This window comes from Cuculus canorus, chromosome 5 (genome assembly GCF_017976375.1).
Source record: "Cuculus canorus isolate bCucCan1 chromosome 5, bCucCan1.pri, whole genome shotgun sequence".
Lineage (NCBI taxonomy): Eukaryota > Metazoa > Chordata > Aves > Cuculiformes > Cuculidae > Cuculus > Cuculus canorus.
Genome location: NC_071405.1, coordinates 65583567 through 65871924, shown reverse-complemented (window position 1 = coordinate 65871924; position 288358 = coordinate 65583567). Strand labels below are relative to the sequence as shown.

At 38.9% G+C, this 288358-nt stretch overlaps 3 protein-coding genes and 1 long non-coding RNA gene across 11 annotated transcripts; 1 reads left to right on the top strand and 3 right to left on the bottom strand.

Annotated features, from left to right (window-relative positions):
* Positions 1–110585: 110585 nt before the first annotated feature.
* Positions 110586–128506, bottom strand: BRMS1L (BRMS1 like transcriptional repressor). The gene is made up of 10 exons (XM_054068548.1): positions 128292–128506; positions 125818–125908; positions 122824–122951; positions 122292–122371; positions 120078–120174; positions 119595–119678; positions 116658–116722; positions 115159–115198; positions 114178–114304; positions 110586–112110 (listed from the first exon to the last, which is right to left on the bottom strand). Exons 1-10 carry the CDS (start codon positions 128425–128427, stop codon positions 111987–111989), a joined length of 972 nt encoding a protein of 323 aa, XP_053924523.1. The 5' UTR covers positions 128428–128506; the 3' UTR covers positions 110586–111986.
* Positions 128507–133153: 4647 nt separating this feature from the next.
* On the bottom strand, positions 133154–135654 carry LOC128852347 (uncharacterized). The gene is made up of 3 exons (XR_008450144.1): positions 135390–135654; positions 133402–134247; positions 133154–133287 (listed from the first exon to the last, which is right to left on the bottom strand). It is a non-coding gene; the product is annotated as an uncharacterized LOC128852347 (long non-coding RNA).
* Positions 135655–135782: 128 nt separating this feature from the next.
* Positions 135783–261253, top strand: RALGAPA1 (Ral GTPase activating protein catalytic subunit alpha 1). 8 transcript variants are annotated; one of them, XM_054068508.1, is made up of 42 exons: positions 135783–136023; positions 146643–146753; positions 147277–147326; positions 149025–149082; positions 149700–149743; positions 150624–150801; positions 150981–151096; positions 153179–153317; positions 158941–159149; positions 159513–159752; positions 160999–161190; positions 161696–161833; positions 163087–163235; positions 163612–163741; positions 164508–164745; positions 167891–168052; positions 172163–172303; positions 178219–179787; positions 181677–181801; positions 184040–184256; positions 185387–185563; positions 188512–188664; positions 190122–190315; positions 190441–190539; positions 190646–190801; positions 192234–192362; positions 193245–193370; positions 195049–195107; positions 197921–198029; positions 203727–203837; positions 204821–204889; positions 206673–206807; positions 207529–207712; positions 213276–214140; positions 215645–215716; positions 216637–216760; positions 218459–218614; positions 227460–227618; positions 229532–229659; positions 250962–251086; positions 258224–258338; positions 259891–261253. In XM_054068508.1, the coding sequence occupies exons 1-42, from the start codon at positions 135918–135920 to the stop codon at positions 259985–259987; spliced, it is 7854 nt and encodes a 2617-aa protein (XP_053924483.1). In that variant the 5' UTR covers positions 135783–135917; the 3' UTR covers positions 259988–261253. The 8 variants fall into 8 exon arrangements, with proteins under 8 accessions (XP_053924483.1, XP_053924485.1, XP_053924481.1 ...); XM_054068510.1 differs by having other exon boundaries at positions 181659–181801; positions 258224–258288; XM_054068506.1 differs by having other exon boundaries at positions 181659–181801; positions 258224–258288; positions 259829–261253.
* A 1674-nt stretch (positions 261254–262927) lies between these two features.
* On the bottom strand, positions 262928–264651 carry INSM2 (INSM transcriptional repressor 2). The gene has a single exon (XM_054068515.1). It carries the CDS (start codon positions 264336–264338, stop codon positions 263073–263075), a length of 1266 nt encoding a protein of 421 aa, XP_053924490.1. The 5' UTR covers positions 264339–264651; the 3' UTR covers positions 262928–263072.
* Between the last annotated feature and the right edge of the window lie 23707 nt (positions 264652–288358).

Sequence of the window (288358 nt, the reverse complement as noted above, 5' to 3'; positions counted from 1 at the left end):
TGAAATTTCGAGTTATTTTCTTGAGTATTTTCCAAAGAAATGCAAAAAAAAATTCATTTGAATACCTGTTGAACAAATGTTTCAGGACTTCAAAACTAGTCATTCTCTCCTTTCTCAAACATTTTTTCTTAGTTTTATGGTAATATTCAATAACTAAAAATACTTCCATGAGATGTTACTGTTCCTGATTCCACTTATTGCCTGAGTCACTATAGTCCACCCGTACCTGCAGATATGAGGTGTGTTCCTTGGATGCAAGTTACACGAGATGTCTTACCGTATTTTAAGAAAGTAGGAAGTGGTTGAAGGAAGTAAAATGACTGGATTTGGATATCAGGTAAAAGATTACCTCGCCCTACTGAGTTACAAATAAATATTACATTCCCCCATATTACGTTCCTCCCATCCCCCAGTTACTCACGGAGGAAATGGGACTTCCAGTCACGAGGGATGTCCTGGCTTTTTTCAGGGTAGATGTTAGCTAGCCAATGTGAGGAACTCATGAGAGGGCATTTGACCAAATATCTCAAGTTCAAATACACTCTACAAACCCCTGGGATTGTCTGCAATGGCTCTATGCCATATAATCTTGAAAATGTAGTTGCACCACTGAATGGGTATCAGTACTTCTGCTGTCACATCATCATTAACTTCTGAGAGAATATGATATAAACATACAGAGCCATATAGCATTTGGAACAACAATGGTTTCCCAATTAGAGCTGGTCATTCTGAACATTTGGGTATAATACAGACAATGTCCACTCTCTTCCCTCCAGGCAACTGAGTTCTCTCATCTAGTGCTCCAGGACATACTCCTGTGGGCTCAGCTAAAGGGCTACCTGCTCAGCTGAGTCTTAGACAAAAAACCCAAATGTAGTAGGTTTCCCAGAGAAAATCATAAATCCAGCATCAATTATCATTCCACCATCAATTATCATTCCAGCACTGCCTGGAAAAGGAAAAAAAATGTATATATTCCATGGAAGAAATTGTTAAAAACTAGAAAAACTTGTTACAGTAGAAGCACTTTATTTGACTCCATGAAATAGTTGTGCATTGACAAAACTTTGTTAAAAACGTTGGCGAAACTGGAGTCAAAATTCCTCTGCCAATGAACACCTGTGCCAAGACACCTGAGGGATGCACAGAAGTTTCAGCATGAGCTATGCCGTGCTACTGAAATCTGCTCAACACGCAAGGCTTTTGGAAGACCACGTCTACTTACTCTGCTTCATAATCAGCAGTAACGTGAAATCAATGGCTGAAACAAGCAGATAAATTGTTCTAACCGCTAATGAATTTGTTTTGGAGGGTTAGGGCCATCTTCACCTAAACATGGGTTTTGGTGCTGGCAATCCAGAGTCTTTGCCTGTCGAACAGTTCATCTGACCATTCTCTAACCTCTGGCTGCCAAACCATCTGGTTTAAAAAGAATACTGCAATCTAATACCAAGGCAGCAGCTGAACAACAAAGCTGACAGGACTGGGGTACAGTGAAGAATTAGTTTGGGGCAACCTGCTGTTTCAGCTCAGCAGCAAATAAAGCAGGTTGCAGCATTATTTACATGCATAATTCATGAGGGTGCTTCTTAGATAAAAGTAAAACCAAACCCTTGTGGAGTTCCAAAATAATCTCTACCTTCTCTTTGATACACTGAATATGTTGACAGCTCATTTGTATTGCATTTTTTTGGTCTAAGACTATCTAAGAGGTATAACCGCACACCAGTTTCCCGAAGGATTAGGAGAATAAGGCATAATTTGATGTAGGTCATGTTGTTGTCAAATGATGGCTTTTCAACACGGTACATTTACATACTACTAATTCCAGTTTCCATTGTATGTAAAGGATGATTACTTATTTAATGAAGAGACTTCACTGGAACACAGTTTTGTCACAGCATAATGGTCTCATGCTGTTAACCAAATGGGAAAGCATTTACTGTAAAATATATACACTCTAATTTATGAGATTAGTTTGTACAAAGGGAAGGTCCAGCAATGAGGTGTGGGCAAATATAAGAAAACACATTATGAGAAAAGGAATATTTGCTTATACATAACAACAAAAATGGTAACACACACAAAAAAAGACTAATTTGATGTATTTTCATTCTCATAATATATATACATGCCAATAACTGGTTATATCACTACAAGTTACACACATTTCTGGGGAAAAAAAATCACTTAACAGTGATTGCTACAGAACTGCGGGATTCAACTCTTCTGCTATTGGAGACAGATAAATAAAACAATAAAACAATAGGCTATTTTCTGTGAGTTTCTATGCCTCTTGGCTTAGATACCCTCCACCCCTAAGTACACGCTACATTCCATGTTCACAATGTCTTCAGAGAGTGATCCTAACTTCTCTTTAAGTTCTGCTATTTCTACTACCAATAGAAATCAATTTGCATATAGGAGCTTCCTAATATTCCTGAACGTGGTGTTAATATACATCTGTACACCCGAAGTGTTAATCAGGACTAGTGAGACAAAAGATCTCCCTAAGGGGAAATTGTCAGTTACATAATCAGAATACATTAAAATCTCGTAGACTGCATGTTTTTAATAAAAAAGAACAAAATGAAGGACTGAATTTATATCCAGCAGACAAAGCTCCCTTAAAAATAAGCCTATTAATGCTTCCTGTGAGGTCAGATCAAGGGTGATGAAATGAGAATTGACCAAACACGAGAGCAATTCCCAGCTAAATAAAAAGCCAGATATTCTTTTCTTCACTGACAACAGAAAATGAACATAGAGACAAGAAGGGTTGATCACCGATGCCAAAAATGTACTTTCCATTCTCCAGGCTTTCTAAAGTCTCTTCTTTTATCCATTTTCTATTTTTCATCATATTGCCATTCTCCCTTTTTTGTCAATGACCTTTCTTCAGTCCAACTCAGCTTCTGTCTAATGACCTGAAGAGGCCTTCTTCACAGCCTGGAAAGCTTTAGATTTAAGATCCCCCTCCTTCATTAGAGTGAAAAGTGAACAGCCTCTATGTGCTGGGTGTTAATGAATGTGAAGAAAGATTTTTTTTGTATGTGTTTTACACATTATGTTCTTGACTCCTTGAGGTGCTACAATAAATTGCTGCGCTTCATTTACAAGGAGTGATAACAGAAGCAAAATGAGGATCTGGCAGCAAATTACTTCTCAGTTCACCCTGGGTCAGGCTGCTGGGGCTAATGAGAAGAGGTGCTCTAATTTTAAACTCCTCCTCGACCAAGCTATTCTTGCATTAATGTTCACTGCTATAAATTGTAAAGTCAAATGAAGGAGCACTGTTGAAAATTAACCAGTATTTTTATCCTTTGAGTACCCAATAGAACATATTTTGGCTTCTAAGCTGGGTGGTTATCAAAGGCAGCCGCTCCTGCCTCACCGCGGCAGGATGCTCCCTGCATGCACACACCACTGTTTCTGCCTTTTCTTTACATGAGAGGAGGAAATGGTATGGGTTTCCAACAAGATTATAATTTAACCCAAAGAAGAAGGTGTTTAAAGCCAGCCTTTTTGTGTCCCTTTAACAGGACACTGCACACAGACATTAAAAGTCGTGCAGAATTGCTCCATCCATTTAATGCTGCTGCATGTTTAATGAATTGTAATTGTGTGTACGGAAAGACCCTGTAAATCACCGATCTGTTTAGGTCTATGAGCACTTTGTTGCTATAAGCCTAAAGCAGGATTTGAGTAGTTAATGAGAAATTAATGCAACACCTGCTTCTTTCATGAAATATCTTCCTAAGCCTATATTTTTCTAATTTAACAACATCAAATACAATACAAATAATAAAAAAGAAACAAATAAAACTCCAAAACAAAAACATAGCCCGGAGTTCATACAAGGCAGTTTGGCTTCTTTGAAGAACACGGTTCCAGATTCTAGTTCTTAGGGCTTTTTATTGATAACTTGGACTGACTGCAACAATGTTAATATATTTAAAACATATATCGATGACATGGCATTCATTTGTTGTGTGACGTGTCTGTCCTAGTACATTCTTCTGTGAAACTGCTACATAACATACAAATTAACCACACTACCCTACTCTAATCATTGTAATCAGTTATGTTTTCATGTGTACATTACTAATATATAAGGTTGTTGTAGTTCTTGTGTGTGGTTTAATTGCTTGTTTTTGCATATCTTGTGTGATTGATGATGTTCTAGAAATCTTTTCCCCGAAAGGAGACTTTCTAAATTACTTTGTTTAGATGCTAATGATTGTATTTCATTAGTGGCCCTCTCATCTAGAATCATCTTTAAATGAATGAATATGCCATAATTAAAAATCTGAATTATGAATTACTTTGAAAGGAGACAACATTGTCCCGATTTCCCACTGCGACTCAGTGTTATTTCAATTATGTAAATATGTTTAATCATTCCCCTTTTGTTTTTCTAATTATTTAATATTAATGTTGCTTTACCCCTTTATTGCTACAAGAAGGGATATGGCATCTTAAATGAGAGTACTTAGACAAGTGATACACAGATGACTAGATTCAAGCAGACATTTACCAGAATGCATAACCCATTTCAAAAACAAACATGCTATTAACATTCATACTAATATAGCAACACTAGCAGTAATTGCACTTCATGCATGTTTTGTCTTTATAAACCTAATGTATTCACAATGTATAATCTCCAATCAATTTTCTTACCAAACTTAAAATCTATTTGTAGAACTTTACATTCTCTTGAAGTGCAAATTTTAAGTAATGAGATTTCTCTGCCCACAGGCTGCACTTTTTCAATAGGTTAAAAAATAGATATAAATTATAATGCATCTGGACCCAAGATCACATTTTCACTGCCATTACATCCAGTCCTACTCTACAGGACCAGCAAGCAAATTCTTTCCTGTGAGTCTGAGCAACATGAAAAAAATTAATGCTCCTGAAAATTCATGCAGAATGCAGCACTTTTACTGAAATTCACAAAATCAAAGCACTGTGAAATTAATATCTGTAAAACTATCAACAACATAAATCCATATAAGGATTTACACGTTACATAATTGATAATGGCAATTAATTATAAAACATTTATACACCATGCAATGTAATTACAGTCTGAAATGTAATAATTCAGCAATTGCATTGAAACACTCTGAAGTGGAATTTGTAGAACTACAGTATCTCACTCCTCAGTAATAGTAATAACTCAAGTTCAAAACCTTACTTAAAATATCTTTGTAAATAATCTGAAACACAACCACAGAAAGACAGAGTTTTATTCCCATACTCTTTAAAGACCACTGCACCCCTGTGAAAAAGTGGGAACCTGTTAGTGGAAGCAAATACATTGGTTTCAGTTCTCATTAGCAACAGCCATAAAATTAGTTTAATATTAAAAATGTATCCTTTTAATCACAGGTTTTACATTTTGCCAACCGGCAGGGTCAAAACAATAATGGAATTTGCATAAGTATTATCAGTAACAACATCCTACATCTTCCAGTTTGAGTTTATTACTCTCTATTTTGCAGTTTTTGCAAAGACAATACTTCCAATAAAGATTGCTGCTCTTTTCAGCCTCTGAATTGCACTTGGAGGATTCAATACAGATAAAAAAAAAAAGTGCTAACAGCATGCTCTTGTTTGGATTTTTTTTTTAACATAAAAATTTCATAAGCAAAAGGAGGGTGGTCATTTTCTTCCATGGACTTCTCTGTGCAGCCACCGTGGTGGATTTTATGCAGCATATTGCTCTTGCCATAGGAATGAAGGACCTACCTGTAAGCAGATCTGTGCATTTTGTCAAACACACTCACACTTCAGAAAGTTCTGTTACGCATGGTTTTTTTGTGTAATTTTTGTCAGTAAATTCTTTCACAGTCTTCTTTTGTTGAACTAACATTTTCCATCAAAAAAATGACGTGAGGTATCAGCTGCAATTCCCATTCTATTTCAGTTGGGGTGTGTATGTGTAACAATTTCTATTATTAATTTGGAAAAACTAATGGAAATAACTCCTTAGTATTTCTTCATAGCCATTCCAGTAAGCAACCATTTCTAAGGAGATTACATCTTTTGAGAGAAGGTATTTCCCAAAACAGCTTTAAACCAAAGTCAGAGGAAGAGAGGAGAGAAACGGATACCCAAAATTTTATGCTCCGGTATGTTAAAAATGAATAAAGCAAACAGCAAGACAGCTTAGCCTGGCAGCCTCCATTTTACATGTTAAACTTTTCACAAGACAGTTTAATTATAAAAATTAGGAATGGTAATTGCTACATATAAATGTAAAGTGTCTCTCTTGGCGCAGCACAGGGGATAAAAACCCCCAACCAAATCCCAAACTATAATGCCACTCTCTGTTCTCAGGATTCTTAAGTATGCAAATAGTTTTTCCACTTAAGATCTCACAGACGCAGATCTGGTCAAAGCAAATTACCCAAACAGTTTGCACTCATCAGAGAGGAATGGAGATGATAAGGCAGATAAAAACCAACGAATGTAGACATTTTGAACAAAAGCCTGCCATTTTCCAGAGGAGATTATCTTGTATTCTAATTCTCTAGTTATATAGGTAGCAGAAGCTTATTTTCATATTATAAGACAACGTGAGGTGAAATGCCAGATAAAACCGGGCTTCATTGAAGTGAATGACAAGATTTTCATTTAGATTAATGGAGTCATATTGTTCCAGCAGGTTTATTCCATATGTAATTTTTTCAATTTTTTTTTTTTTTTCAAAAACACTAGCCTATTTAACAGAGTTCTTCAACGTTCAGTGTTATTTGCACAGCCTATGTTCAGCCTGGTCACATGGAATTAATTATCTCAGTATCAGTTGTAATTCAATTTTCTTCTATTCATTTTGTGAATAAAATGTTCTCTTTTTTAACATTTTAATTAAGATGGGCATAATGCATGGAATTACCATGTGGAATGTTACTCTGAAATGTTAAATATAACTGATTCTCTACTAAAATTCAAAGGTACATCGAATCTTGCTTTTGAGATAAGTGATTGTAATCTCGTCACACAGACATCCCCCAAAACCCCATTTCTGATTCTATTCCAGCCTTTTCCTTACCGAACCTCTCATTCCCCAACATTTAGGATGAAGTTTATGACAGAACCCAGGCCCTAATGCAAAACTCAGATAAACGTCAGGTGCCAAAATCCAAAAATGCAATTAAAAAATATCCCTGCTCATCAGCTGATACTGAGCGCACGTCATTTTGGGGGCTCCCTGCGTAACTAGAAACTTTGCTGAATGTCACAGTTCCTCCGTACGCTACTGCTCTGCACCGTGGGGTGGCAAGCACCCACCTCTGCCCACCTGAGGCTAAGGAGCAGGGATGACAGTGCCGTGATGCTCTGGTTCAGATGGTACAAGCCACCACCTGCCATGCAGTGATAATGGCCATTTTCAGTAGCTCCATAAGCATCACCCTAAAATGAGAATGATGGTACAGTTGTCAGTTATCAGGGTAAGCCTAAGCAAACTTTCAAACAGGTTTTGGTTACAGATGAATATTCGTATTATGAGTAACAATACAAATAATTAATGAAATTACTAATAAAACTACTTATTACAAAAGTAAAGGAGATTAAACAGTAAAACCATGAAGTAACATGATTAACACAATATACAGAAGCTGAAAAAGCAGGCAAATCAATCACAGTTGGTGTTCCGGTCATGCTTCAGCCTTTTGGGTTTATGTAGAGACTATCAATGACCTACTTGAAGATGACCCATTAAACTCATTGTCCTCCCTGTATCAGATATACTGAATCACCATCATCCTCTTCATACCCATCTGTGATATACTGAAAGACCTGTGTCCTGTTCCCTTTTGTGATTTCTTTTTTTTTTAACATAAACTGATGAAGACACATCATACGTCTCAAACAATTTAGTAAATACGACTTAATCATTTCTATGGCCTCTCTATCCATTAATCTACTTTGTTCTGGAAGTACCATGTTCAAAACTGGACAGAGAACTCAGATATAACCACTTCTCATGTCCATGACCTGATGCTCCCATTAACACCTTTCTGAATGAAATCTGTCTCCTTTTCTGTGAGGATTCCTCAAAATCATTTCGAGCTCTACTGCTGTGTAGTGTCTCTCTCAAATGATCACCTCTGGGATCTCCTCAGGTGCAATGAATAAAGCTAGTCAGACTTGTAAATGGATGGTTCTCATCAAAAATTATAGGTTAACTATTAGGAAAAAAAATCTTTTGTAATCTCTAGCTCATTTTAGAACAAACGAATCACTCAGGACCATAAGGAATGACTGGCAGTGTCGTTAGTAAAAAGTACCACCATTAGCAAAGCCTGCTTTACAGTAAATAGCCTAAAAAATGAACTTCATAAGAAAGGTCTTTTCACCTCAATCTGAAATAGGAATTAACCTTAACAGGCATGCAAGACTTTTCAATAGAATCAGTTTTTAATTGCTTACAGCTTTTTCATCAGCTGCTGAGAGTATTAAAGCCATCAAAACAACAAAATCTTTAACCTGAATAACACAAAAGATCTAATTTAAGTCCACCTGCCTCCCCAGAGCAAGTGGTTACACTGCAACAGCAAGATCATTCTGGAGATGTCCTTGTAATATCTGGAAACACAGCACTTAAAGACTCAGCAACAGAAACAGCTTCAGCTTTATTTTAAAGAAAGGACCTGAAGGAAACACTTCATTAATTAAAGACATCAGTCAGGGAAAATTAAAGGGTCCCAGGCCATGGCAAAAGGCAGGTGCCACGTTAAGGAAGGGGCCCCCCCTGGTCCAGGGCTGTGGTGGTTCCTCTGTGCTCAGTGATGTAAGCACTGCAGAGTAGGGAAAAATGAGACCTCACCTATGCCAACTAATGTCCTGCCAGTCTAGTGAAGAAGACAGAGGCTGAGCACCATGTAGGTACAGCTTTGCTGAGTTTAGAAGGATGAATGCCAGAAAGAATAATTATTATACATCTATTACCCCTTCTAGTCTATTTTTAAAAAACACTTCCAGGTTCAGCATTTTGACTCTAAAAATTTTTTTCAAAATTAGACATCCAGTTGTTTACTTCGGAAAACACCAAAAGAATTTCAGCTTATTTTCTAACTTCCTTTTGTCCAAACTCATTATTAAATTCAGCCTATTTTTATAGATAGTTTCTATTCCTATGCCTAAAGTTCCACTTTCAGAAAACGTAATGTTCACTGAAAAAGTTCTGCCTGGCTGCAATTTCCAGAAAAGAAGAGATGTGTTTGAGACAGATTTCAGCAGATAGGATTTTGTGGGAATGGGGATTACTTAAAATTCTTCTGGATCTGAAGAAGAAATAGGTCTTACATATTCTTGACAAAGAGCAAATAAGTTATAAAATAACTTGTCCAATGACAAAATATGTATTATTTTCAGAAAAAGTAATTTTATTTTAATCACTTGGACCATTCAATGCCTGTCAATTAATTTCTAGAAATGTGCCAATTCCAAAATCCAAGAGCCATTTCAAAATGGTAAGTCACATTCTTTCTTGGAAAATATTGGAGTAGGTCAGCTTCTCCCCCTCATTTATTGGGGTGGGTCCAAAACCTTCACCAGATTTGATCTGATTTACTTACTTTTTTAACATTGCTTTTCTTCTTCCACCACAAAACGTCTTCTTCAACAATTTTAATGATCTAGGAAAGGTTACTTTAAAATGACAACTATGTTTAGGAGAGGAGAAGAGTGGCATTCTCAGAACTGTGATTTGCCATATGGCAACATCGCAGTGTTATTTTAGTTAAATAACCAGCAGCCCCTCTTAAACGGACAAACTCACTAGAAGTCAAAAAGTCCAGCACAGACAATTCTGCACAGTATTTTCAACAAACTGATACTGGGAAGAACTGGCCACTTCCCTGCTTCCCTCACTGTTTGCCAGTCAGGCTTCTGGTCTCTGCTTTCTAAGATCCCGCATGAATCTTGCATTCATTTCAGCACAGTGAACCAGCTTCCCACAAAAGGCAAAGGAAAACCCCATGTTTCCAAGTGGTTAGGTCGCTGTCTTAAAGATATAGGAACTGAACATTTTCATCCTCAATCTCAGGCTATGCTAATTGATACTCTGAACCATGAGTTGGCTTTAAGACAAGTCAGTTATCAACAGTGCCTCAGAGGACACTAAAGAAAAATTATGATTCTTTCCCTAAAGAGTTTCCAGACAAATCAACACATATTATACAAGATGCACTGGGAAGACCAGAGGCAAGGATCTCTATGACTTAAGCACTTTGATTCTATCTTGAAATGTCCATCCTGAAGGAAGAGACAGATCTTGTTCAAAATCATGACAACTCATGCTGAATAATTACTTTTTCTCCAGAACTCTAACTCTGAATATATATGATTTGAAATGGCAAAAATTTTGATTTTTTTAATTGAAGGAAGATATTTCCACTGTCTTGGATTCATTAAAAGCACTTCCTAATGCATTGGCTCAACCTAATTTTTTTTGAACACATTGTTCTCTGGGAAAGGGACTTTGCCTGGACTCTTTTCTCATGGGGCACAGGGAGGGAGCAGGAGTGTGCACCCAAAGTCATACAACTCACAGGGACACAGACTGAGCAGAGATTTAGTCCTCTAGCACCCTGATGCAACCGAGAGCTAGCAGGGACCTGAAAATTTACTCCTAAAGGCAATTCAATGCCATGCAAATTTAGTTTTACATTTTCTTGAACCAACACAAAACAGAACGTTCTTCCTATGGTCAAATCAACTCCAATTAAAACATTTAGTTAAATTACAAACATCAACAAAGAAGAGATTTCTGATGCAAATCATTCATGTTGAAGAAATCCTGTTTTCCAGCAGCAGACCATTCCAATGGAAAAGCCACATCTGCCTACATCTATATATTTTATTGTTTCACCTTCTAGTCATAACAAGCCAATGTCTGGGATTTGATGAATTGTTTCCATTAAGTGGCAAAGGTTGTGATTTGAGTGAGATATTCTTTGCTACAACTCTTTTTATATACAAAGAAGGTACATATCATTCTGCTTCCTGAGCATGATAGAAACAGACAAGAAATAGTTCATCTGGGTGAACTTAGAAATTTGCCTTTTCAAACACCGATCTGCTCAAAAGAAGCTTGGTCTTGGTTTCTTCTGTGGACAAATACTGTTTCAAGTGTTCCTGCCTCTGTAGAATTTGCCTTTCTGCTTCCAAAGCAAACATCCACACTTGTATTCTACCCACTGTCCTTGCTCTGCATCACCAAACAATGGTAATCCTCCCTCAAAAAAAATACAAAACCAAACCACCTTAGTCTCTCAAAGATACCTTTGCTGCAATGCTTCTCACTATTTTCTGCTTTGTGTGCAGACATCTCTTATTCCATTGTTTGTTTTCATAAAGAAGCTTGGCTGCATTTTCTGTTCAGTTAAAATTAAGAGAATCAGTGTGCCAAATAGCTTTGCTATGATTGCCAAAGTTAAGCTTGCAAGAAACCTTTTCATTGTCCAGGTGGAATACAGAACGGAGAATCCTTGAAGAACACATCTATGATTCATCTCTATTTAATTAACAGGACATAGTTCTTTCTTAGCCCAAATATCTTTTTACCGATGGCACTGTGCCTTGAATCATGTTTCGTCTTCTAACAATGCCTAGACCAAAGTGAATAAGCTTATAAAAAAAAAAGAGTATTTTTCAAGATACACAATTCAGAAAGTTTTACCTTTATTTGTGGGAAATATAATAAGAAAAGCCAACAGGGCAAGGGAAGACATACAAATTAAGCAGCATGTTAGCAGAAATGTGCTTTCAGGAAGCTTGAGGAAGGGAGTTATAGAATCATAAAATCATAGAATTGCGTAGGTTGAAAAAGACCTTTAAGATCACCAGGTTCAACCATAAACCTAACACTGCCAAGGAATTAAAAGGTCAGTCCACCATAGTAACTGGTGAGCTTGCCCAGCAGAAGGGTTTTGGAAGTCAGATATTCCAACGTAGGAAATGTGGGAAAATGCCCAGTCAGAGTGAAAATAGGAACAGGAAAGATGTAGCCCTAGGAACATCTAGCACCCCTTTGGTGTACGACAGGGAAGCTTATATACAGTCTCTCAAGCTGGCTGAGATGCTGAAGCAGTGCAGAAAAAGAGTTTGTTTAATAAACAATCTAAACTTGTGTTCTCTTGTCTTTTCTATTTGTACCCATGGTTCCACCCTGGATTGTAGCAGTATAGAGCTTCCTCTCAACAGGTTCTCACCTAAAAAAAAAGGAGGAGGAACAGGAAAGATATTTCCTTTCTTCACCATGAATGTCACTCCTACACAGTGGTTAAAACTACAGCCACTGTACAGAGGGTTCTGTTCTGGAAATTGGTGTGGTCTGCAGAGAAGGAAAAAGGGTATATGGTAGGTGTGGAGGCTGGGTCTGCTCAGGGAGGCACTGCCCTACTACCGTCCTGAGTAATAAGGACCAGGAAACCAAACCTAAAGAAAATTTCCAGCAAACTCCCAAACCACCACATGCAATAGGAAATGCAAACATCATATACCAGCTATCACAGAGCAAACAGTAGATGTGATCTCATTAATCCCTGATTTGATACTATGCAAATTAAGAGGTATAACTGTCCTTTCTACATTTCCATCTAGACTTTGCTAACAAACCCTGTGTCAGCTCCAAATGAGAGCCCCAAACAGGCCTCAGAATATTTTGGCAAGGACAATGTTTTCTGTTGGGCAGCAGTGCTTATAATAACACCTCTATCAGAAGAGAGCAGCTCGAAAGCCACAGCAATCCCTTTGTAACCAGTGTTTTTAAAAGGAGTCCTTGTTCAGCCATTCAGATAAGACAGCCTTGGCCACTCATCTTGTGCCAAGCTATTGGAAATGATCTACAGACCACGCACAGATTTGGGGCAGAAAGGGGATAAACAGCCCTTCAGCTCCCCATGCGTGTTTTCATGTCATGCTGCTCCAGCGGCTGGACATCTAGGCTGTTTTCTGGTTCAAACTCAAGTTGCAATAATTAAACCTGTTACTTTTCTACCTGAGACAATATTTCTTCTATGCTATGTTGGCAATAACAGAATCTGTCTTGTGAGCCTTTTTTTCTTTCGACTGCTCCAGCGGCACCTCATATATATGAATATTTTTCAAGTTTGACCACCAGCCTGAGATCTGGTACTTCTATGCACTCTTTTCACCAGTGTTAGCAACAGTATGGGACTAACTAAACTTTTGGGATAACGTCATACTCAACTTATTATAATAAAGCTCACGCAATACAGGCTCAGTTGGTTAAACTATACCAAAAGCAATTATATATATATATCTTCATATTCCAGCATCTGAAAGATATTTGGGAGAATCCATACCATTTAAGTTACTTAAAGAGTTTTCATAAGGACAGTGACTGTCGTGAGGGGTAGCCTAGTCACGGTACAATGTCCTTCAACCAAACACAGCCTTTTTAAATGGCTGGAAAAAAATGATTAGCTGCAAGATAAAATATTATATTCTAGTTAAGAGAGTGACAGATTCAAAACCATAAAAAAAAAATATTGTTTCTCTCTTATGAAGATGCACTGCACTGCTGTGATAAGAGTACATGGGAAAGCTCCCACAAAATATTTGGATAAAACATTTGCATGAAATGCCGGAAATGTTATGTAAATACCAATGATGATTAAATGCCTAATTAATTATTATTATTATTTGTATTACATACATATTTGAACTCTCTAATTAAGAAGACGGTTCTACTGAGTTCAGTGCTGCATAAACACGTCAGGGGAGAAGCTCCATTTCCCTGGTGAGTTTGCAATCCAAACAGCAAATGCAAAGCAAAAAGGGAAAGAAATTCAGAAAGTGACTGACTTACCCAAGGACACATAGTGAGTCACTGTCAGAACAGCATTAAAAAAACCCAAACCAAAACAATAAAATGCCTTCAGTCTTAGTGCTCTCAGATCACGCTGACCCTATTCAAATCATGAAACATGTAAGCCTGTATGGTTCTGTTTATCCACAACCACTTCTTCCTTATCCTTTTCCTTTTGCATGTCCCCGTCACTATTTAGTTAATAAGTCAACTGAACCATCTGAACATAATCAGACATCCGATTGGGATAGATATTCTTTCCATACATCACAACATAAACGGGAAGTTTAGCCCTTCCCGTACTACTTATGTTTAACTGGGATAATGCAGCATGTACACACACAAACCGAAATCTAACAAAACCCAAAAGGTCAAGTCACGGACCCAATAAGTCACAGAAAAATGTAAAGTGGTGTGATGGCCAAAGTGAGCCAGACTTGGGAGCCCAGCTCAGAAAGAAAAGCAGACAAACAGGCCACAGACCTCAGGTGGGAATTCCTGGATGCACAATTTTGATAGTAAATTAAGAGTTTGATACCAAAACTACAATTCAGTAGTTATTTTGTAGTTTAATTTAACTCCAGCCTCAACAACTTCAGTCACCAAAAAGGCATCACTCCAAATCCCTGATTTGGATTTCAACATGTTCAGTTTTTTCAAGAAATCACAACACTTTTAAGGAAGCATATATTATGAAAAGGTGGGGGAAATATTTTTGTCATTGACTATCTTATCAGAAACTAAAGAATGGTTTCAGGCAAAAAATTTCAACCAGCCTTCTGAAGAGTATTTATTTCCACTCACTCTGTTTTTCACACCGGTTTATATTTGGACCTGATTGCAGAACTCATGGACCGGCCTCTGCAATTGTATTTAGAGATACTTTAAATATAAAAAAGACGCCCCCCCCCCCCCCAAGAAACATCACCTTTTTCTTCCTTTCTGCTGAAACACACCTGGCTCACCTCTGAAATCTTTTCACAGAGAGATCATGTAATAACTTGCAATCAATCCCAACACCAGTTTTATTGCACAGTTACAGCCAAGCTCTACTCAGGACCAGATCAAGGGATAAGAAAAAGGTAATTTTCTGTCACCCTTGTTATCCATCCATATCTCTCACACAGTAAAAAGCAAAGAGCTAATTCTGTCGTCAGGATAATTTAAAGAAGTTTTCCTGAATTACTTATCTGCAACAAGGCTCAGAAGTCTGTCCCATCAATGGCAGACAACTGAAGCAAAGTAGTGATCTAAGCTCACCTCTCCCCACCGCAGCATGCCAAGTAGAGAAGGAAGCAGGAAGATGAAGACCTGCACAAGGTAACCACAGCTGGGACCAGAAATGTTATAAAACACAGCAGAAAAGGTCAAAGATGTGGCTGAAACCTCAGAGAAGATCAAACTCCTGTTTCTCTCTGTAATGGGCTATCTGTTATGACTTCTGAACCTCAGATCACTACAACAGTATCTTGAGGACAAACAGCAGGACTTAGCTATTTCTGCAGGGAAACAGGTATTTGCAGTTTCAGCTACTATTGAAATTTTCTGTGCAACGAGAGATGCTTCTGAGCCCCCTCACAATGCTTCCATGTGAGTTTCCATGATTCCTGGTCTGTAATTTTATCTCTGAGTTTCCTTCTTGCTGACTCTGGTAACAGCACATTCTCCTGTTTATTTGTGACCCCAGTTAACAATGGAAGTTTCTTATGACATCCCAGAAGGCATGAAGGGACAATACCAGAAGGGAGTCACTTGCACTTGCAAAAGAGCTCTGAGGAGCCCAGCAGCACTGCAGGTCACAGCGCACCACAGGCCGGTCAAAACTCATCAAACTGGAGACAGGGCTGATTGCCTCCATAGCCAGAAGGAGAGCTCAAAGCTGAAGCCATAATTCAAACATCCTGCAAACATTTTGGTGGACCCATAGACTTTATTGCCTATTAACAACACCAGAAGGGATGATCTCCACTGAATCCGTGGTGGTCTACTCAAGTCCTGAGATAAATACATTAGCTGTGGTCAATGTGACAATTTGAGTAGGAGCAGCAACCAAGTTCCAGATCCCCCCTCCCCGGGCAGCTTCAAGCAATACGTACACAACTCTGCAAAGACAGATACATTATCATCTTTTCTGGTAAAGGGCGAGTACTGACTCGGAAGGAGCAGCTGGCTGATGAGGAACTGAACTAACAGAGCTGACGAGCTCAGTTCTCCCATACCACCTGGATTATATTGACTGTGAAAAGGATGGGCACGTATGCTATTCATGACCATGTGCATTAGATCCACTTAGCCTTCCTGCCCAATTCTGTCCCCTCGAACACCACCAGGACCCTAGAGTTATTATACCTGTAACAGGTGGAATTGCTTCTAACATATGTATGATTTAAATCATTTAAATTCCAAGTAACTGTCATCTAGTTCATCATCTAAATTTCAATGCTGTATACTAACTAAACTTTAATTCATCAAAAATACTCCACAGAAGAGCCAAGTAGCAGAGACAGACACTTTAGAAATGGTCTTAGGCAATCAGCCTCCTTTATTACAACATGAGATTTTGCAAGTATTATTTCACCTTCATTGTGCCTGAAGCTTTCGTTCTCCATGATGGTTTGATCCTTTTTGCCAAGCCTCTTCAGCTGCAGAAAGCTTTGGTTTTCTTTCCAGTTCAGGTTCCCGTCTGCCACTTCTAATCCTCATCTTCATTCTTGCCAGTTAGTCATCTGATCTCTTTGATCCTTTGTAGCAAGCCTTGAACTCTGTTTTTATTCTGATTAGAATCCAGTGTCAAGAAGTAATGTTTTCTTTTCCCTGTGGTTTTGCATCCTTGAGCTTGCTTAACACTGTTTTTTTCTCAAGTTTTCAGTTGCCCCACCTGCATTTTCTGTGGTTTCAGGCCATGATTCTGATGAACACACAGCATTTGTAACTACAGTTATCAGCTTCTGCTGATACAACTGCAACTAGTGAACACCTTCCATTTCTTCTCTCTTTTGCAGTTTCTAGGTGTTCATTAGGCAGTACAGAGGCAGCTGGTGTAAAGCACTAAGAGAGGAGCAAGTTACTTAGCTGCAACAGCCACTCCGTGGACTCTCATAGCCTTCCAAGTGCATACGATAACAGGCTCTTTCGAGTATGTTCATTGGGGCAGGTAATGCACCCCGAGGGTCTCCATTGTCATGTGGGAAGTTCCTGAAAACTCTTTAAAAACTTATGGTGTGAGTGGGTGTCCAGGGTGGCTGCAGCACCTCAGAGCACCACCAGAGGATTAATGATTACTCCACGTGTGTGCCAGAATAGATGCCACTGCAGAATGACCGACAAAGACAATTTGTCTCACTCATGCAAAGGAGGACCGTGCTTGGCTTTAGCGCAGATCATCTGGCTGAAGATGCTGGTAATATTACTTACTCGGTGCACAAGAATAGTTATGAATCTGTGAGAGCCACAATAGCCATCCACAGTATCACTCCAGTGCGATCCAATAGAATCTTCCTCAATGTTCCTTTCCACAAAAAGAGAGGAAGATTTTTCAATGCAAACCAATCAAAACAATTAGTTGAGTGGGGTTGATGAGCTGTGGGCTTCTGAAGTGACACAACTGCCACAAACATCTGTGTTAACTGCTAATTCCCTGTAAAGGATACTGTTGGACAAAGTGTTACATCCTCTCTTTGGATACACTGCTGTTCCTTAACTGCTTATCAGTCCGGATAGTGATGTTGGCATTAGTACTAAAGTTCCCTTTGCATCCATCACCTGGCAGTGTATTCTGCCACACAAGAGGCAAAGACGGATATTGTGCCTTTAGCTTAAGAGGGATATAATGTTCTTAGTCTTCAGCTTCCAAACAATACAGCATTCTTAGCCCTCTTTTTGAAGAATCCCGCAAAGATTTTTGTAACTATGCTTATTTTCCATCCGAGTCTCCCTCACGGGCACTTCAATGAGCTTGGATATTGGTCTGACATTACCAGCACAACAGTTGCTAGAATTACATTTAAAAAATACTGACATGACTAGTGTTAAGGATGCTAAGCCAAGAACACCTAATTTTTTTGATTCTCAGGTAGAAGATAAACACGCTGAACCTTTCTCCAGGGCCTGACTTTCTCCAAGTAGGACAGAACATGCCTATACATGATTCCCAAAGGTTCAGAATTTTGTATAGAAACCATCATGGATGCAAAACACTGAAGCCTATTGGACAATGCTGCCAGATACGGCCTTATAAAAAGTATCTATTTCAAATAAAGAAAGGAAAGGAAGCTCTTCATACCCTTGTGAAAAAGTTTTACACATTTTGAAGATCTCAAGAAGGGTGAGTTGGAAAGTCATTGAATTGCATCTGAAAAATATTGAGAAGAACCACGAATTCTGTGGTTTCTACAGCCTCACGTGGAGTCATGGAAGTCAGGGACTATACATATGTTCTCAAAAGACCCTGCTACTCACAAGTCTGCTTTCTCATATGTTAAGCATACATGTGCCTCTGGATCCACACTGATAAGTACTCAAAGAAGACAACACATTCCTTAAAACAGAAAATAGACTCCAAAACCAACTCAGACCAGACGACCTGAAATCTATGCTATGAAACTATGAATATTCTGATTTAAAATACTGTCGACAAATTTTAAGGACTGCTGAGCTACAAAGTTCTCTTAAGTTCAGGTAACAAAGAAGTTAAAGGTCAAGGGATCGTTGTAGGAGTTCTACAGAATGTACATTTTCTCCATGAGGATGAATCACCCAGTAACCTCCTCCAGACTCTTTTTGTCCCAGAGATGTAGGAAAGGCTGGAGCATCGGTACAGACTCCATAACATCTTTGCTCTGACAATCTGACTAGCAACGTATAATAAGTAAGCACAGATTCATCACAGCTTTCACATCGCAGCCAAGACACTGCAGATAGAAAAGGTAACTAGGAAAGAGATGATCTGTGAAGTTTTCTTACGAAAAAACGTAAGAGGAGGTGATCTTTTTTCTTTTGGTCTTACCTGTCAGGCATTAACTGCTTCCCTGGTTCTCCATGGCTGCAAAGTTTTCTTTTCTTAAGCCTCTTTCTCTTATAAATACATTTTACGCATTTCTTACCTCTATAGAGCTACTGAGCCATTTGTTGCCATGGTTTCCTTAAATTTTTTCCACGTCTGTCCTCTCCTATTTTTCACCATATACAATACAAAACTTTTGTCGGCCAGGGTTTTGCTGACATAAGTACACCGAAGTTAACCAGAGACCTCTACCTTTAGCACCACATAAACATGTATTTTGACTTAGTCATTTTCCAAACTGCTTAACAAAGAAAGTAAAGTGCTTTGCCCAGATGACAATTTGTACCTAAAAATGTATGAAAGAATGTAAAGGGAGTCAAAGATGAAGCTAAATAGCAAAGACCGGAAAAGTTCATGTTGCTTCCTTTCCATTTACTCACATGACATTCAAGTTTCAGCGGCGATGGCTACAGGACCAGCAGGAATAGCCACGTTTGTTTGAGTTTCTCTATCATTTGACTGCACAGATATGTGTGCGTACGCACTGGCCATTCTGCTCGTTCCTTCTTTCATTCCGATGACCTGTCATTCATTGTTTTAAAAAAAACCCAAAACCACAAACCCCCCCCAAAAAACAGCACACAGGCACATTTATTTGGCTGCTATTACAACCAGAAGTTATTTCCAATGAACTAAAAAGACGGAGAAAGAATATAAAACACCAGCAATTTAGCAGTAAGATTCTGGGCAGAAAAAAAATCACACTAAGAGATAATAAATTCTTCTTTAACAGTGACTACAAGATTTTATTTTTTTCATTAAACTTAATAAAGCAAAGACGTCTGCGTTACCAACGTGACAGTGGCTTCGTGCAGAGGTCCTGCCCCGCTGACCGCACCCCTCAGGCCGTGGTTTGCCTCTTCTTTTCCTCTCTACTTTCCTCATTTATGAATCATCAGCCTCTTGGCTTAATTTAGGCGCATGTCTTCATTTATAGCCTCATTCTCCCCACTGTCAAATCGCTCCTCCCCCGCACTACCGAGTGATTTCATGAAGGAATAACTGAGCGCGAAGCGGCGGAGGCCATAGGAAAGACGAGCCCTGCAAAACACGATGCGCGGAGCGCGGCGGGAACGCAACGAAAGGCAGAAGAGCGGATCCGGGGCGATGCGAAAGGCAGACGGAGGGTCTTTCCGCCGCCACCGCCTCCGAGAGGCGCCGCCGGGCAGCCCCGCTCCTCAGCCCCCCTCTCTCTGAGAGGCGCCCCTGGGCAGCCCCGCTCTGCGCCCCCTGCTCTGAGAGAAGGGCAGCCCCGCTCCTCAGCCCCCCTCTCTGAGAGAGGCGCCGCCGGGCAGCCCCGCTCCGTGCCCCCCCGCTCTGAGAGAGGCGCCGCCGGGCAGCCCCGCTCCTCGCCCCCCGCTCTGAGAGAGGCGCCCCCGGGCAGCCCCGCTCCTCGCCCCCCGCTCTGAGAGAGGCGCCCCCGGGGAGCCCCGCTCCTCGCCCCCCGCTCTGAGAGAGGCGCCCCCGGGCAGCCCCGCTCCTCGCCCCCCGCTCTGAGAGAGGCGCCCCCGGGGAGCCCCGCTCCTCGCCCCCCGCTCTGAGAGAGGCGCCCCCGGGCAGCCCCGCTCCGCACCCCCAGCTCTGAGAGAAGGGCAGCCCCGCTCCGCGCCCCCGTCTCGGCGGTGTCGCTGGTGCAAGGGCGCCACCTGCCGGGCGGAGGAGGGATTGGGGATGGCGTTGAAGGCGAGGAGTGAGTGGATCCGGCAGAGCCTCCTCGGGAGTGCGAGGGCAAAGGCAGGAGGGAAAAGGTGTTGTTTATTCGAGGGAAGATGTAATTCTGTGAGGGAGTTGGTGGTGAGGTACCAGTTTATGGTAAGAGAGCAGTTGTCCCATAGGCAGCGCTGACAGCTTGAGGTGGGAAGCGGAGCGCTGTGAAAGTGCCAAGGGAGCTCCTGGGACACCGCTTCTTCCCAGCAGCAAAATATTGGGGAGTGTCGAGAAGAGAAAACTGGGCAGGAGCCGCTATCTGTGCTGGGAGCAAGTGGGTTCCACTCCTCACAGCTTCCACTCCTCCAACAGCCACTGAAATTACCACTTCGGATGCCCATGGCATCACTCATGGTCATTAAAAACATTCAGGGAAAGGTTCTTATCTCTAAAGTGAAGGATTTGGGGGGCTGACCCCTCAATGACCTTCATCAGAGAGATGCTGAACTCCTGTTCCTCTAAGGAATACGTTTGGGAAGCTCCTCAATGCTTTTATGCCTGGACGTTTATGTTTTTCTGTAGTAAAGAGGTTATATTATCACGGAATCAGAATAGTTTGAGTTGGAAGGGACCTTAAAGATCATCTAGTTCCAACCCCCCTGTGACGGGCAGGGACACTTATATCCCCTCTATCCACAGACCACAGTTATGCTATTCTATATATACCCACTTTTCACCTCTTTCTTCTGCTCACTAATTCGCCGCTTAAAAAACCACTCTACCCAGAAAAAAAAAAAATCATAAAAAAAATTATCATATGTTTTTGGTAAGTCAGAATCTGTGGTAATTTGCGTCTCTCTCCTTTAGAACTGCCACCTCTGAATGTTAAAACTACTTATCTCGATATAAATTGGTAGCTGGTAGAAGAATAAATCTCAATAGCTTTACAAGAAGAATTTGTGTGCATTTAACCTCATGTTGAGGACTTTGCTTTGTATGGCAGAATTTTATATATCAGATTTTGCATTTCTGGTCTTTGTTGTTTAAACTGACGAGCAATAAACCACTTTTTCTTTTTAGCCTCCGTCGCTAAAAAGTTAACAATTTCCTACAATATCAATGGAGCACAATAAAAAGAGTAAAAATGCCAAGTGAAAAACACTTGAAAAAAAAAAAAAGTCTCGAAAAATCATACCTACTCTTGTTTGTAATATGTGAAATTATTACAAGTATGTTCACTATGAGGACTATTGATAGATGACTCACAATTTAGCTAAATTCAATAAACCACATACTGTGCCTGTCCCAGTAGGTGATTCATGCATTTTGTATTTCAAGTGTCAAATGTTTGCCAAAAACAGTATTTTTAAAAGTAAGAAAATTGTTCAAAAGGGCTTGTGAATAGGTTGGGACTACCCACGGGCACTTCTGTTCTGACCACTTACGTAGTATTTCATGGCACCGCTGTAGTATTCTGCTAGAAGGAGTGCTTAGCCATAGCAGCTCCACCTTACACACTTCATAGGCTTTTTTTCCTCACATATGTTGTACCTTCTTTAAATACACACACATTAGAATTTAATGCGGTACTTCAAAGCATTTGTGTTTTAAAGAGAAAAGCCTGCAGAGTAAACATTTTCCCTACAGAGTCACAGCTCCATAATTTCACACACATTTCCTAATTTTCCTAGCACCATACTTTACCCTTCTAAAATTAAGTGTAAAAAAAAAAAACAAACCACAAAACAGCAACCTCAAAAGAACTATTCAACTGGTCCCTGAATACTGTATAATAATATTATATATTGAATAACTCAATGTAAAAGTGGCAGAATTGGGCCCACAAAAAAGAATAAATTTGAGCCCTGCTGTTGATGCCTTTTCACCATTTCAAGAGCTTGCAGAGTGGCAAAGGAGGCTACTACATGCTAGCGACTCAGTAGATTAGCTTAGATTTTACACAGTTTTCCAAATGCATTCATACAGACCCCAGAATCCACTGGATCTTATTTTTAACTTTGAGGAAGGATTACCTCATCCCAGAATATTGTGCATTGCATACACACAGCGTCCACATATCATGAACTCTTTTGTGAAGGCAGAGAATCACACGCCTTAAGGGCACATGATGAGAAAGGACAATTTTTTCCGTCAAGGATTTTGAGTTGTACGTATTTATAGTGAGTGTGACTTGAGGCATCTGAGTGACTCAGAAAAAGTGAAAGATTTACTGAAGTATTTTTGCATATCTGCTATCAGCGTCATCTAAAAAAAAAAGAACTCAGAGTTCATGTTGACTAGGGTTATATTGAGTTGATGGAGTCACAACTTTCATATGTCCGGAAGTGATAAAATTAAGCATAATATTAAGCTCTGAACTTTATTTATGAAAAACCTGGCATGAAGCATGTTTTATTTATTGCTTTGTCAACCACTTCACAATTGCACCCTGTTTTTCTTGCAAAAACTATCAAAAGAACTCATGTGAAAAAGTATTTCAGGAAAACATTTTATCTATTTTACTTTCATTTAATAAAAATTATTATCCAGAGAACAAGCAGAAGTAACAGCATCATTATGCCCAGACAATTTTCCAAAGGCCTTTAGCAATTGCTTTGTAAGAGGACAATTATCTTCCTGCCTATTAAGTTACCAAAACTGATCTCTTTGTATTGGTGTGGGTGCAAGTTGCACTACTTTAAGGAAGGATTAAATTTTAAGCAGATGTAGTACACATACTTTGTGGCTGATACAAACTTGTCCAATTGTTCTCCATTGGAAGCGAACGCAAACACAATACGGAAAACCTTTAACAGCATGCAGAGGGTATTTTTTTAATGCTTCAGACTACAGCATTTATCACAAGAGAAATTATATTAGTTGTCAAATGGTGACAGCTGTAATATTAACATTATTAACAAGGGGGCAGAGTATTGTTTTACTGTCCATGCAACATGTTTTTTAAACATCAGAGACTCAATATTTATCAAGAGCATTTGATTTAATAATATCCAGTATAACAGTACTCCACAGTTTCCATTAGTTTGATTGAATGTTATATCTGTCTAAGCAATCCAAGCATTAGGGCGCTTCAGTGAAAGTCACTTGTAATAGAGAAAAATATAATGCATGAATATTTCATTAGTAGATGAATACCCATCAAAACTTTACTTGAAATGCTTGAAAGTACCTTCTGAATGTTTGCCAGTTATGTCATAAAACAGAGATGGTTGTAATGCTGCCATTGAAACAGGGGAAAAAAAACCTAGTAGATTATTTAATGTACTAAAACAATTATGGTATAATTATAATGAACATAATTATATATTCTTGATGTCTTTAATTGTGCAAGCCTCACTAATTAACATTAGAAATTCAATCAAAACAAACTGTGCTTTAAAGATGAACTTAAAGAGAAAGATCATATTGGCCGAGTCAAACAATTATATCTTTGCAGTCCACCTGATAGTAGGCAAATTCATCATATGTGTGTTTGCAGTCTCATTTTCTTTCCGTGTTCTAATTTTATTCAATGTATTTGGAGATATCGACAGATAGATATAGAGAGATTTGTGTGTGTGTGTATATATGTGTATATATATATATGTATATACACACTCTCCAATGACTTACCTCATTTAAAGTTATAATGTAAGTTTCGCCTGAGCCACAATCCAATAGAGATTCTTGTGGCCTTTGGATTAACTTTAAATTAAGAGCCTCAAAGTATGCCCACTGTATTTAGGTACTTTTTGCACAGCCCTGCACAGTATATAAACTTACTGTAATATCCGGGTCTCTGGCTCTATCCTTGGTTTGTATTTTGTTTCCCTCTGCTGCTTCTCATCTCCCAGGACCATGCATTATTTATAGAACAACTAAAAGCAGTCTGGGGGAGAATATTTCATTCTTTTGTAAAGTTTAGACATGTCACGTCAGGAAGACAATTGAAGAAGAGCTAGTCAGGCGCTTCCCAATACACGGTACTCTTTTTGAAAACATCTTTTTTTTTTTCAGAACTGAGATTCTCTGAGGTTGAAGCTGGTTCCATTCAAAATATTTTTGGTTTGGTTTTCTTTTTTTCGCAAACAAATATTTTGTTTCATATCAAATATGCACCTAAACATCTACTCAAGTTACTATGGTGGTTTGCAGGAAGTATGGGTCAGTTGCTCGTAGAACCTGCATCCCTATGTGGAGGGGACTCCCAGCCACTGGGTCATGTACCACAAGATACCCAGAGAAGCACAGCTCTGTGAGTAGCTGATGCAATAGAAGTCAAGAAGGCAGAAGTATTTGAAAACCTCTGAAAAATACAGAATAATATTTAATCCAAGAGAAACAAACATATCACTATTGGGATATTAGAGTGTTGGGGGTTTTTCATTAAAAAAAAAATATTTCAAACTATCAGAATTTCTTATAGAGTGGAAAATCCACAATTTTGGCTAGACCTAGTCAGATGAGGGGTTTTTTATTTGTTTGCTTTTTAATCTCGGTCTCAGCAAAATACTTACAGGAAATCATGGAGATGAACGTAAGAATCCTCACCAGAAAGAAGAAAGTTAGTTTGTCCTTAAAACATAACCATTCAAATGTTATTTATTATTTATTATTTATTATTTATTATTTATTATTATAGCTCAAGTTATTTTAAATGCATATTCAAAATAATCTTGGTATTAGGACTGTGAGCTTTCAAAAGTCTTCGCTGATCATTAAATAAAATGTTGCTTGAAATTCACATATATTGGTAGAAAGGTTGGACTTTATCAGAGCACATCAACCACAGCAGTGAACAGTGCCAGTAAAAACTGCTGTATATTTTTTGCAGAATAATTGCATTGGAGTATTTAAATTGTAAGAAGAAAATTCAGGCAACTCCTTGCATAATTTGATTAATCAACACCTCCTTAGTGGGTAAAGAGTCTCTTGTGCTATCAGAGGTTGAATGGATAGAAGAGATGTGCTGGGGAATGACAGAAAATTGACTGACTACCACAGAAACAAATTTATCAAGTTCCCATATATAAGATTGTTTACTCTTTCAGGGGCTGTTCCATTGTTTCATGGAATCAAAGATGATGATAGCAGCAGATACCAGCATAATCCTTTGGTGTTATATGATAAAATATGCCTGGTGTGCTATGGCTGCCTGGTCTGCTTTTACCCCTTCAGTACACGATGTTTTCTAGAGCAGTTGGAGTATGGGGAAACATTTGTTCCCATAGTTTTCCCCGATGATTTCCACACTGCACTACACTTCCCTCTGTTGGCTTTTTTTTTTTTTAATAATTTTATATTTTATTTCTATATGTTGCAGTAAAGTCAGTTTCTGTCATTTGTTTTAGGTCGTAAATGCACTAATGAAAAATGCACTAATGAAAAGAAGAAAGTTTGGATTTTTTTCTTCAGTGATGCTTATAACAATGTGTTTTCTAAAGCCTAGTGTCTTTTTCCATCCTTTAAAGAACTACCAAAATGCCTCTGTGGCCTGTTCATGCATTTTGCTGGTGTTTGGAACGGTGCCACGCAGAGACAAATAAATAAATAAATAAATAGTAATAAAAAAATAAAAAAATAATGCTACATCCATTTCACTTAGAAACAAATGATTACAGAGCAGCTGATTACAATTGGAGAGAAGATGTGGAAAGGCAAAATGCTAGTAGTAGCAATTGGAGTGAATTAACTGGGGTGCTCAGGCATGCACTCAAGAAATGGATTGACTCACAGAAGGAGTTTTAGTGGTGTGAAAACTTGCATTGAGTTTCTTCAGCACACAAAAAAGCAATCTACCTGATTTTTCCCAAAGGTAGCAAAGCAATCAGATATTTTAGCAGTCTGTAGCCTGCTAGCAGAGATGGGGAGCTATAGAAGCACAGAAACAGGAGGGAAGAACCCAGAAAATCTTTAACATGCACCAGTACGTTATCAGGAAATATGCTTATTTCTCAGAAATTCTGTCTTAGAAATTACTTTTCCTAAACATTTTTGGAAGAAAAATATTAGTTATCTTAATTGACAAAGAAAGGGGATAGTAGTAGAAAAGCCATTTTGGATGCTGCTGAGAACTCAGACAGAGTTTCTCTTACAGTGTTTTTCTCTAAACTTTATCCTACTATTTCAGCTGAATAATAAAGAGCAATTCAAACTTAAATTCAGGAGATTCCAACGCAGGCAGTAATCATTTCAATTCTTTTTTTCTTTTTTACTCACAACCTGCTACTGTATTATTTAGTCGCTTCAACACCTTCTCTTACTGTCTTCAGCCTGTAGGTCACCAAGTTAAGTATTGACCAGGACTACAGGTCCTTGGCTGCAAAACAATTAATGAATTCCTGTGGGGATGTGTGGGTGATTTTCAAACCCACTAGTGTGAAAATGCCCAACTATCATTTCCAGCCTTGAAGGTATTAAGTTAAATTCCGCTTTTTTCAGAGTTATTATTAAGCTGAATCTGACCAGAGGTATATGTGCACTGTACATTTCTTCATTGTTTTAAATACGTAATTAAGTAGGTTGAGCAAAAAGAATGAGTCTAGAAGGTGAATAACCTGGCATAAAGACCTAATATTCTGAGCATACATTCAGTTTTTCTTCACTCATGCAAATCGAGCTTTACCTTTGTCATTAGATGCAAGGATTTCAATGTCTTGTCAAAATATTGCACCACAGCAGAATTAATCTTCTTTAATATACTCGATCAGGGAGAAAAATATTCCCTCCAGAATAAGCTTATTACATTCACAAAATAGGTATTATTTGTTAAGTAGACTTTCATCAATGCTATCCATTCACAAAAATTAGCAGTGTGACGTATGTCAAGAACATAATTTTCTCTACTGAGACAGTGACGAAACAGAGTAATTACCCTGTAATTGTCATTCGGATCAGACAACAAAAGGGGAGACACACTAAACTAATAAAGAAAGCATGGCATTCTGATCTTACGACCAGTATTACTAACCTGGAAAATCAGTTCTTAAAAATTCACAGCAGATAATTCTCACAGCTTGAGTGAATGATAATACCATATTGAAATGAGGGCAAAGTCAACACAGGTTGTGCTTAAATAAATAGCATGGAGACCTCCCAGGATAGATATAATATTTTCGTATGTATTCATTTATGAACTGCAGCTAATGGTGCATTGTAGTACTCTGCAAAGAGGCGGAATAGTAATAGAAGGAGGAAACAGCAGCTGTCCCCAAAACTTGTTTTTCCAAGAGACAACCAGAAGAACAGAAGGAATAGTAAGAGAGGCTGCTTGGGAGGGATTTTACTCTCCGAGAGGTGTAAAGAGCGAGCTCTAGGTAATATAAGAAGAGATACAATATCTGTCATCCTTCAATGAGTGATCGAAGGGGTTGGGCTTTAGCACCAATAGAAAAGTGCCAGCGTCCATGGACACTCCCTGTCCTCAGCAGTTAAAGCTGGCAGCTGCACTTAATGCTGTACACCTACATCAGTTCAGGAAGTCTGGCATCATGCATCTGTCATCTTGCACCGCAACAGACTCTCTAGAGTCACTTTGCTGCCACAGGGTACAGTACCCTGGCCCTTAAGGGAGAGTAACAGCATAAAAATTGTGGACAATGCCTTTCTAATCATATATCAGTGTTTTCTCCAATTCTTCTTCTGAAAACCAAAGTTTCTGCCGCATTTGGATATTCATGGTTTCATTTAATGTTTTCTTAAACAGAAATAGGCTTCAGAACAAGAACTGCAACTAATTTCTGACTTGCCCACCTGAAGGACATCCCAGTTCCCATCAGTAATGCTAACCTTACCTATTTTATTGACCTAACAATTCTAAAACGCTAGCGCTCCATTTGCCTTGCTAACAAAAACGCCAGTGTTCCATTTGCCTCACTTATTTTGGCTCGTTTCTTGCACTCAGTGCTTCCATCTTCGCTACATCTTCTGCAGTTTCTCCTTTTGCCTTGTATGCAATCGGTCTAATACCCCGTGAACAGAGGGGACTGTTTCTTCAGGCCATTGTACAACCCATGTTCCTGTGAACAGGACTGTCTGTGGCCTGAAGAAACCCTTGTGCACCTCTTGACTCCACAGCCAGCCCAAAACCTCCAGATTCTTACTCAAAGGGATTGTTGAAGCTGATGGATGATTTTATTTGAACATGGTACAGAGCATTATGTCTTCCCTATGTCCTTCTACTGCTGTTCACCCCGCTGCTATGCAGAGGGTAATATTTTTCACTTCTCTATTTTGATGAACAGCAAGTTCATAAACACTTGGGAGAGGTTCGAAGGAAGTAATCAGATTAGTGGAATTCATCTGGGGCTGGATCCTAGGAAATGCTGACTTTATCAGTTCGCTTTGACTCCTGAAAGTTGACTGTAGAGCACATTACGCAAGTAAGCTATAAACTGTTATATTCCTCCGAGTCTTTTGATATAAATGTTGTATCTACTTATTTCAAGAATGTAAAACTGCTTCAGTGAGTGCTTTGTCCCCATATGCTTTCTACTTCAGAATGAAATTACATGTTAAGCACAACCCACGTTATATAAAGCTATAGCTATGGGAATAGAATATACTGCAAGATCCCTGAAGGATTTGCTACAAACTTTAAAAGACATTCATTTTGACATTATATATCCAATATTAACATTCTTGCAAACGTCTTAGTAAATTAATTCCTTCTAAGGTATAGCCACAGCAAAATAATAAAAGATAATGAGAAACTTGATTAAAAAAAAAATAATTGCAGTTATCCATCTGGGAATCCAGATAAGCCATCAGTACATTTTCCCAAAATAGTTCAAAGCTGTAATATCATACATCTTGCAGAAATTGCAGAACAAAAATTATTAGATGTCCTGCAAATGCTTTAGAAGAACAAGTGTATAGAAATATTACTGCATGTGACAAAAAGCAGAAGGGAAATAACGATGTTAAATAACTTGCAATGAATTCTGTAGCAAATTCAAAGTTCGTTTGGCATGACAGATGTTTGAAACGCTAGCTCAAGTTTTCATATTTTATACTATGGAACTTTATGCAACTTGAACCAGTATTAGTCTAGTGTCTGCTGGCTTTTTGGTGTGAAGTTTTAGGCATCTTTCTTGTTTCTCATAAGCAGAACTTTTTTGAGCCAGTCTCCGAAGAGTATCAGTCTCCTTTCATCAGTGCCAGGAAATTTAAAGTTCATGAACACCATTAAGTTCAGCTGGCGCAGGATCTAGAGTGTCCATCACCAGCTCCAATGGGGCTGACAAGTCTGATGAGTGGAGCTTCAAGTGATCATTCTTGTTTATTCTGTATCTTTACTGCAAGCAAAAAAGACCAAATGAAAAGAGAAATTCTACGTAAAAATGAGGAGATTGTACTCCAGAGGCCTTGTATCTGGCGTTAGTGTTATTTTTAGCCAAAAGGAGAATACATGACAGTTTGCTATTAGATAAAAATGTTTTCAGTTCCTAGACAAAAAGGTCTCACCTTTTGTAGAAAGCCAGATAATCATGTGAAATATAGCATATTCCAGTAGTTTTGATTTTTTTTCTCCTGTATATATTTCACATTTCAAATCTACTTTGCCTAAATGAAAATAGAAGCTTGACACTAGTCAAGGACACAGCCAGTGTCCATATCATTGTTCAAAACTGACCTTTTTCTAGAAAGCCATATCATGTCACAAAATAGTTTCCAAGAAACAGGATCTCAAAACTAGATTTTTTGTATGGTGGCTTTTAAACCTTTTCAAGTACTGCCTCACTAATGCCATTTGTCTGAATGCAGACAAATGGTGTATTTTTATTTATTCTGACTTTCCTCCTTGGTATTTAAAACTCCAAGCTCTGAAAAATCTCTCTTCTCATTAACTCACTTGTACAGATCAGCCTTGGCCCCAGGGAGGAACAAAATCCCAAGCAAATGCTTGAGTCTCTCCGCGCCAGGGACACTGTAGAAAGGTGAGCACTGGGTTTTGTTCTCTGTTGTTCTGCAGGCATAAATCTTTTCCCCTGTGATAAAATTCTGCTGACAGGTGTCAAGGTCTATCTTCTGACACAACAAAACATAAATATTTTCCTGACAGCGGGAGGTAAATATTGGCCTTTCAGTAACAGCTTACAGTAATATTCCTCTTTTGCTCTGTGTAACTATTTTGTGGGGCATTCAGGGCATAGTTAGTTGTTGGTGGTAGCATTAACCTGTTTCTATTAAAACCTCACTTCGCAGTTGCTAGTTAGTGTGCAAGATCTTAGCGCTAGAATGCTCTGAAATATCTGTGCATCAGTCTTTTGCAAAGACACGGGAGAAGGATTAACTTAAACTATCCTTGCTGAAGGTGGTTTAGGCTAATCCATTTTACTGTATATCGCAAACCCTATATATTCAATTACTGCTCTCCAACAAACAAGCAATAACCAGCAACGTAATTAAACATGCTAATGTAATTGTCCAAATATAGTCTGGAAATGCCAGTGCACTGGTTCAATCAGCTGATGGCAGCGCCCTTATAAAAATTACATTTACTTATCCATTATACCAAACTGCTAGTAAAGCAATTAAAATTCCATTGCAGAGCCCACATATGAGTAGATTTTAAAAAACCTTCATTATTAGAAGTTTGAGAATAAATGTTGATTCCAGAAGTCTTTCCCCCCCCCTAAGAAACCTTAAGGTATTGGAGGTCACATTTTAGATCTAAAATATGGAGATAATGAGACTCATCTCTTTTGTACAGTGCTTTAAAATCTCCTGATGAAAAGTGCTATATAAGACCTCGATATTATTATGATTAATGCTCATAATCACCATCTCGTCAGTGCTTTTTCCCCTTCTGACCTTGTAGTTTCCATGTAGTAAAAGGCACTTACCTCACTGCTTGATCAAGCTCTTAAGACAGCTCAGGCAGCAGGTTTATGCCTCCTTTCCAGGAGGTGGATTCAAGAATCTACCTAGGCAGCTTGAAAAAAAGGAATGGGATGCTGCGAGAAAAATAATTAAAAAAGCTAAAAATGTTGATTCTTATTTATGCCAGAAAGTTTTTAATCTCCCTAACCCTCAGGATTTTTTCTCCTTGGGTCACTATCCCATTAAGTAGGACATCCATGGAAATCATCCCAAGTGATTTATTTGAGAGAGGATGCATTAAGAATAGCGTTTTAGCAATGGGAAACCTCTCATTCGTCAGCACTCTTTCCAGTGCAGCAATTTCAGGCTTATGAACAAAGACCGTAGATATATCTTCATTAGATTTTGGCCCCTTGTCACAAGCAGGTGAGGTGCAGCCCCATCAGATGCAGGGTTTGGAAGGCCCTGTAGAACAGAAGTCAGCATTTAAGGAGTTGTGCACATGTTACTTAAATACTTTTCTGTTCACATTGGCTTTCATGTTTCTGTTCACAGAAAAAGAAAAAACAGCAGCCAGGCAGGGAGCAAGTGACTTTTACAGGAGCTGCATCCATATGTGATGTCTCAGCTCTGCTCCCATAGCCTAAAGCAAAATGCAAACTCACTGAATAAAACTCTGGTCTTGGTGGAGTTATTGACAAGACCTCCTCTAGAAGTGGATAAAAGCCTTCATCTACCCTTTGGCTATGCAAACAAGTATTTTGCAAAGCTTCATTGACATGTAGAACATTGTCCAGATTTTTTTTTTAAATGAACACATTTCAAAAGATCCACCGAAAAAAGATGAAATTCCAGAACCATGTAAGTGATTTTAATAAATGTCTGACAACATAATCACTGCACACGCTTCCCCTGGGAGGCAAAGTCCCATTAATCAGTTTAGGGCTCATTCAATGTAAATCCATTCATAATGACCTTCAGTCATATAATTTTCTGTAAAACTAAAATGCTTTTTTGTTTTTTTTTAACCTGAAGTTGTTTGACTGTGCGATGAGTGGATATAAAGCTTCTAGTTATTTATTCATATGCCTATAATGGAGTTGTTCCTAAATAAGCACATTAAAATATTCTGAGTGAAGTGTGACGAATTTCTTTCCTACTTAGTACTATTTCAGAATGGACACTGTGGTAGAATATTAAACTCACCCATTTTTAGCAACTTTTCAAGATTGTATTTTATAGTAAAATTCACTTAACATGGTGGTGATGGACAAGTTTCCCAGATTTGTACCTCATATAAATAGATATGTAGATATCGTAGTCTATTGACATGTAACAATAGCAATATAGTTCCACACAAGTGTAACATCCAAGCTTACAAGGAAACTAAGAAACTAATGTCCTGAAACTAAAAAGAAAAATTAGAGACTGCGCTACAATTGCAGATTAACCAAATATTATTTTATGAACTTGCTTAATTTCTGTTGCAATGTTTGTTTCTGTGTTTCTAGGTACCGTGTCTCCTTACAAAGCAGGGCAGATAAGAATGTATTAAGAGAACACTTAGCGACATTGTAAATAGAATAGTTGAGCAAGGCCAGTTTGATAAAAGCAAGCAAGGTTCATTTATTTTATCTTTCTGGTAGTTCATGCCTTCCTGCTACAAGTAGCATATATTTGCATTCCAGGTAATGTGACTGACTGATGAATGCCAGTTTCCTAAGTTCAGGTGGAAAGAAATTTATTACTTATGCAAAATGAGCAGAGGTCAGTATTTCCAGGCATGTGGCAGTGTTCTCACAGGCTCCCCACCTGCAGTACCAACGCAGAGCTGGTAGCATTGTGTCCAAAACTCTGAGGTAAAACGGTAAAAATAAACATTTAGAAAAATAGAAGCAAAGGAATGAAAAAGCAGATCATCATCAGAGGATTAAAAATATTTTCTCTGTGTTGTAATCAGAAATTTCCTTCTGAAAACTTAAAATTAGTTTCCTAAGTTAATGAAAGTGGTGCTTTTGGCATTAACAAACACATGACCTATGTTTTTCACAAAAATGTAGCCAACTACAAGGATTTAAAATAAATACAAATACTTCTAGAAAGCTTACAGAAATAAAACAGATTAAATTGTATTTCAAAGAGGAAGGTCCCTGATTTAACTGAGACCTAAACCAGGAAAGCTATTACCAGAATGTATGTACAAGAGTTTATGGTTCTTGTCACTAAAGTTCAAGGCAAACTGCAAGAAGCACATACATCAAAATGTTTAATGAAGTCTAAAATAATTCTGGTTACATGTACTTATAGCTGTTTCGACCAAAAGGTAATATACTTAAAAGTACTTAAATGCAGTAGCCGATGTGTATATTATTTGTGCCTCAAAATTTCTCTTTTCATGCAAATTTTCTGAAGTCGAGGTTCTTACAAAAAACAGAAACTGAAAGTATTCTGAAGGATTAGTAGGAAATCCACTTTGATCTTTTTCCTCTGAAATTGCCTTCATACAAGCTGGATTTGAACAGGTTGTATATTAAACGGCAGGAGAAAAAAAGCATTGGCTTTGTCTTCCTTTGCAGATAAAGGAAGCTCATGGTAAAGGTCTCAGTGGGGATGGTGCTACCTAATCTGTGTGTAGTCATCCCAAACGCTGGTAGCAGTTTCAGCAGAATTAATGTGGATGTCACTGAAAGAGATGTGGGGAAACGAGAGAAACTAGTTTGGTTGTACAAGTTTTGTTTCTGAAAGAGAAATATCCAAACTAGAAGAGGAATAAAAAGCTCTGTAACTAGCAGTAGTTACCTAACTTTTGCTCAGGAAAGAGGTAAGGTCTTTATGAAAAAAAAAACGTATAAATCAATAAGTATATTCACACTCTTCAAAATGCCTCCCTCAGTAAATATTTAAACATATGTATAGGACATTGTGGATGAACTGTCAATATTGTCATTAGAGCGTAGTCTTTGGAAAATTTCAACATTGGATAGATTTCATAAGCCCAAAATTCAAGTTGAAGTATTTCCCTTTTCTTGGCAGTCACAGGCAGGTGATCAACCCTTTTCCATGCCAGATCAGCCATTCTCCACACAAACTCAGATGTCTCTCCCAAATAACCTTGGCTTATATTATTTTTACATTTCTTTGTACGTTTTTCTCCTTGCTTTGCTGAATAGTTGTGTTTATTTTTACCTCACTTTGCCAGCTGCACAGATACCACTAGCTGTGAGACAAAACCTTCACAGCTGGAAACAACCTAAAATAGTCACTGGGATGATGCCACAGATACACAGCATCAATTAGCAGAGGGAGCAGCTGTTGCAGCAGGCAAAGACCTTCCTGTGTTTGGTTTGCTCCCTTGTCATTTAGCATCAAATGACACCACTCCTTATCAGGAGGCAGTCATTGCCCGTGTGCCGCATGACACTCATTCCAGCACATAAGGCCAAAATAAGTCTTGGAGCCACTTACATGTGGCATAAGCTCTGTTTTGAGGCTGGCGAGTAGTGCAAAGGGGCTTTTTACTGGCCCTAATGCACGCAAGCGTGTTTCCTTAGAGGCTTACAGGAAGCAAAGCGTAGTGAGCTCTTAGTCACCAAGTAGCGTCCCTATTTTTAGGTGGCTCAGATTCGTGGGAGGTCTCTTATCTCAGTGACAGCGTACCAAGGACAATGCATACCACCGAAGACTCAAAAGCCACTCATGATCCTACAGAACTGTAAGGAAGTGTTATCTGCACACGTGCATCTTTCAAAGTGTAGAGATGATCGTAACTCGGGCTTCTCCTAGTTGTCCGTGCTTTCAGGGGGAGACAAAGAGACAGAGAGAGCAGGGCTGAGGGAGAAGAGGGAGAAAGAAAACGAGGGAGCAAGTTAGAGGGAGAGAAAGGAGAGAGAAAAGAGAAATAAGAGAGAAAAGGACTCATTAAACTCAGGTTGTAAGTTATGGGCCAGATAATAAGACTTTTTCAATAAATTAGTGTTGTTAAACCAAACACAATTAGCCTTCCAGTACTGCATGTGTATGCAGGTTCATATCCGAAGGACATTGTTCATTCAGGAATCCAAGATACCGTCACGCATCAATCTGTAATAATCCAGCTGCGGATCACGAGCAAAATTACTTGAAATATCTTAACTTCCCCAGCAAGTCTTTCTAAATGAGAAAACATATAGAAGTACTATGTACGCGGCATTTGGAGGGAACCATGAAATGAAATACAAGGAAATAAGCTTCTCTAAGACAAGCTACATCTTGGAAACACAGATTTCAGTGCCATCTAGGAAGAAATCTTTATGGGTAGGATTTTGGTAAACAAGTGAATGAGGCACATTGCATTAATTCTGTCAAACTTCTGCTTTCTATTTCTAAACATATGCAAAATTAAGCATGGAAATTAATGCAAGATTCCAGTAGGTCTTTAAGAAGTAAAACCAGAGCATAGAATGAATAAGGAAATATTCAGCCATATTTTTATGTATACTTTGAAATAGCATCGTCACAAGATACGACACTTGTGAGATAAGTTCTTCATCTTCGAATTGTTGCATTTAATTTTAAACACAGTCACTTGTACTGAATTCGGCCTCAAATTAATTGAGGTTTAGTAGTTTTAGATGATTATTTAAGGGAAATTGGCAATGGAGTGACAAGTCCCTCAGAGCTGAATCACCAGGGAAATACAAAATGAGACATTAAATCTCAGATCGCTATGAGACAGTTTCCCAAGAGAACCAGTGATCTTGATATTAGTCTCTCAAATAACAAGATTTTTTTCTAATACTGTCTTCTTTCCCCTTACAAAGTGTTCCTTTGAGCTCCAGTAAATGCCCATGCCAGACCAGGAGAAGAGCATTTTACATTCCTGAGTGTTTTGTTCTTCCTTTGTTTTAAAGCCTCGGTGAAAACATTAATTACCTCACCAAAAGTGTTTCAGAGACCATAATTTGGCTAATTTAAAAAATGTACACAATCAACACAACAAACCCTAAAATGGCATAATTTCTCCTCTTAACTACCTAAGAGCAGTCCATGAAACTCAGCTGTAATTTGTATTGGTTCTCAGTTTTTAAACCTTCAGGACATCTGTAAAGAAGCGTCCTAGATACTTAAAGCGGTACGACTTCTTTTACCTAAAAGGTACCACGTCTTTGCTGAACCATCTACATGCTGATTTTCCTGCTTAAGACTGCCTGAGAAGCTTGAATCTCTTTCCTTGCAGAGACCGGAGCGCTGGATCTTCTCTGTCCCTCACTGCCTCCCTCACCGATGGTAGTGGCAATGCCTTTCTCCCCTAGTTCTTGGTCATTGTTTCCAGTACTGGGCTGCTCAATGAACAGCAGGCATCTTCGTCTCATTTTAGAGGAAAAGAGTGATGTAACCTCCTCAGATCAGGATGCAGGTTCGGTGAGACAGCCTGTCCAGCTAGTGCAAGGGGATATGTATGTCAAATACAAAGCTCCAGTGTATGTGCAGTCCAACCAATTTGATAAGACTCCTTGTCTCCAGTATCTCTGCTGGCTTGAGTTATAGTCTTTATATGCAGCTTCTGAGATGCTTACTGATTTTGGTACATTTTAATGCAAAATTACCCTTGCGCTTTGTGTTAGAACTAGCGTTGGTGACAAATATAAGGACATTTCCTCCACTGTTTTAATCATCACAATTCAACTGAGAAAAAAAGCTGGATTATTAAATGAAAGTGGTTTCACTCACTGCAAAATATAGAAACAAATCCAGATGGTTTTAGTACTACAATAAAAACACTATTCCATAAAAGGTGTTGTACACCTTGCGAAGAAGAAGGTAATGTGCAGGAGTCCACACCAGGAAGCCTCCAAGGTTGGAATCAGACTGCAGTCCTGTGACAGACTCAAATGAAAATCAAATGTCTAAAGAGCATCAGAGATCAAATCAATCTTTTATCCAGCATGGGTGATCATGTTTGGGCTGTGAAGAACAGGTGTGAGTACAGCAGGGCAGGAGTACATCTACCACCCGTCTGCTCCACGCGTGGTCTGTGAATGAGCTTAACGCCTCCGTTCCCTGGACTGTCAGTGGAGGAGCTTTCACAAACACTACATTCACATAAAAGTGCTGTAAAGTTTTATTAGGGGAAAAAACACCCTTTAAACAGTTGGCTCAGTTCTCTGCTGAAGGGAATCTTTCTGCTTCAGCAGTCAAAAAAGTACTCGGGCCAAGACAAAAATACATTGGGAGAGTTTAGCAGAAACTGGCACCGTGCTAAGCAGTGATTTCTACATGCCAAGTATCACCAGCTCCTTATTTTGGTTATAAATCAGGTGTACCCATGTATTTTCGAAGCTAAAACCAATGGTCAATGAGTAATGCCTGATTTCATGCTTCACTCTCACAGTCCAAACTAAGCCAAGACATTATGTAGCACCATATATTAAGTGAAACTGCTCTCAAGAGCTTAGTAAATTAAACTAAACAATGTTACATTGCTCCAAATGGTCTCAGCATGGTTCTTTTCTTTTTTTCCCAGAGAAATAACATGGGATTTTAACTATTATATCTGGAGACAAAATGAAAAAGCCAGCATTTACTCTTTCTTTTTCCACATGTTCTATTACCACAGAACAGATAATGCAGCAAGATGCTGTAAAAAACATTTCCAAAGACATATAAGTGCTTTTGGAGCCTTGGACCTTTGGGCTTTTATGGCTAATTTCAAAAATGTATTCAGAGCCTAAACATATACTAAGGCAGATAGATATAATAGTTAGATAAATAGACAGACAGACAGACAAACAGAGCTGTTAAAAAGCCCAAGAGCCTAATTCTAACTTATTCTACTGAAAATCCTTATGTGTCCCAGGCAAATAGTACCAAAATAAAGTGAATTGCCCACGCACCTTTGACAAATCAAAATAAAGCACTTGACATCTACTTTTACGCCCTACGCATCTTTTAAAAAGTTGCCTCTGTGAATTGGATTCAGGAGGAGAAGGCAAGCGTCTTAATACAACTTTAGGCATCCAAATAAAAAATTCAGAGCCCCAAAACTTCAAGTTTCCATAAGAGAAATCTCCTAGGAGACTAAGTTTCTGCATGGGGAGTGATCGGAAGTGCTCAAGTCCTGAAAGCACTCATTAATTTGGTGTCTATCCCACATCTAAACCCACTGACGTTCTTAGACAAGGTATTCTAGGAGCTGCCTTATCTTCAGGAGCTGACGTGTCAGATATATACCAAGGATGTTTAACCTCAGACAAATCACAGCCAGGAGGAGAAGCCATCCCTCCCATAACTCCAGCCCTCCCCATACCGGTCATTAGTAGAAGCATTAGTAGTATCCGATGTGTGTCCTTGGAATGCAAGATCAAATCCCCCTTAAACCTCTATCTTCTGTGTCGGTACCTTAACCATCAAAACACACATCAAGCTGTACTGTTGTCTAGAAGCACATCAGAGGCACACCTCACCCTCCGTGTGCAATCGCAGATTTACAGGGTTATGGAGAAGAGAGTCACACTCCTTCTCTCCAAGCAGACTTTGGGGAGGTGAAAGAGAGGTAAGTTGGTAAGTGACAAGGCAGGATACTCACCTGATGGTACAAGATACGTAGTGACATCCATAATACGCCTCAGTGTTTCTTCTCATGAATAATTTGGGTAGCTCTCCACTCTGCTCTCTGCTTTTTTCCATTCACTTAGAGAGTGGGATGGTGTATGGGAATTCACTGTGTGGCAAGACACCTGAAGTTGGATGCTGCCTTACAAAGCACCTTCTGTTAACCCAAGTCCAACTGTTCAAGGAGCTAACGCTCTAGTTGTGGAGCACTTAATAGCCATTTATTTAATTTTCAGTTAATTCAATTAATCTGGTTTATCGCTTTCAATAAGTAAGATTCACACGTCCACACACCTTTAGAGACTGAGATCTCAGCTGTTTGTGAACCTGTGGTTTAGGGTCCTATATCATTAAGAAATCTTCAGAAATTCTATTGAATATGACATTACCCTATATTTGCGAAAGAGTGAAATAGCTAAAGGTAAAATACCTATTCCTCATTAAAACATGGTAAGATCTCAATCTGCCTCTACACCAAGAACTGTAAAATAGATTATGTAATGTAAGAACAAACTGTAATTGGATGAAGTGAGACTAAAAAATTGCAGCTTTATGTTGCCCCTAATATTAATTCTCTGCCAAAGCACTTCATTAAATCTCAGTTACAGGTCAGAGTTGCACCATGAAATAGTAGGATATGTTAAATAATTATGTACTAAGTGTGGGTCTATATTGCCTCATTTCACTTTCTGAAAAAGGTAAATGTGATTTTTGTGAGGCAAAACTTCCATATCCACCAGTCATTTATAGATCAGGAGAAGGAAATACGTTTGGTTGCAGAGTCCCCTGGTGTTCTTCCTCCATAAAGTATTTTCTCAGGTTACCTATGAAATCAGTGAAGCAGTGGCACAGCTGTTACTGGAACATGCAGCTAAAATTTTTTAAATGAAGAAAGACCTACGCCTCGCTCCTTCACAGCCTGGATGAAAAAACATTTGATAATTCTTTTGTGTTTTCGGTAATTTGACTGGGAAAAATATCAGCTAGGCAGTGTGAAATAATAAGGAAGCAGGGAATATCTGCATCTGCAAGGCCAGGTGTGATGCTTAATTCTTCCCTAATGCATGGGAAGAGTTAGTGCCAAGGAAGTGCAGTCATACCAAGCAATAGACTCCTTCAATAGGTTGGTCTAAGATATCTATGCTCTTGATCAAACAAAGGAGCCCAAACCAACAGCATTTTTTGTTTCTACTCTGGCCGGTTGGAGTTGGCTTTGGGTTCCTCCTGCCTTTGCTAAAGCAAGGTGTGTTCTGCCACAGAAGCTAAAGCAAGAATTGATTTTTTTTTTGTAAGTGAAAGCGTGTTTTTATTAAACAGTTTTAAATTTCAAACCACATTATCTTCTAGAATATATAAAAATGTTTTGTCAGATTTAATTTAATATAACATAATAAGTTGCATTCTTTGGAGATGGTTTTATTTAGCATTTCGGCTACTGAATACTCACACTGGATAATTTGCTATGTTATATATGCATAGTTGTAAATGAAGCTTAAAACATGATCCTTTATACTAAGCATAATTTGAAGGAAAAAGCATCCTAGACAGATGTCTACTCCATGGTTCATAAGAGTATGTGATACCATCCGCACTTTTCACAGCTAAACCCTTGAAAACTGGGAGATTGACAAAGGGACCCAAACGTGAAGAGCATTCATTAAAAGATGTAAATAGCCAAGATCCGTGCTGTTTTGTTTCAATCTTCTTTATCCTGTTGAAAACAGGAAAGCCTCCTGTCATGCAGGCTCAGGGATTTTCAGGGCCCTATAAAGGTTAGTGACATTTTCAATTCATGTTTGTTTTCATTCTTCTAATCATGAACCCCGTGTCAGCCCGAGAAACCAGCTGAGCTTAATCCATAACCTTTTACAAGTGAAACATTAACTCACAGCATGTTCTGTTGTCTTTTTAAAGCAATACAAAAGCAAAGGGAGTAAAAAAAAAAAAAAAAGAGGCATAATATACATGATAAAACATAGCAGCAGCCAAATGTGAAGGTTACTTGAAAAGTTGTGGAAAACACTGTATTTTTTAGCTCATTACAATCATCATGTTCAGATGTCATAACTGCTGTTTGTTTCACAAGTGTATTCAGGACTGGCAGCGGCAGGAGGCTAAAGGCAAAAATGTAGAATAACCAAGTAAAGATTATCTAAGGTATTTTTTAGCCTACATTTTCATACGTTACACCGATATTATTACACATTTTCATGCCATCATTTTTGAGTGATAATAACTATGGAGAAAATCCCTGACTAGTATTTCTCCTTTCCTTTTACAGATTAGCTACTCCCACTGGTTTTCCCTCTCAAGTTGCATGTTATGTGGACAATGCTTTAGGATTTTATGGCGTACAGCGCAACACGTTGGATTTTATACAAGGCAGACAGCTAGCGGCATATGGCAACCCTCCAGCCCCACTGAGTGAGGGGAATGACACACACGGAGCAAACCTGGAGGGAGGAACAGCTCTCACTACAAAGTGCACAAAGCCAAGGAAGGATAATTATTTTGCCAGCCCGTAAAAACCATTATGGAGAAATCCTGACCTCCCATCTCTCTGTTGGATAACAAATACACTCACACGTGTATTAAGGAGGTTCTCAAGTTACAAACTTTTATTACCCATAATAAGAAACCATGTTCATTCTTCAAGAAAAATAAAGAAACATGCAAGTGAAACTATCTGAAAACAAAATAGTAAAACAGAAATTAAAGGGTATCTGATTTCATGAAAATAAACACAGAAAAGATGGCAAGGGAGCCCTTGAAACAGGAGAATATTAAGTCTGAATTAGCGTACATACCACAGATCATTCCTGAGAAAAGGAAAAGGAGGGGGAAAAAGTAAAATCTAAACACTGGCTTTGTGAGTATTGCTGATATATCTGAGATTATAAAGAGATGTAAAAGAAATGGAGAAGAAAGCAGTTGTTCAGCACACAGTGAAACTAAACTAATACAGCTAATGGATTTTTGTGTTGTGCCCAATCGCTCTTTTGACTGAGTTAACATACAATATGAGCTTACTCAGCATTAGAGAAGACAGGTGGACAAGATCTTACCAGTGGCCCAGCCAGGAGAAATGCTTCAATCAGCAGTTTTCCTTGATTAAATACCAGAGAACACATATGGGTGATAAAACTTTACCCAGCAGTGGATTCTCTCGTGTGTGATGGAGGCTGAGCACAGGCTGCATCGTTTTCCTCAGAGATGGCATTCACAGGATTTCTTTTCCTTACCTGACCACCTGTGTTCTTAGCACATTTGGATCCTCTATTCAAGTGTGATTTGATTTGGAAAATAGGCTAAAAAATTATAGAGGAGGAGGCAGAGAAAGGAATAAGGGAAATAAATAAAAGTAGGTGGGCAGACGTGTACACACACACAGTAAAAATACGGAAGGACTATTTCCTTAGAAAACCAGTCTAAAATATGCAGGGTTAATTAGAGGAAGCTGACATGGGGAGTCAAAAAGAAGAAGGATGAACTGTCCCAGGCATTACTCCACACACGATGTAGCGGGACACGATGCTGTTTTCCTACCCAAACTGCCCGACTGTGACATCTTGACAGTAAATATGTGCCTGCTGGCCAGAACAGCACGAGATCTTCTCATCTAGCTCAAGGCTATGAAAAATTAAAAAGGTGAAGCTGAGGCGAACAGAGACGGCAAAATAATACATTACCTGCTGTGTGTTGCTATCTTGTGCGACAAAAGGTTTGACATGGAGACCAGGACCCAGTGCCTGTGTGCAGGTCAGCAGGGACAGAAGTCACTGTGTCTGCAAAATGCTTTTCTCTGTTGCTTTCTAGACAGTGTTATTGGTTAGACTGGAAGTGGCACAGCTGTAACCCAGCCCTGTCTTCAGGAGAAGAGCTCAGGGAGAGACTGGAGCCCTAAAGTCCTATTTAATTCTCTGGCCTCCTTCTGCGGCAGCATAGGTACTTTCTCAGGATGCAGTGTAGCATTACAGCCAAGCCCAGAATGAGTAAAAAGGTGCTGAGGAGGATTAAAAAGGCTTCTATGGCTTGGGAGTAAATATGAAAGAGAAAGAAAGACCATTAACAGATGAGGAGGGCGGATTAATGGTGACTCAAAGATGAGTGAGATAATAGTCCTGGTAAATGAAAAGTAGAAGGAACAATGAAGGACTGGAAGGTCCACTAAAATAAACACTGGTAATCACATGGAAGACTCTATATTAAATATTTCATTTATTATTACGCAGTAAGAGAATTAGCTAATAAATATATTCATTCACTGATTGTTACAGCTTCAGTAAGTACCTCTGCATATTCCTGCATGACCTGTGATGATGTCATTGCAGAATTTCCAGGTGCTTCTCTAGTCAGACTGTTACCTTTATGGCCTCAACAGTTCATCCATCATCTATATGATCTTCATGTTGCCTAGCCTTCCCCAGTTACTCCATCCCCAGTGCTTCTGCAATTGCTTTCCACCCATACACAAATCTAAGATTGTCAGCTAGTTTTTTTGACAGACCCCCTTTTTCTCTAACCACATTTCTACCACTAAGAAGCATTTTATGTTCATTAGTTATGTAAATGTACTTGTTCTTTTCAGTATATTCAGGCCAGTTCATGGCCCTGGTTAGTTGCCTGGTTTTGCCTCCAGGATTCACCATATTTCATTAGTCACTGCAGTACTGGGCATCATGCTGTTGGCATACCAGAGATCAGGCAGGACAATCCCAACAGTGCAAACTTCTGCTCCTTCCACATGTCAAAATTCATTCACAACAGTTTCAAAATAAATTCAATTTTTCTGTACAGACGGCATTTTTTATGCCCACCTCATTGGAAGCCATTCATTTTCACCTGTTGTTCTTCACACTGCGTTTGACAGTAGAGGTCTGTGGTGAGTTTAGTCATACACTGTTGAATCTCTACATCTGTCAGTGGGAAGGTGCTAAATGCTTTCTAATTAACAAATAAAATATGTAGTTAATGGGTGAACATGTTTTTTCAGTGATGTGGCTTCAGCACTGCAGTTGAATTATGTCCCTTACCCTTCTCTGACACAAGCTTTCTGTATCATGCTGATATTTCAATCATTTGCTTCCTATGATCCTCTAATACAAGGAGATGAATTTTGAAGGGAATATCAGTCAGTTGTGACTCTTATATGTACACTTTCTTTGATATGGACAGAAAAATTCCCTTCATCAAGTTGTTTCACCACTTTTTAAACATTCATTCAAAGGTGTAGATTTTTTACAAGATCAACGTGGCAGTCATCAGTCAAATCTTGAAATGTTGCCAGGGCATTCTCTCTCTAAAGTGCTTTCCCAAACTGCCCTTTCAGATTAGCGTGCATCACAACCTCAGTAGAATGATGGCCTGCGTGGTCCTCACTTTTTTTCTGTTTCTCCTCTCCTACACTGTGAGTAGCTCTAGGGAGGTATGTGGGTTGGCAAAGTGCACACTGACTGCATCAATGCTTGCTTTCACCTTTTACCACTTTTCACCAGAAAAAAAGGCTTTTGACACAGATACCATTATTTCTCTTCTTGTAGCTTCATAAGCCACACGCATTTGCCCTCTTTTATTTTGTCAGCCTCTGAATTTATCAGCCCACTTGTGTCTATGGTCCCTGTCCTATATCTGCTCTCTGTGTGTGAGTTACTTTTCACCATTTCTCATCAGTTCTAACACTTGCATGACAGTGTGGTCCAATAACCTTGCAGCAGAAAGTGAGCTTTACAGATTATTTTTCACTGCATCACTAAGTTCATTTGGGCTTTTCACCTTTTCGCCCTTCACAGTGCTCACGCCCAGGACATCAAATTGCCTCACATGTTTCTGAGAAAGGCCAGATGCTGTGACTCTGCTTAGCAATTTGAAACTAATTTTATGTGAGTCAAACACTGATGGTCTGGTCTTTATCTTAAACTCAAAACCGACACTGGTGATTGGGCATTCAATTAATTAATTAATTTTGGGCATTTCAATTTTAACGGGTGGATGAAGTGCTGAGGGACATGGTTTAGGGAGTGTTAGGAATGGTTGGACTCAATGATCCAATGGGTTCTTTCCAACCTTGTGATTCTGTAATTTCTGGCCTTGGTTGTTTTCTCCTTTTATCAGGTTATGTTTCTAGGGTGTTAACTGAGGAGGGATTTGCAGTTATCAGGTGATTAGGGCTGTTAAAATCAATTAAATGATTTTCTGCCTCATTTTGTAAACCCAGATCACTGTTCTTGATTCCTTTTGAGAATTTGTAGTCTTAATAATCCCAAATTCTGTTACAATTGATAGGTACCCCTGGTCTTTTAATTGGCATCTCTATCATAGAGATCACAGAATTATAAAGACGGGCAGTGAGAAGGTGAAACAGAGCAATACACAGTACAAGCAGAAATTTCAAAGGCTGGAACCTCAGAAGTGAGTGAAGTTAGGCTTCTAGATCCATTTCGGCTCTTAACCAGGGCTGAAAGGCTGATGATCTCAATGCTTCCCTTGGCCTCTGTGGGACCTGCTATATGCTCAGCATCTTTGAAACCTCAGCCCTCCCCATTCAGTCACCATATGGATTTAGGTTGTGGGAGCTGCTTGTGAGCAACTTCGGAACAGCTTTGGAATTCTTGCCTGAAAACGACTGGAATGAATGGGACTAAGTAGGGAGAGGAAAAACAATGTTAAGCACCATGAGATCATTACTGACCACAAAATACAGCTGTTCAGTTGTAATAGTTCCCAAGGAATAAATCAAAAGCCTCAACATTTGGCATGCTGAGGCAACTATTTCTCACCTACCATATCTGCTGGCTTCACCAACAGCTGTCCTGGACCTAGAAGTACTCTTTAATGGTATATCTCTACTGTTTATTGTTCACTGCCTCACCCTCCCAGAGGGCTTTCCCTGTTTATCATGTGCAAATTATAAGAATTCAGAAAAAAAGAAAGAGTCGGCACCTGTGTGTGCACCTTAAATGTGTACAGAACCACATTTAAGGCTGCACATCAGATGAAACTTGGAGCAAACTGGGCCCAAAGTCGTGAGGCTCTCTCACTAGTTAGCAGGAGGTGGGGGTCGAAGCCGATGGGTCTCCTTGATCTTTAGAATACCATTTATGTCATTACATCTAATTTGGTTGATATTATCAACATCATTATACTGATAGTTGTTTCAACTCAGACTAATTTAATTGATAGAATTCTGTGTCCTTGCTATTATATGAGACAATTAGTTCTCATTAGTTCACATTTCACTCATTTTCCACTGACTGATTGCACTACATACTGATACTTGCTAATATCAATATGCAATGCAATCAGTCAGAGGAAATGTTGGTACAGTAACTCTAAAAACTATCACACTTATCATTCTGATTGTCTTCAAAGTACCAATATTTTCCTATAAGTTAATGGTTTCATAATGCAATGTTTTGTATTAATAACAATCTTTTTAAGGTCACACAGTTAATCACATACGGATTAAACAGCAGTTAAGTAATGAGGGTGGCAACTTATTAATAAATTGCAGATGATACATTTCCGTTATTCAGTGTAACCTTTAAGGAGCGGAGCTAAGACTGCGGGTTGACTTAAAGACTGTTTTCCTCTCTTTTCCTATTTCTTCCTCATTTTTTTTTTACCTCAATTCTAAGCTTTTTTTTGTATGCTATTGTCACAATCCTGCTATAACCATATGGAGAGCTTTACCAAAGGAAGAACATGCAGCTGATGCTTTGCTAGAAAAGGTGAAGAGGTTACTCAAATTGTACTACTGTTAATTTGTCCTTTAAGCACATACAGCAGGGAGTCTGTAATGGTAAGGACTGAAGCACTGAGATTTGTCTATCAAATTATTACATCAGAAATGCTAAAGATTCAAAGGAAAGAAAAGGGCAAATGGCTTTTTGTAACCAATTTAATGTAATCCATTGAGCTCTCACCAAGGCCCATCTCTAAATGCACTAGCAGTTTACTCAGAAAATCACACACCTAAATTTCTCTTCTTAAATATTTGTATACCACTACTCACTGGTGAATTTGTAGCTGTGTTTATAAACAATAAACTTGCAGTCCTTACATTTATATGAAGTATGAAATCCCTCAACATACCGATATAGTACAGATCATTCCATGAAAAATAATAGTTGAACACTCTCCAATATGCCATTTGTTAAATCTCAGCCATTCAATAGCAAACCCATTTAATCACCTCTACAGTTAGTCTGAAACGGGCTCATAATCTCTAAAAGAAAACAACTGATGTGAGAAACATAAAAAAGCATAAACCGAATGATTTGTAGTTTGGAACTTTAAAAATTCCCAACAATCGTATTTTATGGAGTAAATCCAAATTAGTGTTAAACAGTAAATCCAAATTAGTCTTGCTATGCTAAATTTAATGCTGAATAATGACAGAGGACATTTAAATACCATAGTTACTATAATAATCCCTGTTTGAAGTATGGCTTCCATGAACTGGGCTAAGCCTTTAGACAGAAACTAATTGCTACAAACACTAATTTTCAAATCCCTTTTGTTTCCTGTTGTAGGCACCTCTGGATGCAGAAGGTACCCAATTAGCAGAATTCATGGTTCTGATTGTGCATTGTGGGGTTAGTATAAACACTGCTGATTACTATTCCACTGTAATGGTTGATTTTTATTTATTTTTTTTTTTTCTGATTGCTTAATAAGGCCATCTATTCTGCATCAGGCACTGGCAAGTCTGCTGGTGAAATCAGTTAGGTCACTTTTTCTGGTCATAGTAGCAGGAGGAGCCTTGTGATGGTAACAGATGACTAAAGGCATAATTATAGGCTATTTAACCACATCTGTTTCTCCACTTAACATTGTTTGCTCAAGTTAGATGAAGTTAAATAAATCAAAAGGAAAATAATGATGAAGACACTAAAAAATTACTATTACATGAGTAAAACTCTAGGATTTGTTATAATTACAGAAAACAGAGTTTACAGCGATTTTTAAAAGGCATTAATTTATATTAGAGAGTTTCTATACAGATACATTCTGGCTGGTTTCTGCTGCTTTTATAGCCTACGTTATTTAAATATCTATTTGTATGGAAGAATAAGTTGAAACTAGGGAAAAAAAAAGATTACTGTTATTTATTGAATCTAGCTGTATGTTCTCATCCAGTATAATATTGTATGACAATTCTAGTAACTCCTTTTACAGTTCTGTGATTAAGAATAAATCTCCAAAATATCACCACCTCCTGTCAATGACGATGGGAGGACCAGAGATCTCCAAGTATCTCTGTATTTTACTCCAGTCATCCATGTGTACTGTTTTCCTCCTTTTATTCCTACAGGTAAATCCTGTGTGGTCATTCCCTAATGTGTTACTGCTTCATGATCAAATATAGCACATAAATACATAAGTGCTGTCAAAGCCTGTGTTGCACAAGGACATGTAGCCAAACCATTTAGAGCACCCAGTACAGATACACTTGGGTGTCTAGCTAACATCAGCACACATTCTATAAAATTTCCCTGCACTATTTTGTTCTGTGCAGGAATAACTTCATAATTTAATCAAAATAAGCACAAGGGAAGTACTGGGTTTTTTTGTTGGTTGGTTTTAAACTAAGGATTTGAAGAACCAGAGAAAATACTGAACTACTTTACATCAGCTGCTACCATCAGGGAGATTTTTTAGGGCTATCCCTAGGTAAGCTATTTATCTATATAAATATATAGATAAATCTATATAGATAAATCTATATATTTATCTCTTTCTTTTATTTGGGTTTATTTGTTAGGGTGCGTGTTGTTTGGTTGGGTTTTTTTGACAGATTGTTGCAAATAGCTTGGTGAATGGTAAGCAAAGTAGTTTGGTTTTTCAGGTTTCCAAATGCTCAGCTGCATTGGGAAATGGTTTTGCTGGATACAGTGAAGTGCAGTGAGGTAGTTCTGAATCCTCAATTAGTTACTAGCACCACACTTGTAACTACTAGAGAAAAGAATGTAGGAAACAAACTATTATAAAGGCAAAAATAGATTTGTCAGAAAGATGGACAAATGTGGTACAATCCTAATTTTTCCAGTGTGGTAGAAAAACAGTGTTCTTTCAAAACCAAATGCTGCAGCATTAAATACAAGAAAGCGTAAGAAGCAGTGCCACTGGGGTGCTTTGTCAGCAGGGACTGTCATCACACCAGAGTGGCAGTACAGACAGAACCTCCTGACTCAACTGAATCATAGAAACATAGAATTATGATTGGTTTGAGTCAGAAGGGACATTAAAGATCATCCAGTTCCAACCTCCCTGCAGGGACACTTTCCACTTGATTAAGTTGCTCAAAGTCTCATCCTTCTGCCCTGAACACCTCCAGAGATGGGTATTTGTGACTTCTCTGAGCAACCCATTCCAGTGCCTCACCACCCTCACAGTAAAAAATTTCTTCCTTGTATCTAATCTAAATCTATCCTCTTTCAGCTCAAAACTGTTACCCCTCATTCTGTCCCTGCACTCCCTGATAAAGAGCCCCTCCCCAGCTTTCCTGGAGGCCCCTCTCAGGTTCTGGAATGCTGCTCTATGGTCTCCTCAGAGCCTTCTCTTCTTCAGGCTGAACAATGCCAACTCTCTCAGCCTGTCCCTCATAGGGGAGATGCTCCAGCCCTCTGATCATCTTTGTGGCCCTGCTCAAGACTCGCTCTAACAGATCCATGTACTTCCTTTGCTGTGGACTCCAGAACTGAAAGTAGTACTGCAGGTGAAGTCTCAAGAGAGTAGAGTAGAGGGGCAGAACCCCCTTCCCTTGCTCTGCTGGTCACAATGCTTTGGGTGCAGCCCAGCATATGGTTCTCCTTCTGTGCTGCAAGCAAACATTGCTGCGTCCCATTGGGCATCTCATCTACCAGCACCTGCAAGTCCTTCTCTTTAAGGCTACTCTCCATCCATTTTCTGCCCAGCTTGTAATCATGCTTGGTATTGCCCCGCACCAGGTGCAGAACCTTGCAGTCAGCTTTGCTGAACTTCATGAGTTTAGCACAAGCCCACCTCTCAAGTCTGTCAAGTTCCCTCTGGATGGCATCCCTTCCCTCCAGCATGTCAGCCATGCCACACAACTTGGTGTCATCAGCAAACTTGCTGAGGGTGCACTCAGTCCCACTGTCCATGTCTCCAACAAAGATGTTAAACAACACCAGTCCCGATACTGACCCCTGAGGAGTACCACTCATCACCAGTCTCTGCTTGAACATTGAGCCATTGACCAGACCTCTTCGAGTGTGACCATCCAGCCAATTCCTTATCCGCCAAGTGGTCCATCCATCAAATCCATGTCTTTCCAATTTAGAGACATGTGTCTTTCCAATTTAGAGACATAGTGTGCTACTATGTGTGCACGTTTGTACACAGGTGTTTGCCTATGCATATACATCATTAAGGTCAGAAGTATGACTATGGTGGATTGGGAGATTCACCAATCTGTGCACTGTAAAATCATCTGTACTTCAATTACACTGCCTGTTCCTGGGATTAGACTCCTCGTATTCATCAGGCTCTCACCTAAGGCAATACATTCAACACTGACTTTATTCATACTTTGTCTATTTCCATACTCCGTGCAAAGAAAATGAGACCACTGTTCCTATTATCATTACAAACCCATTTCATTATTTTGTTTTCCTCCAAACTATTAACACAGCACCTTCCCTTCTAGTGTATCTTACTCTCAGCTCTCCCTCTACATGTTGCCCATTTGCAAACAGTTGACACCATTCCTCCTGCGATGTTCACTCCCTCCATCTGACCCTTCATTAAAATTCAAACTCTTACTCTTGACTTGAAGGCCATGGAACAGCTATTCTCCAACTTCTTCTGTGTTATTCAGTCACGACTCTTAATAAAGTTCTTGCAAAAGAGCTTATCAATCTGGGACCATTTTGAGTGAGCCGTGACTCAACAGACTTCCACACCACATTTACCCCAAGTAACTATGGACACTGAAGTTAACTTTACAGTGTCACAACTTCCTTCCCTTCTTAACCGAAATAAAGCATTTAGAGAAGACATGAATATGATACAAATAACTATCAACCGCCTATGCTGTGAACTGAATTTCTTAATTTCAGGATAGTCTTTGAAGTGCTTTGTGTGGTGCTTGTGTAGACACCCAACCTTCAGTCACTCCCTGCCATACATCAAGAGATGGGCAGTGCATTTGCTCTGGCTCTTTAGTTTTTCAAGCAGCTACCATCATCATTTACCTAAGGATGGCAAAAAAAGCAGTCGCTTGCTATTCTTCACCTCATTAGTGGTTTTTGAGGACAGTGCTGCTTCTCCATCTGGAATACAGCCACTCTACAACATCCTCCTAAACACAGGCACCACAGAATTGTGCAGCATTACACCCACACATGGATGATGGCTCAGCGAGGGAGCATGCATGTACCAGGAAGAGGGAAAAGGGGACTACACCCATAAGGAATGTATATATGCCCAAATTTCAAGGCAAAGTAGCCATCAGATAGTTTCATAGCTGATGTCTCCCATTACCACCAGATTCAGGATAATTCTTCTGCTGCTATAGCAGTAATAAGACATAATATAACGAGGCATAAATATAGTAGGCAATCTGTGGTTGTGAGTACTTTAAATACAACTTTGTACATGGTTTTCCCTGGCTAGTTAGGCTGAGAATGGTCAGGAGCGTCAAATACCTATCTGAGAGTACACAGCTATGTCAGCTGCTTGACTTCCTGCCCAGAACAGCGCAATTCATCAGCATAGACTTGTAGATGACAAGTGACAATAGATACAAGGTACATAATCACTTCCTTAGCTGCAATATTTTCTAATAAAGCTATTTCAGGGAAGTTAAAGCTAGTGCGTATCTTTTCCAAACTTACATAAACAAATGGTTAATTACTTTGCTCAAAACTCCAATTTTCTATTGCACTTATAGGAAACTTCCCTGTGAGTTGACCCCTGCTTTTGGCAGACACAACAGCTCAACAGCTTTGCATATGTTAATGTTCATTTGTCCATGTAAAATGTTCCAAACCCATTTTCGTAGACTTGCTGATCCTTCATGGGTCCTCACACAATTTTTCTTTCATTTAACTTCTTCTTGAAATATTTGTTACAAGTTATCACCTTAATGTTCTCCAATAAATTCTCACCTAGTTTGCTAAAATGGCACAGAGGCCAGGGAAATGTAACATCAGCTGTTTTGTAATAATAAACATGACAATCATATCCTCCAAAAAAAACCATTCAGAAATATTTCTGGCTAACACCATTTAAGTTTTACCTGAGATGAGACAGTGTAGGTCAGGTGAGTTTTGGGGAGTGAGAAAAGGCACTCTCATTTTTTTTTTTAACTGCATTGGTAAGAATTGAATTCATCTGTGGCCTTTAATGCCTTCAGTTGTTATAAAGCTTACTCAGCTGGCAAATAGTGTGTTTATAATTAAGTCAAAAATCTCTTAATTCTTTGGAGATGTGCTTCTAGTAACAGTTATTGTGTTTTGTAAATGGAGCATTTGACCCTGAATCACCCATTTGTTGGTGAGACACAAAAGTGCATCTCATCCACAAGATCTTTTTTTAGCATCTACATCTCTATTATATAGTAAAGTAACATGTTTTGGCTTACTCCCTAAGTGGCAACATACAGGAACACTGCAGTTATCAGTTTCATCTCCCACTTGAAAAATATAAGATTTTTTTTCCGGATTACAACCAGCCCCATAGCATCTGTATCTGTTGTGACTGCGGGCATTTATTTCTCTGACCCTCATCTCTCCTTTTCCTTATTACTTGCACTATCTTCTGGTACCCTGTACCTGCAGGCAGCAGATGCAGAGCAGCCCATAATGTTCTCCACTTGTTTTCTAGGACTCTGGATTCATTTCAACTTAGTATGTGTCCTGGAAGGAAGGAGGCTTTCATGGTATATTCAGAGTTTCAATGTACCGAAGTACCATTTATCTCACAAGTCAGATGGCCCTGTTGCCAGATTGAGGCTCAGCCCCCAGACCTGAGTACACCAAATGCAAACCAAAAGTGTTGATCTAAACACAGGAGAGGGCTTACTTAGCTCAAAAAGCAGTGGTGGTGGAGAACACAGGACATGTATATGTGTCACCACCTAGAGCAGCTGGGATTTGGAGCATGATTGTTCTCAACTGCAAGGGTGGCAAGCTCTGACAAAGCAGGAGGACAGAAAACATGGTAAACTGGTGCCAGAGCCATTTGTTGCAAAAGGACTTTATTTTTACTGGTGTGGAAGATGAGAATCTACCGATTGCCAGTGCTCCGTAGCCAGGCTGGATTTGTGCAAGACTCTGTTAATCAAACATGCTGGCAATATCACATCTCCAGTTAACCTGTCATTTTCAGTTGACATAGTTGTTCCATTAACTTTTCTTTAAAGCTATGAATAAACACTATAAAGTAGATATCTTTATTTTGCAGAAGTACTTAGTGGTTTTCTAGGTATAATGTGCCTGGGAGATATTGCTGTCTCTCAACTACCTCTTGGTAATTTTATATTCACATTTAAAAATACATAAATTATTTGGCTTTATGCATTGTCTATGTAAATTTTAGAAAACAGATATTTTAGAAGTTATTAGACAGCAGGCAAAAACTGGATATTTTTTTAAATCAAAGGATGCAGCATTATTAATCTAGGTCACAATTTCAAACATTAGATTTTAGTAGAGAAGAGTCTGGATGCAGTTTTTTTATTTCTTGTGTAATAAGTTATTTAAATCTATTGAAATGGATACCTCACTATGCCAAGTAGTGTTACCAAGCAATCAAAATCTGGAAACACGCAAGTGTCATTGAGGACAAAACATATAGATCACATATTCTGAAAAGCATGGTGCGCTTTTGTGTCTAAAATATTATCCAGCAACTTTGATCCAACTGGATGTCTACCAAAAAACCAAGACAAGTTGAAAATCAGTGGAGTTAAATCCTTTGGAGAGATGTAATACTGTGAGTATAAATGAAATGTTAATAATTATGCTCATGCTGATAATTACCAAGAATAGTTTGATATAGTAGTTACAGATCTCACCTTTCACCTCTAGGTCCTGGATTTGATTTCTACCTGAGTCTGTATGAAAAGAGTTCAATTATCTCCATTTCCCATTTAGTGCGTGGATTTTCCACCCCATTCACACTTCAGAAATAAACAAGAATAAAAATGGAGAGGGACAGAAAGAACATTTTATGGCCCCTAATTAGGTAATTAATGTGAAGTTGGGTTTTTCAAAATTAAATTTGACAGGAAATGTAATACAGTTTAGACCATTTGGGAAAGACACAAAATTATTGAAAAAATGCAAGCTGAGAGCAAAGCTCTACTGGAGACCTTCCACTACAACTTATTTTCATATTTCGAGTGTAGTGTACAAAAATTACAGTGGTCTCATAATGTAAAGATAATACACTTTGTTGCTGTGCAACAGCTTTGTAGCTATGTATCCAGCCTTATCAACATAACACAAGCACTTCAGCACAACATTTATTTCTATTAAGTCTAATGCATAATGAGAAAAGAAAATAAATTACAGCTTATGCACGGGATTAACAACAGTTCAAGTTCAAGCAAATGCATCAAAGCTACTTAATGTTTGGATACTGGGTTTTAACCAGTATCCAAACCGATTGCAACCATCTATATATAGCAGGGAAAAAAAAGAAATTATTAAAATATGTAGATATCTAAGCACATAGGTCTCTAACTTGAAGGTTTCAAAAATTTTATGAAGTTCTGCTCTCTTAGAAATACATCTCTTACACACCATGATACTAAGAGCAGGGCAACACCTGAAGGCGTGATGCAGAGCTATGAGGCAGTGTGCAATCAAGACTATAGGAAACAGTGATCCTTGTCTAATCCTAAAAGTGAAATCTCAGATAGTTCTGGAGCGCTATACAAAAATTAAGCAATAAAGATCAACATTTAACAACAGTAATTGTTTATGAGATACTGCAATTAGTCTCCATCTATTACTTACCATTGACTATGATAAATGCTGGTTTAATCTATGAGTTGTGCAAGTCTTAAAAAAAAAGCAAACACTGAAACCCACCACGTTCCCGTTGTGGACACAAGTTGTATTCCTTAACTATACTAAGAAGATTGGTCCAAATGCAATTTTATTCCAGTCCTATCTGGAAGCAATACCATCATAATACATCCTCTTCCTCGTTAAGCGTTCTAGATACCTAGAACAGGGAATGAAACAAGATCTAGGCATCATGAAGAAGAGTATATTTTAGAAGGTTTAGACTCTAGTAGTTAAATACAACAACAGAGGTAAATAAATATAGTCAATGGCTGGAAATTAACACAAATTTTCCTATGGATTTCAGCAGCATTCAAGAAGCATTTGAAATAAAGGAGGCTAGAACATGAGAGGATTCAGCTTAGCTTAGAATTAAAACATGCAGAAAGTACACCAGATACCGACCGTAACACCTCCTGTTGCTCTGTTCCATCACTTTTTCCCTGGTCTTTAGTTACAAGTGCTTTGACCTAAGTCGAATGCTATGTAATGTGTCAATATATGTTTTGTCCCTTTTTTTTCAGCAAAGTAGTGGAGTATGAAGGGAAAAGGAGGGAGCTGAGGGTATTGCGGTCCAAGCACAAGGCCCCAAATCTGTGAAATCAGACTTCGCAAGCTCAATAACTAATGGCAAATGGGAAGCAGATGGATGGGGAAAAAAAACTTTCCTGCTCTAACGTGTGTCCATGTAGCTTCCTGGGTTCTGATTTTCCCACCAGCTTATGCACAGTTTTACTTTTCTGGTATAAATCAAATATCTATCTTGCAGTTACAGCAACAACAGTTCTATTTCATTCCAAGCACCTTATATGTTTGATTCCTCATACATGGCTGAGCCAATTTAAATTTGCTTTCCCTAATAAAGTGCTTTGTGATTCTTTATTTCTCTCAATGCTAAGATGACATTGCTCTAAATTGACAAATTAGCCACAAGAGGGTATTTATTAAGCAATACTAAAGTTTGCTTTCACCATGCTAGCAGGGTACTCTGTGGATGAGCCATACTTCCATTTGGTAAACATATGAATTGCTCTACATTTGCCATGTCTACAGTTTTAAACGCTACAATTACAACACATGAAAACACTAAGTATTTTACTAAGGATGGGGAAATGTTGAATTATCCTACTTTTGCTTTGTAAATCAACAGGATTGCTCATTCATTCAGTGATGCATGAAGGGCTTTCCTGAGGAGAAAGCTGTCGAACGAGACTTGCATTTCCTGCTGTGAAGTAAACACAGTAGCCCCTACATGAAAAATGCAGTAATATTAGCAGTAAAAGAGCTGATCACATGTATATAATAACCGGTTTGGTAGGAAAAGCATTTAATAAAAAGGAAGGAAAAGATAATGCTCTGGCTGTGGGGGTGTGAGATGGGAGAGATGAAGGGATGAATCCCTTCAGAATCCCGTACCAAGTCTCACCACACACAAGCGGAGTCAGAGGAGGGTGTTTGAAAGGCCTTGCTGTGCATGTTTCTGTTATCTGTGAGAGGTGCCGTACCCACGGGCATAGAACTGCGCCATCACACATTTACCCGTGCCCCCTGGTTCATTCTCCAGCTGTGTATCTCCTGCGGTGTTGTGAGTTGCATTACAAAAAGATAACAAACCTCCATCAAGCAGAGGCTTACAGACAAAGTTACCTAGCAATTAAAATGTATTTTGAAATTCTTGGAGTGGTAAAATGCATAAACGTACAGGAAATGCAGGAGCCACTGGAAGGAACAGGGCAGGGAAGAAGAACCTCCTCAGCTAAACATAATAAAGGCTTTGATAGGAAATATACAGGTGCAGCCACACCCACGGAATTTCAAAACAGTGAATATAAGGTTTTCCCTCCCTGGGTTTTAAAACAGGAAAAATACTAAACCCCAAGTGAAACTCTGAAAATACAGAATCCATTAAAGATATTCTCACAGTAGGATACAATAAGCCTTCTATTTTAGTGGCTCACAGCTAAGGGGGTTGCAAACTGTACAGTTATCAAGGAACTTAAAATAGTGATTTCAAAACTGTTTTTCTTTGGCCTTGCTTTATTTTATTTCACAAAAGAAGTTTACCTACAAAATGTTTAGATAGATATCAAAGGATTCTGGCCTTGAAACTCCTCTCACACCTGCTTTACACTGGTCTCTCTTATATCCATGATTTCTTTTGATATAAAAATCCTTCCACTTCTTCAAGTACAAATTGACTTATTAGTGTCCCCAAATCCTCTGATTTCTAAAGAAGAGAGACCTGGTGCTATTGGGCATTCTACACGTACTCTGTATTGTGTTTTTTCCCCATTTTAAATGGCCTTCTTTTTGTCTTCATAGCATTTCAGTACATGTGAGGGCACAAGTAAACACAGCGCTTGAAGTGCAGGTGCATTAATGCCATGTGTCTTACAGACACTATTGCTTTTCATTTTTGCACTGACTTACAATACCAAATCCAGCCCATGCTTCCGTCTGCAATGTCACATTTATTTTTGTCATTATTAAAACTCCGCCCGTTTCTAAACTTGCCCACTTCTAACGAGCTAATCCCCAATTTGTATCCATCCTACTGATTTGCTTTCCTGTGCCATATATACAGCCTGACATTTGCTGGTATTTAACGTTACGTCAGATGCAATTTTTCACTGTCGTATACCATGTATTATATTGACTTATTTTTGTTTTCACAGTCAGTGTGTTAATCTGTTGCTCATACCTCTGTTTTATTTGCAGTTAGTTCACTGTTCTAGACCAGTGTATCTTCTCATGTGCACAGGAGGCTCCAATGTGAGCCTGTTGCACGCTCACACAGGGCTGCCGAAGGGCTCTCCTTGGTCACTTGCCCTGGGACCTGGAGTTACAAGAGATGGAGTCCTCGGTCATAGCTATCCTCAACACTTTGTCCAGCCTGTTTTGACCATTTCAAGGGTCTGCCGACTGATTTTCCTATGGGAAGACATTGTGAAGAGGCAGTGGGTGGGCAAATACTTCAACGGAAGAAAAGCAGCTCTGTAATCCTTCATATGGTTATCCTTTGTGGGTATCACGGGGCCAAAGAAGCACTTGCACGCAAGAGTGCATGCTACCAATACAATTTCTGCAAGTTACATCTCTGTCTTCTCTCTTCTTTGAAGTTCAAATTTTACAGTGTTTTCTATAGGCGTGAGTTTGTAATCAAATACCAGCTAAGGCAGTGTTTGTCACCACAGCTGTCAGTGCTCCCCTCTGCCAGCATCCTAGCGCCACAGCCCAGGCAGCTGCTTGGCTGCGATGTGGACCAGGCCAACTGACGGATGCGAACCTCTGGAATTTACCTTAACCTACCCTTTGTCTCTCTGTGCCAGTTCATCTGATGTTTTGGCTTTTCTCTGTCTGAGTTCTTTTGGAAAATCACCGACTGATTTTTAGACGTCTGGTTTATTTCGCTGCTTCTTTGTAAAGAAGTCTGCCTGCTCCACGCTAAAACGTGTTAGCTTGGTTAAAGAGCTTTTCCTTCATTTTTCCACAAGTACCATTCTGTTGAAAATGGAGTCCTAGGGCACTGGTTCTCTGTGTGTCTTTGTAAATTGACTCTGCTTTTTGTTGTTATGTTGTTGCATGCCCTCCCTCTTCCCTCTGTCTTCATCATATTTCTATGGCTAGAAGACAAAACTGAGCTGGTTATTGAGACAGTATCATTTATTTGTGTTCTTTAAGCAGGCTGCAGCAGAGCCAGAAGATAATGAGCACCTCATTTATTCAGGCTTTGAATGATCATATTTAATTCCCAGTGACAGCTGTCTTCACCGCATTAGCATTGCAAATCAGCTCTGTTTTGTAATGGCCTTCTATTGAACATGATTCAATTATGTGTAGTCCATAGCGAGGCAGGATACGGTCTTAGTATCTATAGCAATATTTCTGCAAGCTGCTGCTCTTTACACTGCTCACATTTAAGCTGTCTGTTTACCACAATGCTTTCCTTGAACTATGCTGAACTCTCTTCATTTTGCAGCTAAATAAAGAAGAATGAATATAATTTGTAAAAGCAGTTATCTGGTCAGACATATTACATACCCCATCTTCTTTACACATGCCTGGAACCAGGAAACACTTGTTAAAATAATTGTTATTATACTTAAAACATTTATATTACAAAAGTCATTAAAGTGGATTTAAATGCTTATACAGCATTAAATGGTGCTAAGTACTAAAGCACAATGCTGGTTCGAAGAAAAATGGTAATGACAAACAAGTACGTGCAAACAAGTAGATTTTCTTTTACTGTCATATTTTTCAAGGAAAAGGGCAGCGAGGCTTAATATTTATAAAGAAAAAATCACAAAATTTAAAAAATACAGTTTTCACAGGTTTCGGATTTCCTATTTAATTTACTGTGAAATGGCTAAATTCTGCTTAGTATATATTCTAGTGTTTCTGCCTTGGGGCCAGGCATGTGTGGATGGCATTTCAAGCTGCTGAAGGCCTGGATTATGGTACTGTACCTTCGTGCAGGTTTCTGTATTTGCTATAATACAAAAACCTTTCTAAAGTCTGATTCCAAGTATAAAACAAGTGCTCCAATTGTTTCAGGCAGCCTCAAAAAGAAAAAGATTCCTCTGCACAAATCCAGCAAGTACCTGCTAGTCTGTGCAAAGCAAAGCACAAACCTTACTCTTTTCTCCAGGATTTCCACCCCTGTGATCTCCACGGTATTTTGCTTTTGAAGAAATCTCCTTATACACAATACAACGGTGCCCAGATTCGAAGTTCTCTTAGCATCCTTCATCTTGGTGACCAAGTGCATAAATATGTTATTTATGCCACAAACTAGAGTGCTGGACCATCATTCTAAAGCTTTTTTATTGAACAACAAGAGTGAAGGAGTTTTAATCGTACACTAACCTTTCAATTGTTTAATTGTTTAAAGATGCTGTCTGGATGATGATGACAGAGCACTGACAGTGTCCTTTCTGTGGGATCCCCAGTTTGAGGCCGGTCCTGGGCTGATGCCCAAGGTCACTGCCAGCTGCCCCAGGTGGGCTGGAGGCTCACAAAGACCCATGCTAACAGCATCGCTCCCTCCAATGCTGTTGTATTGAATACTGGTGGGCATTTACCACGTTCATCCATTTTTTTAAGGATTACTACATTTTTTTTCTTTTTTAAGCCTTCATTCACACCTTTCTCTCTCCACTGTCTCCTATGACAAATCCTGCTTTCTTTTTTGGAAAGATTTGGGACATACTGATTCCTTGACTTAGTTTACAAGGCTTTACTACATTTTTGAAACCACAGAGCGTATTTGAAAATAATGACCACTTCATCACTCAAACAGAGGTTTCATGACATTTTTTAAAGTAAGCCCTGCTAATTTTTTAATGGCTGTTTATTTTAAATATATCATATATACAGGAGAAGTAAACAGGAGTTTACAGAAGCAATTTGATTTGTTCTTATCGTGCCCCTTGCATGAAAAAAAAAGCAGTGCAAGGAAATACCTGTAAATGCTACCTAAAAATGTAAATGTAAATTTTTGTACATGGTCCTTGGTTGTTTAAAACCATGTTAAAAGGGAATTGTCCAGTTCTTATTCATATACCGGTTTTCGATTTTTTTTGTATAATATCTTGAAAGGCTTAAACTAAAATTAATTTCCTTAAGAGAAAACAACATCAGAGATAAAATTATAAGAATGAAGAACAGAAGCAGGAAAAAAAGCAAAAGAAAAATATTCACCAGAATTGCTGCGAGGAAGAGCAGAGTGAAAGGCTTTAGAAAACAGGTTGAAGGAGAAAGATCTTATTTGTGCCTTTTAGCTTCTTTATTACATGGAAAAAAATCTGAAGCAAGAAAAATTTTTTGTAAAATGTGAATTTCCAGTGCGGTTATTAAGCAATTCCACCATGGCATGCATTAAGAGAACTTACACACATTATAATATGTTCTCTTTTCATCAGAGTCTTTCACCTCAGAAAAATGGCACTGTGACTAAAAAGGAAAAACACAGGTGATGTCTACACTGTCATAGGGGCTGGCGGAGCTCCCGAAGGAGCATAATGTCATGCTATGGCAGTCAGTCACGGGGTATGGTCTCACCCTACCAGATGGCTCTCAGGTTCACATTTTCAGAATCTGACCTTCGTACAAAATATTTTTATTTCTTTGCCCAGGGAAACTAGGTTTATGTTGCCACAGTATCTGCCTTTCATCAAATCTCCCCCTCCCGCAGTTGTTATCAATTCAAATATGAAAAGCACTAGAAGTCCCGCAGATGACTGCACGCCTATAGGTTTCCTAAAGACCAGCCTTTAGAGACAGAGAGGAAAAGACAGGAATTGTTGCCTGCTCTGGGAAAGGACAGACATCCTCTGCAGCTGCCCACGGAGCTGGTGCAGTTGTACTGGCATGCTGGCACGAACAGACTAGGCACCAACATTGCTGCTCGCTTTTGCTCGTCAAGGTTACCACAAGGGGCATGGAGGGAGGTGGAAAAAAGTGTTGCTGCAATAGTGGGCACAGGGACCCTGATCCATACGAATCCAGCCTTTATCGATGTTATCATTCAGAAACGACCTCTTTATTTTGAGATAAATAAGGTCTTTCACACAAAAACCACACAAACCAAACTAACGTCACCTCCTGAGCACGTATGTCTATGTGTGTCTGTTATGTATGTCTGTTACGTTTACAGTCAATTACCACAAAAAAAACCCATGGAATTTCTTTCTATATTGCTGTATGTAATGGATACTAATGACAACTTCCTCCACCTGTCCTGTAATTTGCTGTAATTAATGTAATTTGTTCTGGTAATTGTGAGAAGGTCAGGACCAGAGTTCGTGAAACATGAATCACTTCCACATCCCATTTCAATAATTATTATCTCGTCCTACTCATACACACTATTAATATACAAATAACTTCATTGAGAAACAATAAAGGTTTCTACAGATAAAAATAAACATTCCACAGCAGTAGGGAAATGAAAAGTAAATCCCATAACATCTTCTCATTCTTCAGCCAGAGGCACGAGTTCTGCAGCATTCACAGCCATAGGCCACCACTTCAAAGTTTCCTATAGGTGATGGCCTTCCAAAAGTACTACAGCTGTGTTGCTGTACTACTTTAAAGTTGTTTATGCTACCTGTCTTTGACCCAGATGATTTATGTTGCAAGTGCAGAGGAAATTAATGCAGACAGACGAATGTGGGAAATAAAGCAACCGGCTTTGCTCAGGTTGACCTCAGGAGACTGTGCTCGTGCTCTCTCAACTATTAGTGATGGTTAAGAAGAAACTTAAGCAGGGATTTGGAGGATAATTAAATAGGGGCTGCTTATAGGGACATTCCCCTTTCCCACCTTAGGAGGAGGTTTTGGAAAACTACAGGGCAAAACCAAATACCTTCTTGAACTTCAACAAGTAGAGAAGGCTGGGCTTGTGAGCTAACTGGAGGTTGGTATTCACCCTCAGTCTTGAAGATAAGGTGATAAGTCTAGTGCAAAAAGTTGTGAAAGGCCTTAAGAATGAATCGACAACTTAGGTTTAGTGAGGCAAGTGAAGGGAAGTGGATTTTGCAAAGCAAGGGAATTAAAGCAAAGATAAATATAGGAACGAATATCTTTGCAGCAATATGAAGAGTTGTCAGAGGAACAAGATTACAACAAAAGACAAGAAGTAAGTCATAGTAATTGAGTCACAAGACAATGCCAGCTTCTGCTACATGGAAAGAAAGTCAGAAAAGATTAGAAATATCATTTGAGAATTATCTACACAGCCTAAATCGGAGAAATTACCTACAGGGCAAACACATGCTATGTGACCCACTGACAAGCCTAGCAGTGCTCATGCTCAGGAAAATTAAGCTGTTGACTGGAATTAGAGTCAAAGAGTAGTAACTATCTCCGAAATTCACTTGAATTCACAGGTCCTTTGAGGTCATACAAGAAAGTTGGTCTAAGATTTTAATTAGGAGAAAATAAACCAAGACTGGAGTAGAGAAACAGGTTTGTGAGGCAAGATCCTAGAAAAGTTGTCAAATTCATGTTTTCACAGGCACATATAGAGAGATACAGTTAAGGAGAACGAACACAGTTCATACAGAACCACTATAAAAAATAGCAAGAAAGGTGAATCAGACAGCTTCTCTGAGGGAATCCTTCCCAGAGAAGTCAGAAGTAGGGAAGAGTCAGAAAAGGATAGGATCTGAGCAAATGAAAGGCTGAGAGGGAATAGGCATATCACAGTCACACTTGGCCAAGGCAAAAGGATGGAATTCTTCTTCACTGAGTTTATTTAAAGAGAAACTATAGTGACATAAAGAAATATTATTGAAATGTAGATCTTAAAACATGATGAAGGGAATAAAGGGTAGGACTGGAAGACAGAAATGGAAGCAGAGTTTGGTAAGAGAGCATCTATGAGATCAGAAATCCATGAGATGAAAAGGAGGAAAGAAGTAGGAGGAAAGAGCTCATCATTTTAGAACGGGACTCTAAATCATGCTTTTGTTGCGAGGAAAGAGTGTGAAGCTATGGACAGTGTTGGGGGAGGGTACAAAGTGTTTAGCAGGTAGAGCACAAAGCAGAATGGAACACCACTAACCTAGGAGAAGACCAGGAAAGGCAGAGAGGAGGAGAAAGAAAAAGTCATATCACAATTTGACATCTTAGTGCAGCAAGAAATAGCTGAAGTCCCATGGGAAGTGGATAGAGAATCCCAGTGTGGAAAGAACTGGGAGTAAGCCCACTGCTGAAACAGCTGTAGCTGTCAGTGTGCCATTCAGGCAAGCAGGCAGGGTGGGGAGATGCAGCAGATCTGCAAAGCCATGGTTGCATCACCCGTTGAGGCAGTATTTGTCTTCGTCTGCTCCTGGTATATATCAGCAACTTGCTGTTGTCTTGCACGCTCATTTTCCTTTGATGTGACTATGGCCTCTCATGTTCTTCTATTTCTATATTCTTTACACTTGAAACTTTTAATAGTATATTAGCTGGTAATTATCTTGCTGATAATATTGCCTGCATTGAGAGACCCCCCTGAAGTGGGTTACTGCTTAGTTATCATGCACAGTTTTGATGTTTCAGATCCACTTTTGAAAGGGGGAAAGGTTATGACCCTGAGATGCTTACTTGAAAAGCCTCTGATTTCATAGCGATACTTTGAAATTGGTTTAGTCTTATTAATACCAGTCTTCAGAAAAGGTTGAACAAAATTAGCACAGAATCAAGTAAAATCTGAGAATAACTTCGGAAAGCACAATGTAACCATTAGAAAAAGACTCTGCAGTTACTTCGTCTACAATCTTTCATGCAAGTCAATTCCTCTATCAGTTATTCTCTCCAAATGAGCTGATGTCTCTGTGTCACTGGTCCTGGAGCTTTTGAGATATCTAAAAGCAATGACTTCCTACCGTTTTGTTAATATACCCTAAAAAATGATATTGCAAGGAAGTATCAACACTTTAAAAGGCATAACTTACCAATGCTTGTTACTGAAACCAGTGACACCGATACGGGTGAGTTGGAAATAACGTATAGTTTTTAAATTGAAAAAGTCTGTTTCTTAGATATACAACTCATAGATGTTGTCTTTGCCAAGAGATACCACTGTTAAATCCTAAACTGTAGAGAAGTACATTTTATAAATTAGTTTCTAATAGCAGAATGCCAGAAAACGGTAACAGTCCATATGTTAAAAAAAAAAGCAATCAGTCCACAACTGCTGACGTAAGAAAAGGCAAGCTGCTTGTTTACTGTTTACCAAGTTTGTTTACTGTTTACCAAGTTCCCCTCTTATTACATAATTTAAATAGTAATACAGAGAATTGTTGGCCAATAAACTTGAAGCATGCTCCAATAATCCTGAAATAAATGTGTGATATTAAATTGTTACAGGCATTAATAAGCTCTCTAAAACTGATATACTCTGTAAATAGATACCTATTTAGTTTTAATTTAATTGATCTTTAAGTATTTAAATGAGCTTTAGGTATTCATTCCCTGGATAACAAGTAGGAGCAAAGCCATGTAGAACACAATAAAATTCTGTCTTAGGAGATGAAAACTAAACCAGTTTTTCCTGGTTTCCCATTTGTTCTATAGTACAATTTCTGTGGAATATAATTTTATTCCCTCTTACATTCCTTCTTCCATATAGTTTCTGTGTATTTGATACACGGTAATTCACAATCACCACTTTTAAAAGGCCTTCAAGGATATTATAGATAGAACAAAGAGAAGCAATTCTGAGAGCCATTTCCCCAACTTCTCTGTGGACAAAGAAGTCATATTAGGAAACTGCCATTAAAAAAGATGCTTTCCAGCATTGTCTCTGTTTGGTTCAAAATAACGGTTGCCAAATAATGCAAGAAGTTTGAAGCTGAGAAGTTAAATGTGATAAATCACGTGCCAAATTCCACCTTACCATAATCCAATACAGTTAAATAAACAGAGTATGGTATTATCAAAATACTGAATCAGTCCTCTCACTTTCTAATACCTGCTGGTTGCCATCTTCATGAACACTATGGCCACTCAGGCCTTGGCAGTAACGCTGGAGGTAAAACTCAGAAGTGGTCTGAAAGCAAAGCCTGTAGCTCCACTCGTAAAGAAAAACCTCTGTATTAACTTGGAGCTCAATAGAATGTATGACACAAATAGGGTCAATTATTTCATGCATTAAAAGACTTTCAGAAAATGAGCTTATTTTGATTTTGAAATGCCACCACCTAACTTTCACTGTTAAAAAACATCACTTCAAAGTTGCTGGCATTGATTCAATGGCTTTTTCTACAAACTCCCTTCTACCTCTATCTCCTTCTACCACTTTGTCCTATCAGATAGCCCAACTCCAACTGAACGCTCCAAAACAATGTTTCTTAATTTGATCTCAAAAACTGTTAGAAATACACTTGGTAACAGACAACTGCATTTGCAGTTGATGACTGCACAGTTATGTACGCCCATACATGCAAGCAAGCAAAACCCCCCTGTATTATTAAGAGTTTATTCTAATTTTTTTAAACATGTAAGCTATTTTGATAATGCCATGCACTAAACCACTTTGGAACAAATAAATTATCTTCAAGCTTTAAGGGCTGAAAATATAACAGGGTGAATTGCAATTAAGTCATTTTAAAATTATGGACAGTCTACAGATGTCCAGCTTGGTGCAGTTCTGCACATTCTAACATTGTGCACTACCACATGAAAACAACAGTGGAATGAGAAGTGCTCCTGTTTTTTTCTTCAGGGAAAAAAAATTCGTCCTATACAACAATGCCTTAATATTGGAGATGGACAGGGAGGGTGGCAAAATATTGGAAATATGTTGACATTGCAGTCTCCAAGACATTCATACTTTAAATACATCATGACATACAAGATGCAATTTATAAACTATATATATTATATGTGTTCAGCTGATGTGTCATAGTACCTTAGGGCTACTAGAATCATGTATATGTATATGCATATCTATATCTATATCTATATATCTATATCTATATCTATATCTATCTATATATCTATATCTACATCTACATCTACATCTATATCTATATCTAAATCTATATCTATATCTATATCTCCTCAAAACTTCTGTCCCTATACCTATCCTTTAATTTCTCTTCATTAGGAACAAACCAGTGTTATTCTGAGCTTAAAGAACAAATGAGATAAAAATCAGTGATGTCTTCATCATGAATATTTGTCCTTATCAGAATGGAGGCTCCTGGAACAATTACTATGTATCTAGGCAGCAGCACTACAAATGAATGCGAATTAGCATCACTACAGATTATTCCCGTAGTTCCTATTCATCACAAACAACAGCAACTTCAGGAAAACGTAGAGCTACCACATGCGACCAAACAGGGGATGTATAAGAAAGCACGTTTCAAATTAAGAAACAAATCTGAAGACTATTAAAAATGCTAATGTACAGGGAAAACCGCAAGGCCTGTGTTAAAATTTAGAATATTTAGCTGAACTTGTTAATAATTTCTGAGAAAGCTCTAATTTATATAACACAAAAGATTATAAGCAGACAATCCACTCAGAGAGTGACCTTGCTATCCAGTACTGGGGGATTAAAAAAAAAGCACCATTCCCCATCACCTTTTCCAGCACCCTTAATTCTCTACCTCCCCATAGAAATGTCATGCAATTAATAGAGGATAATGCATGTTAAAATGTGGTCCATACATTAAAAAGTTTGGGAAAATATAATCAGTATTAACATGAATAATATTTTGTACTTTATCTCCATTGTTTTTATTCTAGCAAATGAAAGTAAAGATATATGTCTGCTCTCCCATCCTCCCTCCAGTTATTAATGTGCATGCGATCGGTACAACAGCACTAGAACCTGTATTTATATTGGACTGCTGAACTAAGTTTTACAACTAAACACAAGAAACGAATGTGGTGTTTAAGGCACTAATTTTGGATGGATGCTTACAGAGAAAATTCTATCAGTTCTGTGAACTCAATGATCAATTCTGACAGCAGAAACTGTATTGCTGAGAGGAAGTGAGCAAATATTTTCAGGGATTACAAACTGCATATTGTTAAAAGAATTGACAACAATTATATTAGTATTATATATCTCAGGAGACAAACAATTATTCAGGTCTTACTTATCAAATTAATCTCAGTGGGCCAGCATTTTTGTGATGGTCTACAACCCAAATACTACCTTCATTTCTGGAGTCCAAAATAAACTTTCAGAGATAACAGTCACCAAGAAGGTAGGTTACTTTTTATACCATTCTCATTTTTTTGTGAGGAATTTTTTTAGCACATCATATTCATTTACTTTATTAAAATAATTTCCTAATTGTATTATCAACCTTTAATAAAAAATCATTTACAATATGGCCAAGGTTTACTACTTGCATTTTAAGAGCATAAAGAAACAAAGCCAGTGGATCTTTGATGTTTTATTCAAAATTACAGAACAACAGCAGGAACTGAATTCTGCTCTTTTCACCCAACACTTTCTCTGTACCAACATACAGAAATCAAACGTACACTGATGTTGGGTCATCCAGACCAAATGCTAGGAATTTTCCATTTTGAGTATTCATAATGCAGCACAAATACAGATTCCATTTCTATTCTGGTTTCATCAAACTGTCATTCCAGGAGTTCAAGAAGTGAGTTCAGAACATTTCTGCAAATAACTACTTGGTTCCGGCAGCTGTAAACATACATCAAATGTAATCAGAAAGCAATTGGCAGTGACCACAATGCATCAAGCGTGCCAGTGTGAGAACTTAAATGCAAAAGTTCAAGAGAGTAATTTGGAAATCTAATCCTCTTTGATATCTGCATTCAATTTGCATCTCAATTTTTGATAGAAATTCTTAAAGCACCTAAACGTGAACACTGAAGTGCATGCAACAGCACCTGAGCCCTGCTCAGGGACAAAGCAAAAGAGTTCATAGAGTCTGTCCAAGTCCCAAATGTCAGGATGTTGATGTAGCGCTCAAGATAGCGATTCTCTTACGCCATAGGCTTACAGCCCAACAGAACTGTTTAGAGTATTGTGCCACATATCCAACACCGCACATACCCACCTCCACATGGCATTTCCAGCTGCCCCAACCTGACACATCAGACACACTACTCTTACAGGTGGAGCCCCACCCCGATGCCTCTCAGAGCCAACTGCAGCGCATGTGTCACCACATGAAGCCAGTGCCAAGTTTCCATCACCAGATCTCTTGTGCTGGAAACAAGTGGCAGCACGAGTCCCAGCTCCATTAGGAAACCACCTGAGTAGTGAGGCACCCATTCCAACAGGCATTCTTTAGCCTTTAGAAGTGAATATAAATGTAATAAAATAGAATCTGTCTATAAATTTTAAATTAATAGAAGAACACCTGTTTCTTGACAGTTCTTCTCAACATCTCAGCTGCTGTTGGCAACATTATCAGGGAGCCTTTGCATTTGCTGTCATTACTCCCATCTCACAAGGTTTTATTCTGAGCTTTTTTTTACACAATACTCTCAACTAGCAGAGCAAATGTAAACTATAACTTGTACATCTTTGCAGCGAGAAGAATTGAATTTTCTTTCCTCAGAAAAAGGCAGAGACCTCACTAACAATTTGCAGACCTTCTATGCGCCAGTCCTAGGGTTGCGGTTTTGTTCACATGGGGCCTTGACAGAGAAAAGACCATTGTCACATTAGCTTTGCAGATCTGTGAAGACACCTATGTTCTCTGACCAAGCTGTTTCCTGTTCCCACAGAAACCATATATTTAGTAGGGGCAGCCCTCAAGATGAATGGAATTTTCCACTTTCATACAGTAATAAAGGATGACAACAACCTGGATTCCTGGTTTTCTGGTGCTGTTTTATAAACACAAAGATATTGAAAATACTGAACCATTCCTTCCTTCCCTATTTTTGTTTCACTAAAGCAAGACTGTGGAGAAACTGAATTACCATCCCTTGCTAGAGTGTGGAGGTACCTCTCTCTCATGTGTTCCTAACCCACGCTAGACTTATTGTTTTGAGTCTCAAGCTGTATGTTCTATTTTAGTCCTTAATTTTAGCAACATTGAAAATATTTGTATGCTATTAGGTATATTATAAAAGTCTAAAAAGAATCATTTGATGGAAAGTTTCGATTGGATTATTATTGAAAGATTAGCAATTCTGAAGTGCTCAGTTATATGACATTTAATCATGCAACGCCAATAAAATCTGGCTGGCTTTTATACTGAGAACAGCCCAGGAGAAAGGATAGAAGAATCAGAGCTTAAGTATTTAGTGCTGAATAAACCATATTTTCTACTCTGTTTTCCATAAAAACAGACATGCTAGATCAAACTGAAAGATTTTTCTCAGCCAGTGGCCAGCAGCTGATGTTTAGAAGAAAGGACACATGAAAGAAGAAAAGTAGAGCATAGTTATGAGCTGCTCCTGTTTAAAATCATCTGTCTCAGGTTTAATAGCTCTTCACAGTCTTTCCTTTATAAAATTCTTTAATCACCTTTTGAACATGTTGTAATTTTATCATCCCATGAAAATGAACCTCGAAATGTAATATTGTTATGCAGGAAGGGGCTTTCTTCTGTTTGTTTTAAACCTGCTGCCTAATAGTTTCCTTGGGTACCCTGCAGTGTGTAATCATTCCCTATTCAGTTTCTTCGTGTCATTCATAATTTTATATTCCTCCATCACACCTGCCTTTTGTTGTCTCTTCACCAAGCTGAAGAGTACTGGTACAGCTATATCTTTCACACAGAAGCTGTCCCATGCCTCTAACCTTTCCCTCTGCTCTTCTCCCTGCCCTTTCCAGATCTATATCCTCCCACACTTCCACAAACCTTACATTATGTGCCCATCTCATCAATATATGCATAGTCAAGCTTTCTATTTCTTCTTTTTTATTCTTTCCCCAATACTTCCTAATATTCTCTTTGTCTTCTGATGGCTGCTGATGTGTTTAAGGAATTAATCAGAAGAGCTTCAAGACCTTCTTTGCTAATTTAGAGTCCACTACTGTGAGCTTCATCATTTACATTTTTTTTTTCCTCAGGAGGATTACTTTGCATTAATTTGGTCCTTTGTCATCCAATCACTTAACACGGTAAAATCCTTCCACATCTCTTTACAGTAAGCTTTGGCTATCTTGAGTTAATTTCATATCAGCCAAAAAATACCTCTTCATTCACTCCCTTTTCCAGACCAGTTAAGAATATATAGAATAGCAGACAGCTCCATTCATTCACCTACTAAATCCTTAGGAAAAAGGATTGTCTATCCTATTATTTTTTTCCCTTCTCTTTTACCCATTGCTAATACAGGAAGGAACTTATTCTATATCCCATATCAGTTAATTTTTATTAGCCTTTTGTGAGACACCTACTAAATATCCAAGTTTTGCCCATTCTTCTCCATTTCAACACATTAAACCACTGTGGCATAACTAATTATTATTATTATAAAATTGCAGCAAATGTACTTGCTGTAGAGTCCAGACACATTGATGACCTTCAGCCTCACGCCCTAAGGTTTCACTGGTTTCATGACTATCCCTTTCTCTTCCTCAAGTATTAGTGCAGCTGTAAATCATAGTTATTCACCTCAGGAAGAGTTCAACACTTTAGGTTTGATTTCTGCTAGATTAACATGGTTTATTTCTGTTAGCTTGTTGCTATGCCTGTACAAATTTGTTCTAAACCTTTTTCATGATAGATAAGACAGAGGTTCTTAGGTTGTTCGCCGCACAGAAAGGCTCCAGTACAAGGAAAAAAAAAAACACATCTCTTTTAGTTCTTTCTCAGTAAACAACAATAGAAATAATTCACTTAGAGGTGTTTTTTTTTCTAAAATGTTCTCTTTCTTGAATATTTATTTTACATTTTTTTGGAACTACAGCCAGGCTTTCTGCTTTTGTGTTATAAATGTTGTTATTAGTTGTGTCAATGCTTTTAGCAAGTCAAGGTTCAACAACATTTTTGGCCTGTTTAATAACAGTTTTACATTATCTTGCCAGGGTTTTCTGCTTCTCATTTACATAGAAGCTTCACAATGGAAGATGTCTGTGGTAGCTTTAAACAATCTCCTCCGGGGATTTTACCCTTTGGACTGCCTCTTCAATCTCTTTTGAGAAAGATTCTTCGTTATTATGTACTTTCCTGTTGGAAATTATATTATAGTGGGGAGATGTTCATGAAGTTGTGTTTTTCTATCTTCAGTGATATTGAATTTGAGAAGGCTGTGGACAGGATTGCAGGGCAGTTCATCATTATGACTTCAAATTTCAAGTATAACATTGACTTTATTTTCATTATGAACTTCTAATAATCTGTTACTGGATTAAAATAACTGCCTTGAGAATTGTAACCACTGATGGATATGTGCACTGTGTGGCATGTAGTTTTCCTCAAAATCTGATTTAAATCATTGCCATTAAATAAGAAAGTGGAATAAAAGATGCTATTTGGGATATTTGTGAAATATTATTTTATTATGATAATCTTTATTATGTGGGGCATTTTGTGTACCTGAGTAAGCTTGCCTGTTTCATGAAATTCTAGAATCTTTCACCTAGAATCAGGATTAGGAATTGCATTTTATCATTCAACATGAATATACACAGTCTTGCAAGGAAAAGAGATCCTTGCTATCATTTTATCAATCTCTGGTTTGCAGATTATTAACGTGAAAAAAAGGGAAGTCTTCAGTGTTATTAGCACCACTAAAGATGAAAATGCAAAAAAGATAATTGCAGATTTCTAGTTAAGTAAATAGTTTAAAAGAAATTCTCACTAAAACAACAAAAATGTCTGCACGTTGCTACCAACATGAGTGACCCCACAGAAATGATTTCAACCTGTCAGCAATTTCTTTTCATTCTTTGTGAATAACATGGAAAGGTGAGTACTTCTTTTTGCCAGAAATACCTCTGCATTCTCATTTTTAAGCATATCAAAAGGCAAAATAAAAAAAAAAAAGAATTACTGAACTATTTTTTCATCTGTGTGACAGTAATTGCCACATTGTACTGGCCATAATGATATTCAATGGACATTTACTTTTGGTTGAACATACCAAACTTATTATTTATATGAAGTGCTAAACAATCTCGATCTCTTCTGCCCATGTTTTACCAATGACTGTGGCAAGCTCCAAGTTCTTTGAAGATGCCGCCCACACGTGAGCAAAATGAAAGTCACTTTTGGTAAACTTGGAGCAAAACAAAGACTGCTGATGAAAATGAACTTAAAATCAGTGTTTGAACAGTATGTGTTTCAATTCAGCGTGTTTTGAAAAAAGTGAAGGAGGGCCAAAGGTTTAAAAATCTTGATTTTATACGAATACTGATTCACATTTTTTGACATTTTAAATGACTGAGAGTTGATGCAACAAGAGTCAATGTCAGCAAATGACTCAGCTCAACACGGAGTCTTCACCTGGATCGCTATGACAGGGGTATTCAGATAGCGCTTTATAATTTCTTTTCTATACCTTTTGCCACCCACAACCTTTCTTCTCCCAGCTCAGTGAGCTCCCCTAAAACAAGAACAGAATGAAGAAAAGCCTTGATCATTTTAACCTGAGATAAATTCACTAAGGCCACCCTAGCAGAGTGAGAAATAGTTAGTGGGTAATAAAAAAGTTTTGTATTAGTAAATGTGTATTGAGTGGTCTAATAAGGCCGTGCCTTGAAGTAAATTTTGAACAGAATTCAAGGATGAATAAAGGTGACTAGTGCTATGTTAGGGGCTCTTTCTTAAGTGAGTATGAAACTAGCAACAATTTCCAGGACTGCTTGAAATTTAAATGATAGTGACTGGAAAATAGCAGTGCCACAGCCAAGAGGAATTTTCCATCCTATAATTACATGGATTGCAACCAAAGCCCTCTTCTATGCACTTCACACTGGAAAAAACAATATTTTTCTTCCAAATATACTTAAAATATAATAAAATGTTGCATTCAACCACCTCATGTAAGAACTCTAGAGAAATCAAATTTAGACAATCTAAGGTATAGGCAAGCATCTACAAATCGATGCACACACAACATAGAAAATAATTTAAACTACATGTAAATGTATTTTTGTGCAAAAAACTTTTAGTAAGAGAAAACAAAAATATTTTCTTTTTTTTTCTTTGCCCTTTTCAAACTAAAAAACTTTTTTCTCCTTCCTCTGCACCTTGCCTTGTTGATTTTTTCCTGCCATTGTTAGATAATTTGCCCTCTTCCTCCATGTCCCTGTGTATTCTTTTATTCATCTACCTGACTTCCTTCCTCTCTCTGCCCCCTCTTGATTTATTTTTTTCTGCATTCCAATAGCTGTGCTGCCTGGGACATAGCCTCTGTCTAAGCCAGCCTCAGCTACTTTACAAACATTGCTTTCATAAGAGGTTATTGAGGGCATAAATGCTTTTTTGTGCAGGTACCCCAGTGTCCACTATACCCAAGAACAGTCCGGTCACAGTGTGGTCGAAAAATAATAAGAACAGAAAACCTATTGGCTTAAGGATCTTTATGCCTGTTTGCAGTTCAATGCAAACAGCTGATATTTTACTGTGCAAGCTTTTTTCTTCTCTGGTTTTGCATTTGTTTTGTTCAATGGCATGTTTTTTATAGAAAAATAAAGCTGGCTGGCTGTTTTCTGCAACTTATGTTTCTTACCTCCTCCTCCTCCAATCTCTTCAACGCAGGACCCGTTATCTGTAACAGAGGTATTTGTCATGCACAGCAACCAGGGAAATGCAGGACCATGAAGGAAGAGTGGAAATCTTGTAAACCCTGTTTTACCATTTCGCCACTGAATTTTGTTCGTGGTTTCATGGCATCATGGGGAAATATATAAACAAACAAAAGTCCTGATGAATATTGAGCCACGTTAATGTCAGTGAAATGCTTAAAAACACAGCCCTCAGAATACTTGGCAAACACAGGTTCCAATTCAGACAGAAGCCAGATAATTTATCCAGGTATCAGATGATTGCTTGCATATCTTTTCTTGCCAACATCATGATGTTTTCAAGGACAACACTCTTCCCTAGTATCCTTGCATGTAATTAGCTCACGGCGTAATCAATGGGATGTGAGGCTGAGGAGCTCTGAAGAGAATTTGTTTGGCTATAAGACATGGGAATGAAAGTTTTTCTTATTGAATATACATCTACTCACAGAAGCTAACAGATATTAGCTAAAGTTACTGCAATTTAAACAAGCTTAATCTTCAATTATATTAAAACTTATCAATGAAGAGAGGAGGTTATTTTAACAGAGAGCTAACAAGACATTCCTGAAGCCTTCTCAATCATACTCTGCTGGTTCTTTTACTAAGAGGTTCTTGCAAATAAATTCTGCCTTAGCTTGTGACAAATCCTATATCCCAGAAGCACATGAGATTGAGAAATCCTAGATTCTTTATGTTTTTTCCTACATTTAGACAAAAACATTTATCCTAACAAAGAACAGGGAAAAAAATCCTGGATCAAGAAACATATTCAAATGTAATTTTTTGGCTGAAATTAATACAATAGTAGAGTTGTCAGTTTATTTAATTTTAAACATTTCCTTAAAAACAAATTAATCAAATTTCTGTAAGTAAAGCATTTAATGAAATTTGCGCCTGCAAGAGGTTTCCTCTTCAGAAATATTTTAATGAATAAGAAAAATAACAATTAATTCTGCTGGGAATCATTTCATTGTTAAGTTGCTATTTACTATTAAATCTAGACACCCAGTGCATTCCTAAAAGTAGAATAATTAGCCCAGTAATTTGTTAATATAATTGTAACCTTCATAAACATCAGTATCATAACTGAATCTTAAACAACAAATGTCATAACAAGATTGACTGCTAGACACTTGTGGGATATGCGTGGATACTTTTCTTGAACAGATTTCCTCCTATTTTTATGCCTTTTTCTTGGTTAAATAGTTAGATTGCTGATGATTCCTTTTCTGATGGCTCGTGGGCTTTTATGACCAGTCAAGTTCTCTCTTCATTCTTTGCAAATTTATCCAGCCTGTTTAGACTGTAGTCTTGCCATTAGGAGTTAAGGCAATGCTATGCACCACATGGCCTTTACTACTTATTATTTATACAGCAATAAATAAAGTGCTCTACTAATTGATTAAATAATCATAGTAAATTTCTTTTCAGACCTCTTTTATGTTGTCAAAATGGTTTATTTTTATTTTTATTTTTCTGTATGTTGATATAACGCTTTATTGTAAGGCTTTTGGTAAAGAACCATCCTCCTGACACAGCAGAAGACAACTCCATCACATTTACCTTTGCATTACTCATCCATACATATTCACCACATTTCATGTTATGCCTCATCATACTACCCAGCCTTAATGTCAGACGAGGTGTCTTTGCAAATTTGAGTTTCTGTGGTTGGGCTACTCCACTATTTGCTGTAGAATGTTTTCCGGGACTCTTTAAGTGAAGCCATGTGCAGTGACAAAGAAGCAGTAACCATCCTCAGTTCAGATGCAGACTGGCACAAAAAGAAGATAGGCATGTCATGCTTCCCATAGACTTTAATTCTGGATTTTATTTTGTGTTTCATGTTTAAAATGAAACTTATTAATCCTCAAAAGCAGACCCCACACATGGAATACGGCAACGCAATTTCCAGTACACTAATAAAATTATTATGAAATAAAATTTTATTTCTTTAGAGTATTACTACGTGTATGCAAGCAGATTTAGATGGCTATATGCTTATTGTATCCAACTGGACAAGAATGCAATGGTGTACCTTGAAGCCCTCCTGGAAGGAGGGAGAAAGCTGACCAGGTCATGAGTGACAGGGCACACACAGCCCTCCTGGGAGAAGGCAGCTGCTCCGCACACCTTGTGAAGAGGAGGCTCAGTACTGAATGAGTGAGCATGAAGAATAAGAAAAAGGTAAAATGTATAGCATCCTCTAAGGCCCTTCAACAGCAAGCTACTAAAACCCAGGGGAGCGATCCACAGGCGAAGAACCACTGCTGGAACACAGAGAACTGGTTCACTCAGTAGCACTGAGAAATGACTCAATGAACATTAACCATTTCTTCCACAAAGAGTCGCAAAAGCAATTTCTGCAGCAAATGTTAATACGAGAGAGGATCAGTTGGATCATCTCAATGCTTACAGATAGTTTGTTTCATCTTTTCGTAGTGTTCAGGTACACAGGCAAAGGGACCAGAGCAGTGACCATTCTCAGTACCAAAGAGACTCTGTTGACAGGCCAGAAAAAAAGGAGACAGCAAGTAAAAAGGGAGATATATCTCCTCTATAAGTCATGAAAAAGGCACAAGCAACTCTAGTTCTATTTATAAAGGAACAATACAAGATTGACACAAAAGCACTCTCATCATCCGTGAATTAAAATCAAATTAACAGATCATTTTTAATGTGTAATAGAGAGACATTTGCCTGAAACAAAATTAAATCTTGACAGCATAGTCAAAATGGGATAATTTTGACAATTGTAGCAAGGAAATAGCTGAGAGAGGAACTTGAAGGTGCAGTTCAAACACCAAGAAGCTTTAACATGGCACAGTGGGATTAAACATCTACAGGTTTGCTCAAAGTGGCAAAGAGGATGTGAAATGGTTGTCCTTTCTCTGAGCATACCTGTCACCTGGAGGACTGAAAAAAGGAATAATTATGAAATTGCATCAGAAAGGGTATTAAAATACCCTTATCACCGGCATGGGATTGTGCTACTACTTGTGGCAGTGGTACCATAAAATTTTGCTGATTGGAATAACATTATGCTAACAACTACCGATTTTAATTCCCACCCCTCAACCCTGTCAGCATTTGCCTTTCCCCTTTCTCTCATCTTGCAGGGTAATAAGGTCACGTAACAGTATTGCTGAAGAAGGCTTCACGGGAGGTACCTCTCTTCATTTAGGAAAACATCAATAGTTTAGGTGAAGGCCATCTGTGACAGATAATGGTGAGATATTTCTTCAGACAAAAACACAGCTTTTAGAAGTTTTAAGAAAATAGGAGGTGTCCTGAGACGTCCAAACTAGAACAAAATTATTGGGTGAGTATTTCCAAAATGATTAAATACAGATACATTCCCTTCCAGTTGGCCTTACAGCAGGTCTCTTGCACCAAACCAGGATTCTGCAGGGAGACAGAAATGGATTTTCCTTGTGTTACCTGTTTAACACAAACACTGATAAATAAACAAAAAACCCAGGCAGTGACCACAGCCAGTAGATGTTAAAACTGAGGAAAACAAAAGTTAAAGAGGCTTCAGATGAGGCACCTACTCTAGCAGATAGGGCTGTTTAGCAGTCATTGACTAACGTATGATCTAAGCAGCACCAGTTATTGCTCTGATGACTACATTGCTGTTGTGCAAACTGAAGTCAGGAGAATCCTGTCTCTCAAAACCTCACCTGAAAAACTTAACACCGTTGCTCATCATCAGTACTCAACACGAATAACTTCAGTGTTCCTTTATCCCAGGCTGTGAATGAGCCCTGAGTCTTCTCAAGGGAAGGCTTTCAGTGCCAAAGTGTGTGATACACTGCAGAACTACCAGGCAGAATAAAGAGAATTTTGATCAGTGGCAATGACCAGCAGCTCTGCAGCAGCACAGGGGGGGATTTATCTCCCTAAAGCAACAAGATTCTCCCAAAAGTGTTGATCTGGGTTTCTTTTTTTGGCAAGTCCAAGGACAATTCACACCACATTTCAAGACGAAAGGCTAAAAAATTGATCAAAGCATTTCTGAGGATTGTCTAGGATGAGGTCTCATCTACTTACTATACCTCAAAGTGCAGGAAAGCAACTGGCTTGGTATACAAAAGAAAAGAAAAAGAATAATAATTAATTGGGGTTTCTCATGGTGGGGAGAAGTATAGTTCTACAACATTTCTTCCTACTTGTACAGCTCAGTGGAGACCACAGTGTAATTATAAGTAAAGTGTATTCCCAAAGCAAGTGAGTTTCCCAGCTTTGAAACTAAGCCACAAGGACTGATAGACGAGGAGGATTTTTACACCACTACATTCACATCGCTTCCTACATCACATTTGCAGTTACCCATTGAAAATTTTCCAGCATAATTGACAGTCATCTATCAAGATGTTATCATTTCAAATAGAATAAATCCAGCAGCAGGTATACAAGCAAATTATACCAAAGAGTAAACGAAGTAAGATTATCACAGATACATGTTTCTCTACTTTTCAAATGCAGTGCTTTGTGAATAATACATTTTTTTTCTAAAGCAATAGTATTTTTTGAAAAAATCTTTTAGTAAAAAAGACTATAGCCATGTGATGGTCTTGTAGTCCTTCCTGGATTTAATCAGAATTCAAATGCAGTAACAAATAACAAGCATTTTTAAAAAGAACATTTCAAACCATACTGCTATTCTTATGCCTCACAGTTAATTAATTAATTAAGACATTTCCATGAAAAATACTATGGGCCAGAAAGTGGAGTAGAGGAAAATAAGATTGAGCTTTAATTTTAGTACAATCTCTGTACAACTGAAGGGAAGTATGGGTTTGTTGAGGCTGAGAATCTTTCCTTTTCCGAAAGACTATTTCCATCTCAATTTTTTTTAAATTCAAGTGCGGACCGTAAAAGGGGTGGTATTTTTCCAACACTATATTTTCATATTGTTAATTCAGATAGCAAGCATCCACTGTTTTCTCAGATCAGATAGATATTTAAGATGATTATTTATTTTATGTGTATATACACATTTTAAGAAATTGCTTGCTGTTGGCCTCTGCTATTGATTTCTATTCCTCTTTTCTAAGCTGATAAATGCAAAAAGTGTATCTGCTTGGCGGCACTCCCAATATATAAATGCATACTTTCAGCAAAAGCATGCCCTTTCCCAACATTTTTTTTGGTTTGCATTTAACAAAATAACTGCAAATGTCAGGTATTAGAAGGGTTGAAACAACCTTTTCTATTTTGTTGTCTTTAGAACCCCATCTTTTATTCATGACTTCTCTCTTGGTGCTGGAAGGGAGGCTGTGTTGCTATAGCAATGCCCTGCATATCCTTGTGGATAGCTTACAGTTTCACTTTTTTTAAACAACAAAGAGCCATTGATACTACGTGTTGCCAAAGGTTACAAAAGTTGAATTCTAAAATGTAAATATTTCCTCTATAAGACTGCATAGGATATATACCATGCAAATTCAAAGCTTCGAGTAAACATACAGCCCCTTTGTGAATACGGATGAACCTAGTACAATAGTGTTTGGCTACAGTATATTATTCAGAAGAGAAGTATTTAAAATATACTCATTATCTACTGTTTTCAAGATATCAGTGTTCAGATATGTACAACCTACTCTTACACCTTTCTGACCTGCAGTAGAAATAAAACCTTTCTACATTTTAACAGTTCTGGATAATAAAATGCAATCTCATATTCCAATTATGATTTAATGGTAAACACACTCCCAATGTCAGGGAACTGTCACCCTATAGAAGCTTCCCTGCCCACAATGGATATTAAATATAGTTGAGTGTCGTTCAAGACTTCTCAAGTATGGTTTTTGTTCCTACCCTAATTGATTTCTCTTCTGTCAGATTTGAGTCTCACAGATAGCTAGATGTTTCCATAGTACAAATCCAGTAACAGTTCAACAAGTTAAATCAAATAAAGAGTTAGGTGGAAAAATTTAAGGTTAGAGTCATAAAAAAGAAATTTATATTGGTGATTCAGCAGGCAGCACCAAATGACTCAGAACAGATCAAAGAGGGTAACATGGTCAAAACACCTCCCAACGCTACTACAGAGCAGTAAATCAGGGAGGAAATCCAGCCTTTTCCACTCACAAAGTACGACACAGGAGGAACAAATACCTCCCATGCTGGGTTTATGGCAGATATTCGCTGCCTCGCTCCCACTGTGCTCACAGTAGGACCCAAGCCATTTCAGGAGGTGTTTCAATAGTGTGATTCAGTTTCCAGTGTAATCCTGCTGACACTGCTGCCTGGCAGCCACAAGGGCCAGGTTCAATCCCTAAATCACTAAAACGCTTAAAACAAGCTTGCCACATTATCCCTGCTGCAAAACATGGCACACAAAGGCAGCAGAGCCATGTGCAACACCTCCTGCACCTTGCAGGCTCACCCCAGACCAATCCTCCCTCGTAGCTGCACCGATGCAAGTCTGCTGGGACCAGGCAAGGGTTGAGCTCAAGAAAATATCCTTCCACTCAAAATCAGTCTTCTGTAATTTCCAAATCTTACTGGATTTCAAACCTACAAACAGTTGCTAACAGGGGAAGAATGCAACTGAGGAACCAAGGGAAAATTCGTCAGCAGGGTCCATTGCTTCCGCTTGTCAGCAGGAGATGTAACAGCATGGCAGGGAAGGCAACAAAATCCCTGCTTAAATAAAATAAAAATAAAATAAAATTCTCAGTTTGATACAAAGCATGCAATACTAAATGCAACTAATGGACTGTCCGTAGGCAGGTGTCCCAAACTGTCCTAGGCAGCTTTTAATGACTTGCATCTCCCAAACCTGGACCAAGCTGTGACCATGAGCCGGAGCTGATCTGGATCCCAAACTCACTGGGTTAGCAAAGTCTCAGCTTGGAAAAAATCTTGCAACTATCATGCTTACATGTTTGAATGTTTTATGCCCGTTTTCTGGAGCTCAGCTGCCTGTCCCTCTTCCCAAAACTTCTCTAGCCCTACTTTCATGCTTCTCTCACACTGCTAGTCTAGCTTCTAGAATCATGGAATCACGGAATCGTTTTGGTGGGAAAAGACCTTTAGGATTATCAAACCTGACCATTAACGTAGCACTGCCAAGCCATCACTAAACCATGTCCCTAAGCACCACATCTACACATCTTTTAAATACACCCAAGCATGGTGACTCAACCACTTCACTGGGCAGTCTGTTCCAATGCTTGACAATCCTTTCAGTGAAGAATTTTTTCCTAATATCCAGTCTAAACCTCTTCTGGCACAACCTGAGGCCATCCCCTCTTGTCCTGTCACTTCCTACCTGGGAGAAGGGACCAACATCTGCCTCATTACAACCTCCCTTCAGGTAGTTGTAGAAAGCAACAATATCTCCTCTTTCTACAGACTAAATAGCCCCAGTTCCCTTAGCCGCTCCTCATAAGACTTGTGCTCCAGACCCTTCACCTTTGTTGCCCTCCTCTGGAGGTGCTCCAGCACCTCAATGTCTTTCTTGTAGTGAGGGTCCCAAAACTGAACACGGTATTTGAAGTGTGGCCTCACCAGTGCCAGGTACAGGGGGACAATCGTTTTCCTAGTCCTGCTGGAGATGTATGTATAGATGATGCAGGGTGAACCCATTACAGGCCTGAATTATAACTATTCTGAAAATCAGGCTTTATAAACCCTTGGAAAATCAGGGTATAAGTCCCACATGAAATAAATCCAAATATAAGAAGTTATCTAGGGTATCGTTATATGCTCGTTTGGGGTTTTTTTCATATTCAAGGGTCTTATGTACCGGCCTGGAATAACGTGAGCTGATAGTAATGACATTCTGATTAGGCATCTGTGGTTGTTGAGGCCAAGTTAAGAGACCTGAGGCAGCCCTTTGGAGCAGTATTGAAGCTTATGGTTTTAGAACGACCTTTAAAGAATTCATGGCTGGAAGTATAATAATAGATGCCAGAGCTGACCATGAGAAACTGAAAATTTCCAAGAAAGAAAAATGGTCCTTGGATGGGGGGAATTTTAGTGTTTGTAGTCCCAGATGAAATCCACTTTTAAAAGCACACTTCATTTCTTTACAGGTTTTTTTTCTCTTGTAACAGATGGGATATTCTTACAGTCATTCACAGCAAAAGAAAAGATGCAGAAACTGTACCTGAAATAATTTTCAAATTAATTTTCATATTGCAATGCAATATTTTTTAAATAAAAAATAGTTCTGTGTCCATTAGACTTTCTAAGAAATTCTCTGTAGCTTTCATATATTAAAAGGGGACTTTTCTTCTTGAACAAAATAGAACTACTTGTTCAATGTAGTACAGCATATTAAACGGTTATGCTGAAGACACATATTTTAGATAATTTCTTCTGTGTTACATACAAAAATGGTAGGACAAGCATAATTCTAGGCAGCAAATTCAACAGCTGACGTGTATGTGCAATTTCCAGCATCCAAGCAATAAACTTTGTAAAGAATTTAGAAGGCACAGTGATGCATTAAAATCGATGTGAAAGGTGACTTAGAAGAAGTTATGGACTAGAGGGACACAATGGTGTGTCCGGGAAGCAGAAAGATTTCACTATTGAAAATAACAAATGTGAAGATCTTGAGATACAAGAATGGGGATTTGGGTACTCTGGAAATATGCAGTAATAACTAGCAGAAGACATGATCCATTGTCTGTTTTCCCAAATTAACCATTGTAAAATAATGCCTTCAATGTTGTTTGACCTTGCAGAAGTGATGGACACAAAAATTAAGGCCTTATTTGATTGTATCACACTGTTTACCTAAATTAGATGCTGTTCTCTTGAACTCCAGAGGTTTAATAAAATACTGTGCAAAGAAGTACTTTCTTCTATTTGTGCAAGGTGAGCGCTCGAGCAAATGGAAGTGTCTCTTTCTCATCTTTTTCACTTTCTGACAACAGCAATTAATAAGCAATATGCCCCTTACAAACTTATGAAGGCCATCAACGCTTTCCAACATCCCAAAGAAGTTCACAGCATCCCTGTGGGTCTGGAAATGATGAATCAAGTTTCAGCAATTTCCCTTCCATTTTCTTTGGACTTTTTTTTTAGTAAAGGTTAGACCACACCACAGTTGCTTGTGGGACTAAGTAAACAGTTCATTCGGTATCCGTTTGAGAAACTGTCTGTTTTTATACCTATCACTTGGCACTTGCACGCGCTTTTAAATTTGTACACGTGCTTCGGATTAAAGCCAACATTTCAGAATGTTCCAGAAACCTGAAACAGGGACCGTGGTAGTGCTCCAGCCCCGAGGAGGACAGTCACACTCAGGATTCAGCCTCCCCTTACGCAATTCATTTACAGAGATAATGCTTACCCATTTCACAAAAGGAGTCCCTTAAAGAAGACCCCAAAGAACCTATTAGGTCTTCTGGCTGTTCCAGCTGGAGCCACATTGCTTCATACCAAAAAATAATATAGATATACAAATTCAATATCCAAGGACAAAGACTGAAACTTAGGTCTATTTAAAATACTTTATAACACACACAAAAATCAAGATTAAGCAGGACACAGATTTCTACTCTAAAACAGGCATTTTTGGCTTGCTTGTTAAAGTATTCTACTGGAATGTAGGACTCCTTGGTTGCAACCTCTTTCCTGAATCAAACAATAAGGAGGTCTGAATGTAGGTTTGCACGCTCTTGGTGGGACTCTTGGTTACTGATTACAAATAGATTTATCTTTGCTCTTCCTGTGAATGCTCCCTACCACCTCAAAATTTGTATTCAACTAAAACCAATCCATCAAATTCCACTGGATTTTACATTTTTTTCCTTTCTCTTGAAACCTTCTTCTGGAAAAAAATATCCTTTTGGGCCCATGAATTATCAATCAAATTAAAAAGAGCACTCTAATTTCACTTTAGAACCATAATAAATAAAGAAACATCTGCTAGTTAAAAGGAGAGTGTTATTTTCTACCCTTTAGCTATATTTTCTCACTGTAGAACCTATTGAAGGTTAAAGGAAAATTATCTTTTTTACTCTCCTGTTATTTTCAGCTACAGCACAGGTGTCTGAAGGCAGTTAATAATAAAAGAAAATTCTGGCTTAAATTAGACCCTGGAACCTTCCTCATTCATTGCACTGTTCTCAATTGCTGCTAACACCATAGGAGCAAATATAGCCTGGGAATCCCATAGATCCATTTGATTCTAATTTGATTTATGAGCACTTGTCTGAACTGTCAAGCCGATAATGTGACCCTCTGGGATTCCAGCAATGGATTTGCAAGAGATCCAATAACACCCAATACAGAAACCACTTAGCGAGAAGGAAAAAAAGAGCAGCCTTGCTAAAGGACTGCTTTTCCACGTCGGGAGCATTTACAGTGATGGAAACAATCTGTTAGGAAGTGGAGAAAAATTACTAGAACCATTTTTGATCAAGGTAATTTTATCAAATTTCTGCCAGAAGGTAACCACAGGAGACCACAGCATAACAGAAGAATTAAACTGATATTGCTGAGCACGCGTAAGACTCTTAATGTTTGCAAAGTCTCAAGATTTTAAGTAACATGGTCATATAGTCACTGTTTAAAAATAAATATTGCAGGAAGCCTGGTGAAATAAAACTCAAGTTTCCTGAAGACTTGGCAGTAGAAGCAATTATTCTTCTAGGGTGATATGAGAAGTTGAAGTTGCTGTGACATCCAGGCACAGGAGGTGGTAATGTGCTGCCCCCCAGAGACTGCATTGACAGCTTCTCTTAACACTGTTTCGTAATATTAGCAGAAAAATCTGACATCCTTGCTTTGCCATAGGTCCAAGCAACTCTGATCTTGTTAGTTTTGAACTGTTACAGGCTTTGGTAGTCATATGAGGGAAACTAAGCACTTTTTTAATGCTACAGCTGAAATTTTATTATAAAGGCAATAGGTAGGTACAGCGTCTTAGGCTTTTTCTTATTACATATCTGAAGTTTCCAATATAACTGCAGTCATAAAAAATAAATATGGATATTTCCTGTTTGCTCACACAGAATCACATCTCCCCACATACTGCTACTTTGTGTTTAAGAAAATAACATGCGAGAGTTGACTGTATCTTATGTTATCTGCTTAGCAGCCACCAAAGTGTACCAAGGCAGGAAGGCTTCCAACTCATGCTGCTAAAGCCTCTCTAGCTGCCCGAGTTCTTTGGTTTTGAAAAAGCAGTAAAATGTCACAGCTGCAATGGCACAGAAAGTTATACAAAGTCATGGATGACCATGTAACGCAGGACATAGTTGCATAGTTTAAAAAAAACCCAAACCAACAGGGTTAGGAAGTAAGAACTCTGGGCTGAAACACTCACAGCTGACTCACTGCCTGCTGTTTTACATTAATTTGTTTTTTCATTAGATCTCTCTGATCTTCTCTGACCAAATCAGGCCCAGCTATCTTTTCTCATCTGGTCCTCTGTCTCACCTGAAACCCCTTCAGTCTTTATTTTGGTCAGCTTTTCCCTTCAATTTTTAACCAACTTGAGCATTCCCAAAGGAATTCTTTCTGTGTCATGTCTTTAACTTGTAGAATTATCTCCTTATATTGTTGCTTAGAAGTCTACTACAATCCTGACACCATAGTCTGTATTTAAAATTAGTATAGTGTGTAGTTGAAACTCCCACTGTATTTTTCAACTAATTCTCACTGCCCCGGCATCCTCCCCCCAACCTCTACCTCCTGTATTCTCCCTGAGATCTCTGAGGCTATGTCCACTTTGCCTTAATTTTGGTAAAAACACAAAACTAAAGAAAAAATGAGAATATTTACTGTAAGTTATAATGTCAAGGAAAGGAAATTACTCATTTCTCATCTGTCTTTCAACTCCAATCAAAATGGAAATTTATTTACAATAAATTGAGAGTTTGTCTTGGCATCTTCTGCTGCAGAAAACTCCCATGCCATTTGAAATCCCATATAAACCCTGTCCCTATCAGCTGATCAAATGAACAAATTTGGCAATTGAGCTCACAACACCTACTTGGAGTTTAGGACCGTTTCCCAGCTCTTCTGTTAATCTTCATGGAAAACTCTTGGCCAAAGGACTTTAGGGAGACTACACAAAGATGCAAGGACAGGGGTAGTCAACCAATGGCTTTCAATCCACTAATCCAAATCAAACATTCTTAGTTGAAGCCTGGTAAAGATCTTAGAGCCCACAACTCCCCCCAGGCCTTTTTTCCTTAGTTGTGAAAAGTTCTCACTACCTGGTGTTCAACTGTCTTAGGGGAGTACTTTTAATGATTGCAAACAGGAACTTGATTCCATCAAGTTTGTCTTAGAAGCAAAACAAATAAAAAATTGAGACAAATATTTTGTAATCACTGGCAAAATGCGATGAAAATCCTTTTTCATAGAATCATAGAATCATAGAATCACCAGGTTGGAAAGGACCCACTGGATCATCGAGTCCGACCATTCCTAACACTCCCTTAAACCATGTCCCTAAGCACTTCATCAACAAGGTTTCAGCAGAAGGTGATTTTAATACTGAACATATTTGTTATTTAGGAGAGTGGCAGAACACATTATCTGCTATTTTCCATCTTGGACTGACCAATCTTTGGTCAAAGCTTGAAAAAGATTGTTACTTTTATCAAAAGGTGCAAATTGTCAGATGAGAAGTTTAATTCTGCACTTAATTCACTCAGCTGCTGCTGACATTTCTTGTACAGACTAATGTGTATGTGATACCAAAAATGTCAGCAAATAAAACTCTCTAAGGCTTGTTTTGGACTTTTACGGAGCAAGCATTCTTTGCCAGGCCTGGTCAACAAGCGGGAATGATCTCCATCAATCACGTGCAACGAGACAAAGGCTGGTCACAGAAGATATATACCAGAAGATATATATATATTTATATGTATAAATTTTCCCAGAAATCTTACGCATATTCTATTACTTTCCAAGGTCTAATTTTAATGTTATGGAAAAAAAAAAGTCAAAACTCTTGCTAATTTGGAGCTGGCTCCAGCTCTCTGCTTGACCTTGGCTTTTAAGACATGTAGAAACTCCGAACAGAGGTGATTACAGAAGAGATGTCTGTTTAGCACAAATCTTTCCTCACACAACACGTTATCACTTTTAAAGAAAGGACAGTGTCTGAAAAACACTATTTTAAGGAAAACATGCTATCAGGGAAAGAAAATACGCTATCAGAGAAAGAAAATATGCTATCGGAGAGACATTCTGTCTAACTTTCAAAACCCACAGCTGCTTAGACGAAACGTAACTGTACTTCAGCTGAAATCAAAGTATTCCAATTGGAAATATTGCACGTATTGTATCGTATTGGTGAATAATATAGGAGAGGGTTACACGCAGGCCGTTATTATAGCCGTTGCAACATAAAGGGGATGTAAATCCCGCCGGGAGCAGAGGAAGCGATCAGGGACGCCCTTCGGAGCGGCGATGCCGCTGCAGCCCAGACGCTCAGGTGATGGGCGGCCCCGGGGGCGGCAGAGCTCCCGCTGTGGTAGGCGTCCCCTTTCCAGTGGAGTAATCAAATAGGGTTGCTTGGTCACTGTCTGCCTTTGTCCGGCTCTGACCTACACGTTGCGCTGAGGGACATCTTTGTCTCACTTTTCTTTGGTCACTGAGTTCATGGAGCTCAATGGGCCGCGGTTGGCAGTCCATTAAGGCGGGTTCTCAGCCCAGCCCCGGGGCCACCCAGGAGCCCCGCTGCATGTTCTCACTGAATGGCTTCACTGGTGGCCCATTCAAATGCGTTAATGTCAGGAAAAAAAGAGTTGAATGGAGGAGCCAATGTACACCATTGCTCAGGCCAAGTGACTGCAGCCTCCAACAAAGCCTCCCCTGTGGCGATGTTAAGCAGAGTTATCAATAGCGCTGAGGCAGAGCAAGAACTAATGCTCCAATCATGTCATCAACAGGTGGCACAGATGCAGCCACTTCAATATAAAAATCACAGGGCAACATTTCCTGGTAATTCTATCCTCTTTCCAGCTCTAACCTACAGAAAATTGCGCGGATGTCATGTGGTTCTCTTGTAGTGTGTCAGACCCCCTTGAATCGAGTTCCAAAGGACTTTTTTGTTTCCCCGTTTCTTTTGCTGTTCACACCAACCGTAGGCAATGGTATAAAGTCTCATTTTGCACGAAGCAGAAAACTTAGTTTTTAAGGTACACATAAATCATTACCTTCACTTTTTTCCGAGATGTATGAATGGACCTTCCAAGCATGAAAATAAACTGTTTCGGTATTCACAATAGTGCAGGACAGGTTATTATACCATTTCATTAATGCTTAGAGGGCACATTAGGCTAGTTTGATTTATTTAAAAAGCTAAAATTAAATCCACTATGAACATGAATGTCTTTTCTTCTCACTTGACTACACCGTTCACCTCTAATGTTTTGCAGCAAAGGCAGGGCACAATGAAGACAGGGCTCCAAACTATTCTGACTGCAACATCTATACAAAATGAATTTGCAAAGCACATCTGAGGCAAAGAACAGCCATGGCTTCCGCTCTAATTAACAACTCATTACTTTTGCAATGGATTTCCACTGCTGTGTTCGTAGTAGGTAGTGAGAGTGGAAAAGCAACCCGGTCTCCACAAAACACATTGCTTCAGAACAAGGCACTTACTTTCCTCTGCAGGCCTGAAGACTTGCATTCATTTTCAAATCGTTCATGTGTGACGAGAAGGGGAGAAAACAAAAAACACTAAAGAAAATTCCCCTGCTGGAGAAAATTCCAGCTCTTAAGGAGGCTGAGATAAGACTTCTTCCAAAAGTGGTTCCCACAATTACATGCGATCCCTCAGGAGAGGCCACAGGTCATGGATGCAGATCGCTCACCAGAAAGCTTTCCTCAGCTCTGTAACTAACCCGAATCCAAAAGTCACAATTGTCCGGTCACACAAAGAAACAGAAGAAACCATATTCTAGGTCTTCATGCAACAGGGGATTGGATAAATATGATTTTATTTATCCAACAAAGAGAATTGAGCCCTGCAGTAGAAAGGTGAGAAGAAAAATTCCACAGCAATCCGACCTACGGGAAAAAAAAAGCAATTCTTATTTGGACTTTGGCTCTTACCAGCACGGGAAACCTCCCACTTTATAGAAACAGGAGAGAAATTGTGGGCCAGAGATATGAACTAGGCAGCAGTCAGTCCTGCACAAGCAGCAGATTTGATATTCCTTCACTTCAATGAAAAGAAGACCCATTATAATGAGAGAGTGATAAAGAGAGCTAAGATTAATGAGATACAGGGGCTTTTTTCCTGTTGGCATCATGTGGACTGGTACATAGATTTATTGTCAAAAGGTGTTCGGTTTTTTTCAAGCTGATGCAACTTTAAAAAATCCATTACTGCAAATACAGGATTCATTATGTCAATACAAACATTAAACTAAGATTTTAGTTTACTTGTTTGTTTAATGGTCTAGATATGGTTTGCATTATTTATCGATGGGTTCTTCACTCCTGCATAGTCAAACTATTCCAAATTCAGGCTGATAACACAAAAAATTGTGATACAGAGTTTTCAAATAATCATTAAATCAACCTGGCTGTGGTATATGTGATTACTTAATAAAAACAATAGGATAGCTCCACTATTTTGCTTTAAATTCTATAAAAATATAGAGAAATTACTATAAGACACGAATGAGCTCTTAACAGATATCCATCCATCCATCCATCCATCTACATCAGGTTTTCAATGACCATTTCCATGAAACTTTATGCATGTTTGTTTTCTTTCTGTGAGCTTTTGAAAGATGAAAGAAAAAGCAAGGGACATCCTGATAAAAGAAATGGCTTCCCTAGTACCTAAATGTTTACTGATTTTTACAACTTGTTTTCCACTTCCAATTGACATCCAGCATCTGAAAGTTCCAGAATATTTAACAGAAATTTTGTCTGAGAAGTCTATCCTGCAGACTTCAAGATCTCTTTAAGTTGTGTCCATCTTCATTATGTGTTTTGTAATCATTTTCATTATAGTTGAAACTTGTCAGACACTTGTTGTTCAGAAAAAAAAACAATATTTTTTTTTTCCATGTTTTCACTTTAAATGCTGCTATACAATTTCAAAAGGATATCCTAAAAGTTTCAACGGGAACAACACCTAAACAAACTTTTTCAAATTAATTTGCCCCAAGGAAAATTACTTTTATTTACCACAGAATCACCCGCTTTTCATTATTTCCTCCTTCTTTTCTTCTGGATGCCTTTAACCATAACGTCTCAGCAGAGCTCAGTGGAACTTGTACAAATGTGTACAAACCCACAAACTGAAACAATTTCACAGCTGGTCTTCTCCTTCCATGTCTCCAATTCTCCACTTCTAAAGGTTGCTCTTTCCCATTGCTTCCCTACACACCCAGCAGGCTGAGGAACCTGCTCCCTCTCCCAGTGGAACAGGCAGTAGGCTTCAGTATCCAGCTGGCACAACAGCTCTTTTTACACACCTTTTGGTCTTAAAGTGTATACCAGAGTGCTCTGTAGGATAACAATTATATTCAGATAGTTTTTGATCTTCCTAATACCCACAACTAATAGCTCCTGTTGCAATGCTTCTATTTCACCCAGGTCTTCTCACCGTGTTCTTTGGCAACAGAACATATGGTGAGGACTGGAAGGTCATATGCGTAAGGCATCGCCCCTGTGGCCGTGTTTAATGTATCTGCCTGTTTACACTAGGAGGAATCATGCATTTAACTGAAGCAGGTTTTGGCTAAAACAATTTTTCTTTCACTTTTTAATATATTTTTAATATACCTGAATATAGAACAGGATCATTTTCTGAAATACTGGTTGATACCACGAAGAGATGGGGAAAAAAGATCGAGATATATTTCCTTCTGTTCTAATGAAAAAGCAAAAAGCATCTGTGGTTAAAATATTACAGATGGCTTAAAAATTATTCCATTTCAAATGTGAAGTAGCAGCTTCACTTCTTCTTAGTGTGATATTTATCACTGCGTAATAAAAAATTCTGTGCCTTACAAATTCTACAATAGGTAGGTCAACTACTTAATATCATGTCATTCCTATAATCGTACACAGCACTTGAGCTTTACGTAGATCTCAGACATTGTCGCTTCAAAGCAGATCAGAACAAAAGCAGTAAGAGAAAAGATTCTCTTCCTTTAATGCAAGTGGGCTTCTTTTTAAAGAGGTGTTTTTATAAGCCTTCACATCACATTAAGAAAGTTGCATTTTGATTACCTGAAATAAATGTCTTTACAATTGTCTGATAATTTAAAAATTAAACTCAAATAAATTCTCATATTGAAAATGACAACTTCTGTCCCCACTAAAACAACCTATATTAGAACATTTCCAATTACAGAGATCGTTTCCATTTGGCTACTCTCCCCATCCTGCTTAGCAGGTCCATTGTTAATCCCTACTTTTTGCAGTATGATGCTCTTTTCTTTTTATTCCCCTTTATCTTAAGGCATTCTGCAACTTCTGCACTGTTCTCTTCCTCTCCAGCATGTAAAATTTCCTCCAACAGTACTTGGTGGGGTGGTGGTGGAGTGGTGGTATCGCTTCGCTCTAGCTCAGCAGGGATCTCCTTTTCTCTCCATCCGTGCCAGATGGGAACACAAACGAGCTCCCATCTTCTCTCTTCTTGTGGAGTACAACAGTAGCCTCTGCTTTTAAGAGCAAGGAACTTGAATCAAACCGCTCTTTACCCGAGGCACTTAACTGCATAGGGCAGAGAAAGGTCAGAGAATAGAACTTTGAGTCCTAGCCAAAACACTGAGATACAGTCAAGAAATCATAAAAACGCTGGGCTGAAATAGATTTCAAGACATCATCTGGCTCAGCAGGATGCATTAAGGAAGAAATCTCTCTGGTGACAGTACTAATGGGAGGATGTTAATATTGCCATTCCTGCCCTGTGACTTCTCGTCAGAGTATTTGGCTGTTGTTCACTCTTCCCCCCTCACCTCTTTAAGTCACACAACGATGTGTCTGTCACTCAGCAAAGAATCAGACTAACTCACACCTCAGGACATGACACTGGCTTCAGACACGCTTCCTCCCTGTGATGTGTTCTGATAGGTTTTGGAGGCACTATTGTTCAAGGGATTTCTTCTTCCCCTGAGTCCCTCAGAGAAGAGAAATGTTGGGTTAAAGAGTAGTTGTTCTTGCTAAGCACATTGAAATTGCATTTGTGACATCCAAATGGATTTTTTCAAGCAGTGCACTGGATTGACAGGAAAGCAGATGCTCTGCAGCAAACGAGAGTAAAATTAATAGGAGACCTAGGCAAAAGAAAGACGGCTGGATCTGCTAACCCTCATCAAATTGCTGGGATTTAGAAGAGCACTCTTTGATCTCTCCCAGACTAATTACTGCTCTGGGTTTGACTGTTTAGTACATTGCTTGCCCTTCATAGAAAAATGCAACTATTGTAATAATGGAAACGTAAATGAAAATACATCATCCAGTAAACAAAACATAGCAAAAGTCCTCTAGCAGGATACCTGTGTCACACAACTTTTTCAAGTGTTTTGTAACTAAGCAACAGCACGTGCACTGGCTGTTAAAATGAAACAGGTATAAAAGGGAAAAGCTTGTGTCTAAGGGTAAGAGAGATCAACACATGCAGACCTTTGTGATGTGTGTGTTTCTTTGAAATATTACCAAAGTTCTAGTATTAGTTGATTTAAATATGTTTCTTAAATCTTACCATATAACAGTAAGCATAGTATATTGCAAGAGCTCTATTATATAAGAATGGTACTGGTTTTAATTTCTTAAGCTCATAACATCTTAAGATGAAAGATGTGTTAACTGTAAACAAACGCATTAGGTCACGCAACAAAGATGATTTTTCTGTGAGTAAATAATTCTTCTTACGGCTTTAGAGTATACTGATATATATATATATATATATATATAAAACAAGGCAAATGAAGTATCTTTTTGTAAAGAGAAAGGAAATAGGACATGCTTCCGTGACCCAAATGCCAGAAAAAATAACCTTCTTTTATGAAGAAGCCTCATTTTCATCCCTGGTAGCTTTAAAAATTTCCTATGTTGGCTCCAAGAAGCAAATTTGGGTTCCACATTGTCTTGCTCCTCAGCAGTCAGTCCCTGGGCAGGGGCAAAGCTCAGAGTTAATTTCTTGCCTGCTGGAAAACAAGAAGAATTTCCAGATGCTGTCACCTTCAGGATTCACCTTCCTGCAAAGACAATAGATGTATTCAAAAAAAAGTATGATATAAGACATACATAAACATGTGCAACATTTGACTCCTTTTTTTCAGTAAGAATAATTCTTATCTAACAAAAAGGAAATACTGCTGCTAGCTCATGAAGTTTGTCATCATTCCATCTGTTTACAGATCTTATTTGGGAAAAGAATGCTCTTTTCTATACACGTATCTGTTAGCATACTAAAAAGTATCTGTTAATGTTATCACAGTGTTTACAAAACTAATGGGTTTTTAAAAATATGCATTGCATCTATTACAACATAAGGATGATGTAATATTTTCTTTCTTTGTATTTTCCAATATGAAATAACTACAGACTGCTGTTCTAAGCTATAAATGACCGATGCAAGTTTTAGGTATGTGGATTTGTCCTATGATAAGTCAGTCTCCTGCAGCTGGGAGTGGGATGCGCCATTCATAGATGTGCTGCAAATGGGTGGTGGGTAAATTTCAGATATGGCTACGTATAGGCTATATAGGGCTATGGGGGTCATGTCTCAGAAAAAGGCCTGGCTGACCAGCCCGGAGATTAATGCAGACTTGAGTCAGGTTTGAGAATGACACACGCTTAGGACTCAGGCAGATGCACGCCCACGGCACCGCGCAGCCAGCAAAGCAGCGCGAGGTACCCATCAGGAGACAGGTCAGCTTTCACTATGGGGTCACCCAGAAACATCCAAATTTGTGTTCCTACAGACAAGCGCATCCTGCATCAAGTAATTCTGTTTAAAAAGTAGATTCGATAATAATAGACTAAACTATCATGCAGTCGCTGGCAAAATGCTTTGTTTCTTGAAATAAGGTTATTTCTGAGCTGTGATAAATGTGAGCAGATAAGCAGTTCAGGGGCTCAGTTACACGCAGTGGGTGTAGTACAGTAGGTTTATAGAATCATAGAATAGTTAAGGTTGGAAGGGATCTTAAAAATCATCTAGTTCCAACCCCACTGGCTCAGGCTGCCCAAGGCCCATCCAACCTGGCCTGGAACACCTCCAGGGTTGGGGCAGCCACAGCTTCCCTGGGCAACCTGGGCCAGTGTCTCGCCACCCTCATGGTGAAGAAACTCTTCCTAATGTCCAGTCTAAATCTGCCCCTCTCCAGTTTATACCCGTTCCCCCATGTCCTATCCCCACAAGCCTTTGTGAACAGCCCCTCTCCAGCTTTCCTGTAGCCCCTTCAGGTACTGGAAGGTCGCTATAAGGTCTCCTCAGAGCCTTCTCTTCTCCAGGATGAACAACCTCAACTGTCTCAGCCTGTCCTTGTAGGGAAGGTGCTCCAGCCCTCTGATCATCTTTGTAGCCTCCTCTGGACCCATTCCAACAGCTCCATATCCTTCTTACATTGAGGATTATTGTCTCCTTTTGGAGAGACTGGTGTCTATTTGTATATATATGTACATTCACATTTGTGTAGGAACACACACCTGTGGGGGGTGTTGTAATCATAGTGTAAATTATTCGGGAATGTTAGGCTTGTTCTTCCACAATACAGTTTTGCCATAATATTATTTCTAGCCCCTCTTTTGCACGGAGATGTGAAACTGAGTTTATAAACTATTGTGAAGCAGAAATGCCTACTTGGCTAACAACACTGGAGGATTTTATATTTTTATCTGTTGGATATTTCAGTCTATATCCAACACCACCTATATTAGGCCCAGTTTTCCTAACGAATACAAAATATTCAATCTGTCTAGAGGAGAACAATACTGCAAGACTTTTTATTATGAGCAAAACTCAAACTTTCCACATTGCAGCCTGGGAAAAAAAAAAAAAGAAAAAAAAAGAAAGAAAAATGGATCTTTGGAAACAGAAACTAGATTTTCATTCAGTGATTGAACACGCTTCTAATAAAGCTGTCTTAACAACCATATAAAATATTTTAAAATACTTTTCTATGGTATACAATCAGTTACACAGACTAGAAGATTTTGGCACAACCTAAATGGTTTGTGCGTGTGCTTGAACTTTTTAATCTTTATTATATGAGTGAGACTTGTTTTACATTTCAAATCTAACCACAGAGAAGCCATTCATAAATAACAGGGAAGGACATAAATCAGAACAGGATAATAAAAATGCTCAATATATGTACACATTTTTTCTGTAAGGCTTCTGCAGTTCTTTCTTCCCAGAATAAAAGAAATCCTTGGATTTAATAGTTGACTTATATAATTAGCATATATTCATATTCTGTGCAAATTGTATGAGAAAACTAGAGGCCAACATGATCCTGAAAAGACAAAAATGTATTTGGTAAGGATGTCTTGGACTTAAGCAAGAGAAGATTTGTCATTTTATTTTACCTTTCAGCAGCTTTACTGTTAATTCCAGCCTACCAAAGACTTAAAAAACAACCAACAAAACAAATAAAACCCACTTTCTAGCAAGTTACCTTCTTCCATTTTCAGAACAGGCAGACAGAAAGAGAAGGAGAAACTGCTGTAGGGTGAAAATTTAGGTCTTTTAGGAAATCCCATAAAGATGTAGACAACATGTACATCTGCAGCTTTATCCCCCAAAGACTTGATTTTGAGAAGCATTTTGATGGATATAACATCACAAACCCATTGCATGACTTTTAAAGGCAGAAATAAAAACATCATTAGATGAGACAGTTTCAACTAGACTGCAGTTCTAGTTCAAAAGAGTCTGGAACACACATTTTTGGATGAGATAATTAGTTGCCCTTTCTAGTATTACCTACAGCTACTCTGAAGCATAAGGACTATGAAATATTGTCTCTCCAGATTTAACGTACATAATGCTTTGCTTTCTGGAACTGAAACAGGAGTAATGCCCTTGTGTGTGTTTGCATAAGCATCCATGCTTTCTCACTATTAATATTTTATAACTTTAAACTATAATTTTTAAAGTTAATTATTGCCAGGCTACCTGTGAATACCTTTTTTCTTTCACCGTTTTGTATTTTTCGTAATAATTGAAAAAAAAGGTCTGAACCAACTGATCAAGAGGAAAAATAAAGGAGAAATCGACAATAGCATAATGCAAACTGGGATATGACTACAAACATCCTTCGTACTTTAACAGCTTGGTTCTCATAAATACCCAGTCATTTCAGGACATAAGATTTTCAATAACACCTCAGTGCCTAGAGCTCATTTTTCCAAACCTAAGTCACTTGAGGCTAAATCTTAAGAAAAATCTATGTATTGAAAATTCAGCTAAAGGGAAGTGCCACAGTCCAATGCCATGAGAATGCCGGTAGGAAAAAAAAACCAAACAGGCAAAACAAGTCAACAAACAAAACCACACCTACATGGAGAAGTTAGAAAGTGCCACGTCAACTGGATTTAACTGGCAACATCAATGTCTCCTGTTGGGTCATACATAATTCAAGGAAGAGGAGTAGCAGAGGGAAATAAGGATATATATCAAACAACACTACAATTATTTATTTCTCTACTTTACCTTCATACACTGCATCAATACACACATTCTTCAAGGGTACTTGAGGTGGCACCTGCAACGACACTTGGTATCAGATCTCAAGCAGCCAGGCTGAAACGGGCAACTGGGAACCCTAGAAAGCCAAGAACAAAAGATGAAGAAGATTGAATATAATTCAAAAAAGGTGTGTGTTCGTGTGTTTGTTTGTTTTAAATTTAGTCTTCAAAAACAATTGTTGAGAATAGACAAGTACATTTGTCTGCTGTGAGGAAAACAAAAAGCCTGCTATACCATAAAACAATTTGCACGGACAAAAATCATCACACATCCAAAGTCACGGTAATGACTTTTTAGTGAAAATCTTTTACCAAAACCCAAAGTAACTTCTTTTGGTGCTTTTTTTTCAGCTTTGGTTCTGGAAATATAATGTGGTTTTTATACTTGAGACAAAAATATAAGGATTAATTCACGATTTCTTTTTATAAAAATCCAGGAAAACCTGACAACACCGTAGTGGAGCAAATCTTACACACCAATGCCACTATTAGCCTACCCTTTTCGCAGTGCACTACACTTGAGGCTGCCTTTAAAACAAGGCTGTTACTACCCTGAGCACCTGAGGATTTACTAACAAATGTTAGTAAACATTTAGCACATATATAGCAACAGGACAATAAAGTGATTGCACACACTTTTACTGGTCAAGTACTTTTTGGTATCTTCTGCAGCTGCAAGGAAATTGCACAATGAGAGTATCAGATTTTCTTGTACTAACCAGCTATCCAAGTATCCATTTACACTAAAAATACACAAAGTGCATATACACACTTATTCAAAAAATCACAAAATATATGTTTCTGGATTACAAGACATGAATGTTAACAAATTCATGGCGTATAAAAGCAGCTAAAAGTGAGCACTGCACAGAAATTAAGACTGAAAAATCTACCTTTTAGAAAGGACAATATACAAATGTTAATGTACCAACTGCATTTGTATTTTTCCTTTTAGCTCCATAATTTCTTTGTTCAAGAGAAGTTACTGTGAAACTGCCAACATTCCATGAAATCAAGAACCTCACAGAGGAATTTGTCTCAACTTACTACGCAGCTCTTAGAAGTGGCTCTCATGGCTTCCTCCAAAATCCTTACCCAAGGAAAGTTTGGATGCCTGAGACTATCTGAGGCACATTTAAGCAGCTGTTAAGCACTGAAGAGTTCAAGTCCCACTTTTCTCAGCTGTGCTGTACCAACCTCTACATTCACAAAACCCAGTGGCGAACTGCAAAGAGCATTTGATTTAGCTGAACAATAAATCAGAGAAGAAAATATGGTCCTTCAGCCACTGCACTGCCACAAGGACTCTGTGCTAATCTAGGATATCCAATCCTGAATTCACAGAAAAGTTAACCTTGCGCACACTTTACAGCTAGTTGCATCACTCCCTATTTTCTGTTTGCATGTGTAAAACTGGCATTTTTTTTTATTTTTAAATCGCAGACCACTAAGAAAAAGATCCCATAGGTTTCCTAAACTGATCCTATGCAAAACATTAAAAACCAAATCATATATTTTGCAAAGTCAACAGCAATTTCATCTGCTGCTATATCATACCTGTACCTACCGGTGTGGAAGGATATTATCAATGGTACAAACAAAGTCAGAGTAGCTTTAGCAATACAGCAGTACAGAAGTTTTAACTATAAGACCTGAAAATTGGCAGGTAATCCTCCTTCTTTTCTAAATACCAAATGCCTGATCCTCCAGCGCTTGCACATCCACACAAACAGATTTGATACCTCTGTAGTACTACTTCCACATCAGTAAGACCTTCCAGGAATGCAAATGTTCATCCACGGGTTTCTCAGGTACAGGACCATGACTCTAATTTTGAGAGTACCTAATGTGTACATTGCTAAACTAACACCAACTGACTTATCTACAGTATCTAAAATAAAAGGTAAACATCTGTAATTTAATAGCAGATATCCAGAGCAACTAGAGTAACATCCTTTTCTCCATATATTCACCCTCTGCAAGTCATACCGGCAATACAGACCAGTATCGATGGATTTACCTTTCTCCCTTAAAATTAGTGTGTCATTACTCCGCACCAAAATATCCTTTTTTGTCATAATTACAGTAAGAAAGGAATTCATATTCTCTGAAGTATCACTTAAAATGTCATTTAGTAGATCTAGTACTATGACAAAGCAGAGGATAGTGTGGATTATTTTACGTCCCTTCAGATGCTGGGAATTCTGAACTTCTTGATATCATGTAGGTCTCAAATCAGTGTACAGCATGCCATGCAATTCTCCACCCTATTTAGGGCTTTTGAGATTTTATGGGATTTTCTTAAAACAATTCTATTCATTCCTACTGTAAAACAAAAAGGAGAGCTTGTTGCCACTTTTTCAGATAAAGACAAGGACACGGTGGTGGTGTAATCATGGTACCAAACAGGAGTTACCTGCAGGATCCAACATTACGGTTCACCGGCAACATTTGTGCTGTGGCTAAGGGATATGTACAGCTCAGCACAGGCTGGAAAGCCAAGCTATAAGCACAATGTATAAGCTGCTAAATAAGCGTAGCATGGGGCCTGCAGCTTCTCAGGTTAACTGCGATATGGATCACCAGCTCCTTGGTAAGGAGTTGGCTCCTGGCTGGGATCACCAAAGCCATGGAGCACATCTGCTAGCGTTCCTGATGCCCCGCATTGCTTGGCCAAGCTGCAAATCCCTGAATCCTGCTTATTTTTCTGCTTTACTGAAGAATTCTTACCAGCTCTGGAAAAAAATCCCAAAGAAAATCAGTACCTATTACACATATTTAAACTTGTTGCACCAACCAAGAAAATTAAATTCCTAAACAAGCTGATGTGCATAGAAAATTCTAAAATATGTCCATAAAAATCTTTGTGTGATTATATTAGATTATTTTCTAGCAGTTTAGAAGAGAAATTACATATTCTGTGATTCTGTGCTTTCGGGCCACGTGATACCAAAAGCACAAATACAGGCAGCAGTAGAAGTATTTGGGATTAAATTTACAATTAACACATAAAGCGTTATAAAAGTTATGAACAAAGACGCAAACCAAACAAAATCTTGCCCATGGCTTTGGTTTGCCTGTTCACTAATTTTGTTAGTAAGTACATGTATTTAGCTTAGTTTTCTAAGGAGATGGGACTTACACAACAATATTGCCTGTTTGTCCATCAGTCCTTTCACTCTAACAAATTCTGATCTGCATCAGCTTTAATCTCATCTGAGAAGGCAGCAAGAGAACTTTGCTACATAATGCGTGAGAATTTGGGGGTAGGAGGTAATGGCTTACATTAATTACTGTAGTAATGACTGAGATACAGTTAGTCTTCTGTAATAAAAATCTTCCTTGTAATAACAAAGCAACTCACATCCTGAATCCTACATGGCCAGAAAAACATTTTTATTCTATATTATTCCAAACAATACTGAGCTAATCATACCCTGGGGGAGGGGAAAAAACCAAAACAAAACAAAAAGACAACAAAACAAATAAACAAAAACCCACAAAGAAAGATTACTTACAATGAGAAACAGCTTTCTCTGAGTTGCACATGAATTTTTTATGATAGAAGCCTAGTCAGATGAAGCCTGATTAAAAATGGTTCATTTGTAGTCAAGCTGGAATTGGCCGACTACTGCCTAATCATTAGGAATATTTATATGCAGCTCAAACTATTTAAAAAGGAAACATTGGAAAAAAGATTTTTTTTTTAAAAAAAAAGCATTTCAGTCCAAAAAGCTTTCCTTTGGTTTCTATTTAGATGTTTAATGAACACTCCAGGCATACAAGCACTAAGACCACACAATCAGAGAATGAAAGAACCTGGATAAATACAAGAATTTAGTAACTGTGATTTGCAATTAATAGTACATTCTATCACAGCATCTCACAAATTTTTCCACAGGTGCTGAGTTTCAGACTGCTCTGCACGAGTGAGTTCTTGAAACAGAAATGATACACTTACAAAACTGGTTTGTGATTTAATCCCTGATCTTAAAAAGATAAAAAAAAATTTAAATGGTCAGCTATCAGTTACATCCCATGCACAGACTTTGTCTCATGCAGTTTACTCATATATTTCAATCCAACAGCCATTTCAATGAATGAGTCCTTGTGTGGTTAAAAACTGAAACCACTTCAGAGTTGAAGTGAATAAATGCAAGGTAACTTGTCTGTTGTGTTGGGCTCAAAATACATTCTGGGTAATATAACTGACTATTTTTGTTACTTCTAGGGTTCCTACAACCAAATCATCTGACAAACCAGTGTCAAGCACATTCAACCTCACGGCTTCCCACTGAGCAAGTGCTTTTATACAAGTAGGGACGGGCACATGCAGAGATTAAGAGCCAAATTCCCTGTGGTATTTATAAGCCAAGCAGCAAAGCCTTGCAGGATTTTGAGGCAAGAGCAAGCACACAGGCAAAGCTGTCGGCTGGAGGTGGCTACAACATCCTTAATTCAAACACACATCCATATCTGGACAGGTACTGAAGAGGTGAAGCTGTTTATCCCAGACCTGCAGGGAATGTTGTCAGCACCAAATCTCAGGGATTGGCACTTTCACAGTGTGTTGAAGTTGTTGCATATGTTATCGCTAATACTTACGGAATGCATGTCAGTATATAGTTACCAAAGCCATGTAGGTCCTTTGCGTGCTGAACAATTGCTTTTTGCCATAAGACAACACCCTGTGCTTTCTGCAGCTGCCCCTAGCTTGCAGCAAGGCTAGCAATAGAGGTAAGAAACAAGCAGGACAGGGTTAGAATCATAGAATCATAGAATCATTAGGCTGGAACGGACCCACTGCGTCATCGAGTCCAACCATTCCCATCAATCCCTAAACCATACCCCTCAGCATCTCGTCCACCCATCCCTTAAACCCCTCCAGGGATGGTGACTCCCCCCCTTCCCTGGGCAGCCTCTGCCAGTGCCCAATGACCCTTTCCGTGAAAAATTTTTTCCTGATATCCAGCCTGACCCTCCCCTGGCACAGCTTGAGGCCATTCCCCCTTGTCCTGTCACTTGGGAGAAGAGCCCAGCTTCCTCCTCTCCACAACCTCCTTTCAGGTTTAGGAGACAGCAAGCGAACAAACAGACAACCCAAACAAATCCCATACCATTCCAGAGGTCAGACTTGCACTAAAATTCTGATTTTCTAGGGCACCATTAGCATTCAGGCCACTCAGCAAGGCAGATGTGCTGTAATCACCCAGTGTGCCTGAGAACAGATTCAGCTGCATCACTGCTGCTCTGGGTCCTGTCCACAAGAGACTCAAAATAAACTGTGACAGCACAGGACCTTCGAAGAGCTCTGGTTGCCCCCAGTTTTGGGCATGTGTCCTAAGTGCTTTTGCTGTCTCTCACATCTAGCCACAATCTCCCTTCAATTAATGCTTAGCGCTGCATCCCCAGCTACAAACCCTTCCTTGCCTGGTGATGGAGTCAGTGTGAGCAACTCAGCCTCAGCTCATTTCAGTTAAAGAAATGGGATATTCTAGAATATACTATAGTCTTCCTTGATAGTTAAGAATATATATTAAAAAAAACACTATATTGCTCCTTTTAGAAGATTAAACTTTTATACTCCTTGCTTCTGTAGGAGCTACACCATCTGCTTTGGAGCGATGTCTTGGACACCAAGCAAATGCTCTGAGTGAAATACTTTAGCTATTACCTCGCACTGAAACAATCAAGAGCTGAGTTGCAAACTGAAAGAGAACCATTTTACAGTCATTTTTACCAAGATAAGAAAGGTTAGAAATTATTCCGATGATTAAAAGGAAGTCAGGGATGAAGAGAAGAGTGGGTTGTCTCAGCCTTTAGGAAGTTGAAGATGGTTTAATAATCAAGTAATTTCTAATAACATTAATAAGTATAAGCACAACGGTGTAGTATTAGCCATGGAAAACTAGGAACACGGGATTTTACAGATCCTGAACACGCCCTATTAGAGCACAGCTAATCATTTAAGAGAGGTTAATTGTGACGACGTTGCATTACTATGAGATAATACAAAATCTTAACCGACAACACTTAAAAACATTGCTCATGGTGAAGTATTTCTCCCTCTCTGTCAGCAAGGTGTTGTATTAGCCCAGGGTGCTGCAGTTTTACAGCTACGCAAGAAAGCAGCAGCCACCAGACAGTTCACTACAGGTATCTGAAGTAATTCAGATGGAAGGGGTGGGATTCTGAGAGGAAGAATCAAGAAATTTGCAGAAATGTGTTACGAAGTGTTAAGGCAAGTCTGCCAAAGCAGCCAAGCAGGGAGGTGGAACAAGCAATGCATTACTAGAAAGTTCACAGCAGATCAGAGGAATCAGACCTCCAGAAAGACTTTTTTTTTTGAGTGCTTTAGCAAGCTTTCCAACTCCAGTTATCTGGCTTGTCTGTTCTCACTGGACCTAATATCTTTCGCTGGAGTATATTTCCAGTCATCTCTCCTCTTGGTGGATCACAGGGATCTTTTGCACCACTGGAGATGCAGTTTTCTCAGCTCCACAACCTAAGCAAGGACTTAATGGCACCTAACGGACAGTCTCGTTAATTCACTTCACCGTCTTCAAATGTCTATGAAGAAGCCTCCATAATATTACAAAACATAAACCTTTTCTTAATAGTCAACCAAAGTTTTTACTAAAACACATGTAAGGTATACTTGTCCAAGCAGTTTTGCAGGTCACCTCCACCCCCTTTTGGGTGTCTTGCCCTCACTTTTAAAAATACTTGCAAAATTCATGGGATTTATTACATTTTATGTTGCAGTGATATTGATTTTCCCAGTTCAGTGAAATGTTGAGACTTGATTGTAAAATGTATGTATGTTTAATGTATTCATTATCTAAAAAACTCCGAAAACATTTTTTAAAGCAAATAAGAAGTTTAGCAGTTACGGTTGGCTTAGTTTTTAGCTATGAAAAACTCCAAGCAACTTTGGTGAAAAAAGGCAAAAATTTGCCTTCAGAAGTCTTAGCAGTGTCAGGAATGCTAAAATATAGATGACTTAAATGGGTTTAACCCCCTCCCCATCCTCCTAAAAAGAAAAGCAAAGGGGAAAATCAGTACATTTTTTCTAGCAGGTTTTGTTTGTTTGTTTAAAGATACTTTGATATGATTGGTTACCTGGACTAAAGCTTTGGAAATCAGTATAAATACCAACACAACAGGATACACACAGCTGAAGATGAAGCAACTGGTTGTTGGGGGAATACAAGGCAGGTGGATATGAAATTAATTTCTAACCTAGATTTTTCTCCCTCCTTATGACCTCTATGTCCCGTTTTGTCTTGAGTGAGCAGGCAGGGACCAGACACACGCTTCCTCTCTAGCAGAGCTGGCTCTCCGTGTCTTCTTTCCACCCAGAAGTGCAGAGCCCTGGGAAGAGATGTGCTAAATCAAGGCAGGCAAGGAGCTCATCAGAATTTAAAAACAAATAAACCAGATTCGTTCAGCATAGAAGCCTGGCAAGCAGGTGCAAATGTAGCACAGAAAGCGCCCCCAGGGTAAATACTGCGTGCACAGGGTAGATTCTGATATTTTAGCCATGTTTGGCAGTAATCACCCAACCCTGAAACCATATATTGAACTGGATGCAGGATTTCTTTTATTCTTCCTCCCTTTCCTTCACTCTGACCGATAAAAATAATTATATACTATCAATTGCTCTCAATGTATAAATATATATAATTTTGTGGTGGTGTAAAATACAAAGACAACTGATTTCCACCCATCTACCATGGTCACACATTGAGATGTGCTTAACAAGTGATCCTTCCATGGAAATGTGCCTCTTTCATCCACAAACAGCAGAATGCAGTCACCTCCAGAGTTAAGCTAACAAAGGGAAGCAACAATCACTGCTACATTTCTAGACGTTAAACGGTGAAGTTTTAGAATACCAGAAAGAAAAAGAAAATTCTGAGAATTCGAGTTACACTTTTAAGAGTAAATAGAATTTCATGTGAAACCTCAAAGTGCCCTCTTCTGGCAGGTGGCACTCTCTGCTGGTTCATTTGAAATGCATCCTAAACCCGCAGCACTTGTTTTCCGACTAGAAGAAACTTCTTTTGACCGTATTTTTTTCTTATGAAATTGTTTTATATTACATAGACTTTTGAGGAATTAGAATCATTGAAGTGACCTGTTAAAAGTTATTTTGAAACAAGTGTAATTAAACCACACATACTCATAAAATGCTTGGAGTTTCCCCCTACAAAAAAACCCCATATACTTCAGATTTGTACTAATTTCATAGTATCATCAGTATCACATAATGTTATTAATTTGCAACAGTATTGATGCAAATCCTCACTGCATTATTTACTGCTTATAATTAGAATCATAGAATAGTTGGGTTGGAAGGGACCTCAAATCATCCAGTTCCAACCCCCCTGCCATGGGCAGGGACATCCCACTGGCTCAGGCTGCCCAAAGCCCATCCAACCTGGCCTGGAACCCCTCCAGGGATGGGGCAGACACAGCTTCCCTGGGCAACCTGGGAATGTCTCACCACTCTCATGGTGAAGAAACTCTTCCTAATGTCCAGTCTAAATCTGCCCCTCTCCAGTTTATACCTATTCCCCCATGTCCTGTCCCCACAAGCCTTTGTGAACGGCCCCTCCCCAGCGTTCCTGTAGCCCCTTCAGGTACTGGAAGGTCACTGTAAGATGTCCTTTGAGCCTTCTCTTCTCCAGGATGAACAAACCCAACTCTCTCAGCCTGTCCCTGTATGGGAGGTGCTCCAGCCCTCCGATCATCTTTGTAGCCCTCCTCTGGACCCTCTCCAGCAGCTCCATCTCCTTCTTACATCAAGGATTCCAGAACTGGACACAATACTCCAGATAAGGTCTCACAAGAGAGGAACAGAGGGACAGAATCCCCTCCCTCCCTGCTGGCCACTGCTTTTGATGCAGCCCAGGACACAGTTGGCCTTCTGGCTGTGAGTGCACATTGCCGGCTCATGTCGAGCTTCTCATCTACCAGCACCCCCAAGTCCTTCTCTGCAGGGCTGCTCTCAATCACATCATTCCCCATCGTGTACTGAAAACAGGGATTGCCCCGATCCAGGCACAGGACCTTACACTTGGCCTTGTGGAACCTCATGAGGTTCTCACAGCTCCACTTCTCCAGTCTGTCCAGGTCCCTCTGGATGACATCCCGTCCTTCTGGTGTGGCAACTGCCCCACTCAGCTTGGTGCCATCCACAAACTTGCTGAGGGTGCACTCAATCTCGCTGTCAATATCATTGATAAAGATATTGAACAGCACCAGTCCCAGTACGGACTCCTGAGGGCCACCACTCATCATGGATCTGCATCTGGACTTTGAGACATTAAGCACTATTCTTTGAATACGACCATCCAACTAGTTTCTTATCCACCGTAACGTCCATCCATCAAATCCATATCTCTCCAATTTAGAGAGAAGGATGTTGTCGGAGACTGTGTCAAAGGCTTTACAGAAGTCCAGATAGATCACATCCATTGGTTTTCCTGTGTCCGCTGCTGCGTTTACCCCATCATAGAAAGCCACTAAGTTGGTCATACAGGATTGGGCCCTGGTGAAGCCGTGCTGGCTGCCATTAATCACCTCCGTGTCCTCCACGTGCTTTAGCATGGCTTCTAGGAGGAGTTGTTCCGTGATCTTCCCAGGCACAGAGGTGAGGCTGACAGGTCAGTAGTTCTCAGGGTCATCTTTTCTACCCTTTTTAAAACTGGGCACAATGTTGCCCTTCTTCCAGTCACCAGGGGCTTCTCCTGACTGCCATGACTTTTCAAATCTCATGGAGAGTGGCCTGGCAACCACATCTGCCAATCCCCTCAGGACTCTGGGATGCATCTCATCAGGTCCCATACACTTATATATGTTCAGGTTCTTCAGGTGTTGACAAATCTGATCCTCCTCTACTGTGGGAGGGGGTTTACCCCCCTGGTCACCATCATGCTGTCTCATGACCCAGGAGGGGTCATTGTTACCATTCCTTTTTACCGATTCACCTTAGGAAACAAGACATTTTCGGTTTTAGTTAATCAAGCACAAACCCCACAGTAGGTGAAAACTGCATTAGAAAAATAAACCTGAACCCTCTGTTTATTTCTTGGTTTGGTGTTGCAATATAAAACACCCATTCATTACTCACCCTTTCTAAGTACTTTCATCAGTGTCCGGGTTGAAATATATTACATTTTGTTTAATCACATATTTTGTTTCTATAGCAACAAGTAGGCATCTAATCCATTTCTGTTGCTTCCTAAGCATTTACATAGCAATTATCTTTCACGATACAGTAGCAAAAGATAATCCTTCTTTAGAACTCCGGGTACTATCTGTTCTTTCCAAATATCTCTTAATTAGTATGCATTAGGATTAAAGCCAGTTGTAGTACTGCTACAACTGAAAGAAACCAAGGGAAAAAAAACCCTAACAGAACCTGGGCAGAAAATATCCCCAACTACTGTTAAGTAATATCAGCATAATTTTACTGCCACCTGCAGGCTTTCAGCCACACGGGGCTGTGGAACACAGGAGCAAGGGTATACCCACCACACATTCCATGCCCAGAGAGGGAAAGCAAATTTGATAGTCCTACTTGTGCCAAATGAAGATTGATTTTTGCCTATGGGCAAAGAAGCATCCACTGATGTCGCTCTGTTCAAAGAAACAATGCAGTTTATTTTCACTCGCGTTGCCCTGTTCCAGCTTGCTTCTATTTGTGGAGACAGCGGTGATGTCTTAAGACCTTCCTATTGAACTGTGGTGCTAAAATAAGTAAATAAATAAAAGGATGCAAGTTCCACTGCTGCTAACCCACCCCCTTAAACACTGGGTGCCTTCTGTATTTTCCTATTGTTCAAAGAAATTATTATCTTCAAACAAATAACCCAGACCTTTAAAAAAAAAATCTCAGCAAGTCACATCTAGTTAAAATCTCTGAAAACATTGTTTTAGGAGAATTTGGAGACACTGCCTTACTAAGTGACACGAGTCCTATATATTTATATTCTTTCAGACATACAAACTATACTGGAAGGGTAAAACTGACACTTTTAAGGCATGGAAATGCTAAATATCAAGTTTGCCTACAAAGCCCTTTTTTTTTTTAACCCACTGCTATGTAAAACAATCCTCACTTACAAAATCATACAGGATTTTTTCCTATCAGAAGTTAGTTCTGTCTGTGCCCAGGTTAATGAGCTAGGTTGAGTCATTACTTCATTTATCCCGTTTACCACTCCAATCTTCATTCTGGAGTAGAAGTTTCTCCCTCCCAGCTCTGCACTCAGCACCACCCCTAACCTCAGGTGTTCTGCCAGCTAGCAAATCTCTCAGCCCAGTTTCAGCATTTAATTTCTTCATAGAACACCCGGGGAAGTCAGATTTCTAGAAATGAGATCTACAGGAGCCGGAACACTGAACCAGGAGTTAGTAAATCACTTTTCAGCTTTCCAGTCTGTCCTAGAAAAAACCCCAGAAATTAGTCTTCAATGTTGGAAGTCACATCTGTTCCACCAGGACTAGATTTTCCATACAGAGAAATAAAAGCACACAATTCCATGCAAGATCAGTTAGGCTGACATTTCCAGGAAATATCAGGCTTACTGAATACACGCTGTGCTTTCCATGAAATCTGAGCCTGCAAATCCCATGCTGACTTACCGGAGATGTACCGTGCAGCCGACCTACACGTATGCCGCAGAAACACTGAAGTATTTCCAGACATCCGACATTTATTGACAGCGCTACCTGGAAGCACATATCACCCAGAGCGCCCCACTGTCAGACCCCTGAGCTACCGTAGGGACTTGAGCTAAAATATTGGCTACTCGGTCTTAATTCCAACAGTAACTGTGCCCCTGTCTGAGAGCTTCGTAAAGAACTTTGTTAAGAAAAATCAAATGCCCTTAGGACAGAGCTTACCTGTCACTTGTAAAAGGATGCTTGGACACAGCTGTCTGTTGCAGAAATGGAAGGAGGAATGTCCCATTTTGCTTACACGAGGAACAGCAAAAAGCTCAAACCAACCTGATATGGACAAAAGCACTGCAGATTTCAGCTATTTAAATGTGAGGTCTATTGTACACATTTTTTCCCTACCTCTTCTCCTTGTCCTCAAAAAAAAAGGCAAAAAAAAAAAGCTTTTCCCCACAGCAGTAATTGAAGAATTTCTCCAAAAGATGAGGAGGAGTATTAGTATATTTCTTTTTTTTTTTGTAAACCCAAAACCTATTTTTTTCTTTCTACTTCAAAGAAAAAAAACAACCAACCAAACAAAAAACCCACAGAGTAAATTGAACGTGTTGGTAGCAGACAGCACTGGTTTTCCAAATTAGTGAAAAATTTAATACTTAAATTACCCCTTGATGGGGGTGGTAAACTAGTTACGCAGGCTTTGGCTTACAAACATAAAACAAGTGGTTCCATGGACTATAAATAGCTGATTTTTACAGTTTTAAAACACAGTGTGACAAAGTGCCAAAACCCAAGTGTGTCTGGGAAGTTTAAGAGCTGCTCATTATGAGATACCCAAGATAAATTTCACAATACTTGTGTATTAAGTGTTGTCAGGTTAAATCAATTGCAGTTCAACTTAATATATCAGATATTCTTTCTACAGGAAAGATGAATAGATCAGCTTGCGCTTTGCAATTAGCAAAAAGAATTAACCGCATCTCCTCTGAAACATAACTCGATATAGAAGCCTTTTCTATAGATGTACAGAAAGATATTTTTGTCACTCAATACCCATTACTCTTCATTTACTTCCTTTTTCACATATTGCATCTCAGGGAATTAATGTCCAATACATTTCTCCTTTCAGGGCTTTATAGACCTTAATCCCATTTGTAGGTTAAAAAAATGTTACCTCCGTTTGAAAAGCTTCACTGTAGCAGCACAAAAGATAACAGAGATGGACAACAGGTTAACAATGTCTGTATTTCAAAGGACTAAAATCCGTTGAAGACACCTCTTCCGTTTTATGCCAGAGCAAGCAAACCACTAATTGTTCATCTATTAAAAAGACGGACAGTATATACCAAATATGATTTGTCTAGGGATGAAACAATGAACCAGTCATAAAAAAAAAAGACCAACCTCACACCTTCCCAAGTCCATGCACAGAAGTAATCACATATAACAAAGAAAGCCATAGCTTAGTTTCTTGGACTTCTAGTAATGAACAGGTAAATCCTATCTGTGTGATCACAAACCAATATTGCTATACTTATTACCTGCCATGCTGATATGAACTATGCTTATTCTAAATAAAGAAGTCACACTCACCAAGTATCAGTTCAAATTGCAGGGTTGTACAAAGCAAAGTTTGGCACCCAAGGAGATCAAATTAGGAAAAGCTTAGAAATAATAAATCACAGCTAGAAAGGTGCAGAATATAGGAGAGGAAACAGGAAAGGCGTGGACCATGGATATAGTTTAGGGTGCCCAACATGCTCTGAATACAAATGATTTCCAGTATGTCGATAGTTAAGAGGTTCTTGACAGTGCTTAAATATTTTTTCATACACAGTGCAGAACAGTGCTTCCACATAAAACTGAAAAAAAATGTAAAACCAAACAAACAAAATCTATACATACAAACTCTCAAAATTCAAAAGGAAACAAGTGTAAGCCAAAGGTCTTTAAAAAGATTTAGGTCGTCTGAAAACTTCTCTTTAGCATTCGGTACATCAGCAACTCCAACAAGACTAGAAAACCAAAGAGAAAACAACACACAAATGTCCACTACCACAGATCATTTATTTATATACTAAGTTAAAAAATACAAATATTTCATTACAAAAAGTTTATCAAACAACTGTATACATACAGGTCATTATTGTTAAAAGCCAACATGTCAACTGATACTTTATGTACATTTGATTAATAATGTCATACAATTGTAGAAAAGCATCACTTGGGAGAAACTGATTTGGCATTTGGAAAGTAGTTACTACCCTGCACTAGAAGAGACAATTAATATAGGAATAAAACATTTATATGTTACAATAAAAATACTTATTTGCTGTGACCATTTAAAGCAAATAGATGCTTTCTTTCTCCAAGAGGAATCATCGTACATGGAGATTAAAGTGCACATAACCAACGCATTAATAACCCTATCTATCATTCTAGATGCTCCAAGAACATCACAGTAACGTCAAGGATTTAGGACGTTTCTCCGTGGCATAAACAGTAAGATTTAACAGAAATTAAGCTGCAAGAAATAATTCTGGTGTACAATACGATGAAGTAGGCTACAGAAAATTGGAAAATAGTGTTTGGTGAAAAGGTCTGTGTAATTTTGCCCAGTTATATAATTTCTGTGGAAATCCTTTTCCATTTGAAAAAAAAAAAAAAAGATTCATAGTATTTCATACAACTGTGGACCAAATGAGTAGAGCATGCAACAGTATTTACACAGCCATCCCCGCAGTTGTTCTTTGTGGGCTACACACAACACAGGTTGGAGCTACTTTATGCAGCTATTTTGCTGATAATCAGGGGAAGAAGAAAACCAACAATTTGTTTACTATAGACAAGGATCGTAAATTAGAAGAGTGTTCCTTAAAAATATAGCTCAAAATATCAGCTTTCTCATTACAAGTAATATAGTAAACCTTACAATATATAACACAGCCAGTACTAGCAGAGCTGTTGAGGGCATTAATTGTAATAAATCGCTCCGCTTTGCATGTTACAATCTATTCAAAAGCAATAACTCAACAGGCTAAATTTACATCCACAAGAGAAGCGTGACATGTTCACTGAAAGCGAAGTGAGTTGCTGGTAATTGTGGTTATCATTTTTATCACATCAATTGGTCACCAATGGAAAACAAAAGTGTCATTTTTTCTTTTCTTTTTTTCCATTTTACAGGTATGAGAAGTTCTGAGCCATTACACTTGAAGAGCATACTTCCTGTCTTAGGCACTGGACCCATTTAGAGGTAAAACATCATCCTTAGGTTTTACAAGGCCGTCCATATGAAGTTTACATACAGCACTACAAATACACATCAGATACTGCTGTAAATTTATAAGGAATACAAAATGCTATTAAATAAAACTTTCATTCCATGGCACATCAAGCATGACAATACAACTTTGTTTCATAACTGGTTAGCAGCGGTCAGTTGTGGTTATGCTTTATTGAATATTTTCCTTTCTGTAGCTGAGAAATATACAGCTTGGACTTGCTTCCATCCGGTCTTTTAAACCAAACTTCATCATGGTTAATCGTTGTAATTATGGCACTACAGAAAATAAGGGAAGGGTCAGGGAAAGGAAAACAAGGAGAATTTAGAAAACTGACAAGCTAATAAATAACCTCAAAACTGCAGTTGTATTTCTGTACAGTAAGTGAAAACTTGCATTAACTGTAAATGCAAGGCCCAAAAGATACTGGCTTCATTTTAAGTGTAGTTTTAACAGAATTCTTTGGTAACTGCATGTGTCTTTACCAAAGGTAGTTAATTTTTCAGCCATCTATCTACTTTATTCTGCTATGAGAAGACCGTGAACACACAGAAATACTTTAATTGTTTAAAAGAACAACAGTCACCCAGAGAAAACAAAACAACAGACTACCTAGAGTTAAAAACAGATTTGTTAGAAAACATGCCCAGAAATGACTGGAAAAAAATTTAAACAGATTGAATCCCATATATTAAGACTATAATAAATAAAGCCAAAGCCTGATTTACTGAATCAGTCTTAACAGGAATCCTGCTTTTCTGCTCCTTGTAGCAAGCTTTAATACCAACAGTAAACACAACCTCAGCCCCGCACTTCCTAGGAAAAAAATTTTTTTTCAAGTAGAACTTACATCAAAAAAGGCTCAAAGCCAGAGATTAAAACAGTTAAAGGAAGAAAGATTTATGACATACTGAGTGTGACCGAACTCTCCCCAGAAATTCTTCAGCCTTAAAAGCTGCTGAAATCTTGAAAGGCTTGGAAAGTTCTACTGTATGCTTGCCCTGTTTAGCATTGTCTCTTGGCTTTTATCACACAACAGATACCAAGATCTCTTTCTGCCATAGTATAACTCCTATGTCTCCAAAACTAATTTAAGACATTTTTAAATTTCTGAAAGAATATATACTTAACTAAAACGCCTTCGTGTTTCAGCCCTGAACAAACACCAAAATCACCAAAATCTGTTGTCTTTCACCATACACAGGACAGAAAAGAAAAAGCCAGTTTTACAGTAAACTACTGCTATATGAAGTTAATTTTCCTCGGTAACTGTGCATATAGATTGATTTGGCCCATTCAGTAAAAGATACATGTTTTAAATACTGTTTTAAATATACCCACCTTTTGGAATTGACAAATATTATCCATACAGAGAAAATATATCTAGGTACCTTAAACATTCAACCAAATTTGCACTGCAATATTTAGACGGTTTCCGGGTAGAACCTTTGTTAAGAGATGGAAATTCCATAAAAAACCATTCCATCTCTTTTACTTCAGAGCATTAATCAACTGAAAATAAAGCTTATCTTAAATGGTATAAGGCAATTCTCCATAATTAAGTATTTTTAGATGGGCCAACAGATAAAATCATCAAAGCAACAAAATATTGAGTTACTAAAAAAAACTTAATCAAAGGCTATTCAGAAACTTAGTTCAGAGCTTAAATGGTTAGTAAGATCCTAACTTTACAAATATCTCATTACCTTCAGTGAAGTCCAAACTTTATTAGCACTGCCACCAAGGATGAGGAAAAGAATGAGGTACTTAAAGCCTTCCTTGTCTTAATCTTTAATATTCAGACCAGTTACCCCCAGGGTATCCCCTGAGCTAGAAGCCAGGGACGGAGGGCAGAATAACCCCCCACAAAGCAGAAGGAAAGCTGCAGGCTTGGGGACAAGCTGTCTGGCAGAAAAGGACCCGGGGTGCTGGTCAATGAGAGCCAGCAGCGTGCCCAGGTGGCCAAGGCCAATGGCATCCTAGCACTGGAAGAGTGGTCAAGCATTGGAACAAGCTGCCCAGGGAAGTGGTGGACTATCCATCATGGAAGTGTTCAATAAACGTGTAGACATGACACTTCAGGACACGGTTTAGTAGGCATCGTGGTGTTGGACTGATGGTTGGACTTCATTATCTTAGAGGGTTTTTTCAACCATAATGATTCTCTGATTCTCTCCGAAGTCCAGCACTCAACCTTCCTCGATAATGTCTGTCTTCCAAGGTGAACTAATAAATGTTACTGCGGAGGCAGTATTTCCAAATAAGCCTTATTCTTGAATGCCATCATCCTATCTACTACTGTTTAACATGAATGTACAGAGCTGCATAAACTGAGTAATCTTTACCTTGTAGGACACTCATCTTTCTTATCAATGCATATTGTCTGTCCACGTCCATACCACTCTCCATCATAATAGAGTCTTCCTTCTTCAGATCTAGCACTATGTAGATGCTTTTCTAATTTGACAGGTGCTAAAATGAATAAAAGTCATTGATTTGGCACAAGTCACTTACATGTTTAAATACGCTTTCATCAAGTTATTTACATGAGTACACATCTTTTCCATTATCAGAAGTAGCCTCTCTTAATAATCGTAAGAATGTAAGAAAATTGGAAGCAAGATACCATCTTGTTTCTAGCCAGATAAATTAAAGAGTTATATTTCCATTTTCAGATAGAAGCTATCTTCACAACAAACTTTAATATCTGTTCACAAATCAAGTAATGCAATATAGAAACTTCAAACGGCAGAGCCTGAAATATCTACATCAGCCCATTACCACAACATTCAAGTAGTAATATATCACTAAAGAAATACACCACCTGCTTGCCTCCTCTCCCTCTTCCTCCTTACTCACCACCTCCAAGTATTCGATTTCACTCAGCAGTAATGTGCTTCTCAACTGTGTGCCAAATATCAGCAACCACTCCTTTTCCATAAGTCTACTTTTTGAGGGTTGTAGCTTGCAGTGAACGTGAACATCTTTTAGAAGGCACTCCTAAGGTCCAGACGCTCGTAGTTTCCTGCCTCATTTTGGGCAAATGCTGGCCTAGCTTGCTAATATTAATTGGCGTAGACCACTTTAGAAGTCTAATTTTTTTGTTGAAAATTTTCTAGAATTCAGGTGTCAAGACAATGACCAGCAACTGAGCTACAAGTATCAGCACTGGAGAGAGTGGAAAGACAAAAGCCACATCTTCCAGCTACCTCACCCAATCTTCCATCACTATATGAGGACTAAATTAAATATGATCTGCCTAGATGCAGTTTGCACCATTGTACACAGCAAGTTGTGTCTTGTGAAACCACGCAATGTTTACTTACGTTCTGGCTTGACTCTGTGTGGGCCCAGTGTAGCCATCGCCTTGAAACACAAAAGGAAATTAAGTTTGTCAGCAAGCAGTCTCTTTCTTAGCTGCCAGATTTAGTTGAGTTATGTGCAGTGTAGCTCAGGATACTTGTTTTTACATGCAAAACCCACAATCAGAACAAATCTAAAATAAAAGTGTGTTCAACAGTGACTTGGTAACTAAACAAAACAGCATTTTGTGGGTGCCAAAATCATGTTCTTTAGTAAGTTTTGATTTCAAATAACTCAGAAGATTTTATAAATCAAACCCTCAAAACTGCTGTTAAGAGATTTTGTCAAGAAAAGACAAAATGACATTAACTCATTCTGAAAAACAAAATGCTATATGAACTTACTCTTTTGATTTATACCTTATACTGATGAGCTCACAAATTTTCTCTCACGCAAACCCTAGATCACAAGCAGTCTTAAAGCAGGTTTTAAAAAAACATTTTTAAGACTTTTTGGGGGTTGTCTGTTTCCTTGCTTTTTGTTTTTTTCAAAATTATTTCCAGAGAAGGCAAAATTCTCAGTACATTCTAGGTTTGTTGCTACTGTTTAAGATCACGTTACACTACAGGAAAGAAACTAAGGGAAAGCTGTTTTGTGTCTGTCTGTTCCTCTGATGCAATAGGAAGAGGAAAGTCAGACAAGTTTTCACATAAGCATCACATTTTACTTATTTAGGAATTATTTACAAGTATGAAGCAGGATGGAAACAAACTCAAAGCCATTTCCCATCAAGTTGTTGTATTCACATAAGTAGTTTACTATTCCATAAGCTTGGAAGCACTAGGTTACCAGGGAAAATTATCTGGCTGCAAGTGTGCAGCAAAGACAGCATTTCATTACAGCAAGTTACTTAAAAGAAATGACAAAGAAACAAAAAAGGCACTCTGCACTTAAAAGCTGGATTTATTTTTTCAAAGGCATCAATTTGTCAAAAAAAATCCTCTTCCTGTAAACTCTGATTCTCTTATAAGCGGGGAAAAAATACAGCATTTCACTTTATTAAAAAAAAAAAAGGTATAAGCAGAATTTGAAGCATAGAAAACTTCAGAAAAAAAAATATTTACTATGTGAAAAAGTACCATAGGATATATATTCAAAAAACCTTACATTAAAACAATATCCTATCATACTATCCTATCCTATTATAGTTTCTACCCAATTATGCTATACCATGAAAAAGCAGAGGCTTTAGGCTCACTTTACCATATAAAATTACAGACTACCCACTATAGAGACAACCTCTTTCACCACTTTATTTGATTCCTCCGCATGATTTGGGTAGAATCAGAAAAAGTAGCAATAACATAGCTTGAACTGTAATGATTAGCCAATTACCGAAAAAAATACAAAATTATTTAGAGTTTTGATCATTTAACACATTTATGTATTTTTAAGAGGCAAAAGGACACAAAAAGAAGCCAAATAAAACCCACAGTCACTGGCATCCATCCTTTCATCTTACCTTCCTTATCGTTGTCCAGTCTTCAAGGATATCAAGGTCTTGCAGCATATAAACTATATAGGGGCGTGGAAAAGTTAGGGAAAACTCCTTTAAACAGCAATAATAAAAATACTGTAATGCTCGCAGAAAGATATTAATAGCTCTGTTCTGCTCATCTTTCGCATAAAGAATACTAACGTGAAGTGCAAACTCAAAAAAAAAATATGCATCTTTAAATTATGCAACCTAGAAGCACACTTTAAAAATTATTAAGAGATAAGGATTAGTTCGTAGATACTAAGACTACTGGAGTTCAACACGAGGATAAGATAAACAATTGTGATACAGCCATTACATCCCTAATAGTTCCAAAAATTGCTCTATTTGCAACGCTACACTTAAAACTCACTGCAGTTTCAATATACCACTGTAAATTAGCACCTACACTACTATCAGCTTTAATAAAATCATTATTTTTGCAGTACTGTGCATCATCTTTGAGAGAAAAGTTAAAATAGAAAGGCAAGGCCCCTTCCCTGAACTATCAACTGTGAAGTAAAAGTTGTGTATTAGAACAATATGTGAACTTCGAAACAAAACTCCATACAGCACAGCTATTCCAAGTCTTCAGTTTCCGCTTTGATTCTCCCCACTTCTTCTCTGAAAAACAAGTTTAAAAAAAGATGCCATGACTGTTTAAAAGCTAATTCTTCTAAAATGGGATATGACAGCTTTAACTTACATTCCACTTGAAATTTTAAGACTCTTTAGCCACTGACAAATTTGTTTTCCTCTGAACAGCAAAACCATACAAACCAACAGCCACTTAATATTTCTAGGTATTTGCGTTACACAGAACTGTACAAACTGACAAGTTCACAACTGTTTTAAAATCATAAGCAAAAAGAGTAAATCAGTTCACTTCATGACTGTAAGGATTTTCAGCCTTATGAATTTCCTGAAATTGCTAGGTTTTAGATCTAATCCTATGTTAATATTTTCTGTTTGGAATGTACTCTAAAAATGCCAGGTAGCTCAAAACTGACACAATCTTATGCTATTTTATGGACGTCCTGAAAACAAGGAGGACAGAGAGCTGAAGAAATACACTTTCACACAACCTGGCACTGAAATTGCTAAAAGGAGTTAAGAAACTAACAGAGCCACTTCCACCAGCATTGAGTAATATCACTTGGCTTTTAAGCACTAGTTAAAAAACTTCTCTACTGAACTGAATTTATGACACACCCCAGTAGAACAGCCATTATTAGGACAAATCATCCATCTGGGATTTCTTCCAGTAAATTAATCACCCTGAAAATCAATCATCCAGTAAATTAATCATCCTGAAACTGTCCCAACAATGAGAGTTTTTGAAAAACTTCCTTCCCACCTTCTCTTCACGTTATAAAATCTGGTGAAAGCAAGACTTTTTGCAGCAGCTTAGTAATACAAAATGGCTTTTATACCATATGATAGCAATACTTAAAAGTTGGCTTCTTAGGTAGTTTCCATGATTCCGGCAACTTCTAAGACATCGCATCTCTATCCTATAAAAACTTTAGGCTGGGGGTAGGGACAGTGAGAACACTCAGTTTGCAAAGGCCTCTCCTCCTTGCATCCTTCCTTCATGCTTGTCAATAGCTATGAAGAAGTCATCAATGCAGAATTCTTAAATACTATATAAGGTCCAACACAAAAAATATTAAATAACCCTATAGCTCAGAAACCAGGAGTGGGAGGGGAGAAACAAACAGATGGTTATAGAACATGTTCTAACCTATGAGAGACAAGACTCAACTCAACCACTTCACTCAGTACAAGCAGACGTCTTCAAATATAGGCATTTTCCTACCCTCAGTCAGAAAATGTTGGTGTGCAAGAGTGAACAGTCAGCTGACATCAAGGTTCTTGTGAATCTGAAGAAATCTGCCATGGAAACTTTCCAATCATTGAATGAGGCTTACAGTGAAGAGTGTATGTCTCATGTATGTGTTTTTGAATGGCACAAATGATTTTTGGAAGGCAGGAAAAGCATGAAAGATGACTAGCCAGGCTGCCCAGACACAGTAGTGGATTTTGCACCAAGACAATGCACCAGCCCATAACGCTTAGACTGTAAAGCAGTTTTTAGCTAAGACAACATAAATGTGCTTGAGCACCCACCCTATTCTCCAGACCTGGCTCCCTGCGATTTCTGACTCCTCCGAAAGATCAAGTCAGTGCTCAAAGGAACCCACTTTTTGTCAGCAGGCGTGAAAGCAAAAGCAACGGAGATCGTCAACAGCCCTTCAGAAAATGATCTGCAAAATTGCTTTGAACTTTGGCAGCACTATACACAGCCGTGTGGCTGTGTGTCAACACAGAAAGGAACTATTTTGAAGGTGACTGTAGTTGATTTTCTTAATTTATTAAATGAAGAGTTACCAGCAAAGTCTCTGGGTTTTTTGCGTTGGACGTCATGCTACTCTATAGAAATCCCAAACTCACCCACCACACTGCAAACAAACATCTCAATTCTTGGAATTTAAAACTTTTAATCAAAGAAGATACTAAAGTCCATAGAATTTTTAAGAAATAATAAATTCAGGTAAAGACATGCCAGGATAAGAACTAAAGCTATACAGAAGTTACATAAGTCAAGTTATACTTTGCAAACATAATGCAGAACATTCATTTGCTTTTGCCCTGTGGCTGTTTTTTGAAGCAGTTAAAACCCCCCAATTTTTAGAAATAATCTCTGTATGAAACTAGTAGTTAAAAAAGAGAATCTTAATTTCAATTTCATAATGGGATATGTCAACATGGTTTCTCTAATGGGAATTAGAATAACATTCGCCATGCAAAAATCAATTTTGAGAATCCATTATCACTGCAATTTGCTTCTAATGACATATAAGACTAGCTATGAAACAGTGAACATTACTAGAAAGAAGAGTGATTTCAGTAAAAGGATATCTGATACAACAACAGGTTTCTTCTTATCTGGACTAAAAGGATCTTTCCTTTTCTTCCTGGACTGTAGCTCATCATTCCATAATTCTGAAAAGACATAATAAGGACATGCTATGAATCAGAAACATTTACACATCTAGCTGTTTTTACAGCAGAAATAATTGTCCAACAATGAAAAATAACACATTATCTGTCTGTTTCTGAACAGAATCAAGGTGTTATACGATTATGTAGTCATACATTCATACTCTCAAAGCACACAAGGGATGCTGACAATTACTAGATCAAAGTTTGTTTTAAGCTTTAATTCAACAGTGCCTCAAAGTCTGCAGTTGAATAGCATTCTACTGGATAACCTCAAACTCACCAGACATACTATGTGTACAGTCAACTAATCAGTAGCTGCCAGAAGAGGAGAAAACCAAAAACCCAAACACAAAAACACCAAACAAATAAAGAACCCAACATCTTGGAATTTCTATCCACCTGAGGTAATGTCAATGCTATGTCTGTCTTCTTCAAGTCTTCTAATCTTCTCTTCTAGTTCACTTTGTACAGTATCATACAACAGAAGCTTTTCACTCTAAAAAAGCAAGAAATTACACATTCTTACATGACTAAGTTCTATCATCTAAATATATATGACATCAATTTAAAGCTTCAGTGGAAGGAAAGTAAGAGTAGCTTAGGTGAAAGTTTTCCAGAAGCCATAAAGCATATGACATCCTAGCTCCTTAAAGAAAGCATGCACACTTGGCATAAGTGTAAATACAGCTATCAAATATCAGTACCAAGAATAACCAAGTATAAAAAAAAAAACACCTCAAGAATAACTATTTTTTATTTTGAAACAAGTACAGTATTTTCCTTTTTGATAGAAAAGACATAATGAACAACTGTAAAGTAGTGACCTCTGCCATCTTTCATTACAGAGCAGAAAATCTGATGTTTTCATGGAAAGTCTTTTTTTAAGCTGCCTTCAGTGTTAACAAAGCTGCAGTCATTTATAGAGAATTATCATCTGTCACCACAGTATTTATAATTGTCTATTTATATGGATCTGAAAAAATATCTTCCCACAGAAGAATTTATTCAGCACATAAAATAATCTAGATAATTGTGAAAGCAAAATTGTTTATCTTATAACTGTGAGAAACACTTTTAAAAGCACTGCTTTATAAAAGTTAGCTTGTTAGTCCTTTTAAAGGATGATTTCTGATCCAAATAGATGAACATCATGCCTTCATGTTGGGTATATCATTAGTACTTTCTACATACAAACAAAAACATACTCTGATGTGAACTTCCTACAGCACTTTTCCTACAGCAGCCTACACTCTCTCCCATCTCTAAATGTTCCAGAATTAAAAAATTAACTTTGTAGCAAACTGCTCTCAACTACAGTGGGCTATATAGGATTTAGGATAGGTCTTTCATGTGCGTGCACAATTCCTAAAACACAACAGCTGACTCTTTTAAAGTTCTGAGCAACATCTTTGACAACTCTGGAAAAAAAGAGGGCTTGGACTTACTGAAAAAAAAAACCCACACCAAAAAACAGCTTAAGCATCACAAGTCACTGTGTCTAGATATCTGATATTGTGTCTCTGTCAGAAGCTGCAGTCCCAAGACTCAAGTCCGCCAATGTCTGCACCTCAACTACTCCTGCCCATAGCACAGCCTACTAACAGAAATTTATCTTTAGGAACGTTCAAGTTAGCGTGCTGGAGTGAAGCAAAACAGTAGAGGAACATAAAAAACCAGAGAACCCTGTTCTACTAAATGGCTGTCATGTTCACCATTCCCTTCAACTTAGTAAGTATTTAAATTCCAAAGACCTACTTGCACGTATTTTTCAATCCATCATTATAAAAAGAAATTTCCTCATGAAACAGAAAAGGCAGAAGCCTCTTCCATATACCTAAAATGCCAAATGAGCGTTACCTGCTCTGAGACCATTTTTAAATGAAATAACCTTGTGCTTAGACATCTGCTGCAAGCACTTGGTGACAAATAAGGTGTGAAAAGCTGTTACAGGCATCGGAGGCATTCTTGCTGAATGGTTATATTCCACTGGAACAGTGATTCTACAAGCAGCATGGCTGACTTTAAATAGCTTTACCCTTAAGAGACCTTTACTGGATGGTGAACATTTGAATTCTGAAAGTTTCACAACAAAAACATTAACAGAAAAACAAAGGACAAACCACCTTAAAGAGGAATAATAGATATCCAAAGCAAATTATTCAATCAAGGAGAGAAATGTGCCTTTCCTGCAACTGCTTTGAAATGACAGCTATCACCAGCTGTCATTAAAAAAGACATTACTATTATTATTATTATTATGGTCATCATTGTTATTGAAACATAAGGTGTTTTTTGCTAGAATTATAGTAGATATTTTAGCTAATGTCCTTGGTAATATTTTTATAATAAAGCATAAAAAAACCAAAAAAGGAATCTATTAATAAGAACTTGTTAAAGACAAATAAGAAACTTCAGTTACATGTGAAGTCAAACTAATATAAATCTAGTTTTCACACGTTTTGAACAACCTCTTATGTGGATTTAAATATCACAAGAAAATAGCATTAAAATAGCAAATAGAAGCAATAATAAAGACATGCAGTAAACTTGGAAAGCATGACATGAAGTAAAGACAGATGAGATTAGCTATTGATGTAAAATAGCTGGCACAACCTCACAGTGCTGTCGAGAGGCTTGAATTTCACATTCATACTTGTTCTTCACAGATTCCAGACAAAGCTCTCTATAGATACCTGTAATCAGACAAAATACAGCAATATTACCTTATCTGATTTCAGAATTCTCTTTTAAGACCACCTGCAATTCCTAAATCACGTACATACTGGGAAATACAGATATATTGTATTAGGCACATACAGTGGCTGGCAGCTTCACAGAGTAAAAATAAAAATGAGTAATCCCTTAATTCTGAAGACTGTTTTTTTGTGCTTACTACACAGAGACAGACAGACATCAAATGAAACACTAAAAAGTTGTATTTTTACTGCGATGTTATTGGGCAGCTTGCGCAAAGAGGTAAGCAACCTATTCACATTGACTTTAAAAATATTTTACATTTAATACCATGCTACAGTATTTCTAACTTTAAAATGTACTCCTTTAACAATTCTAAAGAAGAAAAAAAAGAGATTGACCTTAAAATGCATAGCAAGTTTATACTGTTGAAAGAGTAATACTCACTTACCTGCCACCTTGGTTCGGATTTGCATATTTTCTTGTAAAGCTGCCAAAGGTTCTAAATATTCAGGTGCTTTTCCAGCTATGACCTCTTGTAATTTTGCATCCACTTGGCTTAACCTTTCTTTGTAAAGTCTGAAAATAATAGAAACAAAAAAATCAGGTATATTATTTAAAAGCAAAGACAAGTTAGGGGAGATATTTTAAAAAAGAACTAGCCAGTATCTCTTTGTTAATGTTAAGGAACACCCACTGAAGCAAAGTTATAACTTGTTACCAATTGAATTTTCCAATACATATGTTCTGTTTGAGCAATATTCCTCATGTCTATAAAGCTTTTTTGGAAAACACATGCAGAAAAACAAGTGCAGAAAGCAAAAATAAAATTAAATATATCTCTAAGGAAGAAGGAAAAAATTGCACAGCTGTGAATAGGACTACAATGGAGTAGGAGATGAATCAACATGGAAGAAGACAAGATGATGCTATAGACATAAGAAAAATATGGCTTACATCATGGGAGAGAAAGACAGACATTTTGTGACTAGAAATGCCCATTTGTGTTCTTGTTTACATATTTGCTCCCACCAACCCTCATTTCATCTCCTTTGAAAATCCATGTACTGCATACTATCACAAATATCATGGGATAATATGCAAATGATATATTCTGTTCCTGCCGAGAAATGCAGGAAATGCAATGAAATTATTTTTATTTTACCTATAATTCATTACTACTTTAAAAGGTGATATTCACTGGCAGATAATCTGAAGAAAACTCCTTGTATTTTGAAGAATTTAATCTAATATTAAGATTAAATTCTTAATTACAAGATAATTACAAGCATTTCAATCACAATAAACCTCCATTCTTTGTAACTGATAAACATAGCACTAAATGGCAGAATAATCAAAATAAACAGCTCTTTCTGGTTTTATTTTTTTTTACCTTGCAACTCACAATCAAAATTTGTAGCATTACAGAAAACATATATAAACTCCGTTGTAAGTGTAACATCAGATGTTACCTGTTTACACAATCTTCTCTTTCAGACAGGGACACTACCTTTTTACTTGTTTAATGGTTAAGTAAAGAATTAGGCAGGAGAAAGTTCATATATACAGCTATGTTAAGACTTACTTGAAAATATTTCCTGTTCACCTGGCACTGGCCTGCTCATGATTTTACTTTGATGACAAATCCATCGTATAAGCATGCGTACCTAACCAAGCAAAAGTCAGTGGACGCTGCCCTCCTTCTTACCTGCAAACTGTTAGCGTATGAATCACTCAATGTGTCCTGCCATCAACTGACATAGCCTGCAGATGCTCAAAAGGCAACTTACTGGGCTCAATTCTCAACGAGCGCGCTATGCACACAGTGGTTGACTGCACAGCTACAGGGTTACTTATCTAGAACATAAGCATGAGCGTGCAGCACACATGAAGAGGTGTGTCACTAACATCTAATTACACAGAATGGAGTTCCAGCTACATCAAAGCCAGCAGTTCCGGACCGGGTGCTGCCAGCACTTGGTACCATGCAGCAGCCGATGAAATAAAACTGTTTATCCAATGACTAAACCCACTCTTTTTGCATCTTTTTCTTCTTTGCAAATTTTACCACCTCCCTACTCAGGGCTGCTCCTCCCTATAGTCCTCCATCATTCTATTGCTCCTTTCCCAGTATTCCCACCATCCCGGTTCTCCCAATCCCTACAATCATCCCAGTCTCTCAAGTAACCAGTTTCTACGTAGAACCTTCCTTGCCATATTCCACAGCCTTATCACATCCCTAAATGCTCTGAACTACTTTGTTTTTCACTCCCAAGACCAACCACCTTTATATTCATTCCTTAAAGGTTTGTTTCCACAAACTGTTTTCAGTCATCCAAGCTGTCCAACAGATGGAAGAAGAATAGGATTCAATGCAAAAGCTGGCACTTCTCCAAATGCCAAGACAGTCTGGCTCCAATACTCATCAAGTTGGCACCATTTCCCAGGTTGCTCCATGCTCAGAGCAAAGAAGAGCAAACCAAACAGTTTTCTCTAGGCACTGCAATGAGAAATTGCTTGCTGGGCAATTCCTTCCAGATTCTATCAGACAGACCTCATAGTGTCCTGTAACGCAAAGCAAGCCGGATGTCTCAGTTCTTTAGCAGAAAGAACCATCTTGCAATACACACATGCATCTGGAATGTATTGAGAGCTGACTAGATTTTCAATTAAAATGCATATTCCTGAGAACAAGGTCTCCTCAAAGTTTCACTTGTCAGGTACCTGATTAAGTTAGCTGCCAAATTATCATCAATTTAAATTCGAACAGATGCATTTCGCTTGTCTAAGCACATCTGAAAAAAAAGCCAAACTTAAAATATATACAAAGGCTGGCTCTACTAAAAATTACATTCACTTCTGAATAACTGTGGCTACTAATTTTATGTCTTTTGTTATACTTACTAGGTCTTTACTACTGGTGTAGCTGTTATGGCAAACTGCAGACAAAGAGCTAACAGTGTTTTCATTTTTTAAGTATTAGTAACTGTTTTGCCATAACCACAGGAAACTTTCATTGGCAACAACTATAAAAACTGCTGTGACAACCTGCAAAATAAACATTGATCTCTTACTTAGTAAAGACGTTTATTGGGTCTGTCCCACGTACGTAAAAGGATGAAAAAGATCTTGAGCAAATAAATAAATAAAGAAAAGCACAAATTTCCCTAAAATTACAGTTCCTTGGTTGTGCTAAGAATTTTGATGCAATAGACCCACATCAGCCATCCATAGCAACAACACTTCAAAATCCGAAAATAGACACATAAATAAATACATAAAAGAATTCTAGAGCAACAATCTGCAAATAATTTCAGAACTCTCAAATCCTTATTCTTCTCCAAAAGAAGCATCCACACACATGAAAGACAAGAAACACCAGCTGCATAAATATTCTCATTAAACGCATCTTCAAATGAGGCACTTAAAACAGTAAAATACTCACTGATCTTTAAGGTCCGTAAATTGCTTTTCAAGATTGGACATTTCATCTAAACACTCCATTCTTCTTCTTTCACAGTCCTCATCATCCATTTCTAAGAATAAAAAAAACCCAAACGTGATTTATTTTGAACAATGTGATGTATAAGCAAATAAACTGGATAAACTCTAGTGAATTTGAAGGAAGGCTGAATTTCAGCCATGAATAGATTATCCATTATAGTATTCTATAGCAAAATATGATAAATCACTTGCCATATAAGCTACAAAGTACAAAACTTAGATCTAATTCTAGAAGAAAAAAATTGTTTCCTTCAAAATGTTTTTTTCTCATTATTACTAATTCTAATTAAGACTTATTTCTTGTAGCGCTAATCATCTTATGTCTGTAGGAGCAATATGCTTCCATTGAGTATGTTCATATTTGTCAAGACATTGAGACAAGCATGTAATTTCCCGTAAGCATCACATTCTATGTGCTCCCTCAAAAGCATTTCTCTGTAGAATGCAATAGAAATTATCTGAAGAGCTTCTTGCATTGTTTTAAAGAAACAATCACAGACTACATTCAAGTAAAACATAATTCCTCCTTCCTCCTCTCTGTTCCCAGAAGAAACCAAGACAACAGAATTATTTGCCTTCCATTAAAAAAAAAAAAAACAAACCCAATTGTCTTTGAGGACATGTGAATATCAAAGTTTGCTTTAAAAATATCAATCAGCAAAACTACAAACAGCAACAAAGGCAAGTTTTGAAAACTTACCGTGTCTGCCGCTGAACCGCATCAATTAACGCGGTAGTAGATCTGTAATTTTCCTCAGTAGCAGATCTGTAATTTTATCAATAAACTCTCCACCTATAACAGCCCAACTGTTTATAATAGCTGCGTGCACATTCAACTTCCAGCTTACCACCCTGGGTCAGTTTGCAGCAGTTTTGATCAACAAACACTGAAGACAGTGCAAGAAAGGGGACAAGGAAGCATAACACACCAAGATGGGTGAATAAAGATGAGAGGCAGGACAGTGGCAGCCAGCAATTCAATCCAGGTGGACAACCATGGACCAACAGCCTAACTTGTAAAATGGAGTTCAATCAGCAGATTATGACATCTTAAAGGAATGAAAGGATGAGGAAGAAGAAGGGGGGAAAAAAACAAAACCAAACAACCCCAAACCTGAAGCTCTGTATAAACCACAGGCAGATTACCTGGATTTGTAGATTAACCAGGGCCTCTACTGGGGGATCAACTCTGGTGCAGAGAAAGTATTAACTCAAATCAAGCTCTAAGGGTATGACTATACTCTCTGACAGTCTGGCAGCCACACTTTTCCAGCACTAGCAAAGTTTTCACTCTGCTTCTGCAGAGTCAGCTCAGCTGTCTCTGTACCATACCTGTGGGGCTCCGGCACCTTGCTAGCCCATGCACAGCGCAGACAAGGGCAAGATCCACAACATCATACGGAACGGCCACAGCGGTGCTCTCCCTGAACTGCATCAGTCAGTGTGACTATAAAAGCCAAAGGACTTAACAGTCAACATCTCCCAGAACTTCTAACACCAAAAATGAAGAATTAACTGTACACCGAGGACTTTAACGCACACAGATACATCAATCACAGGCCAACACGTAAAAATGTAATTTCACAGCTACCTAATTTATCTAGTTCATGGTGTCCCACTCTTTTCCACTGTGCCACACCCAGCAGTCATGCTACAAGTCAATGGGCTAATACAGGCATGGGACAGGACCCCCAGCACATCAGTCTAAATCATTTTAGTGCCAGAAACACACGTCAGGACACAGCTAGCACTGAACACAGCTACTGGTTTTCAGCTAGCCCTTCTAGTGCCAAAGATCGTGCTGAGGCCCAAGCTTACTCATGGAGCTGCAGCGATTCCAGAGCAACAGTGTAAGCACCTGATGATCACTATGCTTCCCAGTAATCAACCGTTTTATAATTTACTTTATATAATTACAAGGAAAGTTTGAAGAGATAATAACCTTGTTCTAACACAGTGGAAACTGAGCATAGAAAAGTGAATCCTTTTAAAACTGGATTTCATCTACTAAAATAATTCAAAATCTACAGTCCCGAGGAAGCTGGGAAGGAAGGGACCTTCAACAGAGCAGAGGCTGAAGTGCTTTGCAGAAGAAGCCAACGGCACTGACAGGGCTCCCAAAGCCCCGTCAAAGACAGGCCTCAAAACATCGAACTGAAGTTGACGATTTTGTACAGGAGGATACACAGACGTACGTGCACGAGCACCCACGTACGCCCAGGCGAACGCGCAGCCTGTAAGAGCAGACCCCAGCGAGCGCCCCGCACGGCGGCCCGGGCACTCCCAGCGCCCCCACGGAGCGGCCCGGCGGAGGAGCCGCGGGGGCGGGTCCGCGGCGGGGCGGGCAGCGGAACGGGGGGCGGGACCGGCCCCCCCCCCGGCAGCGCCCGGGCCTGCGGGAGCCCCGCGCCGTACCTGAGCTGTCCCCCTCCTCAGACACGGACGAGCTCTCGGTCTCCTCCTCCTCCGAGCTGCTGCCCTCATTCTCCCCGTAGTCCACCTCCATCTCATCGTGGTTGTTCTCCTTCTTCTCCCGGGAATGGACCGGCATCGTCCCCGCCGCCGCCGAGCCCTGGGACAGCCCTTCCCGCCGCGGTCGCTGCTGCCGGCCCCGCCGCCTGCGCAGCCCAACCCCGCCCCGCGCGTCCTCCCATTGGTCGAACCGCGCCCCGCCCTGCGTCCTACGCGTCCTCCCTTTGGTCGAACCGCGCCCCACCCTGCGTCCTACGCGTCTTCCCATTGGTCAAACCGCGCCCCGCCCGGCGTCCTACGCGTCCTCCCATTGGCCGAACCGCGCCCCGCCCGGCGTCCTACGCGTCCTCCCATTGGCCGAACCGCGCCCCGCCCGGCGTCCTACGCGTCCTCCCATTGGTCGAACCGCGCCCCGCCCGGCGCCCTTTGAGCCCGCCCATTGGCCGAGCCCAGCCGGCGGCTGCCTGGGCCCGCGCGCAAGGCATGCTGGGAATTGTCGTTCGCCGGGTGTGGCGCGGGGCCGGGCGGAGCGAGCGAGGGTTTGCCGGCGCCGCCTTCCCCGTCCCGGGGCACTGGCGGCGCTGCTTGGCCATGAGAGCGGTCAGGCAGAGCTGGGAGCGCCCGCGGCTGTCGCAGGTGGCCCGGGTCAGCGGGGCCGGGGGTGCGACCGCCACCTCTGGGTTGCCCGCGCCCACAGTGCTGCCCATCCTGGCCAGGCATCCGTCGCGGCCTTCCCCTTTGGACTCCCCCTGGCAGAGGTCCCTGTGAGCAGCCGCCTCCCCACCAGAGCCTGTTTCTTCCCGTTTCACGTTCTGCGACATTAAATCGGACTTGTCCCCTAAAGCTGACAGCAACACGAGAAGGGATTGAAGGACGTGCTGCGGTTTGTGCAGAGCTGAGACAGGTTGTTTGGCTTTGATTATCAGTATTTTTCTGTACATTTGCCAACTGCCGTTAATTGTGCTGCCTAAGATGTACTGAAGACGAGTGATGCTTAGGAGCAAACCGTCCCAGCTGTCACCTTGCTGTAAGGGCTGATGAGCTTCACTTCACACACACACGGGAAAGTGTCAGGGATCATAAAGAGTTGTGACATACAGGGGCTGTTGTAGCCTGCAGGTAAACGTGGGCAATGTCTTTCGCGTGAAGGTGTGCTCACAGGCTTGCTAGACCAGGTGAAAAAGCTACAGAGAAGCACCGTGTCTCGCAGTAGCAGCAGTTCTTCATATAAAGAGATCCAAATTTAGTCTTTCTGGGCAGTGGGGAAGGAGGCTATGACAGGTTATACTGTGAGGCAGTAACTTCTCAGCTTTTCTGTGGATTTCAGCCTACATGGCAATAGCTGCCCTCCTCGCTCACAGTAACGTTGTTCTACATTAGTCACTTCCCCCACACCTCTGTAGACCCAAAGCAACTAATTTCTCAGTACCAACCAGCAAGAGGAGTGTATGTAGGTCTGCCACCTCTTCTCCAAGGACACAAATGCAAAGAGTAGCACAAGGATACCTGCTGAAGCAGTGAAAGATTAGACAAAGCTAACCCCCTGCTTCTGTTCTCTCTAGCTTTTTAGCCAAGCGGAGGCCCAGAAGAACCTGGCATGCTTTCTCCACACCTATTACAATTTTAACTATATGATAGGAAACACACATGACTTCTAGAAGAACTGCAGCACACACAGGAAGGAGTCCTTTCCCAGATCCACAGTAGCAGGCAGCTGTCATTGCCGGACATGGTTCTTTCGCCTGCCTTCACTCCCGCCAAGGGCTGCGTCTATTGGACCTCTCCTCACAGCCTCCTGCTCCCAGCTGTGGGCAGCAATGTGGGGTACAGGGAAGGCAGGATGCTGGCTGGGGTGTCCCAGGCAGCTGGAGCAGTGGGGTTGGCCGGGACCCTTGCCCAGGGAGCTGGGGCAGGGGGTGCGTATGACTGCTTATTTAAAAAAGCAGCAACAGCTGTGCATGTCCTCCTTTTTTTCCCTGTCTAAAACCAACTTGTGGGACCCCAAAACCTGACTAAGTGACAATTCATATCATTTTAATTAAGTTTAGAGATATGTTTACCAAGAAACTGTGTGGCCAGAAAGGATTCCTTCAAGCTAGTCTGGCACAAGCGTTAGCAGTAGTGTCTGATACTCATATGGCTAAAAGGAGCTTGGAGGAGGCCTGAAACAAGTGTTAGTGTTGTCCCTAAAGAAAACTGGTGAATTTCACCAACTGGATCTGAAATTTTTTCTGAGGAGATCGGTAGGAATTTAACAAAAATAAACCGGGAAAAAAAAAAAAAGTCTTTGAATCCCAAATTCAAGAGTTGCATTTTGGATTAACAGGATAAAAAATAGTAGAAATCAAATGCTCTGGACTAGAAAAAAACCCCAAAACTACTGGATACAGTTGCAGGGAAAGGAATGGCAGGAAATCAGGAACCTTTGGCCTGATTGTAATTTCCTGTCCAAATAGTTGGAGCGAGGTTTAAGGGAGCTAAAAATAAGCCCCAGAAGGAAAGAAAAGTTCCCACGCCATGGTGAAAATCAGCAATGGTGAAATTCCCCCCAAAATGGGTAATTGAGACAATGTTGGTTTTAGTAACACACATTTTTACATGCTTTTCTTCTGTTTGTATCCAGGAGGAGGTGGGGGGGGGCTCACCCAGATAAAGCAACATAAATACTTACTGTGTTGAAGTAAAAAAAAAGGGTACTGGTTGAAGTTAGCCTCACTGTCTAAATGGAGTGTTAGAGAAGATAAGAGAACAAGCTATTTCCAGGAGATATATGTGCCAGTAGCATATTATAATTCGTTCCCACAAACATAAAAGTTAATTAACCTACTAGCCCTCAACATATAAAGTGGCAACACCTACCTTAATCAGCTACCTAGGGCCAGATGTGTGCTAGAAGGAAGGGGGAAAGAAGACATTCTGGCTAGCCTACTAGAGGATTTGCAAAGATTTGTATCTTGCTGTGTATATATACCAGCTAGGAATCCACAGTCAGGTAACATTGCACCAGCCTGCGAGGATTAACCTTTTAACCAAGGTAAATGAAAGGCAATATTAGGTGCCTACAAAACTATGATTTTTTTTTTTCTGGATGGTGAGTAAAATAGCCATTAAAAAGAGGGTGATTGTCATCATCCTCATCAGCTCAGCTCTGCCTTTAATGGGGAAGTGAGGATTAACATCTGGTATGTGGCAATTCTGAACAATTAGAAAGAATTATAGTCCATTAATGGGGACAGTTGACAACAATGTAAAATTGAAAACTGGCAATTCTGTTGAAAGCTGGTACTGAAAAAAAATTGGATGCTCTAACAATCACCATAAATAAAATGCTGGCCAGCACAGCCCTTGACAGATGGTGAAATCTCCTCTCCCAGTCTGGGAAACTTTGCTGATGATTGAAGATGGGAATTTACACACCCAAAGATGAAAAGCTTGGATTTGCAGGCATTGCTTTCCTAGGACCCAGTCTGGGCACTTGAGCCAAAAATTGGAATCTGGCTATTGAATCACGTTTGTGAATCACACAGAAAAGTGAAACCTGGCATAAGCATGGTTGGTGGCTGTTACACTAGACATCTTCAGGAGAAGCTATGAAGCAGAATTGTAATTTTTTACCTAGTTTGTCAAATAGAGACTGCATAGTAACTTAATATTTCTCACAAGATTGTAAAGAAAGAAGCCAAATACGTAGAATGTGAGTTCATAGGACACAGGTATAGATTAAACCTTCAAGAAGTATGGACAAAAGAGGTTTTATTTTGTTTGATTCAATACAGTGCACTACATCTTAATGAATTTGAAAATCTTGTTACGAGTTCTCTCAGTTCAAAGTTGTAGTTTGTCTTGGACTGGTAATCACAAGATTGACCGGGTGGGTGACGTCTTCCAAAGGGAACAAGACATATTAGCCAGGTCTATCAGTATGTGTTATTATTGATGAAAGAACAAGTATGAAATAAATTTATCTGGAACACACATGTGAGGTTTTAGTCAGTCCTTTGGCCTCACCTGTAGTATGGGTTATGAAAGAAGTTGTAGCACTAGGGTGTTTATGAACTCTGGCAAACCGAATTATGTCAGTTGAAAGAATTCTAATCCAGTATCACAAATAAATGGTTAAGTGGTTCCTCTATCAAATCTGATTCTTCACCCTCAATTGCAAAGTACAGTGTTAGGAGGCAGGTCACAAGAATACTGAACAAACCATTTTCCCTGCGGGACAAGGTCAGCAGAAAGTTAAAGCAGCAGTCACAGTGTGCAAGCTACTGGCTATGTTTGAAGATTATTGGATCATGTCCCTCCTTCAGTTCATGTATTATCTAAGCAAGATATTCTGGTGTATTTTGCAAATGGTTCAAAGTAAGTTTAAAACTACTAATTGAAATACAATCAAAGAGATATCACTTATTTCTAAAAGACACTGATTACTCCTGCAGGTGAGATAAGGGAAGAATGGCAGCAAAATATTTAATTTGATAAAAAGGAAATGATTTGTGTAAAATTTGCTCTTGTGTAGAGGCTGGCAGGCATGCAGAGCTTCTGCAGGGCTTTTCTCTTCTAGAAGAGCTCTTGTGGCTTTTTCGATATTGCAAAACTATTTCCTAAGTTGGGGAAGAAAAAGAAAACATCTCAATGGTTGACTGAGAGCGTTTGACCAGTTTTGGTTAAAAAAAAAAAGGTTGCTGTAACTGCCACTGTATCAGTGTATTCACATTTCAAAACCTCTTTCATATCAGATATGGGTGCTACTGCTTACATAAGAACTCAAACACTGTAAGTTGAAGGTGACTTCGCACTGCAAAAGTCTGCATTCCTTGGCGCTGCTGGACAGGAATTAGTAACAGTTACATCAGTTGAAAATAGCTTTTACATGTATGAAAGTTTCTGCTCATGATAGGCCATATAGCTCCTGTGTTCTTCCAGAGTAGCTGATATAGTCCTAGAATATTAACAAAACAAAGCTTAGCTAATGATTGTTGGCTCTCAGCTATCTGAGAGAAGGGAAATACTTAGTGAAATTCTAAGTCATTTTAACTCATTTTTAATCACGTACCTTAATGTAGTGTAAATATTAGTAAAGCAAGGGTTCCAGGAACTTGAATTTCTTGGGGTAGATGTAAGAATCCAGAACATAATCTATCCATTTGAAATTAGAACTGTTGAACTAGGCTAGAACTGAAGGATTTTTGCTCTCTTTGATATATCAAAAAAACAGTCAGATGGTTTTTAGAAGTACTTGACAACAAGCTGAATTCTTTGGACATCATAAATCCTAGATGAATTGTGAGAAGTTAATTGATAGTATGAATGTAACCCAGTTGCCCCCACTACTTTGAGTGCTGTACGTGGCCTTGTAGAGAGAGTTAAAAGAAGGGGGAAAAAGTTCTGCACCATTTAATAGTCTACACTATTCCTTTGTGTCCTTGCCTATGGTAGAGGGGTTGGAAGTAGATAATCTTTAAGGTCCCTTCCAATCCAAACCATTCTATGGTTCTAGAAAAGTCCAGTATAACTTACTTATGGAGGTCCCTTCACAACTGAACAAAAACATCTAAAAAATTATTTCTTTTATGTGGAAATGTAAAGAATTGGGTGCAGTAATAGCCACCTGGAATGCAGTAGAGCCTAACCCGTCCCTCCTCCCTAACTAATCCTGCTATTTTCTAACCTTGAACTGCATGCATAATCAAAGACATTGAAGTCACATGCTTCAAAGTCAAGCCTTTGCAAGATCACGGCTTTCACTTTGTACAGAACGTGTCGTTCCTGCCCGGCGTGCTTCACATGAGGAGGTAGAAGCCATGATTACCTTGGTTAACACCATTCCCTCCTTTCATTTAATATTTTGGTGATGTCTTACTCGGTTTATTATTTTTAAGCTCTGTCTTGAGTTAAGGACCTAAAAAAAAAATCAGAAAAGAAAAAATTTCCAGAGAAAAGGTATTTTTTAAAGATCACCAAAGCAAATAAATGTGCTTAGAATTAGTCACATTTAGAAAACAAAACGCGTAAGTCATTGTATCATTATCAGATCTTAAAGAGCTAAAATGTCCTGTGTTATGGTAAATTAAATTATTGTAATGCTAGCTGTTACCTAACACTGCTTATCTTCAGATCTCATTTACAGAGATTGGTAGAGCTATGAAGTGCTTTGGAGCAGACCACATAGGTAGGCAGATGACACAGGCTCCCTCACTGATGCCCTACTGACTAAATCCCACTGTCCTAAAGCTTGTAACACTATTATTGGTCATGCATTTAAATACTCAGGTTATGTTATTTATGTAGCAGGTGTGTAAACATTGACAGCTCTTAAAACTTTATAACAAGTCTCAAATAGTCAAATATCGCCCATATTAAAAAAACTGCAGCTGCTGTCATCAGACTCTTAGCTGAGGCAGCTGGATTTCCTTCATGCAAAACGAAGCACCAGGGACTATATAAAAGCATCCAAGCAATGAGACACTGGAAATCATGACACTTAAATGATACAACAGCAGATATCTATTGAAAAGTCCAAGCATTCTCTATTTCGTTAATTTCATTATTGTGAACCAATTCCAGGCTTTTAAGAGGAATGTTGGCTTTTTCCATATTACTAATTCAGCCCTCAGCAGCAGAGCTATCACAGTATCTCAGAGGTACCCCTGGCAGTTGTTGCAGGACCTTTTGGTGAGGTTGTGTGTGGAACTGGAGCTGTACAGTTTCTTGAGGCCGTTTTTGGCTTTGCTGTAGAAGCACCGTGAGCATGACCGCTCTACGGAGCTCAGCACAGAAGAAAAGAAGACGGAGCAGACTGTCAGCCTTGCCCCAGCCATGCCTGACGGTTTGGGCTCGATGCCAGGCCTGCTGCTGAAAGAGTAGGCACCGAAACTGGGAAGAAGCGACTCCAGGCAGGAGCTCAGGGTGGGGAGTTGCAGCACTCCAAGGAGCGCTGTGGAAAGGGGAACAGAGAGACGCAGCGCGGCCAGTTGCACAACTGAGGCTTGAGGAAAGGTTTGGAGTCTCCACCTGGATTCTATTTCGTTATTCCCGCCTTACCTCACTACACTCGAGTGTCTCTGCGTAGCCAGCAGCAGCTGTAGGATAGGATAACTTTATATTTTACTTATACATGGCTCAAGTGCGGTTTCCCGCGGCGGCGGGGGGTGGGTCGAGTCGCAAAAAGGACCCTGCAACGAGCCGCGACTCCTCTCCGGTGCCCGCTCCCCACGGCCGGCCCGGGACCCCCGGCAAAGCGCGGGGCAGGCGGCAGAGCGCGCGGCTGTGCGCCGCGGAGGTGCGCCGGCCGTGACGTCACGGCGCGGTTGCCACAGGGACGCCCGGGGTCGCACCTGACGGCTGTCGTGAAGCAGCGGGAGGAGAACAGGGGAAGGCGGAAGGGGGAGCCCAGGCCCGGCCCCCCGGGCCCGCGCCGCGCCCCGAGCCCCAGGCAGGAGGGGGAGGAGGAGGAGGAGGAGGAGGAGGCGGTGGCGCTGCCGCCGCGGGCGATGTAGGGGCCGCGGTGCGGGCGGATCTGGAGGCCGCTGCCCGCCTCTGGAGCGCGGCGCCGGGGCCGGGCCCGGCGGGATGTTCTCCAAGAAGCCGCACGGGGACGTGCGGAAATCCACGCAGAAGGTGCTGGACACCCGCAAAGACCCGCTCACCCGCCTCAAGCACCTGCGCGTTCTCATCGGTGAGGCGGCCGCGGGGGACCCGGGTCCCGCCGTGGGAAGGGCCGGGAGCGCCGGGGCGGGAGGCGGGCTGGGAGACCCGGGGCGGCCCTGCGGGGCTCCGGCGAGGCTGCAGGGCCCGTCGGGCGGTGAGCGGGCCCCGCTGCACGGCCCGGGCACCGGCGTTGAAGGAGGAATTCATTTAACGGCTGCGGGTGGAGGCGAGTAGCTGGCGTGCTTCCCCCGGGAATTACCCTCTAGAGCTCCAGAAACGCTGCTGCGCTTGAATGGAAGTGTCCGGTGATCCCTGCTGGTGCCTGTGACTCCCAAACCCACTAAGTGCTTACGGTAACCATTTAGGTTTGTGTACGTTTTCAAGGTAAGCGCTGCAACAGTAAGAGCGTACCAGAGCATCCATACAGTGAAAACACTTTTGGTTTGCTAGTTGGTCGAGGAGGGAACATAAGTGCTTAAGTATTGCCACAGTTCTACATGAACAGCTGTTAAACCTCACCAGTGAATTAGGAATTGCGATTATATGGAGTAATGGCCTAATGGACAAACAGTGGGGGAAAAAATACCCCAGATTTAACCCTTCTAAAGTATATGTTAGTTGCATGTGTTAGTAAAAATCCAAGTAAGCATCATCAAGCTGTCCTTGAAAAAAGAAGCTAGCTCCAGAGGCATCTTTTGGGCCCTTCAGTTCTGTAAATGTGTGTGTTGTTTTCAGCAGTTTATCAACACATGAGCAGGGCTGGGTCAAGGGCAGCTGCATTCCATATTTAGCACAGAGTACTGAATGGATTATTTTGGGTTCTGCCCACAGTGAGGGTATTCAAACACCTTGTGGGTGGCTTCCAAGGCTGGATTCTTTTGTTTCAAAGGAAAACTGTTATTGCTCCCTTTTTTTTCTTTCATAGTGGTGTTTGAAGAAACAGGTGTTGCAGTATGGCAGCACCTGCTGTTGCATGACTTGCTTTCTGCAACATAATAATTATTTAGACTTTTGAAATGGAGAATTGTGGGGTAGCAAGACACCTCAGTAGTCAGATGTGTCCTGTTGCCTCACTTAGAGGATTACCAGTCTTCTTAACTAGCTGTGCTGAGCTAGTTGTGGTTTGCTTTGTGTTGACTTATTTTTAGCTACTTCATCAGCTGAAATTTTAGAGGAAAGAGCATTATATGGAAACTAAGTACCTACTGAATTTAGGTTTTCTGGCTAAAGTATGTTGAATATTTCTACTTTTGCTTTGACCTGTTGAACGATCTGTGTGATTTTAGTCTCATCTGTTCTAGATATGATATTTCGTTCTTTTGCTTGTCTTTGTATTTACAAGGTTTTCATTCTTCTTGTTAGTACTTAGATGCTTCCTGTAAGAGGCAAGCCATGAGCTCAACGCCAAGCAGACTCCTATCTAAGGTTTCTCCTTGCTGGCTGTAGGACAGGCTAAATCTGTTGGGGCATGTTTTCATGTGATGGCCATTCCTCTTTTTCTCCCTGCACATGCCTATTGTTTCAGCCTCTGAAGCACAGCTCCCACACAGCCTTTCTCCAAGTTTGGGAGAATACAGTGTGTGACTGTCTAAGTTGGGAAAGGTGTAACGGTATTCAGCTTTTCTTGTCTTGCATGCATCTACAGGATTTTGTCATTATGCAGATATTCTTAGATGTATGAGGTACAAAACCAAGTTCTTTTTTTGGAGAATAGGATGTTTCTCAACTATTCCCACTGTAATGCGAGAGAATTGTTTGGCAGATTGTTTGAAGTATCTCTTCGGCTGTGATCTCCTTCTTGCCTTATTCCTTAAATTTCTCTGCTCCCTAAGCTGACTTTCAAAGCATAAGCTCTATGCCCTTTTTTTCTCCATAGGTTTCTTTGACTGTTGTGCAGGGTAAGATTGAAAAAGGAATGTGCCCAAATAAGATAGGCTGCTACCTGAGGTGGCTTCACATGCAGCTTGAGCATCATAGTGCTGCATTCTCCTGTTTATCACTTTGCTTCAGCGACAGCTCCTCCAGCATAATTGGCATGTTTCCATGTTCTTGGGGGAAGCCAAGCTAGCCATTGCCAACAGACTATCAGAGGGGAGAAGGGAAGAAATCTCAATTCAGCTCTGTTCTGCATCATTATGAATGAAAAATTATTTGTCTTGTTTACTGCTCTTAGACCATGGAGGTTGGAGGCTTTTTAAAAGACTATCCAGAAGAGAATTCTCTGCCATTCCACATCCAGGAGAATTTCCTCTTGCATTTAAATTTAAAATCCTTTCAGTAGGCCTGCAAAGTGTATTGGACCAGTTAACATTTTTTGCTCTCAGCAACGATACAAACTGAAGCATGACCTTGAAGTCATGGTTAGGACTTGAGGGGGGAGGGAGGAAAGGGAGTACTAATTTGTGTTCCCTCTCTTTTGTCGAGGTGTCCAAAGAAGCAGTTCTCCAGTAAGATAAAATAATGGAATAGTCATGAAAAGATGCATAGTCCTTGTGAATTGTAGACTGCTGGTTGGCTGTTAGCCGAAGAGGAGAAATCTAAAAAGTTTCATTATGGTAAAAGCCTGACAGTTTAGTCCTGCAAGGCAGTGGTACAGGTCAGGCATCATCTAAAAATATTTAAGGTGGTATAATGTGAAGAAGAGACTGACCAGTTTCAGAGGACCCAATTATGAACTAAATGAATGGAGAGCAGAAGGGCAACTGACATTTATTTTTAACAAATTAAAAGTAGTGTACGTTATTCAAATGCCTTTTACAAGGTAATTTCAGGAAAAAGTATCTGGTCATTGGCAACAACTGGGCTTAAGTTTAGTGAAAGATGCAAATTAGCCTGACTGCATAAAGAATATAGAAAATTTTGTGTCTTTCTAAGACACACCTAATATCATTGCAGCTTTAGTACTTTGTAGTCAGTGTATAGAGGATTTGGAGGTGGAAATTACTCAGATGAGAGTAAAACTTTAATGTGAAAAAACACAGAAAGCTTTGGAAACCCTTTATCTAGGGGCAGGTAGTGAAAAATATGTAAATGTATATGGAAAAAGGCTAGGAAATAGAAGTTACATTGAAAGATTTTAGCTCGTGAAGCTCCTGACTATCAGTTCTAGACTATCAGTTTTAGGCAGTCAGGATATGCATTTGTTGTGGGTGGTTTTTTTGAGTGTTTTTTTTTTTTTTCTGTAACTCGTTTGTGGGTAACTGCTCTTGGCCACTTCGCTGCAGTGCTCTTCTCTGGCTGGTCCTCTGCTCTGCTTCAGTATGACTCAATTCAGCCTTTTTGATAGTTTAGGATCCAAGCAAAATTCGGTGAAATGCTGTGACTAATTCAGAATTTATTAAATTATTTGTTAAAGTAAATGTAATATGTGACCAGTTTACGATTTATGCATGTGACAGGCATAAGGTTTTGGTTTTGTGACCTCCAAATAGTAATAAATATTATCACTAAGAAATGCTACGAAAAATGGGAAAGAGATTGAAGTCTCATATCTTGGGAGGTATGTGTCTGTGAGTTTTCTGCTTTTCATTGTTTTCCTGCTGTGCTATTTTTCTTGAAACAGCTGCAACTATCTGCTTCAAAAGATATGATTCTCTTGTGGTCTATTAGTTTCTTTCCTGTAGGGGAATGTTGGCCCCCCACCCCTTCTGCTCCATTCCCCCTTCTTAGTTCTGGGAGGTACCTTTAAGTCTCCTACAGTTCCCTAATGATACCCTGTTTTGCAGGTGACTTTTGTTTACTGTGACTTACAGGGATGGTTACGGTGTCTCAACCTTGAGTGAGAACATCTGATGGGATTGTCTTGGTCCCTATGGCAGCCGCTCGCAGCCTAGTCAGAAGTGGAGCCCTGCTCTAAGGGAGGCTGCCAGCTGCCCTTAGTGCAGGTGTGATCACAGAGACTTTCCTGGCAGATAGAAGTAGAGGCACATAGTGTACCTTGCAGAACTAGGTACTGCCTACAGAATGAAGCTTGTGATTTTCCTGAAAAATATATATATATATCTAGCAGTCCCCAGTGAATTAGCAGCTAATTGCAATTTTTATGATCGTTAAGATGAAATAATACGGAAATAATATTGCATTCTTCTTATAATCAGTGTTACACTGTTTAATCAGACTTAAACATTAAACTATAATTCTATGGCTTTAAAATGGTAGTTCCTAAAAGCTTATTCTAGTAATCCTTCAAGCATCAATTTATGCTTGATTTGTCCTTTTGTTAAAACAGTGCTTTGAGAACATTGTAAATACTGCTAGATAGATACGCGACCATTTCCTAATGTCATACCGTAACAATATTGACCTCTTCTTTTTTAGTTTTATTATCAAATATTTTGCTGCAGCCTCTTGAATTTGTAGTTTCAGTCAGATTTTGTAATTATTCTTTTTTTTAAAAACATAACAAGCTAAGCCTCCTAAATATTTAATGATTTCTGCATAATCTTACTGTGTGCAAGCAAGTCAAATGAATACGTTTGGTTTAAGATTTACTTTTAGGGCTGAATTCTGAAGATTTTTTTTTTCTTTCTAACTTTTTGTAGAGCAAGAGTTACAGGCCTGTAATCTCTTAATCCAGAGGAAAGGAAAAAGGAATATATTGTTTCTCATAAATTAATATGCTTGCATCTGATATCTTAAAAATACACTGCTTGTATCTCTGGAACCATGGAGAGAATGCTTGTAAAATGAAATGCTAAGAGAACAGAGTGTTTGAAGTGGGGGGTTGTTTTTATTTATTTTTGTTATTCTCAGTGTTTGATTAGCTCTCAGCATAATCTCTCAAAGGTAAAATTCAAACTATACTGGGTAAAATGAAACGGGCTGCCTTAGACTTCCATTCTGATATATTGTTTAGTATCGAATAATGTACTTAGAGATAGCATTTGTCTAAAGGGACTTTATTTGAGAAATTTGTGTGACTGGCAGTCAGCCCTAATGCATCAGCGACATGGCATTCATTGGTATTGCGCATCGTCAGCATCATTCACTATAGTATTGCTTATATACAATAATGAATGAACAATGTTTCATGGTCATTAAAGCGAGAGACAAGTGAGAAGGTACAGCAAAACTAGCTGCCTGGAATTTTCTTTGGAGATAACTGTTCCAGAAGTTTCTGTGGATGTGCAAAGCTGTGTTATTTTTGGCAAGAGTTATAGGTTTGTGGTGGTGGTGTGGTTTTTTTTTTTTCCCCTGGTATTTTTAACTGCAGAGGTTATGTCACCACTGTAATTCATGGATTTGGCTGCGAGTTGAGTGCAGTTTAAGAAGTCAGAGTTGATGTTCTGTTGGTCTTAACGTAGCCCTGAACCCATTCTGTTCTGTTTTGGCCAGAAAGAAAGGGAGGAGCGTTGCTTTGCTGTAGGGTTTTGGTGAAGGTTACCCTTGACTTGCAGACTGCAGTAGTTGCCAGTGCTGCTGGCTTGCAAGGGGAAGGGCTGGAGTGGGATCAAAGCCGCAGGTCAGACAAAGGGGCAGTTCTGACTGCTTGGATGTGAATGGGAGGCCTATGGGGGTTTAGCATGTGGCAGTTCCATAGCAATGTGCTTATTTTCATTCTGAAGTGCTTCAAGTTGCTTAAATACTAGTGTAACTGTTCTGGAGTCTGCAAGAACCCTGAAAGAATTTCCTTGGAGAGCTGTCAGCTGCTTCTTTAATTCCTGTAGAGCCCTGGCCTTGAAATTAGTTAACAGTTTATATTTAGGTGATGGTCATTGGTGCTATTAACCTGTTTATTAATTCATGAATCTTTTTTCTTGTATGTTTGTATCAAAAAGACGGTGGTCATGAGGACTACAAACTTGTTTAATGCATAATAGAAATCATTAAAAGATTTGTTAAAGTGTTTTCGTTTTTCAGTACCCAAATCCTCAAGAATATTTTCTTTAACACAGTTACTTTTCTTAAAAAAATAGCAGTAAGGTCTAATGTGAAGCCCTTGATTAACAGATTTGCATTTGTAGCTCAGTATTTGAAATGTTGTGGTTTGTTGTCAGGTCTCTTCCACTTCGACGGTCTGTTAACTCTGCCAGAGCCAGTTAGTTCAAGAGGTTTTCCATGTAATTGTTCTAAATGACATGCTTTTCTATTCAGGAGACTGTCCATGTGTAACTAAACCTCTGTACTGTTTGCTCTACAGCAGCTGTTAATTTTTCCAGCTTGGGGAATTAAGAGTGAGTAACTTCTGTTGGTCATTTTGCATATGTGGTAGCAGAAATTGAGGTCGCTTAGAAACCATTTACTTTCTAATAGCAGTAGTTTGTTCTGAGAATTGATACTGAACACTTCAGTCTATAGCAGGCCTCCACGCTACAGAAATAGAAGTCTGGCGGTCTTCCAGGTTATTGTTTGCTGCAGTTGTCACTGGCATTTTATTTTTGGATAAGGGAAAGTGACTTCTTAGAGGGAGACAGAACAATGTTTTTGTTATACTATGTGCTGTAACGATTTTGTTTGAACGTACTATTAAATCAGTTAAAATAGAAGGTAAAATTAACCACAGCTTGATCTGTAATGGTGTAGACTGTTCTGTTAAATGCTGTGGTAAGTTTCTGCAGTGCTGTGTGTGAAAGGGTGCATGTTAATGTTGTCCTCAGAAAAGTGCAATAGATACCCGAGATCTGTGGGAGGGGAGTTGTTTTAGTTTTAAGTTCAGGATTTTGATTGTTTACCTTTTGAAGTTCTGCCCTGTGTAGAAAGTATGGTTACCTGTTTTATAATATTTTAATTTCATACAGCGGGCAATCATCTAAATAGTATAGATCCATTTCCCTTGGTAACTCAACTTGTTTATTGATAATCAACAGGTACTACAGATTGATTTATAGTAGCTTCTAGGGTACCATGTAGAAAACAATATAATCAGGGAAGGTGAATTATGTGTAGTGTAAGTTGAGGCCCATTGTGATCCACTTTCTGCAGAGGACTTGGGCGTTGTGTGCGTAAACTTTTAAGCTCTGCAGAATCTTGCTCAGGTGATCCCTTACAGGTTTAAATATGAAGTAAAAATTTGTCTTGCTTCTTCTGGTTCACGTTTTACATCTGACAATGTCACATTTTTAAGTGCTCTGAGGTGGTTCCTTTGTAATTTTAAGTATGATATGATATTTAAATATTATCTTTCTTCTAATATGTACTATTAAAGGGTTACATTTTTATTAAAATACTGAAATACTTTTGTGGATGCAAATTATTCCTGGTTAAAAAGGTATATGCTGATAATTGACCCATAATAAAAGGCTTGGAGTAAATGGGTTTGCTCTTAGGTGGAGGTTGGTGGCAGAACAAATCACTGAACATACAGAGCTGATACAGAGATCAGATTTGTACCAATTTTTAAGTTCCAGAAAATTAAGGAAAGCTCATCAATCAAAAATCCATGTTTCTTGTTCTTGTAAAGCATGAAGAGAACTGCATTTTCTTGACAGACGACTTCCATAAATGATGCTGGAAGTCTGGATTTTATTGTTCTAGAATGATACTTTGTACAGTAGTGGCTTAGGCTTTACATGCTTGAAATGCAGTAATATATAGGTATTGTCCCATTTTTCCCTCTCCCAGGCTGAGAAACGTTTCTAACTTTTTTTTTTTTTTTTATGGTGCCAGATTTTTGAGTCCTTCCTCCCTCCCAGTCTGGGCATGAGTACTAAGAACACAAGGAATATGGTAGTTTGTGTTAGTTATGTGAGTCTGTGGTAGAATACAAAAGTTTCTGTTTGTTTATTTGTTTAAAAACCAAAAGAACTGTAAATTAGGGATAAAAGCCTGTTCCTGTGTAATGGCATTTCCTGTAAAAACAAGGCTATGTCTCCTTTCTTAAAAACGCAGAAAAGATTAAGTAACCAAAGCAGACAGGCAGCTTCCTGCCAATTCCCAGTTCAAGGTTGTGTGAAAAGGACAACGTGTTCCTTGTAGCGGAAATCATTTTTACCTCTGTATTCAGCATTTACCTCTGTATGCAGTACTTTAGGGGAGCATAGAAAAGAGGCAGTGACCTAGTGTGGAAGAAAATGTTTTAAGATGAGAGAATTGAAGAACTCTATCATTAGTTGGTCGCAAGGATAAACGTGAACTAAATGTTTTAGAAACTTTATTGTTAGGGAAAAAATATTGGATTCATAATTAGTCAAAAAGGCATTAACAGAAGCTTATAGCTGGAAGTTAGTAAGACAAATTCAGTTGATAGGTAAATGATGCATTTTAATGGCAAAGTAATATAAGAGCACAGTAGTCTTTAGTCATTAGTATTTGGTATAGAGGTAGCTGTGGACTGGAATGATGTATGCAAGTGGCGAGACTAGGCGATTTCCAAAGCAAACTCCTCTAAGGTCTACATTACTCCATGCTGTATCTGCTATTTCCTCCTCTTCTCTTTCTGGCCATGATTCTTAGTCCAGGTATACATAATGAGTTCCAGACTTCCTTGACCAGTGCAAGGTTCCAAAATTTCTGGGCCAGCAGCTTACTAAATCACTAAAACCATCCTTTGAAATGAGCAGAAGGTGTCTTACTCTAGGTGGCAAACCTTTGAGACACACAGGTGTTCCCTCCATTAGGAGACCTGAGTTTTAGCATTAACAGCAGTAGGTTGTGGTGGAGTGTTTGTTTTGTTTTGTTGGTTTGGTTTTTTTCTGAAGTATTACTAGTTCATTCATCTCTGGAGAAAGAATGGGGGCCTGTTTCAGGAAACAAAACGTTTAATGTGGCTGTAACATTAATGCAGCATTCCTGTGTGTTGACTGGCAGAAACACTGTTTAATTGCTTCTGATCTCTCTAGTATTTGTAAATAGTGCTTTCTGCTCCTTAACATAGAGTGAACCATTCCACTGCTTTCTAAATGTAATTCTCACACAGCAGTTAAGTTTAGGGGCTTAAAGGTTTTCTTCTGCACCCTCCTTTCTTCTGAAAGTCTCAGTCATTGCTTTCTTTTTACCTTTAATCCTGCTGTCTTAAAACCTTTTGGTTTGCCTCTTGCTATATTTTCTTGTCCACAGTCTAGAACTTAATTAGGGCTCTGCCCTATGAGTGGAAGTGGATATAATGATCATGCTTGTTCTCTAGGCAAACTGTTTCTTGTATACTTGCCCACATCTTTTGAAATTCATTGTCTAGTTTGTTTAAAGTGGAATTCAGTTTTGTTCTTACTTTAATATTTCACACTCAAACTGTAGCAGTTCAACTGCTGATCTGTAAGTGGTGTAGCAGTTTCTGAAAAACTGGAAGTTAGGTAATTGTAGGTGGTTAGACCAGAAAGGGGTAACTCTCCGTGGCTGATGCTCTGCAGGGACAACTCTAAACAGGGAGGGTTAAGGTTAGTGTTAGGGTTTGGGTCTCCCTGTTTAGAGTTATCCGTGCAGAGCATCAGCCACGAAGAGTTGTTCTAGACCCTGATTAGGCACGTGCTTGTGATGCTACACCAGTAAACATATTGTTAGCTAAGCTGCCTTGCTTTAGGAGTTATCTTAATTGTTAATGTAGCACTGTCTTCTGCAAGAGCAATGTGGCTCTGCTGCTCAGATTATGCAAGACGTTGGCAGAATGCTGTGGTACTGCAAAATTTGAACACATATTGCAAACTTTTATAGTAAGATTTGTCATAAAATTGAGTTGACAGACCTGTAGCACTACATAATAAAATAGAATTGAAAATATGCTGTGCTTTTGGCCATCCTTTCAACTGATTGCTTCTCTGCCAGTTGTACATCCAGTCTTGTGAGATGATAAAAACTGTCATTCTAAAAAGATTTTGTTTGCCTTGCCTCTTTGTTTTGGTGGGGTTTTTTTTTTTGTTTGTTTCACATCAATATTCTGCTAGGGGAGAGCTTTGCCCTATAAAATGCCATCTCCCTGTTCCTCTGTGCATCCCTACAGTTGTTCTGTCCACCTAGTTTCTCTAATGCACTTAAACAACAGGATAGGGAATGTTTTTTAGTTCAATGTATACTAAGGCTTAAAAGAATTGATTGTTTAAAACAATCTATTTAAAATTAATGTAGATAAATCAGCATGTATTTCTTTAACCGGGGATTTGCACAAAACAGTCTAGCGGGTTGTGGGAAAAGAGTCTGGAAACTTTCCTGGGGTGTGCAATGGTATTTCTTCCTCTGGGTATCCCTGAGGTCCCAGCTCTTGATCTCCTGAGACCACGCATGAAAGGAATACGGGGGACTGGGCCAGACTGGAAAGGAAAGTGCATGTTGGAGCTTTGAGGGAGCAAGGAGGCAGCAATGGGAATCCAGTGCTGCCGCTTGCTTCCTCCCAGGCAGTTTCTTTACAAAGCAGAGGTGTTACTTGCTTATCGTCCATCTCTTCTTTCTTAAGTAAGATTAGTTGTGTCTAGTAATTATGGTTGGGGACAGTGTTGGTTTTTCTGTTGTGGAGTTTAGGCAGGGTTATTTGTTTTGTTTCTATGAAGTTAACAATAAAAACATTATTCATTTGTACAGTGCTAGTCCTGGTGGAATTCTGATTCATCACTGGGATTTGTAGGCATTGTTGACATACAAGGAGACGTTTCCTTTTTTAAAATTCACTAGGTACTTACGGTGTCAGATTGAAGTTCTTTTGCTTTAGTTTGAAAGAATTAACTTCAAGAATTTCGTTACCAGTGCAGTGTTTGACCCTGAATGTTCTATTCTGTTTTTCAGAGAATGCAGAATCAATTGATCTCAAACAGTTTTTCGACCTACATTTCTCACATATATATTATGTGTTCTTTGAAAACTTTGTGACTATTGAAGTAGGTCTTAAACAAAAAGGTAAGTACTTAAAATAGAATTTTCACTCTTTTGTGTTCTGTGTTTGTAATAAAATAAAGCAGAGTGTTATAAATAAAGCATAGTGTCTGTGGTCACAAATTATAGCATTAGATGTGTAGAAATATGTGAAAGCACTAACTTTGCAAATAAAAGCAGAGTGATTTGAGTTGCATGCAATATAGGTAAGGAGAGTTTGTTCTCTGATGACTGGTTTTGCCCTTTTGCAAAATAAGGATTCTTAAGGTGTTATGCTTTTGTGCTCTGCAGAATTAATCTGTTTTGTTGAACAAGATACTGTGCCACTTAAACAGCCATTAATGCTATAATAGAAAATTCTAGAAACTGTAACTATTATAATCTGTAAGTAGGAAATCTATGTTTTTTATTTGTAGAAGGAATGCCAAGTAATTCTTGTGGTTGTAGAAATGCATATTTTTGTTTTACAGATCTAAGAATCTTTGTCAGTGTTCTTTACATATTGTTTTGATAATCAAAGTGGATCTTTATTTTTAATTGCATGTAGGTCACAAGTCTCAGAGAGAAGAATTAGATTCTATTCTTTTTATTTTTGAGGTAAGATAACTTGAATATTCCTGTATGAGTTTTTTACATTTAATTAAGTCCTGTTGAGTAATAACAGTACAGCTGTCCAAGGGTAGCCGCAAAACGTGCTTACTGTTAACTGCATTCCTTTTTTTAGTTTTGCTTTGAGTTCAGTGTATGTGCTTTGTGTGAGAAGAATTTGACTTGCAGTTTTGCAGTTAGATGTCTTAACTGGAAAAAGATGTTTTCTGTGCTTGCAGATAGTTCATTAGTATTTGGTGGTGGTACTCCCCGCCCCCACTGAGTGTGTACATGTCCGTCCTTCTTGGCAGTGCTGTCCTCAATCCCTTCATCCCCCAGTCGATATGGATAGTGGAGATTGCCCCAGCCCAGGCAGGTTGCAGGACCTTGCACTTGGCCTTGTTGAACCTCAGGAGGTTCATATAGGCCCACTTCTGAAGCTTGTCTGGGTCCCTCTGGATGCATCCCTTCCTTCAGGCATGTCAGCCACACCAGTCAGCTTGGTGTGTTCTGCAAACTTGCTGGAGGGTGCACTTGATTCCATGTCTATGTCGTCCATGAAGATAAGAAACAGTACTTGTCCCAGTGATTTTTCTCATAATACATTACAGCTGCCAAATTATTTTTTTATAGGTCTTTCATTTTTTATTAGATTTTTATCTTTTATTAGATTTACTATTTGAAAATAGCATTTCACAGTATCCTTAACAAAAGCATATCTTGAATTAGAAACTAATTTAATTAAATTAGATCATTTCTGAGCCTAGAATGGTAAGTTTTTGCCTTTCCTTCTTGATAGGGGCTTCTAGTTATGAAACAAGGATTGTGGTTTTATGTATTTTTAAAAGTTTAATACAAATTCAAGGGTGGCTTTCTTTCTTTCTTTATTTATTTATTTTACATTGGTGCTTAAAACTGTAGGGTTAGCTGTTAGGAGAGTGAATCTGAAGAGAGCTGGTTTTTTTTGTTCTCTGATTCCTAAGTAAAGGGGTATTAAGTGACCTGTACTTCTTAAGCAGTTGCACAGGATTCTAGAGGGCCAGAACCAGTCATTCTTCCAGGAAATCAGGTTGTTTACAAGTTGGTGATGCCTCTAGCATAAATGCTCAGGTGCTATGGAATAGACTTTCTACTGCCTTTGTCACTAACTGTGCTGTGGTTTTTACCATTTGAGGATGATCTTCCTCCATTCTACCTGGAAAGGTGTTTGACTATTATTCCCCTAGCTCTTTTCTTTTTTGTTTTGCTGTAGCTCATTACTCCTCTAAGAACGCTGAAGCAAATGTTTGCCTGTGCCACAGAAGCAAGCTCACAGCTGCACATCCTAGCTTAAGCCACTATAAAGGTGGAATTAACCTAATTAACCTCATACGGCTTGTTGTGAACCACAGCAACTGAGATAGATACTCATCCCATTCCACTTGCTATGCAATAAGCAGTAACACAGCAAAGAGGCAGTGAAGCGCCAGTTAAACTGCAGTAACATCTGAGGTCTCCAATGCAGGACTTGCCAGATTCTCCGTCAGAACCTTTGGGCCTTTTAGCTTTAGGAATGGCCTTATCTTGAAAGGACAGCGGTGCTTCCAGGGAAAGCAATGTGGAAATTTTCTAAATTAACCCTTCAGCTTCTGATCTGTGACCTCTGTGCAAATACTCTTTGGTCTTTCAGATCCTTGTTTGTGTTTTTTTTCTTGGTTTCTTTTGTAGAAAATTTTGCAACTCCTTCCAGAAAGAATTCATCAGAGATGGCAATTTCATAGTATTGGTAAGTTGAGTTCCTTTTTTTTTGTTTAAATATTATTTTTTTATTAATAGCTATTAGTAGTTTGTGCTAGTCGTTTCCTTAACCTTTAAGTGGTGCAACAGGAATTCTTGAAATTCTTGCGAGCCAGAGGAAGAATAATAAAACCCCCACCAATCTAATAAGATGCACTTCTAGATATAATTAATGCTGGGAATTTGGAAATAGAACAAAGGCTGGAAAAGATCAAAGACAGGTGGAAAGTTGCTTTCTAATAATATTTTTTTCTATATTTTTCTCTTAGTAATGAATTTAAAAGTTGGAGTGAGGTCTGTATTTGTAACTGGAGAACACTGCTATTGTGCACATTAGTGACTTGAGAATTGTTTACTTTTCATGTACACATTCCAAAAAGTCCCTTTTATGAAAGCTGCTGTGGGTTATGAGGAATCTGTGAAAGGTGGTCTTTATTTTCCTTCTGGCATTGAGAGAGTTGCCTGAGGATATCAAGCTCACCAAGATTAAACTGGAGATTGCCAAGGACTTGTTTAAAAGTTACTATCAAGTCTGACCGAGAACTCTGACATCTTGCTTAATAAAGAAAGAACAAACAACAAATTTTTGTTTTTCCTTCTTTTTAGGGTTGATTTTAAAGAAGCTTCTTCACACTGGAAATTCATTAAAGGTATTGGCAAAAGTTGCATACTACTTTTGTCTAAAATACTTAAAAATACAAACAAGAATGTAAGAATTTTTTTTGGTAAAAGCACAGGAATGAGAACTGTGTAAAGTTGGGTGTAAAGAAAGAATGACTTCACATTATCAGCTTTACACCAGTAGAACTAGTCACAGTAGTGATGTGCTTACATAAAGTAGGCAAGTTAAGAATATGTGCAAATGGTTGAAGGATTTGTATTAAAGCATTGTTACGAGCAAGGAAATGGGGTTTGTGGCTTGGAGTGTCTTGGTAGTGGAAGATTTTCTAGGCCAAGGATACCTGTTATTCGGTAGTGTAGTAATGGTTGACCATGGGACAAGAGCCACCCGAGGGTAATGTGTTATTACATCTGCAGGCTTGGCTGGTGCTGAAATTCTCCAGTGTGAGAGCCAGGAGTGGACTGCTTTAGGATTCTATCACCTTCCTTGAAGAAGGGATGTAAGAGCTCAGAACAGGGCCATCTGCTGCTAAGAACTTATTCTGTTGTCATAGTTCACAAACACTTAGAAATTTTATGATGATGTTTGTATTTTCTGAAACATTCACACGCTATCTTGCACTGCTGGTGTCAAACAAATGAGTAGACGTGTTGGCTTTCTTCCTCTTCTTTCAGAGAAAACCCTGTGAAAGAGATGCTGTGAAGCAGACAGCAGGGGAGGTGTCAGGGTTGTCCTTGCGTTTCAGCAGGAGCAGCAGATGTCCTAGCTAAACTCTGCTGAGTGCTGGTGGTCATACTGTCTGTACATTGTCATCTTTTCTACCAACCTCCTTCTCTGTACAGGGCAAATAGAAATGCTTTGGTGTGTTATATAGGACAAGTTAACTTGTTCTGTTTTTTTTCTTTAAGATACGTCGAGAGGGTGTGCGTCTCTTTCTTTTGTGGCTGCAAGCGCTTCAAAATAACTGTAGTAAAGAACAGTTATGGATGTTTTCTTGCTTGATTCCTGGATTTTCATCACCACAGTCTGAATATGGGCCCCGAACACTAGATAATCTCATTAACCCTCCACTTAATGTTCAAGAAAGTAAGTAATTTGGTAATATTACTCAATTTTGCACATAATTCAGTTCAGTAAAGCCGAGGCAAAGTAATGAACTAACATACATATGTATCCAGGGAGATTATGCAGCTGTTGGTGAGATTTTTGACTTTATCAGGTCTTATCCAATGGTAAATTTGTCTTTTTTTTTTTTTTTTAAATAGCTCAAGTGACTATAGAGGAAATCACTCCACTTGTTCCTCCACAATCAGGAGATAAAGGACAAGAAGACTTAACAAGCTATTTCTTAGAAGCACTTTTGAAATACATAGTAATTCAGGTATGTTCTAGAGTTTTCATGCAAACAAGCATGAAAAAGCTAAGAGCTGTTTGTCTATTACGGGAAGACAGTAGTAGCGCTGCAAATGTATTTAAAAATGTTTTGAACATTCCTCACCCTTGCTTCCCTCCAAGTGTCCTTTGTAAAAAGCAAATTCTCCCAGGGAATCTTCATTTGTCTTTGGTGAAGATTCATGGATGTGTTACTGTAGGGTCTTCCATGAGGTTGTGGCATGGAGAAAAAAAATGAGACCCATTGGTCACTTTCAGAAATACTGCTTCCAGCTCCCTTCCCATTTCTACCTTCCTCACAGCCCCATCTTGTTACCTTCAACCAGTGGAAGGATCAGCTGGGTTTTTTCTTATTATGTGGGTTTCTTGATGGTCAGGGACTTTGCTTTTCAAACGAAGAGGAAACTTCTAACTGGAAGTGTTCATATTTTGTAGTATGATCTTTTACTAAGTCTGAGCAAACTTTTACTGGCCTTTCTCTTAGGTTTATACTCGAGCTAGCTGGCAAAACCAAACAGAAATAGGAAGTCAAACTCAGTGGTTTGGCTGCCACTATCTGTGCTTAGCTGGAGGAAGAATATGACCCTCTCTTTGGAATTTCTGCTGTTATAGTAGATTAACCATACAGCCTTTCCAGTCTTTAATGGAAACACTCTGAGGTATTGGGAAGCAGGAATTTTTCAGGATATGTTTAAAGCATGATACAGAGATTATGGCTTTCTAGCAAGATTTTGTAGGGAATTTTTATCTGGTTGCAAGTACCATCTTCTAGGTCAGATTTGTCCAGCAGAACCCAGGTGGGTTTCTGTCTATAATTTTTTTTTATGCTTTTGCAGGTTGTGCTAGAGACAATGAATAATGGCACAAATATGGCTGACATTAAACTGAAACATTTCATGACTTCTCTAGCTGCCTTACTCTGTGAATGTGCATTGGTGGAATAATTTGCAGTCTCATTTTGATGCTTCCAGCATCTCCTGGTTTGAATAGAAGTCATCATACTTGTGACATTTAGCCTGTAGGATAAGCTTAATGATGACTGTTTAGTTTGAATAAAAGTACGCTTTACATTCTTGAAGGCAACTGCCCTCTCTGTAATTGGTAGTTTTATATTGGAATTTCAATAAGTCATCGAGACAGGCGTCATAGAACTTGCTAGGTGAATGCTGAAGTCCGCTGAAGTCTCTTTAGAGGCACTGATTTCTGCGTATTAGTCATCCATTCTATTGAATTACTTTGGAGCATATATATATGCACATGTATTTTCCATTCTAAATACCCTTGCCCTGAAAACAGATAATAGAACTCTGGGCTTGAAATAAGGAGCAGAGGAGGGGGGAGAAAGGCGGAGGGGGAAGTAACTTTTCTGAAAACTTCCTTGATTTTATTTATGGTACGCTTGACAGATCACCCAACTATGCAGGCAGTTGGATTTTCCAGGACAAAGTTGGAAACTGCGTGTTGGGTTTATTATTAAGGAGAACTTACCATCCGTTTTAGTAGGAAAACCTTTCATAAGGGGGAAAGTTTAGCACTAACGATCCAGGAAAGTAATTTGTGTAATTTAACTGTAAAGGTATATCTTCTGCTGCTTGTGGTTGACAAATCTGTTTGTTTTGCATTGCCAACTGCACAAATCAATCCAAGTACCTATTATAATAAATATATGGACACTTGTTAGTTGAAACGTGTTAACATTTGACAGTTTCTTTTCATAGTAGCATGGGTCAATGTCCTTTTTTTATAGAGCATTTTGAAATTAAAAGAATTGTTTTATTAAAACCAGTCCATTTGTGTTTACTTTCTGATTTGGCAGATGACCATAAAAGCAGATGTATTTCTATTTGTTTCAGTATTTTGTGTTCAAGGTAATTTTGAACATTTTGAAAGACAACAGTCTTTGTCTCACTGTCATTTCCTGTCTAGTTTCGGTCCCATTTTTCTAAAAGTGTTTATTAAAATGCATATGATTTCCTTCTAAAGAAATAACTTATAAAGCAGCTGTTTCATCAGTCATCTTTTTCTTCTACATGTTTTCTTTATCCAACTTCTAATTTTTTTTTTTTTTAAGGTTAAGAGTTTAGAATGGAAGAACAAGGAAAACCAGGAAAAGGGATTTTCATTTTTATTTTCAAATTTTAAGAAATACTACTTACCTTCTATTTTCCCAAACATCTGTAAGGAGACCAGCCTGTATAACCCCATACTTGGTAAGTGCTAACACAGCTGATAAAAGCCATTGCATTTTCTCTATTAATAGAGAGTGTAGCAAAGAAGTTTTTGCATAAGTCATGTGGCCAAAAAAGAACATTCTCAAAAAGTATTTCTTGTGAAAGAAGGTTATGGTTCCTGTTCATGGTTTTCAATTCTCTGTTCATGGAGGCACCTGACCCCTTTCAGTCATTAGAGTCAATTTTGCTATGTTAACCTGTGACAGGTGAATTTAATGTTCTCTTAAAACAATTCTTTAATGTGACCTCTGTTGCTTTAAGTTGTGCTCTGAAGAGAAACAATTTATGCTGGGATAAAAAGTGTTAGTGTCCTGTTCTTTGGGGTTGTTGACTTTATCTGTACAGAATCATAGTGTTTGCATCACACAGTGCTTGCTCGTGCTTCAGTCAGGGTAAAGTTATGTTTTTATGTCAACTGTATTTTGTCAAGAGATTGCAGTAGGTAGTGAAAGTTAGGGTCTTTAAAGCTGATGGTGCTAGAATATATCTTTCCATAGAGAGAGTGGAATTTTAGGTGTTTGCTATGCAAATCTAACATAGAGTTTTGTTTGAAGGTTCGGAACTAGAATGTTGTTAATTTATCTTGATTTTGCTAGCTTAGATTTGCACGCGCCCATACACATACTGATTTTAAGCCATCAGAATTCAAGACTTGTTTGCAAACCAGTACCAGCTACCCAGGCTGTAAGCTGCCATTTCATTACTTGAATAATACGGTTACATCACTGCTCCTCTTACCTGTTGATGCAGCATCTCACAAGGATTAGTAATGATCTCCAGCCACAATGACATAAATTACATTCTAAAATCAAGCTGTCAGGGAAGTCTGTTGAAAAGGTCTTGCTTTCTGCCAGTCCGTGTGCATGTATTTGGATTGTGGCTTCCTTCAGAGATGGATGTTTAAAAACCATATTCTCCTGGGAAAGACAAACAATGGACCTTCTCATCTAGGAAAGAAGAAACAGTCTAAATCCAGCCATAAGCAACAGCAGAGCAAGAGTTGTGTGAAGATACTGAAGACATTAAGTGATAAAATAGCTACAAGAGGGATGTTAAGCAGTGTTGAGAGAGCAAACTTGCTGCTGCTTGATGTTCTCAAACAAAAAATGTGGAAACGATATTTTCTCGTTCCATGAAGATCTTGATTGAGTTTCCACAGAAGTGTTATTACAGTCCTCTTCTGTGAACCATAAACAAGAAACTTTCAAGGCGTTAGTGAAGAAAAGGACAATGAGGAAGAAAAATGGCACAGATCTCCAGAACTACTGTCAGCGTCTTAAGTTGTGGAAAGTCGGCAACAATGATGAAAACTTTGGGAAGAATGCAGTAATGAAAGCAACACTGGTAAGTTGAATAGTCTCTTCTCCTCTGAGAAGCTCTTCTCTGCATGCCTCTCCCCATACTCTTTAAAAACAATCCTGTGCCTGTTCTGAACAAAGTTGACATCATATAGGCAGAAAACACGGCAAAATAGGACACTGAGCCTCCTACTGAAGCAGACGTTCTTATGCTACTGGTGTCATGTTTAATTTAGAAGTCATGAGGAACGTACCAGAACCGTTATAGTAAATGGACATTGATGTAGGGCTTTACTAGAGATAGTAAATTTATTGTTTGGGGTTTTTTTTTAAATTTTTTTTCTGTTAAGGTGCATTTTTCAGATATGTATATAGGTTACAGTAATGTGCATTCCAGTTAAAAGAACCTACTGTTGTGCCTCTTCCAATTTCTGTCTTGAGTCTTACAGTCTTAGAAGAGCAAGACAGGCTTAGAAGAGCCTGTGAAATCGTTTTCCTTCATTTATTTTGTTTTGAATATCTTTTAACATCTGTTTAGATTCTCTAACATAGTCTTTGGAAACTCTTTAGTAAGAACTACAGGTATGGCAGTAAGATTCCAGGGGCATTGTTTCTTCCATCATAGTGTTGTGCCTTTTTGTGGCATTTCCAAGCCATTTAGATGGGCTCCTTCATCTACAGAGAAACAATGAAGTAGGCTGTCCTACAGCTCTCTGCAGCGCTTCATTCCTTCTGAGCCCTATATTGCCCTAAAAAGTAAGCGTGGTCAAAACTAGAGGTGCCCACCATTATAACTGCTGTGGGTTTGCTATCCTTTTCGTGTTCTGCCCTGTGTATGTCTTCCACCACCTACGGCTTTCTACCCTTTTCGGCACCAGCTCACATGAAGTTCCAGGAGGAGGAAGAGGTGGGGTTGGGGGGAAAAACCCAAAGCAAAACAAATTAAAAATGGAAAATGAATGGGGGGAAGGAATATTTCTTCATGTGCTGTTTGAGTCAATCTAATAAGCTTCTGTTTTGCTTTTGTTTTTCATCAGTGTCTTCATGTGGAGACTTAACACCTACTTCCAAGGTGGACAGAAATGTGAAAATACAAGAAAATACTGAGGGAGGATGCATTTGAGAAGCAGCTGCAGCCCATAATACATTTAAGAGAGAATAAAGAGAATCTTCTGAAAGGAGATAATGGAACTGCAGAAGAAGATAGTGTTCTGCAAAGACATGTCAACTACATGTCTATTAGATGTCTTATCATTTTGAAAATACTGTTTGAGTACTGTTACTGCAGGGCCAGCATTGCAGCCTTTGTGTCCTGCTGAATGCTAGTAGATACCAGAAAAAATGATTTTTGCATCTTTAAGTACTACGCTACCAGGCGTTTGCTTCCTTTTTCACTGATTTTACTGTTTTTCATGCTTCTGTTTAAGATATATTCATTTTTAGTTTTCTTACTAATCTGCAGTTTTCCACAGAATGAAAACAGTACTGATTTTTATTTGTAGCAAATAAACTTTTTGTAAGCTTTTAAAAAGTATGCAGTGTGTTTGTTACTTAGGTGGATCGTATACAAGAGTCACGTAGTTTTCTTCCTCAAAAAGTAATGCTTCCATGAAATATAGTGGGTGTAACTTCAAAGTCTGTTTTGGAAACATGGCTAAATTGAGCAGCATCATGATGAATTTATGACTACTTTTATATGTGGCTGTTGAAATGACACTGAGTTATACTCGCTTGTGTATCCTCAATAATGATGCTGCATGCTGCGTTGTGTATTTGTAGTATTAACAAGGAAACCTTTACAGCAGTCTGGCAAGTAGACGGTATTCACTTCAAATACCTAAAAGTATGTATGGCTGTCATAAGTTAGTTGCTTGGATGGTAGCTGATTATTTCTTTGCTGCTGTTCAGATTTGTTTTGCCTGGATTATGACACTATAACCTGGCAGAAGTTATGCTGGATTTCTTAAACAGCTCTTGACCTTGCATTAGGAAGATAGAGTCAAGGACAACTTTATATTCTCAGCATGCTTGCTTTGCATCTTCTTTGACTCTCACCATTAGTATCTTTGAAATGCCTTCTGGCCTGTAAAACCAGGAAGTGTGTCACTTACTCCTGTAGAATCATAGAATTGTAGAATAGTTTGGGCTGGAAAGGACCTTAAAGATCATCTGGTTCCACCCCCTCTGCCATGGGCAGGGACATCTCCTGCTAGATCAAGTTGCTGAAGGCCTCATCCAACCTGGCCTTGAACACTTCAAGGGATGGGGCATCCTCTGAGCAATGTGTTCCAGTGCCTCACCACATTCACAGTAAAAAATTCTTCCTCATATCTAATCTAAATCTACCTGCTTTCAGCCTAAATGTACCATAAACAATAGAAGAGTAGAGGCAGTGCTGAACTAACCCTGTCTGTCCAATCTATCCCATTCCATATATGGATAAGACTGTCACTTTTGATGCTGCCTCCTTTTTTTGGTGGTGTGGTTTTGTTTTTTTTTTTCCCTTGGTTTTGTGTGCTGTCACCAAATAAAAATCACGCTACTGAAACACCAGCAGCAGGATGTGTTCTGATAGCATGTCATTGTCAGTTCTCAGACAAATTTTCATCCGCTTCTGTTGGTGGAGCAGTTTGCGTACTTAGCCTTCTAGAAGTAGGAATAGAGTTGGGACACCGCTCCCACAGAAATGGCTTTCACACCTGAAAGCTTTGTAGTTGTTTCAGATTGATGATTTGTCTTGCAGCACTGTTCTACGCTCAGTCTTAGGTTGTGAAACCCAGAAATGACGTTTTTCAATATTGAGTGGGCTGATACATGACTGGAGTTGAGCTGGACCACTGATATTTGTCCCTGTGGAAATGTGCATTATGCGGCATTTGAAACTGTCTGTATTGTCATGCCTTGCCCATTGTGCTGTCTTTGTGATGTTTTTAGTATCCATGTCCATTCTATCCACTTTGAGCTATTAAGAACTGCCACTTTTTTCCTGGGGTTAGGTTCAGGAATACTGATGCCACTGTTGGCATCTTTGTCACTAGCACGTTAGAGAACCTGAAGAGCAAAGCAGTTCTGAACAGTCACGTAGAACATGGGATGGAGAAAATGGAATTGTAGGATATAGACTCCAAATCGCCACAGTTCCTTCAGAGCAGGATTGTTTTCCCACTGGGCATCATTTGTTAAATTCCCTGGAAGCTAGCATGGAAGCTAGTGCTTTAGAATCATCTTTCAGCAAAATCCTGCGAGGATGCGTGTACCCTTTCTCTAGCAGCAAAGTTTAGCAAAATTAACTGGGGTGGATGTGGCGCTAGATGAAGCTGAGTCTCACATGGCTTTGGAGTGGAGTTTCTCACTGGTCTGTTCACCTATCACCCACTGCAGGGCCAGAAGAGGCTGTGTTTATTGCAGCTGCTGTTAGGATACGCTTGGAAATGAAAGCTCGCTCATTATAGCCGTGTTTAGATGTTGGGATCTGTATCAGTAAAGATTTGCTGACTATCGCTTACTATATTGTTTTAGTGTGGGTTGCTGCAGACCAACATAGGGATCTTTCTGACAGTGCACTAGGAAATGTGATGATTATCGCTTCTGAGCTGTACCTGCTTTATCTGGGACGTTTGGTAGTAGTGGATAAGTGACACATAGGACTTTTAAAAGGCTGTAAAGATGTAATTCACATAAATTAGAATCATAGAATATCTCAAGTTGGAAAGGACTGTTGCTTGGTTACTTAAAAACCTGTAAAAACTTCTTAAAGATATTTGACAATATCTTCATTCTGTATGAAAATTCTGTTCTTGTATAGACAGTTTTTAGTCTAGTTTACAGTTATTTTGCTACTCAGTCCTTTGTAGTTTTCAGTGAAAGTGTGAAATAGTGAGTTGGCTGAGGTTTATGGTTAAATATTGAGTGTAACATGTAGAAAAACCTGAAAACAATGAAAATAAATGTGTTTACTTGTTCAGGGGGAAAAACCGCGAGCAACGCTGTGTAAGGCTATAGAAATCACTTTCAGATAAAATGTTAAAGGTTTTACATAGCAGAGACAAGTTACTGTCTGTTGGTCCAAAATATTGTCTCCTTCCGGGAGAAAATCACAGCTTTTTGATGTCTCATACTCTAGTCTTGAAACTTTCTATTATCACATCCATTTTAGCACACTTTGGAATTACTTGTGCAAGCGTGAATGTGAAAAAAATCAGCACCTGTGAAAGTTCACATGTATTGACTATGGTTTTAGGTTTTCTTTCTTATATAGACCTTCCTCTTTGAGCATATTTTTAAGATTTTGTGTTTCCTTACAGATATACCACAAATGAGACCAAAGCCACACTATGTAATGGTTAAGAAAGATGCTGAAACCAATGATGCAGTGTATTGCACAAAGGAGCCTTTTATTAAGGCTCGTGTTATTGTCATTCGATGGTTGGTGTCTTTCTGGCTTGAGCCAAAACCTCATACAGGACCTCATATTCCTGGGATGGAAGGTGAAAATGTGCCAAAGAATATTCAGGTAAATCCAAATATACAAACAAGTGTTTGTTTTCATGTTTTTATCTTAATTGTTATGTCAGCAGCATGCACTCCTCTGATAATTATAACTAATGAAGAATTAAAGAATTTCTAAGAAAGTTTTTTTGATTATGGATTAACATTAGAAGGACTCTTTATCTTCCTTTTTTTTTTCAAATTCTGCTATTTTGTAATTAATCGAATAGGCATAAGAAGCCTTGAAATGCAGTAAATCCTATATTTGTTTTTTTCCCCCTGAATTCCATATAATGTTTTAAAATATGCTGTTGTACAAGTTAAATTTTAGTGTTCAGTTGTTGTACTAAAAATGAGTTACAAAATATTCTTTTAATTTTTATTTCAGAGAGCAGCTGCTAGCATGGCTTCAAGGGAGGACAGCAAAAATGACAGCACTGATAAGCAGGATAGAAATGCAGAGCCTGAGCAATCTCATTCTAATACAAGTACTCTAACAGAGAGAGAACCAAGTTCTTCCAGCCTCTGCAGTATTGATGAAGAGCATTTAACTGATATCGAAATTGTCCGGAAAGTTTTTTCTTCTAAAAGAAGCAATGTTAATTTTCTAACTGAGATTTTTCGACAGGTAAAGAACTTTGTAAAAGGTCATTGTGTCATGTTTGTTTTTTTCAAGAGCGTTTGCTAAGTAGAACATTTTACATAAATGTACAGATTTTTTTCTGTCATGTTGCCTTTAGGGTTTAAGAGTTGAAAAGTTAAAATTCTGAAATGTTTTCACATATGGTTATGAGACCTCATTTAAGTTATTATTTAGCTGGAAGTTTTCAGTATAAGTGCATTTCTAATGTGCCAAGTGTTCATAATGTTTCTAAAACATAAGGGCAAAGCTATTCCAGTCAGGAGAAGGTTTTAGTTGTACTGAATGATGTGGAGATTGTCTGTAGAAAAAAAGTTTTATGCATTTTAGACTCCAGGGTGCAAAAAATGTATATGTTAGACTTGACAAGTATGTGACCGATGAACTTGTCAGATGAATTCTGTATTATACTGCAAAGTTGGTTTTTTTGTGGGATACTGGTATATTTTCAGAGAGAGAACATACTGTTTGTGTCAAACACACACGCCTTAGAGATATGGATAATGAGTTTTCAGAATTCGCACCATGGACTCCATGAAACTGTGTTAGTGTAGTTTATCTGTTCTTTTTTTTTTTTATTTTAATACAATTGGGACATCGTGTTTTTTGGTAAATTTATTAATAGTTAAAACCTGATGGAAGTTTCGATCCCTGGCTGGTTTTTACAAGCACAGCAGATACAGAAAATCTCCTGAAGAGGGCAGTGATCAGCTATCGCGCTGACTCAAATGCATAATTTTTTGAAACAATAATTCTGAAGCCCTTTCAGAGGGTCGTCTGTTGTAAGGATACTATTTCCTAAAATCTCATTTATTTAAAAGTAAGATTCATGGCTACTAGTAATGTATGTCACTTGAATTTTTGTTAGTCATTTGGGACTGAAAGATTGTAATAGAAACTCCTGCTCATTCATTTTGCATACTTTTGATGATTTCGGTAGACTAGGTGTCAAGTAGATATGCCTGTATGGATTCTCATCTCTCTCTCTTTGGCAGTGAAGTTTTCAGAGTACTTCCTTGACACATTTTCTTGTTAAAACATTTGTTTTGTTGTTTTTAGTTTACAGATGAAGGAAGCGAGGAAACATTGAGATTCAGGAGTAATTTATTTGTTAAGATCCTACAGTGGCTGTAATTTTTCCCCCTTTATCCCTTAGAATCTGTACATTATAGAGTCCAGTTTTATTTTAGGTATTATAAGTGGGTTTCTTGTTTGTTCCTTTTTCTACTCACAGGCATTTCTGTTGCCAATATGTGAAGCAGCTGCCATGAGAAAAGTGGTAAAGGTGTATCAGGAATGGATTCAGCAAGAAGACAAGCCTTTATTTATGAAGGAACCTGAGGAAATAATGCAGTGCACAGCTGCAGATTGTGACGAAAGCATTGCTGACCACAATTCATCAGAGAAAGCAAAAGAAAGAGAAGAGGTAAAATACAATTTGTTAATATTTGTGCATCTTTTGGTTATGGTAGTATGCAGAGAATTGGCCTCCTCAACAGATTATCTGTGGTTTAGTTTGATGTCAGAGCATTGTTGGGGACAATCACTGGTAATTAAACAGTGTATGAATGGGCTAATAATTTGATCCATTATCTGTAGAGTTTTAACGTGGTTAGCTCAATTTAAAATTCTATATAGATTTATAAAATATTCTCAAGATGTGGATTATATGGTGTGACAACCTTCAGCTGCGTAAAAACTATATACAAATAAGAGGGTGAGGAAAACGGTAATTTCACCCAGGTACTTTAACATAATTGTTACAAACATCTTAAAATGTAGTTCTTAAAATGTCTTTAAGATGCATCTTAAGCATCTGTCTGCTGCTATTTATTACTTAATATGTATTTTATCCATTTTCCTTTAATATAAAGCTAAAAATACACATCTGCAACTCTATGGAATTTTAAGAAAAGTTTGGTTTTTTTCAGGAGAAAGGAATGAACTCCAGTCATGTTAGAAATTCAAACTGGGCAAGAAATGGCTGTTACAATGAGACTTCGCATAAAATGTCTGAAATAGATAGTGAGGAGCAAAATGTACGAGCTGGAGTGCAGTCAGTGTTGCAGGTACAAAATAAACTTGGTATCTGTTTTTCATCCTAATAATAAAGCTCTTGTTATCAGTACATAAAGACCGGAATGTAACACAATAGTCCTTCCAGAAAACCCATGCTCCTTCAAAGCTTCTCTGGATTTTTAAAATTATTTTAGATTTTAAGAGTATGATGATAAATACTGTTAGAATAATTACAGTTGTTCACTGTGTTTTTATTGACCTCAAGCAGGACGATGTATACACAAGTGTTGGATAATACAATAAAAAATTATTTTAATTTTGCATCAGGGCATGTATTCTGCTCTGCAATGTATCAAAAAAAAAATTTGTCATTTAGATGCCACATCATCAAATTATTCTAATTAAGTGGTTAATGAAAACGCTTTGAAGATTTTCTCTTTTAAACTGTTACTCACCACACACAAACCATCCATACTGGCAGTTTTCTTCATCTGAATAAAAAGGTGTAGAGGAATATATTCTCATCTAAATTAGATCGAATGAGTACATAAGTGTTTGAAAAATTTGATCAGACACTACAACTCTATCCTTAAGGAATGGGAGAGCTGTAGAAGTTCTCTTACAGAGATTTTTGAACTACTTGTAGGAAATTTGGCAGGATAGAAGATGTGTTCAGCAAAATGCCTCACTGAAGTTGAGAATATAGAAAATCAAGCGTGTATAATTTGAGGGCCTTTGAAATGCTTTTAAGGTCATGTAAAATGTGTACATTTTCTGTATGATACCTGCATGCACATACGTATATGTAGGTGTGTATATGGCTGTAGCCTCCATAATGTTCTTTTATCTAGAAGAAACTTGATTCTAAATGAAATAAAATAGACATGCATTTGTCACTCTGCCATGTGCACTTTTACCATGAGTGACCATGCTAATTAGAACTCATTATTTGTACCACAGCTTGAATGATTTTCTGTACACTCATATATAGAAACAAACCTTGCAACCAGAATAACTTTTAAATTCAAATAGATGACAGTAATATAAGCTCCATAAACTTTGCATGCAGCTACTATTTAGATTATGCAGTGTTTCTGAGAAAAGAAACAGTAAAGTATCTTTATCTGTTTGCAATGTATTATTATGGTTTACATATCTGAGAATGCCTAGGAGATTCTTCACGTTGACATTTTTTAGACAAAAAGTTCATTTGACTAGCAATATCTTATTTCCAAATATCTTTTTAGCCCAAAATGGGGTTAAGTGCTTCAAGCTCATAACATCCACTTTTTTCTACTTACAGGTTTTTATAATAAATTCGTCAAATATATTCTTTCTTGAGCCTGCAAATGAAATTAAAGCTCTGCTGGATGAACACACTGATATGTGTAAACGCATTCTTAATATCTACCGTCACATGGTAGTCCAAGTGACTATGGACAAAAAAACATGGTAAAATGTTAATGTTTTTATTTTAGCTTACTAGTTTACAATATAAATGTGAAAACTTATTTGATAGTAAATACATTAGAGAAGTATTGACTATGTAAACCAGTTTCTCTAAATCAGTAAATACATGACTTTAACAGAGCCAGTGAAGGTGATAGCACTTGAATGACTTGGCAGAATATGTTAGATGGTGACAGGGGTTCCTCACCCTTAAGTGTGAAAAGAGGATTGGAGTAATTCCTTTTGCAAGTTAGACTGTAATCACTGTGTCTCTCTGGAATGTGTTTGAGCAAGTCAAGCTTGGTTATCTTTAGAAGTATCCTGATATTTATATAAGTATAACAAAACAGTAACTTCCAAGTTTAATATTGTTTTGCAGGGAACAGATGCTACTTGTGCTGCTCAGGGTTACTGAATCTGTGCTGAAAATACCACCGCAAACTTTCTTGCAGTATCAAGGAAGAAAAAACTCCACTTTAGCTGGAAGACTTGCAGGACCTCTTTTCCAGGCAATTAAACATAAGTTCACTTTATATTAATTCAACTTAATTTGACCAAGAGATTAGATGCAATAACCACTGTTGACTGGTGTGTCATCTTAAATCATTGATCATGTTGCCCAGATAACGTGAATGGTGTGGATTGAAGAACTGGCTACGTGTTGCTTTCTGTCCTATATTTAATTATGTGGTGATAATGTTTTCTTGTGGTACTGTGAAATTAGAACTTCCCTTCCTTTAGTTAACTGGCAACGTGTATAGTTTTAGCCTGCTTCTGTTGCAAAATTTGCAAAGGTCAAAACCTTTTGTGCCATCTGTGCCTAATTGACTGATCAATTTATTTATCTATTCCTCACAGCAAGGTGTAGCAGGTCTTTCCAAGTTTGTGGCTGCAGAGTGCTGTTGTGGTGGCTTCTTTGTAAATAGGATCTGTAAAATCCCCAAATTCCTTAGGTGTTAAAAAAAGAGGTACACAAGATATGAATGTGATGAGGAGTAATTGAGAGCAGTATTACAAAACTCTTTGGCAAAGCTTGTAAGATACCAAAAGATCTTTCATGAGACAAATTAGTTGTATCACATCAGTGTGTCTAAGTCAGAAGCTCATGTTAACATAACACTCGATAATTCATTGAAAAGTCTGTGTGTACTGATGAGGAAAAGAATGTCAGAAGTAGAAATTTCTGTGGCAGTTAGAAACTTCTTTTCAAGCAGTAACATTTGAATGTTGTCATCTTATGTTCGGAACCCAACTTTTCTTACTTTATTCTTTTAGACTCTGATAGTAGCTTGGATCAAAGCGAATCTGAATGTGTACATCTCTCGAGAACTTTGGGATGACTTGCTGTCCGTAATGTCATCACTGACATATTGGGAAGAGCTGGCCACTGAGTGGTCACTGACAATGGAGACACTAACTAAAGTATTAGCTAGAAACTTGTATAGCCTGGACCTCAGTGACCTGCCGTTGGATAAATTAAGTGAGCAGAAGCAGAAAAAACACAAAGGCAAAGGTAAGACAACACTGTATACATGTTGTTCGAATTTGAGCTGAGGTAATGAGATATTGGGCATAGCAGAATTTTGTTTAGCCTTTTTAGTACACTTAGTTAGGCATCTCTATAGCCTGAAATAACTCAGTTTCGTTAAGATAAGGCTGCTTTTTAGAACCACCACAAAACTACCATGTAGAGAGTCAGTCTTGCAAATAATTAGGCACATACAGAATGTACTTTTTAAAGACGTGTTGAATTTAACCTGAAATTTTACATTGTAGTGTGTTTTGCCTTTTCCCTTTCCTCCAATGAATGTGTTTAGAGATGAAATGTAATATGAATAGTTTTGTTTCGGTTCTAATTCATCACTAAACCACGGAGAAGATGGGTTTTGTTGAAGTGACCTTGTTGGACTATTTAAGAGAAAGGCTATTAAAAGCAACCTACGTGAACTGTATCAGTGTTTAAACTGATTCCTAAACAATGCAGGAAATACTCTGTGGGACATAAAATAGAGAGAGGAAGTGGATGCTTGCTTGTAATGGTGCAATTCTGGAATTGGTAAGGAGCAGGAAGTCTGTCCTCCTGGACAGAGTGCTGGATTGAAAGTTGCAGAACCTGGAATCTCTTCCTATGTCAGAGACTTTCTGCATATGGGCATGAGAAGTCACTTCTGTCTTTGTTTCCAGTTCTGTAAAACATGGGTAACAATATTGTTCTCCTTGAAAAAGTGCTTTTAGATCTAATAATGAGAAGCAGGATTATATTTAGGGTGGGTAATAAAGATGGAAAAAATGTAATTTTTAGGTCTACTTCTTTAATCTCTTTGTCCTCTGAATGATGTGGTTCTCTAATCAAAGCTGAGGGAAGGTATTTCCTGCAATATCCTAGGGCTTGTCACTAAGAAGTAATATATTTCCCTCTCTTAAAGAGGATATTCCTGTAGGCTGTTTTTTGCTAAAAACATTTCACATGCTTCCAAGTTTCTCGTCTTGGGCAAAGGCATTATTCACACTTTCATTTTGTTCTTCTCATGTGTGACAACTAGGCAAAAATACATTTCTCTCTAGTTGACCCTGAGAGTTTGTTCCAGACCATGCATTTTTGTTTTCCTGTACCATACAGTTTCCTCCTTCTTCTTGCAAAAGACACAGTTTAAAAAAAAAAAAAACAGCAGTTTGATGTGGGATAAGGATGTGCATAGTTATTTGATTATAGGCTTAAAAAACGTTTTGAATCGGCTGTGTCACTCATACAGAGCCACATGAGAAGGGTTTATGTTAGCCTTCAGTAACAGAGTTTCAAAGGAAGCCTCTGTTGTTAAATGTGAATTACTCCAGCTTTGGAAATAAATACGCAAATTATGCATGATTTCTTTGACCCTGTTTGTTTGCTAATAATAATGAGCATGTACTAGAGCTCATTATTTATCGATTATGATTTTGGATTATCTTAGTAAGTATCAGTGTAAGTAAGGAAATACATTGTCAATATTCTTTAGATCACTTTTTTTACCTACAGTTGGTTTTGATAGCTCCTCATGTGAGCTGTATTTACTTCAATATCAATGTCTCATGCGGTTTTGAGCACTGGCAGGCAACAAAGAACCACGTAGCTAAGTTTCCTTGGGGAGGAGAACTGAAACAAACAAAGGCAAAACTTGTGGCTTGAGAGAAGGGCAAGAGGGATCATTCACCAATTACCATTATGGGCAAAACACACTCTACTTGGGGAAAAACTCACCTAGTTACCCATCAAATCAGAACAAGATACTGAGAAAACCAAATCCCAAAAGTAACACCTTCTCTCTACCCCTCCCTTCTTCCAAAGTTTGACTTTCACTCAACGATTTTCTCTACCTCCTCCCTGCCACCAGTAGTGCCAGGGGGAGAGGGCGTGGGGGTTCCAGTCACTTCATCACACATTGTCTCTGCCGATCCTTTATCCTCAGGAGGAGGACTCCTCATGCTTTCCCTGCTCCCATGTGGGGTCCCTCCCATAGGAGAGAAACCTTCACAAACTTCACCAGTGCGGGCTGCAGTCCTCCATGACCTGCTCCAGCATGGGTTTCCATAGTGTCATGGCTTTCAGGTATCTCTACCTGCTCCAGCGGTGCAAGTGGATCTTGTGGGCTGCAGAGGGACAGGCTGCTTGACTGTGGTCTCCTCCACGGGCTGCAGAGGAATCTCCTCTCCAGCATCTGGAGCACCTGCTCTTTGTTCTCCTTCACTGACCTTTGTGTTCTCCGTAGTGCTATTTTTCTCACATCTGATGTCTGCATAGCTGTGTCTGTCTCATCTGGTGGCTGCAGGGTTTTTTCTCCTACATCTCACTTCTCTCTCTTCACCACTGCACTGGGCTGGAACAGCCTAACCAGTCCAGTGAACCCTGGCAGCCCTTCTCTGCTGCTGCCCTGCTCACCGTACTGCCCTCCTCCTTACGCCCATTCTTAAGTATGTTAACACAGAAGCATTGCCGCCCGTGCTGCCCGGCTTGGCTTTGGCCTCTCACAGAAGCCACCCCTGTAGCACCTCCTGCTGCCAAACTGTTGCTGTGCAAACCAAATGGAATGTCAAATCTGAATTTGTTCAATCTTTATTTAATCTTAGTATAGTATTTTTTGTGGATTTCCAAAGAGCATTGCTCTCTGATCCTGACGTTGTATTCCTTTGCTTTTGCATTTGGACTTAAAATATTTCGTCATCTTTATTTCATGTTCCTTAAATGTCATGAAATTATTTGGAGAAAACCCCACAATATTAATGGTCTGTAATGTGTGATTTTGTATGTGGCTTGTCTAATAAGAACAGCAAAGGGAAAGTTTTGTTAGCTATACATTTTTAGGCTATAAAGTTTTTACAGGGAAAACTTTGTAAGCTGAATTTTCTTGTGGTTTTGCACTTGATTGATCATAAAAGAAAATCACAATAGTTTAATAGCACCAATGGTCCTGGAAGAATTTGAGTATCCCTCTGTTAATGCTGACTGAGTGGTTTCATATACTTAAAAACCAGTAATGAGCTGTTTAGCTTTTAAAATCATACTCGCTTTGACATAACATGATTTATTCTATCTAGCTCTAAAACTCTTGGAAAGAACACAACTTCAACTGTCTGATGATACCAGAATAGAAGTGAATAGATTTGCAATTCTATTTTTGCAGGAGTTGGGCATGAATTCCCCAAATCTTCCGTTGATAAGTCCTTTTCTAGAGGCTGGAGCCGTGATCAGCCTGGACAAGCACCAATGAGACAACGCAGTGCTACAACCACTGGATCTCCGGGAACGGAAAAGGCAAGAAGCATAGTACGGCAGAAAACAGTTGGTACGTATCTGTAAAAGCTGATGTAAGTGACATTTGAGAAAGGGTAAGGAATTAATAAATGAGTTTTGTAACGACATGGATAACTTGTTTCCACAAAAGTATACTATATATAATAATTAGTTGAATGTGTAAATTATGGAGCCTTATGTGCTTTAGGGAGCAGAATAGCTTGTGGTTGCTAGAGTTACAGTTACTGTAAATGAAAGTGGGGCAGTTGGTGTATTCTTAAGGAGTTTGATGACATGCTTAAGCTGGATTGGAAAAATAATGCTGTTGTATTATGTGAAAGACAGAAAAGCTGGAATGCTTTGAACAGTGGTATGGATAGGTGGGTAATAGAAGGCTTAAGTGCATCTTTTCATAAACTGTGCACAAAATAGGTTGACTATTTTCCAACTACAAAGAAAAGCATGAGAAATACCTATATATCTGTGTAATTTATAAAGTGTTTTGTCTTTTACTGTACCATTTCTCCATTTCTGAAGTCAGCTGTTTCTCAACTTTGCTACTTGCAGATACTCTTTCTTGTGTTAGAAATGAGGGATGCTAAACAGCACTTTAGATGGGTTGCTCAAAAGAAGACTCATTTATGTTCATATGATTTGCTTAGAATATCTTAATATGAATTGGACTTAAAGTTTCTTCACTCTGTTGTCTCATCTTGATGTTCGCAGTGCTATCCATTATGTGAAGGAAAGTTTAAGCTTATTTTACTTCTTTTATTTAAAAGAAAAACCATTTAAGGAATTTCTCTTGCTTTTTAATCTCTGTAGTAGTAGTGACTAGTCATTGTTTGTTGTTGCTTCACTGATACTTCTTGGAAGCAGGTACATTTCACACAGTTCTAGAAATTAGGGGTGGATATTGGCAGTTGAATACATAACTCTTAGCTTTTCAGAAATTAACATTTTCTTTGTTTCCAAAAATATTTGCAATTGATTTTTTTTTAAGTCACAGAGGTTATATAGTCAAAGTTTTTACTTGAATGTTCTTCAAAATTCTCCACTTTAAAAGTTTGTTTTCTTATAAGGCGTTTGTTGATGTGGGAGAGTTAATTATTCTGTAGACAGTACAGACAGATGAGAAAATGAAGTCATTACTCCAAAATGCCTGTCTTTTTCATATATTCAAATGCTATACAGCTTTTCCTATGCTGACAGAACCTAGTCTGACTAAAGTTTTCCTTACAGATCACAGATATTTATCACAGATTTAAATGTAATTTCTACTTCTCTGTCTGTGATTAACTGTTGCAGTTGTTTTGTTTTGAATCTTAATTGTCTTAACAAGGTAGAGCTCATCTTAAAATATCTCCTTCCCAGATCGTTAATATTTCAGATATTTTGTCAGAGGTTATGTTGTTTTGTCTATTTATTAATGGTTTTGTTTTGCTGCTATTTGAAAGATGGCTATTTATATGATGTTAGCCCTAAAATGACTGAAATTTATCCTAATTAAGCTATATATTGACCTGGTTAGCAGCAAACTAATCTGATTTTAGTTTCACTGTACTTTAGCTTCCACAGTTTTATTCCTTTCCTCCAATTATCTTGCATATTTGATATTAATAAGCCAAGTTTGTATTACTGTAACCAGTTAAAATTTCAGCTCTATTCATATTGTAGAATACCGTCTGTGGACAAGATCACAGCATTAATAGGATGGTTTTAAAAGATGAAAAGCCCAAAAAGAGTTGCTGGAGCCAGAATCCCAAACTCTTCAGTCTTTTAAAATATTAATTAAGAGTATGTTAACAAAAGCATATTTAACTGTCTGCAAACAGTTGCTTGTTATCATCTCTCAGGGTCTACTAAGAGACCCTTTCAGATCCTGCTTTATCTGTGCCAGTTAACCCAGGGTCACCAGTGAAAAAAAACGGCTTATAGTCACAATAAGTAAAATTTTTTGTAGAACATTTTGCTGGTCAGATCTTCAGTTTAACATTAGCTCCACAAGCTGAGTATGGAATTGAGGCAGACCTCAGCATACCATATCAGCATGGTATGCTGATATGTAGTATATTTCCTTTGATTGTGAGTAATTTACTTTTTATATCGGGGAGGGGATGCATGTTGAATATTTTATGGTAAGAAAAAGCTGGGGTTTCTTTTTCATCTGTTTTATGTTGTACACATTTTGTGTACATCTGTGCACCTCTATTTTTTGAGCCATCCTCATGCCAGCACACATTTACTGCTGCACCGAATTTGTGTGTATGTGTGTTACTCGAATAAAAATCACAGCTTTTCTGATATGCAGTGTGTACATTTTTAGCCTGAACTTATGTAAAGTAATTATTGGAAAAGGGCCTTTAAACATGATATGCATATGGGTTGAAAAATCTTCGATAGGGCTAGAACCAAACTTGTGGCTTAGGCAGCAGATCCTAGTCTTATAAAAATGTCAGATCAAAAAGAATTTGCTAATCTGTTTTCTACTTTTATCTATCGACAACAGTGGAAGCTTTTATAGTGTCAAATGTCTGGTCAACATTCTGGTATTGTCTGCCTCAACTGCTTAATTGAATGTGACACGTCTCATTTAAAATAATAATTCACTGAGATCACATTTTCCTTTTACAGCATCTCAAAATTAATTTCACTTTCAATAATAATACACTGTGATTTTTTTCCTTCAAAAATTTCTGTGAAATTTCCACCTTTCAAATTGTAAGTGGGTTGTTCTTCCCCCTTTTGATAGTATATATGTAATATGGCAGAAAAGATTGTCGAATTACAAGGGACACTTCACGTTAAGATTTGCAATCAACACAGTATCCATTCTCAAAATTTATTTAGAATTGCAGAATCATTTAGGTTGGAAAAGACCCTTAAGATTTGCTATGTAGCTTGTTATGTTTTTCTCTTGCCTACATTCATTTTAAGATGCACAGTGATGAATGAAATGCATCTAACTATCAACTATTAACATATCCTGGATTTATTATTGTATCTCTTAAACAAAGAGATGTTAAGGCCTTACGCATAATTGCCTCTTTTAAAATTGATTTCTATCTTATAAACGAAGTTTATGGCTTTAGTCTTATAATGTCTGTCTTTCTGAACTGTTTTTTCAGCTGTTGTTAGGACTACACTTAAGCTGTGCTGCATTTGTCAAATGTGTTTTCTGTACTATGTACATTGACTTACCCGAGTTATGTTGCAGTTAGGGACAATTCTTTAACCTGATTTAGAAGTGTGATGTGCTCAACTTTCACTGCACTCTATTCATGTGCGTCCAATTTCTGTACAGATTAGGAACTCTAAGATTCAAAGTGTATATTCCACGTTGTTTTGAAAATATATGTAGGACAGATCAAAGACTGATTAAATATTGTACTGATAATATTTATGTAAGATGCGCTGAAGTTTTCTTAAAAGAAGTTTATCAGCAACTATTTTAAAACAAATTATCAAATTTGCAGCAGTTTGAAAAGAAAGCTGCTTGAAACAATCAATATTATTCAGCAGCAGATGAGAGCTGAAAAAGTGAATTAGGATTAATTTAGGAAGATTTATACAGCATCGATTAAAAACCAGACCCTATGAATAAGAAACAATTTAATGCTTTTTTGTTGTCAAACCATTCCACTTCAGGCATTTCATTTTTGATGGGGAGCAAGTTGTATTGCAGATTTCTATGCACAAATATGGTCGTTTTCTCCTTATGCTTTTCAATCTCTTTTGGAAAACCTTGAATTCAAGAGCATGGGTATGTGTGAGATAAAAAGAGATACTTTTTCAGGAGTAAACCAAAGGACATTAGAAAAATGCAAATGTTGACTTTAATTTTGATTTTTCAACCCGTGATGCACTGGGAAAAAAAGTGTTAGTTTCTTGATTTTGAATGCAAAAATCTCTGTAATCATCTTAATAAAGGCATTGTTGCTGCTTTACATAAAAGTTAAAAACTCAAAATGTCTTATGTGTCCACTGATTTTTTTCTTTCTTACAGCTCTGCCAATATCTGCCGTGCTGAAATGTTTTAATTTTTGAATTTTCTTCCTTTTTATCTTTGTTTTCTCTGTTGCTGCTTTTTCTGTGACACAAGCCTTTCATTATAGTCACTCTTCTTTTTTCCTTCCCCACTTCTTTCTTTTCCTTTTTAAAGCCATGAGAAGCCGATCCATTGGTGAATGTGCTCTGCCATCGGCCTATATACGCAGTGCTAAAAGTGCTCCTGTTCTGATCCATACTTCCAAACCCTTCTTGCCTGATATTGTTCTCACTCCCCTTTCTGATGAGCTTTCAGGTAGTGCCACCTCTGCTAATTTCTGCACCCCCTTTATTACCTTTTTAAACCTTCTGCTTTCAAATTCCGCTAAATCATTAAATTTTTGAAAGTAAGAATACTTGGGGCTGGGGGGAGAGGGGAAGAGATTAAGAATGAATATTTTGAGTTATGTAAAATACCATGCTATTTTGCCATTCATTCTGGAACTGTTGGAAGTTAGTGCTGTGCCAATGTTGACTATCATAAAAGTGAAAATTAGAGAAATCTCAATTTATTGGTAAGCAGTAATAGAGCATCTTTCTGCCAGAGTGCAACTAATCTAAAATCTTTATTTATGAGCGAGAGATGGAAAGGAAGAAACTAATTTTACTTTGACTTGCCTTTCACGTCTTCCTATGTGAATTTTTTTAATTCACTATTGCAGATGTTGTGTGGACAACCATGATAATGATATACTTTAGCTGCCATGAAAAAAGAAGGTCTGAAATATATGGTAACATATGTAATATGCTCTACAGTATGCCTGTTTTTCATTAATATATAAAAACATGTAAACAGTCTATACAGTTAGGAATTCCGAAGTGCTGTGTTTTGTGTTATTTTGCAAATTATCCATTTTTTACAGAGTTGCAGTTTTTCTCAATGTTTTGTTTAGTGCAGCAAGGTGATTGGCTAGAAGTTTGACAGTAGCTTTGTTTGAATAATTTTCTTTGAACAGATAGCAAAATAATTCTTGTACTCAGTAGTTTTTATAGTTGTATTTTGATATGTGTCCAAAATTAAGTATTCTTTTTGTGGAACAGATATGTGGTGCCTTAATATTCAATCCAAAAACGTAAATGGAGAATCAGTAGGTTTGAGGAACCTACTCGAGAGATACCAGACTTTCGCAATGAAAAAGTATAAACTCTTTGAATGCTAATCGTGACACTACAGATGAAGAATAATAAAATATAAATATAAGTAATAAATTAATAAATCTGTGGGGGCAAAGGATATCTCTTCTGAGATATAAATTAATAGAACTTAGAAGGTAGCAGGAATAATACCTGAACAGCCTTTTGGGAAATAGAATTTACCAGGCCGTAATATTGTTGGAAATAGTCATTGGTCTTAATAGCACCTGCAAAAGGGAAAGAGCTTTCACAGTGAGTAGTTATTGTGTCATATATTCACTGATAATTATCGTGTCTTAAAGAAGGCAGAAGTGCTTTTGCAATCAATTTTATGATCTACATTTCTGAAAAGTCCTGACTTACATCTTTCTTCTAATGTGTCGCAAACCTGATGGCTCTCTTGCAATTATCCTTTCTGTTGGTAACTTACCCAAAGCAAAATCTGCACAAACAATGCAATTCTTAAAAATGAATTAATTTTACAGACCTTTGGACTTCTAGCATAGAAAAAGTCCTACGCAATGACTGATTTTGGTGTCTCCTCCAGAAGATGGTGCTGAAACAGCTTCATGATGTGCCAAAGAATCTTGAACATTGCCAGAAGACTAAAAAGCTCTAGTGAACAAAAGCAAGCCATTAGAGTGTTGATGGGCAAGTAGCAGAGTAAAGGAAAAGCTATCCACTGGATCTGAGTGCACTTTGCTGTCTTAATTTTCTGCATTTTTTATTGTGCACTCTCTCTTATTCTGTTTTTTGGTTTTTTTTTTAAAAAACATAGAGCTTTATCATTTTCTTTGCCTTTTCTTCTTACAGTAAATATATTCTTTTTTGAAAGTGTAATATGTGCAGATGTACAGGATGCAATTTAGGAAGTAATCATACTGTTTCTGTCATAAGTGCACTCTTAGGTAATGAATGATGTTTAGCTTGCTGTGACTGCCCTTCCTCTTATTTCACAATTATATGAATATCCTGTTACACAAACTAACTTTCAGATCTAACACGACTTGAAAGACGGGATATTTCAAATGATGCCAATAGCTCATGCCCTAATCTTAAATTTTCTGAAGTGATATTCAGCTCCTTTTCGCTGTGAAGCTCTTCATTGAAAGACTGACTCACTGAACACTAGTGAATCTTGACAGGTAGTCTGATGGAAGCATTTATGCCAAAACCTTTACCTTCAGTACCATATAGTTTGTTAATTTTCAAGAGGAAGGCAGAACACTCCACTGTAATTTGTTACTTATTGAGACATTATGGTTTTGCTTGAAGATCAGTCAGTAGGTTAATAAAATTTGTTGCAAAAGCTCAATATTCACATCTAGATGTCTAGCCTCATAGAGTATCTGCTAGATCTTTTCCTATGATTGTAATTCCTTCACGTAGTTTCTAAGTTATGCTGTATTTCCATGTGCAAAATATTTGCAACTTTTCAAATAGAATCTGGAAAGTGGAATTGGAGATTAATGCTTTAAGATGTTTAGTTAATGGAGTGCTTTGGTATAGTGCAGTTTTTGCGAATTGTAGTGCAAATCTGCAGTATTGCTAAAAAGAACTTTTCTTTTAACCTGTTAGAATCATAGGAAATCCAGTCTTACATGTTTACAGGATAACTAGCAAAATAATGATTCATTCCTGCTCCTGTTGAGGATTTTCAAGTGCAAGACCACTTGTGAAAAAGTGTTGGTGAAATGTAGGCAAGATGTAAGAAGCAATTACCACAATGACAGTCTTATGAATTGCATGTGGGAGATTTTTCCTTATCCACTGGGACTAAAAGAATCAAAGGAAGCATTAACATCAAAGGGAGACATATATTATGCCTTTATAGTATGCCGTAATCAGTTAGTGATCTTTAAAATGAAATACAAAGAAATCATAATTGTAATGTTAATATGACTGTAATTCTTCCTTAATCCCAGAAACTCACAGAATGAAATGTGTTCTTATAAAAAGAATAAAAATGAAAGTAGGGAAGAGAATGTTATTTTTTTTCTTGACTTTCTGAACTAACTTTCCATGATGAAGTGTAATCCTGTCCCAACATTACATGGGAGTCTTCTATTTCCACTTATTCTGTCTTGCCAGAATGTGTCTCTCCATGAGTTTGTATTTTAGCATATCTATCTCCCACTTCATGCTTCTAGCAGAAAAAGGAAAGATAAGGTTGATTTAATGAAAGTTGTCATTACGGGAGATTGACTAGAATTACCGATTTCAATCTTCCTCACTGTAACATTTTAGGAACCAGACCAGTGTTTCTCGTAAGTATGTGCAGTGTGTCAGATACACACAGCCTTTTGGCACACAAATGCAATGTACTTAGGGAAAACTCCTTAGGAATTGTTGGTGTCCAAATTTGAGTGTACACCTGTGTGCAAGGGTGAGCCCTTGTTGTGAAGGAGCTGTTCATTTGAGTTTCGAAACATTGACTGTATTTTCAGTGCTGATATTGCAATAACTATATTTTTCATTTCTGTAATTTCTTCCTCTATTCTACAAAAAAAGAAATCTCTGTTGGCACAAGCACTACACTTTTGTTTGAAAATGTTTGTGTACTTGTATGTGCTAGTCATGCATATGTAAGCACCTAAAATTAATACTGGATCAACGTTGAAATAAATCTAGCTGAATTTATTTCAATGTGTACTGCTGCTTGGCGTGCATTTGGAGTTCTCCATCCGGTGATTTTTAACACCCTAGAAAATCATAATTGCTGCATGCATGCACAGTATGCGGTCCTCTGCTGCTTTAGACGAGCTCGAGTTTATAAAACATATGAAAAATGCATGCTGAGGGCTCAAGATGAGATCAGTTTATCGTAGTTACATATATTAATCTCATATGTAACATTTATCATATATATTTTTTTATTAAATCCTATGGTCCTTTCTTTGCAGCTGTAAGAAATAGCTTTGAGACTATAGAAGCATAACCTGTGTTAATCTCTCTGCAAGTCAATAGAGAGTTTGAAATAGCAGTTCCAGCTAGAGACACGCTATTCATTTCAGAGGGTGTTAATTCGTTGTAGTTAATAGTCAGCTGACAAGAACAATGGTGAGAAATTGGTTGCTTACTGAAACTGAAGAGAGAGGAAAGGGGTAGTAAACTGTGTGATTTATGATGATTTTTAGTTCGTGTTTATTTTCGGAAATAGTTTGGATGTCTACTCTTTCTCCAACATAGACGTCTCTATTTCCTGTCTCATAGCTTCTTTACAGTTCAGTGAACTGGCCAAAGTTTAATTTTCAAATTTTAACTTCTGTGAAAAATTGAACATAGAAATACTACTTTTCATCTTCTTCCAACACATACATTTAGTTGAGTACAGACCTATCTCATTCCTCCAGTTTGTATGCTTTGCTCAGAACGAAAATATGAGAAAATTCGGCTTCAGTTCTAATATTCTCAGAAAATTGTGAGCCCTTTCAAACAGGTTTTTAAGATGACTTCTAATTATCGTTATTAAATATTACTGCAATAGGTGCAGAGATCCATGAAGTAAGGGTTTGAAATACTTACTTTGACGTTAACACACCAGATTTAATGGAGGGAAGGGGGCTTAAATTTTGTGCTGATTTTAAGTAAATTCACTGTTGCTGTCCTGAAGGTAAACCCTCTAGACAGAACAACAAGGTAAGTGTTTATTGCAGCATGTAACTCTTGTTGTCGTTTGTTTCAGCTCTTTATTGTTATTCCTGACTTTAAAAGGATACCTATAACTTTTTAAGTTGTAGTGGGTAAATAATAAGCAGGAGAATAAGGGGTTCTATCAAAAAGAAACCAACAGAAAATCGAGAAGAAGGTTTTTACCTTACTGTTCAAGTGCCTGTCCTATAAAAAGACTGTAACAGCTAGCTTGAATTAGTTGAATTGTCTGTAAGAGATACTTAGCCTTGCCTGCACTGGTGATTTGATAGCATGTAGTGTTCCTATAACGTATCAGAAAAGCTAAAGAGGGGCATGAATACTCTTTGTTTTGGTGGATGATCTGAAGTGGGCTGAAGATGCTTCTGTACAATTCTTAGGTGATCCATGTTGGAACTACAGCTTTCATTAGTTAACTGTGACTTGTAGTGACGTTAACTTACCAGCAGTCTCAGTGGAGACAAGGAATCACTGATGGAAATGATTGTAACAAATGTTCTGGTCTTTTCATAAGCAAAAGTGGTTTAACTATCATGTTAACTGTTGTGAGGCTGCAGGATGTTTTTCAGTAGCAGAGTCCTTACTTTGTTAAGTCTCATAAATGTCACATTTGCTTGAGCAAAACTGGAAGAAGATGGGGAGGTGAGCCTCCAGTTAGTAATTAGTTTCACATTTTGAAGGTGAGAGACAAAATATTCTTCTAGGGGGAAAAAGAGTATATCTTTAAATTATCCGCTATTGTATAGTTATCTTTTCCATGCAAGGCCAGCTCTTCCCTGTCGTTTAAAGCTGTGAGGCTTAGGTACATGCTGTATTACATACATCGTGATATTCATAATTGTATGATAGTATTCTTTCTGATATTTCAGTAATTTATGTATATTCACACAAGTTATGAAAAACAGTTTTCCACTTGAAGAGACAATTCTGATTTTCCAGAAAACCTACTTGTCCTCTTTGGAGTTGTGCATTTTTCTGAAGTTGCAAATTTTATGAAGGTTACTACTGCTAAGCTAATTTGTGTTCCAGGTAACCGTTTCCTGAACGAGCTAGCTGGAAAAATATTGGTTGAATTATTGAACTTATTGGCACAGCCCTAGCTTTAACTGTACTTCCAAATGTTCCATGGTCTCACTATTTGTTCTCATGCATGTTAACATTTAAAACTGTGTTCTGAATGTCTAACTCATTTATATTACATTCTGTACTGGATATTATGTGCGTTTTTAACACTCTAGTACTGGAAAAAATATTTTTGTTGTACTTAAGAAAACAAGGCTCTGGACTTTCCTGGCTTTTAAAGTCCTGCTATTAGATGTAGCGGTAAATAAATATTGTCTCTGTATGTAAATTTTAGTGCATGTTACATATACTTTTTTCCTACAGACATTGACGATGCTCAAATTCTTCCACGTCCACCTCGAGTCAGACATTTTTCACAAAGTGAGGATGCTCCAAGTGAAGTTTTTGGTGCATTAAATGAGGAACAGCCATTGCCACGAAGCAGCAGCACCTCTGACATCTTGGAACCATTCGCAGTTGAAAGAGCCAAAGGTGCAGTTCCTGTCATTGACAGTTCATCCCATCATGCTCCAAGCTTACAGAGTTCCACTGAGACCTCTTCAATCCATAGATCCACTGAAAGCCATATCACTGATACAAATAGCAGAGAGTCCTCCTTGGAAGTTGGGGATAGTATTTATGACCATCTTTGTTATTTAATAGGGCCAGTAGAATTTGCAAACACAGCCTTTGAACAAAGCCAGTATGTTGACCTTGAAGGTGAAGATGATCTACTTTCCTCTCTGAGAGAATATCTTAAAGAAAAAGAAGAACTTTGCCGTAACTTTGAGATAGATAGATGTGAGGCTTCTGCTCACGAAGTTGATGCATCGATAAATAGGAATGATAGATTACCACTGGATGGATTAGAAAGTAGAGATCAGACCGGTCAATGCACGAATAGCATCACTGTTACAGAAAGAGCCGATAACACAAGGCTGCACCTAGAACAGAACCAAAGTGGCTTTACAAGTAATACTGCATCTACTCAAGTAGACATTTTTACAAGAAATCAAGCACTTGATAAGGCCAGACAGTTAAATATTGATAAACAGCATGAAAACGTTTTTGATTGTGGGTCAAGTAGTCCTAGCGGCAAAGAAGGGAAGAGATACCTGTACAGGCAAGCAGCCACTGAAGCTGACATAGATTTAGCTGTGGAAGCAGTGGTAGCTGAAAAACATAAAAGTTCCCAGTTTAATGAAAAAGTAACCAGCTCACGTGTTATGCATGCAAAGAAAAGTCTTCCTAAAGCACAAGTTAACCCTCAAATGCCTCACATCACAGGCACAAGCAAACTGTCACCAACTAAAAGGAGTCTGTCTGAAACTGTAACTCATAGGGCCAAAATTATGAAAATAACGACTAAAAAAAGAAATAGCGTTCATGTTACTTTTAGGCCATCTACAGAATCAGTTCAATTTTACAATCCTCTTGAGAGCAAAGAGGCCGCTTGGAAAGCAAGACTTCGTAAACTCAGTGGCTTCAGTAGTAGTGGTAGTGGTAGCAGCAACAGCGGTACCAGTGCAAGCACCAGCTCAGCAACTGTCACAGAGCTGGTTAGACCTGGAATTTATAGACCTCTAGATGCGATCAGTGCTGCTTCAGCTGGCAGCAAGCAAATTAAGGAATCTACAGAAACTCAAGCAGCCGTGTTGCAAAAAGAAGGTATTGCAGTTAATCAGTTCCATAATCGTAGTGCCTTTAGAGCATCTGATCAGGAAGCAGCGCAACAGCAGGGCTCCCTGGGTGGTGTTTATAAAACTGTTGTACATGCTCTTTCGAAGCCGAAGGCAAATGTTTCCCCACAGAGGCAGAACAGAATGCCAGCAGAGGCTCCACTGAGGGATCTGTACAGTCATGTAATGGGCTATTTTGGAAGGAAAGCTGCAGGTGAGCACTAACAGTGTGCAGAGCACAAAAGGAGAAAGGCAGCACCAGTTTGGCTTAATGCAACTGAAGCAATCAAAAGGCTTTGGGATGATCACTGCTTTCCCTGTTTGGTTATGCATGCGCCAAGAGCCAGCTGATTTTCCTCCCAGCACAAGTTACTTTTACGTACTTTAAATTACTAATTTCCCTTTTCAAAATATTTAGTTGAACCTCTTTGCTGCTGAAGACCATCAGGTTAGGGAAGAGGAAGAGACAGTAAATGACCTAATAAAGGATTAAGTCCTGAGAGTTTTGAATTTTCATCTACCACGCAGAGCCTTAAAACTCAGCCTGACTGAATGTTTGGCATATGCGTATTTTATCAGAATGTGTTGTTCCATTCTGAGTGTAGTTTGTCAGAAGGACCTGGCTTTCGACCAGCTAGGTTGAAGTAATTGTATTTCTTGATCATTTAGTGTGTTTTCTTCTTCCTCCTCTTCCTCCTTTTCCTCCTCCAAAACAAAAAAAAAAAGCCCCTCAAGTTTAAATTTGGAGGTCAGTTTATATAACTTTTAAAAAATAGTCTTAAACACTGTCATAACGACAGTTCTCTGTGAGTATAATCTTAAGGTTTTGTCTGAATCTTTTTATAACACGCCGTAGGCCTTTCTGTATTCATTCACCAAAATGGTTGCAGTTACATCTTGGCAACATCATTCATTGCTTTCTTTTTTCTTGGAATCATGGATGTTCATGAAGGTCTCATGATAGTCCTCCTGCTAACTATGAGACCTTTGTGCACTCATCAAAAAAGAAGGCTATCATTCTAATATCCATTGTCTTAGTTCACATCTTAATTAACCTTAAATCAACAATAAATTAACTTTCAGCAGTAATGTAGGTTTTCTTTTTTCCCATTGTTATGCTGGCATGATTAACAGAGGATTCTCTAATGCATCCTGCATCGAGATGTTAATGCCGCCTGAGGGCAGTCTGTGTAAGCCTTGCACCACAAGAGCCCGACTGTCGTGGGTCTCCAAATAGTGATTTGCTTCTCTGCAGAATCTAGACTTCTGAAAAAGAGAGAGTTAGCACTAATTTTAGAAGTACATTTTATTTGGAGTCTGCAACATTTAACAGAGCCTCAACATTAGAATAAACTACGCTGTGGTCTCATGAGAGATGACACCGAGGGAAAAATTCTAATAGAGAAAACATGAGCTGGAATAACTTGAAGACTTAAAAGGCGAAGCTCGAGAAGTAGGGTGTAGCAGCCGCAGTTAAATATGAACAGCATAGTTATATCAAAAATATAACACTAATAAATGAGTGAATTTGATTAATTGTTCATAACCGTTAACCATCCAGAGTTTGAATTTTCATTCAGTGTACTAGCATGTAATTTTATTAATAGTAAGATTTTTTTGCACTCTTTATACTAACTGTATACGGTGCCACATTGACGTTTGTTATTAATGCATATTACAACCTAGTTTACTTTTTCCACTACATTGCTCTTCATTAGGAATGCAATGAAGAAGGGAGCTGTAGGGATCATATAAAATTTTTAGTATTTATTACTCATTTTTTGTGATATGGAGGAAGAATATATGCTATATCCTTAAAGCAAGCATTAACAACTTTGAGTAGTGCTTACCTATAAGCTTCTTGCTCTTAAAGGTGGTATTGGAAATCAACTAACCCCTGCTTAGTGGGAAGAAGAAGCCGTACTAATTCTTAAAGTAGAATCTGCTTTAAAAGAGTGAAATTCTTAAAATGCATGTTTGGCAATTATGATTTTTTAAATTATTTATTTCTGTTAATTAGCAGAGGTGGTTTATTTTACTTTTTTTGTTTTGAAGATGTCTTTGTGTGTTCTTTACTATATACAGCTGTTCATTTGCTTTTAGCTAATAGAGAGGACATGAGTCAAAAGCTGCACCCTATTGATAGTGATATTGGCAATAGCAATGCAAATGTTCCTGACCTCATGGATGAATTTATAGCTGAGAGACTCCGCAGTGGTAGTGCACTGGTAAGCCTTTAAACTTCCTGCATTTCAGTATGTAAGCCTGCATATATTTGTGAACTCATCAGTGATGTTATAAATCAAATCACTAAAACATATTTCTCTGAATGTTATGAATCAGAAGGAACTAAGAATATCACTTAATTATTCCTTGCCTTTGACATAGGTTCGTGCCATTTTATGCCATTTGTTTTCATATTTATTAAATCCATGGTGTAAGCAATGCAGAAGTTAATAAGATGAATAGTCTTGTTGAGTTAGATGGCTTTAATTGCACCTGCAAAGATCTGTGTACACAGAGACTTTCAGAGTAATAGTTTATACATAGATTTGCAGTCCTCAGTGTAGTATGTGGTTAGGTGTTGTGCTGTGCTATGCTACTGTTCTCTACAGTGCGGTAAACTATGAAATTACTCCGGTGTATGTTTTCCCTTCATTGTTTTTATTTCACTTAAAATGTTGAATAATTTCTTGTAAGTAGTTCTTTATTAAAGAAAATAATGAAAATAATGGTTCTAATAAGAAAATATTGGTTCTAATTAAACCAACTTTTCGTGTGCTTTCTTCCTACACTTTTCCAGAAGTGTGTTGTTTGGAATGTCTTTCACAATGAGAAATTTTAATCAGTTTTAAGTCAGGAATTTGCTGTTGAATGCTTACAGAATGAGACAACTGATTTGAAGAGATTTGTTTTATTAACTAACAACAAAAGGAGAAATATTTAAAAAAGTGTTGCAAATGAAGCATAGAACGGGTAACAGTTCAAATATAGCATTTCAAAGATGCTCAGTTCTTTTTTCTGCTTAAAATTTTTACAGTCTTTTTTTTTTTACGAAAGTCATTTAAAGACATGCTCCTGTATAAAGTTGTCAACAAGTAGTTTAGTTGCTGCTAATAAGGGGCAGAAGATTCTTCAAAGTGATAGAAAAATCTGTTTACTTGTCATCATCTTTTATAAATGGCAAGAGAGGACTTACAAAGTTTGTCCAAATGTATGTTTTTTTCTTTTTTTGTATTGAACTCATGTTTATTTGATTTTGGTGCAGTTGTTCTTATTAGTAAGTCTTGAGTTACAAGACAAAAATAGTACCTTGAAGTCTATAAAAATTTTAACTTGTCTGCAAATTAATAAAGCAGAAATCATCATATCTGGCCACAGAAGAAGAGAGAAGTTAAATAGTATTTGTTTTTATACAGATTGGGAAGGATATTGATTATTAACAGTTCAGACAAGGCTATTGATACTTTCCTTACATAGCAAGAAATAGCCAAGATAAGTTTAATTAAATGTTTTTAAACTGTAACTGATATTGTAAGCTAGCACACATAAATAGATATGCATTCTTAAAGCAGAGTACCAGCTTATTAAGATTAGTTTTAGGTTGTTATGTCTATTGAACGCTAAAACCTTGTATCATGAAAAACTTGTCAGTCTGAGTAAATCTCTAATTAGTAGTAGGGTAGTAAAAGAGCAGGGAAGTGACTGGGCCTAGTGTAAAAGAAAGTAGACTTAAGTCTCATAATGCATAAAGATTTCAAGCTGTTTCATAAATGGCTTTTCTGCTTTTGTCTATTCCCACTCAAGCAAACGGTCCTATCTGGGAATGAAATAGCTTAAAGAAAGATTCAGGGGAGAACACCACCTTGCTCTTACATGAGCAAATCTAAATGGCTTATTTCTGCTACACACTGTCTTTGATGTCCAAGTCAATACCAAGGTTTTAGCTTAATCATAAGAAAATTAATGCATGAATTAGTAAATTCATTTGCTTGTGCTGTGCATTAAATTTTTGCTTGTAGCATGGGAGCCTATAGGCCAGAAAGCACAAAATTCCTTGACATCATTTTCTGCTTGTGTCTGGAACCAAGGTTAGCGAGTTTTCTTTAGCACTTTAGACATAATCTGGAGATAATATACTTTTTTATAATTTTTCTCTCTGAAGTATTGCCTAATAAGTGTGTGGCACTTGCTAGTCTGAATCCTAGCCTTTAAGGTATGTGCCCCAAAATTCATTGCGCAAATAAAACTTGTGTTTGTGAAATTCTGTGACTGCGTGGGTTGTTCACTTACTGTTGCTGTCTGGGGTTTTTTAAAGTCTTGGCTATATATGTAGTATGATGACAATTTCTGTTTTAGGTACTTGTGAACTACTGGTTAACTTATTGACATGAGATTCCTTTTTCCATTTTATGTAAATAAGCCGTCCAAGATTGTAAGGTAATTTATGTCTCTTCAATGCTTAGAATGTGACAAGAAGAGGAAGCAGTCCTGGCAGCCTGGAAGTTCCTAAAGACCTCCCTGATATATTGAATAAACAGAATCAAATGCGTCCTATAGATGACCCGGGCGTGCCTTCCGAATGGACATCGCCTGCCAGCGCGGGGAGCAGTGACCTCATCAGTTCCGATAGCCACTCTGACTCTTTCAGCGCCTTCCAGTATGATAGCCGCAAATTTGAAAGCAAGTATATTTTTCTGGAAGTAGTAACATTTTTAGTGAATTGCTTGCAAATTTATCTCCTTCTTAAAAAAAAAAAATATATATATATATATGCCAGCGGTTTTCCGGTGTAGAAAATAAGAGCTTATTTTAATTTCCCTGTGAAATCTCAACGCGTTAATGAAGCAAGCAGACTGCTTAAGAAAGGCTATCATGTTTGTAGGATAGTAAATAGAGCACTGGAATACTACTGTTCAAAAAGTGTAACAGTGAGCAGAAGCTAGAAAGCAATAATGTCCTCTCCCTGGAGCATATATGTCTGCTTTGCACAAAATATGAAGATGAGTAGTTACTTATTTTGGAAGTTATTTAATTCCTTTGGAAACTTTTGGATAAAATTTGAAGAAGGACTTCTGATGTTTTACAGTGATCTTTGTGTAGCTGTAGCTTAATCCAGATACTAAGTGTAATGTCATGGTAAAATTAGTATTTTTTTAATAACAATGCTTTACATTTATTTAATTTATCCATTCCCACTCTTGTTCAACAGAAGAAGTCACTATGGTTTCTAGCAGTTATGACTTCATGTATTGTGTAAGAGAGAAGTTATGTTTATATGGAGAACCTACTGAAGACATTACAATTTTTAGATATGTAGGTGTTATGCAACTTAGTGATGTTATTTAAACCTACATTTCAGAATGACATTTTCTTGAAAATTCTTGAAAGTTGAAAAAGCCATTTGTTAGAATATATTTTGCCATAATATTTTTAGTCTGAAGTTAGTGATATAACAGACAACTTGGATATTTGTTCCAGCGTGTTAAATTTTGCACGTGAATTCCTTGATGTATGTTCCTTTAATTTATTCTCATGTGGGTACGCTTGGAGCATCTAAGCAGAATACAGGACTCACAATAGGAATGTCTTCTCCAAAAGTACAGTCACAAATTTGTGACAGAAATGAGAATACTCATAATAGTCAATTACTTTTTGCTGTTACATTCCATGTAAGTTTTGCAACAGTGTGTTAGTAGATGGAAGACGCACGTGCAAGTTTTACATGGAGAATTTTGAAAGTGTTGGCTTCTGGATTTTATATTAACTGATGTTTTTAGGTTTTAAGTTAATACATTGCTTTCCTAATACAGATTTCAGCTTTGGCACTGAGGCAGGGACACCAGCTTCCACTGACGTTGATGCAATTTCAGGACAGCAACAGAGTGCTGAGGAGCAAGAAGTGGCCAGTCTAACTACCCTTCACATAGATTCAGAAACAAGTAGCCTCAATCAGCAACCATTGTCTGCTGAAGCTGCAACTATTACTGGTAAAGTAGTTAAAAAAACCCAAAAAACTAGGGAAAAAAGCATTTATTTCAGAAATTTTCCACCCATCCTGAAGAATGCGAGCTCCAGCTTTTGCAGTGAAGCTGTATTCTAGATAAGATGACTGTTAGATTTCAGTTATTTTTTGATTGCTGTTTTAAAGTAGTGTGTGAAATAACAGAAGTGGAAACCCTTTGTCTGACTTTGTAACCCATACAGTCCTTGGCTTGGTGCTAAATGTATTCTAAACCTTTCATGAGGAAAATCTATACAGTTACCAGGGAGAAAACTCGAAAACTCTTACCACATAATCTCTTACAAGTAGTAAGAAATCATTACTGGTAGTCAAATAGCTAATTTTCAGGAAGGGGTTTTTCTTTGGAAGGCTTTGGCAGTTCTTTCAAACCAGTATATTGCACTGAAGTATCATGGGATTCTTCTAAAGACATCCATCTTAACCTTCCTCTGTAGTAACTGCTGTGTAACTGGGAGCTTTTAATATGCAAAACGTTAGTTGCTGTGCCATGTAAATTCAGGTTTTATATCTGTAACTTAAGAATTCTATTTCTTTTGGTATCTTTGTTGTTTTCATTAAAAAGTAAGCCTATTAGGAAGCAGTATTTCACAGCCTCAGCTGATGAGCTTGAGGCTCCACTAGGTTACCTCTTAACTGTTTCTTGGGAAAGAGAGAGAATAACAATTAGGTTAGCAACAACCAAGTGATGCAGTTAAGCCAAACAAAATGGGCTCCTTTCTGAAAGAGAGAATATTCTTCTCTGTGGAGGAGAGAACAGTCTCTTGCTGGATTTTGTAAATGAGAAGTGAAGATGCCCATAGTAATTGTCATACTCCTTGTTCCATAACTTAAGCACGACTATTCCTGTTACAGCCCTGGAAACAAGTACTTACTTATCTGTGAAAGCCTGTACCTGCGCATGGTGTCTTGTTCTCTGTGAGAAATCAAATGCTGCATTTTCCAAGATATCGAAAGTCATCTTTACTTCCCCTGCCACAATTTTTGCTTTCTGAAATTGCCTTTCTGCTGAAAGAGGCATGATGTTAGCTTTCTTGGACATTGTTGTTCAGCACGGTTCAGCTTGACTTTTGTTCTCTTCATCTTTTCTCTTTGCTGTGTGCTTGTTGAAAGTCCTTATGGAAAACCTGTTCGTTTTCTCTTTGTTTTTATATGTTAATAATTTAATTACTTTTTGGTATTTTTGTCGAAGTTTGCAGTTTAATTGAATTGACAAGATTTCAGTTAATGGCTGAGTTGTCCATTGAGTGATTCTGTTGCTGTTTCTTCTTGTTTGGAACACTGTTTTAGGGAGGCAACATTTGTGTGTCACAGGAATTTAGCTGGGTTTCTTGAGGAGGCAAGGCTTGTGCAATTACACTGTCTCTGTCTGGCTGTTCTACGCCCTCAGCAATGTTGGAGCCCATTGTCTAACTTCTGCTAAACTGGCATATGAGAAGAAAACAAAAGGACATTCTTTTCTTTCAAATTTCTTGAAAGATAGGCAGCTATCTCGTACAAATTGCATGCGTGCAGAATCGCACAATAAGGAGGCTGCAATGTGAATTCCATATACTAGATACCAGCAAGTCCATGCAGAAACTTAACCTCAAAACACACTTAAAAGAAATGAATTTTCAGTGGTTCTGCTGCACAGAAAACACTTGTTTCTAAATAGCTTTGCTTTGGAGGTTTTTGGGAGGAAGATTTCTTCTCGACGTTTAGGATTATTTCGTAGTCTCTCCCTCTCCTTCCCTCTCTGCCCCTCTCTACCTCCGTCTCCCTTGCTTTCTTTCCCCCTCTCTAATCACTCTTACTCTTTATGTACCTTCATCCACCCCATTTAACGAGGAAAATGCAAGAGGAGTAGGAAAAGATTTCTTGGAACATCTTATAAGTGTGTGTTTCATATCATCTTTGTGAGCATGTGGCAAACAAGTGATCAGTAGCAAGAGGAGAGTATCATTACCTGTTCAGTGAAACAATAGTTTGTGTGCGAAATAGTAGTTTGTGTGCGAAACAGTAGTGTCCATCTCTCCCGCATAAAGGTGTTGATTTAAATTGTTGGTAAAAGCTTCATTGTCTTTGCAGTTTAAAGCAAATGGAGACCTTTGCAGTTTAACAATGCAATTACCACAATTTTAATGTTTAAAATTAAATGATGTTTACCACAGTTTGTATTCTGATAACACTGATATTTTCTGTCAAGTTTTTTAAACAATTTGCTCTCTTTACAAGAAACAACACTTTGTAGTCTGTAATTTGGGAAAATTGCTATTTTAAGAGAATCACTTTTCCAGTAGAGACCAAATAGTTGCCTGGAGAGTTTGCTCAGTGGTGATAATGGAAAAATGGCTTTGCAGCACTGCCATTCAAACTCTTGAATTTTCCTGTCTTAGAGGAAATAACATTCCTCTAACTATACAGAACTTTCCCTCCACATGGATTTTCTCAGCCTAATCAGTAGAGAAACATCGAAGATCGTCAGTTACTTGGTTTGAGCGTTTATATTTTATAAGTTAACTTGTGTGCATCCATTAGCCTGGCAAACCAGCTGTTCCAGGAAAATTTCGGCTCAAACACTTTGCTAGAGAGAAATTTAGGTGAGGGAATGTATGTGGAGAGAAATTTGGTTCCAAACACTGAAAGTGCTGCAGAACAAACGTTTAAAGTTATTTGGACCTAAAATAGAGCTCTGTTAGTCAATTTACCTATCGGATTTTGGTGTTCATCTCTCAGCTTTCCTGCATGTAATTTCTTTTCTTTGAGAGCACTGTTCATAGGGAGATCTACTTACAGTTTTTATATCTTTTCTTGGCCCGATTTGATGTATAAAAGTAGCTCAGTTTTCTTTTAATGCTATGTTTAGGCAACATTTCAGTAGCTCAAGAAAATAGAAAAGGCTTTTAAGGTAACTTTTAAAAATTGCATTTGCAGGCTCTGAAAGTGCTTCTCCAATCCAATCTGCTCTTGGATCCCGATCACAGACACCCTCTCCTGCCACTCTTCATGCAGATCATATTGAGCAGAAGGATATGCAGCTGGATGAGAAGCTCCACCACTCTGTTTTACAGACGCCAGATGACCTAGGCAATATCTGGAACAGAAAACATAAACCTGTTCTTTCTTTCTTTTGAATGCAATATAGTGAAGTAGCTAGGATCATGTTAGTTGTAAACAGTCCTGTACAAGGCTCTTTTGTCTCCACTTTAAAAAGTATTTAATTACAGTGATTTACTTTTAAAAGTGAACAAAAAGCTTTTGCATTTTGTCTTGCATTTCACTGGAATTATTAACAGTGGGTTAATAGCCCACACATTTATAATTATTCTTTTTGATGCTTGAAGTCACAGCAGCTTAATCCACTGTGTGGCCCTGTCATGGACTGATTTATCATTGATGTACAAATAGTAAGGCATAATTTTAAAGTAATGTTACAATTTCTCCTTGGAAGTTTTGTTCTTTTCCCTTTCATATTTAAACAAATTTAGAATTACTGTGACTGCCTGAACTGTTGAATTCCAGGCTACATCCACTTTGTAAATACAGAGTTCCCGTTTCTCCAATATTTGGTCTCATGGAAACAGAAAAGTGTCTGATGTGTACTTCAGACCCTTTTCCTCTAAGCAGCCCAGTGATGAACTGAAAAGTCATCATTTTGCTTTGTACTTTGAGATCTACAGCCTAGAAACCATTAGTGTCTCTGTCACAGTGGTCCAGACCTTGAAAAGAAGGGGCTGTGATTAGGCTCAATTCAGATTTAATTTTGGTTTTGTATGCCTGTGGGAGCTGCAGGATTTTCAGAAGATGTCAGCAAATTCTGGTGCTGAGGTGTTCTGAAAATCTCTGAGAGGGGTGGAAAGGAGATTCCGAATGCCTGCTGCTTTAAAACTGTGGCTTGGTGGCTAGTTCAGAGTGGCTGTTTAGCTACTTACGTGCAAGTTGAATAGACTGTAGCCATTGTAATCTATTGAAATTTTGTATGGAAAAACTACATTAATCCTCTTCCACCTGGAAAAGAATGATCATTCATACGACAGTGATGTGTGGAGAGAGCTAGGTGAGAATTAGACTGTGGTTCGAAGTTGCTGAATTTTGCTTCTCCACTCATACAAATTCATCGCTTAAAGAACAGTAGCCAGAGACAAGTTTATTCTTGCCTTTTTCTACTTTGCAATAAAATACACTCCTAGTAGATTCTAAGGAAAATTGGATATATATAAGGATTCTGATAAAATTAGGAAAAATGTAAAGTTGAAATGTAATATTACTTGGAAGCAGGTGGAGTTCTGGAGATTCATTGACTCCAGTGACTGTAAGATGGCACTTCCAAAAGGAGTGACCTTAGTAGGTCCATCAGTTCCATTTTAGGGCTTCAGTATTGACTTTAAATGTTATTTATGCAAATAGTATAAGAAACAGAACAATTCTTGTTCTACAGAGTTAAACATATACAGGGTTGAGGAAAACTAGGTATGTAATAGTTCTATCAGAATTCTTTTTTTCTGGAAAGGTAGGTCTCACTATACTTTTTTCTTGCATTACAGAAACTAGTGAATTCCCCTCAGAATGTTGCAGCGTGATGGCTGGGGGAACACTTACAGGATGGCATGCAGATGTTGCTACTGTGATGTGGAGGCGCATGCTAGGAATATTGGGAGATGTCAACAGCATAATGGATCCAGAGATTCATGCCCAAGTTTTTGATTACCTTTGTGAGCTGTGGCAGAATCTGGCCAAGGTAAAACGAACTGAACCTCTTCTCTAGTCTGACCTATTGGGCAGGATTATCAGATTGAAAAAACCCACCGCCTTGTCTAGTTCCCTTAAATATTTATCTTTTTATTTTCTTCTTAATAATTTCAGATAAGGGACAATCTTGGTATTTCAACAGATAACCTAACTTCACCGGCTCCACCAGTTTTAATTCCACCTCTAAGAATTCTAACACCGTGGCTGTTCAAGGTAAATTTGATCACTAGGCAGTGAACCAGAATTAGAAATAAGTGTAGAAGAGTGTTTAGTGCAATTTTTTTATTTATGAATAATAAATATCCTTCTGAAACTATAGGCAACAATGCTGACTGATAAATACAAACAAGGAAAACTACATGCTTATAAACTCATTTGTAAGACAATGAAGCGAAGACAAGATGTTTCTCCAAACAGGGATTTTTTAACTCATTTCTACAACATAATGCACTGTGGACTTCTTCATGTTGATCAAGTAAGTTTAATTCCAAAATTCAGGCTACTAAAATTTTGTAACTAAAACCAGAATTGTTTTATCAAAAATACTGAACGTATTTTTTTTCAGGTGGGCAATTTAAGTTTGTCTTTGAAAATAGTTGTGACTGATACTTTTTTAAGCTTTGATGAATGGCCCTCATATTCTTCTTTGTAATCAGAAATGCTTTTTTTGTAGTCCATTTCAAGCAAATATGAAGGCTGAAAAGGTACTTTTTCATTTTTCTACTGATAATATGTTACAAATTAGAGCATGCAAGAAAGAGAAGGAAGCAGATCTCTCCAAGATCTACTGTTCTTACTTGCTCCCTGGTGCAGCGGTTTAAGTAGTGGGAAAGTAAATTGTTCTTACTACATTGGAGTAGTCTGTTTCTAGAGCAAGTATAGGAACCAGCAGTCTGAGACATATGGAGTGTATCTAATTGGTGGGAGTTGATCTTTTTCATAGGTTCTTTATGCCTTAAGCATCCTTGTTAAAGGCTTGTGTCAGAACTGTGAAAAAGTTGATTTTGTGAACTTTTATAAGGACCAGTTAGAGGCATAGGGAGATCAAAAGTTCAAATAACCCTGTTTTCATTAACTCGGCAGAACAGAACTAAATCAAAATTATTCTACGGATGGCTACCGGTAGGGCAGATCACTAGGTTCTGCCCTTTAACAACCAGTTTACACTGCTTGTCTTGCTGGATTGTAAATCTTCCTATAACATGTTGCCATTTAGTTGGATATCACTACTATTGGAGAACTATTCAAAGGAGGAAAGGGGTTATTTTTTGCCTATCTGTAAACTTGGGTTGTTTTTTAATAATTCAACGATTTTCTGCTTTTTCGATACTTCTGAAGAAATAGCAATGTGCATTAATTTTAAAAACTGACTCAGTAAGTCTTCAAGAACATAATATGATATGTCGAATAATTATATACCAGAAATGCGATAAACCACTTTATTATAATTCTTTCTCTATATTGTGTTTCCATACAAATATGAGTAAAAGACAAATACCTTTTTTAAAGTTAGATGGTATTTGTTGGAGAGGATTAGGCATGTTGTTAAGAAGGTATAACAGCTGATTATCTCATTACTATCTCTTCTGTACAGACTTAAATGAATGGTTAATCATTTCTAGAACTCTTGAAAGTTAAATATAAATTAATATAGGATGTGACCTCATACAGTAGTGTCCAAGATTAAGTTGGTCTATGAAGTATACCACTGTTTGCTTATATTAATGTGAATATACTTAAGGAATTCATCTTTTAATGCTACTCTTCACTCAGTAATGAGTGTCTTATTTGCCACAACGGATTTGCTTTCTTGCATTTTTACTTTCTACCTTTGGTAAATGCCTGCTTTTTTTTTCATTGATTATTCATCTTGTTGATACTCCTTTCTTCCCTTTTCCTTTTGCAAGGATATTGTCAATACGATCATCAAGCACTGCTCTCCTCAGTTCTTCTCACTTAGTTTGCCTGGTGCCACTATGCTTATTATGGATTTCATTGTGGCAGCAGGAAGAGTGGCTGCCTCTTCTTTCCTCAATGTAAGTATTCATCAATTAATTCTCATTTATGCGTGAGTGGAAAGGATTTGAAAGAAGACTGAGCAGTACTTTTCCTTATCTAGAAGGTTAACTTGACCCCAGAATTCAGTGCAATGGTTAGCAAATACAGATACTGTCTGTGGTTTATTCTAGATCACCACACATGCAATTCCTCTCCAGAAAATATAAGAATGCAGAAATTACTGTTGAAGCAGAGAATACTCTCTTATATTGATGCTGTCATTTATCTGTGCTTTAAAATGTTTTAAAATAAATGTCTGTTTTGACTGTACCTTCATTTTAGAAGTATATTTATTCCTCCATCTCTCCGCTGTGCAATGACATTGCTCTTCAGGCTTTTATAGCAATACCGATGTGACTACCTAAGTGGTGTTTGCCATGCATCCCTGTACTCTCTCAAAGTTCCCCAACAATCCCCTCTGTGAGTCTTGACTGTTTCGTAACGTCGTTTCCCCTTTAACCAACTGTGAAATGAGCCTCCCTTAAGGCACTACTGAGACCTCTGCCAGCTTCCTATGCTCTTACCTGTCGTGTCCAGTAATGCCTCGTGGCATGTCCACATCCTCTTCAATTAGCTAAACCTAAGACCCAAACCTAGTTAATGGCACAGTCATTTGTCTATAGTCCTAACAATTCCTCTGCTGCTTCTTGAGCATTTGGGAAAATGGGAGCATGGGGTATACACGAGCAGCGATTCACAGGCTTTGGTTTCTGTTAGCTCAGATCTACAGAATTTGCAGAAAGAGAAAGGAAATAGTTGTGTGGGGTTTCAGCCATCATTCTTTTTTTAAGGCAGCTAGAAATGTCAGCTTCCTGATTGCAGAAAGAATATATATTTCTCCCCTCTCTTTTTTCTTTTAGGCACCAAGAGTTGAAGCACAAGTTCTTTTAGGATCTCTAGTCTGTTTTCCCAATTTATATCATGAACTACCAGCTCTTCATCCAAACATTCCTGACATTGCTGTGTCTCATTTTACAGATGTTAAGGTATGAATTTGAAGAAATACTGGAATGCATTCCGCTACCAAGCGTATCTTTAATGTGATGTTGTTCCAAGAAATACTAACTAAAATTTTAAAAGTAAAAATTTTCAGAAATAATTTCAAATAGATTATAAGGCACAAGATCCCAGAAAAAATTGTCAAAATTTATATTAGTAAACATACTTTATAATTGCTGATAACTTAATAATAAGGTGTTTTCATATGTTTGTAAAAGAAGATGATGTGTTATCTCACCTTTTCACTCCTACTCTCATTGTGGCTGTTTGCAGTCTCACAGATGTAATCGGTTGAGCAGGAGAAGATTGAGAGGTTCAAGATACATTATTTAATTTATTGAGAATTCACAACTGGTGAAATCTGCCTTTGTTCCTAGGGGCTTTAGAAGACCTCTGCACATCAGTATGTCTTTTTAGACAAATAGCAAAGATTGATGGAGACCTCACCCTCTCTAACAACACAGAGTTGGATAGTGTGTCAGTATACTGAAACTGGGCAGAGCTCAGTTCATGTATTTAATTGCTGTATGTGTGTCAAGTGTGATTACTATGTCTAAGGAAGGCTCCCAGTAAGTTTCCAAATTCTTTCAATTTAGAGAGAGGTGATGGCTTGGGAGCTGATTTGCACCTTGCTCCCTCTTGGGGACTGATTTTGAATTCTTCCTTTCTCATCTTTATTGCACTAAATTGGTCACTTGAGCTTTATTGAGAGCTACTTGCAGCTTTACAAACATTTTATTGTGGTTGAGTCAGAATCCTTCTTGACATCATTCTTAAGGCACTATAGTCACTTGTTCTGCAGCTACTTTGCAGAGCTGTTGGAACGGGTCCAGAGGAGGCTACAAAGATGATCAGAGGGCTGGAGCACCTTCCCTACAAGGACAGGCTGAGAGAGTTGGGGTTATTCAGCCTGGAGAAGAGAAGGCTCAGACGAGATATTATAGCAACCTTCCAGTACATGGAGGGGCTACAGAAAAGCTGGAGAGGGGCTGTTCACAAAGGCTTGTGGGGATAGGACCAGGGGGAACGGGTACAAACTGGAGAGGGGCAGATTTAGACTAGACATTAGAAAGAATTTCTACACCATGAGGTTGGTGAGGCACTGGCCCAGGTTGCCCAGGGAAGCTGTGGCTGCCCCATCCCTGGAGGTGTTCCAGGCCGGGTTGGATGGGCCTTGGGCAGCCTGAGCCAGTGGGATGTCCCTGCCCATAGCAGGGGGGGTGGAACTGGATGATCTTTAAGGTCCCTTCAACCCAAACTATTCTATGATTCTGTGATTCTACTTCCAAGACTTTTAAAATCAATATAGTTTTTAAACTTCAACGTAATAGATAGTTTCCTTGGTACCTTTCAGGGCTATTTACAGAAGCCAGCTTTAGGGAAGCTTTTTTTTTACCCTTGATGTTTTACGGAAATGTATTCGGAAGAGTTGGATCAGCAAAAATTAGGGCAGTAACCTGTGGAATATTCTCAGGGCAGTGCAATAATGAGACCTGGGGCAGACTAGAAGATTGGAGTAGTGGTAAGCAAACAATCCATCTGACCACAAACCTAGAGACCAGCTAAGCAACGTGCCTGTGTGTGCTATAATACAGTTCTAATTTTCTAACGCTACGCGTCATGGACTTACTGGTAAATAAACTAATATTTTCCTCTTTGTTTTAGGAACTCATAATTAAAACTGTGTTGAGTTCAGCAAGAGAGGAGCCATCTGGTCCTGCACGGTAGGTCATACAGAAAGAGCTTCTGAATTAATAGATTCTTTTGTTTATTGTACTTGTTTGAGTTGGATATACTGAAGAGCTTAAAGTAAAAGTTTGTATGTGTTTTGTCCATGGTTTTCTTTGCCATTATCAAAACTATGGTTTGCTGTATGAATGTGAAATTGTTTGTAAATAGAGATAATAAGAGTTGACATTTTTTGTCAGACCATATGCTGCTCTGGCCCAATATCCTTTCTGTCATAGTAGCTGATAGAGAAGAGTGTTAATATGGATAAGAATGTAAGCTCTGTGCGCTCCACCTGGAGGGTTTTCTGTACTAGAGAGGCATTTTTGAATTTGATTAAGGACAAGATTACATATGAAGGAGGCATGCTTATTTTTTATTCAACCGTGTGATTTAATTTGAAAAACAGAAATAATCCAAGGTATGTGAGCCTTTCTTTATGATATGGAAGAGAAGTAGAAGATACTGAGCTAAGCATTAAACTGGAAATGATTGCTCTGATGCTTGAACCCTTCTTCTGGAGCAGAGATGGATATGTCTTTCTTATGAGGATAATGGTGTTTCTACAGCCCCTAGAGCTTGGCTGCCTCTCTCCTCAGGGGAGTTTATCCACTGTCTCTTTTGGGAATAATTTCTCTGATACCATTTGCTTCACAGCAGTTCACCTGGGTTACTGTCAGAGGTCATATTTAGGATTTGCAAAATGATTTTGCCATGCCAGCTCAGCCACTGTTAAAGGCTTAATTTTCTTTGCAGCTCCCTAGGAGAGAACTTAGGTACCTCGCTTCATGTATTTCAAGCAAGTCTAAGTGCTGTTATTGTTACTGAAGCTATAAATCTCTATTTCTTATCTCTTCCGCAGAGGGTCAATGTTTTGCATTTCATTACATACTTGACCCAGCTGAGCTAGTTATCTGAAATGTGTTCTACTCTCAGATCTCCATCTATAAAGATTAATAACTGTATTAATCAAATTCCTCTTCTGCTGCCGACAGTCTGAAGAAGGAGTGCCAGGTTGATGAACTCGTTCATCTCTTCTGCTTGTGCTGTTAAGGCTGTGATTCTTTAATAGCACCATTGCAGCCACACAACTACACAGGTTTTCAGAGACTACTCTGGATAATGGTAGTGAAACTAGTGTCCTCGGTAGAAACCTCATTCCTAGATATTTTGCCCAGCAATGTGTCACCAGATGTAGAATGGATCTCAGTAGCATGAAGGAAAGCATAAATAGTAGCATAGACTTAGAGCTGTCTACTGTTCTATATACTAAGGGTTTATTTTTTTAATCAGCTTATACGATCTAAGATTATTGTTAAATCTGTTCTACATTATTATTTCCTTTTGTTCGAAAAGGATTGAAACGCGTACTGTGGAATAGCAGAAGTGTAGCTTGGGAAGGGATGAGGACTTCTGTAAGCTCTCCCTCCTCTGAAACTGTAGTGTGTATAAAACATTCCTGGCTGTAACTGGACCATATGGTCCTGAAAATTTTTTCGGAGAAGAAAGTTACAAGACTCTCTGATAGACTGTTCCAGTACTTATGTAATTTTTACAGTCAGGTTGTTTTTATGACCAGTATACAGGAGAGAAATCTTTTCCACTGAAAATTAAACTCTTCAATGACTTACTGCACTTCAGAAGGTTTTCTATAATTTCCTTCCTTAATTGTGATCTACATTCAGTACGCCCTTCAGTTTCTCCTCCATGTGTAATATTCTGCAAAGCTGTTTATATTTTTTGTCACTTTTTTCCTGGATTCCCTCAAGGTTGTCTTCATTCCTAAATTATATTAATCAAAATGTAATGGAGGTGGTCTTGCAACTGATATTTCAGTGACAGTGTACAAAACAGGGTAGTTTGACATCTTATTTACACTATCATGTAGTTTTAATTCCAAGATGTATTTTTGCCACCTGTCAGTAGTAGCCTTAAAATCCTTTTTCTATAACACAGGCTTTGTAGCCACTTTGATTTCTATTCTAGCATATGTTTTTTCCTTCCCAGATGTAATGCTTTCAGTTCCCATGACCACTTTTCATCTTGTCAATTTTAGACTGCTGTGCAATTTTATCCAGAGGAATTTGGATTCTGTAGTTGTTTCTAAAATATTTCCAGCCTATGTTTTTGAAGATAATTACTAATGATCCAGAAATTGCTTAAGTTAGTTCATTAACACTTTTTAACAGATTTCATCCATCTCTGTTGATTCGAACACATATGTCTAAATACTCTTTACCTTTACGCTTCTTTTCCATTTCCTGATTGTAGATGAATAAACAAGAATAGTTGAAGTATGTAATCACTATATATACATATATATATACTGTCTCTAGCATTGATTTACCTCTTCTCCATTCATCTTTGTTTATTGTGAGTCTAAAAAATGTTAATATTTATGGACAAATAACTCTTTTCTCTGTGTCCCAGATGTTCTTAACAAACGTGAGTAACTCTCATGTTAGGGAGAAGGAACCTCCCAGCACAGTTCTTACTTTGTCTTAAGAAAATATGTGATTTCAGGTAGTGTTTTAATCTAAAAACCATATAGAGATACAGGAGTTCTTTATGTCTTAGATTTTTCAGTTGCTCAGAAGGGTGCTTTCTGTCCTTTCTTGTGCCTTCACTAGGGTACTTGGAATTTCTCATTTTTAAATAAGTTACAGGATTATGAAGGTTTTTGTGTAGTTATTTTTTAAATATTAAGAACACATGTATTAGATTTTAGCGAGACATATAATGAATCATAAAAATTGCACATTGTTTTATCTTGTTTCTTAACAACTCGTCCTCCAACATTGCTTTGCAGATGTGTTGCTCTTTGCAGCCTTGGTATTTGGATCTGTGAGGAGCTAGTTCATGAATCGCATCATCCTCAGATCAAGGAAGCATTGAATGTTATTTGTGTTTCTTTAAAGGTGAGAGTGTGACTTTTACAATATATATTGCCTTTACATTAAAAGATACTTTCAAATTTATTTATTTATTGCCAGTTAAAATAATTTGGGCAGTGAGAAGCAGAGACAAAATTTCTTGCATTCCACAGCTCTTATCAGTAGTACTTGTACTCTTTGGCTGTCAGACTGAGCAGAGCATCCACTGTGAGAGCAAGATGGGCAAGAAAGTGAGGTGGCAAATGCAAAGAAGTTGTTTCACAAAGCTTCTCATGCTTCTTGCTCATTGCTCTCTTCTTGCCCCAACCAATCAAATCTCCCGAGTTCAAGAGTCATTGCATTATGTAGTATTGCTTCTTGGCCCAGGCTGGAAATTTAGAGAGAGATGTAGAGTAGTCCTCCTGCATGCATGTAGGCACTGGAGGGTGTTTAATTTCCTGTAGCATAGTGGGTTTTTTATGCTCATTCCAGAACATGTCATTCAGGCCAGTGCTTGCTAGAAAAAAGCTGAATCCCAGGACGAGTCAGGAGTTTGCATCAAAGTTGATGTGAATAGAGTACCTGTTGAAAGGGAATAATGAGAACTCTAATTTTGGTGATAAGTAAAAGGCACTTGTTTTTATGGCTCTCATTAACATTTATTTCCTGATTTTTATGAAGCATGCTGTAATACTGGGTAGTTTTACAGTTTTTCAGAAGGATTTGACTTTTTCTTTTTAACGGGTTTGGTGGGTTGGCCCCAGCTAGCAAGGAGACTCTCACACAGCTGCTCATGCACTCATCCACCCCTAGTTAGGAGAGGGGAGAACATGGGAAGAACAACAGTGGGTTCCTGTCCCCTTCTCACAGAGGCCAACCCTGCAGCCCCCCACTATCAGAAGCTTTCCACCTACACCCACGACGACAGTTCTGAAACTAATTAGTAAGATAAAACTTTTGGTCTCTAGTAGTTACCATGCAATCTGTAGAAACACCTTCACCTTAAAGTTCTCGAAATCTAGGATGTTCTCCCGGTTTGGTATTTGCTGTTTTGATCGAATTGGTTAAACATAGCTAGTATGCGATTCCCATGCACGGTGATTCCCACTGGGAAATGCAGCTTGATCAGATACAGCTCATTCTTTGCAGTGCAGTGCCTATATAATGCTTCTGAATAGAAGAGATTTTCTAACATTTGTCTGACTTCCCTTTTGCGAATGACAGTTTTCACTGTTCTGAAAGTAGTGTCACTGGATTTCAACTGTGATCGTGAGATTTTGATGGTAGTGTATCAACATTATATTCCTTTCATCATCTGTTAAAAAGCCGCGCTTCTGGGGCTTTCTTTTTCCTTGATGAGTCTTTTTGTTTTCCTGATTTTGCAAATTCTTCTCGTATTTGTTCATATTTTATGGAGTAATTAGAGTATTATTTAAATAGAAATAGAAAATGAACTAGAAAATTATTTAAAAAGTTCAAGCATTTTGCAAGCGTGCATGTTTGTAAACAATATCTTCAACTTTTAAAGTATTTCCCAGTTTTTCTCAGAACCTGTCTACATGATCTTTGAAAATTTGAAAATTCACTGAATATATATATATCTATATACAAATATTGATAAAAGTCAGGGCGTACACCCGTTATACATAAGTTGTGTCAGATGTTTTGAACTAACTATCCTTTTCAGCAATGGGAATGTGAAAAGTATCTTAGCAAATCAGCTGATCATATCCTGTGAAGCAGGATTTGAGTACGTCTAAAATTGGGAGCCGCAGGGCTTTTAGTATTAGACTCTAAATTGCAATTTCCTGTTTTGCGAAATCACATTCGTCGTTTGCAGCTTCACTAATACTCTTTCCAAGGTTTTTCCTTTGCTTTTTAATATCCCCTTAGCAGTGCATTTTATCAAGTTCCTGTGCAAGTTTGGTAGTAGGCAAATGATGCTGGTTTTATCTTACTTCTGCAATTCATCAAAGTTTGAACTGTGCTTTATGCTGACATTTACTGTGATTTCTCTTATTTTTCTTTGACATATTTATTAAACCAATTACTTGTCTTTCATTTATATTACACATAAATTGCTTCTTGAATAAGAAGACAAAGATCTTTATATTTTGATTGTGCTTCGCTTTGCTTTGTGTTGGCAAAAGCATCCAGAGCATGTTGGGTTTTCTCCTGTTTTGAGCAGTGGTATAGATTCACAATAGAGTTTAATCATGACACAAAATATTCATAAATATATCACAGGAGAAACAAATTAGTTCCAATTTGTTACCCGATAAATCTCCTGGCTTCCAAGTAGTCAAAGATTTGAACTCCCAGAATGGGTTATATTCTTATTTTCAGGAGAAATTAATGGATAGGGCGCTGTAGTCCTAGTCCTACTTTTACTGATAAGTACAATTGACCAAATAATATGGAATTGAGGGGTTAGCAACAATGATATGCCTGTTTCTGAAATACAGAAGTATCTTCGGAACTGCAGGCCAGCAGCTTGCTCTGGATATGCCTAGAACTTCTCCCAGCAGTGTGGTGGTGTGGGGACCTGTGTTAACCTCTGCTGAGGTCTGAGCCCAAAGGATCCTAGCCAGCCATCCGGACCCCTGCATCTCGTGATGATTTTATGCTCCTCTCAAAAATGCAGATACATAAAAAAAATGTTGTTGTACAGGCATAGTGCTACATGGTTTATTTGCAAGTGTGGACAAGGTTAAACTATTAGTATAACATTCAGAAAGCAATCGATCCTCACAAAGATGAAAAGTATTATTAAGACTACCCTTACGAGAAAACCCTGGAAGTTAGGTACAAGGCGGAGTGCCTGTTCGTTGGGAGCTTCCCCCCCTCGCTGAGGAACTAGTAAAAAATTATGTCCACAGTTACACTATTGAATATAAAATCTTTTAAAAGTAGTGAATACTTATGCTTTATAACGTGCTGTATTTTCCAGGGATAGAGAATGGCAGGTGAAATGTTTGTAGATTTGCACAGCTGCCTTCATGCCACACCTGAAGGTCTTGGAGAAAATGTCAGGACAAAGCAGCAGACTTGAAAGGGGTGAATTGTTTTGATATCCAGCATAAATTGAGTGTTGTTGCTTGAGTTTCGGAAAATGTCCTTCCTTCCTCCCAGGACACGCAGTCCTATAAGTATCTGTTCTAAAGTGTCTGTACATTCTTTTGAAATGTGATATATTGACCATGCTGGGGCAGATTTCTCAAATGGATGAAGGGTTTGATCTGTTTGGGCCAGTCTCCATATTTTTGATCAGAATTTCCTACTGGGTTCTCTTGCTATGAATAAGAAAACTTGAGTGCCCAAGGTCTGAATTTTATTGATATTTATTACTTTGCACCTTCAGCCTTTCTGTGAACTTTTTCACCAGTGCCTTTTGTTCCCTTTCTTAAATTAGAAAATACTAAAAATTCACTTCAACCAGAGAACAGAAGGAATTAACTAATTTGCATAAACCAGCACTGGAAATCATTCACTCATCTTCATCTTAGAGCCTGATGGTCCTCCTCATAAAAAAAAACAAGTTAAAAATAAAATCCTTCCTGTTTTTAAGTAGTAAATGTCTGATTGTTCCAAGACTGTGAGAAAGTCTCCAGGCCTTTCTCTTAGGCATGTTTTTCTTTAATTTGGTGATAGGGATAACTCTGTATTAACCTACTCTGGTTTGTCCACCTCTTCTGTCATCCTGGTGACTTTGGGGTTCCTGCAAGCATGTAAAAATATTTCCAGCAGTCTGGATTTGATCTCAAGTTCTGTAATGAAATTGTTATGCTTTCAGTTTTATTTATTTACTTCTGGTTGTCACGAACATTCAAAACTGTACCCTGCTTACTGTGCTCTTCCAATGGCCTTTCACAGCATGGAGAGGGGCTGTCTCGAGGGATAAAAAATAGTGGTGTTCTTGCCATAAGCTCTGGGAAAACTCACAGATGTACGATGTCTGCGGTGGTATAGTTAAAAGCTGAGAAACAAGGAAAGTCAGAATAAGAATTAACTACCCCATGTGCTCTGTTTTCTGTCTCTGTGGCTGATTCGTAATAGCTATTTTTAGACTTTATGCTTGCATAGATAACACAAATAAAAATGTTCATTAAAGCTTTGTCTCCATACTTTTTCTTTCGCTTGTATCTTTTCTTTTCAAGTTCTTACATGTAAGAAATGATAGTTCTGGTTTGATAAGAAGCTGTCCCAAGGCAGGATTTTCTTCCAGTTTATTTTCCAACTTTAAATTTTTTGCCATGCAAAAATTTTAGTCTGAAATCCTTAATTTTCTGTTCAGGCTTCATTGCTTAGACATTTCAGCTTTCAAAGGCTTTGTTTCTTTAAGGTTTGTGAGATATACCATTCCCTGAAAGATTAACAGAATTGGACTGATTAAGAAAACAATTTAAGAAGCCAAGCAATTAAGTATTTTTGCAACATATCCTTTTCTGAGTTCAGAGGTAGACACTTGGTCACCTCGCAGCACACACCTGTGACAGCTTCACTGCTAAGTAAAATGAGACTAAAACATGTAAACTACTTTTTTATTCTTTTAATCGTGCAGGAATTCTGATGTAACTTACCTTCCTTGGAGGAAACAGAGTAGGCTTTTTATGATTAAAGGATGAGCTACCTCATTATTTTCTGAGTGATTTGAGATTCATCAGTATTATGGCTCGGAAATCTTGTTTTCAGTAGAGTATTTTCTTGGATAATAATGTGTTTTAAATCATTCCCTTGAGGCTGTTGTGTGTTACTTTTTCTTCTGTGTAGTTTGTGCTGTCTTCTGAAGTCTGTAGTTTTGTTGTGCTAATAACCATTTTGCTTAGGTTTGTCATTAGCTCAGATTTGTAGGATTTTCATGTCCTAGATGAATAAAATTCACTTGTAAAATTCAGTTTGTGCTTGTTGTTTGTGCACAGCTTAATGTTTTAAGGCAAGTGCAATGAAAGAAGTAGCCTCAGTTATATATCCTGTCCATTAACAATTTAGGGAAGCATATCCTTGTCTCTTCATTTATCTTCCCACTTAGGAGCGTAGGGCAGCATGTGCATCCACCCTCAAGGCTGAGGACTAATTGCATGAACGCATTCGCATTTTCCTTGACCAACACAGTGACTAAAACATTTTAGTAACTGTTGAAGGCAAGCTCCAGTGCAGCAATGTTCTCCTGCCTTTAAAAGATAGCAGAAGAAAAGAGGAATTAAGCACAGGAGTCGAGGGGCATTCATTTCTATTCAGACAAGCGCTGTGCACTGCAGTCAGTAGTAAATGGAGCTGTTAGTGTCACTATAAGTACGATGTGTTGCATTGTGGATGTGTAGCTGTTCACCTGCCTTGGTTGTCAAGAATGACCTCTGATTTTGGAATTGGATCCTTGCTTTTTGCAGCATTAATATTAGTAATCATTAGGATAGCAAGAAATGAATTTGTTCCTCCTGGCTTCATGATACTGTACCAACCAGCCTGAAGTTAGTTAGGAGACTCCTCTCCTCTTTCCTTCATTGCGTGAAAGTCTTTGATTGTCTGTCCCAAACTTTCGGTGCTAGCTGCTAACATTTGGTTATGACTATAAAATAATTCCTTTTAAATTCTGTAAACTTTCATTTTGTTCCTCTGGTAAATCAATACATAAGGAATTATATGTATAAAACCATCACTGAAATTGCTGACTGCCTTTTTATCTGATTTACTTTTGTATGAAATCATGTACTTATTGTCACTGTGCTGTGTTCTCTTTTCTAGTTTCCAAATAAAACAGTAGCCCAAGTTGCCTGCAGTATGCTGAACATGCTGATACATTATGTACATAGACTTCAAGTATATCAAGCTAATTCACCTTTAAGAATTATCCAAGTAAGTCCTTTTTTAAAATTTGAAATTTTGACTTCTTTTAATGCCACAGTACAATGTATTTCACTGAAATTAAAATACCAGAATATTGGCAAGTAAATTTCATAAAACATGGAAATAGTAGAAATGTAATCTCACTGAACATTAACTGTAATTGATATCACACTTGCCGACTCCAGTATTAACATATAAAAAGGCTCTATCATGCTTATTTTTTCTTACATACAACTATGTCACAATTTACATGAGAATGTTGCCAGTAAAGTCCAAGGCTTTTTAGTATTAAATGCCTTCAAATATGTTTATTTAAGGTTAGTGAGAAAGTGATTGCTTAAAATATGGATCTGCAGTTGTATTTTGCGTATCTGTATGCAAAACACTTTGCATTAAAGTGTTTTAGTGTAAAGCAAAGATAATTATTTTGAATACGCTTTAAATGATGAGGAAGTAGTCTGTGGCCTCTGTGACTCTGAACCACAGAGAAAAGATAGAGGTCTCCCAGGTAACCGGTAGGAGAATTGTGTGAAAGCTTCGTAAGAGATGTAACAAGCATTTCTCTGCTGCTCTGCAGTCATATTGTTGATTATGTAGAGGCAGGTTGTTTACAAATTCCAGTATTTCTAAGAAATAATGGAGCTCAAACAGCCCCATACACAAACCCACATAAGGCTCCTTCCGGCACTCTACAAGTGTGTTGAATTAATTTCTCTTCCTGCCTGAATATTTGGAGCAGCTGTATAATTTCATTGTCCCTAATGCACCTGTGTGAGTCAAGCAGAATGTAGTCCTTCACTGTCTTCTGCAGAATTCAATTAAGAGATTTTTATTTAAAAAATAAAAAAGTGGTGATACTGTAATTTATCTCAAAAAAACCTTAATAGAATTTAACCATGAATCCAGTATTATGTCACATTTAACTGCTTAAAAAAATTATTTTAAGCTTAAGTATTTAAATTATATTTTTAAAGAAACCTTATTTTTCCCAGATTCTGATAGCAACTATTACCCATCTGCTACCCAGTACAGAAGCTTCCTCTTATGAACAGGACAAGAGGGTAAATATTTTTAATTTCTTTTTAATGTGTCAATTTAATTGCAAAGGTGTGTGACATAGCACTGCTGAAAAATTTAAGCTGTGCCTTAAAGTAGGGATTCAGCTCAGTATAATGCAGTATAGTTATATCAGAATTCCAGCAAAATTCTTCATGCAAGTGAATTTCTGAAGTTTTTGTAGGACAATATGGAGTTTAAATTAATGGAGGTTGATTGGGTTTAATAATTAGAAAGTTGTCATTTTCATTATCCTCAGTGAAGTTAAAAGCAAAGAAAGTAACGTAGGCTTTCCAAACTTGTAGTGACAATGTATTCTCAACTTCTAGAGAAGAGCTTTCAAAAGATTTCTGATCATAATTTTTTGCACTTTCTATTGTAAGTACATTCTTGAGCAAGATAGACTGTAATCTTCAGATTGATTTGATTGTTGTCTCCTTCAGAATAATTGCTATCTTCTGATATTTTCAATGGGCCGGAGTCCCTTAGCTAAGGACTCTTGTCTTCACACAGTATTCACATTAGTACTTTCTGCCTTCTGAAAGCTGCATCTCTTCTGAATTACTTGGCTTTGCTCTTAGACTGTGGGACACGGTGGTTATTTGGTCATTTCAACTTGGGTACTTCAGTGCAGTTTGTCACTTGCAGCTCTGTTGTTCTGGGCCACCATGGGAGCTGGCATTAATCTTTTGTTTGTTTTGGTCTCCAGAGCCTCTCCTCTCTGCTTGCAAGGAGGCAGTGGGTGTTGTAGACTACAGCAATATGCCAAGCTAACCACCTTTCCACTTCAGATGCTTCCCATGAATCAATAAATTTTCCAATGAACTAATGCTGGTCATTGTGTGTCAAATATTGTACCAAAAATTGGCTTACCTAGTTAGACAAACTTAATCCTAATGGATTTCTTAAAATTTGGTTTAATATAAAAATATTTAGAGCCTTTCATCATTAGGTTTATTATATGATGCCTCTGAGAAACAAGCTTGTAATGCATTATGTGAAATGAGCATGATATTTATGTGTTGCTTGTTAGTAAATTAGTCTTTGAAAGACTTACTTAACTTTGGAAATATTTTAGACAATCTTATAGCTATTTGTCTAAACTCTTTCCTCTTCCACAGCTAAGTTTTAAGAATTAGAAATAATTCTTTGAAGCCAATAAGTTATTAATAATTTGGTGTGTATGTATGTCTTAATCTAATTCTGTACTACAGTCTTTAAAAACATCCCCTAGAGGGAATTGGTTCTTTTGCTGACTGAGTAGCCTACAATACAGAAAGCAGTTGGATTTCTTTCAGATAATACCTGGTGCTGCGTAGCGTTATTGACGTGTCGTGAAGGAAATTCTGTTATTTTTAAAGCACTAAATGCAGCTGAAATAGTTCAGTTTTGTGTAATCCTTGATTCACTTTCTGGTGAGATTTATGTGCAGAATGGCGCATCGGCCTTGATTTGTACCTGCAATCTGTCATTTTAAAAACAGCACCCTACAAATCAATTTTGAAAAATCGTGGGTATCCTCTCTTAAGCACAGTGTCTGTTCTTAGACTGACCATGATGAGAAACTGTTGTATGGATTGTCTTTGTTAAATATCTCAGTAGCCAAAGATTTTACTGATGCCGTAAGTTTTGAAGATAAAGTGGCTTTTAAACAAGTGTGACTTGCCGTTACTGCAGAAAGCTACTGAACTAATAAAAGGAAGTAAAACAGAGAAGTAGAATATAGTGATAAATGTGAAGTAGCAGGTGCTGGTTTAATTGATTTGTAATTGAAAGTGTTTGTTCCAGTTGGTGGTTTCTTTACTTCTGTGCTTATTGGATTGGATAATGGCCTTGCCTCTAAAGACCTTGCTGCAGCCTCTTCACACTACAGGAGCAGAAAATGATAAGACTGAAAGATCCGTTCTTAATTGTATATATAAGGTACGTGTTGCTTTACTTGCTAAATGAGAATATCTTTCTATGGAGGTAGTGTCAGTTTTCATGAAAATGAATACAGGACTTTTCTGTAAGCTGATCTCTCATCTGCTGCTGAAATGTGGAGTGCTGTCTTAGTTCTACGTTTTACTGCAACTGCTTGATCATCAAGGTATTTGGGATTGTTAATTTTATCTCGTATTTTGTGATGTTTAACAAAGTTACTTTTTGTATATCATAGCCATATCAGATATTTGTGTTCTAGGAGACCAGCTATGTATTTCAGACAGATGAGGAAGTACCTTTTTTTTGTACTAAGCACTTTTATTTAGTATTAAGCAAAGTAAAAATCACAAAGGTATAATTGCTGTCCGTAGGGATACAGAACAAAGGTAGGTTTTTTTTTTGCAAGGGACAGGAATTAAAAACCAGCAGCTTAGACCTAGCATATGTAATTAAAGAAGGTAGGAGATGTATTTTTTCAAGTTTTATGCCTTGTTTCTTTATTCCACTTAAATTCCACTTAAACACTCCTAACAGTTTTATTTGCAGTCAAGAGTTTGTTTCTGTAAACATTAAGCATCTAAAATATTCCAGCATTTTGTCCTGCCTATGTGGTTCTAACAAATCAATTAAAAAATGTAAATAAAAATAAATGTCATGTCTTATAAAACTATCAAGTAGAAATGCCAGTAGTTAATGACATGAAATTATTGTTTTGTTCTAGGTTCTGCATGGATGTGTCTATGGGTCTCAGTGTTTCAGCAACCCTAAATATTTTCCTCTAAGCCTTTCTGATTTGGCATGTGTGGATTACGATCCTTTTATGCACTTGGAAAGCTTGAAGGAACCAGAACCACTGCATTCTCCAGACTCGGAGAGGTCTTCTAAACTTCAGCCAGTCACTGAAGGTTTGTCAAATTGGCTAAATACATTTTCTTTCAAAACGATGTTATCTTGGTTTCCAGTATTGAAGTGTTTGTCTAAAGCGTAAGTTTTAAATTATACCTAGACACTAGGTAAGGACCATTAGTATGGAATAAGCTAATGTAATTTTGAGCAATTACTGTTCGATTAACTGAAATAAGTATCTTCTGAACAACATGAAGATTGATTTGATATGGATTCTTCTGTACTCCTTGTAATCCTTGATATGGATTCTGCTGATACTCTTTGTATCAGCAAAAAGTGTTGAGTACTGCAACATGGATAAATGTTGGTTTTCATTTGACTTTCAGCAAATTAGTTAATTTCTTTCTTAATTGTGTTCCTTTATCTAAGATTGTTTTCATTTTTTCCTATCTGACCTTGCAGTATTGAAAGCCTTTTCTGAATTTGTTAGCTTGTCATAATTTGTTGTCGATCTGTTTATACTCTAAACCCAGAGTTATTTACAAGGAGAGAATTTTTTTCTCATCTGCTTGAAACCTTAGGAGACCTGGGAATTAATGTTTTTTTTCAGAACTCAAAAATAAGCATAGAGATTTAAGAAGCTAAGCTATAGAGGAACAGCACATATTATGCCATATCTAGTAGATATCAAATGGCTACATTGGGAAGAAAATGGAAATAGATGAGATTAGTACTAATACCAGAAACTCGATGTAGTGCTATTCTCCCTCTGTATTAAGTTTTTCCATTTAGGCTTCCTTAAGGGTATTAAGAACCAGATAAATGCAGAAGCTCTTTGTAGCAGCTGTGTGCTAACAGCAGGTGATTTTGTAGTCTGTAGTGACTACGTGCTGTTTTTTATGTAGAGAAAATGGCTAATCATTGTGGCCTTGTCTAAGGCATGCTTCATCATCCTCAAGTACTTTTTTGGCCAAAGAATTCTAAACATAGAGCTGTCCCCTAATAAGCTCAGTATTGGATTGAACAAGTCTGATTTGAGAACCGTTGGCAGGAGGAGCTGTAATTATTAAATTTACTGAAGAATGAAGCAAGGTACTATAGTTGGCTTTTTGTCAAATGGCTGTGGTCTTATTAGTAAAAAATAATCATCTGCTGGGTCAGAATGAAAGAAGCTTCTGTCCTAATTACAGTCTCACCTATACATGTTATGTAAAGCTAATATTTAAAGCATTTGCCAAAATTAACTTCCAGTGCATGTTCTATTACAGTGCAGTGAATTGTAGTAGCTTTTTATGCCTGGCATCTTTTGTATTCTGTAATAATCTGTAATTACGGGTTAGCAGCAAATGCTGTGTGGCTTGTTTAATCTGACAATCTGAAAAGAAAACCCTGAATAGATGCCTCTTTAAATGAATGTGGTTGCACAAAGCCTTAGCATTGATATCTTCATCTTACATTTCCGTACGTGATCTGTTCTTTTATGATTTCTTCTTAAATTTCTAAATAAAAGTCATTTCAGATGTTCCTTTTCTCTCTTCAGTAAATTAAGGAAGCCCTGTATGTTCTTAAAGTTTCGGGGCTCTGAAATTGTAAGTCTGATCATGGAATTTAATTGGCAAACTATGGCATTATAATGCAACCCCGGTCTTGCAACCCTGGCATTTCTAGTCCACATTGCCAGGCAGAGAATAAATTTGGCAGTGCTTTAACTGATCACACGGCATCTGTTCTCCGTGGCATTGTTGGAGGAGTGAGAGAAGTTAGTGGATAACTACTAGCCTGAGATTCACTCAAGACAGGGGGTTAATTAGTACAAGCTAGCAGCAGAGCTGTATGCCAGTGGGTCAGCATCTTTTTTTTTAGCGGAGTAAAAATGCTGTCTCGTTATCTTTTTTCCAGGAATGGAAATGGGCAGGATGGCAGTTATAGGGAAATCGGAGATGTTCTGCAAAGAGAGAGTGGGCATTGCTAGGCTTTACCTTAGGTCACAAACAAAGCTGAAAGTACCGAAATGCCAGGATTGTTAAGATAGGGTGCTTTTGATCAGTTCAATAAGTGTGATTGACATATGCTCCCAAGGGCAGATCCATCACAAGTTTTGTGGATGCTTAGCCACAGTATGATGAGGTTTGTAACGATGAAGATATGGGACTTTCACTTAATCAGCAGTGTAGCGGGGATGTTTCTTCCATTTTCCATATTTCTCCAAAGGTATTTTAAACATAGATCAATAATTTTTCCTAATATGTTTAAATTGCTGAAGAAGTTGTTTACCCCATCTGATGTTTAGTCTTCGCTTTTATTTAAAAAATAGAAATATAAGGTACTTTTCTTTTAAGACTTTGCTGTTTGCCTTTTTACTGAAAGGAGATAAAAAGTGCACTTTTTAAACCCGCTTTTTACATGGTGCATCCAGATAAGCAGTTTGTGTTTTGCGAGGGATATTCTAGAGATGGCTTCTCTGTAACTGCTTAAAATTAGAAAGGAATGAGACTTCCTTAAGTTAATGTAAAATACAGGTAACTAATCTAACTGGAACTCTCTCAGGCTTCCTCTAAATGTAATGGAGAGACAGAAGAGTTTCCAGAGAGTGATTCCCATTTCTCCAAAGCGAGCTTCTGTCTGAGATGAACCAGTCTGAGTGCATCATTCTTCAGATAGCTGAAGGGGTGAGGAGAGTGAAATTTCAGCCTTAGTAGTTACTTTTTCCTTCTACCACATAACTGTAGATGTTTAGAAGCTGTTTAGCTGAAATCAAATTAGAGTTAACCACACATCTTAAAAATTAGTGGTGATGGACCTTCAGCCTTTCCACTAAAGGGGTAAGTTCACGGCTGAAAAGGATAACCAATATAACATGCTTCTAGTAAATTATCAGGTGTTCCTGTACACTTATTAGTTATATTGCCCAAGCAAAAGACGGTACCGTTGTAAAGAGAGCAGTGATATGTTCGCTCACGAATATAGACTTGCAAGGGAGCCAGGTAGACTGCTTTAATGTGTAATAGTGTGGCTTAGTTTGCAGAATTTGTGTAAAGCTATGATGGCTTCCACTATTGCGTATTTTGATCTGCCCTCCAGAAACAAAGAGCATGGTTTAGGTACTCATTTCTAAAGTTCTAGTGTATTGAATGTCCAGTTGTTCCTGATGGAGGAGATATGCTTCTAGGAACAAATTATGAATATGTGTCCTTTAAACTGCAAATTTAATTCAAAAGTCTCATATTTTCAAAAGGCATTACTGTGTTTAGTTTGGTTGTTTTGGTTTTTTTTTTTTGCTAAGGGAAACCATCAGGAAAATCTGATTGCTGAGTGGCAAAAATGTTTCAAGGTTGCTTTATTTTATTTCAACATAACAGGTTACATCTTACATTGTACTTTTCAGTATGCTTCTCTTAATACTTCTGATTTAAGTCTTCTGTGTTATTTTTAGATCAACAATTAAGTTCTGAGAGGAGACTCAGTGGAAAGTACTGTTCTCATTTCATAAAAGAAGCAATGGAAGGTTCATATCCCAGTTCTTCTGTTTTTTATTTTAATTCAAGAGCAAAATTTTGAGAGAAAAACTGGGGTAGGACTGGGAACATACCTTCCAAATTTAAATTCTGTATTCCACTCTTTGTATCATTGTATAAACTTTCTTTTCTGTATGTCCCTTAGACTCCTAAGGGAGGAAATAAATGCACAACAGGCACAATGCAACCGTGGTCTCCTTTGAGATCTTTAGGGCTTGCCAAAAAGCAGGAATAGTAATAACTTAGATGCTAACAGGTACCTCTCATTTCTTCAGTTTTTTCAGCAGAACTTTACAGAAGGCATTTAACCTACACAGTGTGAGACTTCAGGTAGCCGGGAAGCTCACATGCCTTTGCTCCTAGGAACCTGAGAAGAGTGTTACCTTACTTACCTGTGCAGTGCCAATTGCTAAACACTTGGCATAAAAATCCTGACAAAGATAAGCCAGTCTCTGCATTGTCCAGGTGCCAGTTATTACTACACTGATAAATTATTCTTCAGGTATCCGACTTATTTTCTCTTAGTCTTGTGTAAATTTACTTACAGTTCCTTCATACATTTCAGCAGATGGCACTATAACTTAATTTCCTTTTATGCTATTGATAACTGGACATGTAATTCAGCTTTGCTGAATGTTTTTGTGTTTGTAAATTTTTCAACCTCAAGAATGTTATAGATAATGAAAATATAATATCTAATTTGTTTATATTATTTTTCATACCTTAACTTATTAAAATAGTTGAGCTTATCCGAGTTTTGGAATTGTGTAAAAATCAAGTTAATTTTGCTGACTGTTAACAGGATGAAATGTTTCCCTTTTTGCAGTGCTCCCTGAAGACAGAGAAGAATGAGAATCCCGAATGTCCCTTACATGCTTTACCCATACTGGGGGGGGGACACGCAAATATATGCTAATGCTAATTGTTTACTTTTGCAGATGCAGAATGTATCCAGCACTTCAGAAACTAAAGATCTGTCATGACAGTCAATATACATTACAAATTTCTTTACTTTTCCAGTTAAACCGATTATGATGCCTTAAACTGCAAAAAAAATTTATTAAAAATTCATTTTTATTGTGTATAACTACACAATATAAAGTGAGATGAGATAATTATACCACACTTACAGATCCAAGAGCTTACATTTTCTCAGTAAATACTGAATGAAAAAGTATTGTGGTTCAGAATGACCTATAGTGTCACACTTTTGGGAGGGTGTTCTTCAGTGGGTACCCTGAGACAGTGGAGGGTTGTCTGCCGGACAGAGCCGCTTTGACCTGCTCTGTACTTCGTGGGTGATATAGAGTGGATTTGATAGAAGAGGCCCAGTAAGAATAAAGCACTGGGTTACTCCTTTTATGAATTTAGATAACATTACGCGCAAGAGGAAGGTACGCAACAGAGAAGGAGGTAGCAAAACCATATTGAAATACCAGTGCATCTCACAAGATGAATTTCATGTAGGATAGGCACAATTAACATCTTATCCACTTTTTTCCAGCCTGAAACTGCTTAAAACACAATTAGGCATGAGATTTGCTTTGTAAAATTTTGCTGCTCTTGGATTGTGTTCAGTGTAGATAGCTCAGCCTTTGGTTAGTCACTCCAGATCATCCAGTATTATTCTCAAGCTAACTGTAGCTATATGCTCCCCAGGGAAATTAAGATGGATTAGAGGTTTTGTGCATCAATGTTCCTTTGTTTTTCACAATATAATGATGTGTATAAATATAAAAGTGCACTTCACTTGAAAAGTGGACTTCTTACAACGCAAATATGATCTCTGCTTCATCAGACATTTCAGATATATTTTTACCAGATTAAGAAATCATGTATTTTAGAAGAGCCACGCCAGTTACAAAGCTACGAGTAAAGCGTCTGTGGTAGGCTGCAAAAATAATGATGATGCTTTTTCGAATATCGTAAGATGTTTCATGCTATTCATCAAAATACATATTTTCCATTACTGAGTTGGCTATGTCCTGACCTTGTAGGGCTCATCCTCTGTTTAAACTACACAAAGAAGAGGAGAAAAAAAAATTATGTAAATCTTAGTGTTGTTTTCTGAACTGTTCTTCTAAAACCCTCGTTCTTTCCCTCACAGTGAAAACTCACATGCAACAAGGATTAATTTCTGTTGCTGCTCGTACTGTGATAACACATCTAGTCAACCACTTAGGCCACTATCCTATGAGTGGAGGTCCTGCTATGCTGACCAGTCAAGTGTGTGAAAACAACGACAATCCGTACAGTGAAAGTCCTGAACTTTCTCCTGAACTTTTTGAGAACCCAAACCTTCAATTCTTTGTGTTAAACAATACTTCCCTGGTATCTTGCATACAAATCCAAGCAGAAGATGACATGCCTGGAGGAGGACTGTCTGCTGGACTTGCATCTGCTAATTCCAATGTTAGAATTATAGTGCGTGATCTGTCAGGCAAATACTCGTGGGATTCGGCGATTTTGTATGGACCTTCATCATTAGGTGGATCGTCACAACAAACATCTTTTGCACTTTCATTATCTCAACAAGATAAAACGGAAGATGCTCTTTCATCTTTTGAACATGTGGAGGATGTATCTGCAAGGGATGGAATTACACTCCAAGTAAAAAGGAAATTTAGAGACACTGTGCCAACTTGGGATACCATCAGGGATGAAGAAGATGCCCTTGATGAGCTCCTGCAGTATTTGGGTGTTACAAGCCCTGAATGCTTACAGAGAACTGGTGTCTCACTGAACATTCCTGCTCCTCAACCAGTCTGCATCTCAGAGAAGCAGGAGAACGATGTCATCAATGCAATTCTGAAACAGCACACAGAAGAGAGGGAGTTTGTTGAAAAGCACTTCAATGATTTAAATATGAGGGCTATGGAGCAGGACGAGCCAACCTCACAAAAGCCTCAGTCAGCGTTTTACTACTGCAGATTACTTCTCAGTATCCTGGGAATGAATTCTTGGGATAAAAGGTAAAAAGAAAATACAACTTAAGAAACTTACTTTTAAGGAATTCTGCTATTCTTGCCATGTAACGATAGTTGATCATAGAGTGGATTAAGCCAAATATACTCCAGGCCAGATAACGGAAAAAGAGAGGGGGATGTGCAACTAAGGGAGAAATGGCAGTTTTCTTCTGCATTTCAATCTGTCATTTAGAGAGACAGAAAGGAGGAATCTGTTGCCTTTATTGCTGTTTATATTCTTTCCTTAGAACAGCGTTTGAAGGCAAATTGAAGGAGTGATATAATTTCTAATAAGCTTGTCACCAACTGTACTAAGGGGCACTACCATGGGTAAAAAAGACATCTTTTTTTGCTTTCTTTACTTCCCATGTATCTTCCTATTAAAAAAAAAAAAAAAGTTACCTTTTTGTGCCAGGATGAGACTTTCTCATATTCTCGACTACTGTGTTGCTGGACAGTGTCCTGCAGCTTTGCCTGCGAAAAGCATGCTTGCATAGAGCCTCAAAGGTTTGCATCTGTCTTAGCTAACTACAAAGATGTGTCCCCTACTATTTATTTCAACATTGGCAACGTTTAGGTATTGTTCAGTATTGTTTAGAACAACAGGAGACAATCAAAGTCAGTTACAACAGTAGTATCTCAGTTCACATTATTTTTGTGTGGGTGTAGCTTAGGTGTATGCCTGCACGTACATGGGCAATTATTAACATCCTAGAATTTAAGGGTCTTTCTGCAATTTTCTTTCGCTATAGCTGTCAAATTCTCTATTGGAAACACCGAAATATTTTCTTACAATGAAGGGAAATTGATATCCTAGGAAAGAAAAATAGTTTGTGTCACTGAGATATCATTGGTATCGGAATTGGTGTTAAAACCCTGTTTATTTGTGTCTTTAATTCCTCAAGGCAATATAGTTTTGAACAGTACTGCTTTTAAACTCATTCCACTGTGTTTTGTGGGAAACATCTTAAGTGCAGTTTAAAAGAGATGGAAAGTGCCTTTCTTGGTCTAGCATATTGTTTTGGTTTTTTCTCTAAATTGTTACAGCTGTCTGAGTGACCAGTGAGCCGTATTCTGCGCTCCTGCAATACAGAATAGCTAAAGCTCTGTTTAGTGCCCTAGGACAGTAGGTTATGGGAGTGACTTTTGTCACTAAGCACATATATTTTGACCAAGTAAAGTGTGCAGGTTATTATGCATCAAAGGGAATTCTATCTGTTCTTCTGTAGAGAAGAGATGGATTTCAGTTGGATCCAGTAGGTTGACAGAAGAAAGCGGAAAGAAGTAAAGTTTGTTCTCAGGGCTATAGGGGGCACAGATTTCCTAGAGAAAAAAAATTGCTTGTACATTTTTTTTTTTAGAGATCTGAATATTTTATTTAGGTAAAATAAAGGCAAAGTATTTGTTGACTGTTCTTACGTGGACCTGGAAATGTTTTTGTACCGTCCTTGTACTGTTCTGTATCCATTAGTGAACAGGTGATCAGAAAGTTACAAATTTCTTTATTTAGAAGGAGCTTTCATCTCCTGAAGAAGAATGAGAAGTTACTTCGAGAACTCAGAAATTTGGACTCAAGACAATGGTAAGTTATTTTAGTGGCTCCCTACTTGTTTAAGTGTGCTTATATTTAAATGCCTCTGATTTGCATAGATTAAACTATTTTTTAAAATACTTTTGTATCATTATTCATGCATTTTGCACATTTATGATTGGTGTTATATTGAAGTTACATCAGTGTTATTTGTAGAGTGAAACTATCATGAGAACAGAACAAACTCCAAAATACTTAAAGTTATGAACATTTGTGGAATATACATATTCCAAGAACATGGAGTAGTTTTTAAACTTTGGTAAATCAAAGTTTTGATAAAGATATTTGATAAATTGCATTATTAGCTTCAGCTAACTGTTTATATTTTCCAGTACTTTTAGCTGAAGAGATGGAATTCTAGTTGGAGTTGCATCACAGAATTAAAAACTTGGAATTGTTTTTGTAGAAGTTGAATTAAAATCCAGCAGAGGCTTTAGAAGTGTGAGAAACTGCGTTCAGTTGCTCCAATGCCTTTTTAACAGCAAGCTGTGGACAACATTGCTATAGTACTTAAAGATTCTTTATTCATCTGTTCAAGCTGCATCTGCCACAGCATTCACAAGGCATAGGTGTTAATAGTCAGGGCGGTGTTGATAATACCTGTGTTACAGGTTTTGGTCGTTTCAGGAGCCCATCTATTCCATTAGCGATTGATACTGTCAGCACCGTCCTACGTCTTAGATGTGGTGAAAGGGCTAAATGTTCTTCATGTACAGCAAAACTTTAGGCTTTTGAGAAGACCAGACTAGAAAAGAGGGAATATATAGAAGGTATTTAAAAAGAAGCCATGTACTTTATTTCTACTATCTTTTTTCTATATTTTAAAAGCCATCCTCTCTGTGTACTGTTTGAATTTTTGGTTTCATATTACTATAGGCCCTGTTATGCAGTGACTGTCCTCTGTTTTGCAGCCGGGAGACACACAAGATTGCAGTGTTCTATGTTGCTGAGGGGCAAGAGGATAAACACTCCATTCTTACTAATACCGGGGGAAGTCAAGCCTATGAAGATTTTGTAGCTGGTCTTGGCTGGGAGGTATTTATTAAAATGTTTTTATTCTAAGTCTGTTTACAGAGAAAATTACAGATACCTTTAGATATGTTGTAAGACTTTGGTTCTTTAGCATTACTCACAAGTACTGAAATACACTGTTTTGCAAGTTCGGTGTAGAGAATAATTCTATTTTTAATTTCATTAGCAATACTAGCTGTTTAGTTTTAAGCTCTTTCGATGTAAGAAAGTTTGTGCAGGCAGACATGATTCTTCAATGTGTAGTCTTGTACTTGCCTTTCATGGACTGATTGGGAGGCATCTTGATTTTCCTGTAGACTTCAAAGTGGTAAGTCCAGTGAAAGCTGAGATTTGCTCAAATTTGGGAATCCAAAAAATACAAACGTGAGCTTGTCTCATGCTCCCTTCTTCCTGCCTCCTACTGCAGGCAGGATGTTCCCACACTCCATGTCTCTTCCAGCAGTCAGAAATACTGTGAATGTACCCCATCATCCATATGGACCTGCAGCTTTTTAGTCACTAGTTACTGTTACAAGGATCTCCTTCTTTTGCATCCTTTCTTTCTGACCTCATAGGAGTAACTTCCATTATAAAGTTCATCACAGCACTGTCACACAGAAGTACAGGAATCACTACTGCTCATGGCTGGCTGCGTAAGAATCTTCAGGTTTTCTGTTCCCTTTGTGACTTGTGTTCATCAGGAGTGACTTGTGTTCATCAGGAATGTCCGCATAAGTGTCTATGTTATTTGCTCTTTCTCTTACTCTGTAGATATATAAAAGCACTACTAGTTTAGCTGAGTGGATAATGGCTCTGACTTTTACACAAGAGCAGAGGAAAACGGCTTGAAATCTGTTGACTGTCACAAACGTGGATTTTTATTTCCCACATTCCTGATTCCTCAAGAGGAAAAAAAAAAATCACATTAGTGTCTTGAAATACCATCCTTTAGTCGGTTAATTCTCTTAGACTTTGTTAGCTAGATTAAAGAGTTGCTAATTCAGATTAATATTCCACGATGAGACATTGACTATTTTAACCTCTTAACATTAAATCCTGGATCCTTTATTAACAGAAAAGCAACTGTATCCCATGTGGGCAAAGATTAGATGTATTGACAGCTGAGATATGGCTTTCTTTAGGCACTGTTGTAAAAGTGAAAAAGCACATTAAGCATGCTTGCTTATGTCAGTGCCAAACTACTTCTGTAGAACTCAGGCTTACAAACTTATTTACAAACTATCAGTTAGTTTCCTATTATTTTTTTCATATTCACAGAATGAAAATTCCTCAGGAAAGCATATAAGGAAGGTAACATGACGATTTAAAGTTGCCTGGCTCTCACACAGGTTTTTTTCAGAGCTCAGTTCAAGGCTGATATAGTATCACAGAATTTAAAAAAAAATTCAAAAAGTAAGTGACTCAGTCAACTGATCAGGGAATAATGCAGTAAAATATTCATTTACACAACCTTTCATTTTCTCTAACTTCACCTTCCCAGAAGCATCTGTGGTAGTGATGGAAAATAGTGTCACTGCACTGCTGTTCATTTCCAGCCTAGTCAGCGAAGCTGAACTCTTTAGGAAAGCGTATCTGTACTGTTGTGAAAAGAATCTTCACTTTTAAAAATCCAATTGAAAGTTCATTTTAAAGCATAAAGAATGTACTTATTGCCTGATAATACTTTTCCCCCCCCTAATACTTTCTGGGCTTTATTTCTAGGTAAATCTCACAAATCATTGTGGCTTTATGGGAGGACTGCAAAAAAACAAAAGCACTGGATTGACCACTCCATATTTTGCTACCTCAACAGTAGAAGTAATGTTCCATGTGTCAACGAGAATGCCTTCTGATTCAGATGACTCTCTAACAAAAAAGGTAGATGTTTCTGAATAACAGATTATCTTTTTGTAATTAACCCAGAGAAATTAGAGTCAAAGAAAGTCTAAAAAAAAGTGTAAAATGTCATGATACCTTTACCTGCTAATAGTTGATATTTTAGTGAAATAGGTTTAAGTCATATAAATTATTCTTTACCAATTTCTAATTTTGCCACACTGGTGATTTTTGCCATCATTGGAACTGTTGGCAGGGTCACATGTTGGCTATTAACATAATTTCCCCTTTAATAAAAAGTAAAAAATATAAAGAATTTGACAATGTTTATTTTATATAAAGTGTTTTGTCTTGGAGCAGGTGCAGATGCTCAGCAGTGATATGATCTCTCATAGCCATATTAGGAAAAAAATATTTGCTGTATTGGTATCTTTTTCTTTAGAATTTAATAAATTCTACATTAGTGATAATAAGTTACAGTCTCAAATGTGTCCTATTATAAATGAACAATTGGCTATCATTAGGCTGTCCCCTGTCCTGCATACATACATCTTCAGATGTGCTAATCCATTCAGTAGGACACGTTAATGAGCACTGGTTGAAGTGTAATATTGGAGGAACTGAAGCTGGTTGACCTCTCCACGGAGTTTAATACTTGTAATTAAATTAGACAGTAGACGGTTTGTAAAGAGAGAAATAGCCATGCCTCTGGCAAGCTTCAATTATTAATGACTTTTTTGTTCTTTGTGTTCAACCCGAAGAAAAGAATATTATTTTTATTGTTATTATCATAGACTGACTATGAGTTCTAACTTCTCACCGTCACATCTTAGATTGGTTTGTTTGATGGGGTTTTTGTTAATTAAAAAATGGGGTTTTTTGTATGCCTGTGGTGCCAGGTCCCTTCTGTTCTTTATTTCCTAAAGTAGAGCCAGGGTTATACTTAGGTTGTTAAATGATTTTAATAGCAGAATTTACTAATTTTGAAATAAGAGTGTTGTTGTGTTATAGAACAATGTCTATATCTATTGGGTGTTTTCGAAGTTGACTGGCTTCTCTATTTTTTAAACAGAAACTTGGTTTTTTAAGACATGGCTTGCATTCACCCCTACGACGTTTGTTTGTGATCTGTTTGAATTTGAGCATTAAAAAGCATTGACAAGTGGAAAGATGGGTCACAGTGAAAATGAATAAATAGTTTGCAAATGCTGTGGACTTCAGCAGAACACAAAAGCAGCACAGGCAAGATGTCATGTCTGGGTCCAGGCACGTTTTGAATCTACATATGTAGGTTGCCTGCCAGGCGCAGTTCAGTGCTGGTCTTGGCCCCCTGTGATTTAGCTTATGAAAATGATGTCAGATGGACTTTCTTTTAACAACTCTACCTTGCCCCGGGCCTTTTTCCTCTCCTGCATTACCCACAATCTCGTTCTTTAGTAATTTGGGATATTTGAGGTCTGTGTGGATGTGTAGAGTGTATCAAAGATTGGGATTATATTTGTAGCTCAACTACGGATGGACTATTTAATCAAGCTAGTTTATTTCTGTGTGACTTGCTTTCCTGTTCTTCCCCTGTGTGTGTGTTGTTCATTTTAAGCCCAGTTTCCCCATGAATGGAGGCTTGTGAGCCTGCCGTTATGTCTCTCCTCCCTTCCTTATCACCTTTTGGCCCATTGCAATGGAATTTAATGGAAACATGTTTCAAATGTAGTGATTTCATGTGTGTTTAATGAAGATAGGATAAATAAAAGAGAGAGAGTGAGAGAGACTTCTAGTACTTCTGCTCAGCAGATAAAGGCTGCATGGGAAAGAGCGTTAGATATCAAGGAACCAACACCAGAGAGAGATGCTAAGAAATTCACCCCAAACTTGAGAAAAGCATCAACTGAAATTTGCATCTTGGGAGAAACCAGGAAGTGGTATCAAGAGTCATGAGCAGGAAAACGGGCTTAACTCTTTTATTATTGCTTTAACTACTGGTGCTGATTAGACTGAACATGTCAGTGAAAGGAATGTGTTTTATGAGATACTCTCCAGCTCACACAGTATAGGGGACCTCAAAATCATTTATGACCCTAGTGCGTGCTAACAACTATAGCTGTTCCAAGTGCATGTACTTTTTGTGACCTCCAGAGGAACTTGAGTTTTGAGCTTGTCCACAGGTCTCTTGTGCTTTCTTTGTCTATTTCATTTAATGAGAGAAAAACAAGTAATCTTGGCAAGAGTTGACTTAGAACTGGTGCAGGGTTTTATGTTGTAAATGTGCCTAGAGGTGCATGATAGGTTCATCTTATAAATGGAAATTAAATTAAATTAAACCTGAACTTCTTCCTGACAGTCCAGCCACTACAAAATCAAGATGCGACCATTTCAGTCTTAAGCCAATTTTAAACTTATTTTCCATCAGTCTTACAGAGTAGTAAATAAAACTTTTAAGTGTCTTGGAAACCTCTGAAGCATTTGTTTCTGAAGACATGAGCAAGAGCGAAAAAGACATAAATTCGGGGAGAACAGATGAAAGTCTTCTAAATTTGTAGAGGAACATGGCATTGAATATAAAATATATAAAATAGGTATTTACTATGCATATAGTAAATTGAAGATTTAATGCTGATAATGCAATCCATTTTGCTTTTCTTAGAATTAAAAGTTAGAGTAGAATCATAGAATAATAGAATGATAGAATCACAGAATAGTTGGGGTTGGAAGGGACCTTAAAGATAATCCAGTTCCAACCCCTCTGCCATGGGCAGGGATATCCCAGTGGCTCAGGCTGCCCAAGGCCCATCCAACCTGGCCTGGAACACCTCCAGGGATGGGGCAGCCACAGCTTCCCTGGGCAACCTGGGCCAGAGCCTCATCACTCTCATGGTGAAGAAATTCTTCCTAAAGTCCAGTTTAAATCTGCCTCTCTCCAGTTTGTACCCATTCCCCCTGGTCCTATCCCCACAAGCCTTTGTGAACAGCCTCACTCCAGCTTTCCTGTAGCCCCTTCAGGTGCTGGAAGGTCTCTATAATATCTCGTCTGAGCCTTCTCTTCTCCAGGCTGAACAACCCCAACTCTCTCAGCCTGTCCTTGTAGGGAAGGTGCTCCAGTGCTCCAACCATCTTTGTAGCCTCCTCTGGACCCGTTCCAACAGCTCCATATCCTTCTTACGTTGAGGATTCCAGAACTGGACCCAGTATTCCTGATGAGGTCTCACAAAAGGAACAGAGGGGCAGAATCCCCTCCCTCGCCCTGCTGCCACACTGCTTCTGATGCAGCCCAGGACACGGTTGGTTTCTGGGCTGCGAGCGCACATTGCCGGCTCATGTCGAGCTTCTCATCGACCAGCACCCCCAAGTCCTTCTCTGCAGGGCTGCTCTTAATCACATCATCCCCCATCTTGTAGTCATATCGGAGATTGCCCCAACCCAGGTTCAGGACCTTACACTTGGCCTTGTTGAACCTCATGAGGTTCTCAGAGGCCCACTTGTCCTGTCAAAAGTATTTACACTACCCTTATGAGAACAAGGGTTCTTGCAAAGAAAGTATCAGGATTAAATGAAACTGTGAAGACTCTCGGTTCAGAGTGAGAAAGTTCATCTGTGTGCCGCTACAGGTTATCATCTGTCTAGCTTCTCCTTCCTTAGCCTGATAAAGGAACAAAGGTATTATAGGTGAGAATATTAGACTCAGGATATATAAATAAATATTAGTAATGTTGTTATTGGAATACTAATTCATCTTGGGCTTTGGATGTATTACATGATTACATGTGTGACATTGTCCTAACCACATAAAAGATTTATAGCTCCCAGTATTTATAGCTGTTTTTCTCATTGTGGTATTATTATTCCCATTATTGGGAACATGAATGTTATAGTTATTAGGCCAGTATTTTTAGAGGTACAATTAAGTATGTACTTTGCTTTTAAAAAGAAAAAAAAACCAAATGCACCATAGTCCTTGAAACAAAGTTTTGTGAAAAATTCATCCCGAGGGTGCATGCGTTGTAGGTAGATAGCAGTGCTGCCTGCGTTTCATGGGCAAAAGTAGCTGCGTTAAGCCATTACATCAGTTGTATCTGCTCCTTCTGTTCTTTTTATAATGAATGCTTTAATTTTTTAATAAGAAAAGTTTGGGCTAGCAGAAGAAAATACAATAGCCTTTTTTCTTTCTCCTTTAGGTAAGTGAGTATTAGAAATTACAGTAATTTTGGCAAGAGTTCAAGGGTTAATGCAACAGATAAATAAAAGGAATTTTCTGTAAATTGAGCCCTGCATTATTTCACTTGTCTTGCCTTTCCAAACCTAACTCATTTAATTTTAAAAAGTAAATACTTAAATTCTTCCTGACAGTGTGCTTTGCTTTTACTATCGTTTATTACTTCAATTATACTTGGTATCACTTAGAACAATCTACCATTTGGAAATTTCAGTATAGCCTGCAGCTTAGTATTAAATCTGGCTGCTATTGTAACATGTACAGCATATGACGCTAATGTATCAAAATTAGATTTGATCATCCCTCCTGGTTATATTTATTTCACGTTTCTTTTGTATTTGGTTAACATAAATGTATTAGGAGAGCTGACACATGATGATGGCTGTAGAGTAAGAACATTTTAAAGTATTTAGAGTTAGATTTGAAATTTCGGGTAACCTAACAGTTGGTCATTTTTATATATTTGTTTTAATGGAGTAGAGTTTCAAAGCAAGCCTGAAAAAAATCTTGTTTGCCTCTGAAATCTCCTCAGGGCTCTCTTTCCGACAGCTCAGGTTCAAAATGGCTAAAACAGAGCTCTTAATCTCTTTCTCATTGCCACCTTTCTGGATCGCCACGGATAACATGACCATTGCGCCTGTCACTTGTGCTTATAGCCTGAAATCATCTTTAATTAGGTTCACTTTCTAGATTCTTACATTCAGTCTGTGATGAAGACTGTCCTTTTTTCTGCACAACGTTTCTTGCAAAATAGCCTTTCCGTACACACGGTTAGAATTTATCTGCTGTATCCTAAACTGTTATTTTGATTGGTGAACCTTCCTTTCTCTGATCTTTGAATTTCATTCTTAAAGAATGCTGCTATAAAAGACATTTTTTTGTCTACTCTTTAATGCCTTTTTACACTTTATTTGCATTTGTCCATCTCCATTTTGTGTCTTGCTTAATGCCTAGGTAATAAACTCTCTAAAGCAGTTTGATCTACGCTTATGCAGCATTTAGCATTTTAGAATATTGGTATGTAACCTGTAGTTCCAGGTGTTTCAGCTCTCGTGTATTACCAGTTACCTGAAGATAAAATTATTTTAGAGATTTTTATTTATACTATTGCTGTGCCTTGTATCTCTAATAAGGATTTGCGGTTTATTTTGCTTACTGTGATTTACGTACATACAAAGTTGTAAATTTAGGAAGACAAGAGTCAGGACATGAGTGTGAAGGTGTAGTGGCTTACACAGCTCGTCTGAGTTTTCAGTAACCATCGACACAGATTTCAGTCTTCGTACATGTACGTTCAGTGTGCACCTAGTCTGATTTCGTTAGGGAACATCGAGATCACACCTTATTCTTTGGAAATGATATTGCTGTCTGTCCTTTAGGTTTCGGTGAGCAGAGGTGGCTGTAGCTTAGGATCTTTGTACCAGTTGTGTCCAGGACACTGAATTCTGGGATGCTTCCAGTTCAAAACGAAGACGTAAAGAATCCAGGTTAAACTTGAAAGAGATCAGGCTCTGGCTCTCCTGTGGTGTAATAATTACAGTGAATGATGGATTCTCCAACTGTTTGCTGTGTTTGCAGGAGAGCTTTGTCGTGGAGCACTGCTCAATTTCAAGGTCCTTCAATAGGGAACTGAAAAATGAAGAAGAAAAACTGAAATTCTTCTTTATAAAAAGTTTATGCAAAACCTAACGGACCTTGGAAAGCTTTTCAGGACAATTTCAGGTATTGGATTTCTTCCATGAAGCAAGTGTTGTTGATGAGTCAAGTTACCACTATTCAAGCTTTCTTATAAGCTTTGCTTGCTGACCAAAGTGAGGACATCTGAAAGAAGCAATAAGGAACACTACCTTAGCATCAGAACTTCTGATCTGCTCTTAAAAAAGGAATGGAATGACTTATCCAGAATTTAATTATTCTCCAAAGCTAAAGATGAAATCAGCAACACCCAGTCTTGTTTGTCTATCATTTTTGTCAGTTTTCTACCTCTTATAATGGAAACAAGGCATTGATCATAGTTTTGATCTTGAGTACTTTATGTCTTATTATAAACCACTATTCACTGTTCTATACCATCACCCACCTACTCGCACCATCTGTTTTTGACTCATTCTATTATATGTCGCAGAGTTGCCATTTTACACTTTACTCAAGCTGGATCATTGTTAATTCATCCTTGTTAGTAATCATCAGGTGAAACACACCTAACAGGACTTGGAACTCATTGGAATAATGTGATTCATTTTCCATTTCCTCTGAAGAAGTTAGTACTTTTAGCCTGGAATGTATCTTTATACCTCTGTGAGTGTATAAAGCAAACTTGGGAGTTGGAGAGAAAAATCACTAATAGCTTCAGTAGACTTGACATCCAAAAATACATGTCCCTTGTCAGTAGTCCTTCTCCTGAAATAACCACACAATATGATTTTATCACACCAAAATCTGTCAGTTTAAGTCCTGTCCTGTCTGATTAGCTGCAATTATCAGTAATGGGTATGCAGGGACAATCTTCGGTAAAAGAAATTCAGAGAAGTGATGCCCTAAAGAAGCTGCACTGTCTAAACTATATGTTTTGGATATTAAAACCATTTATTTGGCACCTACACTGATGCTGTCCGTTATTTCTATCAATGTATGACTTTGTTTTCTTTGAGTCCAAGGATAGTTAGTAAAGGAGGGATGACTCTTCTAGTAAATAGTTCAATATTGCTGAATTAGGAATGGTGCAGTGTAATGATGAATGCATCGGTCTTAGTTGTTTTTGGCAGTAAGTTCAATGCGTTCAGGTTAGTCGGTGTACCAGATGGCCATCCTTCAATCTAGGATCATGTAGTTTTTTCATGTTCCACAAGATTTCATATCTAAACTGATTTGCCTCTTGCATTCTCCTTGGTTAGGCAACCTCATCCTTTCTGAGCTTTTCACTTGCTTCGAAGCGCAGGCGCAGTAGTTAGTCCCTTATGCTCTTCTGTCACCATCTTATTTCAACCAACAGTTTGACTGACACTTCACCTAGGAGAGTAGGAGAAGTTCAGGCCCTCAAAACGATTCCACAATTAGTTGTCTTTTACGACATTTGTCACTGCTAAGTGTCATCCAAGGTTTCTGCAGCTGGTGTTTGCATGGTGCACATCAGTCATTCCCGTTGCTTCCTTGGTTTGTTCTAATCTCATCAAATAAAACTCAATGCAGTGAATGTTGTTATAAGCAATTCTTTGTTGGGCTGGGTTCGCTGTTGGCACAAGAGCATCCCTTAACTGTTTTTCAAAATAATTCAGCTATCTACAAAAGAGGCAAGAACAGCTCACTTCAAAGAACTGTAGTCATTGGAGATTAGATGTATGTGTGATCTGATCCAAGCAAAACAAATGATCTGTTGATCATCAGACAAGATGTAGGGTCTTGATGCCATCTGTACTTTGCCCAGTCCAACACTGAAGAAATTTCTTCTCTTATATTAAAAAAACCCAAAACAGACTGTTTTTCAGTCTGTTATAATTTAAAGCCAACAGAAATGAGCAGAGGTGGTTTTTTTTTCCCCAAGTCATCTGCTGACAATCTGTATAAGACCGTCAGATAAGAAGGTGGCAGCATTCCAGGGGTTTTTGTATTATAAACAAGTGAATACTTGCGATGAAATTTCTCTGATGACTGTGTGTATGTTTTGGTTTTATTTAAAGTGCAGTTATGTTCTGAGAATGGATACAGAAAATTGTGGCTTTTTTGTATACAACCCTTCTTGTAAGTGCTCAGATTACTATCTGCATGTTACCTGTTAACAGCAGTTCACAGTGCTGTCCTTTGAATAACATCAAGGCAATTGTTTGACAAATTCTACCTACCTAAAGCAGTGCAAACGGACGGAAAACTAGGGATGAAGGCAATTGTCAGCTATTACAGCTGATGAACTGAGGGGGAAAAAAGAGATTCCAGCATGACTCTTCAGAAACAGCCCTTACTGGAAAGAAACTCATGTTTAATAGTCTGAAATATATTTGATCAGTGTATGTAAAGCCTCTGTCCACAATGCTGACGTTTGTTGACGTTAGATGGTAATATTTAGCAGAAGGAGCATTCTGGAGCTTCAGCACAGATAATTCCAAAATGTTCAGGATATTTCTTAATCTGGTTATACGATTGCAACTGAGGATACGGCATGGATTTTGAGGAACCCATTTGGCTATTCTGAGCCAAATCAACAGCTGTCTGGGTTGGAGGGAGGGACAGAGTAATTTTACAAAATTACAAAATTATACAGGTTTCATGGGAAATTAACATTTAGTTCAGTTAATGTAGGGACTGTGGAAAATGCAGTAGGTGTTGTCCTTTGAAAGCATTTTGTTTGTAGTAGCCAGTTTGGAATTTACTGCAATGATGACACCAAAGACTACTCAGATATGTAACTTTTAAGCAGATGTTCATTCATATAATTTTGACTTACCTGTTAATTTTAATAGACATTGGCACCAGTGTATAAAAAAACAATCTATAGCACAAACAAATACTGTGAACTAATACTGTCACTGAAATTGTAAGAAGACTGTAGTGTAATTTGGTTATTTCATTCATTTTTCTGTAGTGTTTTTTTTAGTAGGCTTGTCCTTTTGAAATATGAACATTTAGTATAGCTGTTTTGCTATAGAATGTATTTAATCTGATGGGTTTTTATCCCTGCTTTTCCAGCTGAGACACTTAGGAAATGATGAAGTACACATTGTCTGGTCAGAGCATACTCGAGATTATAGAAGAGGAATAATTCCAACAGAATTCGGTGATGTTCTTATAGTTATCTATCCCATGAAAAACCATATGTTCAGTATCCAGATCATGAAAAAGCCTGAGGTAAGAGGTTTTCTCTTGTACTTCCTTTGCATGTTTAATATGGACGGAGTTTTGTTTAAAGACTGAGGTTTTGATATAATCCATTGATCCAACAAGGAGATGTGTCTTTAGCATTGACAGTTACAGTGGTGGTAGGAGGAAGAGGGAAGAACTCAGTGAGTACAAAGCATAGTAAAATCAGTAACTTGAAATTGCAAGGGCCTAATCCTGTCAAGTGTATCTCCTAACATCATAAACTGGAAATAAATCTAGAATATTCTGTGTAATCTTTCAAATATTAAGATAAACTTGGTGAACTTTTTTATCAAATTTAATACACAACTGGGTGACTTGAATAATAATGTGCTCCAGTTTTCTCCATTCGTGTCATATTCCCCTTTCTTCTTCTCAAAGCTATTTTTAACTTTCTTCTTGTATCCATGCAACAATTCGGAGATTAATTCGACAAAACAAAACCATTCAACTTTTAGGCATGTGAACACAAACTCTTTCTAATGACTGTTCCTCAGATGTCTGTACTGGCCCTGTAAACAGTGGTTTAGGGTAGTGAACGCTGAGTAAAAGTGGTGAAAGTGATGTTGGTACTGCATAATTTCTGTGTGATGTCACTTGACATGGATTTCTATACTTTAAATATTAAATTTTTTCTAGAAGCACTAATATTAATAAATATCATACGACAGAAATAGGATTCCCTCTGTATGACGACTGCTCTATAGGAATGAAATGATACCCAGTACATGGTCTTGTTATTACTGAGTTACTTATGTTTTTAATTAATAAGTATATTCTTTCTCTTAGTACTTTGAAGTACAAAGAGTTGCATTATTTGGGATGTGCAGCCTAAGAAGGAAAAAGAACACTGCTGAGAGCAGGGATCGCTGTTAGTCCAAAAAGAGGCCCTTGTACGTGAGAAAAGTGCCTTCAATCAGATTTCAGTATTCCCAAAACTACATTAAATTAAAGACGACAAAAATAATACAGGGATCTAGAATTCTTTTGCAGTGTTCGTTTAATTTTAGCAGGTAGAATATTTAATCTGCACTCTGCTGTGTTTGCTGACCAGATGCACAAACTTTGCTCTTCTTAACGTGCTTTTTGCTGGCAGCTTCAGAACTTTATTCACACATACAGAAAATGGAAATGCTGAAGATATTTTAATTTCTTTTTTTTTTTAATTGCAAAATGATGATTGATTACAGAAAAATATAATGCCAAAACCTAAGATCCATTTGTTCTGTAAACCTTTTGGGTGCTACCTATACTGAACATCAAGGTTTCCTGCAGACTGCACAAATAAGGCTTTATACTTAGGGTCCAAAGAGGCCAAATTCTCACCGCAGTTTGCTGTTGTAAAGGGCTTACAATCTATTTGTATAGAGACAATAGAAAGGAAGAAAAACAGATAGAAGAAGAAAAGAAACTGGAAGGTGAGGGTTGGCCCACCAGTAGTTTTATGCCAGTTGTAATTTTATGCACTGAGCTGTGCCTTATGGAAATGTTATATCTAAAGTTATGATAAATATTATCTTAAAGTTCGAGTAATTATTCCTTTTGCTTACTACCGCCTACAATATTGTCATCTAACCTTTCAACCTCAAACATTGTATGCATGACTGTTCCTAGGATTTTGGCAGCAAATGTTGGAAATAAGCTTTGATGAGACATGGTATTCAAACAGTTGCTTAATTTGCTTCAAATGCTGTGTTAACTGTTACCAAGGATATCGAGCAGTTATATGGCTGTGTATTTCCATGAGAGAAAAGGTCTGTCATGGAGCACAATAACTGGTTTGATTATCTAGCAATGAGAAATAAAAAATGATATATTTGAGTGCTCTATTGTCAGTGTTGATTGCTAATTGTTATCGCTAAGATCTTGCTTTATGTTGAATTTCTTAATTTTTTATTCAGGTTCCATTTTTTGGTCCACTCTTTGATGGTGCTATTGTGAATGGAAAAATTCTTCCAATTATGGTTCGTGCAACAGCTATAAATGCAAGCCGTGCATTGAAATCATTAATCCCATTATACCAAAACTTGTATCCTTTCACTCAAATGGTTTCCAAGGCATATGCATCCACTTGAAGTAGATATGATCTTCATGTTTTCTGTCATATCTTTGTCATCTTAAGTGAAATATTTTCTTTTTTTTTTATGGTGATGGTGCCTCTAAGAAACTTAAACTCATAGAAGACAGTTCATATGAAGATCAGCTCTTCTTAATTAAGTGTACAATAGATTCACTGCTGAAAAATCACCTGATTTGAATATTTTATAACCTGTACTTACCATTTCTTGTTAAACAAAATTATTTTAATGACCATTTTATCAGTAGGCTTTGTAAAATAACAATGTCATGGTATTAATAATCTTTCTTTCCTTACAGATATTTAGTATTTATCCAGTACTAATGTGACTTAGTTTGATTTTTCTAGTCCCAAGAAGGATATCAATGCTGTTTTCCTTCAAGATGAGAAATTTTTTAATTTTTGTTGTCAAAATTATATTAATGTCTTTGTAAGGATGTCAGAAAGTATTATCTTGGGGGTTTTTGTTGGAACTGGAATTGTAGTTTTTTGAAAGAACTGCTCTTGGAAGAATAGAATTACCAACCAGAAATCAAAAAACCGTAAGGTAAGTAAGTCCTTATTCCTCTCCCCTTCTTAAGATGGAGTTCTGCTATCGTTAGTTAAATCAACAAGAACATACTATTTTTTAATTTCATGTATTGAAAGGTAAGTTTTAAAATTTTGATCCAAAATAAACTCTGTGCTTAATTTCCACCCGAGCTTTAGATACTTGTATTTGTCATATGATAGATAAAATACCCTGTTTTTTATAAGTCTGACTGTTAATACTCAGAGGTTTGGATAAGATATGAAGGAGTGGATTTACAGATGAATGATGGATAATGTTTGATGTGATCACATTAAATGACGCTTGTGCCTTTTCTGTAGATGACAAATGTTGATTCATTGTACTTTTATGTTTGGAAAGGTCCGATCTTTTTGTCATTACTCAAATGGCTTAATCAAATAATTTAAAATGTATTAGCATCATTATACCGTGAAAAGTGATGACTTATAGGCATTATGTTGATGTATAGTGATGAGCAATTGAAAAACAATTTACTTTGAAATAACAAACTTTCAGTACCAACAGACCTTACAAACTTGTACGTTTAAACTTCCTTACGGAATATGGAAGTTGTAATAAATTCCTTGGACATCACTTGCCAGCTCAGTGTCTAGGAATTGGCCACTTCGTAAGAGCTTTGTATTGCATTTTCACTTTTACTTCAGGTCTCGAAATTGTACTTTTTATATGCATCAAAGCACTGCGTGTCCCTTATGACATAATGTGGCCTCCACTGAAATGTTCATATTTGTCTCCTGCTATGTTTAGCACAATAACTGGAAAGCATTACGTATATTTAATATGAGATAGCATTGGTTGATGGCTTTCATATCATTACTTGTTAAGCTTATAAAGCACCAGTTGATTGGGCACTGGTGTTAAAGGACAGCTTTGTTAAGTAGTTGGTGGAATTTTTTTTTCCACCTGGCTTGGAGTATCTTATTCAGTGCTTTGTATAATACTTTAAAATGAGGGTGTGGGTGGTTCTTTAAAAGCTGTTTGCTTGGCATGACATTAGAAAAAACTCTGCAATCCTCCGTGGCCCGGATTAGGCTACAGTGGAGCCAGTTGTGGCACTGGAGAACAGCAAAAGAAGTTACACTTCAAAGTTTGGCCTAGGTCTCAGTGGTTTAAAAAAATCTTTATTAAAACCATCATGGACATTTTCTTGGTGTTCAACCGCGGACCAGATTTGAAGTCAAAAGGAATTTCCCTTACGTAGGAATGGCAAAGACTGGTGAGTGTTTCCTGTAACACGGGCACGGTCTGTTAACTGGGAATGTTTGAAAATTGAATCTAATAATGTTCCTGCAGTAGCAGGGAATTGAAGACATCAAGGGTTGTCTTCAGTGTCTTTTGCTTTTTTCTTCCGGCATGTTATAGCTATGGCTGTAGCAATTCAGTACCGGCTTTTAAGTTTATTGTGGACTGAAGTGTGTCAAGGCGAGGAGTATTTTATGGTCTGTGGTCAAAGAGCTTTTCTGGAGATCACCAGACTTCATGTCTCTTGGAGAAGACAGGACTCATTGATCAAGGTGGTCTTTTCTTGTGTTGGAGTGTTGCTGGAGCAAAGAAAAAGAGGTCTCAGAGTTGTGAAAACATATGTTGAAAGAGGGAGGGAAAAAACAGAAGAGCAGTTTTTCAGGCGATACATCAAAAGCAGAGGCCCAGCTGGAGAAGTGAAGCTGATAATCCAAGCTTCCCACATGTCCACAACCATCCAGTGTCAGTGTAAGAGAATTCTGAAGTGGTCGGTTCAAAATTAATCTTTGTTTGTTAACTTACGAGTATCTAATATACCGGAGCAGCGTGAGTTTGTTAGGAACTTAAATGATGTTTAGTAGAAATTCAGTTTAATGTGGATCGTGGGGGAATGAAAATACTTAAGAGTTTTGTCAAACAGAACACATTTCAAACCCTACACTCGGGTTTTAGCTCTCTTAATTTCCAAGCCAGCATCAGTGGACAGATGTCACCATGCCTGCAGGTATGTAGTTTCATTTCACTGTGCTGTGTAATGCTGATGGGCACCTTTGGACTCAGCGTGGAGTTACGAGGATATGTAGGTCTGTGAATATCTATATTTGAGAAATATTTACATCACCATGTTTGTGGTGAGGATGGATCATGGTAAACTCTTAATGAAAAAGCAGTACTGTGTTGATTTGCTTGTATATGGAACATGAAGAGAGTGGCACCGAGTTTTGCCCCTTCTGCTTCCAGGGAGGGCTTTACCCATCTCCCGAGTCAGTGCATTTTCTAAGTGCAGACCTGACAGAAAAAATCAGCTGCTATTTGTAATCAGCAGGGATATTCAGTCCTCTTCATGAAACCTGATTGCAACTTTTTCCTTATTGCGCTAGTCTGTTAATCACAATGTGGCAATGGGCAGTACGTGTGAATAGTATAATAATGGTTGCATGGATACAGGAAGTACTGCTCATCTCCCTTTTATTGTCTGCCTTGACTTTGAGCATGTATTGTATGGTCTGAAGGAGCTTTCTGAGTTTGACATATTCTGTCAATCACCTTCCTCTTTCTGTGACATTATTTTCATACTTCTTATAGCAAACTTCGCCAAATGTTTTGAAGATTTAATATTTTTTAATGATTTTTAAAGATTTCATCTACATATTGCAGTATTTTAAGATAAAAAAATTAATAACTTTATTAGCAAACATTAGTCAGGCATGGCAATAACTTGATGCTTGACATTGTCATTGCTGCAGCTGCATGAAGAGACTGTTGTCATTTTGGGTGGAGTTTCTGCATTGATTTGTGGAATTTGTTTTATTTTACCCTTCAGGGATTCTGCAGTCCCTCACTGTCTCTTGGTGGCCTGGCTTTCTTGTAGCAGTACCCCCTCGCCAACAGGCGGCTTACACGCACACAGTGGCAGGTGACACACAAAAGACCTGTTTTGTCTTGCTAATGAAGCAGTGGTACCCTCTACTCTATCTCTTAGCTGAGATGTTTCTTCTTCTCACTGTTTTGTCATCATAAGAAGTGCATCCTTATCTGCTCAATACACTCAGCTGCTCCAGTGCTAGGAAGATACTGAGATTCGTGACTGAAGGTGTAATAATGGGACTGAATGTTGAGAACAGTCATTTTCACTGTGATGTAGAATAAGAAGGCCAATATTTAGAAGATTATTTACTCTTTATTTACTAAATTGCATTGAAATTCATAATAGGAATAGTTTTATTCATGGCTTGCACCTCAGAGCAAGCACTTGGTCATATTCTGAGTTCAGAATCCACCATGTATAGGAAATGGTTCAATACTAAATATTTTGAACAGCAGAAAGAATGGCTTCATATAAAATTTTATTTTAATTTCCTGAATAAACAGCAGGTTTTAGCCAGATGCCAAGAGGTACATGAAGATGGTTTTTACTGAGCATGGGAAGCACCTCCAGTGATTCAGTTTGCTGAATTAATTATGTCGTATGACAAAACAATTAAAAACCTTGTGGGAGTAGAATTCCAAGTGTGAAACAACTTGTATTGCTTTTTAAACATTGTACACAAATTGTGGAGTGTTAACAATTATTCCAAACTATCTGCATGTACAGTGCCAGTGGTGCAAGTAGTGCAATTGGGACACCATCATGCTTTATCTCTTATGTAGTATTCCCCTCCTAAAGGATGCTATCTAATATGTAGCTAGACATACAACAAGAAATTGTATTTACCATCTTTTAAATCTGAAATTTGTTAAAATCTTAGAACACCTGAGATATGAGTGCTCTATATAGATATAATCATCACAGCATATTTTTCACCTCTTTATAATAGTCTACAAAGTTTTGACCTAATGCCAAGAATTCTTCTGCCAATTAGTTTTCTTTTTGGTTTTGGTGTCATGTGTAACAGATTGAATAGCAAAAATATGGTTTAGTTATTATGTCTTCATAATATCACTGAATAAATCTTAATGTAAGTGATTTGATAAGTTAATCTTTTTTCAATCAGAAATGGAAAATGTGTATCCCCTTATCTTTTTTTGACATTCTATTCCTAAACAGTTGGTACTTGATGTATTGTAGCTAACCTTTTCAGACAGTTGTCACCCAGAGAAAGGGAAGATATTAACCCCATATGGTATCTGACAAGACAGTAACTTCTCTGTGAGTAAAATACTGTGTTTGAGTGGCTTATTAAAAGTTTCCTCTGTGTTAAAAACTCATCGCTCAGAAGAAGCTTTTTTGCTTGATGGATACTCAGCTGCGCCGAGAAAGGGTTTTATTAGAACTGGTAGTTTCTTTGTTGTGCCTGCAGGAACATCATCTGTCTCAAGGTACAATTGCAGACATTGGAAAGCTTATCCTTAAAAAGTAAGTGTTCATTATTAATGACATGTAGTGAGCAAAGAGTATTCTGCAGATTCTCTGGCCATGTCTGACCCATTTAATGAAGAATATTTGTTTGACTTACATCTTCACAAATTCCTATTTGAAAATTTTGGGGGATTTCTCACTAATACAGAAACTTGGAAATTAAAGCCGGAAAGTACTGATTTTGACAATACCAGTTTCCCTTCTTTCAAGTCCAGTAAGTTTTTTATCTTATAAATGCACGAGCATCTGTAAGAAAAAAATGAATACAGTGATACTGCATCAGTAATAACTGTGTATCAAATGGAAAAGGCAAAAGAAGTGCTCTATCTCCTTAAACGTGTTATTAAGTATTTTTTTACAGTTCCACTAATTAATTTTGATATAGTAAAAGTAATAATGTGTGCCATTCTTATTGCTCACTTGATATCTTCTGGTTTAGAATTTTTTTGAACTGCCGTGTGCCAAGATCCTCAGCAAACTTCACTATATTCTAGCAATACAATTTTTAAATGGGACATTTCATAAGCGTTTAACATACCTGTTACTGATTTTTCTGTCATCACAGATGACGAGAAACATTAAAAATAATGCTTGATACAAATTTTAGATACTACTCTATATGCTTTACAAAAAATAACGGAAAATTTCAAGACTTTGGTGAATACTTATCCCACCCCTGAATTGTACCACATTAGTCTTATCTGATATGAGTTCAAATAAGAACCATGGATTATCATATGACCCCTGCTGTTTTTTCCAGAAGAAAATAGTTATTTCAAATCTGTTTTACTGTTTAGTGACAGAAATTGTTTTCCATGTTCAAGCAAGAATCATAAGGTAGGAAATACGATGTTCAGTGTTTCCTATACTTTGGCTTCTTCATTTTTGCTGTTCTCCCAAATCCAAGTTCTGCTGACAACTCAATTGATCTTCTTCTAATAAATCAAAATGTGATTAATTAAATGCCTGCATACTATGGTATAACATGAAAAACTGAAGATTTCCAAGGCATTTATAAGTATCCAATTATTTTAATGGACTGTTCAGGTATTTCAGTTTCAAGGAATCATGTGTAACAGTTTCTCTGTGCATTATAAGACCTAAATGTAAGATGAAAGTTTTATGTCTCTCTATAATCATGTGTGTGTGTGTCTACTTGTAGGTATGCAATGACAGCAATAGCTATTTTTATTATCTTTATACAATTTTTCCCCTGAACTAATGCATCCAATTAATGTATTTTCCTTTGGTATTACCAGCAAGTCTTGGTTTCTTTTAAACCATGAATACCTAAAGTACTCAGAACGGCAAACCACTAATGCAGAAAACCCAAAATGAATGGAATTTAAAGAACTGCTGCATTTAAGAATGATCACATTCAAGATTAGTGTTTTAATATGTTATACAGAAAATTAGTACAGTTTGAAGTATCTCACATAAAGGGATTGCATACATGAGGGCAGTGCAGTGTAATAGCATCATCTAAAGTAACTTTTGTATAGGTAGCATCACACTGAATTTTGCCCAATTAAAAAAAAGGCTAAATGAAATAACAGCTAAGATTCCAAAGCATAAATTGTGCCATTTATGTTTGTTAAGTGTGGTTTGAAATCCTGTCTTAGGGACGTTTTACCTAACTATATAGCTAATGCTGCTCAGTAAATGAGGAGAGTATTGATTGGCATATGCTGCTTAAATCGATCACCTTGACAGGCAGAATTACAGTAATCTGTCAATATTAATGACTGTCTTTCAAGACTTGATACCTCTCCTTCACTTGTCTCATCTTGCCTCACTTCTGCTTGAAGTGCATTTTCTTGCAACCTCTGGTTTTGTCAGGGTAGGTAGTCTTGTAGTGGTTTTTTGTCCCCTGAGTCCAATTTATCGGCTTGATCATGCAATTAGAGTTAAAATGTAACACCAGGGAGCAAAAGTAGGCAGTGTTCTGAGTAACAATTGGACCTCAGGGGTAGTGCAAGCCTGTTCTCAGCCATCATTTATTAGTTACCTGTTGAAGGAATAGGACTGTTTTGCAATGAATAATTCCAAAGCATCACTTTAAATGCCTTTGATTTTAGGCACTAGAGACGACTCATTGAACCAACATTTGTGATAGGTTTTTAAACTCTTGCCTTAGTGTTTGTCGTATAGACACTTGAAATAACTGCTGGAGAAATACTTGTAGATGTGTGTACCAAGCTGCTGTTTTTACTGCTTTTTCATGTAGACGTACACATAATTTCAATTGGTTTTCGTGCCTTTTTAGTATAAGGACTACATTGAAATGTGAGTCTTGCAAGCTATGTTGTAATGTAGTATATTTTCATGTATATAGCCTGTGAGGTTTTTTGCAAAATACATCTATCTGCATGCTTTTCTTTAGCAGCAGTTCTGGATTTGTTCATGTTCAGGTAAACATATTTTCTTCAGTAATTGCCCTACTTCTAATCCTGCAGAACCTGCCTTCTCTACCCCAGGTAGCCCTTCTGGGGGTAGAGAATCCCTCTTCCGGGGATTTAAGGGTATTATTGTCATAATTTTAAGTAGTAGCGCAGCATTATTTAGTAGTTATTCTTCCCTAATGAAATGCACGAGGCTCTCTTGAAAGTGGTAAAAAAGGGAAAATATCGAATGAGACAAAGCTGATCGTCTCTAGTGATACAATTTTCTACTAATTATTGCACTTACAAAGAGCTGAGTGCTCTGTTGATGTAGCAGACAATTCTGAGGGACACTCAAATCTGTACTGTTGAGAAAAATATATTCTAGGTTCTTCTACTTTCGTTTTGATTTCATGAATTGATACCCGTCTAGAGCGGGGATATTGGTTCTACTGATTTCTGTATAAAATATGGGTAGGCTTATGCTGGTGGCATTCTCTTTTGGAATACGAAGATGTACCTGAACAATAGTGAAGTGCTTTATTAGTCTTCTGGAACCTCTGAATATGTGTCTGTCAGTACAGGTCGCTTGAGGGAGGGAATTTCTTGTTACTGCATCTTTTTAAGACAGGAAATTGTATATTGTAATCTAGAAGTTAGTAGAGCAATCGCTCTTTCATTATAAAATGTGGCTTAAATGTGTCCAGAGCCCTCTTGAACAAGAATTTGCTGAGAGAAGGCTGGGAGTCCTTAAACTGGAATGAAAAAGATAAACCAATTCAGTCTTATGCAGAGTTGATTGCTTTGTACATAACACAAAATGACAGGGTTTTTGTTAATACCTACTTAGCCTTTTTAATTAATTAAACATTTTGGATAACAAAAGCCCTTTGTTAAATTGTTAAGACTCTTGCCCCCTAAAGGTGTTAAAATTCATGCAGATTTCTTTGATAACTCTCAGAAGTCTGAATAAAAGCAGGGAAGCTTCAACAGTTTTTCCTGGTTTAAGATTTAAAGAAAGAAATATTTTTAAACTGTTTAACTCCTATTTTTATGTTATAAAAGACAGCATTGTGGATTGATTTAATCCTTTTCTAGTCATAAATTCACCACTAACAACAGATAAGTGACTTGCAAACAACTTGAAAAGTTTGTATATTAAAATACTAAAAGCTGTGCATATGTAAAGAATAGGTATATAGCATTGTGTATGGTTGATTCTGGTGTTTAAATTGGTGGGAAATACGGAAGATTGTTTGTAACAAGCAAAACTGACAAACGGTAGTTGTGAGATAGAATGATGGGTTTGGGTGAGCTGAATAAGGTATTGGCAAACTGTTTCTGCATCATTCTATATATGGTAAATCGAAACGGTTGGGGCAGGCTTTTCAGTGCCAGCAGAGGGATTAGAAGATGTTAGGTACCAAAAAATGAGGGGATTAATAGAAACTAGCGTGTTACTTGTCTTTGTTCTCCCACAGGTCTGTATTTCAGTTACTGAAAAAGAGTTACATATAATACCTGTCAGTATACAGAAATATCTAGCTGGAGATGAAGTATTCTTTATATACCGATATTCACTTATTAAACAGGTCACAAATATAACAAAAAAGGGTGCATGTATATGGTTTATTCTGTATGTGCCACGTACTTAACAGAAAAACAGCATAACAGAAAGCAAGGATTAAAAAGTTAGTGTTACAGTAACTGGAATAACCATATGGTAGTCCGAAGGATACGAGTCCTAATCATAGCCTGGCCAATCAAATTAATCTCAATATACTTTCTAGACATTGAGAAAATAGTTTAATTGCTGATTAACTGCAGCTGAATAGATCTGTGGGTCACAAATATATCTATCTCCTACTGAATGCTTCTCCCAAACACAGAAGAATGCAGGCTATTAGAAAATCTTTTAATTTCTGCTTGCCAACCCATAGTTACCGTCCATCTGTTCTTGCCAATTGTGGAAAAAGGTCAGTTTTCAGCAAAGCCATGCATTTCACAGAAGGTATGCGAAGTGAAATTTCACAGGGGACACGATGGATCCTGATTCTTGGTGATAAACCTTTGGGGCCAGCAGGGTTGGCATATGGTTCAGCATGATATGAAGGCTTGGGTTCCCCTGGCTTCACTTCTTTGGCGTGGAACTGATAAAACCTGGCTCTTAAGTATTGTTTCGCTGGACACCAATCACGGGCAGCAGGAACTGCCCATTTAACTCTCTGTGGGAAGGAAGCCCAGGCTGTGTTCACAATAGTGCCATTGTAGTGCTACAGACTGCTCTCAACAGCTTGACAGCACTAGGGAGGAGGGCGAAGGGGCTGCTTTACTAATTGCCCTTCAAAATAAAGAAGGATGGAAGTAACTAAAAATTAGTATTTGTTTTCTTCATTTAAGTACAAGAAACCTGCCTTTATGTTTTAAAAAATGTTTTTTAAATCGACTTTCCTGCCTTCCGAAGAGACTTAAAAGTAGATTGTCTCGTGCCGGTACTGCAGCAGCCCAGCGTAAAGAGGAAACATTCTCTTCAACTATAAAGCTAAAAAAAAAAAAAGAGGTAGTTGTAAAGTTTATTAAAGTACAGATTTGAATTAATGACAAAATTCTTCATTTGATAAATTTTCTTTGTTACTATGTAGTGTGGAGTTGCAAATTAATACATGTCTTTTACATACAGTCTTTTTGCTGGCCAATTTTTAATACAGTTTCATATTTGAGTAATTTTATGGTTCATAGTGATGTCTTCATCCAAGGTATCTTCCTTACTGTTTCTCTCATCAATGAGTACGTCTACATACGCGGAGAAAGTATTCAAGATAGAAATGTAAGCATTTGTGTGTATGAACAGTGGGCTTAAGCATTCCTGCTAATACCAGAAAGCAAAGAGCTAATTTTGCTTCTGTATTTTTGCACCAACCTTAACTACTTAAAACTGATGTAAGACTGAGTGTCAGAGCGCAGATAAATCCCTCTCCCGAAATCAGGAGTTAGTATTCGGGGTTGCAGTTCCTCCTGGCTGGTATTCTACCAGGATATTTGTGGGCTGAAATGGTCGCTGCAACGCCGTAACATCTCTCATTGGCACATTTGGTGCAACATCCTTAATAAACTTGAGTTCCTTGGCCCGTTGGTCCTGTGCCTCCGGCAAAGCCGGTACTGCCAGGTGAGCAGCTGCCTCGGAGCCATTCCTTCTGCTCCACAGAGGGCGCGGAGCAGGAGCAGCTGTAACAGGCTTCAAAACAATTAGCACAACATACCTTGTAGGGTCATCGATTCCCATCTTGGACGCGGTAGTAAGCCAGATCCTCCCTGGATGTTGGAGTAGGAGTTCTGCCATGACATAAGGGCTTCAGCACTGTTTCCTTTACTATTTGTTTTCACATCCGTGGCCTATTGCTAAAGCAGGGATAAGCGGAGTATTTGTAAATGTTGTCATTTTAGTCTTCTAACCACGCAGCCAGCAAATGTAATGAGTAGTCTGTTACAGTGTTGGGATATTTGTTCTTACTATCTTTTAATTTCATGCTGAAATGCAGTTCAGGGTTTGTAAAACCAACAATACATAAGTGGTACCGAAACTGAGACTTTCTACTATGTTTGCTTTAACACGCTCCTGCTATATTTCAAACAGATAATTCATTGAATGACCGTTCTTCCTCTTACTGCAGAGTAGATTATATTTAAGTCAAGATTAATGGATAGATTCTGATGTTAAAATCCAGTCTCTCAGCCTGTCATTCCCTAGAGGCATATAGTGCATTAGTTTAAGCCAATATGCTGCTTATCATAGATGCTATGACACGGTCTTAAATGACAGTTTACTGTACTTTGTTACTGCTTACTTTGGTAATAAAATCACTATTTTGTGTTCTTGATAATTACAATATTAAATAGAAACTTAATTGGATTGCCACACATTTAGATACGGATAGTTCTTAAGTAATTGTCCACTGTAAAATTTCTGATGCTCATTTTTTCTCTCATGAGGTGTGTTCTGTCAGTGTCTAAGCTTCATACTTATTTCAATCACCTTCGCTGAAAAAGGGCAGAAAAGAGATCTGCAGTGGGATTTTTCACTGCAAAGGAGTATCTTTTATCGTACAGTTTTTCGCTTGGATGTTGGTTTTGAGACCCTTTCATAAGATGCTTTCATTTGCCAAAGCCCTTAAAATAACTCCAGTGTTGTACAGAGTTGAAGAATTCGATAAGTATTGTTAATTTGAATTTTTTCCCTTAAATTTGAAATTGCTATAAGTCTAAGCATCAGTTTTGTCATTTTTGCAAATTATCAGAGTTAGAATTCATTCAATTCAGTAAGGATATATTTTTATGTGGTTATCTTAAACACAACTTTTTAGTATATATGATTTTTATACAGTTTCATTCCGGAGAATATTTATGCTGAAATTAAAATTCATGTTAAATGCACTCTATTTCTACATATCTTTATAAGTGCCTTTTGTAAAGGAGCTTGGTGCAGAGCGGTTACGTTTTTCATTTGATGATTGAGTGTTTTAAGTGGTTAAGCATAGTCCAAATTTTATCCAATTCCAGCTTGTGTTAATGGTGCTACGCTCACACTGCCTTAGCACCTGTTATGGATTTTGAGTCATCTGGCAGCCCGTGGGACTTAGATAAAGAAGTACCAGGTGTCCTGCCTGTCTCTTAATTGAGACGCAACGTAAACAATATAGACTTGGCAATATGGTTATAGGAATGGATTAAAGCCCAGCTTTGTCTGTGCTGATGAATCACAGCTTTTTATTCCTAGATGATGATATAAACCACTGAAGAATTTGGTCAGCTGTAAGACCTGATGGAACACAATGTAAGAATAAACAATATATCAGGGATTTTCCTAGAAGGACAGTGTTGCAGAATGTTAAGAGTATTAGGTTTTCCAATGAAAATGTAAGCATTAATTACAATTTCTCGCAGTAATTTAGCAATTTTTATAGTGCTCACACTGTAAAAATGAACATTCTTATATAAATTCAGATAAAGTCAATGATTTTCAATATATAATGTGTTAGTAAACTGGGAAGAAAGCAATAGCATTGACTTGTAAGCACTCAGAGGCTGTAGCTTTATCTAACTTATGCTCGCCTTGCAGGACTTTTAATCATTTAACCGTAGGAGCAGAGATCCTAGAAGTAATCTCCTTTAGCTGTAAGATTAGTACTTTTAAAGAAAAAAGCCTCTGAATAGGAAAAGTATGTGGTGTTATAATTTATCCAGTAACTTTTAATTTATCACAGATTTATTGAACTTTTTAGTTGTATAAAAGTGAAAAGTAATCTTCAATAAATTCATTTAAAGAATGACACAACTGTATACATTGGAAAATTGCAAGATCTGGAGTGATGAGATCAATTTGTATAGATTTATATATTCCCTTATTTTCTTCCTGAAGGCATATGCCTTAGAAAGTCCTTTTGAAGTTACAACTTGGATTGAAAAATGCTTTTATTAAAGGTGTTAAATATTGCTTTTTATGTTTGCTTAAGTTGTACAATCTTAGTCTGTTGCTTTTCACATTTATTTTCTTTTTTTTGGTGAGATATCTACACTAATTAGTAGATTGTCACATATACATTACTTCTTAAAAATTAGTGATTATGGATAATTAACACGGAGCCCCTTCTACAGTTTTAAAATGTTTTCATGAAATGCAACGTAAAAGTTTACCTTTAAAATATAACTTTGATTCCTCTGGCGTTTGTGTTCAGTTTTTATGAGTAAGAAAATCTATTGTTATATTTTATTGCAAAAGTTCTGCCACTAGTATTGAAAATATGGTTTCAGGAGAGAAAAAAAATCACCTTTATAAGGCTACAAAAATATTTATTCTTTCACCTGTTTAATAGTGTCAAGCATAGTAATTTTTTTTCTTCTCTTTCACCTAAATAACTTGCATCCAAGACAAGGAGAACAAACTGAATTCTGCTTAATGAGTCATCAGCATTATGGCTAAATTCCACCTGCATGTGCGGAAGCTGCTTTCATTTACAGCGTAGCTGTGTAAACAGATGCACAGAGCAAAATATTTATATGCCGTTTTCAATATTGGCAGTATTTAAGAAACAGAAAAGAAACCAGACTGACTTTGAGATACCGAGGTGTCTTGAATAAACAGAGGTTGCAGCCGTGGGGAAAAAAAAAATCTCTTTATTTATATACTGTGCAAACTAGATGTGGAAATCACTGAAATAAACAGGGTACACCATGATGCCACTTCTACAGAGTCACTTTTCAGAATATAAGAGAACTTTATTCCTCTCCGTGTGGCCAGTTGATACTGATCACCCACCTACATATAAAATGCAGCTAGTTGCAGGGCTTCCAGCACTGGATCAATAGCAGCCCGACTTACATCCTTAATTCTAAGAGCCAACAAAGAGTACAAATTGCTGTGACTCAGTATGAGTTCAGCTGGTTTGACAGCCGCTGCACAATCTCTTCTTTCAGAGTGAGATTTCCCAGAAAAAAACTTCCATTTCTGTGATGTGTGGGTTTTGTCCTGTCTTCCTTCAGAAGTCAAATTCTGCTATGGCTAACTTTTCCATTCTGTGAAACCTTGGTTCTAACCTGTATTTGTTATCTTTTTACTGGAAACAGTCCTCCTTCACATTTTAACATCAGGAATTGTAATTTACTAGGAAAAATCTGCCCAATTAAATCGATGCTTTCATCATTTTAAGTAGCTCAAACTGCAGCAATTAATTCTGTGGGGTTTGTACATCACATCAGCCCATGGAGTAAGAAACTTAAAATTTCCTGCCAACGCATGCCATTCACTGTGCTGCACTGTTTCTTTGTTTCCTTTGGTCTTTCATATTCTGGGAGTGGTTTTGTATGTTGACAATAATACAGATTTGGGTCATGTCTAGAAAAGAAGTGATACTTCTAAATTTGCTGAGGGGGCAGATGTAGTAAACAAGAGTGTGTATTGTATGTAGCTTTTCTGAAAATATCGTTAATCTCTTTTATATAAATAGTGTATACATGCAATTAAAAAAAAAAAAAGCTCTTGCAGGTGTCCATCTCTGGGTGGAGGATTTAAATTTTCCAGTTAAGGATGGAGCAGTGCTTTGGTTTCTGCTTGTCTAAAGCATTTTCCATATTTGTGGCTGACAAAGTCATACTCTCCACAATCATATCAATATATATTGATTTCTTAGGTGATGATTTTGCTAACAGTTAGAACTGCCAGGGATGCAACTGTAAATGTACTTTTGACAGTAGTTTGTAATTTAGCCTGAAAAAGTCCATCTTGCTATTTAAAAATGCATTCTTCGGCTTTTTTTCTTAAGAGGTATTTCTAGGCAATCATCAGAATCCCGTTTTTCCTAGCACAGGAGTCAAAGTATCTCAGGAACTGCATACCGTCATCTTATCATTGCATATTCCAATGTACAGTTATATTGTGATTTACTACACTGGTGTGTACATACATGTAAATACATAAACACCAGGAGTGAGGATTTATGAATAAAACTTCCATGGAGGTGTTTCATTTCAATTTTTGTTCAGTTTTCCTAAATGGGAGAGACATTGATGGAAAAATATTGATTAATGAGCCCACATTTTTCCTCTTTTCACAAAGAGAGTCCTTTTCTTATAATTCTGATTTTTTTTTATTTTCCTAAAAAAAAGAAAAAAGAGAAAAAAAGTTGTGTTATCGTTCTGCTGACCTGACCAGCCCATGGGTAGATGTCCAGTGATGCCTGCAGCAATGTTGAGTTTACAATTTGGAATTTCATAGTTCTAGAGTGTTTCCTGAACTATAGTAATCTTGATGCATTTTAAATCAACCAAACATCATTTTGAAGCCATCTACTAAAATGAAAGCTGAGGCATAACATTTTATTATGGTATCTGAAGTGAGAAATACTTCCTTTTGACTTTTGGAAAAATATGGAGTTTCTACCTTTGGTGACTTTAGGTACATCACAAATGCATTCCTTTTAAATTTTGTTGAACAAATGAAATATTGACCTTTTAAAGAGGTTTTTCAGACATTACAAGTATTTCTGACAGTGTTTTAGTCTATTAATGAACTGTGCATCTCTTCAGCCCCTTTTTAACTTCCTGTCATTCAGTAGGGTCTCCAGCATAATCCTTCCCTCCAGAAGCTGATGAGAAAATCTATCTTGATAAAACATTTTCTGTATTTTTTTCCAGAAGTCTTGAGAGCACTTAGGCGTATAACTACTGTGTTGATCTCGCCCAAGTTCTTCCTTATTTCCATTATAAGTGCCTGAGTCTAAAATATAGGTGATGAGAATCTCCGCAAATGCCTAGTCCTGGATGCTCTTAAGTTCACAGGTGTGTAAAGCTTTCACTGCCACCTTTCCATGAAGATCTGCCCAGTTCATGCCTCTCTCTGTCCAACGAGAAGTATTTCTTTGCTCATCTGACCTTAGTGATGCTAAGAGTTTTGAAGGTATACTTTCTGGATTAGAGGCAACTTCCTACTTCTATCAATCAGAGAATAAAAAAGAAATGAGAGCACAGTTTCCAGTTTTGAGGCCACATCTCCTGCCTTTAACAAAAATGTTCGAACTGTTGAGTCAGAGGACGTTTTGTAGCCAGGCACGCTGAAATTTCTTTTTGGGTCATAAAATAAGATCTCCTCTAAATCACGTGGAAAGTTCATGTTCATCTGTGTAGCCTAATGGTTATAGTACTTTCCTGGGAGAGGAGAGTTCCTTGATTCCAGTCCCTGCTCAGGAAGGTTTTGTTATCACCTTTGGAGCAGGCGCTAGGATTTCCTCTGTAGCCCTTTTGTGAATCCAACCTTTAGGTGCTCTGGTCATAGATTAGAGAATTGTGAAGTGCCGTGTCCTTAATTAAAGTCTTGGAAATTTTACTCCATATTGAAACTACTTTTTCTTAACTTTTTTAAGGCTCAAGTTGACATTTTAGGATTGGTATTCCCTGAATGATTGTAACTTAGTAATCATGCAATCCATTCTTCTTTAACTGCAAAATACTAGACAGATTTATTTTAATGCATTTTATTCAGTTCTAAAACTGAGAGATGTGAATAAGAAGAGTCAAAAGAAAATGTATACTCAGGATGACACGATAAATCTATGGAAATGACTATGAGGAGATGAATTCAACAGAAGGACTTAAAAGAGGGAAACAGGGAGGCTAAACAATGGAAAGTACAAGGTTTTGTGGCAATTGCCTGGTTAAAATTACAGGAAAGGAAAAATAAAGACTAAACAATTAGAGACGTGGGAAAACGTAGCAAACAGATTTCTTCACCGTATCAAAGGATGTTGAACCCATGGACAAAAAGTGAGCAGTGTGAAAAAATTGGCTTTGGATATTAAGGAAAAAGAAAAAGATGGTGGCTGAAGATGCAAAGAGAGCTATTTTGTTTGTATTATTGTGGCACATACGTATCCTTAGCATAGACCCCAGTCTCTTATTGAGATGGAGTACAGCAGGAGACGGATGTTGCTTGTAAAAAAGGAAAGTAAAAAAGGAAAAGTATAAAACTGAAGACGACAAATGAGAGCAGAAAGAAAATTCAGGGAAGTGTGAAACAATAATAAACAGCATGAATAGTTGTGTGACCTACACAGCAATGAACATAAGTCTTGAAGGTGTTCTCCTTGTTTCTTTATTGATAAGCATGATGGCAAAGGGGAGAGTTAGAGGGGAGGATTGTTCTGTGGTCCAAGGAGGCTTGGTCCTAGGAATAAGAAGCCACATGGGAAAAAGTACAAAAGCGCTTGTCCAAAAATGTCAGAGTGGGTGGGAGTGGCTGTTTGCATTAACTGACTGGAGGCAAGAGTAGTTTTGATAAAGTTGATTAAATGGATATGGACTACACAGTATCTTGCATATTTGCTAGCGAGTAGCAGGCTGATGGTGATATCTGAAGAGAATACCTTAAGCTGTGTGTTCAGAAAGTGGGCGCTGCAATGCTCCAAGCGTATGTAAAAAAATGAAAATTCATTTGTTGAGGCCAGAGAAAAGAATATGGCGCTCACTGAGATGTGAAGTAAAAGCCTAAATATTTTGATCATTTAGATGGCTACAAGTTTTAGCTTAGATTATGCAAAAAGAATCTGCAAGACATAGATATTTTCTGCCACAGGAATCTAAACAGAGCTTGAGTTAAAAAAGAAAGTGATACAGTCAACAGTGATGTAGAGCTATTGGGTAAAGACATGAGATATTGTTTTCCAGACAGATTAAGCATACGTAGGTGAGCTGACAGCCAGGATTTCTGTGCTTGTTCCCAAATGCAAATCAGCAGGTGTAAAAAAATTGCATGTTCACAGTAGTAATGGGAAGTACAGTATTTTCAATATTAATAGAAATAATTTCAGATTGAGAGTATAAGTAAAATGGAGACATTTTAGCTGGAGTTTCTACAACCCGAGTGACCTATAAAGGTACAATTCTTGATATTTTCTTGTACTGATTGTATTTTTCAGAACAATTATATTCTGAAAAAAGTATAATGCAGTCATTAGATTTTTTTGTTACACTTATTTCAGCTTATATATCTGCAAATTTTTAGCTAACAGATTTGGATGAGTGCCTTTATAAGTAATGTATGTCTTACCTTTTTATCTGTTCTCTTTTATTCCAGTTAGCGCCTTCAGAAGCAGAAAGCTCACAATACTAAGTGTTTAGTCACTCTCTGTGCCAGAGTCTTTCTCCATTGGTTTGTCCATGCATCCTTCCCATTCCATCTTAATTGCTGATGCCAGTGGCAACATCCACTTGCAGTAAGAACACAGCTTGCGTTGCCCTATTATTACTAGCCATTGAGTTTGTACGTGCCACTCAATTTGTAGGTGCTAATAACTCTTCCCTAGAGAGCAGCATTTTAAAGAAATAAATGTCTAGCCTATTAGAAGTAATGTAGAAATTAACTACCATGGGTTCGTGGTTACTCTTGCAGATAGTTGCATTCAAATACGGTGTAGAACTGGACGATCTCAGCCACAAAAGCTTAAAAATTTGGACTTTTAAAATGTTAGAATGTTCTCAAAGTATAAATGAATAGAAGATAAAAGTATCCCAATCTCAGCTATTCAGTCTCTCATACAGAAAAGAGACTATTTGTAATTTCTTAGTGCAGAATACAACAAGCTTTGGACTTTGGGATTCACATCAGATTTTTGTTCCATTTTTAAGCGGGGTTCTGTTTTTAACAAGCTGCGATGGTTTTGTGGATTATTAGGACAAGCAGCAGCCTGGCTAGCTGAATTATTTTTCTGTAGGTGCGCTATGTATGCATTTCAATTAGACTTCCAGAACTGATATAAGCATGTCCTCTCCACTGTGTAATGAAAACATCATTATCCTCCTCAGTCAGCATCTGCATTGAGACTTCTTTATTTGGTTAGGAGACTGCAGAATGGGAATGTCTGTTTTATGTTCAAAGCAGTAACTTTCCTTCATTTTTGCCTTATTTGTGTATAAGCTTTGGATATAATAGGATAAACTAAAAGGTTTCCTTTAGAGACCTCTGAAAGTAGAGCGTTTTTAAAAGAAGGTAGGTGTCTCCACCCTACTTTTTCATGAAACATTTTACCCATTCAAGCAGACTTTTAAAAACAGCTTGTTTTGATAGCAGGCTGTTCTCCTGTGGGCCTTCAGCCTTTGCTTCCTGGCAGCACCTTTGGTGCGAAAAGAGAGTGATCAATTGGGAGACTATCAGTGCCAGCATGCATAGAGCGATAAGTTAACACACCACTGGGAATTTCTAGGGCCCACCAAGATACTTCACTTCTAATGTGCTAACAAGCTCATTTTTCTACCTCTTGCCTCTTCAGTTATTTTTTTTTTTTTTCTCAGAAGAGCTTAGAAGTTGAGTGCATCAGGCATAATGAAAAGCTCTGTAGGAGGGAGAAGCAATAACCCCATTTTTCCCTTTTCAGCCAAATAGAAAATTAGTTTCTGGTAATACACAAAGGCCAGTATTTTTTGTGCAAGGGGCACTGCTGTGATTCAAAGGACTCTATTAACTGCAGAAAATTCAGCAGCTGTGAATCTCCCCCAATGAAAAAAGTGCTTTTCAACAAGTTGTGAGATATGTAGTATTATTTAGACTTCAACCATCAGTTTCATCCTCTACCGCTTATACATAGCCTCTTAAAAACTGTGCTATATTACTCTCCTCTGTTAAGGCTCAATGCTGTGTTTATCCCCCAACCAAAGAACCGTTACAATGGGAGATTTTTATATTTTCTCTTGTCCCGGTGCTTCTATTATAGCTTCTCCATACTGAGACTTCTGCTGAGGTTCAGCTGTCTCAGGATCCAGAAAGAGTTCAGAACATGGATTTTGGAGGGAAAAATTTTTTCCCGGTTTTACTCTGTTACCAAGTTGTGGTCTAAGGAAATACGATGAAGATAATTTTATTCAGTAGAAGTTGTTTTCACCTAATACATTTTCTATATGTTTTTTTCATATTCAGACATACTGCAAAATGTACTGTACAATATATTACAGAACACAACTGCAAAAAAGGTTTTAGAAGAAAAGTTCTGTAATTGTTAAAAGTCTAGTTTTATAAAATAAGATGAAGGGTATTGTTTTCAACTTTAATTTGGGGCTGAGAGCTTTATTGCGTATCATAACTGGCGATAGTATCATTATTTATTTTAAACGTTAGCACTTGTTATTTAAAAAGCTTTATCACTTGTAATGCCATTATATTTGGATTGCCAGAAAAAGATGAGTATTATCCTTGTTTCACAGGTGATGAAATTGAGTCAGAAAGGAATTTTCCTAACTGTCCTTGTTCCCCCGCAAAGAGAGCAGTAAACCTGAAATCAGAACCTTCAAGAAACTAATTCTGAGTGCATACCTCCACAGCACGTTGATTTGTTTAGGGGGGTGCATAGGAAAACAGAACCTATGTAAGGAGAAAATTATATCACTCTCTACAAATAAAATATTAAAAAAAATAGTGTGCACAACGGAAAATTTCTGATAGTTTTATGGTTTCTATAAGACAACTGGAGAAGATCTCCGTCATTCCATGTATTAAGTGCAGCTGGAGGATTTTGAAAGTTGTGAGAGAAAAGGTTAACTGATTTCTCAGTTCAGGAACTATACGACATGAAGTCAGCGTGGTAGTTTTTCTTGATAATTGTATGTTGCTGCCTGCTGCTCTACATTTTGACAGCCATTTCCATAGTTGCTTTCATGAACAGCAGAAATATTCTCTCTTTTTTCTCGCTCGCTCTGTGCTAACAGCACAATCAGACCTGCTGGAACAAGAAGCCTGGAGAGGGTTCTTCAAAAGCAACAACACTTTGAGATACTGGTCTCTTGTCAATAATATCAGAGAGGGAGAATGAAAGGAAAAGGAAGAAGTACAGTATTTTGCTGTCAGCGCCCTGCTGATGCCCTATTAGCCAATATTTAAGGGTCCTGTGGATTCTTTACAAATATTCTTGCTTGTTTTAATGGCATAATTGAGGAGATGTTTTTCCCAATACTCAAATTTCTGTGTGTATTTATCTTAACTGTGTGTGGATATGGGTGTGTTTATGGATTATGGAAGCCGTTTGTTATGGAAAAGTACAATATGATTTATCTCGTTAATGCTAAGGTTATTTTCCATGTTATACCTCTTAGAAAACTGCTATGTTTTTATATTGAATTGTGATCAGAGTGCAGCGAAATCAATTACTTAAAAGACAGTAGTTAAGTTGCTGTTGTTTGAAAAATATTTTAGGAAGTTTTGCATCAGACGTGATAAAAAGATAGCTGAACTATAAGGTTTACATTATTCCTGTTTATCTTGCGGTTCATATTACTTCGGTGCATCAGATAATACCCTAGTTACATAAAGAATTAAAAATAAGTGTGTGCAGTCACTGAAATACATGATACGTATTTAACAAAACCAAGAATTCTGAATTACCAGGCACTGGTGTTTGGCAGTTACAGTACATGATATAAATTGTTCCTTAATTCTTGACTAAACCAGTTACGAGGAGAGAGCACGATACCTGCAAACAATTGTTCAGCATCATCTAGAGCCTACAACTTTTGAGGATTTTGCTGCTCAGGTTTTCTGTCCAGCACCTTACCACCATTTGCCCTCAGAGACAGGTAAGAAGTATAGTAAAGAACTGTTTTTATACAGTCATTTGAAATGCAGTATCCTTACTTATAAAAACAAAAAAATTCAGACCTTCACCCATAATTAAGAGTTACCATTAATCTGAAAGATTATGTACATAGTTGAGAACCGGGGCAAAGTTGCTTTTAAATCTTTATTCTGTTGCCTGGCATTGTGAGCCCGTGCCTCGCCTTAAGATTTGACTAGCTGCCAAATATATAGCGACCAGACTCTATATTTTTACGTGAATTTTATTTCATTCCCCTGCATTAAGTCTCCATGGAAGCGCTGGTACTCCTTCATCCAAGCTAGTTCAAGCAGATACATTCTTTAATCTAAGTACACCTTCCCTATAAGAAAGTTTTAAGGCTTACTACATTTAGTTTTAAATTGGTAACCTGAGAGCCTTGCAATCATCAATTTTGTTTCCAGGTTATTAGCTGCAAAGTTGGCTTTAAGGTAATTTTTTGCTTTCCAGTAAAATACCTGTTTTATAAGAGGATACTGCATTTTCAGTTACTAATTAGAAAATCAGTAAATGAAAGTGAGTAACTCAAGGCCTTCCTGTTCTGAAATTACTTGAACTCCTTATGATTATTTCATTATTTTATTTCCCCTCTTTTTAGATCATTAAATATCAGTTCTGTTTATCTGAAGGTAAGACAAAGTGTCCAAAAAATCCCTTTGTTCCTCTTACTTTTACTAGAGCACTAAGCTTGTAACCAGATTGTATGCAAACTTTCCTTGTTGCCCTTGTTCACACTAAAAAGAATTTCACACTGATTGAGAAATGACCACTACATCTTCTTAAAGTTTTAGTTTTTTACTAACCTCAGGTCTGCATGAAGCACTAACACTGGTTCTGGGATTAAGGTAACTAATGATAGAGACAGTTGTTGAATGAGTAACACTTTATTGTGTTGACCTTTGTTTCTCAGCATGAACAAGTAGTACTTGGATGGCAGTGGTGTGTTTTGTACCCTGTACTGTCTTTCATTGATGTTGTAAGACATTCTGCAGTGATAACATAGGAGAGAAGGAGAAGAAGAATGTGTAACACTTGAAATTCCTTGTTCAGAAACCTTTATTTAATGATAAATAAATTAAAATGCTTCTGTGGAAAAGCTGTAATATAAATAAAATAAATTCTGTAAGAATAAATAAATTTGGTAAGTTGTTTTCTCAAAAGTTGTTTCTCAATTGCAAAAATATGCAGAAATAAATTCTAAAATTACAGAAGGGTTGTGATAGGACTACAGAAAGAATGAGTGAGAGATGTTAAAACATTGAGACTCTTTCGCTTGAAAGTAAAAACCATAAGTAGGAATGAGGTGCAGTTTCGAAGTAGTATAGTTATGCCAGTGCAAATAGTCAAGACCAAAGGGAAACAAAAGGAATTTAAAACTAATTAAATCAGTATAAAAATAACATAATTTAATGTATGGAAACATTTGAATAGGAAAAATCTATAACTAGAAACATTAAAAACAATAACAGATATGAATAAGCAATACCTAATGCATTCAGTAAGTATTCCACACCAGGCACTTTTGAATGGCTAGTATAGATTATATATTTTATTACACTTGTATTGGTTCTGCCTATTCACTTTTGGAAATCTCATTCTGTACTAAATCATTCTGCCCTCTTCCTCTAGTTCTTTGTTTTCAGGTAAAGCAAAGCTGCCTCTCTTTACTAGTTTGGTGCACTGGAAAACACTACTTTACAGTGGCAATTCGTGTATTCCTTTAAAAATTATCCTAGTCGTACTTGATATTCTCTAACATGATCAGGGGGACCTGGACAGGCTGGAGAAGTGGGGCTGTGAGAACCTCATGAGGTTCAACAAGGCCAAGTGTAAGGTCCTGCACCTGGATTGGGGCAATCCCTGTTTTCAGTACACAATGGGGAGTGATGTGATTGAGAGCAGCCCTGCAGAGAAGGACTTGGGGTGCTGGTTGATGAGAAGCTCGACAGGAGCCGGCAATGTGTGCTCGCAGCCCAGAAGGCCAACCGTGTCCTGGGCTGCGTCCAAAGCAGCGTGGCCAGCAGGGAGGGAGGAGATTCTGCCCCTCTGTTCCTCTCTTGTGAGACTTCATCTGGAAGTGTGTCCACTTCTGGAATCCTCAACGTAAGAAGCATATGGAGCTGTTGGAACGGGTCCAGAGGAGGCTACAAAGATGATCAGAGGGCTGAAGCACCTTCCCTACAAGGACAGGCTGAGAGAGTTGGGGTTGTTCAGCCTGGAGAAGAGAAGGCTCAGACGAGATATTATAGTGACCTTTCAGTACCTGAATGGGCTACAGGAAAACTGGAGAGGGACTGTTCACAAAGGCTTGTGGGGATAGGACCAGGGGGAATGGGTATAAACTGGAGAGGGGCAGATTTAAACTGGACATTAGAAAGAATTTCTTCACTCTGAGAGGAGTGAGGCCCTGGCCCAGGTTGCCCAGGGAAGCTGTGGCTGCCCCATCCCTGGAGGTGTTCCAGGCCAGGTTGGATGGGCCTTGGGCAGCCTGAGCCAGTGGGATGTCCCTGCCCATGGCAGGGGGGTTGGAACTGGATGGTCTTTAAGGTCCTTTCCTACCCAAACTATTCTATGATTCTTTAGTACTGCAGTCACCTGCCAAAAAGGCTACCCTAGCCTGGAAACCACTGGTTTCCATAATAGCAAAGGGAGACCAGTGAGCAGAGTGGCTACAGATAACCAAGAACGTTGACGGACCATGATCCCAGGAGTCTACCAGATGGACTATGAAGAAGCTATTACTCTGATTCCAGTGCCCCTACAACAGGCAGTTGTTTTTTTTTTTTTTTAAAGATAGGTAAAGAGCACTGAATTGTGCCAAGACTGCATATAGGAGTGGTACTGGAATCCTGCCTGAGAATCCACACACATTCATCACCCACAAGGTGACTGAGACAAAATCTTGCAGGCTCCCTGACAGATGTTTACCTGTCATCCCAAATTTTCTGACCAGTTTCTAAAAACACATCACATTTTTTTAAATACAAAATATTTCATTTCCGTCTGTGCTTTTTTTTCCATGAAAAATAACTAACCAGAAGAGACTAAAAAATATTCCCACATTTTGTAAATTACAGATGTGATTCTTCAATTGGATTGTGATCTCCAAGATTACAATTGCTGAATATTTTTAATTTTTATAAAATATTATGTACAATTTCTTCTTCTAAGGCAGATAATAGAAACTGAAGCAGCTACAGCCTGTCACCAGGTGTTTTAAATTTGTTGTGATTGTGTTGGCTGGTTTCACCATGCCAGTTTTTTTCATTTGAGCTCTGATAATCAGAACAAATAGAGTTCATGCCACTCAGTATCAAATTCTGTTTCCTCAGATTTGGCATTTTTTATGAAAGGCTCTCAGCAAAAGCCGTTTCCTTCCACAGAGCAGTTGCTCCTCAATACCGTGTGATTGTGGCTGCTGTTGGTTTATCTAGATACTTAGTTTGCCCTGTCAAAATAGCTGATGAGTGCACCTCCCCAGGTTTAGGAACCTGACGAGGGTAGTGGATGCGTAGATATAAAAATATATATATATATATATATTTCTGTGTGCCTAATCGCAGAATATCATTTAGTTGCCTCTGTATTTTTTACTTTGTGCTGACTCTGTTAAATACAGTAATTGCAAATACTCCTGTGAAATAAAGTAACTCCTGCTATACAGCTATTGAAATTTCTGTGACTCCAAAATAGGTTAAGGGAACTGTCGATGTTAAGCTTAATGATATTGAAGGGCTTATTGACCCCATGATGCCAAGATTCTGAGCCTTAAATTGTACTCATGTCTTGGGTTTGGTTTTTCTGTTCTTTATTTCCTCTCGTTCTACTAAAATAGTGTAGTAAACCTTATAATGAAGGAGCCTCTCTATATTAGTCATAGTATTTTCCTTGTGATAAAAGCATTAGACTTTTTCATCCCACATTCCTTCTATTTTCAAGCCTGTGTTCAAAACAATTCTGTTGCCTCATTCCCAAACTGAGGATGCCAGCTGACAGGCAGGGAAGTAGGGAATGTAGAGGTAAAGATACTTCATCCTCGGACAAGGGAAGCTCAAATTTGCACCTTAATCTCTCCTACTGCTTGTTTGCTGTGTAACTTTGAGCTGCGAATCTTTTCCCCTTCACAGATGAGAATGGTAGTTCTTCTCTAACTGTGGAAGGGTTTAAGCAACACTTAACTGATAGCGGTGGTTGGAATTTGTGACTGGAAGAGAAGTTGAGATACAGAAATGAGGGCTGTATGCCTGCCTGGCAGGGCTGGGAAGAGTTTCTTATTACCCCTTCTCAGGTCCAAATTTAGGATTTTTTTTTTTTTCATTCCAAATCAGAGCAAAAACTCAAAACCTACTGAAATTTTTTTAAAAAAAATCACATTTGAACAACTGAAGCTGAAACTTTTATGCATTTCTGAACTATTGTGCTTAAGTTGACCACTTGGGTGATAGTAGAGATGGAGTTCCTCAGCACTCTGAGGCAGTAAAGTCAGTGTGTATTGGTAGAGACCCAAACAGATCCATTTTTTACGTTTGATTAAAATAGGTCCACTGAAAGACATAGAGTATGATTGTCCAGTTTAAAAGCACCCTGTGCATACACACAAAGGGACAAAATATTTTAATCCTGACATTTCCTACTTTTTGAATGTCTGACTTTATGAATTTATTTTTTTTGGTGATATTTTCCTTGTGTCATTCCTTCCATTTTTTTTTTAAGGCATAGGGCAAAAGAGAAATTCTGTTAATACTGATTACCAGCCACGTGATTCATAAGCAAATCTGTAAACTCTAGATCCACCACCAGCTCCTGCAGACTGAGATAGGGCAGTAACTGGTAGCTGTCTTAGCTCTGCCTGAATCTTTGCTAGTGGAAATACTGGGAATTTCACCAGTAGCTTTCACAGATACTTAGTTTACAGAGAGGAACAGTTTTACCCGATGTTTCCAGCCAGGTTCTGAAGAGCGTTCTTCACTGGACGTGAGCTTTGCTGCTCTTTTGCCATAAATGTAATCTTTTTGCCTGTGTTCTTTCTCCCGGCTTGCTCTTGGTTCTTTCTCTTACCAGTTCTAACCTCACAGGTCTTTAGGCCATTCACCATCCTTTCTCCATTGTCTCACCTTGCTTTGCAGCTACTTTTCCAGACTTTCTCTGCATCTGCTTCTCGCTTCCTTTCCTCATTTCCCAAAATTCCTAAGAGACTTAATTCCTTGATGCCAGTCAGGCTCTACTGAGCATGACAGACGACTTGGATGGATTTGGACTGGAATTTATAAGAGTGGCCAAGGGCACAGGCTGTAGAAAACCGATTGTCCTCTTCCCTGGAGGTCAGGCTGGGAGGCTCAAGTATCTTAAAAGGCATCACGATTTGCCAACATGCACAAATTATATTCTCCCCCGGAGTCGTTCTCAGAGATGGCACTCAGGAAAATCTTGATCTAGACCAGGCGGATAAAGCTAGACGTACTGAGAGCAGTCTTACCGTGCAGCACCCTGTCTTAACACCAGCACCCCATCAGGCTTCTGCTCAGTGAATTTCTCACCTCTTTGAAAGTCAGAACTGATGAGCAAGATGAGTCACGCCAAGATGTGTTATGATACCTCTGGATTCCTCCACCTCACACCTTCTAACTCAGTCTGTGTGTAGTTAGGATTCTGCTTTACATTTAAATAGCTAATTTCGGAGTTGAATAACCGAGATGTTATTCTCATAAGGTCCTAACTTTTTCAAATTCCAAAAAAAATTCAGTTTGAAAATTTCAGAATTTCCAAACGTCGCATTTCAACTTTGTTGATCCACGTCCTTGTTCAGAAGCAATTGAAATGGCTTTACGTTATGGCCCTAAAATATCATAGCTCGTCAGGCTATGATATTTGTCATTTGTCAAGCCTAAGAGATGAAAAATATTCCTGACATTTTTCAGCCTCTTAAAAATCCAAACACATCTCTTGTTTATTTTATAGAACTTTCTGGTTTGGGTTCAATTGTCAATAAATCCCTTTTTAACCCTATTTTTACATAAATATATTTTTATATAATATATTTATATATAAATACTTCATTGCATAGAGAGATAAAGATAACATTTTACACTGAAGATTTTAAAGCTGTGAAAGGGAAACAAAACCTGCAAAATTTCTGTATACCGCATTTAGTATCCACGTGTGTGTATGTGCGTATGTATGTACATAGAGATATATATGCTTATCTGAAATCCAAAGAAATTTAAGTTACTAATCAGCCTCTTGATTGCTGTCAAACTTTATATTTAAAGTGCCATTATTCTTCACTTTCCTGGTGTGATATGTTCAGATGTGAAAATCACTTTACGTGACTCCTGTTCCTCAGTAGCTCTAAGTCAGTTTCTTAAAAAAAATGGAATTGCATGTGAATCGGTGGTCCTATCTGCAGGAATTAGATACAAAATTGTAAGCTATGACTGGAATAATAGCTTAATTGAAATAACTGGGGGGTAGGTTTTCTTTATCAAACTGTGATAAGATTTCACACTCGGCTTTGACACTTCAGTGCAGACTGACTAACTTAAATACTATCTTCTTTACATGATTTCGGAAGTCTCGTTTTGAGACCAGCTATAATTTTAGCATACTTAATACTGTGAAACAGCTGAGGAGCAGAAGCCATGTACCGAGTTGCCATTTGTTTTTCCTTCTCAATTGTGTGTATGTGTGTGTTTTAACTGTTTTCACAGACTTTAAGCGAGCATTTCAGACAATGTGTAGGATGTATTTCAGTTGCTATGAATAAGGTTGCTGGATCTGGATAATGTTATAGAATTCTTTTCTTTCTCTCTCTTTTCCTTTTTTTTCTCTTGTAATGCATAGTTGGTAAGTATGATGCCGGATTTCAGAGCTGTTGCTTCATTGCGCATAACTAACTCATCACTCTCTTTAACCTGTAGCATGAGCAGCAATTGCATAATGAAATTCGAAATTCTGTTTTCTGTGCTCATCTGTTAATACCCTTCAATCTCCGCGGTTCGTGTCTCATGTCTCACGCCTGTTATCTTTTATCTTTTCTTTCCCCCCCCTCCTCACTTCTTTCCACTCCTCCTTCCTCATCACTTCTTCATTCTCAACAAAGAAAGAAATGCTGTGATATTTCTTCTCCTTCCAAAACCTCCACTAGAAAGCATTGGCCACATCAAGGTAAAGGGCAAAGGCTTGAAACGGAAGGTCTTTCACGCTAGCTGTGAATGGTATGCTGTGCAAAACAACAACGGTTATTTTCTATTCTTTAACTTCCACCATTTGAAATGCTTAAATTCCTTGTAAAATTAGAACAAGATAGAATTTCAGAAAATGAGGGTGCATGTTTCCCTGCCTGCCTTTTCCTACAAGGCACAGTGAGTCGGGCATTATCATGCTTTTCCAGATTGTTTGGCAATGAAGCACCTAGTTCATGAGCAGAATTACTGTCACCTGCTGGGGAAAAAATAACAGCCCTTTCTCCTGCCTGTCACTCCGATGGGTCGTGTCAGTTTGAAAAAGATAGAAAGTACCATGCCGGCTCTTTGGAGCAGGCAGGTGATGGACCAGGCAAGGAGGATGGCCAGGTTGCTAAGTCACTGAGGCTTATGATAATATGTTTTGAACGTACTCTTAAACTTCTTACATGATGACCTAATTTGAGTCTTTGAAAATGATCAGTTTTGGATGGCTTTACACCCCTTATATGCGAAACGTATACTGAGAGAAAGAGAGATCTTCAGTTTTGATTACTGCATTTTTAAAGTATTACCAGTACAGCATGATGTGGAAGAAATAGCAAGTGATGTTCAAGCTTACTGGAGTCAGCAGGGGTTTCGCCATTGACTTACGCAGGACTAAGCTTCTGTCCATAATTTATACAGGTCAGAAGCGATCAGTGGCGACCACAGTAGTTCAGTTCAATCAGGCTGTCAGTCTTCGTAAATGGCTAATTAAAATGCAGTTTAGTTTTGTGGACGTGAGTTCATGGTGTTAATTCTCCGTATGTGGGAAGGAGAGCATAATTTTTATTTCATATTTTCTCCTTTTGTGTGTCCGTGGAAGAAGATTTAGAGATGGGCTGTATGCGAGGGAGGAGCTGTGTCCTCTTACAGTGAGGACTCGGGGTCCTCTGTAGCGTAGCGCTGGGCTAATGAACTACATACCATTATCTCAAATTCATCTTGTTCCTTTTACAAAGAAATGTTAATGTATAGTGCATCCAGTTAGTATGATCTGTTCAAGCTTCTGCCTTGTGGGCCCTGTAGGAATTTGTGCCTTTTGAAGCACCAACTAAAGTTGGGATGGGAGAAGATATTCTGCTTTCCTGGTTGGCCCCTAATTCACTCCACCTCTTCAGCTGCATTCCTAGAGCTCCCTTCATGCGCCACGAGCTGTTAACCTTCATATTCTCAATTAAAGACTGGTTTCCTCTGGGTTTGAATAGCAACTCCCCATCCCTGCAAGGGAGCTGGAGGCGTTTGCTCTCCCAGTTAGTGGGAGAACATCGCCCACTTCAGCGCTGCCTCACGTGCCGAGAGCGAGGGGCTTCTGCACTCCCAAAGCTCAGTGGTTTCTGGCATCACCATTTCTCTAGAGGTGAATTTGTGGCAGTTGCTAGCTCCGCGTGCAGTGCCGTACCCCACAGCTGGTTAAAGGCATAGGATAAGCTGTGGGAGTGACAGCAGCACTGAAATTCCTCTCTGTCCCTTGTGAATAGATTCCCACGCTGCGAGTGCGGAAGGCAGCACTGACCCATCTGGTTCTTGCTGTCCTCTGCAGGCTTCTGCCCAGAGACTCAGCCGGGAGAAGCTCCAGCAGCAGCAACAGCACAGGTGGATGGAACAGACTTAGCCTCTCCAATGTCTCCTCGGACTAGCAAGAGCCGCATGTCCATGAAACTGCGCCGGTCCTCTGGCTCAGCCAACAAGTCCTAAGAGATGCCTGCAGCTTCCTAGCGAACAGCAGTCGGCCACACTCCTGCAGCACCGCACCGCTTTCCATTGAAGGATAATGTTTCTAATGTGTGTGTGCGTGTACCCTGCATATCCCTGCTCTCTATGTTTATTTTAAACAGTGACACTGGAATTTCATATTTTTAGCTTTTGGTTTTTTTATCAAACTCCAGGCTGCCTTTTTTTTTCTTTTTTTTCTTTTTTTTTTTAGTGCAGTTTGTTCTCTGCACCTTTTACCTTCCTGGATGATTACGATATCTTAACAGTAGTCATTTTTAACTCTGGTTGATTTTGAGTCATTTATGGAATTGGAGACTGCAGTTTGAATACACTATATTTATTGTGCCCCACTGCAATTTTCTCTGTAACAAAGAAAGAATATGTACAATTTGAAAATGAATGTACAATTTTAAATTGAAGTTGCATTTGTAAAGTCTCTGTCACAACGTTAATGCACAGGATGTGTACAGATTATTTATGTTAAGAATAAAATAGTTCAACAGCCTCTTAAGCATTAAGAGTCCAAACAAAATAACTTACTCTTAGCACCAACTCTCTTCACAAAGCAATGTATCATTTCATAACTGTGCAGGTGATGCCATAATCTATGCCAGAAAAACAGAAAAAAAAAAAAATCACTGTGCTGAAATTCTGCTTATGCTCGGCTTCCAAATATTTTTTATAATGTTTGTTTTTCCAAGTGGTATCAATAGTAAATGCCATCAAATTCCTTGAATGTAGGCCTTAATAACTGGGCTGCTGGGTCTAGGTGTATATTCTTGTTTCCTAAATTAAAGAAAAAAAAAAAGAAAGAAAAAAAGAGAGAGAGCACTTTCCTGATAGAAATCCATTTCTCTGATGATCTGTACTAGGGAAGAAAAGGGAACATGCTCCAGGAGCCCGACCTGAAATGCTGACAATTCCAACCCTGTGAGTGCAGATTAGTACATGTGTTCCACCCACCCAGAGATACTTTACTACAGAAGATGAAATGCTTACATTTTGAGTCTGGCAAAATGCTGTGAACAAAATGTAGCATGCCATCGGTACTAACTGCATGTGTAAATATATCGTATGGGCAAAAACAAAAAGATAAATTATGTATTGTCATTCATGTAGTATCTACAAATTTGTAATGGTTGAAGAGAAGACATGCTATTTAATAATACAATAAAATTATTCTTACCACCTTTTGTATATTAGTCATTCACCTCAGTCATTCACCTCGGTGATTAGGCTTTTTACTTCCATTTACAGAATAGTAGCGTATTACACGTGGAGCAGTTAAGTGTGATACACAGCTTAGTTTTCATTTGCATTAAGAAGTACACACGAGTTCTTAGGAGCTCTTTCCCAAACCGTCGCAAGAACACTGTACTGAAAACTTTTGCCCGGATCTATTAAATACAACACACGTAGCTCCGGTCGTAACGCAGAGCGCAGGATGTTCCCTCCTGCAGGCTGGTTGTTCGACCAGTTAATAATCATCAGGTTTCTGTGGTCCGGAGCCCCTCGTCTTTGAAAACACAAGTGGAGAAAGGAGAGTGACGATTTAAAAAAGACATAGTGACCTTCTCCAGGGGAGAATTCATTTGATGGCATAAACGGGCATTTTTACCTAAGTAACCATTACCAACAAATGATGGGAAAATGGGCAACTTAAAATAACATCCTTTATTTCTGATATATGAGAAGAGCGAGCTGCAAGTTTAGCCTCCTTTGTCAAACAGCGAATCTTGGCTGCTTTTAGGCTGTAGTGTATTATTTCATTGGCCCAGCTTCTGGAACTTGAATGAGAAAGTCCATGAAGCACATTTAAAATAATAAAAGTACTTATCGTTGCTTTCAGCCTTTGGGTGTGACACACATGGATATTTAGTTGTGCGGCAACAAAAATCTGGAAGTACAAAAAATTGATTTAGGGGAGGCTAATCAAAACATTGAAATATTTTGCATGCTCATTTCAGAGAGACTGTTAAGAACAAAGGCTATGACCGGGATCAGTTTGGTTCTTCACAGATCACCAGCTGACCCACTTTGCCCTACGGAATTCAAGGAAGGCATGATGGTTTGTTTTAAATCCTTTATTGAATTTGCTTGCCCTTATTTTTGGCCTCATCCGCTATCACATTTGGAAACAAGCACCGATGCGTGGGGAAAAAAAATAGAGAAATAGATAAATACAGGCTGAAATATCAGTAGCGGGTAAATTTGACAGTATTTCAAAGCATTTGGCCTGTTAAAAGCCAGGGTATACACACCGTGGGCTGCTTTCCTACAGGTGGGTCTTGTAAGGGAGAAGGAAGGAAGCCTGCACCTGTGCTTTAGCCGAAAAAAAAGACCGTTTCATGTTGCAGTTTCAGCTGTTCACAAAACTTGGAGGAGCCACATGGACACGCAGCTCTCGGAGGAGAGGGGTCGTGGGCACCGGAGAAGGCCAAGCGCGGATGGGGACCCACGGTGAGACCAAACTGCGCTTCTTGCTGTTGCCAGAGCTGCACTAAAAAGACACTAAGGGAGCAAGTTTTGAAACGGGCAGCTGCCGGAGACGGGCGTTTCGCCCACCGCATGGCCGCTAGCGTACAGGAACACGGAGTAAGCAGGAGATGCGTTCTTAGCTATAGGAGGAGATCAACACTTTGTATTTCAATTAAGCAGACAGCACGAGTAATTTTCCGTAAGTTTCGCGAGCTATTCTATGACTCGACACTGACCCCACAGGAACATTTACCTTCTCGACTACCTTAGTACAAAATACAGCAAACGAAACACCTCACAATAACTTAAACCGTCGAAGCTCGAGGGCTAAGGCTATTAAAACAAGGTCACCGGATCGGGCTCCTTTTCTCACGAAAAATAATTCCTCTCTTTAAATATCGTATGTACAGCTGAACTTCGGGACTTTCGGTGCTCCGACGCCCCCCCCCCTCCCCCCCGGCCCGAGGATGCTCGGTGCCCCGGGAGCTTCGGGAGCCGGCGACGTTCCTTCCACCGGAGTGTCTCCCGGCGCTAGCAGCCCGGCCGCACGGGCAGCTGGAGCAGCAGGACCTGCCTGCTCTCGGGCGGGTGGCACTTGCTGGCGTGCCGCGCCAGCCCCGGCGCGCTGAAGAAGGTGGCGGGGCAGTGCTTGCAGGGGAAGCCCTGCCGCTCGCCGCCCTCGGGGGGCCCGGCGGGCGGCGGCAGCAGCAGCTCCTCCCGCACGGCGTGCCACAGCCCGTGCTTGTCCCTGCCGTCGGCCGAGGGGAAGCGGGCGCCGCAGAGGTGGCAGGCGAAGGCGAGCTGCCCGCGCTCGGGCGGCGCGTGGGTGCCCAGGTGCTTGCGCAGGTACGCCTGCCGCCGGAACCGCTTCTGGCAGCACGGGCACGCCAACGCCTCGGCGCCGGGCGCGGGGCCGGGCGGGGCCGCGGCGCTGTCCGCGCCGCCGCGGTGCTGACGGGGCGGCTGGGGCGCGGGGCGCCGCTCGGGGCCGTTCTCCTTGCCCGGCGCGGCGGTGGTGGTGGTGGTGGTGGCGGCGGCTGCGGAGCCGTCGGCGCCGGTCCCGGGCCGCGGCTTGTGCCAGCGGCGGTGCGAGGCCAGGTTGGCGGGGCAGCTGAAGATCTTGTGGCACTCGGGGCAGCGGTACTCGACGCGCACGATGCGGGAGCAGCGGTGCTGGGCGAGCGCCAGCGGGTCGGCGTAGCGCTCCTTGCACAGCTGGCAGACGAACTCGCCCAGCGGCGTGCGCCCCGCCGGCGGCCCCGGGCGGCCCTCGGGCCCCTCCTCCTTGATGCGCAGCCCCAGCACGGGCGACGTGGTCACCTCGTCGGCGAAGCTCAGCTTCCGCGCGGCCTTGGCCCGCTTGGCCGGCGGCTTGGCCCGCGGCGGGCGCTTGGGCGGCGGGGCGCGGGGCGGCGGCGGCGCCTCGGCGGGCGGCAGCGCGGCGGCCAGCGGGAAGGACTCGGCCGAGGCGGGCGAGCTCAGGCACCGCTCGAAGAGCGCCGCCCGCGGCCCCGCCGCTCCCCAGGCGGGCGGACCCTCCGCCGGGGCCATGCCGGGGGGACGCGCGGCGGGGCGGGCGGCGCCTTCTTCCCCCTCCTCCTCCTCTTCTTCCTCCCTCCCCTCCCGCCGCCCCGCAACGGGGCTGCCCGCGGGCGGCGGGTCCCGCTCCGGGCGACGCTCCCGGTAGGAGCCGCCGGGGCGCCGGCTGCGCTTGACGAGGAACCCGCGCGGCATGGCGGGAGCGCGGCGGTACCGGCCCGCCCGCCCTTTATACCCCCGCGCCCGCCCGGGCGTCATCCTCCCTCCGCCCTCGGCGGCCAATGAGGAGTTGGGGCCGGGGCTCCCCGCTGCCGGGGCGGCGGGCGGGAGGTGCGAGCCCTGCCCGGCTTCCCTCGGGAGGCAGCGGGAGCGGGGCGCCTGCCCGCCGCTCCGACGGGAATCTGCCCCTGAGGAGCCAGAAAGATGCGGCACCGCCGCGAGTCCCCGGGCGAGAGCGGAGCCGCCGCCTCTCGGCGTGATGAACCCGTGGCAGCGAGGCTGAGTTGCGGTACCACCAACCGCAAAAGAGCCGAAACCTGCCCGCTCCGTCCGCGCCGGCTGCGCTCCCTGACCGCCCGGTGGATGCTGAGGGCATCCCCGCAGCGAGGCAGCGCCGTTCGCCTCTGTAGAAACGCTGCCGTTTCGGTGGAGAACGGGGGGCACCGCAGCGGGTCCCCTCCAACCCCACCGCGCTTCACCAGTATCTCCAGTTCCATCGCTCCCGGTCCTCCCTGGACACCTCAAGATGGCGTTCCAGTGAAAACGAACACCCTAAAGTCTCCCTCCATCCCTGGCCGCGTTAGTGGGGTCAGACTCACCGTCTGGGAAACATACCTTAGCAGGAGGAATTACAGAGCACCGGGAGAAAGGGAGAACCGGGACCTCTGGATCGGGGGCTTCCCAGGAGTGATGTGACGATACGAAGCCTTCACACGGAGCAGAACTTGCCCCATCGGCTTTAAAATGCTCAACCGCTTCTCTATCTTAGCGTTCTGATTCTATTTGCTTAGCAAAGTCTTAATAATGTTTTACATGACTCCTATTTTCCTCCATTTTCATGGTTGCGCTGAATTTTAGATTAGATTATAGACTCTGCGAGCTCGAGATCGGCCTTTGTTAGTATGAATCTCTGTAACTGGGACTGACGAGCCGTGCTGCGGCGCAGTAAGGTCGCTCCACTGAACGACTGTGTGATTTTTGCCTAATATTTGGGCCGACCTTTGTGACTGGGACTTCCCAGCTATGCTTCTCACTGAATAACCGGATCCCTGGTTATGGATCCACTGTTTTGTGACATTCCTCCAAGCCACACATAAACAGTTCTTTCATTTTCCCCTTATATGTGATGTTCCCCTTAATGTCTCGTTTTGCTTTTGTCACTTTGTAAAATTAGTCTGTGGCAGGAATGTCCAGCTCAGCTCTGTGCCAAGGGGTGAGGAAGCCAAAAATGCCCTGCCCTGCACAGGAGCAGCAGGAGGTGAAGTGCCAGATGGACAGCAGGTGCATTGAGTGCGGTTACTGGGACTCCAAACATTTTTCCAGTAAAAGCTGTCATGGTCTGACATAGCCCAGCAGTCATGGGGAGACCAGGGGGGAAGTAGCTTAGAGTCTCCGTACCCTGAGTTGCAGAGGTGGAATCACTGCCCCATCACTGCTGCCTCTTCTGCTGTGCCCCTCAGCTCTTCCCAATGTTTTGATGAAAGTTTGTGCCTCCGTTGTCTTCACAGCACAGCCTTGTAGCCTTGTCCATCTGCCTCCAGTTTATGATCGGGTTCCGAGGTGAGACCCAAAACTGCAAACCCCATCATCCCACCCCTGGTCTTGCTGCAGCACATGCCAGCACCCGCAGAACTTTAACAAAAACACCGGCAAAATCTCTTTGTTTCAAACTATTGCAGCCACCTTGTGGCTCAGTTGTCTCCATAAACATATTCTTTTCCTGAGGCTGCCCCTCTCCCAGTGCTGGTTCCCATTCATAGCGTCATTAGTCTATGGTTACAGATTATTTTCCCTCCTTCGTCACATTCACAAAGTGAGTTTAACCCTGGTGACTGGCATCACACCTGGCTCTTACAGATTCAAAGCCTTCCAAACTGTTACATGGATTTGTCTTCTTGCCTTCAGCTTTTACTCCTTCCACATATTTTATAATTAGAAAATTCAGATAATTTAAAAGGATATTTAACAAATTTTTGCGCACACACTCCCAAATACTGTGGAAATCTGATGGATTTTTTTTTCCACTGATTTATTGCATTCCATTAATTTAGTCATGCAGCTGAGAGCAGCGCTTAACCCACCTGAACATCCTACGACAGAGGAACTTTACTTAAGGTCCAGGCTTTCCTAAGCAAGGCACTGAACGATGTCATTGCTCCTGACCTTATGCTATGTTCTCTACAGTCTGATAAAATCAGGTTGGACGTGATCGAACTCGCTGGCCGCTTATGTATGAGAGCCATCCTTAGATGCCCTTAGAGTAACAAAAGGGTTTATCCCACAGTAAATAGGAAATGCAAAGTAGAAAAATACAGTAGCTGATGTAGAACTGATGGGGTGAGAACAAGAGGAACCAGCTCCTACTCTTACATCCTTTGCCTCCTGAGACCATTCCCTCCTTCCTGGTTGGGGCTGAAGGCTTGCGAGTTAGGGAACAGGAAAAGATATGGCATTGCTCTGCCTCCCTTCTGATAGGAGCTTCCCATTTTGTGCGAAGGGACTTTTACCCCTCTACATAACTTTCCTGCTAAAATAAGCCTGTGAGACCCATCCAAGCCTTGTCAAGATTCAGCAATCAGACTCAATGATGGCTTGATCAACCTCTTGAAGACCTTCCAAAGCAAGGACAGACTTCAGGTTCTTCTAGAGAGGAGCAGATTGCTGCTGGTGCCTTATGGACTATGCTCCATCTGATTGCCTGGGGTGGAGTCCGGGGTATGACACCAGCAACTTGTTACCCAGGTCCTTCTTTGTCCCAGTGCACATGCAATGCCCGTGGATAATGACTTCTGCCTGCGAGGTAGGAATTCCATTGCTCCCAGTCCCGGCCGTGTCTCCAACAGAGTCCAGAGGGCAGCACTGGCTCCTTGCTGGACACCTGGGAGCCTGCGTGGATGCTGGAGAGGAGGTGTAATGTCATCCCTGAATAAAATGTCATCAAGTAAGTGGGAAGCTGCATTTGATGTTTCTGAACAGTCTCGGGGCATAAACAGCAAGAGGAATGTATGACAGCAATCCCGTCTGGGAGGGAGAAAGTCTTGGGTGAGGTCTGGTTCTCAGAGAAAAGCCTGAAAACTCTCTGGGGGTTGAAGGGGCAGACGGAAAAAGAGAAATGCCTTTGGCTACTTAATAAAAAGAAAAATAACCACAACTTTAAAAAAATAAGAGTTAAAAATAAAATAGAAAATAACTATAAGCAGAGGATGAAAGACCATTTCTCTCCTTCATGTTTCCCTTCCCCACCACAAAAAAAAAAGATTGTGGTTAACTTTTTTTAAATTTCAGAATTTCAAATAGCGATGACTTTTAAATCTTCCCCTGACATCTGGTTTGTAATTAAAGCAGCAGTAAATAGGAGAGAGACAGAAGCCGCCTCAGAAGCCTGTCCTTGATACATGACTCTCCGGCAATACAGCTAGATCAGCGGTACCACCCTCGGGCTCCAGCACTTGCACAAACAAAACCCGGGCTGTTTTTGGTGGCAGCACAAGCCATTCCGTCTTCCCCCTAGAAGGAGGCTGCCAATTACCTTGCTGTGGTTGGGGATTTGGTGCTGGTGACAGACATTGAAGGAAATATCTGCATTGTGAGGATATGGATTGTCTAATACGACTGACTTTGCTGGTAGCTTAATTGTGTTTTGTTTTGCTGGAGGACAGTCTGCCTCGAGGGGAAAATGATGCTAACGGCTGCTGCGTTTTCTTCATTGCTCAAATATTAACAAAAAGGTTTCTGTAAGGGAAGGTAGGAAACTGTTCTGTGAAGGTACTCGGTCTAGAGGGATTTGAAGGGATTTTAAGATACTATGAAAACATTGAACCTTTCTCTTTTTCATAAGTGAAGTGACACTGTTGACGTTGCCATGCTGCCAACACTAAGATGATATTGTGAGGACAGTGATGCTGCGGCTCCTGTCCCTATTCTGCAAGTAAGCAGCAGCATAAGAGCCAAATGAGCGCTCCCACGTATCGGTTCTTCCCCAGTTCTGTCTGCAGTAGCCCATCACAGGGACACCAGGTACTCTCCAGGGAGCAGCCCGACATTCCCAAACTCATTCAAGTCATCCGAAAGCCTCAATGGGACCATTATGACTTTTGTTATTATTTCATTACAGATTTCAGATGGATTTCAGCTTGTACCCCACAGGCTGAAGCCATTTGCCGTGACAAATTTGCCTGTAATGGAGTTGATTATTGATCTCACAACGTTATAAATAGGAAGCTTCGGCTTCCTCTGGCATGAGATACTCGGCAGTCTGTTTTCTACAAACATCGTTATATGTTGTAATTCACTGAAAAAGATACTGCTTGCACAGAAAGGTCGTAGTTATTAATTATATGAATAGCAATAGGGACTTTCAGCAAGGCTGAGTCCCAGCTGCGCTGCATGTGGATCTACACGCGGATAGGTGGGCAGTTCTGCACGCGAAGAGAGCAACAACTGAAGACACAAGAAGACAAGAGAGCAGGAGGATAGCAGAAGTGAAGCTCCCAAGTCATGCCTACACCGCACCCTGGGCTAGGTAGCTCTGTGCCTGCCTCCAGTAAAGTCCAACCAGGACAGAGAAACCTGCAGTTTGCCTAATTTCCCAGAAGGGCTTGGTCTGGGAATTTTTTTGAGAGGAGAGAGGAGGGTCAGGTGAATCACAACTACAAAATACTTTGTTATGGCCGCACTTCATCCTGCTCTTCTTGTGCTGGAGTTGGGGCATGTCCAATCGTGTGGGGACACAGTGCAGGGAGCTGAGCCCTCAGGAAAATATTTACTTTTTTCCTACTCCCTCCAGCCCCAAATTTTTTCATGCTGCTGTGCCAAGGCCAGTTTCCTCCATATTATTCCTCTGGCTTGGAGAGGCAACGAGCAATTTCCCAGTTGCCCGGGACATTTCTCACACTCCTTCCTCATGGTACCCTATCTACTTCTCCCTTCATTTTCTTCACATTCCACCAAATTCCTGGTTCCCTCTCCTGTCTGAGCTGCCAGAAGGGTGTCATTGCAGCTTTATTTGCCTGTGCGATGGATGGCAGGAATTCATAATGAATAAGGTGCAGGCACGTCCTGGCCACTCCAAAGTAGGTGGCAATGTAGGAGCCATCGTGGCCAGCAACAGTTGCAAAGGGGGATGTGGAGCATGGGAGCAAATGATGGACAAAAATAGTGGCAAAGAATGGGAGAAGGAGAGCAAACCAACACAGAAAGCTGCCTACAAACAACTCCTCCCTACAAACTACTGGGAAGAGCAGCGCCCTTAAAGAAATAAGCAGGAAAACTGCAAATTCCATGAAATAAACCACATCTGAGCTGTGTACTTGCATCTCACAAAAGCAACAAGGAGAGTGGCAGCTCCCAAAAGGAAATGGTGATTCATCTCCGTGCAAGGGAATATGAAGGAGAAGGGCAAGGGAAAGGCAGTGCTGAGCCAGAGAGCTGCTGTTGTTTTCAGATAGTGCACCTCCAGCTTCTGAAGTCAATCGCTGTGCTCATCCCCAAATGATACCTGCCAGGCGCCCGTCGTGCGTGAAGCTGCGGAGCGGGGAGGCTGCAGCGCTGGCTCTCGGGAGGTGCATCATGGTGCTGTGTCAGTCTTTGGTGGGTCTGCGCCTGTGGGCAGCATTGGGGGGCAGGGCAACAACAAAACACACTCCTGGCTGAGAAGGTTGGAAAAGGGAGAATGTGGGGATGCCCCAGGATGATCCGCAGCCAAAGGTCCTCTGCAGCTGCACTCTCCTCCCTGCCACAGAAGGTGAAGGAAGTGGTAGCTGAAGGGTGTCTCGGAAAGGGAAGCACAGATCTGCAATTATTACCTTTTGCAGACCAAAAAAAATCGAGCATGAATCTCATTGCTTTGAAAATATTTTTTTCCAGTTAGGACTTAGCGCTGTTTACTCTAAAGTCAGACAAAACACAAGGGACGCAAAAACAGCATCAGACTCTAAGTACTGAAAACCTAAGTGATCCCTAGCAGTTGCCATAGAGGATTTTCCAAATACATCTGTTTTACTTCTTTCATGACATTTGAATAAAGTCCCGTTGTCCTGACTATTAATTAAAGTGCTTGGAGGTGAGCCCCAAATTTCCCTTCCCCTCCCAAGTTCAATGGCTCCATCCTCCTCCAAATATGTTTTGCTATAAATTACTGGCACTGTTTCTGTTGATAGTCAACATAATCAAACATTTGTAAGCATGCTGTCTCTTCAATCTGTTCAGTTGATGCACTTTACCTGATCTTTCATTAAAGTAATCAAAACACTTGCTGTGCCGCGTCTAATGAATGTTGCATGTATGATTAAGTACTTTCATTCATATTGCAAGTTTGATTTAATGTAATCTGCCTTTCAGACAGCCATTAGCCTAGCTCCTGCGTGAATTCGATTAATTGCCTGAATTCTTCCAGATGTCCATTAAGTATTACAGGAATTTCTATGTAAAAACAACAGGGACTGTCTAGCGGAGGAGCAAACAATGATATGTTATATTGCTGCCATGACTTACAAAAAGCTGGATTCATTTTCATTAATAAAACATCTGTACTCCTGCACAGCTATGCATCAAGATGCATTTATTTTATATGTTTATTTCTCTTATGACTATAAATAGATAGTTAAACAGAAGCACAGTATGTTCAGTTGGAAGATGCACAAGCAGAAGTGTATCAGATATGAAAATAACAATAAAGAATAGCTGAGTAAGGACTTAAACTTGGGGCATAGCAGCAAATAAGGCAATGGCTTCTGTAGCTGTGTAGTATATCTTAGCATAAAGGTATTTCTCTTTAGACAGTTGTGAATCTGCAAAGTGGTTGTCTCTTGAGTTGAGCTGTCCTGTGCCTGGTTTATGTTCACAAGGCTCATCGCACCTTTAAGTGGGAGTAAAATGCAGTTTGATGTCTTTAAATGGTACAAGGCAAAAAGAAAAGATGACATTAGAATCATTCCAATAAAGTTTTTTTCCTTAATTCTCAAAATGGGGACTTTTTTTTTTTTCCCATTAAGTTTCATGTTAGAAGGGAGTTGTTTTTTCTTAAGAGCAAAGCCACCAGAAGCCCGTTGGAGTTTCAGCGTACCCAATGCTTTACCCAGCCCATGCAGGAGATGGAGGTGTTTCAGCGTATGGGGAGAATGCCTCCACACACAGGTGTAGCTGCCTTAACTTTCTGCTGATCTTCCTAGATCCGAGAGCACCTTTCAAAGGACCATGTGAGATCCCAGGACCTCCTTGCCTTTTCCATCCCCTCTCCTCCACCCAATACCCTTCTTGTCCTTGGCAACAAGCCCGTGGGGCAGACTGGAGAAGCCTAGCAGGAGTTTGGCACGTGAACTCTGCACAGCTTCATTTCCTGAATGTCTCCTCAGAGTCAGGGAGCTGTAGGACCATACCTGAAACTACATCTACAGCACTGGGCTGTGCTGAGCCAGCGGTTGAGGAAGGGAGCAGAGTGCAGCACTGTAGCAGTGTTCCAGCTCTCCAGTTCTCCCATGCACCGCTCACTCAGGGAACAGTCAAATTACACTCTTCCCTCTCCTTCCCAGCTCAGTCTACTCTGGCAGTTGCTCAGCCTTATAAGTGTGTTTCGTCCTTGAAAATCCTTCTATAAATATATCAATAACAAAAGAAGGAGAATCTCCATCCTTTACTGGACGCAGGGGGAACAATAGTGACAAGGGACAAGGATAAGGCTGAGGTGCTTAATGACTTCTTTGCCTTAGTCTTTAGTAGCAAGATGTTCCCTGGATACTCAACCTCATGAGCCAGTAGACGGGGAGGAAGAGCAGAACAAAGCTCCCTTGATCCAAGAGGAAAAGGTTAGAGACCTACTAGGCACATTAGATATTCATAAGTCTGTGGGATTCATCCAAGGGCGTTAAGGAAGCTGGCAGAGGTGCTTGCCAAACTTCTTTCCATCATCTGACTGACTGGGGAAGTTCCATTGGACTGGAGGCTGGCAGATCTTACACCCATTTGCAAGAAGGGCCAGAGAGAGGATCCAGGGAACTACGGGCCTGTCAGTCCGACCTCAGTGCCAGGGAAGGTCATGGAGCAGGTCGTCTTGAGTGCTATCCCAGCACACACAGGACAACTGGGTAATCAGGCCCAGTCAGCACAGGTTTATGAAAGGCAGGTGCTGCCAAACTAACCTGATCGCCTGCTATGACAAGGTGACCCGCTTGATGGATGAAGGAAAAGCTGTGGATGCAGTGTAGCTGGACTTTAGTAAAGCCTTTGACCCTGTTTCTCACAGTATCCCACTTGAGAAACTGGCAGCCACTGGCCTGGACAGATGCACCCGCTGCTGGGTTAAATACTGACTCAATGGCTGGGCCCAAAGAGAGGTGGTAAATGGAGCTAAATCCAGCTGGAGGCCGGTCACAAGTGATGTTTCCCAGGGCTCGGTGCGGTGTCCAGTCCTGTTGAATATCTTTATCGATGACCTGGAGGAGAGGATCAAGTGCACCCTTAGCAAGTTTGTGGATGACACTAAAGTGTGAGGAAGTGTCAATCTGCTGGAGTGTAGGGAGGCTCTACAGAGGGATCTGAACAGGCTGGATCGATGGGCTGAGGCCAGCGGGATGAGGTTTAACAAGGCCAAGTGTAGAGTCCTGCGCCTGGGACACAACAACGCCGTGCAGCGCTACAGGCTTGGGGAGGAGTGGCTGGAAAGCTGACTGGCAGAGAAGGACCCGGGGGTGCTCGTTGGCGGCGACTGAACGTGAGCCATCAGTGTGCCCAGGTGGCCAAGAAGGCCAATGGCATCTTGGCTTGGATTAGAAATGGTGTGGCCAGCAGGACCAGGGAAGTGATTCTCCCCTCTGCTCTACGATGGTGAGGCCACACCTCGAATACTGTGTTCAGTTCTGGCCTCTCACTACAAGAAAGACATTGAGGTCCTGAAGCGTGTCCAGAGAAGAGCAACGAAGCTGGTGAGGGGGCTGGAGAGCAAGTCTTATGAGGAGCGGCTGAGGGAACTGGGGTTATTTAGCCTGGAGAAGGGGAGGCTGTGGGAAGACCTTATTGCTCTCTACAACTACCTGAAAGGAGGTTGCAGGGAGGTAGGTCTCTTCCGCCTAGTGACAGGACAAAAGAGAATGGCATCAAGCTGCATCAGGGGAAGTTTAGATTGGACATTAGGAAAAATTTCTTCACAGAAAGGGTTATCAAGCACTGGAACAGGCTGCCCAGGGAGGTGGTTGAGTCATCGTGCCCGGAGGTGTTGAAAAAGCAGGTAGATGAGGTGCTTGGGGACACCATTTAATAGTAGACAGGTACGGTTGGAGCCAATGATCTCGAAGGTCTTTTCCGACCTAATGATTCTATGATTCTACTACTCCCACGCTGAGGAAAAACACTACTACTTTCCATCACATCAGGATTTTACTGACCACCCCTGCCCCCTATCCAAATTAGCAGGAGCTGGTACACGCTGTTCATTTTCAAAGGCTGTTTAAAAGATGCTTGGCTTACAACAGACATCTAAAAGGATATTGTTCAGCAACACTCGAGCTGTACAACAAAAGGCATTGAGATTTGCTAGACTGTAACTCCTGGGTTTTGCCAACAGAGCCACATCACCAGCTAACAGCTTGTTTGTGTATGTACACCTTCTCCTTTGATTTCACTTCTTTCTCTTTCTTCCTTTTGTTGTGGTGTTCTCAGTTATCCCCCTGTAGCTTATGAACCAATGAAATCCTTTATTATAATATTAGAGTATCACTATTACCTGTATTCTGCTATGAAAAACACTTTTAAGACAAATTTTCTACCACCCTTGGGCTTTGAGACCTTGCTCCAATACCCACGTAACCTCATAGAAGTATATTCCTATCATTCCTAAGTCTTTATACTTTGCAACAGCCTCATGCCAATGACGGGGAAAGCAAAACACAGACAGTTGATTGACTGCCTCGGTCTCTGTTGCAGAGGGATTTTCTTAGCAGAGAGAGCAGTGGGTTGACTGGAGAAGAGGAGTGTATGCAGGAGGAAGGAGGTAAGACGGGCTTTCCTCGGCACACCACAGCAGCCTTGGCAGCAGCATCAGGAGAAACACTTCATCCCTTTGAAACATATCAGAAATCCAATTCTCAATGCAGTGAAAACAGTTCTAGGTTTTCTCAAAGAAGAAAATGGTGTAAATATCATGTATAGGCGACCAATCAAAAAATGAAATGTAGAAAAGCAGACTGAGCCTTTGCCGGTTTCCAGTGCTGTGTGTTTTTCAAGGCAAACGTAGACGAGTCACATCTTCTTTTGAAGCCCGAGAGACTGAAAATTAAATCAGGGGGCATTGTTATTGATGTTTTTCTAATACAAATGTTTTGAAATCCCTGCCTTTCATGTGTCTCTTAGAAATAAGCAGAAATGTGTGATGAATCATCTTCGCTTTTAATTCCTTTAATAGATTCTTATCTCATCCCCTAACGTCTAAACAATTTTTGGTTTTTTTGTAACAATCCTTTCCTCAGTGGTAAATATTGCTCTCAGACAACATCTTTTTTGGAAGTTCATTATGTTCATTCTGTGGCTGAGACTCATTATCCTCAGTTATTTATTTAAAAGAACAAAATGACAGCAAATGCCTGCATTTATCATGTCTCCATTTACACATTTATAAAATATATTTCAGCGAGAAGGCCCAGGCGCTCTCACTGTTTTGGAAAAAAAAAAAACCCAACCAGCTGGCCTTCCTTCCTAGCCATCAGTCCCTGAGAAATGAATACTTAAAGGCGATGGTAGAGTCTAACCTCGCTTGCTAGATGAGCCTCCACTAATGCTAATGGGAGATTTGGCAAAGACAGGAAAATAATTTATAAACTCTTTGATTTTTTCAATTACAAAATAAAAACCTTTGGTAATGATTATGAAGAATGAAGCAAATGAAAATGCCACTATAAGGCATGGTGAAGTGATACACGTGGAACCAGTCCAAGAAATAACTTGGATACCCGAGGACAGGTTTGAATCTTCCAGCTACCAAAGTGTCATCCATCTGCCAAGGAAAGTTCATGATTTTTCACAGGAAAAAAAATCTTCACTCCTTTAAACCCATATTTCACTAATTCAGCATTTGTAGAGTTGCTTCTGTTCGCGTTATTCTTGTACAGTCTCACATCCCTATTTGCTAAACTAAACCCCAAGTCCTCCAGTGATCCTCCTGTTCACACCCGACCACATCTGGTCCTCAAAAGAGAGGTGCTAACTGGCTTGCAGTCATAGGAAAAGGTTATCAAGATACCTATGTAGATGGCAATCAGCATAATTACAAAAACAGAGTGGCTTGGCCTCCGGGAGCTGTAAAATACGTTTTTAACTAGGCCATCGATACAATAGAGACAAGCTGAAAAACAAGAGGGGAGGGCAAAGGTTCAGCTGTGTGGCCATTCTGAGAACTGAGTGAAAAACAAGAAAAAAGCTCTTCAGAGCAGGTTGTTAAAGAAAAAGCTATATAAACTGAGTCTAAAAGATAGGAAATAGAAATATGACATGGTAGCTTACAAAGTAGAGGTCAAAAAGACATCGGTAATTAATGATGAAAAGATAAAGAACCAAGCACTTAATTTCAAAGAAATAGTCAGAGAAGGCATAATGGTACTGTGAGCAGGAAAAAAGATTTTGCAGAAATAAATGAAAATGAATAAGATCTCAATAGGGGAAAAATGGATAATTGAAAAAGTGGAAGAACTGCAAATTGCTGTACAAATTCACCTGGAACATAAATCAGTTATTTAGGACTGAGGGTGAAATACAGTTTTGAATGGATTCATTTTTTCAAAGGGACCTCCAGGCACTCACCACCAATTTTGGTCTGATATTGTTCCACATCTGGTTTTTGTACATGGAAAATACAGGTGAAAATGTCTACTGTGTTTGGAAGTTTAAAGACTACTTTCTGAAATGCAGACCAAGGGATTTTACTTCTATTTCACCTGGAGATTCCTAATGGAAGGAATGAAATAGGAAGCACAAGCCCAGAAAAATAGGGAAGAGCAGCAGATGTTAGCTTCTTCCATGTCCTGAGCTTCATATTAAGCAGATCTAGACGGTGCAGAGTGTAAAAGAACAGGGGACAGCGCAGCTCCGTGCAGCCTCAGTTATTGTCTCGAGTTGTAACAAAAGCAGTAAATCTCAGGGGAAAATAAATAAATAAAAGGTTGGGGTGAAGGTATGGGTTTCCCACAGTCGCTGGTGCGGGAGATTGTCTCACCAACCACCTCCACCAGAAAAAAAGATGAGGAAGAGTGAATAATTTATATTACAGAATTGTTAAAGTTCATTTCACAGTTAAGCCCCTTTTACTTTTCTCCAAGAACTGTATGAGAAGACTTCTTCACGAGAACCCACCGTTGCATGAAGTGGCGTCTTAAGCAGGTCACGTTTTTCAGAATAATGAAACCTGACCTGCCTCTCTCTTGGCTGAGTCCCGTCACGCTGGTAGGCAGGTCCCTGGCAGGCAGGATGGCAGAGCCCTGCACAGAGGCATACAGGGTACTGGAAAATTTATCTGCTCTTTGGAAGAAGCGGCCGCACGGGAGGTTTGATATATTAGGTACAAACCCTTCCAACAGACAATGGCTGCTACAGTCCTGTCAGAAGGATTAATAATCACATCACCCCAGGAGTACAGAGCCAGCTCAGACACTGTAATTCGCAAAGACTGGGCTGCAATGTTGAACTTTTACATGAAGAACTAATCTGAGGTCCCATGGACTGTAAAATATATAGCAAGGCTCTTCTAGGAGAATGTTGGTGACAGATCCACCTGGTACAGCTATGGGTTTTGGGCAGTGAAGGAGGAGGTACGTGGTAGCTGCTCTCTGTAAAGGTGACCTGGTTTAGCAGAAAACACATGGTGCTTTTTCTCAAATGCTGTTTTTCACTGGCACACCTATGTATGGATCCAGGAAAAGAAAGAGAGCCCGTGATATTCCGCATGTCAATGGAACCTGGCAAAACTAAGAGCATATGCCCTGCCATCTCCAGAAACCAAGCGAAAGAAATCCTAAAAGCTCTAAGTATTGACTGAAGACATAAAGCCCTTAAACACCATAAGTTACATTGGGTGCCTCCCCCTCTGGGTCCCGAGCGCCTACCAGTAACACAGACTTAATCCCTTTCAACAATGGGATGAACTGCGACCTGTATCCTTTAAGGATTTACCTAATACCCCAGTGTACATGCCTTTCAGGAGGATAAGAGCTCCTCAGTATGTGCTGAATTCACATTTTTTACAGGCATTCGGTTTATATCCCTGTCTCTTTCCCCAGTCGGAAAACTCTAGTTACTGATATTGCCCTCAGCCCACCAGCACGCTGGGTTAGGAGCTTCACAGCTGGCTCGGCTCAGCAGAAAGCACTGCTGCACCCCGTGTCCTGGCTGCAACCCTTACTCTGGGTGCGACCCAACACACACCGCATCTCCTCATGACCACCCTGACACACACACACAGATTTTGTGTCCTCTAAAGACATTCCATCAGGAATCTGTAAGAGTATTCTTGAGTTGGAGGAAGTTGGATGGGGAAGGGCAATGGCTAACTGGTATCTCTTGTGAAAAGTGAGCCAAGGGATACCAGTGTAAGCCAGGGACATAACCTTATTTAACATCACCTCATGCTTTATTGGGCTTTTTATGTGCCCTTCTTGTGTTATACCCTTACCTTAAGTGTGATCTCTACTGCAGAGCCCCATCGTTGTGCTCCATTGCTACAGCACTACAGTAAGCTGTATTTCAGTGATGCCAGTATGGATACTGCATCCAGTGGAATGAAGTTTGCTTTGAAATGAAACTGTTTTCTGGTGAAGTTTAGTTCCTTTGAAAGGGAGAAGCAAACCTGACATCAGCTTTCCTCACTTTAATTACTGTAAGTGTTTTCTTTGTGCCAGCAATCTCCCATGGATGCAACAATCAATTTTCAGGACAAGGATAAACGAACAACTAACACTCTGAACTGAAAAGAGAAGAGAAAAGAGGTATGAAATGGAACAAAAAAACTTACCATGAAAATTAGACCAACCTTTGGTTGTCAGTTGATATCCCTGCATTCTCCTTCTTCCATAAACTGTGATTCCTCGTTCTTCTCTTACAAGAACAGTAACTGCTTCATCTGCAAACTGCCAGATTCACGGAGCTCCCTTGGCTTTTCTTCAGCAGCACAAGGCACCTGTCTCTAGCTGCAAAGGCTTTCTTTTATTTTGCCAGGGACACATTTCAGCATTATTAACTGTGGAGTTATCAACAGAAGTGTTCACCTTGTAACACTTTTCCAAATCTACAGCAGCAACGCTGGAAAGTCCACACACATGCAGATCATCCCCTAACCCTCTACTTGGGAGAGCAGGGATGTAACAAGAAAGTGAGGAAGAAATTTGGAAAATTAACAACATAAAAATCAAACTGGAGCACCTCCCACACAAGGACAGGCTGAGAGGGTTGGGGTTTTTCAGCCTGGAGAAGAAAAGGCTCCAAGAAGATCTTATAGCGATCTTCCAGTACCTGAATGGGGCCTACAGGAAAGCTGGGGAGGGACTTCTTACAAAGGCATATATAATATAAATTTATATATATAAATATAAGATTTAGACTAGACATAAGGAGGAATTTCTTCACAATGAGGGTGGTGAGGCCCTGGCCCAGGTTGCCCAGAAAAGCTGTGACTGCCCCATCCCTGGAGGTGTTCCAGGCCAGGTTGGATGGGCTTTGGGCAGCCTGAGCCAGTGGGAAGTGTCCCTGCCCATGGCGGGAGGGGGAAATTAGATGATCTTTAAGGTCCTTTCCAATTCAAACCATTCTACTAATCTGTGATTCTATTTAAGTTTGCTCCAAACACTTCATTATTTTGCCTTGTCCATTTGTTTTTATGGTGTGTATTATAATGCTATTCCTTACATCACAGCATACAAAAACCTGTAAAAGTTACAGATACTAAAAAGTGGTTTGTTCTCTTTCCCTGCTTGCTTCAGTTACTGCTTAAGCAAGTAGCTCTACTTCTGTGAATGATGCTGAAAATACAAATTTGACATCTGCATGCTAAATACCTGATGTTACAATGATCAAATTTCTCTAGATCTGTCACCAAAGGCATGGCATAAAACCAATTCAAGGAGCAGAAGAAGAGCTCAGGTCCACCCTGCCAAATCAGCACTGTTGTAATCTTACAGGAAAACACCAAATGTCCTCATCTCATTTACCTACTGCCTCGGTTGAACTACTATCTGTGCTTGGGGACATACCCATGCTAGAAAAGTGGTATTTATTTTCCCTGCGGTTACAGGTTTTGCAATGGAGTCCTCCAAATGCCTGTAGCACTGAAACCATGCACAGGACAAATACCTGCTGTTGGACAACACTTCGGAATAGACAAGAACTGAGAAAAGCATAAGGCCCAGCATCTCCAAGCCTTTCTCCTGACCACAGAGAGGATACAGAACCGACTGGTCACAGAACAAGGGCCTTCCAACCCCAATTTACATTCAGTCTCTCTGCTGGGTGTCAACAGGCTCAAGGGGGTGTCCTCTAAATGCTTTACCTCAGCAGCTCCAAGTTTATGCCTAGTTCTTCATTCCAGATCTTCAATGCACTTAAAATTGATGGAGAATCTTCCGTGGATATTTTTGTAGACAAAACCAGGGTAGAGCATTAGCTTGCCCAAGATAACCGGAGTGAGAGCCAAAGCCACAGCAGAAGTTTATTCGGCACCAGACCTACACAGCTCTTGAGCTGCAGCCTGCGCATGGTGCCCAAGGAAGCATTGCTGGTGGCCACCCCAGGTCCCCCAGCTCTTAAAGACAACAAGCCACCCATGGAGAACAAAGGGAGATAAAAAGAGAGGAACTGAATTAATATTCATGTCTTAGCTTCAAGGCGGGGTTAGGAGTGTGCTTAAACCCCTCAAAAATACTAAAATACTGTTGCTAAAATGTGTTTAGAGCATGTTCTTGGTAAGGCACAGCTGGGGGGACACATACAGAGATATACAGAGCTCAGGACAGAAACAAAGCCAGTAAATGAAAACAAAGATGAACATAATATGATTCTGTTTATAATTTCGAAATACTGTCATACAAAAAGAAATCCAAAAGAAGACATATTATTTGCTCCCATCACACCCCCCCCCCCAAAAAAAAAAGGAGATTTTGGCCATCAATCAGTATCTTTCAGGTTTAGATTTTGTTGGGAAGGAGCAAACAAAAATGCAAACAAATATAAATTTTAATTTCATTAGCAATCCAGTTTTATGTCCCATAATACTGTCCTTCAACCTTAAAGTACCAAAAAAATAATGCTACTAAAATGAGAGCTGCTGCGGTTGCTAGGAAGAATTTTGTGACAGGTGACTTCCTGCTAATAGCTCCTTACATACGATGTTGTGGAAGAGAAAGAGGTGAAAAAAAAAGGACTATAAGCACTATGGCCATTTAATCCTTAACATGGGAAAGTATTTCTGCTCTTTTCCCTCCCTGGATTTCATTTTATGTTCCCATCAGAAGGTTAATTGTGTTAACAGGAGTTACAGCCACAAGGGAAAGATGTGATTGAATGCTGAGTGCAGTTTTAGCTGATAACCTCTGAGTGAGTGAAAGGGCACATAAAGGGGTTGATCTCCTCTAAAGGGGTTGTCAGTCATTCAGGAAAAATGCAGCAGTGGGAGAAACAGCGTTATCTCCCAGGACACGAAGAAGAGAAGCTATCAAAATAATCTTGAACCTACACTCATCCTGGGTTCCGTGTCTGTGCCTGTGGCTCTGACAGCAGAGTTAAATACAAATCACTACCTTTTTTGTGTGTGAACAAGCAGACCTTGACTTGATGCACATTCTTGAAGACTGATCAGTTATAGCCAGAAAATGTGTAATTAAAAATAGACCCCAAATATTTATACCTTTAAAAAAGGTAGCGTGAAATCTTGACATCTTTTAGCTTGACAACACAACCCTTGTTTGCTGAATTGCTGACATGATTGCATTCCAAGATTTTAGTTAAGACTAGCACTGAAATTTTTCCTTTATATTTAAAAATAATAAAAAATGCCTATAGAGGATCTGCATGAGAAACAAGGACTTACTTCTTCACTGATCATTTTGTCGCATGTCTGAACTCATCCTGCAAAATTACATGGGATTTAGGGTAAGCATTTTGGAGAAGGGGTTTTTTTGTTTTTAAAGATTAAATATTTCTGTCAGGTGCCGTGGATGGGGGGGGTATTTGTGGAGATGTCTGCATCCACTGCCACGGGACAAAGCACCAACATATATTTCAGTGCTAGAATATAAGCAATGAAGTTTGCAGCTGGGTTGTCTCAAAGGTGCGCTGTAAACTCCAGAAACAGAAAGCATTCTCCTTCCTTGTCCTCCAGGGCTACCTTAGAAATGTCTTGGGAGCACTCTGGAAATGCGTTGAGGTGGAGTTCCCAGCTGCATGGCAGTTATCCTTCTCTACCTTGCCAACGGAAGGGATGCTAAATCCCCTCCCCCAAACTGTCACACCCTTCCTGTTCACACTGATTCTTCTGTCTTTACAGTGATGAATCTTTTCGCACACACAGAGCTAAAAATATATGTATTTGTCCAGTTATAGCCAGGATGTATCAGTTCAGTCTCGTAAGAGAAAAAAAAATAGAAGATGAAAACCAAATCTTCAGACTTTTGCTTTAAACCACTCAGATATAAACCTGAGTGTCTTTTTCCCGAAAGCCTGTGAGTGCAAAAAAGTTCTGTAATATTAACATCAACAGTGCAACTTGAACAAAACAACTAAAATACTTATTGACTTGGTAGCTGGGAAAGCCAGTTTGAAATATTTGATCCTAACACCAGCTAAGCAAGTATGTGTAAAGTGTAAAGCCTGCACTTGTTGATTTCTGAGATAAAAATCAATAAAACTGTCCATAACCTATAACTCTCTGGTTTACCTCTCCATAGAGATCAAAAGAGAGTAATTAGATTTCTGCCTGACTAGCAGGGGTAGAAAACTGTTTCATTTTGGATCAAAACCTTCCCAGTGGATTACACCTTCTATCCACTGCCTATCAACACTTAGCAATTGCTTCTGTATTTGACTTTGACAGAATTACCAGAATGTTACTATCTAATTTTCAGTGTAGTTGATACAGGGTTTTGAAGCTTTATTCTAGTGTCAGATTTCAAAATTAATTCTTCCCACTTTGTATTTTACATTTTTGCTCTGCCTGGTGCTTTGTAACAGCCAGCCTTGCTAATGCAATAAATAAGTAAAAAAACAAAACTACAATACCCATCCAACCTCTAATTTGCAACAAGGAAAAAAAGCCTATTATTGCCGTTCCAGCCTTTGGATTCAGATATCACTCTAAACATGCAGTTGTCTGCCTTGGATTGTCTTTGCATTTCATATTCAAATGAGGTTGATGCTGTTGCATATATTTTCATCTGATGACATTTTAATATCACCAGATGCTATTGCCTGTGTAGGAGATAACTGCTTCAAATACAGCCTCCTGTCTTCTCTAAGCACAGTGATATTAAGGAACACACAGAAAGCCGGTCATGTTTTAAAATTACAGTTTTGTAACACTTGCTACTATCGCTGTATTCTCACATTTCAACAGTCGCAGAATCTTCCTGTAATAACGGCTTTTTAAAGAGAAATGTCACTTTGCATTTTGCTCTTCCTTAACTCAGCAGCTTTTTCAACAGGCTGAGAGCATGAAATATCAAATAACAAATAGTGGTCGCAACAACTTCACATGCTAGATGGAGATTATCGGAAAATATGTGACAGCTTAAGTTCAAGTTGCATGTAATGAGCTGTGTTGATGGATAGATGCAATAAATTCATGTCCTGATGCAGAGGACTTTGTCAGATAAAGTCCAGATCACAGGTGGCCACCCGCAGCCTCCCAGCACCTCCTGATCTACTCAGAGCAAGCACTTGGGGGCATTTTGCTGATGTACGACTTATAGGATTAACAAACCTCCCCATTCTCACATTTCTTAACATTTTAAAAATAAAAACTAATGTAATTTTATAAAAAAGAATGGAAGCTTGCAATATTTGAACCTGGCCACACATTTTTGTGTATTTGTGCAAATGTTTGTTTTATATACGATTTAAGCTTACGTTTATGAATTCAGACTGAAATTCCCTGTGTGTATCTTAGACAGGGTAAAGCACCCTAATCTCTAAAGGGTATCACCATTAGCGATTGTTTTGACTACCTGTGCTTCCCCTGTCCTGGCACAAGGCTGCATACAGACAGATGCTTGGAGAGCTCTATCTCTCTGGTACTATGTCCAGACACCAAGAAGACCTCCAAAGAGGGACAGAAGGCTGGAGTCAAGGGGAGGGTGTTCTGCTCCTCTTTTCCAAGTGACCACCACATGGAAATCTGTGAGAACTTCCATCTAAACAGACAGGTTAAGTGCAGTCCACCCAGGCTGCAGGACGCCTCGCTCCTCTGTGGAGGGAATTGAGGAAGACAGTGGAGGGAACCAGCTAGTTCGGGATACCCTGCAGTCTTCCAAGGCTGCCGAAACCTGGTCCTGGGCATGTCCGAGCTCATGACCATGAATCTACATAGCATGACAGCCTGGCATTGTCCTGCATGAGCTCACGTTTAGAAGCAAGACGGTTGTTTTCCTCTCTCTGAAAGCCATACAAGCTAGAGCACAGAGACATGCCAACATAGATGTGTTACTTCTGTGCTGCAGCTTATTCACATGGCTCCAATGCTGGCTTTGGCACTGCACTCCCCAGTGTGGGATTAATAGATCCGGAACAGCTCCACTGGGGAAGTTTTCCACCAGGACAATTTGGATGTATTCTTCCTGCCATGCCTGAAATGGGGACAACTGTCAGTGGTCACCCCCAAAGACAGAAAAGGGGCAATGTGCTTGATAATTGTGCTCAGCATGCCCAGAAGTAACATTGCCAAGCAGCGGGGAAATGTTCTATTTTTGTAAATTCACATAAAAGATGGTACAATTCACCCCAGTTCCCTGCTTTCTTTGTCCCCACCCAGACTCACATCTGCCCTCCAACAGCATTTTCACTGCAGCCCTCAGCCACTACAGTGGCTGCTGTATGTGCACTGGGTTATAACCTTGACCAGTGTAAAGGGATGTGACTGGGAAACGCAGCTGTAAATATAGTAAACTAAATACAAACTATTGAGAGCCATTTTTTTAACCTCAGCACTATCATCAACTCCTTTCCCTATGCTTTTTTCTGTTTTAAAGAAGATTCATTTCTGCCTGTAGTTTTAGTCTTCCTCTAGTGAAACATCTCTTTGCCCAATCTTTAGCCTTCATAAATTTCAATTAAATCCTGCTCACGTGCATTAGCATTCAAACAGAGACAGTAAAGATTTTCTATGTTATAGCCACTGAAGAGCTACATAGATAGAAACAACTTTGTCCTCAGGTCCACAGCATCATTTCCAAGTGGCAAAGCCGGTTTAAGATAGTCCTACTCTTCAATGCAATTTACTGGTTCCACTCATTGAATTGATAAAAGTTCGTACAAAAACATGCCCTAAATCACACCAGTAAAATATATATATATTTTTATATATATATATATATTTTATATATATATTTATATATATATATTTATATATATTTTATATATATATTTTTTTTTCCAACCTATATATATATAGGTTGGAAAAAAATTATTTTTAGGGAGTTACTGCATTACCTTAAAGAGTTGTATTGTCTTAATGGCTTAGGTGGCTAAACTGAATGAGGAAGTCTTCAGCTAAATTCCCGATTGAAAAAATTATTACATAAAACAAACTTGCAGTTTGCTGAGGGGCACTTGGGATCTATTCCTCAACCACACCTAACAATGTCTTGATCCTGACCTTTTGGAGGGCATCGGTTAGGCACCCCAGGGATGGGGGAAAGGCATCCGAGGGAACACAGCTTAGCAAAGCACTTGTCCTCATGCCTAGTTTTAAACAGCTGCTTACATGCTTTGCTGAACTGGGACTAGTGACTTAATTGGGAAATTATTTGTATTTTGTCCTATGGGAGGAACGATCATACTATTAGGCAACCTTTGCATCTAAGGAGGACAGTTAAATTAGAAGTGGCACCATCTTAGCACAAAGCCATTGTTCACCTGACCTCTCTGGAAAGGTGTCTGGGCACTTCATGTTCCCTTCATTGATTCTGATTTTCATGGTGAGAGGACTGTTCCAGTCTCCATCGCTGCCTCCTGTTCCTCTCCACCCTTGTTCTTCATTCTGCTCTGTGAAGGGGGGAGCTTTCTGTCTTTGTTAAAGTCACAGCAGTCAAGAAGTACTCCCTTGACATGTAACAGGCTGAAATACAACAGACTTTGAAGAGTTAGCATAGACCTTGTTCTACAGTGTGTCTTGCTCTCCAGTCTCCCTTTGGACACCGGGTGATTGTGTGATAGATACATACAGTTCCTTTTTCACGGGCACTTGGTGTTGTAAAACTGTCCGTCCATCTCAGCCTCACAGGCATAGGAATTGCACACAAGCTATTTCCAGGCAGGCGGTGTTCTGAGACCTTTCTCTATAGATGCCAATTAGAAGATTAGCGTCTTTTCTCTCCCCTTCTTTGCTATTAAATAGTCACACAAAAGCTGAGCTGACAAATTGCTCTCTCTGTGGTGTGGGACAAAGACAGACAATAGATCAACATCATTTACTATACTCAAATCCTATTAATCACAGATTAATGAGAACATGTCTGGGGGGGAGAAATTACCAGAATGTGGGCATATTGGCTTGTTACTCATGTAACATCTGCTGTAGCTTTACCTTTAGTGTCATGTCATCTTTTATCACATTGAAATAATGTTTGCTCCAGAAACATAATTAAGATAATGGGTCCTTCCTTTAACAACTGCTGAGGTACAGTAGGATTATATTTTTTAGCCGTTTAGTTTTTTTAAAAAACTCTCTTAACTACTTTCTGAGTGTTTCTATTAGTCATTATGTGATTAATGAAGATGTATTTATGGGCATCAATAGGAACTCATTATTATCTTTATTATTATTAATTATAATTTTATTCATTACTTGTCTCCTTTAGCAAATTACCTGTGCAGAAGTAGAACTAGAGTTTAGCTTTTAGTTTTTAAGCCTAAAGAATTCTTTCTCTTGGAGGAGTAACCGTTACTAATTTTTTATCAATTCACATTACAGCAGTACTGGAGCACGATGTTTGTTTGGATAAACATAGACTTTTCTAATGGTGTCCTTAAAATAATTCTGTAACTGAACTGCTTATCAATTCGTTCCCCTGTTTTCTTGTCTGCCGTTGTCATTGGTAAGCAATGCTGTACAGGTCAGCAGCCTAGGACATATATTGTCTCCGTGCATTTAACCATCTACCCAGACTCGAGTCTCCTTTTTAAATTAAATCCTCTGTTTGCCCTTAAGACTGAAATTTGAAGTTCTGGGTTTAAGTAATCAGTATTCTTCACGAAGCCTCCTGATGCTGTTATCCTCAATATGAGGGAAACTGCTCCACGGATAAGTAGCAAAGCAATTACAGCTATAATCAGACGACAAATAAAGAGGGACTGCGGTCTACACGCGGGACCGTGTGTTTTCAAAAATTAATTGGCCCTTGCTCATCATATCCCGACTACTCCCTGGTCTCTGCTGGAGAGCGGTCGGGATTGGGGCCGGGCACCGCTTCATTCCGCGCAGGTTCAGCACCGCGGGGCGGGACAGCTCCCCCGGCCGCTGCCCGGTCTGCGCCGCGCCCCCCCCACTCCGCCCCGGGGTCCCACCGCTCGTGTTAATCGAAGCGCTGGAGAACGGGGAGGGTCCGCTATCCCGCTGGATGGCTTATCTCTGTTTTAAAGTGCCTAAATGCCATAAACACCTGCTCTTTAATCTCACCGAGCCCAGGAAAGGATCTTGCCACCGCTGTGCTGGCTTGCTTCTGTAGCATTCCCCTAGGAGGTGGCACAGCCCTCGCCTGGGCACCCAGCAGCTCCTGCAGAGATGAGGACAATTCGCAGCTGGATTCACAGCTGCAGTCACAGACAGCACGGAAATACTGAGGTAGCAGATGGACAATGCTAAGGCTGCTAGATCTTAATTTTCAGCCTTCCTTAGGACTCGGGCACTCCAGTTCAGCATTGGACGTTAAGTGCTTCTGCTCACTTGGGATCTGGAGACCTGCACACTCTTCTTAAGGCAGGCATGTTAGCTCTGTGTTTGGAAAACCAAAGAAGGGATTATATATTTCCGTACTGTATTACATCGTGCTTCACACCCTCATGCAACGGTTCAGCGCACACATCCAAGACACGGGAAACCAGGCTCAGTGCCTTTATCTTCATCCTAGTTTCGGCTGGGATAGAGCTAATTTTCTTCCTAGTAGCTGTTATAGAGTTGTGTTTTGGATTTAGTATGAGAATAATGTTAATAACACACTGACGTTTTCAGTTGTTGCTAAGTCATGTTTATTCTAAGTCAGGAACTTTTCAGCTTCCCATGCTCTGCCACTGGGGAGGTACCCAAGAAGCTAGGAGAGAGTATGCCCCAAATTGGCCAAAGACATCTTCCAAACCATATAAAATCATGGCCAGTATATAAGCTGGAGAGTTGGCTAGGGGCAGGGGGTGGGGATCCCTCATCAGTCACTGAGTGATGAGCCATTGTATTGTGCATCACTTGGTTTGTTGATATTAGAAATAACGATAATACCATCTCCCTTTGGCTGCCCTATTAAAATGTCTTTATCTCAACCCACAAGTTTTACTTTTTTGTCCTTTCTCCTTCCCATCCCACTGTGTGGTGGCTTCATGGTGCTTAGTTGCCAGCTGGAGTTAAACCGCAACATCTGTCCAAGGACAGTCTATCCTTCCCCTTTCTAGGAGTGTATCCCTCACCATCCGATGACAGGGTTAGCTGTATTGGGGTACTTGCCACTCCTTCTGTTGAAATGAGGTCGCTGTTCTTGGATTATTTAAACACAGAGAAGGGGGAAAGAGGGACATCCACTCTGTTGCTTGATGGCTAAGAAAAACAAAGGAACATCTAGCCATCTGTTCCAGTCCCTGCTCCAAGAATGGCTCATACTTCTTCACCCAACAGTTGT

Excerpts from the sequence above, each read along its gene's own strand:
- BRMS1L (XM_054068548.1), bottom strand. The coding sequence starts at position 128,427 with ATGCCGGTCCATTCCCGGGAGAAGAAGGAGAACAACCACGATGAGATG. Across the intron at positions 119,679-120,077 it reads TAGCATTGACATTACCTCAG|AATTATGGAATGATGAGCTA; the intron begins GTGGATAGAAAT and ends ATGTCTTTTCAG. Across the intron at positions 116,723-119,594 it reads GAAACCTGTTGTTGTATCAG|GCCCCTATATAGTTTATATG; the intron begins ATATCCTTTTAC and ends TAACTTTTCCAC.
- INSM2 (XM_054068515.1), bottom strand. The coding sequence starts at position 264,338 with ATGACGCCCGGGCGGGCGCGGGGGTATAAAGGGCGGGCGGGCCGGTAC.
- RALGAPA1 (XM_054068506.1), top strand. The coding sequence starts at position 135,918 with ATGTTCTCCAAGAAGCCGCACGGGGACGTGCGGAAATCCACGCAGAAG. Across the intron at positions 204,890-206,672 it reads CTTATGAACAGGACAAGAGG|TTGGTGGTTTCTTTACTTCT; the intron begins GTAAATATTTTT and ends TGTTTGTTCCAG. Across the intron at positions 216,761-218,458 it reads TAGCTGGTCTTGGCTGGGAG|GTAAATCTCACAAATCATTG; the intron begins GTATTTATTAAA and ends CTTTATTTCTAG.